This window comes from Bombina bombina, chromosome 5 (genome assembly GCF_027579735.1).
Source record: "Bombina bombina isolate aBomBom1 chromosome 5, aBomBom1.pri, whole genome shotgun sequence".
NCBI classification, from domain to species: Eukaryota; Metazoa; Chordata; class Amphibia; order Anura; family Bombinatoridae; genus Bombina; species Bombina bombina.
Window position 1 is genome coordinate 576210722 of NC_069503.1, and position 288358 is coordinate 576499079.

The following is a 288358-nucleotide window of genomic DNA, read 5'->3' on the forward strand; positions in this document are numbered from 1 at the left end:
AAGATAGATAATCCCTTTATTACCCATTCCCCAAGAGGGGGTGCAATCACATATACGGCGCAGGTTTCGGCGCAAGCGTGGGAACCTGCACCGCCCGTAATTTCACCTCGCACATCGGGGTATTACATATACCCCGCCGGCAGTTCATAAAGTGCCGTAAGTCGGATAAACTAGCGATGTCCAGAAATGAGCGTAAATACAAATTTCTGGAGTCACTAGTGACTTACGGCACTTTAGAAACTGCCGGCGCCTAAGAAAAGTAAAGAAAATAACACATCTCCCGTAAAAGTCTAACACGCCTACCAAAAATAAGCCCAACACGTAAAACCCCTATATCCGCAATCCCCCCTCTCACTACTAATAATAAATGTATTAACCCCTAGACAGACAACCCCCCACAACGCAATATGCCTATTTAAACTATGAACCCCTATATCCGCCATCAAAGCCACACCGCAAGTAATAACTCAATTATTAACCCCTAAACCACCATAGCCCACAATGCAATTAACCTATTCAAGTATTAACCCCTAAACCGCCATAGCCCACATAGCCTATTAAATGTATTAATCCCTAATCTGCCGCCGCCAACGTCGCCGCCACTATAATAAAGTTATTAACCTCTAAACCTAAGTCTAACCCTAACACCCCCCTAACTTAAATATTATTTAAATAAATCTAAATAAATTTACTATTATTAACTAAATTAATCCTATTTAAAACGAAATACTTACCTATAAAATAAACTCTAAGATAGCTACAATATAATTAATAATTACATTGTAGCTATTTTAGGATTTATTTTTATTTTACAGGCAACTTTGTATTTATTTTAACTAGGTACAATAGTTATTAAATAGTTGGTTCATAAAGTAATCACAGTGGTAATCTTATTGGTTTGTGGTACACTTTTGTATTTTGAAGATACACGTTGAATTGGTTTTTTTTTGTTTTTTTTCACTAAGAAATATCCCCTGAATAGGGATAAGTAATACACAAAAAGATCTGAAATCAGATACACACCTTATAGACACAAAAGGGAAATTAAAATACTTGCTTATCTGCTGTTTGTTACATTACCTTGGTTATATATATGGATAAATATATCACTAATACACAGAGCAATATAATGTCTAAAAGACAAAAAACACAAGAGAAAAAACAGAATGTCACTAGGAAGTCACAGGGTGAAACCTCCTTAGATGGAGGAGGTGAAGAGGGTTCTCTATCAGGGGAAGGAGATTGGGTGGTTAGGAAACTCTCAGAGATGTTTATGCCACGCTTTGATAAAATTCAGTCTGAAGTTTCTAAACTAGCAGAAGATTTCAAAAGTTTTTCAGGGAGAATGCAGGAAGCCGAAGAAATAATATCTGAGCTAGAAGACAATCAAAGTAGATTAGAACAGATACAGAATAGGAGTAGTAGTCAGATTTTGGAGTTATGTGCAAAAATTGAAGATCTAGAAAATAGAGCACGTAGAAACAATGTAAGAATTATAGGCCTACAAAAAGGGGGAATTGATAAGAGTTTACAGGAATTCATGTCAATACAGCTACCCAGGATACTAGGGGTTGAAGAGAAAGAATTACCATTAAGGATAGAAAGAGTTCACAGAATAGGAGCAATAAGACAGAACTCCACCGAAGAAAAACCTAGAGCAGTAATTGCTAAATTCCTAGACTTTCAAGATAAGGTTAAAATGATGAACTTATACAGGAAGAAAGGTAGCTTGGAGTTTGAGGGGAAAAAGTTGTTAATGTTCAGTGATTACTCTATGGAAACACTGAATAAGAGAAAAAAAATGACCCCCTTGTGTACAAGCCTAATAGCAGCAGGGCATAAAGCAGTGGTTATATACCCAGCAAAATTGAAATATATAGGTGAAGAAGGTGTAAAGGTATTTGAAGACCCAGAAGAAGTTAAGCAGTTTTTTAAAATGGTTTAAAGATGAAGTGATGAGTTGGAATAAATATAAGAATCTAGGGGTTTTGAAAATCTTGGTTATATATTGTATGAGTTTAAATATGAGTATAAATTTTAAATTTAAAGGGAAACAAGTGTTGATTGCAAATTTGTTTATTTACCGGTTAGGGTTTTTAATTTTTATCTATATTATTTTTTTTTTTATTTATTTTTTTTTCTCTTCTCCCTCCCCCCCGCCTTGCGTTCCCTCCTAGCTCCCCTATTTATGGTTAAGTGGACGATTTAAAATATACTTGTACTCCAATACTACACAAATATACACTTAACAGCTACACAGCAAAGTAATGGGAAAAATTAAAATAATTTCATGGAACGTTGGTGGGATAACATCCCCTATCAAGAGGAAGGCTATAATAAAATATCTGAAAACAGAAGGTACAGATATTGCCTTAATTCAGGAGACGGAAAATATGAAATTAAAGTGTAATTGGATAGGTGAAATTATAGCAACTGACTTTAAAGCAAGGAAGAAAGGGGTAGCTATACTCATTAATAAAAAGCTAAACTATAGAATTTTGGAAAAAAATATAGAAGACAACGAACATATAGTTATTATCAAAATAGAAATTAATTTGGAAATCTTCACAATCTGTAACGTTTATGTGCCTATGAGTACAACAAAAATTTTTGGGAAGAACTTCAGTGTAAATTAATGAAATACTTAGACACAAAAATAATCTTGGGAGGGGATTTTAATATGGTTCCTAGAATGCCAGTAGATAGATTTCAGTCCGGGAATAATAAGAAGGTAGGTAGAAATTCTCGAAGAGAGACTAAGATTTTTAAAGATATATTTGCCAATATAGGAGTATGTGATCTATGGAGATATAGGAACCCGGGAGTCTGGGAATATACGTGTATTTCAAAAACCCATAAGTCATATTCAAGGATAGACCTACTATTGGTCTCAAAAAATTTAATACCAATAATTACAGATACAACTATATACCCTATAACTCTCTCAGATCATGCTCCGATAGGCCTAGTATATGGATCCCGAATTAAGAAAAGGAATAATTTTTTCTTTCCCAAATATCTGGCAGAAAATACAGAATTTCTCAATTTTTTAAAGAACAAGCTAAAGGAATTTGAGAACACTAATAGCCAACATATAGGGAAACCACTACTATATTGGGAAACTGCAAAAGCAGTCTTAAAATCAGAGATGATCACATTTATGGCCTATAAGAAAAAGAAGTTAGGTAAACGTGAGTTACAGTTATTAAATACCTTAAATAATGCATATAATCAATATTTAAGAGATGCCTCCATAGAGAATTGGAATAAATATATACTGGCAAATAAGCAACGGAACCTATTTTTAATGCAAAGGTCTACGCAGGAGGACATTAGGGGTAAAAGTAGATTCCAAAGATTTGGTAACAAGTCTGGCAGATATCTGGCTGGTCTAAATAAAATAAATAAGAAAAAAACAGTTATAGCTAATATTAAAAAAGATGATATTAATATATCTTCCCAAGAAGGAATTTTTAAAGCTTTTAAAGAATATTATTCAGATATATATAGAACACAGGGAATAAATTTGGAAAATAAAAGGAAGTTTTGGGACCTCAAGTTTCTACAGACCAATTAGAAGAGTTGAATCGCCCGATAGAGTTGGAGGAAATAGTTGGGAAGATCAAATATCTACCGGTAAATAAAGCTAGTGGCCCGGATGATCTCCCAAACAAGTTCTATAGATTAATGAATATAGAAATAGCACCAATTTTGCAAAGGGTTTATAACTATGTATTTTCTCCCCTTCAGGAATCAAGAATAAACAGGTTTATGGACTCTACTACTATATTTTTACTTAAACCAGGGAAAGATTATCAAGACTTGGCCTCTTACAGACCAATTTCATTATTAAACTCAGATTTAAAGATACTGACAAGCATTTTAGCTGACAGGCTACAAAAAGTGATCTTGACTTTAATACATTCAGATCAATCAGGATTTATTAATGGTAGATCATCTTTCTATAATATTAGAAGAGTTACAAATGTTATCTCATACGTATGGGCCAACAAGGATAAACTTATTAAAAAAGGAGAGGATTTATTGTTATTAACTTTGGATGCACACAAAGCCTTTGACTCGGTAGAATGGGATCATCTTTTCCATACACTGGGAATGTTTGGATTTAAAGGCAATATTTTGGAATGTATCAAGAACTTATATTTTTCCCTAAAAACTGCTTTTTGTATAAATGACCAACAATCAGAATATATAGAATTGTTCAGAGGTACCCGACAGGGATGTCCCCTCTCACCAATATTATTTGATTTGGCTCTTGAACCATTAATGACACAAATTAGAGGAACAACTCAAGGTATAAGGATTGGGGACATTGAAATAAAAGTAGCAGCATATGCGGATGATATGTTATTATTTGTAAGAAATTCTAAAAAACAGATCCCATTAATAACGGAAATGATAGAAACATTTGGGTCATTCTCGGGGTACAGAGTCAATATACAAAAATCTGAGATTCTTTGGTTATTAAAACAGAAGGGCTCGGTTATAAACCCTAAGTTTACAGTAGCAGATACATCTATAAAGTATTTGGGAATACATTTCTCTATAACACCAGGCGACTGGTACAAGTTAAACTATGATCCTTTATTTGCTAAAATTATAGAGGAAGTTAAGAGATGGTCACACTTACCTATAACCCTTGAGGGGGAAATTAATATGTTTAAGATGATTACAACACCTAAAATCTTATATTTAATGCAAAATTTACCACTAAAAATTAAAAATAAGGATCTAGCTTGCATTAAGAAGGCAGTAATTCAACTATGTTGGAAAAATAAAAAAGCTAGAATATCATATTCAAAATTGTCCATCGCAAATGATTGGGGTGGAATGGGGCTACCTGACCTAAACTTATATAACCAGGTGTTCTTGGTTAAAATAGTACTAGCTTGGATCTCTAATAATAACAAGATTGTAGACTTAGAATTAGAAGAAAACATAGTAAAACCTTATAGTCTAAACTCTTTAATACATATAGAATACAATAGGTTGCCAGATAGGGTGAAAAAATTGTATAACATAACGAATCTTATAATAGCTTGGCAAAAAATATGCAAGATTCTTTAAATAGATTTTCATTTTTCACATTTTTTACCGTTAATAGGGAATCCTGAGGTAATGATTAATGCTGAAGTATGTCAACGTTGGCAGGAAAGAGGTTTTACCTATTTACACCAGATAATTGATAACCAGAAGAAATGTAGTTGGGACTTCAACTACTTAAAAGCTATGTATGGCTGGGAGAATTCACAATTCTTCATATATCTTCAGTTGAGACATTACTGTAACTCATTAGGAAGGGTTATTTACACGAAGGACAACTGGCATAATTTGACTCCCATATTGAATATATTCTCACAAGGGAACACTAGCTGCTCAGCATTGTACAACAAACTTAACAATCAAATTAGGATAAAATACATATATGAATCAATAAATGGCTGAGAATTTTACCAGAGCTTGAAATAACTAAGGAGGATTTAAGAGGAAGTATAAATAGAACAAAAAAAGCCACTTTACTATCTAGCTGGAGAGAGTCACAAGTTAAAATACTACATCATGTTTACCTAACTCCTTATGTGTTAGCTAAGTGGAGTAATCCCCAAAATAGTTTTTGTAAGAGATCTAGATATGAAAGAGCAGATATAGTACATTGTATGTATTCATGCCCCAAAATTAACACTTTTTGGCTAAAAATAACTTATTGGTTGAAAAAAAAATGTAATATTAAAGTTCTCTTTCTAGCAAAAGGGGTAGTATACGGGTCATGCACTCGTTTATTAAATACTATAATTTTAATTGTTAGGAATATGATATTATGTGAATGGAATTCCAAAAAGAACTTAAGTATAAAGATTTTCTTGAGGCGAATACAACAGCAAATGACTTACGAGCAATTTGATACAGATAGTCAGTCGGAAAAACAAATAGCAAAATTTATGACTAAATGGGAGTTATATATAAGATCGTTAGATCCTGCAATACAACAAATTATTATTAAACCATTTGAAAATTCTATATATATTCAAGAGGAACAACTCAAGGGGAGCTGGAGGGCGTAGGAGGGGAGAGGGATAGAGAGGGGGAGCTTTTTTTTTTTTTTGCGTTATAGTGTATGAGATATTTAATAGTCAAACACATCAAGAAAAAGGATGTGTTATGAAGACTTTTCTTTTTTTTAGTAACCTATTTAGAGAAACAACCAAGATTAATATAATTAAAAAAAATGAGAATAGTACTGAACTAATTCATATTAACAAGAGTATAGTGGTCCACTCTGTAGAGGCAGTAAGCTGGATGAAAGAATGTATAAAGTATATATTGGATGTAATGTGAGGAAGCTAAACATCCCTTTACCATTTATGGATGTAAGAGGGGAAAAAAAAAATGTTGTAAACAGGTTATTTAATGCTTGATGTTATACAGTAAAGTATCACTGTACCAATTGTCTTGTGAAAACTGTAACAAAACCTTTCTCAATAAAAAAGTTTAAAAAAAAAGAATCCTATCAGCCAATCGGAATTGAAGGGACGCCATCTTGGATGACGTCCCTTAAAGGAGCCTTCATTCGTCGGTAGTCCGTCGGGAAAGAAGGATGTTCCGCGTCAGCAGAATGAAGATGGATCCTGAAGAAGATTGAAGACCCCGCTTGGAAGATGACATCGCCTGGATCGAAGACTTCTTCAGTGCCGCTTGGAGGATCAATTCATCGGATGGAAGACTTCTTCAGCGCCGCTTGGAGGATCACTTCATCGGATGGAAGACTTCTTCAGCGCCCCTTGGAGGATCACTTCTGCCGCTTCGGATCTCCTCTTCGGTTCCATCGCTGCTCGGCTGAGTGAAGACGACTCAAGGTAGGATGATCTTCAGGGGGGTAGTGTTAGGTTTTTTTAAGGGGGGTTTGGGTTAGATTAGGGGTATGTGGGTGGTGGGTTTTAATGTTGGGGGGGTTGTATTTTTCTTTTACAGGCAAAAGAGCAGTTTTCTTTGGGGCATGCCCCGCCAAAGGCCATTTTAAGGGCTGGTAAGGTAAAAGAGCTTTGAACTTTTTAATTTAGAATAGGGTAGGGCATTTTTTTATTTTGGGGGGCTTTGTTATTTTATTAGGGGGCTTAGATTAGGTGTAAGTAGCTTAAAATTGTTGTAATATTTTTTAAATGTTTGTAACTTATTTTTTTTATTTTTTGTAACTTAGCTTTTTTTATTTTTTGTACTTTAGTTAGTTTATGTAATTGTATTTAATTGTAGTTATTTGTAGTTAATTTATTTAATTAATTTAATGATAGTGTAGTGTTAGGTTTAATTGTAACTTAGGTTAGGATTTATTTTACAGGTAATTTTGTATTTCTTTTAGCTAGGTAGTTATTAAATAGTTAATAACTATTTAATAACTATTCTAACTAGCTAAAATAAATACAAAGTTACCTGTAAAATAAATATAAATCCTAAGATAGCTACAATGTCATTATTAATTATATTGTAGCTATCTTAGGGTTTATTTTACAGGTAAGTATTTAGTTTTAAATAGGAATAATTTATTAAAGTATAGTGTAGTGTTAGGTGTAATTGTAACTTAGGTTAGTTTTTATTTTACAGGTAAATTTATCTTTATTTTAGCTAGGTAAGCTATTAAATAGTTAATAACTATTTAATAGCTATTGTACCTAGTTAAAATAAATTGAAATTTGCCTGTAAAATAAAAATAAATCCTAACATAGCTACAATAGAATTATTATTTATATTGTAGCTATATTAGGGTTTATTTTAAAGGTAAGTATTTAGTTTTAAATAGGATTAATTTAGTTCATAATAGAAATATTATTTAGATTTATTTAATTAATATTTAAGTTAGGGGGGTGTTAGGGTTAGGGTTAGACTTAGGTTTAGGGGTTAATAATTTTATTACAGTGGCGGCGGTGTAGTGGGGGGCAGGATAGGGGTTAATAAATTTATTATAGGTGGCGACGGTGTAGGGGGGGCAGGATAGGGGTTAATAAATTTAATATAGGTTGCGGCGGGGTCCGGGAGCGGTGGTTTAGGGGTTAATACATATATTATAGTTGCGGCGGGGTCAGGGAGCGGCGGTTTAGGGGTTAACATGTTTATTATAGTGGCGGTGGGCTCCGGGAGCGGCGGTTTAGGGGGTAATACATTTATTTAGTTGCGGCGGTGTAGGGGGGACAGATTAGGGGTGTTTAGACTCAGGGTACATGTTAGGGTGTTAGGTGCAGACATCTCCCATAGGAATCAATGAGATGTCTGGCAGCAGCGAACCTGAAGTTTCGCTATGGTCAGACTCCCATTGATTCCTATGGGATCCCCCGCCTCCAGGGCGGAGGATTGAAAACCAGGTACGCTGGGCTGTAAAAGTACCGAACGTACCTGCTAGTTTTTTGATAACTAGCAAAAGTAGTCAGATTGTGCCGCACTTGTGTGCGGAACATCTGGAGTGATGTAAGAATCGATCTGTGTCGGACTGAGTCCGGCGGATCGAAGCTTACGTCACAAAATTCTACTTTTGCCGGTATCTAGGGCTTGATAACTAAGGCGAATCAGCCTCGCCACAAATACGCTGCGGAACTCCAGCGTATTTGAGGTTGACGGCTTGATAACTACCCCCCCATAATTCATATAATTGTTCCAGCTGTTTAAATTAAACATACTTTATATAAACATGCCTAATTCTTTAGCAAAATGATTTTTGAGTAAGTAAAACACATTGAAATGCATCAGATTATGGGTTTGTCCTATTCTGATTTTTGTATGTGAAACTTTATTTTTAATTATTCACAATAAAGGTTGGACTTTTATTCTGGATCTGTTTTTTTACTTGAAACTTACTTGAATACATATTGTAGCTGTGACTGGAAATGCTGAAAATCTTTAATAATTTGGTTCTTATTTTTGGAGATATTAAGTCAGACTGTTAAAAAATGTACCGGTATTTCTTTCATAATGTGTTGAGAGTCCATGATCCATTATTCATGGCATCGAACCCCTGGCCATTAGGATGAGGCAAAGAGTTCCAAAACTTTTAAGAGCACTTTATCCCCCAATCCCCCCACACCACAATTGTAAGCCTGTCTAATCTTTGCCTCCCGAAAGGACAGTGAAGAATTGAGGTTCTTAAGATTCTTCATCGAGATGGGTCCTCAGACTGATTTTTTCCCCTCAGAGAGTTGCAACTGTGATACAGAAGAGAGATTGGAGTATGGGGCAGTGACACAATCCCTCTCAGTGTGGCGTTAGTCACAAGCCTGCCACAGGTGTCACAGATACAGATCCCTTAGTCTTCTCCTGTTGGGTCATCAATATACTCCAGACATTGATCCTCTGCTTTAATGTGCTTAGCACTGGATGGGCTATCTACTGCAAACAGTCATTTCTGCAGCTGGTAAGCACAATTTAGTGGGTGCTTGTCAGATAAGAATGATTACACTGGCACTTACACAGCCGACAGGATATTAACAGGTACATCATAGCCAGGGGACTTAATTTAAATAATTTTCAAACTAGACTCTAGATGTTTTAGTGTCTATGTGTTACTGGAGACTATTGGGGAGCAATGGGAACCTTTTTTAAGATACATATGCAGTGCATTTATCAATGCCGTATTTGCTGTCTGATATTTCATTATCTACACAATAATCATAGAAACATAGATATTGATGGCAGATAAGAGCCATAGGCCCAGCAAGTCTGCCCAATATTACCTAACAGTATAAACTTATCTAGTTTGTAGGATAGCCTTATGTTTGTCCCATGCATGTTTAAAGTCCCCCACAGTGTTTCTATGTTTCTATGTATCTATATAGTCATTCTGAATTTCTTAAGACCAGACCTGAAAAAACAGTTGATCTGTCTTCTGATGGTGAAATACTTTCTGATGATCAGAAGTCAGCTACTAATCAGGATACTGAATCCTCATTTATGTTTAAAATTGAACATCTTCAAGTTTTTTTAAAGAAGGTTTTATGTACCTTAACGGTACCAGATTACAAGCCTTCGGAAGAAAAATCCATTAAGCAATTTTCAAATATTCTGTTAAGACTTCGAGTTTTTCCTGTTGTAGAGCCGATAACTGAAATTATTACCAAAGAGTGGTCCAAGCCTGGTCTTCCTTTTGACCCAATTTCTGCATTTGAAAAGAGGTTTCCTTTACCTACTGCTAGTGTGAAGCTGTTTCTAAACAATTACAAAGGTCGATAGCGCCATTTCCACTTTGGCAAAACGTACTACTATCCCTTAGAGGATAGTACTTCCTGTAAAGACCCCATGGACACACATAGAAAGACTTTCCTGCAAGCAGATGATTCTATTGATGAAAATTTTAAATGTCATCTGAAACTCTTGAGATCAGCTTTCATCTGTGATGCCATTGTTGACATTATCAGAATCAATTCCAAAAATATGGAGTTATTAGTTTTGTCAAGAAGAGCTTTGTGGCTTAAACCTTGGTCTGCTGATATGATCTAGACTTATAGCTCTTCTTTTATAGATAAAGATTTTATTTGGGCCTGTTCTAGATGCTATAATTTCTACTGTGAATGGATGTAAAACAGTCTTTCTCCCTCAGGACAAAAAGTCTAAGATAAAGAACAGACCTTCTTAATACTTTTATTCTTTTATTCCTTTTGTCAATCAAGAAACAGAAACAAGATTCTTCCAGATCTTCCTGGTTGTCACGAATACCTCATGATGTAGCTGTGCCCAGCAGAAGTTCAAGAATGGGTTTTGGATCGTAAACCCATAACAGCATTGGAAGCTGGTGAGCTGGCTGATTTTTACACAGCCAACAGGTCAACAGGGAATGGGAGAAAATCCTTTGTTAAGGGAGGATCCACCTGGAAAGGACCTGCTGTGTGACCCCCTTCACAAAACCTACTGTGCCTTTGTTTAACGTGTCTGTTTCCTCTGGGAAAGGAGGGGCGAGTGCTGCACCTGGGCAGGGGGATACCCGCAGGTGTTTTGCTTGCCACAAAGTGGACCACATCAGCTCCACTTGCCCAGAGAAGATTAACTTGGTGCAATCAGCTGGAGTGGGTAATCCCTCAGAAGTACCAGCATCTGTTTTGTTACCCGTCCAGAGGAAAGCAACCATGAGAACTTGCAACCTGTGCTTGTCGGAACTAAGGTAACACTTGGGCTTTGTCACACAGGTGCCGCAGTGACTCTTGTGCGTCCAGGGCTTGTGAGCTCTAAGGACATTATTCCTGGCAGGACTGTAGCAGTTAAAGGGATTGGGGGAATGCAACTTGCAGTGCCTATGGCATGGTATATCTTGATTGGGGAGCAGGGGAGGTTTAAGAAATGTGGGGGTATCTGAAAATATTCCTAATGATGATTAACTGGGTACTGATCTGTGCAGATTGTTATCTCTTTATGGGCCTGACAATGCTACTTGTAACCTTGTGACATTAGCTGTAGACCCTTATGTGGAAAGGGCTGTGGGTAAAAATGCTCAGAGACATTCTGACCAGGAGGGAGGACAGAGTGCGTGTGTGCAAAGTGCTGGGCCTGAACTGGGGTGTCTGTGCTGAAATGTGAACCTGTAAGAGGGGAGACTGACTGGGGAGAAAGACAGATTGATGTTGTGTTTCTTCCTGTGATTGAACCAGCAGTATCTGCAGAATTAAAGTTAACTGTACAGCGTGAGACTGACTGGAGAGAAAGGCAGATAGACTGTGTGGGTCTGTCTGGGCCTGAACCAAGTTTAACTGTACAGGGAGAAACTTTCTGTGTGAGGAGGCAGACGAGTAGAAACTGAACTGAATCACAAGCTCACCTGGTGTGGCTAGATTGTGACATATTAGTGCCAGTAGAATGGGTCTGACAACCCTTTCTGTGTCAAACAAGTGACTGGCACAGGGTTGGTTAACCTTGGTCATCTCACTGGTAGTCTACTTCTACCTGGAACAAGACTAACAAATCAAAAAAGCCTTTTCCTTTGCTAAGTCTGTATGAAGGTGTGGGCCCCGATCCAGATCCTCTTCTGGTAGGGAGCAGATTAAGCAAATTTCTGAAGACCTGGTCTCAATCTGTACGAGATCCTTGGGTGTTAACCATAGTTTCTCAAGGGTACAGAATGGGTTTCAGATCAAGGCCTTCCTGAGGAAGGTTTCTTCTGTCCTATATTCCAAAGGACCCTATGAACGCTCAAGCTTTCTTCCATTGTGTTCAGGATCTAGAACTCATGGGAGTAATAGTTCCAGTTCTGATATCTTAACAAGGCCAGTGATTCTGGATTTGAAAACTCTAAACACGTTTCTCGGGGTTCCAACTTTTAAAATGGAAACAATCTGGACTATTATTCCTCTTGTTCAACAAGGGCAGTTTATGTCAACAATAGATTTGAAGGATGCTTACCTTCATATCCCTATCCACAAAGATGATAATCAGTTACTTTGTTTTGACTAACAGGACAAACATTTTCAATGTGTTGTTCTTCTATTTGTTCTGGCTACTGCTACTAGAATTTTACGAAAGTTCTGGGAACTACCATTTCTGTAATTTGAGCTGAAGCTATTTCGGCTCCATACCTGTCATGAACGTTCCAGTGACTTACTTCTCTATCTTATCCTTTGGCTATCAAATTCTTTCACACTGAGTATTGGCTCCTCCTATTCAGATTCGTATAAGTTCACGCAAAACCTCTAAGACATTGCTTGGTTATTTTGTATCCAGCTTCCAAACACATTCTTACCTAATCCTAGGAACTCCTAAATCTGACCGTTACAGACTCACAGTTGATGCGAGCAACGGAACGAACTAGCGGTGACGTCACACGCCAACGTATGCCTAGCCTGCCATCGGAACTCCGTGAGAGAAAAAACTTGCTTAAGCTACATTGGTGTTTTCACTCGCTAAGGGTATTGACAAAAACAGCGCTCCCTTACTGAATAATGTATTCACTAAATCAGTATCGGTAAGTTCCGATTGTCACTCCTCACTATTTCTCCAATGTACTATGTGATCACATTGTCTCAGTCACTTTTACCTAACAATCTTTTGAAATCCGCTTACTACTGTGATGTAGGGAAACTTTGTCAGTTTAAATATAAGTCTCAATTGTTTATATCAAATTGCAATACTCCCTGCCATTTCCTCTAACTCGCTTTCCTTAGCAATTGCTATAATTGACATTACACGGAAACAGGGGAACAATTCTGAGTTGAGCTGGACGCTCACATGTCTCAGCCGTTGTTCAACTGATCCTCACATAAACGTGATGTGAATCCTCTGATACTCCACATTTGATGCTTCCATAAACTGTTGCAGAATCATAGATACACTTCACAACATAACAAACTGCAGTTGTGGTCCTTATCATCCTTCTCTTATTTACAGGGAATAATTCTTACACAAAAACCTGACATTAATAACCAAGCCTACAGAATGGACCCAGCAGCCCTGTTAAGCCATGTAGAAGCATTAACACAAACCGTGGATAACCTCTCTAAGGGGTTAAATGCTCTGCAATTAGAAAACACTTAATTGAAACAATATATTAATGATAAAATTGATGCACTAACAACACGTATTAGTTCACATGAACCCCAACCTAATCCACCACAATCATTTAGCGGCCAAAGAGCTGAGTTTAGGGAATTTAGAAATTCCTGCTATTTATACTTCCAACTTAAACCAAAAACTTATGTAAATGAACACTTAAAGGTTCTTACAACAATATCATATCTACGTGGAGAACCACGCATATGGGCAAATCTTTTTTTTGAGACCAATGACCCCATATTTTATTCTTTGGATCAGTTTTTTAAGGCAATGGGTCAGCTCTACGATGATCCCTACAAGCAGTTATCTGCTGAGACAGCAATGAGATCCCTATGACAGAATAAAAGTCCAGTAGAGGACTACATTGCTGAGTTAAAAAAAATGGTCACCTGATACGCAATGGAATGACCTGTCATTACGCAATCAGTTCCGTTTGGGCCTCTCTGACACACTCAAAGATGAGCTAGCTAGACAACCTCTTCCTGATACTTTAGATCACCTGATAGAGGTTAGCATCACCTTAGATAGGCGCATTAGGGAAAGACGTTCTGAAAGGGCACACTCAGACATTACCCCTAAACACACCTCTCAAACTTCTAACACTACTCCTCCACAAAGACCCCTAGCAAGGGCTGCAGATGGAATTGGGGTTCATCAGAGGCCCCCTAACCCAGCAGGAGAAGCTAAGGAGAAAAGCCCATGATCTATGTATGTACTGTGGAGGCATAGATCACACCATTAAGGACTGCCATCAGCTACTCCGCAGGAAGGGTAAGCTTAGAACCACAGAACTTTGTTTATCTGCTAAACAGATACAGACTAACCATTGCTCCCTTCCTATCTTATTACAGTGGGAACACCATCGAGTCAACTCCAAGGCAATCCTTGATTCAGGAGCAAGCCATAATTATATTGATCACCATTACACTCTTGTAAATGAAATTCCACTCATAAAAAAAATTGTTCCTAGTGTGCTCCGTTTTGTTGATGGTAAAGAAATTACTTCAGGACCTATCATGTACCATACCATTAACCTTAAGGGTTACTACACAAACACATCACTCAGAGTTTGTCAGTTTTGATGTCATACCCTCACCATTATATCCTATCATATTAGGTATTACTTGGTTTAAACAGCATGATCCAACTATAGTTTGGTCAACATCACAGGTGCTATTCAATTCTCAATATTGCATTAACACATGTCTCCATCAGGAACAACTATTGTTAGCTAATACACCTCAGTATCCAATTGAATACAATACATTATCTGATGTTTTTGATAAAAAAGAGTCGGAAAATTTACCCCCACATAGGGTATATGATTGTCCAATAGATTTGCTACCAGGAGTTGACATCCCTTATGGCCATATCTTCCCATTATCAGAACCAGAATTAACGCATATTAAAACCTACTTAACAGAAAATTTACAGAAGGGATTCATATGCCCATCCACCTCTCCAGCTGGGGCAGGAATATTCTTTGTCAAGAACAAGGACCAATCCCTAAGACCCATAATAGACTACAGGGAACTGAATAAACGTACCATAAAAAACCGCTACCCATTACCTTTAATCCCCCAACTTATTGATAGGTTACGTGATGCTACCATATACACTAAACTAGATCTTAGGGGAGCCTACAATTTAGTCCGAATAAAGGAAGGTCATGAGTGGCTAACTGCTTTTCGCACACGCGGTTTATTTGAATACACAGTCATGCCTTTTGGTCTGTGTAATGCTCCCGCCACTTTTCAGTATTTCATAAACGACATTTTTAAGGATTTATTAGATCTCTTCAGGGTAATTTATTTAGACGACAAACTCATATACTCCTCCACACTCCAGGAACACATCAAACACGTCAGCTTAGTCTTAACACGACTGAGAGAAAACTCATTATATGTTAAATTAGAAAAATGCATATTCCATACCAACGAAATAAAGTTCCTTGGGTATATAATATCACCACAGGGTATCCAAATGGAAAATGATAAAATCTCAGCAATTCAAAATTGGCCTGTACCTAAAAATAAGAGAGAGATTCAAAGGTTCATGGGTTTCGCAAATTTCTACAGGAAATTTATCAAGAACTTCGCTGACCTAACTAGACCCTTAACAAATCTTACAAAGTCAGATAAGCGTTTTATCTGGAACGAAGATTTACAACACATATTTGATTTCTTGAAAACTGCATTCACAACTGCACCTATCCTTCGTTTTCCAGATTCAAATTTACAATATGTATTAGAAGTATATGCATCAAACTATGCATTGGGGGCTATCCTTTCCCAGAGACTTACACCAAAGGACCCCTTACACCCTGTCACATTCTATTCACGTGTACTCAACTCTGCTGAGATCAATTATCCAATTGGAGATAAAGAATTACTAGCAATCAAAAGCTCCTTAGAACAATGGAGACACCTTTTGGAAGGAACCACTATCCCAGTTTTAATTTATACAGATCATAAGAATCTGGAATACTTAAAATCCAATAGGACTCTCAGTTCTCGCCAAGTTCGCTGGAATTTATTTCTGGCGAGATTCAACTATCTCATCACCTACCAACCTGCAAATAAGAACAAGAAGGCTGATGCCTTATCTAGACAATTGGTTGACCCTATAATACACCTGAATGACTCATCCTTAATCCCTCTGGACAGGTTCTTAGCGTTAACTGCTGAACAAACTATACATTTCAAGACAGAACAACTGTCTGATACACAAAAACCATTACATAACCTAACTATGCATAGTAATGGGTTATATTACCATCATCAACAGGTGTATGTTCCAGACTCACTCAGACCACCAGTTCTACAGACTCTGCATGATTCCCGGTTAGCGGGGCATAAAGAAAATCCAAGAATTAGTTCTGAGATATTTCTGGTGGCCTACTCTTCTCTCAGATACTGCCGAGTATGTCCGAACCTGCAAGACCTGTGTAACAACAAAGACTGGCAAAACCTCCCCTTATGGACATCTAATTCCATTACCAACTCCTCATCGTCCCTGGATGGATATAGCTATCGATTTCATAGTCGAACTCCCAATCTCAGATAAGAATAACACTATACTTGTTGTGGTAGATTTGTTTAGCAAAATGGCCCATTTCATACCCTACCACAAACTTCCCACTGCGTCAGAAATCGTTTCATTGATGTTCAACCATGTTTTCAAGCTTCATGGACATCCCGATACCATCACCTCTGATAGAGGAAGCCAATTCACAAGCAAATTCTGGAAACAACTCTGTCACTCGCTTAGTATTACCAGACGTCTCAGCACTTTTTATCATCCCCAAACCAACGGGCAGACCGAGAGGACCAATCAATGGATTGAGCAATACCTAAGGTGTTTCATCTCCGCTAGACAGGATAACTGGGCTCAACTTATGCCATTTGCAGAATTTGCATTCAATAATTCTATTCACTCCTCTACTAACTCTACGCCGTTCCACATTAATTATGGATTTCATCCCACTTTTGAATGGGATTCTTGTACAAACAATACATGCCCTGTTGTGAACAAACTCATTAATACCATATCTGACTCATTTTCTTTGACTTCACAGAATATCCTCTTAGCGAAGAATCGCTATAAACATCAGTATGATAAAAAAAGGATTCCACCCCCTAACTACAGAGTTGGTGATTATGTTTGGCTTTCAACTCGTAATTTACATCTACCAATTCCATCTAGAAAATTGACATCAACATTCATTGGTCCCTTCCCCATCGTGAAAGTAGTAAACGCTAATGCGGTTACACTCGCATTACCAGCTGCTATGAAATCACATCCCACGTTCCATGTGTCTCTGCTCAAGCCTTATAGACAACTTCGTCAACATTCTCCTTCCAATCCTCTTCTTCCACAAATTCCGGATACCTCTCTGGAGTACGAGGTGCAAGACGTTCTGGATTCTAGACGTCTTCGTTGACAACTTCAGTACCTGGTTCATTGGAAGGGCTATCCTGATTCAGAGGATTCTTGGGAACCGGCTGCCAATTTGTCTGCTCCGCGTTTGGTTAACCGGTTTCATGGCAGATGTCCTGATCGCCCTGGACCTGATCACCGGAGTTGATCCTTGAAGGGGGGGTTCTGTCATGAACGTTCCAGTGACTTACTTCTCTACCTTATCCTTTGGCTATCAAATTCTTTCACACTGAGTATTGGCTCCTCCTATTCAGATTCGTATAAGTTCACACAAAACCTCTAAGACATTGCTTGGTTATTTTGTATCCAGCTTCCAAACACATTCTTACCTAATCCTAGGAACTCCTAAATCTGACCGTTACAGACTCACAGTTGATGCGAGCAACGGAACGAACTAGCGTGACATCACACGCCAACGTATGCGCAGCCTGCCACCGGAACTCCGTGAGAGAAACAACTTGCTTAAGCTACATCAGTGTTTTCACTCGCTAAGGGTATTGAAAAAAACAGCGCTCCCTTACTGAATACTCAATTCACTAAATCAGTATCGGTAAGTTCCGATTGTCACTCCTCACTATTTCTCCAATGTACTATGTGATCACATTGTCTCAGTCACTTTTACCTAACAATCTTTTGAAATCTGCTTACTACTGTGATGTAGGGAAACTTTGTCAGTTTAAATATAAGTCTCAATTGTTTATATCAAATTGCAATACTCCCTGCCATTTCCTCTAACTCGCTTTCCTTAGCAATTGCTACAATTGACATTACACGGAAACAGGGGAACAATTCTGAGTTGAGCTGGACGCTCACATGTCTCAGCCGTTGTTCAACTGATCTTCACATAAACGTGATGTGAATCCTCTGATACTGCACATTTGCTGCTTCCATAAACTGTTGCAGAATCATAGATACACTTCACAACATAACAAACTGCAGTTGTGGTCCTTATTATCCTTCTCTTATTTACAGGGAATAATTCTTACACAAAAACCTGACAATACCTGGATGGTATATTGGTACAGGCTCCATCTTTACGTTTAGCAATAACTCATACCAACAAGCTTTTGTTGTTTCTTTGCAATCATGGTTGGAGAATCAACATTCCAAAGAGTTCTCTTTCTCCTCAACCAGAGTTCTCTATCTCCTCTTATCTAGGAGTCATTATAGACTCAATGTCAATGAGGCTTTCCTCAAAGGAGATCAAAGTTACAGTCATAAATAGCAAGTGTACTGCAAGGATTTTAAATGATGCATAATTAAACATTCTATGGTGAATGCTGTACGAATTTTAAAAAATTATGTCGCTTTAAAATGGGCAATAAAGTAAAAAATGAAACATGATCAAGATAGTTTACTTCTGTTATCTAATTTGCTTAATTATTTTGGTATCCTTAGTTCAAAAGCATATCTAGTTAGGCTAAGGAAAACCATTTAACTACTGGGAACAACATTTGAATTGTCAGCTAAACATAATACATATTGTTATTGGCTCATGAGTTCAGCTAGCTCTTAGTAGTGCATTGCTGCTCCTTCAACAAAGGATACCAAAGAAATAAAGTATATTTGATGTTAGAAATAAATTGGAAAGCTGTTTCAAATTGTATCCTTTATCTGAATCATAAAAGAAAAAAAATGTTTAATTTCCTTTTAGGTTTCCTATCAAAGATTACAAAGCATGGAAATTCTCCAATTAAACTCCCTTACCCCAAATAATTTCATATATTCAATATATATTTTGGTGGGTTGTATAGCTATATGTCATCAATATATCTCTATATTATCATCTATGTAATCAATTATATAGCATCCATAATGCATTGTTCCTTTGGTATTCGCATTCATACACAGACAATAGATAACCTAATCTTTTCTTGCACTGATAGTTATTGAGTTTTCTCGTGGTTACGTTTATAGGCATAATAGGAAGAATGCAAAGAAATGTATAAAGCGCATTCGTGTTCACAACTGCAGTTTACTTTATAACAACTGAAACAACAGAGGTAATGGGGAGCAATAAAGGGAGTGACGTGCAAGGGAAGGGAGGGGACAATATACAGTTATCCGTAACACTGTGCAGAAGAGGTTGTGAAAGAGACCACGTGATACTCCGTGCTACTAACACAGTGGGCGTGACCTAGCGTAGACAGCCTTGTCCAATCGTAGGAAGTAAAGGGTGTGGTTTGGGGGGGAAACGTCGCGAGAGAGGAGAGGGTTGAGACTGAGTAAAGGGTGCTGAAGGCTGGGGGTACGGACACAGTGGGTGGCGAGTGGAAGTGGATACGCTCGGTTTCTGGAGAGGATGTGATGGGCGCTGTTACCGTGCAGGTCATGTCTGCGGCTAACTCCCTGGGGCTGCCCGGGGTCTGGCTGCTAATAGTTATCGTCCTAATCCCAGAGGCTCCGGGTGAGTAAGGGCAGAGATGTGGTTATCCGTGTCCACAACATGGCCGGGGTGGGAAGTTAACCCCTTGAATTCCAGAGAGGGTTGCAGCCCCCCCTTTTTTTTAACCATAGTATGAACATACAAGAACTGTCCAGTCTCTCAGTCGTAAGCTTCTAGTGTAGGGGGAACGTGGAAAATAAGGGGGCAGACTGGGGACAGTCACAACGCTGAGTTTGAACATAGTCAATCCCCAACCTTTATTGTGTTAGCTCATGATCTGTAGTAACTTGTATATGTAGTGCTGTTATTGTGGAAACGTGTCTTCTGCATGTGGCCATTTGTTTACATGTTGTTCACATTACTTGTTTCATAGAGCGAGAGGAAGCTAATAAAAACCTGATGTATTTAATTCACTTAGTAAAATTCAAGGCTAATCGGTCTTGATGTGAATATAGTTACTGGTACTGTATTCAAGTCACTGTTTATGTTGACAGTAAAAGTTTGTTCTTTAACAGAACAATTACTATAGAAAGTTAAAATAAAAAATATCTAACCCCCCAAAAAAAAACAGAAAAAAAGTAAATTTTAAAAGGTATTAAAGTGGAATTCTGTAATAATTTTTTTTATAATGATTGAAATACTTTTTGATGCTGCATAAAGAATGATAAAGCTATAGGCAAAGGTATAAATGACTACCTAATAGTGATAATTATCATCTAGGGTTAATTGGAAACTGACGGGTATATATAGATGTATTACAGATCTGTCAGATTGTATTTTTTTTACTATGCATATGCATATTATATCATATAGCACTTTTATTTATGCTGTGTGTGTGTGTGTGTATATATATATATATATATATATAAATATATATATATATATATATAAATATATATATATATATATATATATATGTGTGTGTGTGTAATACATAAAGGACTTGGCATCCGTAAGTGGCTGATGTCTATTGTTGTTGAGATTTACTCTGTATATATGTGTGTGTATATATATATATATATATATATGCACACACACTGTGTAATACGTATATATGTACTGACATCCATAGGTGACTGTCTATTATTGTTGAGATTCGTTCTATATAAATGTGTGTATGTGTGTGTGTGTATATATATATAAAGATAGATATACACACACACACATTTATATAGAATGAATCTCAACAATAATAGACATCAGTCACCTATGGATGTCAGTACCAATACGTATTACACTATATATATATATATATATATATATATATATATATATACACACACACACACACGTTTATATAGAACAAATCTCAACAATAATAGACATCAGTCACCTATGGATGCCAGTTCCTATACTTATTACACAGTATACTAATTTGTTCATAATACAGCAATTATCAGATTGTAGCAGGGAATTATGCAAAAGCTTTGGGATTTTTTTTAAACCTTATGTTGTAATTTAGGAGTCTCTGCTTCTTATCTAGAACTTTGTATAGAAAAGATAACATTTCTTAAATTGATTGAGGGACCTCACCGTACTCACATAGATCATCTTGCATGAATGGAGAGCTTTAGATCATAAGGCCCATCGTCTTGAATATTATGTAAAATTGATAAAGGATTTCCAGGCATATGCAGAACAGAAGCCATCACTTTACATTCATACACTATTTGAAGCCGTACCTATGTATATTTGTTTGTTATATGAGGCTCTTAATCTGTCATATCACATAAATCAAAAGGGAAAAATGCTGCCATTGGTAAAGTACTCTTATTTTTTACACAAATGTTCTTTTTAATTTTTTTTTAATAAATATTGCAAGGAAGCAAAGTGCTGAGTATATGACATTCACCTCCTTTAGCTTTGTTAGGGCTCCATTAATCTGTTTACTGTGCAATATGTCATTGTTCATTTTTTTTATACAAATAAACTAAGCTGGTAGTCAGTGAATTATTTACGTGTCATGGTTTCCTGAAGCTCATTCCATCAAATGGATGCTATAAAGCCAGTTTACAAAATTGTTAGGTCAATGACATCAAAATAACCAAACAGCATTCTTGTTTTTTTGTTACAGATTAACATTGGTTTTTTTCTTTGAACAGTGTAGTGTATAATAATGTCATTTGATGTTTGTTTGTTTTTTACAAGAAGTGTATTTTGAAGTATAAATAGCACCTTGCAATTCCAGATCTGTTTGCTACATTATTATTATTATTATTATTATTATTAGTAATAACAATAAAACTAATAATATACTGTACTGATGCTACTAATTATTTTAGACTATACTGCATAGCCATGGCCTCTTTAGACAAATATCATAATCACTTCTCTGGCATTTTTATTTCTGTTGAATATAAACTATTTTGTTTATCCAGTGCTTTCCATGATTTAGTAGTTAACAGAAGGTGTGTTATGATCTGTATATCATGCATGTACAACATACTTCATTAACGATTTAGAAATACATTATTGACCACCAGTCTAAGCTTTCTAGGAACATGTCTTTCAGCTCGCACACTGTGTTTTGTATTTCTATCCGTAAGTGTTTGTGTATGCATGCTATGGCAGATGTTCCTTCGCGTTGCACAGACTTCCGATCTACACACAAAAGGCAACTGTTTACAAATTGAAAAAAGTCGAGGAATAATGGTGTCATTTCTTTAAACATATATAAAGCCTAACACAATTGTATTTATATTTACCCTGTTTTTCTAAATGTGTAGACAATTGCTTTCATACGTGATTGGGTATATTGCATTTCTATTTTGTAGTTTCTGTATATGCTAGATTAGATGCAGCCCCCCCCCCCCCCACACTTTTGTGTTCCATATTATGTTTTACAAATGGTCAGTGGCAGATGTTATAGCCATAATTTATTTTTTATTCTGCTATGGTTATTTCTCTGGTAAATAAGTGATGATTTATATAGATTACATCATGTGTGGTGATGTATTTTCTTTTGTAAGCCTATATTCCAGTGAACAAGACTTCAACCTATTTTTGTTTTTTCCAGTTTTGTTATTTCTAATTATGATCTAGTGATTTTAAAGCAACATTAAACATATCTCTTTTGTGTACAATTTGTGTTCTTACCCCACATTCCCCAGAGAGCCCAAAAACCAAAATCTGTAACCAAGGTTTTCAAAATGCTGAAAATTCCTGTAACCTGCTATTTGATTTGCACCGTTTGCAGGTTCTCAAATAGTTTTTTTTTTGGCCTCTCTAGGGAGTGTGGGAGAAGTGCAATTTTCTTATAAAATCAAGAGGTGTTTAGCATCCTTTTAGGATACAAATATCTTCTAGACAGACAATCAACCAGCTCAATATATCTAATCTCTATATGTGAAAAAAAAATTGTGTCCCCTGTTTTTGTGGTATTTCTTACATAGCCACCAGGCACCTTTTTGTTTCTGATTTCTTTGGTGTTGATGTTTATGACACAACGTTCTTTCTAACAGTCAGAAAGACCACATGTCTTAAAATCATACATTATCCACTTGGGAGATACTGCATCAGTATAGTTCTGCCATTGCAAATGCATGGTCAGGGAACCCAGATAGTTTATCTTCAACCTAATATTTGTTCTATATTTATAGTGTAGATTATTAACAATACAATACATAAAAACATATTTTTTACAATACTTATGTATTAGCTTTTATTAAAAGCATTTTTGTTATCACTGTTTCAATAGTAGCTATTCTGCACAGGTGCACTTTAAGCATATTTATATATGCTCTGTGTACAGACATTGCTATGCCTTCTGAGAGTTGTAGTTTCCTTTTAAATTGTTAGGAAATATTTAAAATTGAGTCATCCCTTGTATCATACATGGTACTACCATCTCTCTATGCAGGCACAGCATATCAGTGTGGTTGCACAGAGTACCTATGCATGAGCTACATATGCGAGTGAAAGCTATCATTGCAAAAATGATTGATAGCTTTTACTGGAAATGTTTTCTAGTAGAAATGTATTTTTTTCAAATCTAAAACACAGTTTGAACATCATATCACTTTAAAACTGTCAATGATTTAGTTGTTTGTGTACAATTTCTTATTCATACTTTAAAAACTGAGGTGTGGATTAAGTGCTGCCTCTCAAAAAGCATAATTTGCACTGTAAGACATGGGTCAACAACATATATTTTTACAATTTAGGAGCCAGTCATACTTTTATAAGCCAGACAGTGGTATTTGTGTTTAGATACCTGGAGAATAACCCAACAAGTTAGGAGCCAGGAGTAAAATTCTATGAGTCTGTGCTCCTGGTTCCTTGGTTTGTCAAGCCCTTCAAAGAATTAGTTCCCAATATAGCTGACAGAGAAAGCCAGGTACCTCATGTGTGATTCACACGTGATCTTGAGAAGGTGCAGGGGGGGTCGCATGTACCTGTGATCCTATATGGCAGCACTCTGTTTAAGAATCCACTGTAGCAGAAACTTCTTCTTCAAGGGGGTCAGACCATGCTATTTCATGAGGCCTGCTGAAAGGAAGGAGGTCATAATAGCGCGGACTTGCCTCTGGCAGTGAGACGTGCTATAACAAGCCAACAAACCCTTAATGACCAGCAATGTACATTTGCATTATTTATTAATTTTACCCACTTTTGTGTAATTTAGCCCCGAAAGTTGTGGCTTTTCTAATACTCGGGACAAAGAAAACAAATCACTCCAGATTTCTTAGAGACATGAGTTTGGAATATGATTGCTTGCGTTAAATGGGTCAGCCTTTCTAATTGTTTGAAGGACCACTAAATACAGTAGAATTGCATAGTTAAGTGCATAATAAAAAGACAATACAATATATTTCTGGCAAATATATTGTTTTCCCTTCTATTAAACAGCTCCTTGTATCATGTGACAGACATCAGCCAAGCACAGACTAGTATACGTATACCCTGTGAGCTTGTGCACATGCTCAGTAGGAGCTGGTGCCTCAAAAGTGTACATATAAAAAGAATGTGCAAAATATGTTTATTGAAGTAAATTGGAAAGATTCTTAAAATTGTGTGCTCTTTCTCAATAGTGAAAGTAAAATTTTGACTTGAGTGTCCCTTTTAAGGTAAGTTCAATTGTCAGCTTCTTTTGTGTAACTCAGGTATTCTGTTTATAGGTTGAACTCAACAGACTTCTTTTACATGAAACCCCACATTTTTATGTAATGATTCAGCTGGAGCAGAGCTCGACAAACCCAGGAGCCAGGGAGCCACTGGCTCCTAGAATTTTACTCCTGGCTCCTAACTTTTTGGGCTAATCTCCATATATCTATATACAAATCCAACTGTCTGGCTCCTAAAAATATATGCCTGGCTCCTAAATTATTCTTACTGGCTCCTATTTTTTTTAAACAGATTTGTCCATGCAATTTTAAACAACTCTCTAGTTTACATCTATCATTTGTTGGTGTGTTTTGATGAAAAGCAGGGCATTAAAGGAATAGTCCAGTCAAAATTAAACTTTTGTGAAATTGATAATAGGGGTAAATTAGAAAGGTGCTTAAAATTTCCTGCTCTATCTGAATCATGAAAGTTTTAATTTTGACTTGACTATCCCTTTAAGCTCACGAGTGTGCACATGCAGGGAACATTTATAGCAAATGGCACCACTATGTCCTGACATGTAGTGCTCCAAACACCTACCTAGCTATATCTTCAACAAAGAATACCATGGGAATGAAGCAAATTTGATAGAAGTAGTGAATTGGAAACTGTTTTAAAATTGTATGCTCTGAATCACAAAATAAAAACATTTGGGTTTCATATCCCTTTAAGGCAAACCATGCTACATATATTTCCATAATAATACGTTCTGATTGGCTCCTCCAAATAAGGCAGGTAGCGGATTAAAACATGCTTACATTTTCAGACTTGCCCATTTTTACTGGAAGACTATAGAGAAAACTTAAAATTACAAGCTGTTTACTGTCCCTTTAACTCTTAAAACTGTAGTGTTTGTACTTCCCTTTAGAGGCACTCCAGTGCATTCTGTGGAATGCAGATCTCTGATTGGGTGATATATGGAGAAGATTGTTTATATCTGTCCCTAATTGGTCACAGGAAAGGAAATAAGATAAACAACATTCAAGAGGTGTGTTAAAAAAGTAAATATTTCACTAACAAAATGAGTTTTAAATGCTTTTAAAGGAATAGTAAACACCTTGAGATTTTATATAAAATGTTTAATTATGCATAAGAAAACGACTTTACAATATACTTGAATTATTTATTTTGCCCCTTTTCATGTAATTTAGCTCTGAAAAAAATGTGTATTTTCCAATTCTTTAATTAAATTGCAGGCTAACCCTGCTACGTATCAGTCCCTAATTTGGTTTAGCTGATAACTATAAAATAATGTACTTTATACTAACATTATGAGCGTGGCTAACCTTGTTGTCTGCAGATTAAAGCCTGGATTGGATCCTCCAAATAAGACAAATGGTGTATGGAGTCTGACTATTCAAAAACAATTACAGCAAACAAGATGTTAATTTGTTTTAAAAATCTTTAGATTTTGCTAATATGTTATTCTATTGCAAGACAACAAAGTTTTATTTTCATCCTTTAAAAGGTATAAATATGTAGTAAAAATTTATCTTCTTTAACCACCGTTCTGCTCCTGATGAGGATATGGCAGCGATTGGAGCATCTGTGTGTATGCCTGCTCCTGATTGGTTCACCAGCTATATTAACATCTGAAGTGGCGCACAAGCACAACTTTGATGATATATTTAACCCCTATGCATGTGTTTTTCACGTAATAGAAAAAAATAATTTTTTTTTTAAAAGTAAAATACTTTAATGCAGAGGTAGGCAAATCTGTTAAAACTTAGGAGCTAGCAAGAATATGTAGGAGCCAGAAATACTTTGACACCACACAGTGGTATTAATATATAGATATAAGAAGAATAACCCCAAAAGTTAGGAGCCAGGGGTACAATTCTAGGAGCCAGTGACTCCCTGGGTTTGTTGAGACCTGATTTTATTTATTTGACTGGGCAGCTGTATAGGCAGAAGAAGTTATGCTCTTCTTGGTATCAGCTGCAGTTTGACTCATATAGTACCAGAAGTGTTTCTATTCTGTACTAACTTGAGAGAAAATATTAGGTCCTATCATTCAGTTTTACTTTGACTGCAGTGATGTTTGCCAGTGACAGATCAAATGAACTCACTAACGCAGCTGATATTAGGTGCTTAAGATCTGAAGGACCTTAGGGTGTTTAGCCCTTGTTTTCCTATTGCTTCTCTATTCAGGTTATAAAGATCTGTCAACATTTTATTCAGCTGTTTGCTTTTTGCCTTTGCAATGCTGAGGTTTTCCAGTATCTGACTTTATTGCTTGTATTCTGTTCCTAATGTTTTTTTTTGTAATTTTATTAACCCCTAAAAGGAAAATCCTTTTTTGCTGCTATGTTAATGTAACACAGTGCTAGAAGAAACACGTTGGCTATGCACCGTTAAATGCACAACAGTATTTTATTTTGTTTTCAAAGGTAGGTAGAAATTCCTGTTGATGTGTTGGATGTGTGGGTTTGATTGCAGCATAAAGAGGAACTCATTCATTCTGTGTATGTACGTGCTACAGAGTCTGTTTTGTTTAACATATTAATCAGCAATATCAGCAAAGGTCTATGAAGGTATTTTTGCTGCAGATGATACAAAAATTTGTAATAGAGTTGATTTTGCAGCCGGTGGATCAAATGAGCAATATAAAAAATGAGAAGATTGGACAAATGATTGAAATCTAAAACAGGGCACGGCAAGCCCAGGCACCACTAAGCCACTGGCACCATAAAATTGGGCACTGTTGCCCTGGTTTTGAGTCCCCAAGACACCCATGGTTACCCCCCACTTTCCCTTGTCGACTGTTACCAACTGCTCCAAGCTAGTTGGTGTTAGATGATTCTTTCTGGACATTAGAGCTGTGAAATACAAATTCAACATTAATTGGGTCATTATAAGATGTTTGAGTGTAAATAATCACACATATATACCATACATGAATACATATTTACATATATCTCGTTGGGATGGCTAAAAGTTTTTGGCTCCTAAATTTATGGTCTGACTCCTAGATATTGAACATATTTGATTTTAAGTTCAATATCACAAAGTGCGTAATTATGCATTTTAGGAGGGAAAATTTCAAAGGCTAATAACAGCTCAGACTCAATAGCACTTTTTTGAGTGTTACAAAAAGAGGAAATAGACTTATAAATGATTCTGGTAATTAGACATTAGGTAAACAATGCAGTATTGCAGAAGTTATGGCCAGTATAATGCTTGATTGTATAGGTAGAAGGATCTGCAGCAGGGATAGTAAGGTTCTTTACAGATCACTAATTAGACCTCATTTCATGCATGAACTGTTAGCGTTTTGCTTTGCAGCACTGCTTTACATCAGACTGTGCTCTGGCTGCACTGTGAAAGTTTTTCTTAAAGTGAATGTAAAGTTGAATGAATTAGTGCCTGGTTTTTAAAAATACTATTAAAAACGGGCACTTTGTTTCATTAAACATTACATTGCAGCGTTTTTTTTTTTTTTTTTTTAATGTATTTATCTTTTTCTTTAGCAAACCCAGGCTGGCAATCCTCTGCCTGCAGCTCCTCTGTACTTACTTCAACAATGACGAAATCGGCTTCCTCCAATTGTGGCATGCACCCGAGAGCGTCTATCTTGTGAGGCCACACCGTGATTGAAGGAAGCCAGTTTCCTCATTGAGGTGCTAAGTACAGCAGGAGAAGCGGGCGCAGGTTTGCCGGCCCAGGCTTGCTAAAGAAAAAATAAGTATTTAAAAATAAAATAAAATGCAGCAATGCAAAGTTTAATGAATGAAAGTGTCCCTGTTTTTAATAGTATTTTAAAAATCGTGCAGCCATAGTGAAGCACTGTTTAAAGAGAACAGTAAAATATGGTGCAGCACTGCACAGCAACAACACATTGATTGATAACTGTCTCTCAGGGATTTTTTCAACCCCACTCCCTAGCCTTTTCCGGTCCGCAAAGCTGTGACTCATAAATGTACGACATTCTGATCAATACACCGGTTTTATTACTTTTTTTTTTTTATACCTAATAATTATGTGAGTTAGACCAAGAGCAAAGGAAACCGATTTATTCAAAAGATATTTTAAAAATGTAACAGAGCTTTTTTTTTTTTTCCTCTGCATCTAATTTGCAATACAATTTTCAACTGCTGCAGTATGTATTATACAAATTTATTCCCCAGTTAATCAACACATTGCAGTTGGGCTGGTGCTTTAGTGTAATTGCCTAATTTAAAATTAAATTTCATTTCAAAATGACCTGCAGAAACATTTTCATTAAAAAATAAAATAAATAAAAATCTCATTACCGAAGTGAAAAACAGTTCTGCCTTTGGGCAAACTAATCAAGCCTTACTATTTATAGTAACTGTGGGCAGACTTATTAGGCCTATGGTTTCATCTGCCATCCATATCTATGTTTCTATGTTATAATGGGCATATTATTAAAGCAATGATTTTCTCATTTTCATCGTACAGAACATTGTCTTCTAAAGTATATTGCAATTTACCATGTTTTAACAAATTTTAAAATGTTTATACAATTTACTTTAAAGTTTCTAAGCTAGCCCAAGCCCTCCCAAATCCACTGCTAATCTGCCAATAATAGCAATCCTTTGCACATGTGAGCAGAATCCATTATGGCCGCCAGCACATGCGCAGTATTACCTGTATGCCTCGGCTACATCACAGTGAAGCTCATATAGTTCCAGGCAGGGCGTTACTGTGAACGAGCAGGCTGGAAGAAGGGCTGTACTAATGGGCGTTTACTATCATTGCTAGTCACTATCGCCACTACCACAAGTATACAGATCATCACTTTCCTGCCTTAAAGGGACACTGAACCCAAACATTTTGTTTTGTAATTCAGAAAGAGTATGCAATTTTAAGCAACTTTCTGATTTACTCCTATTATCAATTTTTCTTTGTTCTCTTGCTATCTTTATTTGAAAAAGGTGTCTATGCTTTTTTGGGTTCAGTACTCTGGACAGCAATTTTTTATTGGTGGATGAATTTATCCACCAATCAGCAAGGACAACCCAGGTTGTTCACCAAAAATGGGCCGGCATCTAAACTTACATTCTTGCATTTTAAATAAAGATACCAAGAGAATGAAGAAAATTTGATAATAGGAGTAAATTAGAAAGTTGCTTAAAATTTCATGCTCAATCTGAATCATGAAAGAAAAATTTGGGGTACAGTATCCCTTTAACAGTGTGCATACTGCAAGCAGTGATTCTGGAGTGATTTGATTGTGACAATCGTTTTCTTAATCTGTTAACCAATCTGAAGAAATTTCATCTTACATACAGGGAGTGCAGAATTATTAGGCAAGTTGTATTTTTGAGGATTAATTTTATTATTGAACAACAACCATGTTCTCAATGAACCCAAAAAACTCATTAATATCAAAGCTGAATATTTTTGGAAGTAGTTTTTAGTTTGTTTTTAGTTATAGCTATTTTAGGGGGATATCTGTGTGTGCAGGTGACTATTACTGTGCATAATTATTAGGCAACTTAACAAAAAACAAATATATACCCATTTCAATTATTTATTTTTACCAGTGAAACCAATATAACATCTCAACATTCACAAATATACATTTCTGACATTCAAAAACAAAACAAAAACAAATCAGTGACCAATATAGCCACCTTTCTTTGCAAGGACACTCAAAAGCCTGCCATCCATGGATTCTGTCAGTGTTTTGATCTGTTCACCATCAACATTGCGTGCAGCAGCAACCACAGCCTCCCAGACACTGTTCAGAGAGGTGTACTGTTTTCCCTCCTTGTAAATCTCACATTTGATGATGGACCACAGGTTCTCAATGGGGTTCAGATCAGGTGAACAAGGAGGCCATGTCATTAGATTTTCTTCTTTTATACCCTTTCTTGCCAGCCACGCTGTGGAGTACTTGGACGCGTGTGATGGAGCATTGTCCTGCATGAAAATCATGTTTTTCTTGAAGGATGCAGACTTCTTCCTGTACCACTGCTTGAAGAAGGTGTCTTCCAGAAACTCCTCAACCCGAAAAGGCCCCACAAGCTCATCTTTGATGATACCAGCCCAAACCAGTACTCCACCTCCACCTTGCTGGCATCTGAGTAGGACTGGAGCTCTCTGCCCTTTACCAATCCAGCCACGGGCCCATCCATCTGGCCCATCAAGACTCACTCTCATTTCATCAGTCCATAAAACCTTAGAAAAATCAGTCTTGAGATATTTCTTGGCCCAGTCTTGACGTTTCAGCTTTTGTGTCTTGTTCAGTGGTGGTCGTCTTTCAGCCTTTCTTACCTTGGCCATGTCTCTGAGTATTGCACACCTTGTGCTTTTGGGCACTCCAGTGATGTTGCAGCTCTGAAATATGGCCAAACTGGTGGCAAGTGGCATCTTGGCAGCTGCACGCTTGACTTTTCTCAGTTCATGGGCAGTTATTTTGCGCCTTGGTTTTTCCACACGCTTCTTGCGACCCTGTTGATTATTTTGAAGGAAACGCTTGATTGTTCGATGATCACGCTTCAGAAGCTTTGCAATTTTAAGAGTGCTGCATCCCTCTGCAAGATATCTCACTATTTTTTACTTTCCTGAGCCTGTCAAGTCCTTCTTTTGACCCATTTTGCCAAAGGAAAGGAAGTTGCCTAATAATTATGCACACCTGATATAGGGTGTTGATGTCATTAGACCACACCCCTTCTCATTACAGAGATGCACATCACCTAATATGCTTAATTGGTAGTAGGCTTTCGAGCCTATACAGCTTGGAGTAAGACAACATGCATAAAGAGGATGATGTGGTCAAAATACTCATTTGCCTAATAATTCTGTACTCCCTGTATTAAAATTCACTTGAGTGTCAAATGAATGCAGAAAAGTCCAAATTAAACTTTTATGATTCAGACAGAGCATGCAATTTTAAAAAACTTTCCAATTTACTTCTGTTAATAAATTTGCTTTGTTCTCTTGGTATCTCTTGAAGAGTAAAACTAGGAAGGTTTATAAGAGCTCAGGAGTGTGCACGTGTCTTTACTACAACTTTCTAATTTACTATTATCATCAAATTTGCTTTGTTCTCTTGGTATTCTTAATTGAGATCTAAATCTTGGTAGGCTCATATGCTAATTTCTTAGCCCTTGAAGGCCGCCTCTTATCTGAATGCATTTTACAGTTTTTCACAGCTGGAGAGTGTTAGTTCATGTGTTTCATATAAATAACATTGTGCTCACACACGTGGAATTATTTAAGTGTCAGCACCAATTGCCTGAAATGCAAGTCTGTCAAAAGATCTCGGATAAGGGGGCAGTCTGCAGAGGCTTAGATACAAGGTAATCACAGAGGTAAAAAGTATATTTCTATAACAGTGTTGGTTATGCAAAACTGGGGAATGGTAAATAAAGGGACTATCTATCTTTTTAAACAATAACATTTTTGGTGTTTACTATCCCTTTTAATATCGAATATAATTTTATTATTTTGCTTATTTAAAAAAGTAAACGTTCGGAATATGAAGCTATAGTAATAAATAAGCAGCCAAAAAAATATGCGCTTACACTAACATTAAACAACAGCAAGTCAACAGTATTGTGCAAAAATTAAAATTGTGAATGCACATTACGTGTTTCAATACCACGGCACTATCAAATGCATATAGAATGAACTAAAGGACAGACCTGTCATCAGATTGCAGAGGAACTGACCAATATGACACATAGATGTCAGTCAGATACGGACTGCCCTGCCCATCTTAACGGCGTAATCATTAGTAAAAATGCTCGTATGCATTAGGAATTCTTGGGCGAAATCTATCTTTAGTACTGTATGGCAGCAGTGTTTTGCAACATTGTATAACAAAGCTACACAGAATGTTGCAAAACACTGCTGCCATACAGTACTAAAGACACATGCACACCCCTGAGCGCTTATAAACCTTCCTAGTTTTACTCTTCAAGAGAACGGAGCAAATTTCATAACGGAAGTAAATTGGAAAGTTTTTTTTTTTTTTTAAATTGCATGCTTTGGGGCTTATCTATCAAGCTCCGAATGGAGCTGCTCCATAACTCTGTCCGCCTGCTCTGAGCAAGCGGACAGACATCGCCGGAATTCAACCCGATCGAGTACGATTGGGTTGATTGACGCCCCACTGCAGGTGGCCGATTGGCCATGAGTCTGCAGGGGGCGGCGTTGCACCAGCAGCTCTTGTGAGCTGCTGGTGCAATGCTGAATACGGAGAGCGTATTGCTCTCCGTATTCAGTGAGGTCTGGCGGACCTGATCCGCACTGTCGGATCAGGTCCGCCAGACTTTGTTAAATAGAGGCCATAGTCTGAACCATGAAAGTTTAATTTTGACTTTACTGTCCCTTTAAAGGGACATAAAACAAATTGGGATAGACAAAATATAATATATACTTTAATTACTTTACCTGCAAATTTATACTGCAGTGCCTCGCCATTAACCCTTTCTTTTTAGTTTTTGAATTGTAAAGCTCTAACTCCCCCCCACACATTTCCTTATATGGCTGTATCTATATCTATTGTTATTTTGGTGGAATGGAAAAAGTGCATAGGGATTATCTGCTGGATCATGCCTATAAACTGTGAACTCAGTTGAAATACAATGCCTGTGTCTAAACACTGATAAGGGGGGGAGGGTGGAGTTGGTTTCTCCAGGCAGCTTAGCTATATAATTCGTTTTGCTTGTTTTTTTAAATACTTGCCAGCAATTTTTAAACATTTATTTTTTTTAATGCAAACTATTTTTAATTAATTAGCACTTTTAGGAGATGCACAGATCTCAACCTGTTTTATGTCCCTTTAACTAAAGGAGCACTGTTTCATTTACCTTTAAAATGTAGTCACCCTAAGCAATGTTTCCTAGATTCATTACCTAAATTCTACATGATTGAGTGTATATACAAGTTTAAAGTGTTGCAATTAAGTGCTATACTGCTATATATTGTTATACTGTACTTTTTGTCATTTTATAGACACTGTTTTATAGTGTTTTGTTTTTTATCATCCTTTCTTTACTCATGATTTTGATGTAGTTTTGTGGAACTTTGCACCTTGCACCTCATTAAGAACCAGAAGGAAATGGTTCTATAAAATGTACCTGGGGGGTTTGTTTAGCTCTTCATATAACCTCACATACAGATTTTACTAATCCAATAAATTCTGTCATAAATGTATTTTCTACAGACCTCACAACTTTAATGTGAACTAAAAATCTTGTTACATTTAAATACCTAGTTATAACTGAATTTGCACTAAATCCCAGTCCTTTGCAATTTTCCTGCTAATATCTACAAAACACACACATTCTTTTTCTATTGTCAACAATCCTACTTGTGTTTATGTGCACATTCACTAATCCAACTCCCTTTCTTGCACTTTAACCTTTGTTCATAGCCACTGACCCTAATTCTAACCCTCTTTTGAAGCAAAATCTGCACACTACATTGTCTTAGAACTATGTAGATGTTGATAAATGTGTTTACAAAAGAACAGAAAAAGAGACGTACTTCATCTGGCAATAAAATGGTTATAATAAATATGACTGCCATTAAAATAACCTGAGATTTAGGACCAGATTACAAGTGGCGCACTAACAGTTAAGCGATCACAATTTAACGCGTGCCGGGATATCGCTTTCTGGAGCTCTGGTTAACTGTTTTGTGAAACAAAAAAAGTGTCACAAAACACATCAATTTAAATACATTTAAAAGTACAGTTACTATCATAATAATTCATATCTAATAAATATTAAAAATAATTATTGCAGAATAGTTATAAGGGCTCAAAGATATTTTATTATTTATTTATAAAATATTTTACCAGGAAGGATACATTGAGATTTCTCTCGTTTTCAAGTATGTCCTGGGATCACAAAACATTGCAATTGATACAATAGGGTACAATAAAATACAAAAACAATAATAACACAAAATATATGCAAAAATTTAACATAGAACAGGTAGGAATATATAATCAACCATGACAGGTGCATTCTGTTTTGAGATATGTAGAGAGGGCTCTCTTAATGGATATTAGGCTTGGGGAAGGTTTGAAAGTGTGCAGGAGGTCGTTCCATAATTGTGGTGCTCTGTAGGAAAAGGAGGATCGAGCTGCTTTCTTTTTGTATTGAGGCAAGCTAAATAATGTACTGGATCGGAGGTTATAGGAGGTGGGAATAGCCGGGGAGAGAATTCTGCTCAGGTAGGGTAGGAGCTTCCCAGAAAGGCTCTTAAACACAAGCCAGGAAAGATGGAGGGTGCGTCTGGATTCCAGCGACAGCCAGTTTAGTTCTTTGGTGGGTCCTGTAGTAACATTATAGCACAAAGCGGCAGAACGAGTTATACAATGTATTAAAGGGACAGTTCACCCAAAAATGTTCTCCCCTTAATGACCACAGCAGTTTTCCATTTCTGTCCGTTTGGGACCAAGGCTATTTTTACATTTTTGCGGTGTTTGTGTTTAGCTGTAATTTTCCTCTTACTCATTTACTGTACCCACACATATTATATACCGTTTTTATCGCCATTAAATGGACTTTCTAAAGATACCATTATTTTCATCATATCTTATAATTTACTATAAAAAAATATAAAATATGAGGAAAAAATGGAAAAAAACACACTTTTTCTAACTTTCACCCCCAAAATCTGTTACACATCTACAACCACCAAAAAACACCCATGCTAAATAGTTTCTAAATTTTGTCCTGAGTTTAGAAATACCCAATGTTTACATCTTCTTTGCTTTTTTTGTAAGTTATAGGGCCATAAATACAAGTAGCACTTTACTATTTCCAAGCCATTATTTTTAAAAATTAGCGCTAGTTACATTAGAACACTAATATCTTTCAGGAATCTCTGAATATCCATTGACATGTATATATATTTTTTTAGTAGACATCCCAAAGTATTCATCTAGGCCCATTTTGGTATATTTCACCGCCAAATGCGATTAAATACAAAAAAAAGTTCACTTTTCACAAATTTTTTCACAAACTTTTTGTTTCTCACTGAAATTATTTACAAACAGCTTGTGCAATTATGGCTTAAATGGTTGTAAATTCTTCTCTGAGATCCCCTTTGTTCAGAAATAGCAGACATATATGGCTTTGGCGTTGCTTTTTAGTAATTAGAAGGCTGCTAAATGCCACTGCGCACTACATGTGTATTATGCTCAGCAGTGAAGGGGTTAATTAGGGAGCATGTAGGGAGCTTTAAAGGGTAATTTTAGCTTTAGTGTAGTGTAGTAGACAACCCCAAGTATTGATCTAGGCCAATTTTGGTATATTTCATGCCACCATTTCACCGCCAAATGTGATCAAATTAAAAAAAACGTTAAATTTTTCACAATTTTAGGTTTCTCACTGAAATCATTTACAAACAGCTTGTGCAATTATGGCACACATGGTTGTAAATGCTTCTCTGGGATCCCCTTGTTCAGAAATAGCAGACATATATGGTTTTGGCATTACTTTTTGGTAATTAGAAGGCTGCTAAATGCAACTGCGCACCACACGTGTATTATGCACAGCAGTGAAGGGGTTAATTATGTAGCTTGTAGGGAGCTTGTAGGGTTAATTTTAGTGTAGTGTAGTAGACAACCCAAAGTATTGATCTAGGCCCATTTTGGTATATTTCATGCCACCATTTCACCGCCAAATGCGATCAAATAAAAAAAAACATTCCCTATTTCACAAACCTTTTCACAAACTTTAGGTTTCTCACCGAAATTATTTACAAACAGCTTGTGTAATTATGGCACAAATGGTTGTAAATCCTTCTCTGGGATCCCTTTGTTCAGAAATAGCAGACATATATGGCTTTGTCGTTGCTTTTTGGTAATTAGAAGTTTTAGAAACTCTGCCAGTACTAAAATAAAAGCTATATTTGTTGTTTTTTTTTATAGCATATTTACATATGCTGCTGTGTAGGATCCCCCCTTAGCCAACCCTCTACTTCTGCCTTAATGGGCGCCATCTTGGGTACTGGCAGCTGTCTGCCAGTTCTTCAAATTCTACCTGAGAAGGAACAACACACTCCGGTGCTGTTTGAAAATAACAAACTTTTGATTGAAGATATAAAAACTAAGTATAATCACCACAGTCCTCTCACACATCCTATCTATTAGTTGGGTGCAAGAGAATGACTGGGTGTGACGTAGAGGGGAGGAGCTATATAGCAGCTCTGCTTGGGTGATCCTCTTGCACTTCCTGTTGGGGAGGAGTTAATATCCCAGAAGTAATGATGACCCGTGGACTGACCACACTACAGGAGAAAGGAATTTATCAGGTAAGCATAAATTATGTTTTTTTAATTGCTCTTTTCTGTAGTGTAGATTTCCCCCCCCAAGACCAACCCCCCACCCCTTCCAGATCCCTTAGATGCTTAGATGCCATTTGTAAATATATATTTTTTTTACTTTTAGCAACTTTGTTTTTCTGCAGTGTAGCGGTTCTCTCCCGCGCCCCCGTCTGTCCCGCCCCCCTCCACTCGGCCGATCGATGGCCGCCCACCCGCCTCCCAGACTGGCTCCCACCCACCAACGATACCGGCCACCGATGTCCGGTGCAGAGAGGGCCACAGAGTGGTTCTCTCTGCATCGGATGGCCAAGGGGGGTTATTGCAAGATGCCTCGATATCGAGGCATCACTGCAATAACCGGAAAGCAGCTGGAAGCGAGCAGGATCGCTTCCATCTGCTTTCCAGACCAAGGACGTATGTCACACGTCCTCGGTCATTAACTGTATTTTTTTTGAGGACGTATGGCGTACATCCTTGGTCGTTAAGGGGTTAAATTGTTCCCAATGATTCAGTTGACCTGCTGTAGTGTTTAAAATTGTTTACAAGTAGCTCCTTTACTCCTATTTTGGCATTTGAAATAGCTGATTTAGCCTGTGGTATCCAAACCTATACTAAAGGTTTCTATACTGGAGTATATTCTATTGAATAGCTTAAGTAAACACAGCCAGCAGAAGATATTACACTCTCAGTGGGGGAAAAAATAGTTAAGTAATACAATTATAATTTTCCATTGTTCTCTCTATGTATTGAGCTTTAGTTTTCCAGACAAATATAAGATAATGAAGCAAGTGTGTGTATACAAAGTTATAACATAATGAGATCTGATATTACCTGAAGCTAAACCCATTGTAATAGGCTGTGGTTTAAAAGCATAAAACCAACTACTTCATATGCACAAATAAACCTGAAAATGCAATTTCTCCTACATTTTATACTCTGCAGCTGGTATAACAAGTCATTGAAAATACATTCATATAAAAACAATTTTACAGTATACTGTCCCTTTAAGTTTATTAAGGTGAGTTTGCAGTGCAGGTGCATATACTAAGTCCCCATAATCCATGATAGGCCTCAGCATTTGCTTACAATCTTTTCCTTTACTGTAGGGCTGAGGCAGGATTTGTTTCTGTACAAGGCACCTAGTTTTGGATAAAGTTTAGATGCCAGTTTTTCTATCTGGAGGCCAAAAGATAGATTGGGGTCTAACAACATACCCAAGTATTTGAAAGAGTGGACTGCGGTCAGTGTGCAATTTGATTTTGTTTTGATACATAGATGGGAATTTTAGTTTGTGTAATTTAGGTCCTGTTTCAAAGATCATTGTGACAGTTTTGTCAGTGTTTAGGAAGAGTTTGTTTTTTGAGATCCACTTTTCTACCTCTGTGAACTGGTCTTAGAGCACTGCAGATCAGAATTGTTTGCATAGATTACTATGTCATCTGCGTACATGTGTACAGTTGAGGATTTGCTGACATTAGGCAGATCATTTATAAATAATGTGAGTAGTAGGGGGCCGAGAATGGAACCTTAGGGAACACCACATGTGACTGAGTGAGGGAGTTGTAGTGGAGTGATTCGGGTGAAAACCTGATTGATCAGGGGTCAGATAGTTAGATTGTTGGTAATACTCACATAATTGCGTATGGACGCATTTTTCTAAGATTTTTTAAAATACTGGGAGCAAAGATATAGGGCGATAGTTAGAAACCAAGGTTAACTCCCTACTTTTATGGATAGGCACTACTCTTGCAGTCTTCCAAAGTTTGGGTATGTATCTAGACATCAAGGATTTGTTAATTAGGGTTGTGACAGGTTTAGCAATTGCCGGCGCACTGAGCTTCAAAAGCATTGCTGGGATTTGATCAGGTCCAGACTGGTTTTTCATTTTTAGATTATTAAGGTGTTTCTTAATGACATTGATGGGTACAGGTCTAAAATTGAACTTCTCTATATTGGGTCATTGCTGATTTAGTGGGGCCTGATCCACATTTTGTAGTTTCAGGATGCGTGTCATTTATTAGTTTGTTAATCAGGGTGGTGGAGCATCCGACAAAATAATTGTTAAAGGCATTTGCTACTTCTAAGGGGAGTTGCAGGGTTTGGTTGTCCACATTGGGAGTGGATTGGTGGAGTTTGTAAATTATTTATGACTTTCTAAAACTTTCTAGGGTTTTATATGTTATTGTTCAGGTTTTCACAGAAATATTGGGCCTTGGCCAATTTTGTTTGTTTATTGCATATATTTCGCCATTGTCTATATACACAGTGATCGTTCATAGAGCCATTATGCTTGAACTTTGACCACAATGAATCCTGAAACTGGTACATTTGAATGAGGTCAGCTGTGATCCAATTCAAGTGTGCTCCTTTTACTCTCACCTTATACAGCGGGGCATGTAAATTCCAAATTTATAGGATTTCAGACTGAAAGAATTCAACTGCAGAGTCTAGATCTGGGATTAGGTATAATCTGTGCCAGGGGTGGTTCTTGATGTCATTTAGAAATCATTGAAGATTACATTTTTTGAAGGACCTGGTGATTTTAACCTTGGAAGAGGATTTAGTTGCCTTTATTTTGTGCACATAGTACACTAAGCAGTGGTCACTGAAATTGTTAGAGAGAACACCTGCCTCCTGGATTCGGTCGGAAGAAGTGGAGAGAATCCAATCGAGCAGGGTGTGATTGAGGCTTTTGATGTTTATGCGAGTTGGGGAGGAGATTAATTGCGTTAGCTGCAAAGATTTAAACAGCGAGCAACAACTATTACTTTTTGGATTTAGCCAATCAATATTAAAATCTCCAAAAAACAAAATTTAACTTTTTAGGTTTTGAGCTAAGGTTTCACTAAGGAGATGTGCTATGTCTGAAATGGAATGCACAGGGGAGCTAGGTGGGCGGTAGATTCCTGCAACAATGATTGATTTTCCGCTTGGGATCTCAATTGTGCCAGAAAGGAAATCAAAGGTGGCAGGAGAGCTAGATTTTTGTAAGGGGGTGTACTTTGTGGAATTGTCAACATAAATTACAATGCCGCCTCCTCTCTTTGCTCTGTCATTTCTATGGCATGAATACTCATGTATTGCAATGGCAGAGTCAGGTATTTTTGCAGTTAACCACGATTCAGAGATCACAATGATTTTGGGCTTGTATTGTAAACACCAAGCTTGCAGTGCATCGATTTTTGGTAGTAAGCTGCGGATATTACAGTGCACAAAGGAGAGGCCTTTTTTAGCTGGATGGCTAGGAATGAAATTTGTTGGGGGACCAGGGTTAGACTCTACATCATTTGCAAGGGCAAGTAACATAAGGAATAGGTATTTGGACATAGTTTTTGTTTGTCCATATAGTGAATGGGATACTTTATAATTTTGTGAGGGGGGGGTAGGAGGGTTATTTTTTTATAACTCTCCACCAGCACTCAGCAGATAAGTTACAGCAACAGAGCAGGCCATGGTGTATGATAATTTGTTTTCCAGTTTGAGTTGTGTGCTTATGGCGGTAATGATATGAACAAAATTGGAGTGAGAAAAGGGTTGTCACAAATATCAGTATGGTCATATTTGGATTCATGCTAGTGGCATGAGGTGTTAGAAAAAAAGGCAAGCAAAGGGCTTTAACAAAGAGATATACATATACACGTCTAAATGTGCATGTGTGTATATATATATATATGTATGTATGTATGTGTATATATATATATATATATATATATATATATATATAACGGTAAACGGTAAAGTCAAGATAAATTTACCACGGTCTGTTTCCCTTTGGAATTGGATGAATCTCCACCTTGTGTAGCGTAATCTGTAAACGGACAGTAATAGGGAGGCTGCTCCACTTGTACCCGGTGTGTAGGTGGATCTAAACAGATAGTGAAAGAGGGCGCCTCATAGTGTGATACGTTCCCAAATGGGAAATAGATTGTAGGATTGTTAAGGCTTACCGAACTATATTGCACCGTGCTCTGACCGGTGCCAACAGGCAGACTAACACTCAGCAGTGGTTAGTACACTGAAACAGGATAATCTCCGACCCGATAGTCAGCTGTTCCAGGGAGTTCGCAGTGTCTGCCGTGGATTCAGTGAGATCAGCTCTGTAGAAACCAGCTGTAGATTGGTATAACTCAGTGTACACCCAACAGTCTTGGAATGAAAATAGGACGACAACTTCCCAGATAATAAAGTTAAAAACAACACTTTACTATGTTCTTGCAACGCGTTTCTCGACCATTAATACCGGTCGTTTCTTCAGGCAATATAAAATGAATATCCACATTTTTTTTTATTACCGTATATATCCTCATTGTCACCAGATTTTAGCACACCATTTATCTAAAGGATTAGCATCCTCATCTATACAGATATAGATATTATTGGCGATAAGATTAGATGCTCTGTGGTCACCCCACTCACTTTCATACTTTCAACGAGTTAGATGGTGCAAGCGGGACAGACCAATATTAAACTCAGCATTAGTTTTTAATTTTAGTGAGCTCATCACGTAAACCTTATTATATCTAGGTGTAATCCCCTTTTTTTTCTATCAGTTCTTTTTTCCTCTCATCATTAGGTTCATTAATTTATTGTTTTTAAAAGTATTACTTGTTTTTGTATATGGTATAATAAAGGATTTTATATGTCTTCAGAACTTGGGAACACTCATTTAATTTATAATGTGTTATATAACAAGAGAACTCATCCTGGAAAATAACCAGGTTGAAAAAAGACAGGGAAACAGCACTCTTTTGAAAATAATCAATATTTTACTAGCACAATTTGTATATATAAGTAGTAGAGGAGATGGCATTCGGGAGTCCTGCCTCCACCCTTGCACCGCAAGGATAGGCAAAATACACTGTGTGTGAAGTACAAAATCAGTTTGCAACAGTAATATTCATCAAAAGAAAACAAATACTATGGGACCTTACGAGTCCAATAGACAGAACAAGACCGGTCAGGGGATGTGCGGAGCAAGTTGCCAAATATAAAAATACAGCACAATACAAAGCTGACTTTAAGTAAAGCCTGTCACACTTCCTACACCCGGCTGCACACAGCACCTCTGTGAAGAGGTAGTTGCTGGGCAGGTCAAAACGTAATTGGGGATCTAAGAAAGTGATGACAGCTTTATTACAAGCGGGATATGCTAGTCAAACATACCTTGCAATCTGTACATAGAAGAAATTATATCCAGAGGGGAAGCGTATACCAGAGATCAACTACACCCTGCTGCATCCGACACCTCACTCAGGAGGTATAGCAGTCGGGCAGGTAGAGTAATGGGATCTAAGTGATCAAGTGGAGACACGCCCTCAGGATATGTACAAAAGTAAATGAACAAAACATTTCAATCTTCATGTATGGATGACATGTTTTGCAGACAAGGTATTAATAAGCACATTTAAGCAGATAGCGTTATAGCATGCTATGCAGGGAAGCAGATGAATGTGTTAGTATTAAGCATGTGTCTGTCCATTTGTTATTCGATAAACTGTAATCCTAGTAAGTTCCTAGAGAAAGCTGCACCCCCTCTCGACAGAGTGGCGTTTGCCAAGTGCGAAATTCATGCACATAAGCCAGAGCTGATTAATGCAGTTAGCGGCAAGGAATCTAGTAACAATATGGAACCATACGACCTGATAGCTTCAGTGACAAATCGGCCGTGCCGAATAGCTGTGAGTCAATGACCATGGAAGCCAAAAGATGCTGAGTATTGATCCTGACTTTGCTTTAAATGTGCCTGGTAGAATCCTCATACGCACATCACGTGATCCGACCGGATCACGTGATGTGCGTATGAGGATCTCAAAGCAAAGAATCTGCAAACAAGTCCTGCGGTTTTCTACCAGGCACATTTAAAGCAAAGTCAGGATCAATACTCAGCATCTTTTGGCTTCCATGGTCATTGACTCACAGCTATTCGGCACGGCCGATTTGTCACTGAAGCTATCAGGTCGTATGGTTCCATATTGTTACTAGATTCCTTGCCGCTAACTGCATTAATCAGCTCTGGCTTATGTGCATGAATTTCGCACTTGGCAAACGCCACTCTGTCGAGAGGGGGCGCAGCTTTCTCTAGGAACTTACTAGGATTACAGTTTATCGAATAACAAATGGACAGACACATGCTTAATACTAACACATTCATCTGCTTCCCTGCATAGCATGCTATAACGCTATCTGCTTAAATGTGCTTATTAATACCTTGTCTGCAAAACATGTCATCCATACATGAAGATTGAAATGTTTTGTTCATTTACTTTTGTACATATCCTGAGGGCGTGTCTCCACTTGATCACTTAGATCCCATTACTCTACCTGCCCGACTGCTATACCTCCTGAGTGAGGTGTCGGATGCAGCAGGGTGTAGTTGATCTCTGGTATACGCTTCCCCTCTGGATATAATTTCTTCTATGTACAGATTGCAAGGTATGTTTGACTAGCATATCCCGCTTGTAATAAAGCTGTCATCACTTTCTTAGATCCCCAATTACGTTTTGACCTGCCCAGCAACTACCTCTTCACAGAGGTGCTGTGTGCAGCCGGGTGTAGGAAGTGTGACAGGCTTTACTTAAAGTCAGCTTTGTATTGTGCTGTATTTTTATATTTGGCAACTTGCTCCGCACATCCCCTGACCGGTCAGGTTCTGTCTATTGGACTCGTAAGGTCCCATAGTATTTGTTTTCTTTTGATGAATATTACTGTTGCAAACTGATTTTGTACTTCACACACAGTGTATTTTGCCTATCCTTGCGGTGCAAGGGTGGAGGCAGGACTCCCGAATGCCATCTCCTCTACTACTTATATATACAAATTGTGCTAGTAAAATATTGATTATTTTCAAAAGAGTGCTGTTTCCCTGTCTTTTTTCAACCTGGTTATTTTCCAGGATGAGTTCTCTTGTTATATAACACATTATAATACTATATAAGGGCCTGCACCATATGTATTTATAAATTAAACAAGGACCGATTTGAGGTAACCCTGTACACTAGCCTATATATATATATATAGCATTTGCTTCTCTCCCGTATCTATTTCTCGATACTCATTTAATTTAAATAGTGAATTGAATGATTGATCTTGGTCCTACATTTACCTTATATAGTTTATGATTTATCAACCACTATTTATTATTTATAATCATATCATATGAGCTTTTATTTATTATGTCAAATAACATCAACTCTGAATTGCTGATATCTACGTTTATCTAGCCATATTATTGATTCATCCACGTTATTGGAGTTTGTATTTTTTGCACCTCCGGTTTATTTCTCATCGTATAACCACAATAATATAATATATTTAATTATAAATAGAACCATTATTTGAAATAGAATTGATTATCCAATTAATTTGACCTCCTCCATCTGGTCACACTTTTTTTTATATATGTGTATGTATATATATATATATATATATATATATATATATATATATTTCCATGCAAGGTTAGCACTCTAGCATAACATCTTAGAGCCTGAGTTACAAATGAATATAGGTGTACAAGAAAGACTCTTCTCTCTTTTTCATAGGTTTTTCAACATTTATTTTCCAACGTTTTGGCCCCAACCTGGGACTTTGTCAAGGTAACATACAATGCAAACTAACACAATATTTATACCCTGTTAAACCACTCCCCCACTCACTCCGGTGATGCGCTATGACCCTGTGATTATCTGATTTCTCTTGTTAAGTGTATCCAGTCCACGGATCATCCATTACTTGTGGGATATTCTCCTTCTCAACAGGAAGTTGCAAGAGGATCACCCACAGCAGAGCTGCTATTTAGCTCCTCCCCTCACTGCCATATCCAGTCATTCTCTTGCAACTCTCAACAAAGATGGACGTAGTAAGAGGAGAGTGGTGTATTATAGTTAGTTTTTTAACTTCAATCAAAAGTTTGTTATTTTTAAATGGTACCGGAGTGTACTGTTTCATCTCAGGCAGCATTAGAAGAAGAATCTGCCTGTGATTTCTATGATCTTAGCAGAAGTAACTAAGATCCACTGCCGTTCTCACATATTCTGAGGAGTGAGGTAACTTCAGAGGGGGAATGGCGTGCAGGTTTTCCTGCAATAAGGTATGTGCAGTTAATATATTTCTAGGGATGGAATTTGCTAGAAAAATACTGCTGATACCGGATTAATGTAAGTTAAGCCTTAAATCAGGCTTATTAACAGAGATACATACTCTTTTATAAAAGTGTAATATAAAACGTTTGCTGGCATGTTAATCGTTTTTATATATGTTTGGTGACAAAACTTATTGGGGCCTAGTTTTTTTCCACATGGCTGGCTTGATTTTTGCCTAGAAACAGTTTCCTGAAGCTTTCCACTGTTGCAATATGAGTGGGAAGGGCCTATTTTAGTGCTTTTCTGTGCAGGTAAAAATACTGACAGAGACATTCAGCTTCCCTCTGCATGATACAGGACATCTCTGAAGGGCTCAAAAGGCTTCAAAGTCGTGTTTGAGGAGGGTAACAATCACAGTAGACTGTGGCAGTTGTTGTTACTGTGTTTAAAAAAACGTTTTTGTCATTTATTATTCTGTTTTTGTTATTAAGGGGTTAATCATCCATTTGCAAGTGGCTGCAATGCTCTGCTGACTTGTTACATACACTGTAAAAATTTTGTTAGTGTAACTGCCTTTCTTCACTGTTATTTCAAATTTTGTCAAAACGTGTTTCTCTTATTCTTCACTGTTATTTTAAATTTTGTCAAAATGTGTTTCTCTTAAAGTTCTTCAAAGGGTTCCGTTTGAACCCCTTCATTCTATTGATATCAAACTTCTTTCATGGAAAGTTCTTTTTCTGATGGCTATTTCCTCGGCTCGAAGATTCTCGGAGTTATCTGCCTTACATTGTGATTCTCCTTATCTGATCGTTCATTCAGATAAAGTTGTTCTGCGTACAAAACCTGGGTTTTTACCTAAGGTGGTTTCTAACAAGAATATCAATCAAGAGATTGTTGTTCCATCATTATGTCCTAATCCTTCTTCAAAGAAGGAACGTCTTTTGCATAATCTAGACGTAGTCCGTGCCTTGAAGTTTTACTTACAGGCTACTAAATATTTTCGCCAAACATCTAACCTGTTTGTTGTTTACTCTGGACAGAGGAGAGGTCAGAAGGCCTCGGCAACCTCTCTTTCTTTTTGGCTTCGGAGTATAATCCGTTTAGCCTCCTGAAAGGATTACAGCTCATTCTACTAGAGCTGTGGCTTCCACCTGGGCCTTTAAAAATGAGGCCTCTGTTGAACAGATTTCCAAGGCTGCAACTTGGTCTTCCCTTCATACTTTTTCCAAATTTTCCAAATTTGATACTTTTGCTTCTTCGGAGGCTGTTTTTGGAAGAAAGGTTCTACAGGCAGTGGTTCCTTCCGTTTAAGTTCCTGCCTTGTCCCTCCCATCATCCGTGTACTTTAGCTTTGCTATTGGTATCCCACAAGTAATGGATGATCCGTGGACTGGATACACTTAACAAGAGAAAACATAATTTATGCTTACCTGATAAATGTATTTCTCTTGTAGTGTATCCAGTCCACGGCCCGCCCTGTCCTTTTTCAGGCAGGTCTAAATTTTAATTAAACTACAGTCACCACTGCACCCTATGGTTTCTCCTTTTCTCGGCTTGTTTCGGTCGAATGACTGGATATGGCAGTGAGAAGAGGAGCTATATAGCAGCTCTGCTGTGGGTGATCTTCTTGCAACTTCCTGTTGGGAAGGAGAATATCCCACAAGTAATGGATGATCCGTGGACTGGATACACTACAAGAGAAATAAATTTATCAGGTAAGCATAAATTATGTTTTTCTTAAGGTAGAATCTGAATTCAATTCACTTAACTGATTACTGGAATTTTCCTTTTTTTTCTACCTAAAATAAAGCATTAATACATTAGAATACTATAGTCACATGTGCATCACTAGAAAAAATTGTTAGGATTACAGGGTAATAAACATATTTACAAATAACTATTATAACTGATTTATAAACTAACTACTATATCCCCTCCATTAGTGATACAAGAGTCCACTATAATAATATAATCAAAAATTCAGCTTATTGAGTTTCAGATGACTTATTTTACAAGAAACAGTGTAATAAAATGGTCTTTCTATCACCCACTCGTTTCAGAGGTTGTATTTGGTCTATAAGACAACATCTGAGACTAGACACAGAGTGGCCCTTTTTCAGAAAATGTTTAGCCACAGGCTTATAGAAGGGGACACTCCTTGAAGGATATGTTAGTACCCCACTGATAAATATGAAAAACCAGTAAAACATTTTCTGATGAGAAAACCAGGTGTATATAGGTGTCATGGATGCACTACATGTGATAATCTAATCCTAGGCAACACATTCACACACAGCCACACTGGTAGGAGGTATGACATAAGACAGCCATTAAACTGTGAGTCCAAATACGTGGTTTATATGATCAAGTGCCAGTGTGGGGACATGTATATTGGAAAGACGGAATGTATGCTGAAGGATAGAATGGCAGTACATAGGTCCAGCATCAGACAGGCTTTAGAGAAAGGGGAGTCAGATCAGCCTGTGGCTAAACATTTTCTGAAAAAGGGCCAATCTGTGTCTAGTCTCAGATGTTGTCCTATAGATCAAATACAACCTCAGAAACAAGGGGGTGATAGACCATTTTATTACAAAGAGAGGCCAGATGGATCTCTGAACTAGACACAGTCCATCCCAGGGGCTTGAATACACACCTGTCTCTGTCCTGTTTCTTGTAAAATAAGTAATCTGAAACTCAATAAGCGGAATGTTTTATTATATTATTATAGTGGACTCTTGTACCACTAATGGAGGGGATATAGTAGTTAGTTTATAAGTCAGTTATAATAGTTATTTGTAAATATGTTTATTACCCTGTAATCCTAACAATTGTTTCTAGTGATGCACATGTGACTATAGTATTATGTTAGGTAGAAAAAAAGGAAAATTCCAGTAATCAGTTACGTGAACTGAATTCAGAGTCTACCTTAAGAAAAACAGATAATCACAGGGTCATAGAGCATCACCTGAGTGAATGGGGGAGTGGTTTAACAGGGTATAAATATTGTGTCAGTTTGCATTGTATATTACCTTGACAAAGGCACAGGTTGGGGCCGAAAAAGAAAGAAGAGTCTATATATATACACACACACACACACACACACATACACATATATATATATATATATATATATATGTATATATATATATATATGTATATATATATATATATATATATATATATATATATATATATATATATATATATATATGTATATATGTATATATATGTATATATGTAATAATAGACAAAAAAGAGAGAACCAAAGGATATACAATACTACCCTTTGAAAGAGAGGATATACAGCACTCGTAAATAGAACAAAAATATTTATTACACCTTCTGCAATATAGCAAAACCAGTGAGCATACAAAAACTCGACATATTAACCTGTTTTAAAATATGAGACAAAACGGTACAGCTGTCACTAATAAACTTAAAGCTGTAAATGCATTGCCTATTGAGAAATACAGTGTATAGACGGTCAAACAAAACACATAGCAAACACTTTGCTGTTATTTCCACAAGAGTAATAGTCCAGAACAAAAGTCCCAGAAAGAATATGACTGCAGCGGATAGCTGCACACTAGGTCAGTTACTCACATAACCCATCCATTCTGCTTCAGGGTTCGTTTCAGAAGGCACCACTCACAGGGAGTTCCGATCACGTGACTAATGATGTCACTGAAGAGGATGGGCTAACCTAAGGGATTTTGAGAAGAAACGATGTGCTGTTATGAACTTGCTATAGGTTAAAACGGTCACCTCCCTTCTGCTGATAGGATCTCCATTATAGCGAAGAGCTGTTTCCAAACTTTACGAAAGGCAAATGCCACAGATACAAGCGGCAGGATCCAGTAATCATCAAGGATCATCATCTTCTAAGCACAATTCTTCATATGTACTGTGTGTTCATAAAACTCTATTCATCAGCATAGGTTTACACTTTATCAGCTTTAAAGATGTATATACACATACAATAGGGCTGTTGGGTCATCTCACGAAACGTATCCTTTCTAGAGCCGCGTATATCTTACATCACTGCGTGCATCTAGGGGCCATATATCGACCACTGATATTTCGTAGCTTGTCCCAAACCTTTGTAGAACAACAGTTTTCCTGCAGATAGTGTAGCAGTAAATCAGTAATGTCCTTAAGGTAACAAAACACTATTCAAATGTCCATAGTGTAAGTACAGAAGTGTACATCATGCCTTGCATGAACGTGCACAATAAAAAGAGCCAGTTGCAAATCAACATATGTTCATGGTTGGAGGATGTCTTTGTAAGTATCCCACTGATATAAAGTATAATAAAAAACAAACTTAGGAGAGAAAGGTGCTATACGTATCATATGCCATGAAAAAGATAAAAAAAAATGCCAAGAGTAAAAATGGCGGTATCTGCTTAGTATCGCGAGAATATGATTAAGTGATTCCACAAATCGTGTCCTGCAAGATCGTTTTTAGAAGAGGTTGCTGCCCGAGTCTAATACACTAATCATTTGGATTATCACCTTCCAGTGAACTTTGAGAGTCCTACTATTTATATGGACTATTTTTGGAGTTTCTATTGCTTTGAGTTTGTGTTTATTATTTTTCACACATTTTATTCACTAACTTATCTGTACTAACGCTATTTTGTTTTTTGTAGGCGTTATTTGTTTTTGTTTTTTGTAGGCGCTTTTAGCAACTTGTATCTATTTTTTCACTATTCGTCTGTAGCTAAGAATATCAGGGTCTGGGATGGGAGGAGTTTGTTCTGTCCATCCCCTTAAAGGAATAGTCTAGTCAAAATTAAACTTTCATGATTCAGATAGAGCATGCAATTTAAGCAACTTTAAATATCCTTATTTGAAGAAAAAGCAATGCACATGGTGAGCCAATCACATGATGCTTCTATGTGCAGCAACCAATCAGCAGCTAGTGAGCATATCTAGATATGCTTTTCATCAAAGAATATCAAGAGAATAAAACAAATTAGATAATATAAGTAAATTAGAAAGATGTTTAACATTGCATTCTCTTTCTAAATCATAAAAGAAAAAATGTGGGTGGCATGTCCCTTTAACTTTCAAATGAGTTGTGCATATTTTATTCTTAGGAATTTCAGTTGCTTGCATTTTTCTCCTGTATCACATGACAGCCATCAGCCAATCACAAACACATATTTGTATATACTGTGAACTTTTGCACATGCTCAGTAGGATCTGGTACCTTGGCGCATATAAAAGATTTTGATAATAGAATTAAATTGTATTTTTTTTTTTTTTTCTTCAAATTGCCAAAACCATCTTATTGCCTCAGCACTTTTCATCTTGCCTGGTGGGTAACTAGGTTGTCATTTTTGTTAATTTTCTCATATGGCTCTTAGATAGTGACAAGTAGATCTCTCTGTTTCTTTGATGAAAACCTGTAGTGACAAACTCACAAATTGTAGGCGATAAGGGGGCCACTTGAAACAGCCACTTCTTGTTTCCCTTTGTTATTGGGAATAGTACAGACATACGGCAGCAGAAGAAACTTTTCTTTATGTTGCTTTATTTTTGTGAATTTAAGAAATGAATGTTGACAATATCACATTTAGTTGTATTCTGCTCTTTTGTATGTTTTAAGTCTAGAGTGCAGTTGATGACGTTGTCATCCTGGGAGGTCCCCATACCGATATGGATCCTAGGGACCCCTGCACTTAAGGCAGGGTAGGAAACTACAGTTTCCTTCCGTGTTCCCTGCTGAAGACAGCATACCTTGTGACTTCACATGTGACAACAGGAACTCCCCGCTCAGTGAGGGAATTTCCTGGGTGTGAGTGTGGGACTGGCGAAGGTGGTTTTGAAAGCCAGTATCTCCCATACTTCATTTAAGGACAAGAAAGTCTGTAAGATGCAGCTTTGATACACAAGCCGTGATTCCAAGCAGCTACATGCTGTTAACCGAAAGTGCAAAATCTTCAGCTGAACCTCCCCTAAGCTCGGAGTGCCTGTACTGATTAAGCTGCACACGTAGCACCAAGCACAGGAAAAAGTACAGCACTACAAGGTTTAATAAAGTTTAAAACACCAATTTTGGGCTAGATTACAAGTGGCGCGTTTTTTTTTTCTTTTTTTCCCGCGATCGTGAAAACTCATCTAGAGTGTAAGATTTTTGCGCTGGTCGTGTTGCATTCGTATTGCAGGTTCCAAAAAAATGTATTTTGCACTAGCGTTAACCAGAATAGCATGGAAATCCTAACTTAAGTTTTTGAGTGTGCCTGCATGTATTCCCCCATAGAAATCAATGGAGAAAAAATACCTAGCACCCGAAATCGTGCAAACACCATCGCGTTTTCGCATTCCCCATAGAAGTCAATGGAGAAAAAAAATTTGTTGAAAAACCACCCATCCCGCAAACATAGCATATTCGCATTAGCAAAAGGGAAATATTTACAGTAAATACATAGTTAAAATCTTTATTAAATATGCATATTGCATAAATATGTTTAATCATGTTTTATAGGGGCCTATTTATGATGGTGCGAATGGACATGATCTGATATAGCGGATTATGTCCGCTGCACATCGATAAATGTTGACAGCATTGGCATTTATCACTGCACCAGCAGTTCTTGTGAACTGCTGGTGCAATATCGGCCCCTGCAGATTCAAGGCCAATCGGCCGCTAGCAGGGGTGTCAATCAACCCGATCGTATTCGATCAGGTTGATTTCTGTCCGCCGCCTCAGAGCAGGCGACGGGTTATGGAGCAGCGGTCTTTAGAAACACAGGGCATCAAACTCCATACGGAGCTTGGTAAATATGCCCCGTAAACTGTACCTACTGGATTTGTAAAATATATATACTTCAGAGACGAAAAAGCAAAAGCTGGCACATCTCCAGGAGGCGTTTTTCTTTGGCGTTGCAAGCCTCCTTGTTATTTTTAGTGACTTCTAATAAATGACTTTTTAACCTTATGGAGATGTGCCAGCTTTTGCTTTTTCGTCTCTGAAGTTTACCGCTTTCCCTGTCAAGCACGGCACCTTCGTGGTTTTACTGTGGATCAGCTGTCTTCTGTGACGTCTTTCTTGGAGTACTGCTATTTGGCAACCACCGGAGGAGTGTGTATCACGTGTAACCCGGATGCAACACGGAGCCCGGGCAAAGAGACTACAGGAGCACATACTGGAGCTACCGTTTGCCTTCAAAGTGCTTAGTCCTGTTGTGCAGATAAGTCCAATTACTGAGGGTGGTGGGTAATCGTCCTGTGTGTTTTTGTGACTTTTTTTTCTGCCGCATGCAGGTTGCGCTGATTTCTTTGGCATATTACATGGGAACCATGGCTGTTTCTAATTGATTTTGTATGCGCTCCACTTTATCATTGTTGGCATCACACCAGGTGTTATTACTGTGGACGGAGCTGGTTTTGATATTTCTTTTTCTACTGTGTGTGTGTGTATATGTGTGTGTATGTATATATGTATGTATATATATATATATATATATATATATATATATATATATATAATTTATTTATTTTACAAGATATGATGAGTCCACGAATTTTATCCTTACTTATGGGATATCGCCTCCTGGTGTAGCCTAGACCAGATCAATCTCTTCAGTAAACAGAGAAGCATTTGGTGGCTTAAAGGCAATAGGAACTGGCGGGATTTTATTCTCACTGCGCCTCCTATACATGTAGCCTAAGCTCCTATACATGTAGCCTCCTATACAGATAGCCTAAGCATTCTTAACTCAGGCTTATCTTATTCCACAGGGCTATGGGAGGGAGAGAGAGACCTCTGGAAACCTGATGGATGCCATGCTGTTGCACAGCTTTTGAGGTAAGTGCTGACTTTTTATTCTGACTGAGATCTCAGAGAAGTGGAGCACTGAACTTAATGGTAAGAACTCCTGCATTTAAAGGAGGGACCTTTCCGACAATATATTCTTAGCTGGGGCTACAGGAATACTGACAGCTGCGACTTTGGTTGTTATTCTAAGTACACTGTTAGGATGAAGACCGTTTGCAGTGTTGAAAGCAGAAACAGTAGACAAACTTGTCCACAGGTTTTCTGACGGCTCCGTTGGCCTTATAACTTGTTTTTTTAGCAACTTGAGGGTCTAGGAGCTTGATATTTGTTTTGGGTATCCTTCGAGCTGTGGTTATTTTACTTGCAGTGGGGAGTGGTATTTTATTCATGTTAATACTGACATCAGTGTCGGGTAAACAGTCTAAAGGTTTAGCCCCAAGTTTTGTTTGCAGCAGCCGGTTCCCGGTGGCGCAGTTAATAAATCAATTAGGGTGGAGACCGGGAGCTGCATGCTTTTACGCCCACAATGGGCGGAACCTTGTTGCCATTTTTAGTGTGTTGCGCACTTTGTTTTCGACTGCTGTGGTCAGTGTCGGGTAATGATGTATCCGTATTGCCATGTGAAAGCAAGGGACGCTGGGTTCTATGCGCTGGGCTATAGACATAGGTGCCCTGAGCCTGTAGCTTGTCTCTCTTACTCACGGTCGTTTAGTATTAATGGCAACTGGGAGGGGATGTTAACACGCCCACGGGGGAGGAGCTATGTGTCTTATTGCGCTTCCTACCTCCATTAGATACCGGAGGGTAGAGTGGTCTCCTAGTTATGTCACTTAATATATGTCTAGTAAGCAAGCAACAGTACACTGGGTATAACCTCTCCTGTTTTGTAATGTTGATGTAAACAGGCAGCTCTACGTGTACATTTGTCTAGATAAAATGTCAGTAGTTGATCTGTTGCTTGGGTGCTGCAGTATTTCCTTTTGAACAAGCAAATTAAAGAGACCGTAGCACATACAAAATAACGTTTCTTTTTCTGTTAAAGACAGGAACGTTTTTATTTGATTTCAGCTGTTTAATGTATTGGCTGTTAAATGTTTTAAGTGCACACATAAAGTATGTTTTTCTGGTTCCCAGGCGGTGCTCTGCGACTCCTAGCATGGAATTGTGAGCATAAGACTTGGTTGATTTCTGTACATCGCAATGGCTATTTCAAACAAAGCCAGCCGGTATAACACAATGGGCCGTTCTGCTGCCCCACTTGTCAAAGACTGAATGCTCTCTTTAAAGTCCTATGGGGGATAAGAGAATTTAAAGTGATAATGTCAGTTTTACTGGGTAAGCCTTGTTTACAGGTTTAAGGCTGGTAATTTGTTACTTCATCCTTTGTGACGTAGGATGGTACACAACAACACAGAAAATAGTTACTTTTAGATTTAAAGAGACAGTAACGTTTTTTTCTGTGTACCTTTGTATATGAATGCATTTTAGCTGTTTGCTCGTGAGTTCATCTTTTGTGACTAAGGATAACTCAAACATACACAGGAATAGGGTTATTTTTCTAAGACTCTGTATCGTTCCTATGTGAAAAAATGCACTACTCCTATATGGCGCTGGCAGTTTGGGCTGTTCAAATGGTTGCAAAATTCTCCTAACACTTCTATGGTCACATACAGTGCCCTGTGTTTTCCGTCACCCTACACTAGGGGTTGTGATGCATTCTATATTTTTGCATATCATAGAAGCATACTAGGGATGCAGTGCTATTCTGAAGGGTTTCTCCACGTAAATCCTGGGGATTACAGTTTCAGATGGAATTAGTAACTTAGACATTCCCTATATTTACCAGATAGACGTATCGGCTAAGAGGCTGGACGCCATGCTGAAGTCCTGTTCTGCCGATGTGTCATCCACGACTAGGCTTTGACTATCCCTTACAAGGGTACGACTTTGGTCCTGACTTGAAAGAAATTATTTCTGACTTCTCGGGAGGTAAGGGTCTCCTCCTCCCTCAGGATAAGACATCTAAGCAAAGGGGACGACAAAGTAATTTTCGTTCCTTTCGTAATTTCAAGGGAGTCCCCTCTTCCGCTAAACAGGAAGGGAATTATCCTCAAGCCAAGCTCACCTGGAGACCCAACCAGGCTTGGAACAAGGGTAAACAACCCAAGAAGGCCGCTGTTGCTCCCAAGACAGCATGAACGGGCGGCCCCTGATCCGGTACCAGATCTAGTAGGGGGCAGACTTTCTCTCTTTGTCCAGGCTTGGTTAAGAGACGTTCAGTATCCCTGGACACTAGAAATCGTGTCTCATGGGTATCGGTTGGAACAAAGGTTCTAGGGTCTCTGCTGGCAGTTCTCAGGCCGCAGGGCGTTGCAGTGGCGCCTTATCTGGACGATATTCTGATCCAGGCATCGTCTTATCAACTATCAAAGTCTCATACCGACATGGTTCTATCCTTTCTAAGGACTCACGGGTGGAAGGTGAATCTAGAAAAGAGTTCACTAATTCCACAGACAAGGGTTCCTTTCCTGGGAACTCTAATAGACTCTATATCCATGAAATTTTTTTTGACGGAAGTCAGAAAGTTAAAGATTCTGAATACATACTGATCCCTTCAGTCCAATCCTTGGCCATCAGTGGCTCAGTGCATGGAGGTAATTGGATTGATGGTGGCAGCAATGGACATCATTCCGTTTGCTCGTTTTCATCTCAGACCTCTACAACTGAGCATGCTCAGGCAGTGGAATGGAGATTATGCAAATTTGTCTCCTCAGATAGATCTGGATCAGGAGACAAGAGACTCTCTTATTTGATGGTTGTCACCGGATCATCTGTCCCAAGGGACGTGCTTCCGCAGACCCGCATGGGTAATAGTGACAACGGACGCCAGTCTACTAGGTTGGGGTGCAGTCTGAAATTCCCTGAAGGCTCAGGCTGTGTGGACTCTGTCGGAGTCTCTACTTCCAATCAATGTTCTGGAATTGAGAGCAATATTCAATGCACTTCAGGCATGGTCTCAGTTGGCTTCCGCCAAATTCATCCGCTTTCAGGGAGGAACAAGGAAATCTTTAGCGATGACAGAAGTATCCAAGATAATTCGGTGGGCGGAGGCTCACTCTTGTTATCTGTCGGCAATATACATCCCAGGAGTAGACAACTGGGAAGCAGATTTTTTGAGCAGACAGACGTTTCATCCGGGGAATGGGAACTCCATCCGGAGGTCTTTGCCACCCTGATTCTCAGGTGGGGCATGCCAGAGCTGGATCTTATGGCAACTCCTAGGAATGCCAAGCTCCCGAGATACGGATCCAGGTCTATGGATCCTAAGGCCGTACTGATAGATGCCTTGGCAGTGCCTTGGTCATTCAACCAAGCTTATGTGTTTCCACCATTTGCTCTCCTTCCCCGGGTGATTGCTCGGATCAAACAGGAGAGGGCTTCAGCGATTCTCATTGCTCCTTCGTGGCCTCGCAGGATTTAGTATGCCGATCTGGTGGACATGTCCTCTCTGCTACCGTGGAAGATTTTTGCTTTATCTATTTTGCTACACAAACGTCTGGCAGATGTTCCGGATGTTCAATCCTTTTGTCAGGCTCTGACTAGGATCAGGCCTGTGTTTAGACCTATTGCTCCTCCTTGAAGTTTGAATTTAGTTCTTAAGGTTCTTCAAGGGGTTCCGTTTGAACCTATGCATTCCATAGGTATTAAGTTATTATCATGGAAAGTTTTATTTTTAGTTGCTATTTCTTCTGCTCACAGAGTTTCTGAGCTTTCGGCTCTACAATGTGATTCTCCTTACCTTATTTTTAATTCCGATAAGGTAGTGTTACGTACCAAACCTGCTTTTTCTTCCTAAGGTTTTTTCCAACAAAAATATTAATCAGGAAATTATTGTTCCTTCATTGTGTCCCAATCCTTCTTCTAAGAAGGAGCGCCTGTTACATAACTTGGACGTGGTCCGTGCCCTGAAGTTTTACTTGCAGGCAACTAAAGAATTTCGTCAATCATCTTCATTATTTGTTGTTTTTTCCGGAAAACGTAGGGGTCAGAAAGCTACGGCTACCTCCCTTTCTTTTTGGCTGAAGAGTATCATCCGTTTTGCATATGAGACTGCTGTACAGCAGCCTCCTGAAAGAATTACAGCTCATTCTACTAGGGCTTTGACTTCCTCATGGGCATTTAAAAATGATGCTTCTGTTGAACAGATTTGCAAGGCTGCAACTTGGTCGTCTCTTCATACTTTTTCCAAATTTTCCAAATTTGATACTTTTGCCTCGTCTGAGGCTGTTTTTAGGAGAAAGGTTCTTCAAGCAATGATGCCTTCCGTTTAGGTTCCTGTCTTGTCCCTCCCTTTCATTCGTGTCCTATAGCTTTGGTATTGTATCCAATAAGTAAGGATGAAATCAGTGGACTCGTCATATCTTGTAAAAGAAAAGGAAATTTATGCTTACCTGATACATTTATTTCTTTTACGATATGACGAGTCCACGGCCCACCATGTCGTTTTCTAAGACAGGTCTTTATTTTTGGTAAACTTCAGTCACCTTTGCACCTTGGCTTTTCCTTTCTCTTCCTAACTTTGGTCGAATGACTGGAGTGGGAGGGAAGGGAGGAGCTATATATACAGCTCTGCTGTGGTGCTCTTTGCCTCCTCCTGCTGACCAGGAGACAATATCCCATAAGTATGGATAAAATCCGTGGACTCGTCATATCGTAAAAGAAATTTATCAGGTAAGCATAAATTTCCTTATATATATCTCTTAGGCAATGTATATGTATGTGTCTGAGTGTTAAAGACATTAGCTGGCCTTTTTTTTTCCTAATACCCGGGATCTCCTATCTTTGAGCCCTTATAACTTTTTTAATATTTTTTTAAAATAATTTTTATTAAACAGTGTTAATATGAGTGTAACTGTACTTTGTAATGTATTTTTACAATTGTTTGTGCAACTTTTTGCTCAACTTATACAATCTGCTGCAGCAGTTAAAGTGCTGTAGTGCTGTTTAAACAGAGGGGTGTGGGGCTCACTCTCTGTTTTTGCTAGAGGGAAATCACTTTTATCCCTCATTCGTGTTGTGAAAATATTTACCTTTTAATCTTGACAGCCGCTGCATCGCTTCCCCCGCCAGTCGCAAAGCCTCTTCTCAGGTCTAAAATCAGGAATCTGGCTTCCTCCAATCACGGTGTTGAATCGGACACGGGGAGGATGACCGATCCATCATTTCTGACATATGAAAAGGCTTGCGACGACCGGGGGAATCGCTGGAGCGGCTGTCAAGATTTAAAGGTAAGTATTTTCACAACACGATTGAAATGTAAATTTTGATGAATTAAAGTGCCCCTGTTTTTAATCGGATTTTTAAAAACCGGGCACTTTATCATATAAATGTACATTCACTTTAAGAAGCAGCAGGCGTTAGACCGCTACTCCTTAACTCATCGGATCATAGCTCTGGTTAATTTTATAAATGGCCACCAAATGCCCCCAAAATACAGTGTACTATATTTATTAAAAAATAAAGATGGTAGCATCTTTTTAAAAAAAAAAAAAACTGAAAAAAGCAGTTATATGGGGTTAAATGTGGCGAGTGTGGGGTGTTTACATTGCGGTCTATGGGAACTGTGTGCCCCAAGGCAGAACATACAGTGATCTGAGATGTCATCTCAGAAAATGCAGCATGTCTGCAGAAAGAACAGGACACAAACAGGAACTGGTAGCGATTTAACTTTTCAGCGCAGCTCTACATTTGGTTGTTCTCTTCAAACAGAGCTGTTCTCTGACTGCACTGTGTAAGTTTTACTTATCACAGTTCCTCCAGCGCTACGTGCTGTTTGAAGTGAACAGTCAAATATGAAGTAGCGCTGCAAAGTAGTAGTGCATTAATTGACTGTCTCTCAGAGATCGTTTCAAGCCCCTCCCCTAGCCTTTCACAGTCTGCAAATCTGTTTTTTTTACTAAAGTGAAGGTAAAGTTTATTTAATTGGAATATATCAATGTATTCCTTCAACATGGAATATGCTAATCGCCAACTTGATTTTATAAAAAAAATATATTTTTCTTTTATTTCTATCTATATTTTTCCCTACCGTTCCGTCGATAACTCCTCCCAACCTCTATATCCGGATTTGAAGTGCTGTTACGTATAGAGTGGTCCCACCCGGCTCTCTATGTAACAGCAGAAGCGCGTTCACGATGAGCATTTTAACTGCGCATGCGCGATTCTCAGCACACCCATCTCCCTTCACCTACAACAAGCGGCCTTAAGCAGAACAAGTATGCATGCACGAAACTAGAACGCCTGTGTAGTCTTTGAAGAAGAAATAGACTCTAGCGCATGCGCAGTACATCGAGTAGGCGGACGACGTAGGGTCACGGCCGCCTAACGGCCAGAATTTCAACTGGCTGCTCTAAAAACGTGACCCAAAAATAAAAAAAATAAATGGGTTGATTGTGAAAATCGTCAAAAAGGGAATTAAAATTGAAATTACTGGATTTGGAAGTAATATTGTAAAAAATGATGAATTAAAGTCCCATTCATTTTAACAAAGAATTGGATTCTGTATCAGTGTCAAGGTAACGTTACCTTCACTTTAATGTAAAATGTTTATATAAACAATGCACCTTTTTTAGAGTATGTCTGCAGCTAATTTGCAATGCAATTTTCAACTACTGCACTATATTATAAAACTTAAAAAATTGCTTTATTCTCCAGTTAACTAACACATTACAATTAAACTGGTGCTTTAGTGTAACTGCCTAATTTAAAATTTAATTTTATTTAAAAATGACCTGCAGAAAGTTTTTCACACAAAAAAAATCTTATCGCAGAAAGTAAAAAAAAATTCTGCTTCTGGGACTGTGTGTTCCCAGTATATACACATATTAACACATAAATATGTATATAAGCATATATATTTAAAAATGCTGCCCATTGCTGTGCGAGACACAGCATGTGAACGAGGCTCCCATTTGAGCCTATGGAAGCTTGCTTTCGTGAGTACAATGCTTCTGTGCAAGGAGAACAAGAGGTCGCGTTCGCATTGCACCTCACCTGTGATACCAGCTCACATTTGCGTGCCCTGGTATTGCAAAGTGGAGTGCAAATATTGCTCCACTTTCAATCTGGCCCTATATGTCGGTTATTTAAACCAGACAAAGTAACTATCGGTGCTAAACAAAAACTAAATAAAACGGGCAGGATTCATTACAAAAGTCTTCTGACTGAAGGAGCTTGATAATTTGGCCCTTTAGACTTGGTTGATATGTTATTCTATAGCAAAAAAGCAGAAATGTTTTGTAATTAGGAGGTGTTTACTGTCCCTTTAAGCACTAAACGACAGTAGTGTTTGTAACCATTTTGTGTGTAGTGCTGAAGGTGTGCATGTTCTTTAACCCCTTAATGACCGAGGACGTGCAGGGTACGTCCTCAGAAAAAAGGCAGTTAACGCCTGAGAACGTACCCTGCACGTCCTCGGTGTGGAAAGCAGCTGGAAGCGATCCTGCTCGCTTCCAGCTGCTTTCCGGTTATTGCAGTGATGCCTCGATATGGAGGCATCCTGCAATAACCTTTTACGGCCATCCGATGCAGAGAGAGCCACTCTGTGGCCCTCTCTGCACCGGACATCGATGGCCGGTATCGTTGGTGGGTGGGAGCCGGTATGGGAGGTGGGTGGCGGCCATCGATGGCCCTGGTCATGTGGAGGGGGGCGGGGAAGTCCGGGGGAGCGCGCGGGCGCGCGCACGTGCACAAGGGGGCGGGGGCGGGCGCGTGCACGGGGAGGGAGCGGGTGGGAGCCGCTATACTACAGAAAAAATGTGTCCCAAAGCTAAATAAAAGTGGGACATTTAATGTAAAAAAAAAACCCATTAGGTGTAATTTAGGTGGTGGGGGTTGGTGCGTGGGGGGGCGAAGCTACACTACAGAAAAAATAAAAAATAAATAAAAAACATTTGATTGTTCAAACTGGGTACTGGCAGACAGCTGCCAGTACCCAAGATGGCCCCCAATAAGGCTGAGGGGGAGGCTTAGAGAGCTGTTTTGGGGGGGATCAGGGAGGTTGGGGGTTAAGGGGGGATCCTAAACACAGCATATGTAAATATGCTTTTTTTTTTTTTCTTTTAAAAAAAAAACTTCAAAAACTTTTATTTTAGTACTGGCAGACTTTCTGCCAGTACTTAAGATGGCGGGGACAATTGTGGGATGGGGGAGGGAAGGGAGCTGTTTGGGAGGGATCAGGGGGTGGGATGTGTCAGGTGGGAGGCTGATCTCTACACTAAAGCTAAAATTAACCCTGCAAGCTCCCTACAAACTACCTAATTAACCCCTTCACTGCTAGCCATAATACACGTGTGATGCGCAGCAGCATTTAGCGACTTTCTAATTACCAAAAAGCAACGCCAAAGTCATATATGTCTGCTATTTCTGAACAAAGGGCATCCCAGAGAAGCATTTACAACCATTTGTGCCATAATTGCACAAGATGTTTGTAAATAATTTCAGTGAGAAACCTAAAATTGTGAAAAAATTAACGTTTTTTTAAATTTGATCGCATTTGGCGGTGAAATGGTGGCATGAAATATACCAAAATGGGCCTAGATCAATACTTGGGGTTGTCTACTACACTACACTAAAGCTAAAATTAACCCTAGAAGCTCCCTACATGCTCCCTAATTAACCCCTTCATTGCTGGGCATAATACATGTATTGTGCGCAGTGGCATTTAGCAGCCTTCTAATTACCAAAAAGCAAAGCCATATATGTCTGCTATTTCTGAACAAAGGGGATCCCAGAGAAGCATTTACAATCATTTATGCTATAATTGCATAAGTTGTTTGTAAATAATTTCAGTGAGAAACCTAAACTTTGTGAAAAAATTTGTGAAAAAGTGAACAATTTTTTTTATTTGATCGCATTTGGCGGTGAAATAGTGGCATGAAATATACCAAAATGGGCCTAGATCAATACTTTGGGATGTCTTCGAAAAAAAAATATATACATGTCAATGGATATTCAGGGATTCCTGAAAGATATTAGTGTCCCAATGTAACTAGCGCTAATTTTGAAAAAAAAGTGGTTTGGAAATAGCCAAGTGCTACTTGTATTTATGGCCCTATAACTTGCAAAAAAAGCAAAGAACATGTAAACATTGGGTATTTCTAAACTCAGGACAAAATTTAGAAAGTATTTAGCATGGGTGTTTTTTGGTGGTTGTAGATGTGTAACAGATTTTGGGGGTCAAAGTTAGAAAAAGTGTTTTTTTTTCCATTTTTTCCTCATATTTTATAATGTTTTTTATAGTAAATTATAAGATATGATGAAAATAATGGTATGTTTTGAAAGTCCATTTAATGGCGAGAAAAACGGTATATAATATGTGTGGGTACAGTAAATGAGTAAGACGAAAATTACAGCTAAACACAAACACCGCAAAAATGTAAAAATAGCCTTGGTCCCAAACGGACAGAAAATGGAAAAGTGCTGCGGTCATTAAGGGGTTAACTTACTTCTTATGAAAAGGAGCAAAATTTCAACAAATGATACCAAGGAAAAGATACATTTGGTAATAGAAATAAACTGAAAAGTTTTATTTAAAAGTGCATGTTCTGTATGTGTCATGAAAGTTTAATTTTGACTCCCATTTGCCTTTAACAAAATCTGTTTATATTCACACGGATGAAAATAATGAAATAGAAATTAACTTGAGTTGTGGTGTGAGTGTACGGAGATATTTGACACAGTAATATGTTATGAACTGTGACCTTTTTAATGGGTGTAGCAATGTACAAACCCTAGACCGGCTCAATCCAGGGATAAAAATCTCTTTATTCAAAATAGCAAAGTATAAAAAGAACACAGTATGTAAAAAATCAGACAGAGAACACAGGGGAACCCCTAAGACATCTGATGTGTTTTATGAAACCCCTTAGTCATAGATTATGCACCACCCTGCTAAAATGCGTATGTTAAATTATGTTATGTTAAAGCATTTGTGCTTTGGATAGCAGAAAATGCTATAATATTATTAAAGTGATGGTAAATCCAAGCGTTAAACATTGATCAGATCTAAAAAAAAAATGTGCAATGGCACAGAAAGGGTGAGTTTAGCACCATTTTTTTTAGATCTGATAACTTAAACTCCCTTTGATTTTTAGTGATGGTAAATCCTAGCGTTTGTTTAATTCTTTACCATCACTTTCAGGGCTAGATTTATTAACACCCTACGGCTGCAAGTTCTCACAGGAACTTGCTCGCCGTCATTTATCAAGCAGCGGTCACCAGACCGCTGCTTCCCTAGCCTCTTCGCCACCTCTAATGTGGCGAAATTCAATCTCCTCGGTCTAGTCAGACCGAGGAGATTGACAGCTCCTGCCCGCGCGTGATTGGCTGTTCGCGGGCAGGGGCGGGATTGCACACGAGCGCAAAATTGCGCTTGTGTGCAATGCTGAATACCTGTGGGTATTTTCGCCCCGCCTCAGGCGAGCTGAGGCGTACATGGGTGCATATACGCGCCCCTGTACGCCTCAGCTTTAATAAATCTAGCCCTAAGTATTACACTACCCCACCTGGCGGGCAAAACTTTCTGTTATGATTCCCTCAGTTTTTTATGTTGTCAAGTAACACAATGCACTGTTTGTCTCTTTACAGCATTGAAATGTTACTGCGAGCATTGCGTTAAGGATAACCAGACCTGCGTGACCGATGGGGTGTGTTTTATTTCTGTGAGTCGTGACGGGGACAAAGAAACCAGCAATAGCATGTGCGTTAATGAAGCAGACCTCATACCTCCCGACCGGCCGTTTATTTGTGCTACTTCCTCAAGAAATGGCATTCACACACAGCCTTATTGCTGTGAGAAGGACCTCTGCAATCGAAATCTTCCACATAGACCTGGTAAAATTATTGTACTATTTACTTTTTAGTTTTGTAACTGAAGAAAAGCACTGAGTACACTGGACACATGCATTGATGTTTATGAAGACATTCTATTGTATGCACATTTTGCTAGCTTGCCAACGAAAATCAGATGTGTTTAGAAACTGGCGATAAATCCTCAGGGGCTTGGGCTGGTGGGAGAATACATTATTTAATTTCCTAAATTCTGTGTATTTGAATGAGAACTGAAATTGACACTTTACTGTAAAACTGGGTTCCCCTTAACGTGTTTGAAATTACTTGTTGTACCAGCTGCAGAGTAATAGTACAGAAAGCTATGTAAACAAAAGGCATCAAAAGAAATCAACCTCCCAGTAGGGAGTGGAAGAGAAAGAGCTCAGACCTTTTTTAAAGGGTTTTCTTGAATCAGCTCTAAATACGATGATTTGCTGCTTGCCTGAGTACACTGTCCCTTTTAAAACAATATTACACAACGTATTGGTACTAATTGGTTAAGCCCATTGCTCTGTTATGAAATGCTTTGAGAATATTGCTCTCTAATTATTAGTTTTTGTTCAGTCTGGTCTAAGACCTCAAAAATAGAATAAAAAAATGTGTAATACACATAGAAACAAAGAATTGACGGTAGATAAGAACCAAAAGGCCCATCAAGTCTTCCCATGTTATTGTTTTATTAGGATGGCCTTATGCATGTTCCAGGCATTTTATTTTAATTCTTCTACAAGCACTGTATTTACCACCTCTATTGGAAGTTTATTCCATGAATCCACAACCCTTTCTCTAAAAACATGTTTCCTCACATATTTTCTGTCTGAATCATAAAATAAAAATTTTGGGTTTCATGTCCTTTTAAGGGTTTGAAATTGACAACTTTCAATATGTTAAAATTCTTAACCTATTCACTTTGAATCTTCCATGTTTAACATGATTGTTAAGCCTACCAAAGTTAGAGCCATTAAAAAAATTGGGCTCATAATAAAATCAGATAAGCCGCAATACATTTGCTTACATAATCACAGTAGTTAGCAGTGTTGACTTTAATAACGCAGTCCTGATTGGCTCCTCCAGATAAGACAAGTGGTAAGGTGGATTTGGGCTGTTAAGGAACAAAAGAAGCAAAGTGTTAATGTATTAATTGTTTTCACACTAACCTAGTATGTTAGTATATTGTAACACAGCAGAAAAGTATTGTAATTACAAGTTATTTACTGTCCATTTTAACCATAAAATGTGAATATAGGCACATTTTCCTTCAATGTGTGTATGTATATATATATATAAGTTTTTATATAAAACATTTCAAAATAATTGAATGCATGTATGTTCTCTGGTTTGTGCAGATACCCAGTTGAAGCCTACAACTAGCTTGGGACCAGTAGAGTTAGCAGCCGCTATTGCTGGGCCAGTTTGTTTCATTTGCATATTATTAATGTTGATCCTATACATCTGCCACAACCGTACAGTCAATCACATTCGGGTTCCTAATGAGGAAGACCCTTCAATGGATCGACCCTTTATATCAGAAGGAACTACATTAAAAGATCTCATTTATGATATGACCACTTCAGGATCTGGCTCGGGTAAGTAATACATTACATTAGTTTTTTTTTTGTTTGTTTTTTTAATTAATTTGTTTTTTATTGAGTTTTTCAAAGAATAACAAAACATGGGTAACATTACCACATAACATTTGTGAATTGTAGTCATAGTAAAGCATAAATACAAATTACAGTCATTGTTGGTACCCTAAATTGAAAGCATTATACGGTCCCATATAAATATAATGTTTAAGATAAAATCAGCTTTACCTTGAAAGCAATAGTGGCGTTTTTCCAGAGAGGGAACATGATCCACTTCCTTTAGCCACAGTTGTAAGGTGGGTGTTGTCACTTTTTTCAGAAATCTAGGTATTAATCTTTTGGCACAATTTATCATACATTGTAACAATTTCCTACGATATTGACAGGGGATTTGGGGGTGGTCGTTAAGGAGTATTGTGGAGGGACGAAGTTCGAGTGTTGTGCCTAGTGTCGAGTTAATGTGTGAAGTGATGTATTCCCAGAATGGTTTCATCAGTGGGCAGTGCCACCAGATGTGGGAGAGAGTGCCTATTTCGCCACAGTGCCTCCAGCACAGTTGAGAGGCACCAGTGAAAATACTATGGAGTCTGAGGTGGGAAGTACCATCTTGATAGGATTTTGTAGTTGAGTTCTACAATGATTGGAGAGATGGATGCTTTCTTGGTCAATTTAAAGAATTTTCTCCATTGTTTTTCTGTAAATGTTTCTTGTAGTTCCTTTTCCCATTTAGTAATGTATAGAGGTTTATGTGTTGGGAAGGAGCTTATGAGCATGCTATAAATTATTGAGATGTGAGACTTTTTTAGCAGAGGGTTAATACATAGGGATTCAAATGGCGTTTTGGTTCTAACGAAATTTGGCTTATGTGGGTTTATTTGAATTGCGTGTCGAATTTGGAGATATACAAACCATTTGTAAAAAGGTGTTCCTATATGATGTTGTAGGTCATTTTGTGTTCTGAAATGTCCGTGGAACAATGTAGATATTGGTAGTTTTTGTAATTGATAGCTTATGGAGATTGTTTGTATCAATTCGGGTTGGAGGAACAGTGAGTGTCCCTAAAGTGGGGTGAGGGGGGATATTTGGCTTGAGATTGAGTGAGTGATTTACTTGTATAATTTTGTCCCATATTTTAAGTGTGCTTGCTACATAATAGTTATTGGTGCATGTTATTGGCCTGTCTTTTTTAGGAATCCAGCATATCGCGCCCAAAGAGGAAAGGTTGGAGAGCGCTGTTTCTTGTTGGACCCTTAGCTTGAAAGGGTTATTATGTTTCCATGCCGCAATATGCGCCAGGTGCGTAGCTCTAAAATAGTCAAGTTGGGGATTCCTAGGCTGCCATCTTCCCTGTTTAGGTATAAAGTCTGTTTTGCTACTCTTGGTCGGTGATACGACCATATAAATGTTTCTATTTGTTTCTGTTGTGCTGTCAAATAGTGAAAGGGTAGGTCTGGAGGTAGTACTTAAAACAGATAAAGGTACTTTGGGAGAATTGTCATTTTTACAGCGTTTACACGACCGATCCATGATAGATGGCCCTGCCTTGATTCTAAAAGCTTATGGGTATCAGTTTGTAGTGGAAGGTAATTTAAATTGAATAGTTGTTATGTCATGAGTGATGTTAATACCAAGATAACGTATGGAGTCAGATATTGACAATAGGGTGTTTGAAGTTAAATATGTGATGTCGTCTAACGTCAGGTTAATGGGTAAAAGGACTGATTTGTCCATGTTAATCAAAAAGTTGGAGATCTCTTTATATGTGTCTAGTTCTTTTCGGAGAGAGGAGATGGATATGCTGAGGGAACTTATGGTGAATATGATGTCATCTGCGTATAGTAGGCACTTTTGTTCTATGGTGCCAGATTGCAGTCCTTTGATGTTTGGATTGCATCGGATATATGTAGCAAATGTCTACCGTAAGGGCAAACAGGAGGGGTAATAGGGGGCAGCCCTGTCGGGTACCGTTTTATCTGAAGTTGTCATTAGCGCGAATTGTAGCAGTTGGATTAGTGTATAGGGCCTTTATTCTTGTGATCAGTTTGGTGGAGAACACAAATTTTGACAGGGTGGACCACATGCAGGGCCGGATTTACATCTCAGGTTCATGTAGGAACAAAAATCTGAAGCCCCCCCAAATATTTTGTATTATTTAGAACAACTAAGAGATCCAGAGATCAGCTTTGTAGGAGAAAACATGTCTGAGCCTTAGTATACTCACCAGTAGCATACTATCTAGGCAGCTACAGGTATTTAGGAACAAATACAGTATGCAAGCATGTTAAAAAAAAAAAAACAGAAATTAAAATGACTAGAAAGAGAAAAGGACACATGCTATTGGATCAATAAAGGGAAATATCTGAAAAGCAATTGTGGGAGATTAACAAATATTTATGATAAACAAGTAACTAGGTACCCCGCATTGTAACATTACAATTAACCCACACCCCTCCTATGCAGCCGATCGAGTCCGGAGACATAGTACAGGAAAGTCAGGGTCGGTTTGTATATATAAAAAAAAAACAATATGTCAGATGTGCTTATTAGAAAGGATAAAGTATGAAGCAATGTTAGCACTTCCCTTCAGGTGCTCACCCGGTTCTCCCAAACTGTGTATAAAAGCAGAAAGTGTTGAAAGTGGCGGCACTGTGTCACCTCCAGGGAACCAAGCTGCCCATGTTCTCTGAGTCAACTTTGTTGCTTTCACCTCCAAAATAAGAGCTCACAATAGTGTAGCAGATTTCAGACAATGTGGTAGGCGCACAAACTGGTTATACTCACAAGATTGCAGTTAAAATAAGCCTTTTATTAAAACCATCACAAAGGTGTCTTCAGGTGCAGCTTCAGGTTTATTTAAAATACAGCTCAATGCGTTTCGGATAAAAGAAGCCTTTATCAAGAGCATAAAGTTAAAACAATTTATAGAACAAATGGGAAAATAACTGGGGTTTTGCTATTATTGGCGTGATGTCGAGTTTGAAGTACTCAAATGGAATTGTCTTTGGCTTCTCTGCGGAGGATAAAGCTTACCTGCATGGTCTGTTAAGTGGTATAGAAGACCAAATGAAAGTGCTAACCACCGCAATGTGGTCCGATTGCGGTTTGGTCGCAAAGTATGTAGTCGAGACGGGAGTAGGAGGTTTGTGTACGTGAGAAGGTGTAGTCCCTGGAGGTGGGATATGTTATCCGCCAGGTGTCGTATAGTGGGAGAGTTTGGGGAGCATGCCAGTTAGCTTTTGTTCTCTCCCTCTCCTACTTTTAAGAAAATGTTCCCATATCTGACACCATTCGGGATTCCTGGCAGACGGTCCCTAAGGTGGAGGGAGCTATTTCTACCCTGGCTAAGCGTACAACTATACCTATTGAGGACAGTTGTGCTTTCAAAGATCCTATGGATAAAAAATTAGAGGGTCTGTTAAAGAAATTGTTTATTCATCATCGTTTTCTTCTACAACCTATAGCGTGTATTGTTCCTGTAACTACTGCAGCAGCTTTTTTGGTTTGAGGCTCTAGAGGAGTCTCTTAAGGTTAAGACTCCATTAGATGATATTTTGGATAGAATTAAGGCTCTCAAGCTAGCTAATTCTTTCATTACCGATGCCGCCTTTCAAATGGGGAAATTAGCTGCAAAAAATGCAGGCTTTGCCATTTTAGCGAGTAGAGCGTTATGGCTTAAATCTTGGTCTGCTGATGTGTTATCAAAATCTAAACTTTTAGCTATTCCTTTTAAAGGTAAGACCCTATTTGGGCCTGAACTAAAGGAGATCATTTCCGACATTACTGGAGGTAAAGGCCATGCCCTTCCTCAGGACAAGTCGGTTAAAATGAGGACCAAACAGAATAATTTTCGTTCCTTTCGAAACTTTTTAAAGGTGGACCCTCTACTTCCTCCTCCGCCATAAAGCAGGAGGGAAATTTTGCTCAATCCAAGTCAGTCTGGAGACCTAACCAGACCTGGATAAAAGGTAAACAGGCCAAGAAGCCCGTTGCTGCTATCAAGACAGCATGAAGGGGTAGCCCCCGATCTGGGACCGAATCTAGTAGGGGGCAGACTTTCTCTCTTCGCTCAGGCTTGGGCAAGGGACTTTCATGATCCCTGGGCATTAGAAATCGTGACCCAGGGGTATCGACTAGAATTCAAGGATTTTCTCCCAAGAGGGAGATTTCATCTTTCACGTTTGTCTGTAGAGCAGACAAAAAGAGAGGCGTTCTAACGCTGTGTAAAAGACCTATATACCATGGGTGTAATCTGTCCAGTTCCAAAACTAGAACAGGGGCAAGGATTTTACTCAAATCTGTTTGTGGTTCCCAAAAAAGAGGGAACCTTCAGACCGATTTTAGATCTCAAATGCCTAAACAAATTTCTCAGAGTCCCATCATTAAAGATGGAGACCATTCGGACTATTTTACCAATGATCCAGGAGGGTCAATATATGACTACTGTGGACTTAAAGGATGCGTATCTTCACATCACCAGTTTCTCAGGTTCGCCTTCCTGGACAAACACTACCAGTTTGTGGCCCTTCCTTTCGAGTTGGCCACAGCTCCCAGAATTTTCACAAAGGTGCTAGGGTCCTTTCTGGCGGGCCGCGGGGCATAGCAGTGGCGCCCTATCTGGACGATATTTTGATTCAGGCGTCAACTTACCAGCTAACCAAATCTCACACGGACATTGTGTTGGCCTTTCTAAGAACTCACGGGTGGAAGGTGAATATACAAAAGAGTTTACTAGTTCCACTGACAAGAGTTCCATTCCTAGAAACTTTGATAGACTCGGTAGACATGAAAATATTTCTGACGAAGGTCCGAAAGTCAAAGATCTTAACTACTTGCCGGACACTTCAGTCCACTCCTCGGCCATCAGTTGCGCAGTGTATGGAGGTCATCGGATTAATGGTAGCGGCAGCGGACATAGTTCCGTTTGCTCGCTTACATCTCAGACCGCTGCAACTGTGCATGCTCAGACAGTGGAATGGGGATTATGTGGATTTATCTCCTCAGAAAAATCTAGATCTAGAAACCAGAGACTCTCTTCTTTGGTGGTTGTCACAGGATCATCTGTCCCAGGGAATGTGTTTCCACAGGCCAGCATGGGTCATAGTGACGACGGACGCCAGCCTCTTGGGCTGGGGCGCAGTCTGGAATTCCCTGAAGGCTCAGGGCCTTTGGACTCAGGAGGAGTCCCTACTTCCAATCAATATTCTGGAACTGAGGGCAATATTCAGCGCGCTTCAAGCGTGGCCTCAGCTGGCTTCGGCCAAATTCATAAGATTTCAGTTGGACAATATCACGACTGTAGCATATATCAGTCATCAAGGGGGAACAAAGAGTTCTCTAGCAATGATGGAAGTTTCCAAGATAATTTGATGTGCAGAGACTCGCTCATGCCATCTATCAGCAATCTATATCCCAGGAGTATAGAACTGGGAAGCGGATTTTTTAAGTCGTCAGACTTTTTATCCGGGGGAGTGGGAGCTCCATCCGGAGGTGTTTGCGACATTGATTCGTCAATGGGGCACACCAGAATTGGATCTGATGGCATCTCGTCAGAATGCCAAACTTCCTTGTTACGGGTCCAGGTCAAGGGATCCCCAAGCAGTACTGATAGATGCTCTAGCAGTACCCTGGTCGTTCAACCTGGCTTATGTGTTTCCTCCTTTTCCTCTCCTGCCTCGTCTGATTGCCAGAATTAAACAGGAGAGGGCTTCGGTAATTTTGATAGCGCCTGCGTGGCCACGCAGGACTTGGTATGCAGATCTAGTGGAAATGTCATCTCTGCCACCATGGAAACTGCCACTGAGACAGGACCTTCTCATTCAAGGTCCGTTCCAACATCCACTTCTAAATTCTCTGCAGCTGACTGCCTGGAGATTAAACGCTTGATTTTATCTAAGCGGGGATTCTCTGAGTCGGTCATTGATACCTTGATTCAGGCTCGGAAGCCTGTCACTAGGAAAATTTACCATAAGATATGGCGTAAATATCTTTATTGGTGCGAATCCAAGGGCTACTCCTGGAGTAGGGTTAGGATTCCCAGAATTCTGTCTTTTCTCCAAGAAGGATTGGAGAAGGGATTATCAGATAGTTCCTTAAAGGGACAAATTTCTGCTTTGTCAATTTTACTACACAAGCGTCTGGCAGATGTCCCAGACGTTCAGTCTTTTTGTCAGGCTTTAGTCAGAATCAAGCTTGTGTTTAAACCTGTTGCTCCGCCATGGAGTTTGAATTTAGTTCTAAATGTTCTTCAAGTGGTTCCGTTTGAACCCATGCATTTTATAGATATTAAGCTTTTATCTTGGAAAGTTTTGTTTTTAGTTGCTATCTCTTCTGCTCGACAAGTTTCTGAGCTTTCTGCATTACAATGCGACTCACCTTATCTTATATTCCATTCTGATAAGGTGGTTTTGCGTACTAAACCTGGATTCCTTCCTAAGGTTGTTTCAAATAAGAATATTAATCAGGAAATTGTGGTTCCTTCTCTATGTCCTAATCCTTCTTCTAAGAAGGAGCGTCTGTTACATAACTTGGACGTGGTTCGTGCCTTGAAGTTTTACTTACAAGCAACCAAGGATTTCCGTCAAACATCTTCTCTTTTTGTTGTTTATTCTGGAAAGCGTAGGGGTCAAATAGCTACGGCTACCTCTCTTTCTTTTTGGCTGAAAAGCATCATCCGTTTGGCATACGAGACTGCTGGACAGCAGCCTCCTGAAAAAATTACAGCTCGTTCTACTAGAGCGTTGGCTTCCACATGGGCTTTTAACATCGATGCTTTTGTTGAACAGATTTGTAAGGCTGCGACTTGGTCCTCCGTTCATACCTTTTCCAAATTTTACAAATTTGATACTTTTGCTTCTTCTGAGGCTATTTTTGGGAGAAAAGTTCTTCAAGCAGTGGTGCCTTCCGTTTAGGTATCTGTCTTGTCCCTCCCGTTCATCCGTGTCCTGTTGCTTTGGTATTGTATCCCACAAGTAAGGATGAATCCGTGGACTCGTCGTATCTAGTAGAAGAAAAGGAAATTTATGCTTACCTGATAAATTGATTTCTTCTAAGATACGACGAGTCCACGGCCCTCCCTGTAATTTAGACAGATTATATTTTTGTTTTCAAACTTCAGTCACCTCTGCACCTTTTTAGTTTCTCCTTTTTTCTTCCTATACCTTCGGTCGAATGACTGGGGGGTGGAGTCAAGGGAGGAGCTATATAGACAGCTCTGCTGTGGTGCTCTTTGCCACTTCCTGTTAGCAGGAGGATAATATCCCACAAGTAAGGATGAATCCGTGGACTCGTCGTATCGTAGAAGAAATCAATTTATCAGGTAAGCATAAATTTCCTTTTTCTGAAGAAACAGCACTGCACTACTAGCAACTACCTGAACACATCTAGTTAGTCAATCACAAGAGACAAATGGGTACCAATCAGCAGCTAACTCCCACTAGTGTAGGATATGTGTGTTTTCATTTTCAACAAGGGATACTAAGAGTACAAAGCACATTTTGAAAATAGAAGTGAAGTTAAAAGTGTCTTAAAATTACATGCTCTGAGTCATGCAATTTTGATTTTCCCATCTATTTAAGTATTTTAAATTAATCTTGTTCCCCTACCAATTACTGTAATAGAATGCCTTAGCCTTTTAAAGGGACATAAACTTTGGAGGTATGTGCTGAAAGTGATAGAAAAGTCAAAATTAAACTTGCATGATTCAGATAGAGCATGGCATTTTAAGACACTTTTATTTTCAAATGTGCTTTGTTCTTTTTGTATCCCTTGTTAAAAAAAATATGCACATATCCTACACTAGTGGGAGCTGGATGCTGATTGGTGCCTGTACACATTTGTCTCTTGTGATTGGCTAACTAGATGTGTTCAGCTTCCTGTCAGTAGTGCAATGCTGTCCCTTCAGCAAAGGATAACAAGATAATGAAGCAAATTTTATAATAGAAGTACATTGGAAAGCTGTTTAAAATTAAAAATGTTCTATCTGAATCATGAAAGAGAAAATTTTGGGGTGTTCCGTCCCTTAAAGTCGGCTCTAACTAGAGGTAATTATACTCCGTTTGCATATGGCATTGATTAAAAAAAGAAAAAGAAATCAAGTTCTTTAGCCTTTTTTTTCTTCTTAAAGGAACATGAAACCCATATTTTTTCTTTCATGATTTAAAAAGAGCATGCCATTTTAAACAACTTTCTAATTTACTTCTATTAGCTAATTTGCTTCATTCTCTTGATATACATTGCTGAAAAGCATATCTAGATAGGCTCAGTAGCTGCTGATTGGTTGCTGCACATAGATGCCTCGTGTGATTGGCTCATCCATATGCATTGCTATTTCTTCAACAAAGCATATCTAAAGAATAAAGCAAATTAGAAAATCGAAGTAAATTGGAATATTGTTTAAAATTGTATTCTCTTCTTGAATCATGAAATAATTTTTTGGGGTTTAGTGTCCCTTTAATGTTTAGGTTCAGAATTAAGATAAAGCATGGAATTTTAAACATGTCTTCTTCTTTTCTCACTTTTACTTTGTTCTCTTGATATCCTTTGTCGAAGAGCATACCTTGCTGGCATCAGGAATGTGAATGTGTCCAGTGCATTATATGGCAGCGCTGTTTGCAAAAATATGTTGTACATTTATTATACATTGTTGCAAACACTTGTGCACAATACTGTATCCAATTGTTAAAAAACAGTTGTTACTTTTGTTACAGTACCCAGGTAAAGTGCACAATCATGAGCCTACCTAGTTGTGCTCTTAAACAAAGGATACTAATAGTACAAAGTGAATTTGATAATAGAAGTAAACTGGAAAGTTGTTTAAAAATTGCTTGCTCTGTCTGAATCATGAAAGTTTTTTTTATTTTAATTTTTGCTTTGATGACCAGACTTTCTTGTAGGGTGGAGTGGTCTGCACCTTTAGCTTCCTTCACTTTATCTATTTTAACAGTGGTGAGAGGAACCCCCTCTTTATGTGCTTATTTTTAAATGATGCCCCTCTCCAAATTTTCCAAAATTATTTTAGCTTAAATTTCTAATCATAATTGCTTATACCAGCGGTCGCCGGTGGTCCACAAGGAGATGTTGGTGGTCCTTAACACTATCAAGCAGGAATTAATCTCCTGTGATGGTGTCACCCCTGTCGCACCGCAATTCCCTACAGTGCCTGGCTGGACATCAGTGAAAACCGATGGAGTTAAATTACAATCCCCTTACACATGTTGCGTAGCTAGATTGTATTTTTAACTCCTTTTGCCCGGCGCGCTGCTCAGAGGAAGACGCTTCCATTCTAAAGCCAGCAGAGGTTGGTACAGTTTTGGCTTGAAATAGTGGAATTAAAGTATATAAAAAAAAAGAAAATCTTAAAAAAAATTCTCTCTTATATTTAATTTATTTTCTTACCTTTACCTGTTTCTTTGTAGTAGTTGTCCTAATTCTTTCAGGTGGACTTACATCACTGTTTGTCTTCCTCCCCTCCATCTTCTTCTTCTTCTTTTTTTTTTTTAAATTAAATATTAATTATTTTTCATTTTAATTATTTTATTCCACCTTAATTTCAGTAATTGCCATTCAGCAGACCAGCCATATCCCACCAGTATTATAGTAATTGCCAGTAACATCAGGTGTGGTTAGCTCACATCCATATTGAGAGATTTCTGATATAAACTTAATTTATGACTCCGATGTCTGTCCATGATCATAAGTAGTTTTGAATAATTGCTAACTGGGGAGGTAACTTGGAAGTCTTGTGGTCCTTTTTTCCCCACTTTCTGCCTCTCTGTTTCCAGCTCAAAAGTTGGCACTCACCCTTCATCTGTCATCTGGAAGTATTCTCTCAGTTCTGTCATTTAATTAGTTAATTCCAAAAAATAATTCTTAAAAATGTGTAAATATATACATATTGTAAACTTAGCTATGGTTATACTAGTTATGCACAGTAGGTGTGTGTGTGTATATATATATATATATATATATATATGTATATATATATGTATTAGGGCTGGGCGATATGGGCAAAAAAAATCGCAATATTTTTAAAAAAAACCCTGCGATTGTGATTTAATCGTGATTTTCTTATAAATGACTATAACACCTTCGTTTTGCATTATAAAATTTATTTAACACTACAGAATCTTAATGTACATGTTTCTCAATGTGCAATACACTCGTGGAGCATAAAAATACAAACCACAAAATTGTTGAAATAAAATTTGCTGCCTGTGATGTGATTAAATAGTAGCCACTAGCCAGTTATTAGGTCTTATGACACACAACATTGTCATGTTTTCTTGGACAGTCATTCTAACTGTGGACAGTGGTATGATTAACAAATGAAGCAGTGTAAGCCACATACACACACACACACATATACGCTCCAGATACGCTCCAGAGTGCTCTGTTCTAATCAGAGCCTCGGGCGCCGCAACTGCCTCTGGGAACCTTACCATGGGTCCCAGACCGCACGTCTTTAAATTCTCTGTCTGGGAAATTATCTATCTATCTATCTATCTATCTATCGAATCTATAATAAATAGATTCAATAGATAGATAATTTCCCAGACAGAGAATTTCAAGAAGTGCGGGCTGTGACCCATGGTAAGGTTCCCAGAGGCAGTTGCGGCGCCCGAGACTCTGATTAGAACAGAGCACTCTGGAGCGTATCTGCCATCGGTACATTCTGTTCTTTATTTATTTTGTTAAACTCAACTATAACAATTACAAAAATATCATACAAACTATCAAACGGTTTAAAATATTAGATCTAGGAAATGAATTTGCGGTCACAACTTATTTTATTGCAGTTTTTAGATTTGATATAGGAAATGAAATTGCAATTGCTTACTTATTTATGCAGTCTAAAAATTGGTGACACTTTGAATTACATAGATAGATTCGATAGATAATTACCCAGACAGAGAATTTCAAGACGTGCGGGCTGAGACCCATGGTAAGGTTCCCAGAGGCAGTTGTGGCGCCCGAGGCTCTGATTAGAACAGAGCACTCTGGAGCGTATCTGCCCTCGGCCGAAATTGGAACATTCTTCGGCTTCTTTTTCAATTAACAATTTACATGAGAGAAACAAACTTTTCTCACTTTAACTACACGGAAGCAGTTAATTTGCACATTACCTAGGTAAAGTGCAGATTCTGCACTTTAACTGAGCAAATCAGTTAATCTGCAGATTAACTAGGTAATGTGCACATTAACTGATTCTGCACTTTATCTGTAACATATATATATATATATATATATAATATTTTTCTTCTTCTTTTTTAAACATTTTAATTTGACTGAAAATGAGCCCTGCTCCTTTCCAGGAATCCATTACAGGCATATAGCAGTAGGGGTGGGGGGCTGCTTCTTTCAGAAATGCTGTGCCTTTCTACATTGTAGATGCAGTTAAGTTAACCCAGCAGCTAATACAGAGGGGACTGCAGTTTTAGCCTTTTTGGGAGCCGTGGGGTTAACTGTATCTGCTATGTATTTAAGCCGTTTCTCAGAGAGCAGTAGCTTGTATGGGAGGTTCCATAATGTTTACATACCCTAAGTTTCAGACTGCAGACATCCCTAGGGGGAAATAAGTGGCTTTCTATGCTCTTCATTCCTGCATATGCTCTACTTTAAGATTTCTAGATTGATCGGCTGCTTCTCAGAACAGAAAGTGAAAGTAAAAGAGCCATTTTACAAATGTGTGCTAAAAGCAACCACTAGATGGAGCTGGTTTGCAAGAAATCACAAATAAATGAATGTATTACAGCCACTTCTAAAGGAATTTTTTATGTATCGCGGTTTTAAAATCGTGGCGATTAATCGTGGTTTTAAATTGCATATGCGATTAATCGTGCAGCCCTAATATATATGTGTGTGTGTATATATATATATATATAAATATATATGTTACAGTTAAAGTGCAGAATCAGTTAATGTGCACATTACCTAGTTAATCTGCAGATTAACTGATTTGCTCAGTTAAAGTGCAGAATCTGCACTTTTCCTAAGTAATGTGCATATTAACTGCTTCCGTGTAGTTAAAGTGAGAAAAGTTTGTTTCTCTCATGTAAACTGTTTATTGAAAAAGAAGCCGAAGAATGTTCCAATTTCGGCCGAGGGCAGATACGCTCCAGAGTGCTCTGTTCTAATCAGAGCCTCGGGCGCCACAACTGCCTCTGGGAACCTTACCATGGGTCCTAGCCCGCACGTCTTGAAATTTTCTGTCTGGGAAATTATCTATCAAATTTATCTATGTAATTCAAAGTGTCACCAATTTTTAGACTGCACAAATAAGTAAGCAATTGCAAATTCATTTCCTATATCAAATCTAAAAACTGCAATAAAATAATTTGTGACTGCAAATTCATTTCCTAGATCTAATATTTTAAACCGTTTGATTATTTGTATTATATTTTTTTAATTGTTATAGTTGAGTTTAACAAAATAAATAAAGAACATGATGTTAAATAATAACATTATGTTAATTTCATTAATTGTTATAGTTGAGTTTAACGAAATAAATAAAGAACATGATGTTAAATAATAGTTGAGTTTAACAAAATTAATAAAGAACCGAATGATCCTATTTCGGCCGAGGGCAGATACGCTCCAGAGTGCTCTGTTCTAATCAGAGCCTCGGGCGCCTCAACTGCCTCTGGGAACCTTACCATGGGTCACAGCCCGCACGTCTTGAAATTCTCTATCTATTTATTATAGATTCGATAGATAGATAGATAATTTCCCAGATGCAGTTGCGGCGCCCGAGGCTCTGACTAGAACAGAGCACTCCGGAGCGTTTCTGCCCTCGGCCGAAATCGGAACATTCTGTTCTTTCTTTATTACATTCTTCTGCTTCTTTTTCAATAAACAGTTTACATGAGAGAAACAAACTTTTCTAAAAAGCTAAAATGCTTTTTTTTTGCACTTTAACTAGGGCCTAGTAGGTAATGTGCAGATTACCTATGTAATGTGAGAAATGAAAAATTTTTCTGCACTTTAACTGATCACCCTAGTTAATCTGCAGATTAACTAGGTAATGTGCACATTAACTGATTTCTGCACTTTAACTGTAACATATATATTTATATATATATATATATATATATATATACATACATACATACATACATACATACATACACACATTATAGAGATTTGTACATTTAAAAAAAAAAAATCATGTTAGTGGTCAACGGGATTCAAAATTGTGAGTTTAGTGGTCCTTGAGGTCTGAAAGGTCCCCTGGCTTATACTGCCTGTTTTTATGTTTGTAATTGGCAGCAAAGTATGTTCAACCATGGTAAAGTGTGATCAGTGTATGAAAGTGAAATGCTAGTGTGCAAACTAACTGCTTATGCACTGAATGACATGGTATTTGCACACAACACATTATAAACTGTGCTGTATGCTATAACCTTATACACATGCTCGCACATGTTCTCAATTTAAAAAAAAGAGTTAATTAAACATGCTCTGATTGGCTGATATCATGTATCAGAGTTGATTTTTTTTTTTTTTAATGCAATGATACACATTTTTTTTAAAATTGACAATATATCATAGGAGTTATATTTTATATATGCCTAAATTCAGGAGGCAGTGCACATTTTATTCCAGTTTTATGTTTAAGGGCAGCAATGGCAAACCTTGGCACAACAGATGTTTCAGAACTACGTTTTCTATGATGCTCAACTGGACTGCAGAGAGCCTAAGCATTATGGGAAATGTAGTTCTAAAAAACTTATGGGGTGCCAAGGTTCACCATCACTGTTCTAGGGATTGGATTCTATGTCCTTTTTTTAATATTTTGACAGGTTGTGTGTTTTGTATTAAGAAACTTCAATATTTTTTATCTCAGTGAAAATATTGAATTTGTAGCACACAAAACATATGGAATGATATAGCATATGTGTTTGTTTTTTCCCCCTTCTAGGTTTGCCTTTACTTGTTCAAAGAACAATTGCCAGAACGATAGTTTTACAGGAGAGTATTGGAAAGGGTCGATTTGGTGAAGTGTGGCGTGGAAAGTGGCGCGGTGAAGAAGTGGCTGTGAAGATATTTTCCTCAAGAGAAGAGCGCTCTTGGTTTCGTGAGGCAGAAATTTATCAAACTGTAATGTTGCGTCATGAAAATATCCTTGGGTTTATAGCTGCGGACAATAAAGGTTAGAACTTTAAAAAAAAAAATGAAAGTTTCTGACATGAGTAGATTATACATAATATATGGACAATTTGTTTTCACTATAATTTCACAAGAAGAAGAGTTTGAGTAAGTTTTGACATATTCATTTCATGAGGATACTTAAAGGGATATGAAAGTTAAAGGGATAGTAAACGCCAAAAGTTTTATTGTTTAAAAAGATAGATAATCCCTTTATCTACCATTCCCCAGTTTTGCATAACTAACTCTGATATAGAAATACACCTTTTACCTCTGTAATGACCTTGTATCTAAGCTTCTGCTGACTGCCTCCTTATCTGAGATCTTTTGACAGACTTTCATTTCAGGCAATTAATGCTGACGCTCTTAAATAACTCCACGTGTGTGAGCGCAATGTTATTTATAAGAAACACATGAACTAATGCCCTCCTAGCTGTGAAAAATTGTCAGATGCATTCAGAAAAGAGGCAGCCTTCAAGGGCTTAGAAATTAGCGTATGAGCCTACCTAGGTTTAGTTTAACTAAGAATACCAAGAGAACAAATTTGATGATAAAATTAAATTGGAAAGTTGTTTAAAATTACATGCCCTATCTGAATCATGAAAGTTTAATTTGGACTTTACTATCCCTTTAAACTTTTCTTTTATCAAATATTTTTATTCTCTTGGTATCCTTTGTTAAAAAGTATTCCTAGGTAGGCTCTGCAACAGCAATGCACTACGGAGAGCTAGCTGGTGATTGGTGGCTGTATCTTACAGCACAAATACATGTGTAGTAAAATCGTACCATTTTTTTTTCTAGCTGGAGAACCATATTTCTAATTTTAGATTAATTACAGATCAGGAGTCATTAAAGAAACCCACACGTAAACATTTTAAACATTAACTTGCTCCTTGCACGCTTACAACAGAAATGTTTCATTGTCACAGGTGAAACCTTTAACCATCTAGAGTATTGTTGTCAGTTTTTCCTGTGTCTAAACAGAAAGAAATACATATTTCTCCAACATTGGTGTGTCCGGTCCACGGCTTCATCCTTACTTGTGGGATATTCTCTTCCCCTACAGGAAATGGTAAAGAGAGCACCCAGCAAGAGCTGTCCATAGAGCTCCCCCTCTGGCTCCGCCCCCCGTCATTCTCTTTGCCGCTCTGAACAAGTAGCATCTCCACGGGGATGGTAAAGAGTATGTGGTGTTAGTTGTAGTTTTTTATTCTTCTATCAAGAGTTTATTTTAAAATAGTGCCGGTTTGTACTATTTACTCTAAAACAGAAAAGGATGAAGAGTTCTGTTTAAAGAGGAGTATGATTTTAGCAGCAGTAACTAAAATCAATTGCTGTTCCCACGCAGGACTGTTGAGACCAGAGAACTTCAGTTGGGGGGAACAGTTTGCAGACTTTTCTGCTCAAGGTATGATCAGTCATATTTCTAACAAGACATGTTAATGGTAGAAGACTGTCAGTTTTCCCTTAAGGGGTAAGTAAGCCATTTTCTTAGACTTATAACAGATTAAGGCTTACAAATGGGCTATACACTGGTTGACACTATTGTGGGCTAAATCGATTGTTTTATTTAATATTTCAATGGCATTTAGAGTGTTTTGTGTACTTAAAAGCACTTTGGGAACGTTTTTTATCGCCTGGCATTGGCTATTTCAGTCAGGAAGGCCCCTTCACTCTGGTATGCAGAGGAAGGAGGCCCCGTTTTTGCGCCTCAATTGCGCAGTTTACTTCCATGGCAGTGCATGCAGCTTCATGTGAGGGGTCCTGTGGCATACTAAAACGGACTCTGGAAGGTTTATTTCATTGCTGAATAACTCTCAGGGAAGGTAAAAAGCCGCAGCAAGGCTGTGGCTGTGATTGTAGTGTACTAGAATTGTCTAATTGAACAAATAGCTCCGATTGGACATTGCCTTCATTGTTTTTCAATATATCAGAAATAAAGTGTGCCTGTTTATTATTTAAAGGAACAGTAACGCTTTTCTTTAAAAACGCTTTTATTGCATTATTAGCCTGCCAATTTCTGTCTAACATGTCTATACCTTCAGATGGCTTATGTTCTATGTGTATGAAAGCCAAGGTGGTTCCCCCAATTAATGTTTGTGCAAATTGTGTCATAGCGTCCATACAAAGTATGGACAGTACTGCCACATTGAATAAGATTGCCCAAGATGATTCTTCTAATGAAGGTAGTGGGGATAGTTCCTCATCCTCTCCTTCTGTGTCAACACCAGTTTTGCCCGCGCAGGCGATACCTAGTACATCTAGTGCGCCAATGCTTGTTACTATGCAACAGTTAACAGCAGTAATGGATAATTCTATAGCAAATCTGTTATCCAAACTGCCATCCTACCCTAGAAAGCGTGACAGCTCAGTTTTAAATACAGGAGATGAGCAGGTTGGCGCTGAGGACAATTTATCAGTTATACCCTCACATCAATCTGAATTGGCAGTGAGGGAGGGCCTGTCTGAGGGGGAAATTTCTGATTCAGGAAAAGTTTCTCAGCAGGCAGACACTGATGTCGTAAAATTTACATTTAAGTTAGAACATCTCCGCGCCCTGCTTAAGGAGGTCCTAACTACTCTTGATGACTGTGATTCTTTGGTAATCCCAGAGAAATTGTGCAAGATGGACAAATTCTTAGAGGTCCCAGTGCACGCTGATGCCTTTCCGATACCCAAGCGGGTGGCGGATATAGTGACTAAGGAGTGGGAAAAGCCAGGTATACCTTTTGTTCCACCTCCTATATTCAAGAAAATGTTCCCCATTGTTAACCCCAGAAGGGACGCATGGCAAACGGTTCCTAAGGTTGAGGGGCAGTGTCAACGTTAGCTAAGCGCACAACTATTCCTATTGAGGACAGTTGCGCTTTTAAAGATCCTATGGATAAAAAATTGGAAGGATTGCTAAAAAAGATATTTGTTCAGCAAGGTTTCCTGCTTCAACCAATCTCGTGCATTATTCCTGTCACCTCGGCAGCGTATTTTTGGTTCAAGGAACTAGAAAATTCGCTCCAGAAAGAGACTCCATATGATGAAGTCATGGACAGAATTCACGCACTAAAGTTGGCTAATTCCTTTATTTTGGATGCCACTTTCCAATTGGCTAAGTTAGCGGCGAAAAATTCAGGGTTTGCAATAGTGGCGCGCAGAGCGCTTTGGCTAAAATCCTGGTCGCCGGATGTGTCGTCCAAGAATAAATTGCTTAATATTCCTTTCAAGGGTAAGACCCTTTTCGGGCCGGAATTGAAAGAGATTATTTCAGACATTACTGGTGGAAAGGGACATGCCCTCCCACAGGATAGGCCTTTCAAGGCTAAGAACAAATCTAATTTTCGTTCCTTTCGCAATTTCAGGAACGGACCGAATCCTAACTCTGCAGCCTCCAGACAAGAAGGCAACTCTTCCCAGCCTAAGCCAGCAAAACCATTACAAGGCTGGAACAATGGTAAACAGGCCAAGAAGCCTGCTGCTGCTACCAAGACAGCATGAAGGGGTAGCCCCCGATCCGGGACCGGATCTAGTAGGGGGCAGACTTTCTCTCTTCGCTCAGGCTTGGGCAAGAGACGGGCACTAGAAATAGTCTCTCAGGGGTATCTTCTAGAGTTCAAGGAACTTCCTCCAAGGGGAAGGTTCCACATGTCTCGCTTATCTTCAGACCAGATAAAGAGACAGGCATTCTTACATTGCGTAAGAGACCTATTAAAAATGGGAGTGATAAACCCAGTTCCAACAGCGGAACAAGGTCTAGGTTTTTACTCAAACCTGTTTGTAGTTCCCAAAAAAGAGGGAACTTTCAGGCCAATTCTGGATCTAAAAATTCTAAACAAATTCCTCAGAGTTCCATCTTTCAAAATGGAAACCATTCGGACAATTTTACCAACGATCCAGGAGGGTCAATATATGACTACCGTGGACTTAAAGGATGCGTACCTGCATATTCCTATCCACAAAGACCATCATCAGTTCCTGAGGTTCGCCTTCATGGACAAACATTACCAGTTCGTGGCTCTTCCGTTCGGTTTAGCCACTGCTCCCAGAATCTTCACAAAGGTGCTAGGGTCCCTTCTAGCGTGTTCTACGACCGAGGGGCATTGCTGAAACGTAGAAAAGAGTTCCCTGTCTCCGTCAACAAGAGTTCCCTTTTTGGGAACAATAATAGATTATTTAGAAATGAAGATCTTCCTGACAGAGGTCAGAAAATCAAAGCTTCTAAATGCTTGTCAAGTTCTTCACGCTATTCTTCAGCCTTCCATAGCTCAGTGCATGCAAGTAGTAGGATTGATGGTTGCAGCAATGGACATAGTTCCTTTTGCTCGAATTCATCTAAGACCATTACAACTGTGCATGCTCAATCAGTGGAATGGGGACTATGCAGACTTGTCTCCCCAGATTCAAGTAGACCAGATAACCAGGGATTCTCTCCGCTGGTGGTTGTCTCACGATCACCTGTCTCAGGGAATGAGTTTCCGCAGACCAGAATGGGTCATTGTCACGACCGACGCCAGTCTCTTAGGCTGGGGTGCGGTCTGGGACTCTCTGAAAGCTCAAGGTCTATGGTCTCGAGAAGAGTCTCTTCTTCCGATAAACATTTTAGAACTGAGAGCGATATTCAATGCGCTCCTGGCGTGGCCTCACCTAGCAAAGGCCAAATTCATAAGGTTCCAGTCGGACAACATGACGACTGTAGCGTACATCAATCATCAGGGGGGAACAAAGAGTTCCTTGGCGATGAGAGAGGTATCCAAGATCATCAAATGGGCGGAGGATCACTCCTGCCACCTATCTGCAATTCACATCCCAGGAGTGGACAACTGGGAGGCGGATTATTTGAGTCGTCAGACTTTTCATCCGGGGGAGTGGGAACTCCACCCGGAGGTTTTTGCCCAGTTAACTCAGCTATGGGGCATTCCAGATATGGATCTGATGGCGTCTCGCCAGAACGCAAAGGTTCTTCGATACGGGTCCAGATCCAGGGATCCCAAGGCGACACTGGTGGATGCATTAGTGGCGCCTTGGTCGTTCAACCTAGCTTATGTATTTCCACCGTTCCCTCTCCTTCCCAGGCTTGTAGCCAGGGTCAAACAGGAGCAGGCCTCGGTGATTCTAATAGCCCCTGCGTGGCCACGCAGGACTTGGTATGCAGACCTGGTGAATATGTCATCGGCTCCACCATGGAAGCTACCTTTGAGGCAGGATCTTCTAGTACAAGGTCCGTTCGAACATCCAAATCTAGTATCTCTCCAACTGACTGCTTGGAAATTGAACGCTTGATTCTATCTAAGCGTGGGTTTTCAGATACAGTCATAGATACTCTGGTTCAAGCCAGAAAACCTGTAACTAGGAAGATTTACCATAAGATATGGCAAAAATATATCCGTTGGTGTGAATCCAAGGGATTCCCTTGGAGTAAAATTAAAATTCCTAGGATACTTTCCTTTCTCCAAGAAGGTCTGGATAAAGGGTTGTCAGCTAGTTCCTTAAAAGGACAGATTTCTGCTCTGTCTGTTTTGTTACACAAACGTCTGGCAGCAGTGCCAGATGTACAGGAGTTTGTACAGGCGTTAGTTAGAATCAAGCCTGTTTACAGACCCATGACTCCTCCTTGGAGTCTAAATTTAGTTCTTTCAGTTCTTCAGGGGGTTCCGTTTGAACCCATGCATTCCATAGATATTAAGTTACTATCTTGGAAAGTTCTGTTTTTGGTTGCTATTTCTTCTGCTAGAAGAGTTTCTGAATTATCTGCTTTGCAGTGTACTTCTCCCTATCTGGTATTCCATACAGATAAGGTAGTTTTACGTACCAAACCTGGTTTTCTTCCAAAGGTCGTTTCCAACAGGAATATTAACCAGGAAATTGTTGTTCCTTCTCTGTGTCCGAATCCAGTTTCAAAGAAGGAACGCTTGTTACACAATCTAGATGTGGTCCGTGCTTTAAAGTTCTATTTAGAAGCAACAAAGGATTTCAGACAGACATCATCTTTGTTTGTTGTGTATTCTGGTAAGAGGAGAGGGCAGAAAGCTACTGCTACCTCTCTTTCCTTTTGGCTGAAAAGCATCATCTGATTGGCTTATGAGACTGCCGGACGGCAGCCTCCTGAACGAATTACAGCTCATTCTACTAGAGCTGTGGCTTCCACATGGGCTTTCAAGAACAAGGCTTCTGTTGATCAGATCTGTAAGGCAGCGACTTGGTCTTCGCTGCATACTTTTGCCAAATTTTACAAATTCGATACTTATGCTTCTTCGGAGGCTATTTTTGGGAGAAAGGTTTTGCAAGCCGTGGTGCCTTCCGTTTAGGTAACCTGGTTTGCTCCCTCCCTTCATCCGTGTCCTAAAGCTTTGGTATTGGTTCCCACAAGTAAGGATGAAGCCGTGGACCGGACACACCAATGTTGGAGAAAACAGAATTTATGTTTACCTGATAAATTTCTCCAACGGTGTGTCCGGTCCACGGCCCCCCCTGGTTTTTAATCAGGTTTGAAAAATTTCTTTCTTTATACACTACAGTCACCACGGCACCCTATAGTTTCTCCTTTTTCCCCTAACCGTCGGTCGAATGACTGGGGGGCGGAGCCAGGCGGGGAGCTATATGGACAGCTCTTGCTGGGTGCTCTCTTTGCCATTTCCTGTAGGGGAAGAGAATATCCCACAAGTAAGGATGAAGCCGTGGACCGGACACACCGTTGGAGAAAGAAATTTATCAGGTAAACATAAATTCTGTTTTCCTCCAAAAGAGAAGCGAATAAAATATATTTAAATCGTAAAAGGACGTAAAAGTGCAGTGGTAAATTGCTCTAAAATGCTTGAGAATTATCCTTCTGCGCTATGGTTTACCTCTATGTAGAGCTGCAAAATGATCTGTTCTTATTTATTACAGCATGTAATTTTATCACTAGTAACACTGTAAATCTATTTGTCCGCAAAGGGACTTTTTTTTTTTTTAATACAAATATGCGATATTCTAGTTTTACCCAGTTATGCACAATTACATTAATGTGTCTCTGTATCAACCGTGTGCTACTTTCAACCACTTACTAAAACTACTTGTGAAATGCTTTTTAAAATTCTTTTCAATACAGTTATTAACAGCGGGTGTTACTATTAACTTCACCTGTTTCTTCCAGCAGTGAGACCACACAGTGTCACCAGAAATAATGATCTAGCAACCTTTCCTAAGCAGCTGTGTTAGGTGCCATAAATGAGGTGTACCTTGGTTGTTGCTATAGTGTTATATCTTCCCTTATAATGATTTGTACATCTCCTTTGATAATTCATCTTTCTGATGTCATTATGATGAAAATTTCATTTTTCTACTTACTGTCAAATCCCCTTTAAATGATAACACGTGAAGAATTTCCTTAAAGGGACATACTACTCATATTCTAAATCACATGAAAATGATGCAGCATAGCTGAAAATACGGACAAGAAAATGTCACCTGAAGACATTTTATCTCAAAATTTCTTAAAGGGACACTGAACCCAATTTTTTTCTTTCATGATTCAGATAGAGCATGCAATTTTAAGCAACTTTATAATTTACTCCTATTATCATTTTTTCTTCATTCTCTTGCTATCTTTAATGAAAAATAAGGCATCTAACCCTATTTTTGGGTTCAGAACTCTGGATAGCACTTTTTTATTGGTGGATGAATTTATCCACCAATCAGCAAGGACAACCCATGTTGTTCACCAAAAATGGATCGGCATCTAAACTTACATTCCTTCATTTCAAATAAAGATACCAAGAGAATGGAGAAAATTTGATAATAGGAGTAAATTAGAAAGTTGCTTATAATTTCATGCTCTATCTGAATCACAAAAGAAAAAAATTGGGTTCAGTGTCCCTTTAATTGTCAAAAGCACTGATATAAGGGGGCAGTCTGCAGAGGCTTAGATACAAGGTAATCACAGATGTAAAAAGAGTATTAATATACCCATGTTGGTAATGCAACACGGGAATGGGTCAAAAAGGGATTATCTATCTTTTTAATCAATAAAAATTCTGAAGTAGACTCGCAGATCCAATCCAAACAATCTTCTTTTCATTGAGTTTTATTGAAACTTAGTAAGGGGTTGATTCTGTGTACAAAAAATTGCAGCGGGAAAATGAGATTAAATAAAGTAAAAATTTAAACGTTTATGATTCAGATGGAACATGCAGTTTTAAACAACTTGACAAATTTGATAATAGAAGTAAATTGGAAAATTGTATGCTCTATCTAATAGTTTTATGTCCCTTTGAGGTCTATTTCGTAACTGTATAAAGAACTACAAAACCAAAAATATGTGATGCTATCTTCTAGATAGCAAAAAATGCCCAAAATAATCTTACAGAAACCTCTGGGGGAGCATGACATTGTTAATGGATTAATAGAATTAATTTATCAAAAATTTTTTAAACATTATGGCCATAAATAAGAAGCCTCATGTTACATAATTAAAAACTATTCCTTGTTTCAGGATGAATAACTATTGGATTACATTGTATCTTAAATAGAAAAGTATCTTTAGATTTTTTTTTTTTTTTAATTATAGATTTATTTTCTCCCTAAGCTCAATGTTAAAAGGCTAAAACCATCTTTCTCTTGCAAGGTGTATCCAGTCCACTGATTCATCCTTACTTGTGGGATATTCTCATTCCCTACAGGAAGTGGCAAAGAGAGCACACAGCAAAGCTGTCCATATAGCTCCCCCTCTGGCTCCGCCCCCCAGTCATTCTCTTTGCCGCTCTAACAAGTAGCATCTCCACGGGAGGGTAAAGTGAATGTGGTGTTAGATTTGTAGTTTTTTATATCTTCAATCAAAAGTTTGTTATTTTTAAATAGTAACGGTTTGTGCTATTTACTCTCTGGCAGAAATATGATGAAGAATTCTGCTGAGAGGAAAATTATTTTAGCATGTTGTAACTAAAATCCATTGCTGTTCCCACACAGGACTGAGGAGTACCAGAAAACTTCAGTTGGGGGGAACAGTTTGCAGGCTTAACTGCTTTGAGGTATGTTTCAGTCATCTTTTTTCTAGTCAAGACAAGATAATGCTAGAAGACTGACAAGATTCCCCATGTGGGAAGGGTAAGCCATGTTCTGAAACTTAGTATAGAACTAGAGGCTTATTTAAGTGGGCTCAATAGACTGCTTGTGTATAATACCAATCTGTTAAACATGTCTGACACTAAGGAAAAGCCTTGTTCTATGTGTTCAGAAGCCATGGTGGAACCCCCACTCAAAATGTGTCCCAAGTGCACTAATGTGTCTATACACTTTAAAGATCATATTGTGTCACTTAAAAATATAGCCCTAGATGATTCTTTGACTGAAGGTAATGAGGATAGTCCGCCGTCCTCTCCCCATGTGTCATCACCAGTTACGCCCGCTCAAGCGATACCTAGTACCTCTAGTGCATTAGCACCTATTACATTGCAATAACTGGCGGCAATCATGGATAATTCCCTTGCGGCCTTTCTTTTTTTTTTTTTAATATTTTATTTATAGCCAACATGTGGTATTGTGGACAAAAGGAAATAACATAACAACCAAAAAAAAGCACCACGCAGGGTGAAATAATATAGAATACAATTAATAGCATTGTAAGATACCATAGCATACATCAATACATCATTATCGAGTACTGTAGCAGTTTATATTGGACATGATTGTATTCAAGTAACCACTTTTATCATTTGTGTAACAAATTCTTCTACACAGTCAATATCTTATTAATACCACAATGTTGGTTTTTAACATTTTGGGGATCACTCTACACCTAGCTACCTCAAACAACAAAACAAAAAACAAAAACAAAAACACAAAAAAAAAAAAAAAAAAAAAGGGGAAGCCCCAAAATAAACCAAAATAAAACAGAGCCGAGCAGGGAAAGATACAAGAGGGAAATGGAGAAGAGAAGACGAAAAAGGGGAAGAAAAACCCCCAGGAGCTCCCTTCCTCAGTCCCACCCGTTGCCGCCATCTATATCTTTATCCGAGTACTATCCAATCAGCAGGGAAATCTCCTAATAAGACCAAGTCCATAAAACTTTCTGAGTTCAAAAAGGGAAACAGTATCGATTTTTGAATACCAATTGGGTACGATTTAATTATAGGCAACCACCCAATTAAAAATTGTTTGATTTTTTTCTCTTTCAGAAACCTAGAATGATAAGATTCAAAAATAATCTGATTTTGGATTTCTTGAAGGACTAATTTTAATGGGGGGGCTCGCTTAGCCTTCCAATTTTTAGCTATTAGATGTCTTACTAATAGGATTATAGTATTTAATATACTCAGACCTAACGAAGAACCCGGGATCTGGGTATTTAAAAAGAATATGCTCTCTGGCTCTAAGACAACATTTAGCTGATACTGCTTATTGAACCAAAAAACCACCTTCTTCCACAACTGTAAAATCTTTGGGCAATACCAATACATATGTACCAAATCTGCTGCCATCGATGAACACCGAGGGCACCCGAACAATAGCTGGGAAGAAAATCTTGAGAGCCTAGCCGGAGTTAAATAAAAATTATTTATAAGTTTAAAATGAGATTCCCTCCAACTCATCGGGATTTGATATTTACTTATCATAGTACAGCTTGCTATGATTTTATCCGTATTTGTGTCTGGCAGATACAATAACCAAGACTCACAGGTCTTACTCAACAAAAATAGACTTTGTTTGGCAAGCATTATGTCATACATCAAGGATATGGAAGTATTCCCGGCTCTGAAGATTTTCATCCAACTCTTCACCTCAGCCCACTCTATCTCCCTATTAACGTCCCAATTCCATTCCTGTATATAGTGTCTTATTTGTAAATACGCATAAAAATTATTACTATGAAGACCAAACTTATGCCGAAGATTCTCGAACGTTAATATATACCCCTCATCTGAGAAAAACTGTTGAATGAGTATGAGGCCCTTTTCGGCCCAGATCTGAAATACTAACTGGTGTATCCCAGGGGAAAAATTTACGTTACCCCTTATTGGCAAGAACTCTGAAAAAGAAAAGTCCATTTCTAATATAATACACAACTTCTGCCAGCCTATTACTACATTCTTTAATGACACAAGACCAGAAATATTTGCCGGGAGTTTCTTTACTGGACAATGCAAAATAGCTTTTAAAGAAAAAGGATATGCCAGATAGCTTTCCAGGTCAGTAGTAGAAAAGATATTAATATCTGCCAGCCAGTCTAATGCAATCCTTGCCAACATAGTAATATTATATAAATAGACATTAGGTAAGGCCAGTCCTGCCATTCTACAGGGTTGCATTAATTTTTTCAAAGCAATACGCGGCTTCTTATTTTTCCATATAAATTTTGAGAAAGCCCTATAAATAGCTCTAATTTCACCTTTGGGAATCAAAAGAGGAAGATTTTGTAGGAGATATAACAAGCGTGGAAAGACAATTGTTTTTATTACATTTACCCTTGCCGTTATCGATAGCGGGAACTGCACCCACACTTCCAGGTCAGATTTGATTTTCTCAATAAGAGGGGCAAAATTAATACTATACCAAGTTTTAGGGTTAGAATTAAGGTATATACCCAAATACTTCAATGTATCTACTTCTTTAAAGGGTAACTTTTGTAGGCTAAACCCTGATCTCTTTATCCACATCAGTTCACTTTTCCCACAGTTAATTTTATACCCTGAGAAAGAACTATATGTCTCCAGGCATGATAGAACAATTGGGATTTCTTGAGATGTATTCTCCACACATATCAACAAATCGTCTGCATACAAAAGGATTTTAAGATTGTGTTCCCCCAGTCCAATCCCCTTGATAGAACTTCGTAGCCAGATTGCCAGTGGCTCGATAGCCATATTAAAAAGTAGGGGAGATAATGGGCACCCCTGTCTAGTTCCCCTACCAAGCTTAATCTGCGGAGATAGAACCCCATTAATCAACAAGTATGATATTGGGTGTTTATACAAATTCTGAATAAATTGGGAAAACTGATCTTTAAATCCCATTTCTGCTATAACTCTAAAAAGATGTTTCCAGACAATAGAGTCAAAAGCTTTCTCAGCATCCAGTGTGATAATAGCTGAGTCAACTCTACTATAGCTCGGGTTTTTCTCAGAATTCCATACAAAATCCAGGTAATTAATTATTTTCCGAATATTCTTAGATGAGTTTCTAGCCTTCATGAAACCTACCTGGTCTGAATGTATAAGTTTATCAAGACATTTAGAGAGTCTTTCCGAAATAATGGCCGCAAGAATTTTATAATCAGCATTCAAGACTGATATTGGTCTATAAGAAGCTAACTCCTCACTATGTTTATCCTTTTTCAAGATCAATGAAATATTTGCTGCAGAAAAAAATTTAGACGGCACCATATTCATAGCATAATAACTATTAAACAGTTTTTCCAGTGTATATTTAATATCATCCGCTAATATTTTCAAGAATTCTGCCGGGAGACCATCAGGGCCAGCTGCTTTATTCAGTTTAGCCTTATCTATGCCTTTAAGAATCTCATCAACTGTAATTGGACTATTTAAAGCCACCAATTCTACTTCAGATACTTTCGGCATCTCAATGTTTGCCCAAAAATTTTCCAAATTTAACTCATTAATACCTGGAGTTGTATAGAGCTTCTGATAATAATTATAAAACGCTTTGCTGATATCTTCTATCTCTGTATATCTATGGTTCTCATCATGGATAGCAAGAATATAGTTCTTTCTCTTTCTATTTTGTACCAGTCTCGCGAGATATTTCGCCGAGGTACCATGTATACCACTATAAAGAAGACTAGTTTTTAACTCTTCTTCTTGAGATTTACTTTTCAAAAAGATATCTCGGGCTTGCCTAGCTTTGATATAATTATCCCAATTAATGTTCCCATGCTCTGAAATAAACTTTCTGTAAGAATTTCTAACCTGATTAGAGAGTTGTATTTCCCGAGCATTCATTTTTTTTCTTTGGGTACAAAGATATGCCTTAATTTCCCCGCGCAGGAAGGCTTTCGAAGCTTCCCAGAATATCTCTATTTTATCATAGTAGGAACTGTTATAACCTAAGTACTCTTTCCACTTCTGTCTTAACCACTGTGTAAATCTTACATTATTTACCAGATATTTAGGGGATAAAAAAAGACGAATTTTTGTCCTTCGGCTGCAGAATAGCATCAAAAGAGATCGATATTATAGCATGATCTGAGATCATTATATCATTTATACATGACTCTGTTTTTAAGACAGATAAGGACTCAGCAATCAAAAAAAAATCTATCCTTGAAAAGGTTCTGTGGACTTTAGATTCACATGTATATGTACGAGAATCCGGGTGCTTTATTCTCCAGATGTCTACTACCTTTAATTTATGGCAAAATCTCTTAAAATATTTAGCTTGTTTATTATATTCTAGAGAATTTCTTGACCCATGCCTCTCCAAATCAGGACATAGAGACATGTTAAAATCTCCTCCAATAATCAAATTTTGATTAATGTAAGGAAACAGCTTTATCCTCATTTTTTCCCAAAATCCAATAGAGAGCCTATTTGGGCCATAGATATTGCACAATACTAGTCTTGTGTCATTAATTTGAATATGAACTAACAAATATCTTGCATTCTCATCTCTCTCTATATTCACCAGCTTATAAGAGAGGTTTTTATTAAAAAGTATCGCGACCCCATTTTTCCTAGCTATACTGGGGGTGGCAACTACCTCGCCCACCCATTTAGATTTGAGTTTTGGGATTTCTTTATCTTTAAGGTGCGTTTCCTGCAAAAACACTATACTTGGGTCTGATTTACCAAGTCTTTTAATTATTAGTTTACGCTTAATGGGGGATGTGACCCCTCCCACATTCCAAGATAAAATCTTCAGATTACCTAATGATATCATCTTACCACACACTTTATTAAAACGCCCATATCCCTGCCCTGCAGGTCACCCCAGCCCAGATAAGATATTAATTGAGAGAGGGGGAAGAAGAGAAAGAAAAAGGGAGAGAAAAGAAGAAGAACGAGAAAAAAAAAAAACTGGGGGAGAGAGCCCACAGCAGAGAAGGAAAGAGGAAAGGCGAAAGAGAAAGAGAAAGAGAAAAAAAAAAAAAAAAAGAAACACTGGGGGAGAGAGCCCACAGCAAGGAGGGGAAGAGGAAAGGAGAGAGAAAAAAAAAAAAAAAAAACTACCGCATCACAACATCCAAACCATAAAACAATACAAAAAAATGTATTAAACCACACTAGCAGAAACATCCTTACTAGTGGAGACATCCTATTAACACTTCCTAAGAAAGAAAACAAACAACACTTCCGGACATATACCATCCTTTGCAAGTCCTCTGACAGGAACAGAAAAAGAAACAAAAAACAGACCACTAACATTGTTTTAAATGTAAGAAATTCTTCACCTCTGAGACATCCGCGAAGGTCAGCCTACTGTCCCCGTCCTCTACTATAATCTTAGCCGGGTACATCATCCAGGCACGGAGTCCAGACTTAATAAGTTGGGAGCAGAACGGGGACATCAGCTTCCTCCTCGCCGATGTCTCAGAGGAGAAGTCTTGGAACAATAGGATCTTATGGTTCCCTATCATAAGCGGGGCCTTTTTCCTAAACATTTTAAAGATTTCCACCTTATCTTGAAACTTTAAGAGTTTAAAAATAACCATTCTATCTTTCATTCTACTATTTCCACTGAAATTTCTTGGGCCCACTCTGTGGGCTCTTTCTATGGATAGCGGTATTTGCTGGGGGGGGAATCCTAATGCTTTAGGCAATGTCACAGCTACAAATTGCATAAGATCATCAAATTCGGGGGACTCGGGCAGGCCTACAATTCGAATGTTATTACGCCTCGAGCGATCTTCAAGATCCTCGAGGCGCAATTGCATGGAATTGATTTTAGTATCTTGACTGGAGATAGTCTCCTCTTGTGCATGGAGTCTATCTTCTAAGGTAGAAATTCGGTCCTCAGCCTCCTGCATTCGAGAAGCAAATTGTCTCATCTCTGCCGATAAGAGACTCAAATCTGCGGAGATAGTCCCCAATTCTTTTTTGATACTCTCAAACTGGGGGGTAAAGATATCTACAAGTTGGGAGATCAATGTGTGAGTTTCAACAGAGATATTATCAGACATATTTTCTGCACTGGCGTCAGCCATTTTAATTTTTTTGTCCTTCTTAACAGGCATTCTAGGTGAGTTACCCTTTCCCTGTGTCACAAATTTTTCCATGTGTCTGTACTGCAGTGAATTAATATTATTCTAAAGAATGTGAGGAAAAAAAAAAAAAAAAAAAAAGAAAAGGAGAAAAAGGGGTGTACTTAGGGGACCCCACGGTCCGACCAAAAACCTAAAATATTAAGGGAATGTAAAAAGCAAAATAAGGTGACAAAATGTGAACATCCGGTATCACAACCGGAGATACCTAAGTGAAACAAGCAATAATAAAAAAAAAAATTATTAAATACAACAAACTAAGTGAAATTAGGGCCTGATACCCAGGACACTCTCTGCGACTATCTTTTATATAAACTCGATGACCCATAAACAATACTGATAATGTAATTACTGATCATTCCCCTTGAAGCCCTTATCGCATACTCTAACATAATATAATTTTCTCCAAATATGCAATAGAGCCCACCCTTCTCATCAGCCCACCCAACAACAACCCCTCTCAGCTACTATCTAATGATATCTACTGTCTAGACTACCTAATGTTACTTTAGCAATTTTTTAGCCTATATATGCGTTTACTTATATCACAAGATAAGGTCATTTTTTGCCGTGACAATCCCTTTTAACCAAAAGCATTTTTAAAATGAAACTAGACAAGGAAAAACAAAGAAAAAGTTCAACAACCCTCGGTCACTCTGCAGGGCACATATAGTGTACAGTTAGTCCATCACCTAATACCGTCCATACCAGACCAGGGAAGTCTTTGGGGAAAATATTGAACTAGTTGATGTGAAATTAACAGGATTTTATCCTTCCTTTTAACCTTTGTCTTCCTTTGTTTCCTATTCTTCCCTTCGATCACACTCCCCTTTTTCCCTTTTTTCTTTCCTCTTTCCTTTTACTTTTTGGGCCAAGACAGAAGACAGCCAAATTTCCAAATTTTCCAAAAACAGACCAGGACCCAGTTCATAGTCTGCAACAACAGCCTCAACAAACCGGCAGGGCGCAAAATAGCCTTAGCAGCCTGATTCATATGCTCTCTCTTCCTCAATTGCACCAGTATTCTCAGAGATATGTAATGTTAGCCATAATAAGTCCTGCAGATCATAGGATAATTTATTCCAAGCCTCCTTAGCCACTCAGTTCTATGTTAGGATAGCACCTCTGGTCACCATAGGCTTACGAAGAGTCCGCCCCCAGAGAGTAGCATCAACATATATATGCCAAGAAATGAAGGGAGCAATGCAGAGACGCGGTCCTTCTCACCGCTCCAGTAGAAATAGCAGTCTGTTTAAACTGGGCCTGCACCCTTCTCTGCACAAGTGATTCTAATCTCAGGTAGATAATTTTTCACGTACATAGGGCATAGCAGGGCCATAGATCTAATACCTAAGACTTTTACTGTGAGCCTTGGCTTCCAATAATAACAGGTACCAACATATTAGATATAAAGACATACGGTCCTCAGGCAGAGCAAATATGGTATGTTAGTAAGTTCACAGCAGCCGCTCTTACCTGCTTCAAACCCAATAGCAAGAAGGCATGTACTAATCCAGCAGGCACGGCTCAAGGTTTACCTCCGATTTTTGTCTCCTATCTTACCGGGTGACGTCAGAGAGAGTATCCGGCCCCGGCGAGACTTAACTCAGTGGGTTTATCTCAGCGACCGTAGATGTCCTGATGCGATCTGGCTCCCAAAACCACTAGCACTGGCGCAGAAAACCCCAACCAGGGGGGTAAGTATCTTGGCGAACCAGCACGGACCCTTCCTCTGCTTGTTTTCGGGACCAAACTATGATCTTTTGGAGGATGTCCAAAGATGAAAGGGTTTTTTAAAATTCGGACTGCAGTGCAGTCACAGCCACTTGGCTTCGGCGGACTTCCAGGATAGAGGTAAGAATCAGCGCTTATTTCTACCAGCCAAGTACAAAAATGGTCCCTCTCACAGAGACCAAGGGATATTTTGAATGTAGGGAGAGACAGTACTGGCGCTAACAGCTAGGTAGTGATTAAACAAATAAAGTGAGTAATTCTCAAAGTGAGTATATCCAAATAGGAAAGGTAACAATAGTCTATTACTACTAGATTTATTCACAAGCAAAGCCAAAAGAGACAATGGTTAAAAACTTAAATGTTTATTGTATAAAAGGAAGAGATAAATAAGCCTAAATAGGATAGCACAAGTAGTATCTAGTGTATAGTGGATAAATTTAAATGACCTAGCTCTAAAGATGAGCTCGAACAAGCAAATTACAATAGGTAAGTATATCAAAACTATCCTATACACTAGTCCCTAGTTAATCCTAAATAGGGACAGTAATAACAAGATATCAATAGTAGTCACAAAGCTACACTTATGCTATGAATGATAAAAATACATAAAAAATAATACAAATCAAAATATTAACAGACTGGACGTCCAGTTATAATGATAAAACAGGCACAATAGTGATAAAACAGGCACATTAGTAAAATATGCAGATATTAAAACTAATTGGACAAGTACTAGCTGCCCAATGGTAACAAAGTCTATTTATACAGACAGGGAGTGAAGTACGAATGACCGGTCAAAAATACAAGTGGTAATGGACGATCAAGTAAGGATTACTGCAAAAAGTGAACAGTTCACTCTCATATGCTGTTGATCTTGCTCAGGCGAGTATTGGATCACACTAGCATATGAGAGGGGTACCTGAGGTGGCCGGCGTTATATCCGTTGATAGGGGTGGCTGCCAGGAGCCGTGCACTCTTAGCAATACTCGAGTGCTGTGGGAAATCCCCTTGTAGGATCTTAGTTTTCTGGGTCTTTTTCTCCTATCGCAAGTCGCTTGCTTTTCCGCTGTCCTCTATGAAGGCGAGTGCGGTGCAGGCTGCTGGGGCTGTTCCGGTTTCCTTGGCCACAACAAAGTGACGTATCCGCTTACGTGTATGAGGTTTGCGTGCGGTCGTCAACAGCTGGGCTCAGGTTTGGACTATAGCCAAAAAAGTTCCGATTCAGGTGCAGGGCTTACCAAACGTATTTAGATTCACGCTTGGAGTAATAAAGTTCTTTTTCCTTTGGTAGTAAAGCAGTGGGCCAACTTCAACGCGTTTCCCCCCTTCCTTGGGGCTTTTTCAAGAAGTTCGGCGGACTTCCAACCCTCAGCAGGACACAAACTCTGCGACACGCCGCAAACAACCTGAGGTGGATTTCCCAGGTACACGGCAGAGGGCCGGGAGCAGATAGAAGGCGTCCTCTCACCACACCTGTGTGCAGGTGAACAGTACTGCACCGCCCCCACCGGAAGTCTGAACGCTTGATCCATGCAAATATGTTTCCCCCTTGCGGCCTTTCTATCCAAACTGCCAGTTTTCCCTAAAAAGCGCGATAGCTCTGTTTTGATAACAGATGAGGAGCAGTCGGAAGCTTTGGGAGGCTTATCTGATGTACCCTCACAACACTCTAAAGTAGGGGCGAGGGATGTTATGTCTGAGGGAGAAATTTCTGATTCAGGAAAAGTTTCTCAGCGGGCAGAATCAGATTCACTAGCATTTAAATTTAAATTGGAACACCTCCGCGTACTGCTTAGGGAGGTCTTATCAACTCTGGATGACTGTGACCCTATGATGGTCCCAGAGAAATTGTGTAAAATGGACAAATATCTAGAAGTCTCTGTATACACTGATGCGTTTCCGATCCCTAAGAGGGTGGCGGATATTGTTGCTAGGGAGTGGGAAAGACCAGGTGTACCTTTTGTTCCCCCACCTATCTTTAAGAAAATGTTCCCCATAACTGATTCCAGGCGGGACACATGGCAGACGGTCCCTAAGGTAGAGGGGGCAGTTTCAACACTAGCCAAGCGCACAACCATACCAATTGAAGACAGTTGTGCTTTCAAAGATCCTATGGATAAAAAATTAGATGGTTTACTAAAGAAAATATTTGTTCAACAAGGTTTCCTTCTCCAACCTATTGCCTGCATTATTCCTGTAACTACTGCAGCGGCTTTCTGGTTTGAGGCGCTGGAGGAGTCGCTCCAGACAGAGACCTCATATGACGAAATTATGGATAGAATTAAGGCTTTAAAGCTGATGAATTCTTTTATCACAGATGCCGCTTTGCAATTAGCTAAGTTAGCGGCGAAAAATTCTGGTTTTGCCATCATGGTGCGCTTTGGCTTAAATCATGGTCGGCCAACGTGTCGTCTAAAACAAAATTACTGAATATTCCTTTCAAGGGAAAGACCCTTTTCGGGCCCGAGTTGAAAGATTATTTCGGATATCACTGGGGGAAAGGGCCATGCCCTCCCGCAAGATAGGCCTTTTAAGGCTAAAAACAAGGCTAATATTCGTTCCTTTCGCAACTTCAGGAGCGGTCCTGCTTCAGCCTCTGCTACCGCAAAGCAAGAGGGTAACACTCCACAGCCCAAGGCAACCTGGAAGCCTTTGCAGGGCTGGAACAAGGGTAAACAGGCCAAGAAGCCTGCAGCTGCTACTAAGACAGCATGAAGGGGTAGCCCCCGATCCGGGACCGGATCTGGTAGGGGGCAGACTCTCTCTCTTTGCTCAGGCTTGGGCAAGAGATGTTCCTGATCCCTGGGCATTAGAGATAGTTGCTCAGGGATATCTTCTAGAATTCAAGGACTCTCCTCCAAGGGGAAGGTTCCACATTTCTTGTCTGTCTACAGACCAGACAAAGAAAGAGGCGTTTTTACGCTGTGTAGAAGATCTACTCAAGATGGGAGTGATATATCCAGTTCCAATTACAGAACAAGGACTGGGTTTTTACTCAAACCTGTTTGTGGTTCCCAAAAAGGAAGGAACTTTCAGACCAATCCTGGATCTAAAAATTCTAAACAAATTCCTCAGAGTTCCATCTTTCAAGATGGAAACCATTCGGACAATCTTACCGATGATCCAGGAAGGTCAATATATGACTACCGTGGATCTAAAGGATGCGTACCTTCATATTCCTATCCACAAAGATCACCATCAGTTCCTAAGGTTCGCCTTTCTGGACAAGCATTACCAGTTCGTGGCCCTTCCCTTCGGGTTGGCCACCGCTCCCAGAATTTTCACAAAGGTGCTAGGGTCCCTTCTAGCGGTACTGAGACCGCGGTGCATTGCAGTAGCACCCTATCTGGACGACATATTAATACGGGCGTCGTCTTTTCCCAGAGCCAAGGCTCATACGGATATTGTTCTGTCCTTTCTAAGGTCTCACGGGTGGAAGGTGAACACCGAAAAAAGTTCTCTGTCCCCGCTCACAAGGGTTCCCTTCCTGGGAACATTAATAGACTCGGTAGAAATTAAAATATTTCTGACGGACGTCAGAAGGTTAAAGCTTCTAAGTACTTGCCGAGTTCTTCATTCCATTCCTCGGCCTTCTGTAGCTCAGTGCATGGAGGTAATCGGATTAATGGTAGCAGCAATGGACGTAGTCCCTTTTGCTCGAATTCATCTCAGGCCACTGCAATTGTGCATGCTCAAACAGTGGAATGGAGATTATGCAGATTTGTCTCCTCAAATCCAACTGGACCAGAAAACCAGAGATTCTTTTCTCTGGTGGTTGTCTCAGGATCACTTGTCGCAGGGAATGTGCTTCCGCAGACCGGAGTGGATCATTGTAACGACTATGGTCTCGGGAAGAGTCTCTTCTCCCGATAAACATTTTGGAACTGAGAGCAATATTCAACATGCTCCAGGCATGGCCTCAGCTAGCGGCGGCCAAGTTCATCAGATTTCAGTCGGACAACATCACGACTGTAGCATACATAAATCATCAGGGAGGAACAAAGAGTTCCTTAGCGATGAAGGAAGTAACCAAGATAATCAGGTGGGCAGAGGATCACTCTTGCCATCTATCTGCAATTCACATCCCAGGAGTAGACAACTGGGAAGCGGATTTCCTAAGTCGTCAGACTTTTCACCCGGGGGAGTGGGAACTCCACCCGGAGGTATTTGCTCAACTGACTCAGCTATGGGGCATTCCAGAGTTGGATCTGATGATGTCCCGTCAGAACACCAAACTTCCTCTTTACGGTTCCAGGTCCAGGGACCCCAAGGCGACATTGATAGATGCTCTAGTAGCGCCTTGGTCCTTCAATCTGGCCTATGTCTTTCCACCGTTTCCCCTTTTCCCTCGGCTGGTAGCCAGAATCAAACAGGAGAAGGCCTCAGTAATTCTGATAGCGCCTGAGTGGCCACGCAGGACTTGGTATGCAGACCTAGTGGACATGTCATCTGTCCCACCATGGACACTGCCAATGAGGCAGGATCTTCTAATACAGGGTCCATTCAAGCATCCAAATCTAGTTTCTCTGCAGCTAACTGCTTGGAGATTGAACGCTTAATTCTATCCAAGCGTGGGTTCTCTGAATCAGTCATAGATACTCTGATCCAAGCTAGAAAACCTGTCACCAGGAAAATTTACCATAAGATATGGCGGAAATATCTTTGTTGGTGTGAATCCAAGGGTTACTTGTGGAGTAAGATTAGGATTCCAAGGATATTGTCTTTTCTCCAAGAAGAATTGGAGAAAGGTTTATCAGCTAGTTCCTTAAAGGGGCAGATATCCGCTCTGTCTATCCTTTTACACAAGCGTCTGGCAGAAGTACCAGATGTTCAAGCGTTTACTCAGGCGTTGGTCAGAATTAAGCCTGTCTATAAACCTGTGGCTCCTCCATGGAGTCTAAATTTAGTTCTTTCAGTTCTTCAAGGGGTTCCGTTTGAACCTTTACATTCCATAGATATTAAGTTATTATCTTGGAAAGTTTTGTTTTTGGTAGCTATATCTTCTGCTCAAAGAGTTTCAGAATTGTCTGCTTTGCAGTGTAATTCACCCTATCTGGTGTTCCATGCAGATAAGGTAGTTTTGCGTACCAAACCTGGTTTTCTTCCTAAAGTTGTTTCTAATAAGAACATTAACCAGGAAATCATTGTTCCTTCTCTGTGTCCTAATCCAGCTTCTATGAAGGAACGGCTTTTACACAATCTTGATGTGGTTCGTGCTTTGAAATTCTATTTACAAGCAACTAAGGATTTCAGACAAACATCATCTTTGTTTGTTGTCTATTCTGGTAAGAGGAGAGGTCAAAAAGCGACTGCTACCTCTGTTTCCTTCTGGTTGAAAAGCATCATCCGATTGGCTTATGAGACTGCTGGGCAGCAGCCTCCTGAACGAATTACAGCTCATTCCACCAGAGCTGTGGCTTCCACTTGGGCCTTCAAGAATGAGGCTTCTGTTGAACAGATTTGTAAGGCAGCGACTTGGTCTTCACTGCATACTTTTGCCAAATTATACAAATTCAATACTTTTGCTTCTTCGGAGGCTATTTTTGGGAGAAAGGTTTTGCAAGCAGTAGTGCCTTCCGTTTAGGTTACCTGTCTTGTTCCCTCCCTTCTTCCGTGTCCTAAAGCTTTGGTATTGGTATCCCACAAGTAAGGATGAATCCGTGGACTGGATACACCTTGCAAGAGAAAACAGAATTTATGCTTACCTGATAAATTACTTTCTCTTGCAGTGTATCCAGTCCACGGCCCGCCCTGGCAATTAAGTCAGGTTAAAATTTCTTGTTTAAACTACAGTCACCACTGCACCCTATGGTTTCTCCTTTTTCTCCTAACCGTTGGTCGAATGACTGGGGGGCGGAGCCAGAGGGGGAGCTATATGGACAGCTTTGCTGTGTGCTCTCTTTGCCACTTCCTGTAGGGAATGAGAATATCCCACAAGTAAGAATGAATCCGTGGACTGGATACACCGCAAGAGAAAGTAATTTATCAGGTAAGCATAAATTCTGTTTTTTTTTTATGTATATACAGTTGTGCAGGGTAGTGCGCTGCTGACGTTTATATAACCGTTTAATGGAACTTGAAGTAATAGCAGCAATCATCTAAAGAAAGAGGAAAGCAATTTTTTTGAAGCTATGGAAAAAATGTTTCTTAGGATTAATGGAAAAAAGCCGCCTTGGTTGTAGTTTTTTTTTAAACAAGTTTCTATAATGTGTTTGATTATTAAACTAGCTATAGATTTTCTGGAGGTGACAAAATCATATATGCATTTATTTTACAGACAATGGAACATGGACTCAACTATGGTTGGTTTCAGATTACCACGAACATGGTTCGCTTTTTGATTACCTAAACAGGTATACAGTAACCGTGGAAGGAATGCTGAAGCTATCTTTATCTACCGCCAGCGGCCTTGCACATCTTCATATGGAGATTGTTGGGACTCAAGGTATTGGATCATTTTAATACTATTACTTATTGTTTGTTAAAATCATGTAAAAAAACATAGATGTGGAACCATTTGTTGATGAGAAAAACCTAAAGGGATATGAAATGCAAATTTTCTCTTTTATGATTCAGATAGAGCATACAATTTAATCCCCCCCCCCAGTTTACTTCTGTTACCAAAATTTCTTCATTGTCTTGGTATCCTTTGTTGAATGAGCAGGAATGTCCTACTGGGAGCTAGATGAACATATCAGTTAAGCCAATGACAGGGGGTATATTTAGACAACCACCAATCAGCAGCTAGCTCCCAGTAGTGTATTGCTGCTTCTATGCCTACCTAGGTATGCTTGTCAACAAAGGATAACGAGAATGAAGTAAATTAGAAAATGGTAAAAAATAAAAATAAAAAATAAGATTGGAAAGTTGTTTAAAATTGCATGCTCTATATCAGGTTTCTTTAAACTTTTTTCCCCCCAAGACCCAGTGCTATGATACCACATACCTTCGCAACCTTATTTTTATTCTTGGTCTGAAGATTTCTGAAGTAATATACAAGATAGCTGCAATTTTTAGCAAAGTGACTAAAATGTGTGCATACTTTATTCCTGATTATTGTCAAACATTGAACGTTTTGTAAAAGGTAATAACACACATACACACTCTGATACAATACACACACACACTCTCATACACACACACACACATATTCTCTCATACACTGCACACTCTCTCATACACACACACACACTCATACACTGCACACTCTCATATACACACACATTTTCTCATACACTGCACACTCTCTCATACACACACACACACTCATACACTGCACACTCTCTCATACACACACACTCATACACCGCACACTCTCATATACACACACACACACACATTCTCTCATACACACACACTCATGCACCGCACACTCTCATACAACTCACACACACTGTCATACAACACAAACATTCTCATACAACATACAACACACACTCTCCTACAACACACAAGTTGCGACCCAGTAAACATGGTGTTGTGACCAAATAATGGGTCCCGACCCGTGGTTTGAAGAACCCTGCTCTGTATGATTAATGAAAGTTAAAATTTTACTTAACTGTCCCTTAAAGTGAAAGTAAATCCTAGCGATTGACTTTTGAAACAAAGATGACTTTCATTCATGAAGTATAAGATGCTTCATGTAGAAAGCTCTTAGCCAATAGCCGTGCAGTAAATCCGGCTCACATGGGCGCCAAGCCGGATTTAACGCACGGCTATTGGCTAAGAGGTGAAAACGTCATCTCTAAGCAAAAATTTTTTTTATCCGTGGGCTGCTGTAGCGGCTTAAAAACGCAGATCAATTAAAACAAATAAAGGAGCTTTCTACATGAAGTATCTTATACTTTAACGCTAAAATAAGTGAATGTAAATTTTCATGAATCAGTGCCCGTTTTTTAAAAATACTATAAAAATTGGGGCACTTTTATTCATGAAAGTTTACATTGCAGCGGTTTTGTTAAAATACTTACCTTTCTCTTCTTCCAAGCCGGACCAGCGATCCCCCGCCTGCTTCTCATGCTGTACTTAGCACAGCAATGACGAAACCGGTTTCCACCAATCATGGCGTGGCCTCAGGAAATGTTTGCTCTGGGGGGGAAGCCAGATTCGTCATTGCTGAAGTAAGTACAGAGAAGCTGCGGGCAGGGGGATTGCTGGTCCGACTTGGAAGAAAAAAAAGGTAAGTATTTTAACAATACCGCTGCAATGTAAACTTTCATGAATGAAAGTACCCCTGTTTTTAATAGTATTTTTAAAAACCAGGCACTTATTTATGAAAATTTACATTCACTTTAACTGCTAAAAAAGTTGTATGAATTTACATTTGCGTATGTGTAGTGTATTTTTGTGTTTTGTTTTTATTGTTTTTATTTTTTCTTCTTCTTCTAAAAAAAAAGTGTAGCCAAAAACCGTTTCATAGAATTACTTTTCCACAGTGCTGAATGATACTGTTTGTCAGCCTTTCTCATAAGCCAGTAAGATGGCTATATGGATTGACCATCTGTACAACCCCTTCAAACATCAGGGTTCCAAAGCTGTCTAAGCCTTTACATTCCTTTAATACGGTATTACCCAGCATATTGGTACTAATTGGTAAAGTCCACTGCTCTGTGCTGAAGTGTTTCGAGAAAATCACTTTCTAAATATTTGTTTTTCTTTAACCCCTTAAGGACCAGCGACGTACCCTGTATGTCACTGGCCTATTTTTGGGACTTGATTGTTTTATATCGCGGTCTTGCCACCAGCGTTGAGACTGCTCTATTCCACAAAGCCTGCTGGAGGGAGGGCATTAATGGCATGTTCCTGCTAGACTTGTGCTATTATGTCCTGAAAAAAACCCTTAACGACCAGTGACATACAGGGTACATTGTGGTCATTAAGGGGTTAAGTCTGGTTTAAAAACCTCAAAATTTGAAAAAAAATCAATACAAATTCCACTAATGTTACGGCACTGAATAGTATTTTCTCACTTTACTGTATTAGATAAGCGGTGTCTAATCTTTTCCAAGGTACCGGATTGATATTTTGCTTATCTATATATTTTTTTCAAGGCCCACTGAATTCATTTTTTTTCAAATTATAGTTAAAACAAAAATATGCACTTTTAAATAATAAATAAACAATCATTTTGCCGCAAACAAATCTAAACATTGAATTGAGGCTAAGATATCAGCAGTAGTCAAGTTGCATTAGCAGAAAGCCCTTACTCTGTTTGATAGGGAGAGGCCACAGAGTTGGTTTGAGCACTGAGGAGGGTTGGCTTCTGGCCCCCAGGCCTTCAGTTGGACAATCCTGTGTTTTATATTGAAGATCGTGTGATGGAAATTCTTTCTTATTTGCTGCTGGATAAATATACACATAAATAGTGTTTCCATTATGAAAATAAGTATTTGTGCAACACAAAAATATTAGCAAACCTTTCCTTCTTTCAGCTATCTATTGTATTATGTACTTTTCATATATAGCATATTTAGACATATTTTGCACACCCATAATCAAATGTCATATCTGCTCAGAGAGCTGGTGATAGCTTGCATATCATGTCGCAGATTGCGCCATTGCTGATGCCTGCTTTCTGCACAGAGCACACATTCATTTTCTCCGCGTACTTGTCCAGTTTAACAGCTTTCACTGAAACAGTGTTTACTTTTACTAAGAAGCATTTTTGAGAATACTTGTGTATTGCAAAAAATGTTTTTATTTGTGTACATTTTAATGAGTGTCCCTTTAATGGACAAAGACGGCTGTCCTTTTATTTTGTTTAAATGTATTTTATCTATACAAACAATGTTACATGTTTTGTTTTGTTTTTTAATAGGAAAACCGGCTATTGCTCATAGAGATTTAAAATCAAAAAATATTTTAGTCAAAAAGAATGGAACATGCTGCATTGCAGACTTGGGATTAGCTGTCCGGCATGACTCCGCTACAGATACAATTGACATAGCACCAAATCACAGAGTGGGAACAAAAAGGTATTTATTTATTTTACGTTTTTTTTTTCTTTCTTTTATATATTGTGTGTGTGTGTGTGTGTGTGTATATATACATACATAAAATTTTGACAGCCAAATGGCAATATGAAGTAGCCGGGTGGGGCAGTATAATACATTCTAATATTTTAACATTTTCTGCTATCCGATGCACACTTTAATTGCATAATTTAACAAATTTATTTAATGATAATGTGTGCAATAAACACTGAAAGTGTTTATGATTGGCTGGTTTTAGCTTACAAAGGTCCTGGAGAAAACCCTGTATATATCATTGTGTGTATGTACACACTTCTGATTTAGTTGACTGTATATACAAAAAGTAGTGCTTGATGAGATCTGAATCTCAGAACTTTGCTTGTTCTGTTCCAGATATATGGCCCCAGAGGTCCTTGATGATTCCATAAATATGAAACACTTTGAATCCTTTAAACGTGCAGATATCTATGCAATGGGGTTAGTCTTCTGGGAAATCTCCCGCCGATGCTCCATTGGTGGTAAGTGGCTGATATCTTACTGGAATGTGCGTGGTGGGTACATTATATTTTTACAGCATCAAACAAAAACATGGGCTAGCAGTTTAATATTGTGGTTAGGGAATCAGTTATATTACTGTGTTGTTCTCACATAGTTTTGTGTGCTCAGTTTAAACTAGAATGTTTTAATGTAATGGTTATCTACGTTTAAGCATCTGCAGACCTTTCATGGAGCGGGTCCATGTTGCCTATAGATACCGCTAGTATATGAGCATTTGGGACATCATAGGCTTTTAAATATAGACCATTAGTGTTCTACAGTAAAACCATAAAGGTTTTGCTTATATTCCAGCATAGTACTGACTACAACAATTACAAAAGTGTTGTTTTATTATTATTATTTTTAAAGGGACTCTAAAGTCAAAATAAAGTTTCTAGATTCAGATAGAACATGCAATTTAAAAAAACTTTCCAATCTACTTCCATTATTAAATCATTCTTTTTATTTGCACAGTTTATCTCCAGCTCCTACTGGGAATGTACAAAATGCACAGTATATATACGTATTTGTGATTGGCTCATATCTGTCACATGATACATGGGAGGGTAAATTGGACTAACTTTAAAATTTGCCAGGAAATATTCACTGCTCATTTCAAATTCAAAGTTAGTGCTATTGAAATGTATTTTATTGTGTATTTGTCAGTTATTCCATTCTACTGTTAGTAAAACATGACAGGGATCTTAAAAGATATAACGCATAGAGGTATTGGATTGTTATCACTGCAGTTATATATTTGTTGAGTGCATTAGAATTGTAAGGTATTCACACAATAGAGGCCCATTCATCAAATAGATCTGCCTCTAGACGTATGAACTGAAACTGCTTCCAGCCTCTCTGAGGGGAATTGAAACACTACAATTAAATAGGAGGAGCAGACAAATTTAGTGTTTTAATCATTTAATTTGTAATTATTCATAATTAAACATTTTATGGTGAATGAAACTTGTTTAATTGCCTTTAAATTTGAAATGTACAGTAGTGCTTTTCCCATTCAAATAGAAAATAGAAGCATTTATGCATCATACACTTTTGTGCGAGAATGTTCGTTTTTTTGTGATGTTTACTGTTCATATGACAATATGTTCAGTGTGTTGTTTTCTCATGCTCACTGTGACAGCACATATTCTATAGGTTATTTATTACTGTCGCTATCGCTCAGAGGAAGGCAGATACTTTGGGTCATATTGATCAAGCTCCGTATAGAGCCTGATGCAGAAGTTATGACCTCCATAACCTGTACGCCTGCTCTGAGGCGGCGGACAGACATCGCTAGAAATCAACCCGATCGAATACGATCGGGTTGATTAACAGCCGATTGGCTGTGAATCTGCAGGGGGCGGCATTGCACCAGCAGTTCACAAGAACTGCTGGTGCAATGATAAATGCAGAGAGCATATGCTGTCGGCATTTATCGATGTGCAGCGGACATGATCCACAATATCGGATCATGTCCGCTCGCACAATAATAAATAGGCCTCTTTATTCTTACTGCCATTCCTTCTGGAACTCTGTTCCACATGTAAATAACTCAGTCCATTTCTGTTCCTCACTGCAAATGTCCAATAGTGACTGTGTGAGCATGCTAGACACTATAAGTAACCAAGTGCTTGTAGCTCTTCCATATTCCCTTCCTGAATGTGAGGAGCCCTGGGACATGTGCAGCTGGTCAAAGTAATATGATTTGATGTTACATCCACCTTCTCAGTCTTATACATTTACAGCAATGGCTAATTTCCTTTTTCAAACTGATAATGTTAGAGAGTATTTTTCCGTAACTGTTTACTAGCGTCAGACCTTAAGCTTGTCACCAGATGGCACCCGCCATAATCTTTTCTCTGACTAACATGTAAAAAAAAAATATGATTCCCTTCTTTCCGGAGTTAGGCAGAGTAATCTTGTGCTTTTTATACCAGAAGTTCAGCTCAAAAAGAATATTCCAGTCAGCTTTCAAATGCAGTCTCACAGCTAAATTCTCCTCTTACCATTTCCTAAACAGTGTACAGATTCTGTCACAGCTCTAATGGAAAAGATGCTTCAGGTAGGATCTTATTGTCCTAAACAGCATTTTTTTATACACACACACACACACACATAGAGGCACACACACACATATATATATATGGAACAGGAGATATATATATATATATATATATATATATATATATATATATATACTTTTTGTCTCTCTGCATATTATTTTTAAAGAAAAATATAACTCCTATACAGGTAAACTGTATAAACACAGACATTGATTTATTTATTTTTTATTGGGGGAGGAGTACAGAATTCTCTCAAACTTCAACAAACTAACGCCTAGATTACGAGTTTTGTCGGTAAGGCTGAGCGTTGCTAACGAGCAGTTTTTCCTTACCGCTCACCTACAGTAACGCTGGTATTACGGGTCTTTAGAAACCCAGCCATAGCCGCAAAAAAAGTGAGCGTAGAGCAAAATTTAGCTCCACATCTCACCTCAATACCAGTGCTGCTTACGTTAGCGGTAAGCAGGTAAAACGTGCTCGTGCACGATTTCCCCATAGGAATCAATGGGGGAGAGCGGCTGAAAAAAAAACCTAACACCTACAAAAAAGCAGCGTAAAGCTCCTAACGCAGCCCCATTGATTCCTATGGGGAAACACATTTTATGTCTACATCTAACACCCTAGCATGAACCCCGAGTCTAAACACCCCTAATCTTACACTTATTAACCCCTAATCTGCCTTCCCCAACATCGCCGACACCTGCATTATATTATTAACCCCTAATCTGCCGCTCCAGACACCGCCGCCACCTACATTATAGTTATGAACTCCTAATCTGCTGCCCCCAGCATCACCGAACCCTACATTATATTTATTAACCCCTAATCTGCCGCCCCCAATGTCGCCGCCACCTATCTACATTTATTAACCCTAATCTGCCATCCCCAACGTTGCCGCCACTATACTAAAGTTATTAACCCCTAAATCTAAGTCTAACCCTAACCCCCCCTAACTTAAATATAATTTAAATAAATATTACTATCATTCACTAAATTATTCCTATTTAAAACCAAATACTTGCCTATAAAATAAACCCTAAACTAGCTACAATATAACTAATAGTTACATTGTATCTAGCTTAGGGTTTATTTTTATTTTACAGGCAACTTTGTATTTATTTTAACTAGGTACAATAGTTATTAAATAGTTATTAACTATTTAATAGCTACCTAGTTAAAATAAATTCAAATTTACCTGTAAAATAAATCCCAACCTAAGTTACAATTACACCTAACACTACACTATAATTAAATTAATTACCTAAACTAAATACAATTAAATACAATTGGAAAAAAAAGTACAACCCCCCCCCACTAAATTACAGAAAATAATAAAATAATTACAAGTTTTTTAAACTAATTACACCTAATCTAATCCCCCTAATAAAATAAAAAAAGCCCCCCAAAATAATAAAAAGCCCTACCCTATACTAAATTACAATGCAACTATCAGTTATATTGTAGCTATCTTAGGGTTTATTTTACAGGTAAGTATTTAGTTTTAAATAGGAATAATTTAGTTAATTTATTTAAATTATATTTAAAGGGACAGTCAACACCAGAATTTTTGTTGTTTAAAAAGAAAGATAATCCCTTTATTACCCATTCCCCAGTTTTGCATATCCAACACAGTTATAATAATACACGTTTTACCTCTGTAATTATCTTATATCTAAGCTTCTGCTGACTGCCCCCTTATTTCAGTTATTTTGACAGACATGCAGTTTAGCCAATCAGTGCTCACTCCTAGGTCACTTTACGTGCATGAGCTCAATGTTATCTATATGAAACATGTGCCCTCTAGTGGTCAAAATGTATTCAGATTAGAGGCAGTCTTCAAGGTCTAAGAAATTAGCATATGAACCTCCTAGGTTTAGCTTTCAACTAAGAATACCAAGAGAACAAAGCAAAATTGGTGATAAAAGTAAATTGGGAAGTTGTTTAAAATTGCATGCCCTATTTAAATCATGAAAGTATTTTTTGGACTTGACTGTCCCTTTAAGTTAGGGGGGTGTTAGGGTTAGGGTTAGATTTAGGGGTTAATAAATTTAATATAGTGGCGGCGACGTTGTGGGTGGCAGATTGGGGGTTAATAAATGTAGGTAGGTGTCGGCGATGTCCGGTTCGGCAGATTAGGGGTTAATTTTTTTGTGTGTTTGCGATGTTGGGGGGGGGGGGCCCTCGGTTTAGGGGTTAATTGGTAGTTTATGGGTGTTAGTGTACTTTTTAGCATTTAGGTAAGAGTTTTATGTTACGGCGTTAGCCCATAAAACTCTTAACTACTGACTTTTAAATGCAGTACCAGTCTTGACAGGAGAGGCTGTACCGCTCACTTTTTTGCAGACTTGTAATACCGGCGTTATGCAAGTCCCATTAAAAATATAGGGTGCACAATTTACGTAAGTGGATTTGCGGAATTAACGACTCTGGACAAAAAAGTGAGCGGTGAACCTGTCATTTCAAGACTCGTAATACCAGCGTTAGGAAAAAAGCAGCGTTAGGACCTCTTAAGGCTGCTTTTTAACCCTAACGCAAGACTCGTAATCTAGGTGAATGCTTGTAAACCCCAGGATTTTCATGGCTTTTATATTTGCATTAACAATTTTTTTTTATTATTATTATTTTTTTATTTTGCAATTAGTTTTTGATGAAGGACATAAATAATTATTACATACAAATAAGTTGAAAATAAAATAATTGGGGGAACTCTCAGGCAGCAACTATGTTTGTAAATAAACCCCAGATAAATCCAAGGGGAAATAGGGTAGGTAACCACCTCAAAAGAAAACCCCCCTGAGGTAAGTCTATGTAGCCTCAGTGGGGCAGTGCCTAATGCCAAATAACTAGTGCATATTGAATGAAAGAGAGAGAAGCATTATAGCGGGATACTGTGATAGCAAGACGCTTAGTACGCTTGTTATCACAGAATCCTGCTTGATGGGGGAACATTACCCGCCTTGTATTATTCCTGCCAATAGAGTGGACAGTATTGTAGTGATTATTAATAATAACTTACAGTTATATATGTGGGAGGACAGTTCTGATCTTTTTTGTGTTTTTATTTTATGTATTTTTTATATGTGGATGGTAATATACCTTTTTTTTATATAACCCCTTAGTGACCACAGCACTTTTCCATTTTCTGACCGTTTGGGACCAGGGCTATTTTTACATTTCTGCTGTGTTTGTGTTTAGCTGTAATTTTCCTCTTACTCATTTACTGTACCCACACATTATATACTGTTTTTCTCGCCATTAAATGGACTTTCTAAGGATACCATTATTTTCATCATATTTTATAATTTACTATAAAAAAATTATAAAATATGATGAAAAAATGAAACCCCCCCACTTTTTGTAACGTTGACCCCCAAAATCTGTTACACATCTACAACCACTAGGGATGCACCGAAATTTCGGCCGCAGAAAGTTTCGGCCGAAAATGGCATTTTTGGCTATTTCGGTTTTTGTTTTTTTAGCCTGTTATTTTCGGTAACATTATTGTGTAGCAGGTTTCAAATTTGATGCTAGCCTAGAGCTGCTGTTTAAGTTTATTACTTGACTTTCTGTTCTGCATATAATGAGTTTTCTAGGACTATACTTTATTTGGATAATTAGTAAAAAAAAAAACCTGTTAAATATGATTCTGTTACATAGAACTTAATGAAGAATAATGCAGTATATTGATATTTATAATTGTTTTAAGTAGGGATGCACCAAAATTTTGGCCGCAGAAACATTTTGGCCGAAAATGGCATTATTGTTTGCCTGGTTTTTTTTTTCTTGGTAAAATTATTGTGTAGCATATTATTGTTTTAAGATATTTTTGTCCAATTTTAGTGTGTTACTTTCAATAAAAGTGTGGGATTTTTTTATTGGCTCTAATTATGCAAAAAAAAAAAAACCTAAAAAAAAATTATTTGATAAAATACATTTTCGGTATCAGTTTCGGTTTTCGGCCAAGTGCATCCCGGATTTTCGGATTCGGTTTCGGTCCAGAATTTCCATTTCGGTGCATCACTAACAACCACCAAAAAATACCCATGCTAAATAGTTTTAAATTTTGTCCTGAGTTTAGAAATACCCAATGTGTACATGTTCTTTGCTTTTTTTGTAAGTTATAGGGCAATAAATACAAGTAGCACTTTGCTATTTCCAAACCATTTTTTTTCTCCAAAATTAGCAATAGTTACATTGGAACACTGATATCTGCTAGGAATCCCTGAATATCCCTTGACATGTGTGTGTGTGTGTATATATATATATATATATATATGCGATCAAATAAAAAAAAAATCATTCATTTTTTCACAAACTTTAGGTTTCTCACTGAAATTATTTACAAACAGCTTGTGCAATTATGGCACAAATGGTTGTAAATGCTTCTCTGGGATCCCCTTTTTTCAGAAATAGGAGATATTTATGGCTTTGGCATTACTTTTTGGTAATTAGAAGGCCGCTAAACGCCACTGCACACCACACGTGTATTATGCCCAGTAGTGAAGGGGTCAATTAGGTAGCTTGTAGGGTTAATTTTAGCTTTAGTGTAGAGATCAGCCTCCCACCTGACACATCCCACTCCCTGACCCCCCTCAAACAGCTCTGTTCCCTCCCCACCTCACAATTGTCACCGCCATCTTAAGTACTGGCAGAAAGTCTGCCAGCACTAAAATAAAAGGAATTTAAAAAATATTTTTTTTTTATATTTTTTACAGCAGTGATGGATCCCCCCTTAGCCCCCAACCTCTCTGATCCCCCCCATAGAGCTCTCTAATTCTCCCCCCTCTGCCTATTTTCAACCATCTTGGGTACTGGCAGCTGTCTTCCAGTACCCAGTTTGCTCATAATCAACTGCCCCTTTTTTTTTTTTTAAACCCAATTTTCTGTAGTGTAGCTGCCCCCATTCCCCCTCTCCTCCACTCCCCCTCATAGATCACTTTATAAAAATGTATTTCCCTCTATCTCCCACCCTCTCCCTCCCTCTACCTCCCCCTCTCCATCAGTGGATGGCTCCGGATCACTTGCGCGCTCTGCAGGGACATGATCCGGAAGTCCCTCCATCGATGGGCCGCCCACCCGCCTCCCAGCAGCAGCTCCCACCAACGATCGGCACCATCGATGGCTGCTGCAGAGAGGGCCACAGAGTGACTCTCTCTGCATCGGATGCTTAAAAAAAGGGAATTGCAGGATGCCTCAATATTGAGGCATTACTGCAATACCCTGAGAGCTGCTGGAAGTGATCGCAATCTCTTCCAGCACTCAATTAGACCGAGGACGTACCAGGTACGTCCATTGTCACTAACTGACAATTTTTGCTGGACGTACCTGGTACGTCCTTGGTCGTTAAGGGGTTAATGTAAAAAAAAGGTTTAAGTTTTATTGTATGCACCCTTTTCCATACCGCATTATTGTTAGTAACCACTTCTCACATAAGTGTGCCATATAATGCTTCTTTCTCTTTCATACAATAGCAACTATGTTTGGTCACATCATTGTTAATGTTTACATCAGATGTCTGTTGTAGAAGGAGATATTTTGCAGCATACAGTTTTCTAATTTATTGAAAATGTTTGTTCAATTGATGCAGTTATTTTTAGGATTGCTGCCTGCTATGATGATCCAGAGATACTTTTGAGGTTGTGCCCCCTCCCTCGGTGGGATAATTTTGGGTTCTTGCAGTCACTGAGTGCCAAGAGTGCACGGTATAAGTGGGTCATAATACATGAAACACTTGCTGTTTATATACTTACGATGCAGACCACTAATCTTCTGAGATAAGCACCCTGCTTAATAGATACTAAAAGACCCCTCCTCTACTAACTTCTCTGCAATGGCTCTAACTTCTCTGCAATGGCTCTTTTAATTGGTCCTGATTGTATGCAATGAGATGGTGGAAATATAATGTGGGCCGGGCAACCATCACCTACTGTACTAACTAATATACATTTACCAAAGGCAAGACAGCCTTGCCTTGCAGGAGTTCAAATAGGCTCAAGATTTGACTTGTTGAAAGGTTATGGAGTCCGATACCGCGGAGGGTAGTGCAGATAGTGCAGATGGCCAATGTGCAACTTGAGAGATGACCAGTATGGGGGGTGTCTTCTGAGACTACTTCACAGGACTTTGGTGATATGGAGTTAATAATCTTTCTGGGGAGCTACTAAAGGTGGAAGAAGATGACCTTTCCTTTTAATGTGAAATTCTGAACATTTGTAACAATTGATACAAAAACACAGAAGCGCCACTTAACTATTTTTGCAGACAGGAACAATCACTTGTTTTCTCTGTGCTATTAACTTGAATTGGATTAAACCATTCAGACCAGTGAATAGTGAATGGGTCATTACTATTACAATTGTTAGCCGTGTTGACCTATGTTATCACTGTCACAGAGACACTTGTGTTCAGCCCACCATGATGGCCATTACTGCGCACAAAGCAAAATCCTATTTAATTGGAGCGAAAAACAAGATCTTCCAGTTAATACAACAAATTGTTTCACTGCACACACATGACAATATTATTTTAAAATTGAACTAAATACAGTAGATTTGCATAATCAACAAAAGCATGATAACAAGACAATACAATAGCAATTACTCTAAACTTTAAATTAGTAGTAGTTTTTTTTTCTGACAAATTTCAGTTTTGTTTATTTCCACTCCTCCTGTATCATGTGACAGCCATCAGCCAATCGCAAATGCATATACGTATATTTTGTGAATTCTTGCACATGCTCAGTAAGAGCTGGTGACTCAAAAAGTGTAAATATAAAAACACTGTGCACATTTTGTTAATGGAAGTGTCGTCGTTGTTTCCCTGACACAAATATCCACAGTCAAGGAATACACAGGTTCTTTGTTGATATTGTCAGGTTAGGAAAAGTCCAGAAGAAGACCCAAATGCTGGGGCGAACTTAAACAACACCCTTGCACTCTGAGTTTAATCCAGGACGTGACTCCACGACAACCTCTAAAAAACAATGTACTCACGATATGGAGCAGGGTTAGCCTGAGTCCAAAGTAATTCAATATATCAGCCAAATAGACTTCTGAGTAAGGAACTGGTTACAGAAAAAGTCTTCCACAGAATCAGGAGAGCAGGGATAGTCCACTTATACTCAGACAGAGAAAGGGTAAACAAGGAACAGTTAATAATGCAGGAGTAGGTAACTTGTTATCAGGCAGTTTGAGGGTTAATACTTTGTAGTCAGTCCTTGAAGAGTTTGTCAACTGGTTATCAGGCAGTTTGTAGGTTTATACAGAGTAGTCAGTACATAGAGTTAGATAACAGGATAACAGATAGTTTGAGGGTTAATACAGATTAATCAGTACTTGCAGGGATTGGCAACAGGTTGTTATGCAGTTTGAGAGTTTCACAGAATAGACAGTCTTTGCAATGTTTGGCAACAGGATATCAAGCAGTTTGAAGGTTTACACTGAAATAACAGTAAAGCCTAGTGAGCCTATGATTAAGCGCCACTAGGGGGCGCAAAACGCGTCAGGCCGTCAGGCCCTCTGTGTCATTTCATCTGCCGTATTGCTGCTGGTATTTCTAAGCCTTTTTTCTTTTGTTTGGCTTATATGTACTAATAAATCTTTTTTGTCTTTTACCCCCGAGTAGTGCCTACCATTTTTTTCTTGTTTATGCACATTGTTGGGTTTGATCCCCCTGGTTACGGCACTCCGGAGTATCTGTTTTACCATTGGATAACCTTGAGGTGTATCAGCAGTTCCGGTTCCGGGTCAGTGCAGCCGCACGCCGTATCTCTTCTCCCACTGAAATAACAGTATTTGCAGAGTTTTGGCAACAGGTTGTTATGCAGTTTGAGAGTTTCACAGAATAGACAGTCTTGTGAAAAGGCTTGACAAGAGCTGGAGCATGAACATGAGAGGCTGGTTCCCAAGATCGTTCAGAGATAGGATAGCCTTTCCAATGGACCAGGTAGTACAGCCGATTTCCCCGTAGCTTGGAATCCAAAATCTGGCTGACTTCAAACTCTGAAGTTCCCTTTACGGAAAGTGGAGGAGGTGGTTTACTCTTGATAGAGTACCGGTTGTAGATGACCGGCTTGAGTAAGGAGACATGAAACACTGGATGGATCTTGAGAGTTTTGGGTAAAGCCAGGCGGTATGCAGAAGAACAAACTTTAGAAACAATTCGAAAAGGTCCAATGTACTTAGGACCCAACTTAGTACAAGGCTGTTTTAGACGTATGAATCTGGTGGATAAAAATACTCTGTCTCCAGTACGAAGTTAAGGAGCCTTACACCTTCTGTGATCAGCATATCGCTTGTGTCTTAAGGAAGAGGAAAGTAGATTTTGATAAATGAGTTGCCAGTGGTTACTGAGATTTTTCACAATAAGATCTGCTCCAGGGACTTCAGTAGAACTGGTAATCATAGGAAAGGTTCTAGGTTTAAAACCATAAGCTGCCTTAAAGGGAGAGGTCTGTAATGAGGCGTTATAGCGTGAGTTGTGTGCTAATTCCGCCAAAGGCAATAACTGAGACCAGTTGGAGTGGTGAGGGTCTACATAATGTCTAAGAAAAGATTCTAAGGCTTGATTTACATGCTCAGTCTGTCCGTTGGATTGAGGATGATGTGCAGTAGAAAGAGATATGTTGATTCCGAAGTGCTTACAAAAAGACCTCCAAAACTTGGAAACAAATTGAACTCCGCGATCTGAGACTATGTCAGTGGGAAAACCATGTAAATGAGATATATGTATGTAGAACGAAGAGTTCAGAAAGTCTTTGAGCTGAAGGCAAGCCTGGAAGAGGTATGAAGTAAGCAGACTTGGAGAACCGATCCACCGCTACCCAAATGGTCGTATTTCCAGCAGAAACAGGAAGATCTGAAACGAATTCCATGGATAAGTGAGACCAAGGGTAATGAGGAATAGGAAGAGGGTGTAATAGACCAAACGGTCGATGAGAAGATTGTTTGTTCGAAGCACAAGGACCACAAGCAGCAATATAATCCTTAACATCCCTCCTCATAGTGGACCAATAAACATGCTGCTTCAGTTTCCACAAAGTATTGGTTACTCCAGGATGACCTGCTGAAATGTTGTCGTGAGCCCAACGTAGAAACGTAAGACATAATCCTTTGGGTACATACAGGATACCAGAAGGTAGTTTGCAAGTAGATGGTACCCGGACTTGAGCAGCATGTAAAGCCTGTACTGGAAAAGAGGATACTTGAGCCAAAACTTTGACTGGACGTAGTATAGGTTCAGAATCCAAAGGAGAAGGCTCAGAAGATTGAAACTGCCTAGATAAAGCATCTGCCTTGGAATTTTTTTAACCAGGAACATAGGAAAGTACAAAATTAAACCTGGAGAAGAACAAGGCCCACCGAGCCTGACTAAGATTGAGACGAGTAGCTGTATGGAGGTATAAAAGATTCTTATGATTTGTCAGAATGAAAAAAGGTTGACTGGTACCCTCTAACCAATGCCTCCATTCCTCCAAAGCTAATTTTATAGCCAAAAGCTCCTTATTGCCCACATCATAATTTAACTCGGCAGGATTGAATTTTTTCGAAAAGAACGCCACAGGATGTATCTTGCTGGTAGTCGGATCACGTTGGGAGAGAACAGCTCCAGCTGCTATAGAAGAAGCGTCAACCTCCAAAATAAACTGGAGATCAGGAATTGGATGACTGAGAAGAGGTGCAGAAGAAAATGCTGATTTTAGTGTTTCAAAAGCCTGTACTGCCGAAGTGGACCAGTTCTTACAATTTTGCCCTTTCTTAGTAAGAGAAGTGAGCGGAGACGTGATGTCAGCAAAGTTCTTAATAAACTTTCTATAGTAATTGGCAAAGCCAAGAAACCTCTGCAGGGATTTGAGAGTAGTTGGTCTGGGACAGTCCTTGATAGCCGAAAGTTTAGCAGGATCCATCTCAAAACCTGATTCTGAAAAGATATAACCCAAAAAGGGAATAGAACTCTGATGTAAAGAGCATTTCTCCAATTTAGCGAACAGGGAATTGTCTCGTAACCTTTGAAGTACCAGTCTTACATGATGTACATGTTCCTGTAATGTTTTGGAATAGATCAGAATGTCGTCAAGATAAATGATAACAAATTGATTTAGATAGTCTCTGAAGATTTCGTTAACAAAGTGCTGAAATACTGCTGGTGCATTGCACAATCCGAATGGCATTACTAGATACTCGTAGTGACCAAATCTAGTGTTAAATGCCATCTTCCATTTGTCTCCTTTACGGATTCTGACCAAATTGTAGGCCCCACGTAGATCTAACTTGAAAAAAATAGAAGCACCTTGAAGACGATCAAATAACTCAGGAATGAGCGGCAGAGGATAGCTGTTTTTGACAGTAATCTGATTCAAGGCCCGATAATCGATACAGGGACGGAGACCTCCATCTTTTTTCCCAATGAAGAAAAAACCCGCACCCACAGGTGATGAGGAAGGACGAATAAATCATCTGGCTAAGTTGTCCTTTATGTATTCCTCAAGAGAGACATTTTCTTCATGAGAGAGGGGATAGGTCCTTCCCTTAGGTAGAGGAGCCCCTGAAAACAATTTGATAGGACAGTCAAATATCCGGTGTGGAGGTAATTTCTCAGCCTCCTTCTTAGAAAACACATCACTAAAGGCATGATAGTAATTAGGCAATGAATCAGGAACTTCCACCATAGCTACGACAGGACCAGATGGTTTTGAGGGATTTTGCAGGCAATGTTTGAAACAGGTAGTGCCCCAGGAAATAAGTTCTCCTTTAGACCATGAGAAGACTGGATCATGAAGCTGCAACCAAGGTAACCCCAGAATCAACGGTATGGGGGGAGAAGTGATGACGTCAAAACAAATAACTTCAGAATGGAGTATGCCCACAGACGGAAGAAGAGGAATGGTAGAATTTTGTATGATACCAGAACCTAAAGGCTGTCCACTAACAGTGGTTACCTTAATTAACTGTTTCTTGGCTTGAAGAGGAATCCTGAGAGAGTCAGCAAAGTTTGAATCAATGAAAACTCCAGCAGCTCCAGAGTCAATGAGCTTTAAACTTGGTGTCTCCAAAAGAGATAGTTACAGGAACAAAAAGTTTAGAATTGAGGGAAGACATGGGATTCTGGCTTAACTCTGTCCCTCTATCAAAAGTTAAGCCTTGGCTTTTACTGGCCGGATAGGACAGTCCTTCAGTAAATGTCCTTTGGTACCACAATACAGACATAATCCAAGAGTACGCCTTCTATGGCGTTCAGCTTCTGACAATTTAATAGCTCCTACTTCCATGGGTTCCGCAGACTCAGGAGATTGGGAATTATTATGAGACAGACTTGAGGTTCGAATAGGAGGACGAAAAGAAGATTTAACAAAGGATCTCCGATTCCTATCTCTCTCCTGAAGACGTTCAGAATGCTAGGCGTCCAGAGTAATACACAAATTGATAAGACCCTCCAATGAATCGGGGAGTTCCCGAAATACAAGTTCATCCTTAAAGTGAATGTAAAGTTAACTGCAATCGGTCACGCCACATGAAACATAATCTAAAAATAACTAGACTTTCATTCATCATTCCTTTATAAAACAGAATAGTACTCACAAATTTGAACTTTGAAGTCTATCTCTATTCACGCTGCATCTCCGCCCGCTATAGATCAGTTTTGAGTGACAGATTTCTCAGATTATTCTGTCTAATCACATTTCATACCCCGTGGGATTCATCCCCTTTCCTCCTACGTCACGTTAGTATTGTGCGCATGCGCTAATCCCTATTCATCGGATGGAACCTAGATGCGCGTCCACGATTCGCGCATGCTCAATGCCGCTGCTAATGAAAAATATACGTCTGCTCCTTCGATCGCTGAAAGTAAGTGGCATTGAGATCTGCTGTTGCGCATGCGCAGGACCACTCTCTCTCTCAAGGGTGCGCTTGACACATATGTATAGAGCGGGTGGGACCGCTGTATACGTCAGACATATAGAAGAAGGAAGTCGGCTCTGGGAGGAGCTTTGAAATAAACGGTAGAATTATTTATTTATAATTTATGATAAAATCGTAATTCGGATTTAAAAAAAACCATAATGATTTTAATTGTATACCATAGATGAACGCTTAGCAGGCTTACATGAAGATAAAATTGACATTCACTTTAAGGCGTTCGCAAAGTCCCTTGCGAAAGGCTGCCCGTAAGGCTCCATGGTTCCAATCAGTTTTTGCGGCTAAAGTCCTGCCTCAGCAGCTGCAGACCTCCCAGACTTGTCAAAAACAGAAGAAAAAATGGACACAAATAATTCCACATCCTGTAGTAAAGGATCATTCTTCTCTAAAAGAGGAGACACCCAGGCTAGAGCCTTACCCTTCATGAGGGAAATAATAAAGGTGATCTTGGAAGTAGAATTGGAAAAAACTTGGATTGTTTCTGAAGTGTTAACAACATTGATTAAGAAATCCACGGCATTCTTCAGGATTACTGTCATATTTATCTGGAAGTGGGATTTGTGGTATATACTGTCCAACAGGTTGAGGTGGGTTAAAGACAGCATTGGAGCTAGTAGCAGCTGCAGTAGGAGTCACAGTAGCTTGAGAAGGAGCGGAGAGGTTATGTAGCAGAGCAGTAATCTGGTCAAGCTTGGAATCCAAAGATTGCAAATGAGCAGAATTATTTCCCAGAAGTTGCCCTTGTAGAGCCACAGCCCTGGATAACTCATCAGGGTCCATATTATGGCCCATTTGTACTGTCAGGTTAGGAAAAGTCCAGAAGAAGACCCAAATGCTAGGGCGAACTTAAACAACACCCTTGCACTCTGAGTTTAATCCAGGACGTGACCCCATGACAGCCTCTAAAAAACAATGTACTCACGATATGGAGCAGGGTTAGCCTGAGTCCAAAGTAATTCAAGATATCAGCCAAATGGACTTTTGAGTAAGGAACTGGTTACAGGAAACGTCTTCCACAGAATCAGGAGAGCAGGGATAGTCCACTTATACTCAGACAGAGGAAGGGTAAACAAGAAACAGTTAATAATGCAGGAGTAGGTAACTTGTTATCAGGCAGTTTGAGGGTTAATACTGTGTAGTCAGTCCTTGAAGAGTTTGGCAACAGGTTATCAGGTATCTGAATCATGAAAGTTTTTAATTTGACTTGAGTGTTCCATTGCTTCTAAAACGGTTTCTTTTGCCCCCTACATATTTTGTTAAACCTGCAGATATCATTGTATAAACTCATCCCTTGCATTTAAAAAAGTCGCTAATCTGTATTCAAACTAACTCCAAAGTGTCATATATATTTGTCAACTCCAGTGTCGACAAAAACAACTAGCACTTACCTTATTTGGAGCAGCCACTCCAAACTTGTTACTGAAGTAGCCGTGGTCATTTTAGTAGCAAAACAGGATGTGTTTGCAGTTCTCATCTCTGCTGAAGCTGATTAGGACAGATATGTGACAGGGTTAGCCTTAGGATATGTGCTATGTGCACTTATCGTTCTTAGAACTGGAGAATCCACAATTTTTATGCTTAAATTACAGCAAAAGGGGTCACAATGAAATGATGAAAGTTTACTGCAAAGTTGTTGTATTATCCATAAACATTTTGTTACAATCTCAAGATGTTCATTGTCCCTTTCTAAATGTAAAATTGTTAGCGATGCATATAATTAGTCATCCAGAAACTAAACTCAAGCTTCATTTACTAATAAAGCTGGCTTTACAATTACGATGAGGGCTGTTATTGCAGGCTTGTTTTACCATCAAATTCATTAAACATGATCCAGGTTAAAGCTTTTCAATCTCTTGGAAATAAGAATTTAGAGATTACATGTCATCTCCATCTTTTTGAACTGTTGAATAGTTTAATAGTCCTGCAAAAGGTGTATATGTATTATGCATAGATACTGCAGTTTAATAGCTGCCCTTTTACTTTTTGTACTCTGATTGAATGTCTGAGTGGCCCCAAACACATGAATATGAGTTACCTGATGCTTCCTGGAAACATTTCTATGACCTGAGACCATTGTATATTGTCCTGTGCTGTAAACTGATCCATTTCTGGCTACACTGAGCTCTTTATTCTCATAGTATATTCATTTTGGTTGTGCATTTCAGGTTTTCCATGCTATTAATGTTTCAGTTCCAGTTTAAAGACACAGTACCATGTCTAACTGCTAATTTGATCCAGAGGGATGGTTGTTAAAGGGACAGTCTACACCGGAATTTTTATTGTTTTAAAAGATAGATAATCCCTTTATTACCCATTTCCCAGTTTTGCATAACCAACACAGTTATAATAATATACTTTTAACCTCTGTGATTATCTTGTATCTAAGCCTCAGCAGACTGCCCCTTTTTTCAGTTCTTTTGATAGACATGCAGTCTAGCCAATCAGTGCCTGCTCCCAGATAACTTCTCGTGCACGAGCACAGTGTTATCTATATGAAATACATGAACTAACACCCTCTAGTGGTGAAAAACTGTTAAAATGCAATCTGAAAGAGGTGGGCTTCAAGGTCTAAGAAATTAGCATATGAACCTCCTAGGTTAAGCTTTCAACTAAGAATACCAAGAGAACAAAGCAAAATTGGTGATAAAAGTAAATTGGAAAATTGTTTAAAATTACATGCTCTATCTGAATCATGAAAGTTTATTTTGGCCTAGACTGTCCCTTTAAATATTCCAGCTAGTGCTGCTTGCTGTATTTTATGACTGTCTGTTTTCTCTTATATTGCTTATTACAAAAGTCTGATCTCCCTGCAAGATACCAGATACGTATGGTTACTTGGTCTTTTTACACACACTGACAACTTATATAAAGAAGTCTATGGTTATGTTCAAATCTACTTAATTTTCTGCTGTGAATATGTGAGGCCATAGATTAATTTTATTAATATAGCAGACTTTTTATAGTGCTACTGCAAAATATTTTTATTTTTTAAAAGTAGACACTCAAGCATGCCTCTTCGTATATCAGCTTTGTTCGAGGTACTCTGCAATTATAAGGAAAAGTGTTCCCAAATATCCATTTTACCAACTAGAGTGTATTCAATTATTTACAGATAACTCCTTCACCTTTATTTTTTTCATCTGAAATAACTGTTTTTGCCTATTGTTTCCACAACTATGCTGAGCATTTGTGAACTTAAACTTCTGGGGATAAAATAGTGCTCCCAGTGGGGGACTTTGACATTGAGGTCCTGAAATGTTCATTTTCCATTCTCTCTAAGGGGCCGATTCTTAAAAAAATCGCTGATCTAGATGTGTTTGTCATTCGAACACTCGCAGGGGCAGCCCTCATTTAATTCTTTTAAAAACTGGGCTGTTCCTGCAAGTGGCGATGTCTCCCATAGAAGTAATAATAGCTATCTGTTACATAAAAGTTAACAATGGCGAATGTAGTAAACAGGTAGGACTCTGCATATGTTTAAACTTTGATATTATGCCTAAAACAAATCAAATTAAGCTGTTTTCCGTTCATTGTACCTTAAATTCACTGTTATTTTCGTGTGCATAGGTTTTCCTTTTAGGGTAATTTTGTTTTTTGAGTATTTTGATAAAAACAGAATTTATGTTTACCTGATAAATTTCTTTCTCCTACGGTGTATCCGGTCCACGGCTTCATCCTTACTTGTGGGATATTCTCATTCCCTACAGGAAATGGCAAAGAGAGCACACAGCAAAGCTGTCCATATAGCCCCCCCTCTAGCTCCGCCCCCCAGTCATTCGACCGACGGTTAGGAGAAAAAGGAGAACCATAGGGTGCAGTGGTGACTGTAGTGTTCAAAAAACAAAACAAAAATATAAACCTGACTAAATGCCAGGGCGGGCTGTGGACTGGATACACCGTAGGAGAAAGAAATTTATCAGGTAAACATAAATTCTGTTTTCTCCTACATTGGTGTATCCGGTCCACGGCTTCATCCTTACTTGTGGGAACCAATACCAAAGCTTTAGGACACGGATGAAGGGAGGGAACAAGTCAGGTAACCTAAACGGAAGGCACCACTGCTTGTAAAACCTTTCTCCCAAAAATAGCCTCCGAAGAAGCATAAGTATCGAATTTGTAAAATTTGGCAAATGTATGCAGAGAAGACCACGTCGCTGCCTTACAGATCTGTTCAACAGAAGCCTCATTCTTGAAAGCCCATGTGGAAGCCACAGCTCTAGTAGAGTGAGCTGTAATTCGTTCAGGAGGCTGCCGTCCGGCAGTCTCATAAGCCAATCGGATGATGCTTTTTAGCCAGAAGGAAAGAGAGGTAGCAGTAGCTTTCTGACCTCTCCTTTTACCAGAATAGACGACAAACAAGGATGATGTCTGTCTGAAATCCTTTGTTGCTTCTAGATAGAATTTTAATGCACGAACCACATCTAGATTGTGTAACAAACGTTCCTTTTTAGAAACTGGATTAGGACACAGAGAAGGAACAACTATTTCCTGGTTAATATTTCTATTAGAAATCACTTTTGGAAGAAAACCAGGCTTGGTACGTAAAACTACCTTATCTGTATGAAACACCAGATAGGGTGAATTACACTGCAAAGCAGACAATTCAGAAACTCTTCTAGCAGAAGAAATAGCAACCAAAAACAAAACTTTCCAAGATAGTAACTTAATATCTATGGAATGTAAAGGTTCAAACGGAACCCCTTGAAGAACTGAAAGAACTAAATTTAGACTCCAAGGAGGAGTCACAGGTCTGTAGACAGGATTGATTCTGACTAACGCCTGTACGAACGCCTGAACATCTGGCATGGCTGCCAGACGTTTGTGCAACAAGACAGACAGAGCAGATATCTGTCCTTTTAGAGAACTAGCTGACAGACCTTTCTCCAATCCCTCTTGGAGAAAGGAAAGTATCCTTAGAATCCTAATTTTACTCCATGAGTAACCCTTGGATTCACACCAGATATTTCTGCCATATCTTATGGTAAATTCTCCTGGTTACAGGCTTTCTAGCCTGAACCAGAGTATCTATAACTTATTCCGAAAACCCACGCTTAGATAGAATCAAGCGTTCAATCTCCAAGCAGTCAGTTGCAGAGAAACTAGGTTTGGATGTTCGAATGGACCTTGCACTAGTAGGTCCTGTCTCAAAGGTAGCTTCCATGGTGGAGCCGATGACATATTCACCAGGTCTGCATACCAAGTCTTGCGTGGCCACGCAGGAGCTATTAGAATTACCGAAGCCTTCTCCTGTTTGATCCTGGCTACTAGCCTGGGGAGGAGAGGAAACGGTGGAAAGACATAAGCTAGATTGAACGACCAAGGCGCCACTAAGGCATCTACCAATGTCGCCTTGGGATCCCTGGACCGGACCCGTAGCGTGGAACCTTGGAGTTCTGCCGAGACGCCATCAAATCCAGATCTGGAATGCCCCATAGCTGAGTTAACTGGGCAAAAACCTCCGGATGAAGTTCCCACTCCCCCGGATGGAAAGTCTGACGACTCAGATAATCCTTTTCCCAGTTGTCTACACCTGGGATGTGAATTGCTGATAGGTGGCAAGAGTGATCCTCTGCCCAATTGATGATCCTGGATACCTCCCTCATCGCCAGGGAACTCCTTGTTCCCCCTTGATGATTGATGTACGCTACAGTCATCATGTTGTCCGACTGAAATCTTATGAATTTGGCCTCCGCTAGTTGAGGCCATGCCAGGAGCGCATTGAATATCGCTCTCAGTTCTAAAATGTTTATCGGGAGAAGAGATTCTTCCCGAGACCATAGACCCTGAGCTTTCAGGGAGTCCCAGACCGCGCCCCAGCCTAAGAGACTGGCGTCGGCCGTGACAATGACCCATTCTGGTCTGCAGAAACTCATTCCCTGAGACAGGTGATCCTGAGACAACCACCAGAGGAGCGATTCTCTGGTTTTCTGGTCCATTTGTATCTGGGGAGACAAATCTGCATAATCCCCATTCCACTGTTTGAGCATGCACAGTTGCAGTGGTCTTAAATTAATTCGGGCAAATGGAACCACGTCCATTGTCGCAACCATTAGTCCTATTACCTCCATGCACTGAGCTATGGAGGGCTGAGGGATGGTTTGAAGAACTCGACAAGTGTTTCAAAGTTTTAACTTCCTGACCTCTGTCAGAAAGATCTTCATTTCTACCGAGTCTATTATCGTTCCCAGGAAGGGAACCCTTGTGGATGGAGACAGGGAACTCTTTTCTACGTTCACCTTCCAACCGTGAGACCTTAGAAAGGCTAGAACAATGACCGTATGAGCCTTCACTTTGTGGAAGGACGACGCCTGAATTAAGATGTCGTCTAGGTAAGGTGCTACCGCAATGCCCCTTGGCCTTAGCACCGCTAGAAGGGACCCTAACACCTTTGTGAAAATTCTTGGGGCAGTGGCCAATCCGAAGGGAAGAGCCACAAACTGATAATGCTTGTCCAGGAAGGCGAACCTTAGGAACTGATGGTTAACTTCGTGGATTGGAATATGCAGGTATGCATCCTTTAGGTCCACGGTAGTCATGTATTGACCCTCCTGGATCATAGGTAGAATAGTTCGAATTGTTTCCATTTTGAACGATGGAACTCTGAGGAATTTGTTTAGAATTTTTAAGTCCAGAATTGGCCTGAACGTTCCCTCCTTTTTGGGAACTACAAACAGGTTTGAGTAAAAACCCAGTCCCTGTTCTGCTTTTGGAACTGGTTGTATCACTCCCATTTTTAAAAGGTCTTCTACACAATGTAAGAATGCCCGTCTCTTTGTCTGGTCTAAAGACAAGCGAGACATGTGAAACCTTCCCTTTGGGGGAAGGTCCTTGAATTCTAGGAGATACCCCTGAGAGACAATCTCTATCGCCCAGGGGTCTGGGACATCTCTTGCCCAAGCCTGAGCAAAGAGAGAGAGTCTGCCCCCTACTTGATCTGGTCCCGGATCGGGGGCTATCCTTTCATGCTGATTTGGTAGCAGGAGCAGGCTTTTTGGCCTGCTTCCCCTTGTTCCAGCCTTGCAATGGTTTCCATGCTGGTTTGGGCTGGGATGCGTTACCCTCTTGTCTAGAGGCTGTAGAGCTAGGAGCCGGTCCGTTCCTGAAATTACGAAAGGAACGAAAATTAGACTAATTTTTTGCTTTGAAAGGTCTATCCTGTGGAAGGGCATGGCCCTTTCCCCCAGTGATGTCTGAAATAATCTCTTTCAATTCTGGTCCGAATAGGGTCTTACCCTTGAAAGGAATATTAAGTAATTTTTTTTTGGACGACACATCCGCCGACCAAGATTTTAGCCAAAGCACTCTGCGCGCCACTATTGCAAAACCTGAATTTTTCGCCGCTAGTTTAGCTAATTGAAAAGCGGCATCTAAACTAAAGGAATTAGCCAACTTCAGTGCGTGAATTCTGTCCATGACTTCATCATATGGAATCTCCTTCTGGAGCGAATTTTCTAGTTCATCGAACCAAAAAGACGCCGCCGTGGTGACAGGAATAATGCACGAAATTGGTTGAAGAAGGAAACCTTGCTGATCAAAGATTTTCTTAAGCAACCCTTCTAATTTTTTATCCATAGGATCTTTGAAAGCGCAACTGTCCTCTATTGGTTAGCTAACGTTGAAACTGCCCCCTCTACCTTAGGGACCGTCTGCCATGCGTCCCTTCTGGGGTCAACAATGGGGAACATTTTCTTAAATATAGGAGGGGGAACAAAAGGTACACCTGGCTTCTCCCACTCCTTAGTCACTATATCCGCCACCCTCTTGGGTATCGGAAACGCATCAGAGTGCACTGGGACCTCTAAAAATTTGTCCATTTTGCACAATTTCTCTGGAATCACCAAAGGATCACAATCATCAAGTGTCGCTAGCACCTCCTTAAGTAGAGCGCGGAGGTGTTCTAGCTTAAATTTAAATGCAATGGTATCAGGCTCCGCCTGCTGAGAAATTTTTCCTGTGTCAGAAATTTCCCCCTCAGACAGGCCCTCCCTCACCGCCAACTCAGATTGATGTGAGGGCACAACAGATAAATTATCCTCTGCTTCTGCTTGCTCATCCTCTGTATTTAAAACTGAGCAATCACGCTTTCTAGGAAAAGCTGGCAGTTTGGATAAAAAGGCTGCTAGAGAATTATCCATTACTGCTGCTAATTGCTGCATAGTGACAGCCATTGGCGCGCTAGATGTACTAGGTATCGCTTGCGCGGGCAAAGCTGGTGTTGACACAGAAGGAGAGGATAATGAACTATCCCCACTACCTTCATTTAAAGAATCATCTTGGGCAACATCTTTAAATGTGACAGTACTGTCCTTTATCTGTTTGGACGCTATGGCACACTTCACACATACATTTAATGGGGGAACCACCTTGGCCTTTATACACACAGAACATAGGCTATCTGAAGGCACAGACATGTTAGACAGACTTAGGTAAAACTTTAATGCAATAAAAGTTATTTTATACAAAACCGTTACTGTCTCTTTAAATAATAAAAGTACACACTTTATTACTGAAACGTCAGAAAAACATCAAAGAAATATCCGATTTTTATGAATTTTTCACCACAGTGTATTAATGCTTTGAAAGTATTGCACACCAATTTTCAGACAAATTAACCCTTTAATGCCCAAACCGGAGCTAATAGTAGCAATTAACCGGTTAAAAACACTACAGTCCCATGCCACAGTCTTTACTGCGGCGTTTACCTTCCTTAAGGGTTATTCAAATAAGTAATAAGTCTCTCTGAAGTTCTTTTCCAAGCCTCTGGACACTCCACGTGAAGCTGCATGAACTGCCTAGTGAAAAGCAACTGCGCAACTGAGGCGCGAAAATGAGGCCTCCTCCCTCTGCATTGCAGAGTGAAGGGGCCTTTCTGACAAGATTAGGTGTCTAAACAACTGCCAGGCGTAATATAATTCCCCAAAAGTGTTTCAAAGTCTGAAAAACACTTAAAATGTCACATAAACATGTTAAAAAGAAATCGACTTAGCCCACTATAGTGTCAACCAGCATAGAGCCCTAGTTATAAGCCTTAATTCTGTCACTGAGTCTAAGAAAATGGCTTACCTATCCCAGAAGGGATAACTGACAGTCTTCTAGCATTACTTGGTCTTGTTAGAAAAATGACTGATCATACCTTAAGCAGATAAGCCTGCAAACTGTTCCCCCCAACTGAAGTTCTCTGGTTTCAACAGTCCTGCGTGGGAACAGCAATGGATTTTAGTTACTGGTGCTAAAATCATACTCCTCTTTTAACAGAAATCTTCATCACTTTCTGTTGTAGAGTAAATAGTACAAACCGGCACTATTTTAAAATAACAAACTCTTGATAGAAGAAATAAAAACTACAACTAACACCACATACTCTTTACCATCCCCGTGGAGATGCTACTTGTTCAGAGCGGCAAAGAGAATGACTGGGGGGCGGAGCTAGAGGGGGGGCTATATGGACAGCTTTGCTGTGTGCTCTCTTTGCCATTTCCTGTAGGGAATGAGAATATCCCACAAGTAAGGATGAAGCCGTGGACCGGATACACCAATGTAGGAGAAAGCTTGCTGCCACCTTTTAATTTTAAAGAAAAAACAGTGAGATCTGCAAGACGGAAATGTTTAGAGAATTACTCTGGGATTTTAAAAACAATTTCATACACTCCCATGTTCTGCCAATTTTACCAAAAAACAATTATGCATTGATTTTGTACTACTAAGTACATATTTACATATTTGTATTTTGTTGCACATCCAGTGTACTAAAATTATGATTTATGCCCTGGTTTCTCAACAGCCGGGCCGTGGCACAAAACAATGCTAAATTTAAGACAATAGATAATAAACAGTCACAGTCATGTGATCAGGGGGCTGTCAGAAGATGCTTAGATACAAGGTAATCACAGAGGTAAAAAGTGTATTAATATAACTGTTGGTTATGCAAAACTGGGCAATGGGTAATAAAGGGATTATCTATCTTATAAAACAATAACAATTTTATAGTAGACTGCCCCTTTAATTATAATCTTTCACTCCTTACCTACTAGTGCTCCCTATGGTAATCCCAGAACCCCCTTCAATCTTTCTCTCTCCTATCAGTAATCCCACCGCCCCCTTTGCGAACCACTGGTTTCGGCTGTTCTTTTAAAGGACCAGTCAACACATTAGATTTGCATAATCAACAACATGTAAGATAACAAGACAATGCAATAGCACTTAGTCTGAACTTCAAATTAGTAGTAGATTTTTTTATAACAAATTTCAAAGTTATGCATATTTCCACTCTCCTTGTACCATGTGATAGCAATCAGCCAATCACAAATGCATATACGTATAGTCTGTGAATTCTTGCACATGCTCAGTAGGACCTGGTGACTCAAAAATTGTAAATATAAAAGACTGCACATTTTTTTAATGGAAGTAAATTGGAAAGTTATTTAAAATTACATGATGTATCTGAATCATGAAAATGTAATTTAACCTGAGTGTCCCTTTAAGTATATGCTATAGAAAAGCTGTGTAAATATAGCCAGCAGAAGAAATTACACTCCCAGCGGTGGTTAGGCGAGAGAAGTAATACAATGTTAAAGGGACATTGAACCCAAATTTTTTCTTTTGTAATTCATAAAGAGCATGCAATTTTAAGCAACTTTCTAATTTACTCCTATTATCAATTTTTCTTCGTTCTCTTGCTATCATTATTTGAAAAAGAAGGCATCTAAGCTTTTTTTTTGGATTCAGTACTCTGGAATGAATTTATCCACCAATCAGCAAGGATAACGCAGGTTGTTCACCAAAAATGGGCCAGCATCTAAACTTACATTCTTGCAATTCAAATAAAGATACAGAGAGAATGAAGAAAATTTGATAATAGGAGTAAATTCGAAATTTGCTTAAAATTTCATGCTCAATCTGAATCACGAAATAAAATTTTTGGGTACAGTGTCCCTTTAATGTTATCTATTGGGTATTGGTACACACACAGAGATGCTACAAAGAAGCATGTGTGTGTACAAAAAGTAATAAAATAAGGAGATCTGATTCCCCTGCAAGCTTAACCCATTTTAATGGCTTGTGGTTTTATAGAACAAAACCTGCTATTTCATATACAAAAATAACCCTAAAGAAAAATTGCCTCATACATTCTATACCTGCAGCTGGTATAACCAATCATTGGAAACATATTAAAGAAAAAGCAATTTTACAGTACATTGTCCCTTTAAGCTAATTTTAAATGCATTTTGTACATAAACATTAGAACTCCTTTTGTATGTTAGATTTATTTCGGGGGGGGGGAATTAAAAAATGGATACCTGGAAAAATTTTCATTTAATTTATTTATTTTTATTAGGGATCCATGAAGATTATCAACTACCTTATTATGACCTTGTGCCATCTGACCCATCAGTAGAAGAAATGAGGAAGGTCGTCTGCGAACAGAAATTAAGACCAAACATTCCAAACCGGTGGCAAAGTTGTGAAGTAAGTTTTCCGTCTGCCTTACTGTAATGCACATGTTTTTGTTACCAGCCCTAACAGGCCAGATTTTTCAGGATTACCTTTAATGGTAACTAATAACTGGTTAACTTTAATTTTTAGCTAACCATAATTACTAAGCAGCTTAATTATACATCATGTGACATATTTCAGACTTCCTGAAAGTCTGACCTGTTAGTTGGTATTTTATAAACCCTGATGTGTGAGGTATATTTTTATCTTAACATACATCACAATTGAGAGAGGGGAGCTATATCCCTGAAATATCACTGCAATAAATACAGTTGTGATTGTAAAAGACTAGAGAGTGCCAGTAAATGTATGTGTGTGTGTGTATATGTATGTATATATATATAGATAGATGTGTGTGTGTGTGTGTAAAGATAGATAGATAGATAGATTTGTGTGTGTGTGTATATATAGATAGATTTGTGTGTGTGTGTATATATAGATAGATTTGTGTGTGTGTGTATATATAGATAGATTTGTGTGTGTGTGTGTATATATATATATATATATATATATATATATATATAAAGAACAATGTAGAAGAAGGGCACTCTTAGGGTTTGTATAGAGACAAATATTTTCTTTATTCCTAGAACATTAATACATGGTCGACGTTTCGGCCCTCAGTTGGGCCTTCATCAGGACAGGTTTTATCTTTAAACTGCCGAGTGGCAGTAGTCATAGATCCATGCTTGTTTGGATCTATTATTACTGCCACTCGGCAGTTTAAAGATAATACCTGTCCTGATGAAGGCCCAACTGAGGGCCGAAACGTCGACCATGTATTAATGTTCTAGGAATAAAGAAAATATTTGTCTCTATACAAACCCTGAGAGTGCCCTTCTTCTACATTGTTCTTTAACTTTCTCTTATAAGGATTGCACCCAGGTTGTGGCTGCTCCACCTGGTTGGAGTGCTGGGCTATACGCTATTTTGACTTTTGAGATATATAGATAGATAGATGTGTGTGTGTGTATATATAGATAGATAGATGTGTGTGTGTGTGTATGTATATATATATATATATATATATATATATATATATATATATATATATATATTATGCACAACCACCATTCTACTTGGACGTTTCCACATTTTGTGTTTTACATTGTGGAATTAAAATGTATTGAGATTAGTACCGTTCAATATACACAATTTACCTTGCACTTTAAAGGTGCAAAATATGACACAAGGTAAAAAATAAAAATAAAAAATTGCACATTGGGTTTGGTGATGAGCAATGATGACTTTACACCACATGTAGCATTTTGTGCTAAAACCAAAAATATCCTGTTTTGGTCTCATCAGACCAGAAAACCTTTTCTACTTTGCGGTTTCCCCACAGGCTTTTAGTCAAACTCCAAATGGGATTTAAGATAGTCCCTTTATTACCAATTCCACAGTTTTACATAACTAACCTATGTGATTACCTTGTATCTAAGCCTCTGCAGACTTCCCCCTTATTTCAGTTCTTTTGACAGACTTGCTTTTTAGCCAATCAGTGCTGGCTCCTAGGTAACTCCTCGGGAGTGAGCACAATGTTAAACATCTGATACTCTTGAACTAGCACTGTCTAGCTGTAAAAACTGTCAGAGAAATAAGAGACGACCTTCAATGCCGCCCCCTGCAGATTCACAGCCAATCGACCGCTAGCAGGGGACGTCAATCAACCCGATCATATGCGTTCAGGCGGATTGATGTCTGCAGCCTCAGAGGCTGCGGACAAGTTAAGGAGCAGCGGTCTTAAGACAGCTGCTTCTAAACTCCTGTTTCCAACGAGCCTCAAGGCTTGAGTGGAAACAGGGGTATTTGGCCCCATCAATTTCTGTTATAGAATTTGTGGTGTTCTCTTTGTATCTTATATACAGGAGTTAAGACCGCTACTCCTTAACTCGTCCGCCACCTCTGAGACGACAGACAGCAGTCTGCCCGATCGCATACGATCGGGTTCATTGACACCCCTGCTAGCGGCTGCAAATCTGCAGGGGAAGGCATTGCACAAGCAGTTCACCAGAACTGCTTGTGCAATGATAAATGCCAACAGCATATGCTGTCGGCATTTATCGATGTGCAGCGGACATGATCGCTAATACAGCGGATCATGTCCGTCCGCACTTTCATAAATCGGCCCCTTAGACAGTTTCCCTATTGTCTGCATAAATTGCAAGATGGTATAAATGGACACAAATATTACATTTTATCTTCTAATATTCCATTAATATTTTTAATTGCATATCACAGGTGTTAAAACCTGAATGTTGGTGTTTTGGGAAGGTGAATTGGTGCTAAATGGGAAAACAATAAACTGAAGATTTTAGGAAATAATCCCCCTCTCATACTGTTGTTTACCATGTAATATATAGAAAATAACGCAAAATGCAAATCTTACATTTCCCATTATGTTTTACCATACTTGGCTATTTCTATTAACTGATGTGCTTGGTTTGCAATAAAAATCAAGGTATGATTTGTGTGGCTACTTCACAGAGCATTGAAAGTGATTTGTAATTGAAATGAGTACAAATGACTAAAACTACTTTAGTTGTTAGTTGTCAAAGGGTTTAATAAGTTCTTTCATATATCCTATGTCTACTGTCTACATTTGTGGTTGAAGATTTCAGACCTCATGCCTATGTTTTTAAACTTTTAGTGTTGTTAACATCTGTATAAAATCTTAAATGAAGTGACTTAATAAGATTAAATTTACTATCATCTTAACAGGCATTACGTGTCATGGCCAAAATAATGCGGGAGTGTTGGTATGCCAACGGTGCGGCTCGGCTGACTGCTTTACGCATCAAGAAAACTCTGTCACAGTTAACCCAGCAAGAAGGCATTAAAATGTAGTAATTCACCTTGAACTGAAATTTAGTCGGTCATTTCTTTACCCGATTTGCCTGATCCGAAGATAAATTGTTCTACCTCGCAGAGGAGACTGAATTAACAATGCTGCCTTTCTGAAGCATTATAGGAACTTCAGCGATTTTAAATTCCAAGAATTACTGCGCATAGGTAAAGTGAAACCGCTCTGATCCTTGCGCTGCTCTTGGATCGATAACTTCCCAGGACATTTTGTAAATGTGTAGTTAGAAATGTTTCTATAAAACAGAATGGTACAAAACGTATATGCTGGTCTTAATCCATTTTTATTTTTAAATTAACTTTCCTGCTTTCCGCTCTCTGGAACAGATGGAAATTTTGAAAATATTTTTCATGAGTGTGCATTTCATTTTCTTAATCAAATGTATTTTATTTCTCTTTGGTCAGTAAATTGTAACCTTTACAAATCCTTTTTTTGTATGGGTTAGTAATGTGTCAAATTTATATATACATTGCTTACAAAATATACCTCTTGAAGCCTGGGGGAGATATCATTTATGCAACTGTTTTTGTATAGATCACTACATGCCTTCAAAGTCAAGTGTAATACCGGTTAGTGCCACCAACAATATCATTTTTATTTCTTTTTACAGCAGTACTAAAATTTTATGCAAGATATATATATTGTTTATTTTAAAAGGAGGAACGGATGTTTGAAAATAGTAGCAAATCTAATAACAACTGAAAATGTTTCAACTGGAACTAAGGAATAAGTATACATTTTTTTTTCCAGAATGAAAATATCTGCTTAGAATGTGCAGAAAGAGTAAAATAAGTTAACAAATCATACAAGTAAAAACCTAGCTAACTGGTAAACCAGGTTAGAGCAACACAAAATCTAATCAAAATACAATTATTATTTTTTTCTTGTCATCGGTTCTTTTACATTTAACCTATAAAATAGTTGCACTTATGCTTAATAAAAAGCTACATGGTGCATCCACATTTTTTATCATGCATATAAAAGGACATGCTTTAAACATCACAGTTTGGAAAAAAGATTGGCGATCAAAATGCGTCAGTGCAGCCAAACACAGACACCATCTTTGCAGAATAATGTACTAGAATTGTTACTGAAGGCACATCTTAGTACTAAATTAAATAGTTGGTCTGCCTAATAAACAATGCACCAGGTTACACACAACACTAGTATTTTATAAGAAATGGGACCTTTTTAGTAGTTTATTTATAGTTGAGTATAAATGCTGGGCATTTTAATAAAATGCTTTTTTGCTCCGTTTTAATCTTTTTAAAGGACACAAACACCTATTGCTTTTGTGCAATATGTTGCTTTTGGGTACTAAATTAAAACCTGACCATGAAAGAGAGTTTGTTATTGTTTGTTAATATAATAAATGTAACTTATTATAATAAGAATAAAAGTAACAGCCCCATTGATTAACCCTTTAATGACCGACGTGCCCATGTGGTCATTAAGGGGTTTACTAGCGCAGTGGCAAAGCTCGGCTAGTACTTCGTGCCTCACATCCGGGGGCATGTAGATATAGTGCGATCTTGCCGACAGTGGCAAGACCTGTGCTATAAACTAGGCCTGTTATAGACTGCTCACATACCCTGTACATCGACGCTCGTTAAGGTGTTAAAAACACATCACTATGTGGGATGGATAACTTTTATACCAATAAGACAATTATCAAACTGTTTCCAGTTGTAAATGCAGGGGTTAACCAATGTTATATATTCAATAATCAGTCTATGGTTATTAAACATCCTTGTTCAATTAAATCTTATTGCCTTTTACCAAACAATATTTACCCCCACCCTTATCCCATTCCCTGATTTCTGGGTTCCCACAAACAAGAAGTGAATTAAAATAAGAGAGAAAAAAATATCTTGCTCAAAGACGTTAATCAAAAAACTACAATAGTGGGCAAATAACATTTTTAACTTGCTCACTATTGAGTTTGATAATTGTATTATTGGTATACAAGTTCTCTATCCTACAGAGGGATATGTTTTTATAGGGACACTGCGGTCAAATGTAAAGTTTCATTATTCTATAAAGCATGCAATAAAAAAAACAAAAAACTTCCAGTTTACTTTCATTATCAAGACGTGCACATTTATTTTTATATGCACACTTTCTGAGTGCAAAAATACACAGTATATATTATGTGCATTTTATGATTGGCTGATTTCACGTGATTTAATGTGGGATGGCAAATTGGATTCACTTTGAAATTTGCCAGAATATATTTTACTGCTCATTTCAAATTCTAAATATGTGCTATTTAATTTTTTTATTGTGTATTTACCAATTATTCAGTACTACTGTACTTAGTTCCTTTAATTAATTTAAGGTTTTTAGCATCCCCATTGCTGTCACTGTTATTTTAAGTTATAATACAAGATGTTTTTTTATATTAACAAACAATAATTTACTAAATTTAAGTAAAGTAACTAAATAAAGTTCAGTTCTTAAAGGGACAGTCTACACCAGAATTGTTATTGTTTTAAAAGATAAATAATCCATTTATTACCTATTCCCCAGTTTTGCATAACCAACACAGTTATATGTATATACTTTTTACCTCTGTGATTATCTTGTATCTAAGCCTCTGCAAACTGCCCCTGTATTTCAGTTCTTTTGACAGACTTGTAGTTTAGCCAATCAGTGTTGGCTCCCAGGTAATTTCACATGCATGAGCACAGTGTTATCTATATGAAGCACATGAACTAACACCCTCTAGTGGTGAAAAACTGTTAAAATGCATTCTGAAAAGAGGTGGCCTTCAAGATCTAAGAAATTAGCATATGCACCCCCTAGGTTAAGCTTTCAACTAAGAATACCAAGAGAACAAAGCAAAATTGGTGATAAAAGTAAATTGGAAAATTGTTTAAAATTACATGCCCTATCTGAATCATGAAAGTTTATTTTGGACTAGACTGTCCCTTTAAGTGCTTTTCATATATTGCCTTTCACTACAATGACTTACTTATTAGTAAGTATAAATGCAAATAAGGCACACGTCAGGGGTGGACCTAAGTATATTGCAAGACATTATCAAGGTCCTCAAGAGGGGTTTAATAATAGCGATCCTGTTTCAACAGCCTATTTCTGTGTTTTTAGCTTATTTTGGAACCAAGGTTTCACTGCAGGTATATGAAGGAGAGTTGCTGCACGTGTCTCATCACTGTGTAGGGAAAGCTAGATTTCATCATGGCGGCAACCATGACAAGTGGTATGTGGGAAATTGCCTCAATACTATGCTTATAAAATGTATATAGTGTTGTGTCCATTTTTAAGGTCAAAACATTCTTGCTTAGAACTTAACTCTATCTACAGCCTTTCTTTTTCATGGAGATAATCATTTTATAATTTTTGATACAAAACTATGGGCGTTTCATTTACTTTGTCAAGAGCTTTTAATTTTAATTTATGTTTTTAAATACAAACCACACACTTTGTTTTAGTTCCTTTTGTCCACCCCTTTTCTTCTTTCAGCGAGACTCATTAAAATATGTCTGAATTTCCACACCAATCCCCATTTAGTATCATGCTCAGTTCGGCTCTCTTGTCACTGTTTTTTTTCCCCTCACAATAAAGTTTATACTAAATTTAAATTGCACATAGCTGATGGAAGATTTAAGTATACAAAGTATATAAATACACTACCTTGTACTCAATTTTGATATAATTGAGTATATTATATAAAGCTTTAAAATGGGTTATCAGTACAAATTTAAACAAATCACATGTTCCAGTTGTATTTTCATACTGCAATTTTTCAGACATTAACCTTCGGGCAGCTATCTTAAAGGGACATTAAACACTAAATAAATGCTATATAGAATAATGCATTCAAAGAAAAGATTAGTTTGAGAATAACACATAGATGTATGTTTAAAGTTTCATTTGGTGTTTAAATATTGACAAAATAAGTGTAAAGTTTTAGTGTCTATGAAACAATGGGAGCTGCCATGTTGTAACTTAGGTTACCTTCTCTGCTGTGGCCAATTAGGGACAGTTATAAATAGTTAACTAGAGAGTGTAGCCAATGGCTGTGGGGAATATAACAATGTTCTGCCCTTTAATTTCTAACAGGAACTGAAAAGCTCACAATTTCAGAATGGAATTACAGGAGAAGGGGAGAAAATAAATAATGAAAGTATATTGCAGACTTCTTTTTTATATATGTGATTTATCATTTTAGATTACCATCTCAAAGTGTTTAATGTCCCTTTAAGTAGTCAACCTGTTTAATGATGTGATAGTTTACCAGTAGGAAACATTTGTATTTTTCAGTAATTATGCAAAAAGGTCGTTCATCCAGCTTTACAGTGGCACATTTGTGTATGACTTTTAGACATGTTTTGAGATTGTAATAGTTTAATCTCTTTTTGTCATTTGTTTTATTTGTTTTAAAAAAAAAATTGAGACCAAATTATTCCCAGTAGGCAAGGTACATGCTATGGGAAAGCTATTAAACCTTGTAAAATATATTCAGATTTTTCCATCTTTCTTTTTGATTTAATGAAACTGGTGAGGCTTCATTTAAATATATTTCTTGGTTTACATCATTAAATTTTTGTTTAGTTTGGCCAACATATGCAACTTTATCACCTGCTTGGTCAGCATTAGGTTTTATGGCCACTATCCAGTAAACCTTTGTGTGAGCTCCAACATTTTTTAGAATATACCGTGTAGTTCAGTAACAAAGCAGACAGACACATCATTGTTGAAAAGGACAGTATACTGTAATATTTCCGCCCCCCCCCCCCAATTTAATATGTTCCTATCTTTCTATTTTACCTGCTGGTTTGTATTAAATCTTTTAAATGTGGTTTGTTTACCTTTTTATAATATGAAATAGCTGCTTTCACTTGCTAAAACCACCATCTATACTGAAAATTTTAATATTGCAGTACTGGTCATAGAAAAGCTATGTAAACAATGTACAGCAGAAGAAATCATACTCCCAATAGGGGTGGTAGACAGCAGTGTTCCCTCTGAGGCCACTTTTTGTGAGCTTCTCAGCAGTGAAACAGTTAATAAGTGAATTATACCTTACCTTAGTCTGCTCTCCCTCTTGGTTCAGCTCATTTGAATGTGTTGTGGTTTTAATTAGCAAAACGGCTATTTCATAGTTAAGTCATTGGAAACACATTAAGGAAATACCATTTTTTACAGGACCCTTTCCCTTTAAATCTGCTAATTTGGTTATGTAAATTTTGATACTTGGTCCTTATACTGATGCGTTTTCCTTCTCTTCATTTCTTATAGCAGTATTACTTTGTTAGAAATGTAAAGGATCATTCTTTGTGTTATTCGTGCATAATGTGTTTGTTATTTATAGTCACTTCTTTTTAATGTTTTCAAGAATGTAATTTCATTGTATTTTGTATAAATACTGTAAGGACCAATATATGAACCGGCCTGAAAGATTTCTCATATTTTTAAAGTCACAAAATGCTTTTATAGCAGGTATCATTTCTATTTTGAGATATGTACACATGTCTACCTGAATATACTATTGAGATACAATGTTGTATATTTTTGCACACTTCATCTGTTATGATTAATTATAACTAGACCTTTTTTCTTTGTTGAAACATATGTATTTTAGTATGAGTTAAACATAAACCAATTTTGACACCAACCTGACCCTGCAACGTAGCTAAATTAAATTTGTTCATTATCTAGTTTTAAGTTTTCAAATGTATAATTTGACTGGGGGCAAAGTACTGTTTTAAAAAGGTAGTTAAATAAGCTGCATTAATAACATCTGTGATTGTTTTATTTGTTTTACTATATTACTTGGATGGAGAACTTATAGCATAATATATGTTGAAACCCACAGAAAGTATAACAACATATTTAACTGATGCATATATTATTCCATTCCAGGTTTTATTAAAAATAAAAACACTTTTTAGATTTAAATTGATACTTTGGTTTATAAAAACCAAAACAGAGGCTACAATAATTATGTAATTGGCTTAATTGTGTATGTTTTATGCTTAATGAAGGGGCTTTCATATGAACCTGATTGGCTGTAACCAAAATGTTTTTGCTAAAGCTGCATTTTTCTTAAAGTCCTTTTAAAAAGATCATCAAATACACTTGAATTGCATAATCAACAAATGTATCATAAAAAAGACAATGCAATAACATTTTCTAAGAATTTTAAATGAACAGTAGATTGTTTTTCTGACTAATTTCAATATTTAGTTCAATTTGCTGGCCCTTGTATCATGTGGCAGCCATCAGCCAATCATAGATTCATACAGTATAGTGTATACTGTGAACTATTGCACATGCTCAGTAGTAGCTGGTGCCTCAGAAAGTGCACAGTTTGATAATGCAAGCAAATTGCAAACTCTTCAAATTGCATCCTCTGAGTCATGAAAGTTGAATTTTAACTTTAGTGTCCTTTTAATTTGACACATTTGTGCTATAGGGATTACTCTTTCCAATAAAGTAACACCCTGGAAGTATGTTGAAGGTTCCCCTCTAGAAACAAGGCAATTGCCTGGATATACATTATTGCAGCTTATTGAACACCCTGATTACAGTTAGTTTGCATTTAAAAGTAAATTCAAAAGTTCAAAGTAGATGTGTGCATTTAAAGCTTTCGGATACTTCGGAATATGGAAGATGGTGGCCTTTAATGCTGGTTGGCTATTTTTGGAGTCAAATTTATATTTGTGAAACCTCAACACGCTAAAAATCCGGATTTGTACAGATTTTAGTGTGTTGCTGTTTCACAAGTATAAATTTGGCTCCAAAAATAGCCAACCGGCATGAAGGGCCACCATCTTCCATATCCCAAAGTATCCGGAAGCTCTGAATGCATACATCTCCTCCAATCATATAACAATTTTCTTGAGTAGTTTAAGCTGTATAATCTCTAAAAGAAGGAATATTCAGACTTTTGTAAGTAAAACTCATCTTAGGAAAAGCTAATATCGCCATTTGAAATGATGCAATTGTATTCCACAAATTCTACATCCTCTTAATTTTACACCAGTGTTGGTGTAAAATGAAAAACTAGGAAAATGTCTATTTTTTTAAACTTTGTATATAAATATATATGCAGTGGTTGGAATTGGTTCTCTAATTCAGTAATCAAATGGCATTTTCTTTTGTCACTTTGATAACTACATTTTTTTTATATAACCAGAAAAAAATAAAATCAGGTTGTAGACAATAAAACTGATTGTACATTAATGGACAAGTTTATGAGTAGACATGTATGTATGTATATATATATGTATTAATTGTGCCACAGAATTTAACTCAATTCCCAATGTGCCATTGCAGTAACAGAAAATCTTTGAACTGTAAACCAGTTTGTCATTTGCTTTAATTAACAGAACTTCTTAAAGCCATCAATTTTGGAAGAACTTGTATTATTTTATTCCAGGTTGTAAATGGTTTAAAAGGTATTTTTTACCTCATATTGTATAAAAAATGTAAGTGCATTCATTTGTTACTCAATTGTTTTCCATAAAGTGTATATCTACGGTACTAACGGTCTTGTATTTGTATCCAAAAACAAAGATATTTTTTTTTTTTTATGAACTTTATGCATTATTTTTGCTGCCAACATTGCACCTCTGTTAAAGTGGTGCTGTTGATACTTTGAGAAAATGATTTTCATTATAAAATTTCTCATTGTACAGAAGGATCATTTTGTAAAAAAAAAAAAAAAAAACTCACTAAACTTTGTTTCTTGTTATTTCGGAATTACTGTATTAAATTTCTAGAGTATATACTACAAATGTTGTAAATAGGAAATAGCAATGAAAATGAGTGCTAATATAGCTGAGTAGCCGAAATAAAGCAGATATTTTTCACTGAAATTGTTTCTCTTTCATGTTTTTTTGACATTTGTAGATTTACATAATAGAACAAACAAGATGGGCACGGAGGTAAATGAATCCAAAAGAGTTTATTTAAGGCATTACCCAACACATTGGTAAAAACATCGCGGACAGACCAGAACAGTCTTACGCGTTTCGGTAGTATAGCGCCTTACTCATAAGTCATGGTATAAAAGAATGATAAAACTCCACTGAAAATTAATGGTGCAAAATATTTAACTTTGTAGCTCATCTGCACAAACAAACACTGTCACCTAAACACCTGGTGATTTTTATATAAAAATGTTTTAGTCATAATGTCCCCTTTTCGTGTAATTTAGCTCTGAAAATTGTAATTTGTCTAATTGGATTTGAAACTCCAAAATTTTCCTTTTCTGATCCAGACAGCGCATACAATCTACTTCTGTTATCGAATTTGCTTCATTCCCATTCTTTTGCTAATGAGATACATAGATAGGTGTCTGAAGCGCTATGTGGCAGGAAATATTGTTGTCATCTAGTGGTCTTGCAAAACTGCTGCCGTATAGTGCTCCTGAGCTTATGGCTTTCCTTTTCAACAAAAGATACAAAGAGAACAAAGAAAATGTAATAGAGCATACATTTTTTAAACAACTTTCTAATTTACTTCTATCTGAATCAAGAAAAAAAATCTTTCATATCCCTTTAATGTAGACTTCTCATTTACTTCTTATGGCAAACCATGCTACATATATTTCCCTAATTGACTTTAGCAGATGACTACAAAACAATGCACTTTATATGCATGGTGATTGGCTAGTCTTTTTGTCTGTAGACTCTGTAAAATTGATAGAGGCATCTGACTCTGATGCAAGGATGGCATATGCCTCCTCAGCAGTATATGTCCGCTGTGACGTGATTTATTTTTATTTGTCACAGAGAAAAAAAAATACTAATAATTTAAATTTTGTGTTGATTTTTTAACTAAATAGGTCTCTCAAAAAAATACTAAAAGAAAAGAACCCCTAAAAAAATGCACAGAGCAAAAAGGTGCTTTTGTGCAAGAGCCAGTGATTTATAGTGATCACTGGCAAGCTAGGGGTTAATTTACACCAAAAAAAATACATTTAAATTAACTAAATGGCTCTGAAAAGAGCCTTTGGGTCTCACAAAAAAATACTAAAAAAAAAAAAATGAAACCCTAAAAAAATGCACAGAGCAAAAAAAGTGCTTTTATGCAAGAGCCAGTGATTTATAGTGATCACTGGCAAGCTAGGGGTTAATGGCTCTAAAAAGAACCATTGGGTCTTTCAATTGTTAAACTAACATAACTAAATAAATCTCTCTCTCAACACAGAGGGAGGGCGATCCACACTGATCAGTGTCAATATTTACTAATATTGACATGATCAGACAAATGGGATATTTTATTATTATAAATTAAATTATAGAGCAAGTTCAGATTGGATGATCCAGCCTGCCCCATATGATAAGGCAGGCTAGGGACACCCCCAGAAATCCCATGATAAACTGGGCATCGCCATCTTTGAAGCCACATGGGGGAGGGGGGCTATATGGGGCTATTTTATAAAAAATACATGTTTTTATTATTTTTTATATATATATGTGATTTTACTAAGTGCCTCGACCCACCAAGGCACTTAGCACACTTAGAGAGCATCAGAAGCCTGCTCGATGGCTTCTGATGCTTTGCCTGACTGCTGGGCTCCACGTGGAGTCAAACCGGAAGTGATCGCTCTGTGGGAGCGATCAAAATGGAGCCCAGTGGTCAGGAACAGTATTGCAGGATGCCTCAACATCGAGGCATCACTGCAATACTGTTTGAGCGGCTCCTGCGCTTAGATTACTCTCTCCCTGCATATGTTAAATATTATATGTTCCATAGTGTAGCAGTCCCACCTGTCCCACTCCCCTGTGCGCGATCCTGCACCCAATCCCGCCCCCCTCTGGCGTATATCCGCCAGAGATGAGCCGCCCACCTGCCTCCCTGTAATGGCTCTCACCCATCGCTGGCCGATGCAGAGAGGGCCACAGAGGACGTGCCAGGAACGTCCTTGGTCGTTAAGGGTATTTCTTTTACAAGATATGACGAGTCCACGGATTTCATCCTTACTTGTGGGATATCGCCTCCTGGTCAGCAGGAAGTGGCAAAGAGCTCCACAGCAGAGCTGTATATATTGCCCCTCCCTTCCCTCCCCCTCCAGTCATTCTCTTTGCCTGTGTTAGTGATAGGAAGAGGTAAAGTGAGGTGTTAGTTTAGATTCTTCAATCAAGAATTTTTTATTTTAAATGGTGCCTATGCGTACTATTTTTATTCTGGGCAGCTTCTGAAAGACTAATTGCTGGGAACTTGTGGGGTTTTACTCTCACTACGCCTCCCTTATTGGTGTTGCCTGGAAATGGACTTAGTGAATTTGCCTAAGGCCTTTTCTTATCCACAGGACCTCTGGAGGAGATAGTGGACCTCTGGATACTATGAGTGATTTCATGCTGTTACTCAGCATGGAGGTAGGTGCAGTTTTTATTTCTGGGGCTTGCAGCAGAACTCAGAATTAACTGTGCTATGTTATGGTAGATATAGAGCCATACAGAGATTATTCTTCCCAGACAGTCAGGCAGTTTTTAGCCAGAAGCACTGGGACATTTGTTTTCTATTTAAAGAAAATAGAGGGCTTTGCCTTTATTGGGTTGTGGCTGACGCTGGGGCTGTTATAAAATGTTTGCAGGCAAATCTATGTAAAGGCATTTTGACGTTTTTTTTGTGTGCAAATTCAGTGTTGATTAACGCCCACGATGGGCGGGGCTGCATTTGCGCACTTTTCTAGCGCTGTTGCGTATCTGTTTAGGCCCGGTGAAAGTTTCAGTGTACTGGTGTAGCTTCTAAGTGCGTTCCATAAAGTATCAGTGGTCACGCAGTCCGGTTATCATCCGGAGGCAGGTAGGAGCCGCAGCGTAGCTGTGGCAGGGTGACTGTTGTAGTAACTTCTTTTTTCTCTATAACGGGGCCCATGTAAAGTTTCAGAGCTTTCTGTTAGATACACCAAGCTTGTTAAAGGGACAGTCTAGGCCAAAATAGACTTTCATGATTCAAATAGAACATGTTATTTTAAAAAAAATTCAAATTTACTTTTATCACTAATTTTGCTTTGTTCTCTTGGTATTCTTAGTTGAAAGCTTAACCTAGGAGGTTCATATGCTAATTTCTTAGACCTTGAAGGCCACCTCTTTTCAGAATGCATTTAACAGTTTTTCAACACTAGAGGGTGTTAGTTCACGTATTTCATATAGATAACACTGTGCTCGTGCACGTGAAGTTATCTGGGAGCAGGCACTGATTGGCTAAACTGCAAGTCTGTCAAAAGAACTGAAATAAGGGGCAGTCTGCAGAGGCTTAGATACAAGATAATCACAGAGGTTAAAAGTATATTAATATAACTGTGTTGGTTATGCAAAACTGGGGAATGGGTAATAAAGGGATTATCTATCTTTTAAAACAATAAAAACTCTGGTGTAGACTGTCCCTTTAATCCTCGTTTTGGGGCTAAACATATATTATTATTAAGGCATAGTACTTCATAATTATTAAGACTACCTGCCTGAGGAAACAGCGTGGTTAGCGCTGAGAAACGCTTAGCGTGTTTTACTGATTTTTTATCACTTTGTATTTTATTTGAGCAATTGTACATGAACTTTTTTGGATCATAAATTTTTTTTTTTATATACTGAAGTCTCCTGTTTCTTACTGATGTTCCTGGAATAAGACTACAACCTATGAGTTTATGTGCGCTGGGCCACTACAATAGACCCAGCTTGCTTCACTAGCACTATAGTGTGCTTTAGGCCATGTGAGTATCCATTTTATTGGTAGCTACCAGTGGGTGCCCATTTGAATGATTGATCTGCACTAGGAGTCGCCCTCTTCCTTCTTTTCAATAATTATTAAGACGTTAATTATTTAAAGGAACAGTATACGATTACTGTTATTCTTAAATTTGTCAAATTTTCATTTGGGACTTAATATAAATTGTTATTAAAGGCACAGTACACAATAATAATTAAAGTGTTTACTATACTATTACTACAGGGAGTGCAGAATTATTAGGCAAGTTGTATTTTTGAGGATTAATTTTATTATTAAACAACAACCATGTTCTCAATGAACCCAAAAAACTCATTAATATCAAAGCTGAATAGTTTTGGAAGTAGTTTTTAGTTTGTTTCTAGTTATAGCTATTTTAGGGGGATATCTGTGTGTGCAGGTGACTATTACTGTGCATAATTATTAGGCAACTTAACAAAAAACAAATATATACCCATTTCAATTATTTATTTTTACCAGTGAAACCAATATAACATCTCAACATTCACAAATATACATTTCTGACATTCAAAAACAAAACAAAAACAAATCAGTGACCAATATAGCCACCTTTCTTTGCAAGGACACTCAAAAGCCTTCCATCCATGAATTCTGTCAGTGTTTTGATCTGTTCACCATCAACATTGCGTGCAGCAGCAACCACAGCCTCCCAGACACTGTTCAGAGAGGTGTACTGTTTTCCCTCCTTGTAAATCTCACATTTGATGATGGACCACAGGTTCTCAATGGGGTTCAGATCAGGTGAACAAGGAGGCCATGTCATTAGATTTTCTTCTTTTATACCCTTTCTTGCCAGCCACGCTGTGGAGTACTTGGACGCGTGTGATGGAGCATTGTCCTGCATGAAAATCATGTTTTTCTTGAAGGATGCAGACTTCTTCCTGTACCACTGCTTGAAGAAGGTGTCTTCCAGAAACTGGCAGTAGGACTGGGAGTTGAGCTTGACTCCATCCTCAACCCGAAAAGGCCCCACAAGCTCATCTTTGATGATACCAGCCCAAACCAGTACTCCACCTCCACCTTGCTGGCGTCTGAGTCGGACTGGAGCTCTCTGCCCTTTACCAATCCAGCCATGGGCCCATCCATCTGGCCCATCAAGACTCACTCTCATTTCATCATTCCATAAAACCTTAGAAAAATCAGTCTTGAGATATTTCTTGGCCCAGTCTTGACGTTTCAGCTTGTGTGTCTTGTTCAGTGGTGGTCGTCTTTCAGCCTTTCTTACCTTGGCCATGTCTCTGAGTATTGCACACCTTGTGCTTTTGGGCACTCCAGTGATGTTGCAGCTCTGAAATATGGCCACTGGTGGCAAGTGGCATCTTGGCAGCTGCACGCTTGACTTTTCTCAGTTCATGGGCAGTTATTTTGCGCCTTGGTTTTTCCACACGCTTCTTGCGACCCTGTTGACTATTTTGAATGAAACGCTTGATTGTTCGATGATCACGCTTCAGAAGCTTTGCAATTTTAAGAGTGCTGCATCCCTCTGCAAGATATCTCACTATTTTTGACTTTTCTGAGCCTGTCAAGTCCTTCTTTTGACTCATTTTGCCAAAGGAAAGGAAGTTGCCTAATAATTATGCACACCTGATATAGGGTGTTGATGTCATTAGACCACACCCCTTCTCATTACAGAGATGCACATCACCTAATATGCTTAATTGGTAGTAGGCTTTCGAGCCTATACAGCTTGGAGTAAGACAACATGCATAAAGAGGATGATGTGGTCAAAATACTCATTTGCCTAATAATTCTGCACTCCCTGTATATAGGAACAGTAAACTATTAGATACTACGTTTATAGTTCTGTTTGATAGAAGGGATCTGAATAAGATTGTACCTTGCATCTGTTGATATGGAAGACATGGAACATATGGAAGACATGGAACAAAGTACATGTCTCGTGTTTAGATGCCATTGTGGAACCACCTGTCACACTATGTGACAATTGTGTGGAGAGAGCATTACAATGTAAAGAGAAATTATTTTTTAATAAAGATATGTCTAAAGATGATTCTCTAACCAATGAGATTCAGGTTTTGCAGCAATCTTCTCACCAAGTGTCACAGCCTTTAACACCCGCATGACCTACGCCATTTTCTTCGGCGTCTGCTTCTTTCACTTTGCAGGATATGGCTGCAGTTATGTCATCTAACCTTACAGAAGATTTGTCTAAGTTACCAGTGTTACAAGGCAAACGTAGCAGGGCAGAATCTCAGGGTATCCCTGTAGCTTCTGATGCTTTGATGGCTATCTCTGATGTACCCTCCCAGTCCTCTGAATTGGAGGTTAAGTAGATTTTATCTGAGGGGGAGCTGTCTGACTCAGGTAGTGCATTGCCCCAAACAGATTCGGATGTCATGTCCTTTAGATTTAAATTGGAACACCTCCACCTGTTACTTCGGGAGGTTTTAGTGACTCTGGATGATTGTGACTCTATTGTGGTCCCTCCAGAAAAATTGTGTAAGATGGACAGATATCTGGAAGTCCCTGCTTACTCAGATACCTTTCCAGTTCCTAAGAGAATTTCGGAGATTGTCACCAAGGAATGGGAAAGACCGGGTATCCCGTTCTCCCCTTCCTCTATGTTCAAGAAAATGTACCCTATAGTTGACACCGTGCCGGATTCTTGGCAAACAGTCCCTAAGGTGGAGGGTGCTATTTCTACACTAGCTAAGCGTACAACTATTCCTATTGAGGACAGTTGACCAAAGACCCTATGGATAAAAATATGGAGAGTCTGCTATTCATCCATCAAGGTTTCCTCTTACAACTGACGGCCTATATTGTACCAGTTACAACTGCGGCTGCCTTTTGGTTTGATGCTTTGGAAGAATCTCTGAAGACTGAGACTTCCTTAGAGGAAATAATGGATAGGGTTAAGGCCCTAAAATTGGCTAATTCCTTTGTCACTGACGCCGCTTTTCAGATCGCTAAATTAGTGGCTAATAATGCAGGTTTTGCCATTCTAGCGCGCAGAGCCTTGTAGTTAAAGTCTTGGTCTGCGGATGTGTCCTCTAAATCCAAGCTTTTGTCTATTCCTTTCAAGGGGAAGACTCTATTTGGACCTGACTTGAAAGAGATTATTTCTGAGGTAAGGGCCATCTCTTACCTCAGGATAAAATATCTAAGCAGAGGGGTAGACAGAGTAATTTTCGTTCCTTTCGAAATTTTAAGGGAGTCCCCTCCTCCTCTTCCGCTAAACAGGAAGGGAACTTTGCACAAGCTAAGTCCGTGTGGAGACCCAACCAGGCTTGGAACAAGGGTAAACAACCCAAGAAGCCCGCTGCTGCTCCCAAGACAGCATGAAGGGGCGGCCCCAGATCCGGGACCGGATCTAGTAGGGGGCAGACTTTCTCTCTTTGTCCAAGCTTGGATAAGAGACGTTCAGTCTCCCTGGACACTGGAAATCGTGTCTCAAGGGTATCAACTGGAGTAAAAAAATTCTGGAACAGGGGCAGGGATTTTACTCAAATCTTTTCGTGGTTCCCAAAAAAGAGGGAATGTTCCGACCCATTTTAGATCTCAAGAGTCTAAACAAGTTTCTCAGAGTCTCATCCTTCAAGATGGAGACCATTCGCACAATTCTTCCATTGATCCAGGAGGGTCAATATATGACTACCGTGGACTTAAAGGATGCATACCTTCACATTCCTATCCACAAAGATCATCAACAGTTCCTAAGGTTTGCCTTTCTGGACAAACATTTTCAGTTCGTGGCTCTACCTTTCGGGCTGGCCACGGCACCCAGGATCTTCACAAAGGTTCTAGGGTCTCTGCTGGCGGTTCTCAGACCGCGGGGCATTGCAGTGGCGCCTTATCTGGACGATATTCTGATCCAGGCGTCGTCTTATCATTTAACAAGGTCTCATACCGACATAGTTCTGTCCTTTCTAAGGACTCACGGGTGGAAAGTGAATGTAGAAAAGAGTTCACTAATTCCACAGACAAGGGTTCCTTTCCTGGGAACTCTAATAGACTCTGTATCCATGAAAATCTTCTTGACGGAGGTCAGGAAGTTAAAGATTCTGAATACATGTCGAGCCCTTCAGTCCAATCCTCGGCCTTCAGTGGCCCAGTGCATGGAGGTAATTGGATTGATGGTGGCGGCAATGGACATAGTTACGTTTGCTCATTTTCATCTCAGACCTCTACAACTGAGCATGCTCAGACAGTGGAATGGAGATTATGCAAATTCGTCTCCTCAGATAGATCTGGATCAGGAGACAAGAGACTCTCTTCTTTGGTGGTTGTTGCAGGATCATCTGTCCCAAGGGACGTGCTTCCGCAGATCCTCATGGGCTTTTAAAAATGATGCTTCTGTTGAACAGATTTGCAAGGCTGCAACTTGGTCTTCTCTTCATACTTTTTCTAAATTTTACAAATTTGATACTTTTGCTTCTTCTGAGGCTGTTTTTGGGAGAAAAGTTCTTCAAGCAGTGGTGCCTTCCGTTTAGGTCCCTTTCTTGTCCCTCCCTTTTATCCGTGTCCTATTGCTTTGGTATTGTATCCCACAAGTAAGGATGAAATCCATGGACTCGTCATATCTTGTAAAAGAAAAGGAAATTTATGCTTACCTGATAAATTTATTTTACGATATGACAAGTCCACGGCCCACCCTGTTATTTTGCTAGAGACAGGTTTTTATTTTTATTATTTTTTTTACAAATTTCTTTTATTGAGGTTTTAGAAATTACAAACGAAATATGAAAAGTCAATAGATATGACTAACAAAAACAAGCAAAGTTACACATTTGACTTAATATCGTAAATACATATAACATATTCTGTATACAAGTATGACCTACTAATTTGCAGTATTAACGATTAATTTTGCAGTATTACATATCTCCCACTGGTACTAATAGGCCACTCTTGGGCCTCACATGCTATATAAGGGAGTCTAGATGTGTTATTGGTCACTCATGGACCAAAATGATATGTTTAAAGGAAAGTAAAGTTAAATTGGCAAATTTTCTGAATTTCTAGACATCTTTTATAAACTAGGAGCAGAGTGCAAACACAGAACTTTTTTCATTTATGGATAGTAATTTAGCTCCCTGGGGAAAGACAGCATTTGAGGTTTGAAGGACAGCATAGTTGAAATAAGGATTGCACATGGTTACACATGGGTATTACTCCTATAGAGACATATCAAAAGCATGGTGCCTAGTATTTAAAGTACAAACAGCCTAATGGAGATTATAAGCATAAAATACACTCATGTATTGACTTCATGGCTATATGTTACAAGTAAATGGGTGCCTTAAGGTATGTAAAGAATATAAGCTTAAGTGGGTCATGTCTCTTAAAAAATAAGTCAGTTTCCATATTAACACAACCTAACAAGCTAGACAGATAGTGAAAACAACTTCTAATAGTCAAGTACTAACATGTAAAATAAAGCACTTCAGAGATACAACATCCATTAACACTAAATTAGTTTATACCCAATCAATGAAGAGATGTGGATATTGGGTCAATATATACTCTTCCTCTGATCACTATTATGTAAGGGCATATTAATAGATAATATGTAACTTAGTAAACAGATAATCATGGCATTTTATAAAAAAATTAATGGAAAAAACAAACAAACAGTGATTCCTAAACAGCAGATGTACAGCATCAAATGTGAAACTGTTCCGATGAAGAGAACTGTAACCTAGTCAGCCGACACCAGAATGCGGAATTGAAAAGTCATGTATCAAGACTGAGTTCCATATTGTGCAGGATCTTGATCGTGTGACCAGGGAGGTTGAAAATAGTGACAACAACACTCGATAGCCTGCAATCCACAAGCGGCCCATAGTTCAGTGAGACAACGTTAGGTGGAAGGCTAGTTACGGTATGGGGGGAGACTGACTGCCTCCAGGATCAAAAGGCCCGCAAAAATAGGGTATATCTGTACAGTCAATGGGCTGGCAAAAGGTTACCTGAAATGCGACCCACACAGCCCTAAATCTCGGTCTCGCTCTTGCCAAAGGGAGGCAATGAAAAACTGCACAGCTTATCACCGCTGTGGCCATAGCCTCTGTTGCAGGATTCTTCTCACAGTAAGCAGGTTTCAGTTCAGGTATCTTCAGAGCACCCAATGTCGCCTTCCTCTCACGGTGTTCAAGCCACATCTCGTTGGCAACATTAGGGCAGTATGCACTGAGGGTTATTGCTAGACATTGGGATATAGCGATATCTGCACTTGCCGTTGCAGTTAAGGTCAGCTGCTGCCTGGAGACTCGCGGAGGTATCCTGCTCATGGTCGGGACATCGTCCAGGCATTCATCCACTGCTGGAGGGTTTTTTTCAGGTATGCTTAAAGGTAAGGTAAAGTTTATGGTAATTGAAATCATATAATCAATGTAATAAATAACCTGCAGCTAGTCGCTAACTTTATTTCTTTCATGTAATTAGCAAGAGTCCATGAGCTAGTGACGTATGGGATATACATTCCTACCAGGAGGGGCAAAGTTTCCCAAACCTCAAAATGCCTATAAATACACCCCTCACCACACCCACAAATCAGTTTTACAAACTTTGCCTCCTATGGAGGTGGTGAAGTAAGTTTGTGCTAGATTCTACGTTGATATGCGCTCCGCAGCAGGTTGGAGCCCGGTTTTCCTCTCCGCGTGCAGTGAATGTCAGAGGGATGTGAAGAGAGTATTGCCTATTTGAATTCAATGATCTCCTTCTACGGGGTCTATTTCATAGGTTCTCTGTTATCGGTCGTAGAGATTCATCTCTTACCTCCCTTTTCAGATCGACGATATACTCTTATATATACCATTACCTCTACTGATTCTTGTTTCAGTACTGGTTTGGCTTTCTACTACATGTAGATGAGTGTCCTGGGGTAAGTAAGTCTTATTTTCTGTGACACTCTAAGCTATGGTTGGGCACTTTTATATAAAGTTCTAAATATATGTGTTCAAACATTTATTTGCCTTGATTCAGGATGTTCAACGTTCCTTATTTCAGACAGTCAGTTTCATATTTGGGATAATGCATATGAATAAATCAATTTTTTTCTTACCTTAAAATTTGACTTTTTCCCTGTGGGCTGTTAGGCTCGCGGGGGCTGAAAATGCTTCATTTTATTGCGTCATTCTTGGCGTGGACTTTTTTGGCGCAAATTTTTTTTCTTTGTTTCCGGCGTCATACGTGTCGCCGGAAGTTGCGTCATTTTTGACATTTTTTTGCGCCAAAAGCATTTAGGCGCCAAATAATGTGGGCGTCTTTTTTGGCGCTAAAAAATATGGGCGTCACTATTGTCTCCACATTATTTAAGTCTCTTTGTTTATTGCTTCTGGTTGCTAGAAGCTTGTTCACTGGCATTTTTTTCCCATTCCTGAAACTGTCATTTAAGGAATTTGATCAATTTTGCTTTATATGTTGTTTTTTCTATTACATATTGCAAGATGTCCCAGATTGACCCTGAGTCAGAAGATACTTCTGGAAAATCGCTGCCTAGTGCTGGATCTACCAAAGTTAAGTGTATTTGCTGTAAACTTGTGGTATCTGTTCCTCCAGCTGTTGTTTGTAATGAATGTCATGACAAACTTGTTAATGCAGATAATATTTCCTTTAGTAATGTTACATTACCTGTTGTTGTTCCATCAACATCTAATACTCAGAGTGTTCCTGTTAACATAAGAGATTTTGTTTCTAAATCCATTAAGAAGGCTATGTCTGTTATTCCTCCTTCTAGTAAACGTAAAAGGTCTTTTAAAACTTCTCATTTTTTTAAGATGAATTTTTAAATGAACATCATCATTCTGATTCTGATAATGATTCCTCTGGTTCAGGGGATTCTGTTTCAGAGGTTGATGCTGATAAATCTTCATATTTATTCAAAATGGAATTTTTTCGTTCTTTACTTAAAGAAGTCTTAATTGCATTAGAAATAGAGGATTCTGGTCCTCTTGATACTAAATCTAAACGTTTAAATAAGGTTTTTAAATCTCCTGTAGTTATTCCAGAAGTTTTTCCTGTCCCTGATGCTATTTCTGAAGTAATCTCCAGGGAATGGAATAATTTGGGTAATTCATTTACTCCTTCTAAAGGTTTTAAGCAATTATATCCTGTGCCATCTGACAGATTAGAGTTTTGGGACAAAGTCCCTAAAGTTGATGGGGCTATCTCTACTCTTGCTAAACGTACTACTATTCCTACGGCAGATAGTACTTCCTTTAAGGATCCTTTAGATAGGAAAATTGAATCCTTTCTAAGAAAAGCTTACTTATGTTAAGGTAATCTTCTTAGACCTGCTATATCTTTAGCGGATGTTGCTGCAGCTTCAACTTTTTGGTTAGAAGCTTTAGCGCAACAAGTAACAGATCATAATTCTCATAGCATTGTTAATCTTCTTCAACATGCTAATAACTTTATTTGTGATGCCATCTTTGATATCATTAGGGTTGATGTCAGGTATATGTCTCTAGCCATTTTAGCTAGAAGAGCTTTATGGCTTAAAACTTGGAATGCTGATATGTCTTCTAAGTCAACTTTGCTTTCCCTTTCTTTCCAGGGTAATAAATTATTTGGTTCACAGTTGGATTCTATTATCTCAACTGTTACTGGAGGGAAAGGAACTTTTTTTACCACAGGATAAAAAATCTAAAGGTAAATTTAGGTCTAATAATCGTTTTCGTTCCTTTCGTCACAATAAGGAACAAAAGCCTGATCCTTCACCCGCAGGAGCGGTATCGGTTTGGAAACCATCTCCAGTCTGGAATAAATCCAAGCCTTTTAGAAAACCAAAGCCAGCTCCAAAGTCCACATGAAGGTGCGGCCCTCATTCCAGCCCAGCTGGTAGGGGGCAGAATACGATTTTTCAAAGAAATTTGGATCAATTCAATTCACAATCTTTGGATTCAGAACATTGTTTCAGAAGGGTACAGAATTGGCTTCAAGATAAGGCCTCCTGCAAAAAGATTTTTTCTTTCCCGTGTCCCAGTAAATCCAGCGAAGGCTCAAGCATTTCTGAAATGTGTTTCAGATCTAGAGTTGGCTGGAGTAATTATGCCAGTTCCAGTTCTGGAACAGGGACTGGGGTTTTATTCAAATCTCTTCATTGTACCAAAGAAGGAGAATTCCTTCAGACCAGTTCTGGATTTAAAAATATTGAATCGTTATGTAAGGATACCAACATTCAAAATGGTAACTATAAGGACTATCCTGCCTTTTGTTCAGCAAGGGCATTATATGTCCACAATAGATTTACAGGATGCATATCTGCATATTCCGATTCATCCAGATCACTTTCAGTTTCTGAGATTCTCTTTCCTAGACAAGCATTACCAGTTTGTGGCTCTGCCGTTTGGCCTAGCAACAGCTCCAAGGATTTTTACAAAGATTCTCGGTGCCCTTCTGTCTGTAATCAGAGAACAGGGTATTGTGGTATTTCCTTATTTGGACGATATCTTGGTACTTGCTCAGTCTTCACATTTAGCAGAATCTCATACGAATCAACTTGTATTGTTTCTTCAAGATCATGGTTGGAGGATCAATTTACCGAAAAGTTCATTGATTCCTCAGACAAGGGTAACCTTTTTAAGTTTCCAGATAGATTCAGTGTCCATGACTCTGTCACTAACAGACAAGAGACGTCTAAAATTGATTTCAGCTTGTCGAAACCTTCAGTCTCAATCATTCCCTTCGGTAGCCTTATGCATGGAAATTCTAGGTCTTATGACTGCTGCATCGGACGCGATCCCCTTTGCTCGTTTTCACATGCGACCTCTTCAGCTCTGTATGCTGAACCAGTGGTGCAGGGATTACACAAAGATATCTCAATTGATATCTTTAAAACCGATTGTACGACACTCTCTGACGTGGTGGACAGATCACCATCGTTTAGTTCAGGGGGCTTCTTTTGTTCTTCCGACCTGGACTGTGATTTCAACAGATGCAAGTCTGACAGGTTGGGGAGCTGTTTGGGGGTCTCTGACAGCACAAGGGGTTTGGGAATCTCAGGAGGTGAGATTACCAATCAATATTTTGGAACTCCAAGCAATTTTCAGAGCTCTTCAGTCATGGCCTCTTCTAAAGAGAGAATCGTTCATTTGTTTTCAGACAGACAATGTCACAACTGTGGCATATATCAATCATCAAGGAGGGACTCACAGTCCTCTGGCTATGAAAGAAGTATCTCGAATACTGGTATGGGCGGAATCCAGCTCCTGTTTAATTTCTGCGGTTCATATCCCAGGTATAGACAATTGGGAAGCGGATTATCTCAGTCGCCAAACGTTACATCCGGGAGAATGGTCTCTTCACCCAGAGGTATTTCTTCAGATTGTTCAAATGTGGGGACTTCCAGAAATAGATCTGATGGCTTCTCATCTAAACAAGAAACTTCCCAGGTATCTGTCCAGATCCAGGGATCCTCAGGCGGAAGCAGTGGATGCATTGTCACTTCCTTGGAAGTATCATCCTGCCTATATCTTTCCGCCTCTAGTTCTTCTTCCAAGAGTAATCTCCAAGATTCTGAAGGAATGCTCGTTTGTTCTGCCGGTGGCTCCAGCATGGCCTCACAGGTTTTGGTATGCGGATCTTGTCCGGATGGCCTCTTGCCAACCGTGGACTCTTCCGTTAAGACCAGACCTTCTGTCACAAGGTCCTTTTTTCCATCAGGATCTCAAATCCTTAAATTTGAAGGTATGGAGATTGAACGCTTGATTTTTAGTCAAAGAGGTTTCTCTGACTCTGTGATTAATACTATGTTACAGGCTAGTAAATCTGTATCTAGGAAGATATATTATCGAGTCTGGAAGACTTACATTTCTTGGTGTCTTTCTCGTCATTTTTCCTGGCATTCTTTTAGAATTCCGAGAATTTTACAGTTTCTTCAGGATGGTTTGGATAAAGGTTTGTCTGCAAGTTCCTTGAAAGGACAAATCTCTGCTCTTTCTCTTCTTTTTCACAGAAAGATTGCTAATCTTCCTGATATTCATTGTTTTGTACAAGCTTTGGTTCGTATAAAACCTGTTAAGTCAATTTCTCCTCCTTGGAGTTTGAATTTGGTTCTGGGGGCTCTTCAAGCTCCTCCGTTTGAACCTATGCATTCACTGGACATTAAATTACTTTCTTGGAAAGTTTTGTTTCTTTTGGCCATCTCTTCTGCTAGAAGAGTTTCTGAATTATCTGCTCTTTCTTGTGAGTCTCCTTTTCTGATTTTTCATCAGGATAAGGCGGTGTTGCGAACTTCTTTTAAATTTTTACCTAAGGTTGTGAATTCTAACAACATTAGTAGAGACATTGTGGTTCCTTCATTGTGTCCTAATTCTAAGAATTCTAAGGAGAGATCATTGCATTCTTTGGATGTAGTTAGAGCTTTGAAATATTATGTTGAAGCTACTAAGAATTTCCGAAAGACTTCTAGTCTATTTGTTATCTTTTCCGGTTATAGGAAAGGTCAGAAGGCCTCTGCCATTTCTTTGGAATCTTGGTTGAAATCTTTAATTCATCATGCTTATGTCGAGTCGGGTAAAACTCCGCCTCAAAGGATTACAGCTCATTCTACTAGGTCAGTTTCTACTTCCTGGGCGTTTAGGAATGAAGCTTCGGTTGATCAGATTTGCAAAGCAGCAACTTGGTCTTCTTTGCATACTTTTACTAAATTCTACCATTTTTAAGTGTTTTCTTCTTCTGAAGCAGTTTTTGGTAGAAAAGTACTTCAGGCAGCTGTTTCAGTTTGATTCTTCTGCTTATAATTTCAGTTTTTTTCATTATAAGATTTAAACTTTATTTTAGGTGTGGATTATTTTCAGCGGAATTGGCTGTCTTTATTTTATCCCTCCCTCTCTAGTGACTCTTGCATGGAAGATCCACATCTTGGGTAGTCATTATCCCATACGTCACTAGCTCATGGACTCTTGCTAATTACATGAAAGAAAACATAATTTATGTAAGAACTTACCTGATAAATTCATTTCTTTCATATTAGCAAGAGTCCATGAGGCCCACCCTTTTTGTGGTGGTTATGATTTTTTTGTATAAAGCACAATTATTCCAATTCCTTATTTTTTTTATGCTTTCGCACTTTTGTCTTATCACCCCACTTCTTGGCTATGCGTTAAACTGATTTGTGGGTGTGGTGAGGGGTATATTTATAGGCATTTTGAGGTTTGGGAAACTTTGCCCCTCCTGGTAGGAATGTATATCCCATACGTCACTAGCTCATGGACTCTTGCTAATATGAAAGAAATGAATTTATCAGGTAAGTTCTTACATAAATTATATTTTTGTTGTTTATGTTGTATTTTACATGAAATTCCAACTTTATATTTCCTACCATTTTTGCCGATTCTCCTCCCCCATGCCACTTCCGTGTTTATATCTCTTATATCATCGAGCGTTCTCAGCCCTCTGCTTACATAAGCTCGATGCGCGTTCACAGACTGTATTTCGCATGCGCATGCGCCACTTCCCCCACTGCCCGATACAAACTTTTAAATTTGGTTGTTTACTAAATGAAGATAATAATTTAAATTGCAGATATAAATAAAGACCTTACACAATCATTGTAAAACACTCACTTGCTGCGCCGATCGTTCCAATTGTTATTATGAAAAAGAAATCGCTACAGAGCAAGCACTGAGCATGCGCGAATCACGAACGAGCACGGGTGGAAGTAGGTTGAGTTTAGTCTGATGCATGCGCTCAGTCATCTAGTGACGTAGGAATGGATGGGCTAAACCCCTGAAGGGGAAACAACTGATTGGACTATAATATAGCTCTCACCTGTCAATCCAAATTTAGAAAATGTCGGGCGGACGAAAGATTGGTGTCGGAACAGTACTTCGAAGCGAGAAAATAAAGTAATTATGAGACTTACTGTCATAATGATGAATTAAACTTATGCTAATTTTTAAATCTATGAACGATAGCATTTAGTTATATGCTCAACTTTACCTTACCTTTAAGTGCGGCGCTGCCGCAGCCAGGGTAGAGGGTGTCGGACTCAATGCACTTAGAACAGGCTGTAGGAGAGTTGTAGCTTTGTAAATTTTCCCGGCAAAGTCGCCCAGTGTGCATTTTATAACAACCCAGCACGGCTTTTCAGGCATGTTGCTTGTTTGATACAGGATAGAGGCGGTAGAAGTGGTGTCATCTGTCGGGAGTTCAGGTTTCTCCTTACCGCTTCCTCTCTGGGTGGAATGTCCAGGAACATTATCCGTGCTACAGTCCTGCAAAGGCAGTTTGGCTGTGATCTTGTGGCCCAATAGGATTAAGGACAGGTCATGCTCCAATTCCTCAAAGTATTCAGCAATCACTTGAGTTATAGAAGTTTCCCACCTAGCAACCGCCTCCATATTAGCAGTGTCCTGTATATGTATTGCGACCGTAAGAAGTTGTAGCCTATAACCAGTGGATAGGTGACTCACTATTTTCAAGTAGCTCTTGAAATGATCAGAGAATTGTAGATGGTTCCTATGTCAGGATGAAAGATATTACAATGTTCTGCGGAATCTCACTGTATCATAACGACAGGGACACGCTGGATCCCTGCCGGGGGTTGAGTTATAGGCCGCATCCCGTGTGTTATTCCAGTAGATTAAATGGAGCTCCAAAACTGCAAAATAATGGTATCCATCGATAGGGTTCACTCTGCTGTACAAATTAAGGGAGGAAATAATACTTGATGGAGCATTAATAAGGGTTTTGCAAGTAGATTGATGTGAAGAGTTGGAGCAGCAAACAATCTAGCGACCTGTCATGGCCGCCGCCCGGAAGTTCCCCCCCAGGTTTTTATTTTTGTTAAACTTCAGTCACCTCTGCTCCTTGGCTTTACCTTTCTCTTCCTAACTTCGGTCGAATGACTGAAGGGGGAGGGAAGGGAGGGGCTATATATACAGCTCTGCTGTGGAGCTCTTTGCCACTTCCTGCTGACCAGGAGGCGATATCCCACAAGTAAGGATGAAATCCGTGGACTCGTCATATCATAAAAGAAATAAATTTATCAGGTAAGCATAAATTTACTTTTTTTGTAGGGTGTTCCTGGCACGTCCTCGGTCGTTAAGGGGTTAAAGGAACTACAGATTGTATAATCTAGAATAGCTGTAATAACCTTTGAAAGAAATATGAAAATATGCGACCAGACTAGAAAGAAATCCAATGAGCTATACACACTTTACATTTTTGATATAGTGTTAAATAATTAATCTACTTCATTTACATTTTATAATCCTTATTAAATTTTAAATGCAACACATCTTCCTTTAATGGTTTCATTGCTATGTTCTGCAGGGCACAAACAAAATCTATACGCATACTGCTCTGTAGAAGAGCCTTCAGAGGAAATAGTGGGTATTAGCATTAAAGGGACAGTCTAGTCAAAATTAAACTTTAATGATTCAGATTGGGCATTCAATTTTAAACAACTTTCCAATTTATTTTTACAATCAAATTTGCTTTGTTCTTTTAGTATTCTTTGTTGTAAGCTAAACCTATGTAGGCTCATCTGCTGATTTCTAAACCCTTGAAGGCTGCCTCTTATCTCAGTGAATTTTGACAGTTTTTCCACAGACAGCGCTAGTTCATGTGTGCCATATAGATAGCATTGTGCTCACTCCCGTGAAGTTATTTATGAGTCAGCACTGATTGGCTAAAATGCACGTCTGTCAAAAGAACTAATGGGGCAGTCTGCAGAGGCTTAGACACAAGGTAATCACAGAGATAAAAGTGTATTAATATAACCGTGTTAGTTATGCAAAACTGAGGAATGGGTAATTAAGGGTTTATATATCTTTTTTAAACAATAAGCATTCTGGACTAGACTGTCCCTTTAAATGAGTAAATATTTTCACTCACATTTAGCAGAGCACGTCCCTTGGTGCAGTCAGAGCAAGCTGGGATCAATCTAGTCACCCAGTAGACTTATATCCGGCAGTCTGGAACTCCCAAAGGTCAGGTGTTAATATCATGTTCGAATACTGCCCTGCAGCCCAGTCTCCGAAGGGAGGGGATCATGCTCTGCTTCAGTATGTCACCGTACCGTACATGTTGGCATTCATGGTTCACCATCTGAACCAAATAAGTTTATCTTGGTCTCATCAGACCACAAGACATGGTTCCAGTAATCCATGTCCTAAGTCTGCTTGTCTTCAGCAAACTGTTTGCGGGCTTTCTTGTGCATCATCTTTAGAAGAGGCTTCCTTCTGGGACAACAGCCATGCAGACCATTTTAATGCAGTATACGGCGTATGGTCTGAGCACTTACAGGCTGAGTTCTTTGCCATGAGGTGCCATGTTGAACTTCCAGTGACCAATATGAGAGAGTGTGAGAGCGATAACACCAACTTTAACACATCTGCTCCCCATTCACACCTGAGACCTTGTAACACTAACGAGTCACATGACACCGAGGAGGGAAAATGGCTAATTGGGCCCAATTTGGACATTTCTACTTAGGGGTGTATTCACTTTTGTTTAGACATTATTGGCTGTGTGTTGAGACATGTATATGTATGTATCTCAATGTTAGAGCCCCATGGATCCTTTTTTAAAAAAAAAAACCTGAGACCTAATATATTTGAGTCCTTATATCTCCTGTGTGCAATATTTTTCTTTTACAAGATATGACGAGTCCACGGATTTCATCCTTACTTATGGGATTACGCCTCCTGTTTAGCACGAAGTGGCAAAGAGCACCACAGCAGAGCTGTATATATAGCTCCTCCCTTCCCTCCCCCCCCCAGTCATTCTCTTTGCCTGTGTTAGTGATAGGAAGAGGTAAAGTGAGGTGTTAGTTTTAGATTCTTCAATCAAGAAGTTTTCTATTTTAAAATGGTGCCAGTGAGTACTATTTTCCTCAGGGAGAAATCGTCAGTCTATAACTTCCCAAGAGGAGTGGAGACATTTTATTTTTCTGCCCTGATGTTGATGATCTTAGCAAATGTTATCTAAGATCCATGCTGGTTCCCACAGAGCAGTTGAAGGTAGTGTAAAGAAACATCTTCAGTGTGGAGAACCGTGTCCTGCTACAAGCAGCATTGAGGTATGTTCAGTCATTTGTTTCTGGGGAAACTTGATGCATCAGAACAGGCTGACATTATTCCCTATCTGGGGAGGGGTAATCAGTAGGCACTATATGTATGGTAATGGTGTACCTGGAATCCCTTTATATTGACTGCTAAATATGTCTAATATCACTTATGAGAAATATTCAGTATGGGCTAAACGCTGGGAGATGCGGTTGCTGGCTAAGGACAGTCATTGCCATACATTTAACTGACCTAAGGAGTGCAGTTTGTTTGTCATGCAGTTGTACTTGATATTTGTGCGACATGTTTGTGTGGTGTAAGAGGGGCACATGGCTTTCATATGTTTATTAGAACGACATGTTTGGTTTTATTTTTTTTGCTATCCATGCAGGTCTATGTAAAAACTAGTGTTACGCCCACGGGGGGCGGGGCCTATTTTCACACGCTCAGACGCGCAGTATCTTCCGGATCGGATAGACAGCAAAGTCCTGGGCTCTGGTGGGGCCTAAGTTGTGTTGATAATCGAAAGGTCTTAAAAGCTTCTCAAGCAACAGCAGTGTGTTCCGGGGGCAGGTAGGCGCCACAGCAGAGCTGTGGTGAGGTGCAGGGGCCTGAATAAGTAAAAGGTTTGTTATAACCAATAAAATCGATATATATGATATTTTATCACATCTAAGCAAACTGGTGCAATACTGTTAGCATATTTTGGGCACTTTAGAACAGTTTTTGCTGCCGCAAACGTTGTTTTGAAGTTAACAGACACATTGTTGCGCTTTTAATATTTAAAGGTGCAGTACACTTTTTAGTGTAAACATTGTGTCTATGTAATTTAAATTCAGAGCTCAATATTTCAAGTAAAAAATGACTATTATTGCTATTGCTAGTCTGTTTAACATGTCTGAACTTGAGGAAACTACTTGTTCTATGTGTTTAGATGCCATTGTGGAACCCCCTCTTACTTTTTGTCCCTCATATACTGAAAGGGCCTTACAATGTAAAGAGCGAATTTTCTTTAAGGAAAATATGTGTAAGGATGCTTCTCAGTCTGATGAGAATCAGGGTATGCCGCTACTTTCTCCCCAAGCGTCACAACCTTTAACGCCCACCCAAGCGACGCCGGGTTCTTCAACCGCGTCTACTTCATTTACTCTGCAGGATATGGCTGCAGTTATGTCATCTACCCTTACAGAGGTTTTATGCTAAGCTGCCAGTGTTACAGCGCAAACGCAGTAGGACAGAGGCCTCTCTGATTCCTGCGACTTCTAATGCTTTGATGGCTATTTCCAATGTACCCTCAGGAAATTCTGAATAGAATTAAGGCGCTGAAGCTGGCTAATTCTTTTATTACAGACGCCATTTTTCAGATTGCCAAGTTGGCGGCTAAGAATGCCGGATTTGCCATTTTAGCGCGTAGAGCGTTATGGTTAAAGTCTTGGTCTGCTGATGTGTCATCTAAGTCAAAGCTTTTAGCTATTCCTTTCAAAGGGAAAACCCTATTCGGGCCTGACTTGAAAGAAATTATTTCTGACATTATGGGAGGTAAGGGTCATCTCCTACCTCAGGATAAAGCAGCTAAACTGAGGGGTAAACAAAATAATTTTCGTTCCTTTAGGAACTTCAAAGGAGTCCCCGCTTCTTCATCCACTAAACAGGAAGTGAATTTTGCGCAATCCAAGACTGTCTAGAGACCCAACCAAGCTTGGAACAAAGTTAAACAACCCAAGAAACCCACTGCTGCTCCCAAAACAGCATGTGCCCATATTAGTGTATAAACAGTATCAGAATGTACCTACCAACTAATCCCTATGTATCCGTATGGCCAATCATCGCGCTGCTATTAGGCTGGCAATCCGAGAAAATGGATCAGAACAGCCTGTTGCTAGGCATTTTGCGATGTGTGGCCATACGGTTAGTGATCTAAGATATGTGATTATTGATCACGTGCCCAAACTCAATAGGGGGGGTGATAGAGCCAACCTTTTACTGCAAAAAGAATCTAAGTGGATTTACAACTTGGGGACTTTGGCCCCCAAGGGGTTAAATACCCAACTGGATTGGCATTGTTTTTTATAAATCCACCTAATCTGGTATTCTCTTAACAAACAGGATGTCTTAAATTGCTAGGCAATACAGCTAGAATGTTATAGCATTTAGAAGTGAGGAAATATATGTTTTAGGTTCTATCCACAATAGTATCCCTGGTTTAGTCCCACATAAGGTAGCATGTATGTTATAGTTAAGGGATTCATCTAAACATAGGGATTAGTTGGTAGGTACATTCTGATACTGTTTATACACTAATATGGGCACATTGACAATAGTTCAGCTATACTAATGCCCTTAAAGTTGATATTAACACAGGCTATCCGAGTCCCCACTGACGTAGACTAACAACAACGGTTGGCATGACAACCTGATATGTCTACTCTGCGGTGGAGACTCAAATAGCGTGCTCTAAACTGCTTGCATTTGCAATGTAAATATTACTATAGTCTGGACATATACTGCAAGTGGTTTTAACTGTATAACTTCTAGGACATATGCATTATTAACTTTTGTTCCGTTTTATACATTGTTTACACGGGTCGCTATAACAACCGGCGGACCTGCGCAATGAGGCTTGCAGGACGCCGGAGGCACTTTCGGTAGTACGTGGTGATGGTGGAGGGTAAAGTATAAATGTTGTATATTCATTTTATTGTATGTAATGGTCTGAGGACGGGGCTAACAACCCCGAAACGTCACTTGATTAAAAAGATATGAAATTAAGACCCGGAGAGTGCGCTCCTATTTCATGTATGTACATTTGTTTTTGAATGCACCCCGGGCACCTGTGTCTATTGAGAGTGTGTGCAGTGCCCTACGGACATTTACTATTGATTTTTTGGCACTATAGCACCCTAAGAATCAACACTATTTACTTGACTCAGGACCATCATTTTTTTTCACTAACACTGGGTGTGTGCACTGAGTATTGGTGTTTAAGTTTACACTTAAAATGGAACAATCTATGCCAGCTATAATGGATGACATGGAGGATGATATCCCTGGAGCTACTGTGTTTAACTATACACAAGATGATGCTGACCGCATCAGCGGCTAGATTTGGAGTTTGGCGGTAGATGGGGTGCTAACGCTACGCGTGGTTTATGTCTAACGCATGGCATTGTTTGACTCCGGTATTTAGAGTTCTAACAAAACCTTCTAACGATACTCCTAACGCGTGTATTTCACACGCGGAATCCTGCCCGCGTTTGACAGTCTCCCATAGAGATCAATGGAAAAACAAACAAACACGCTTTTTTCCCCTAACACTCGATCTCGCGAGAAATACGCACGGCTCAGTCATATGACGCATACCACATCATGCACAACAATAACACGCCGCAAATGTCACAACAACAATCACTAAACAAAGCACATAAGCATTACACATTCACAAGCGGGGGAAATTTTAATAAAATAAAATACAGGGAATACGCATATACTTTAAGATGCGGAAATACGCAAAATAACAACAAGGAAAATTAAAAAATACATACACTAGCAAAATAATCGCATTCAATATCACTATATATTAGGACAAACATACATATACAACACTTCACTAATACCACACCATCGCAAATTCACATTTAAACATAATACTATTGGTCAATGTTATAGAAAACGAGCACTATGACATCATCGCATTCTACACATTCCACAAATACTAACTCCAAATGAGCATGCGCAAATTCACACACCTAATACACATTGCACAAATACTAATTGCTAATAAAGCACACCTGAACACAATTTACAACGCAAATCGGTACATCATTAAACATTTACACAGGGTATATAAGCACCACACAAGCATGGCTTCTTTGACTGTGTTGCTGGTGGGTCTTTGGAGATTGGAGGTTTAAGATTAGAGAGTTTGTGCATTATTGTGAGTGAGTTAGTGTTAGTGTGAGAGAGTCAGTTGTTAGTGTTATCGTGAGTGAGTGAGTGGGAGTTAGTGGTAGTGGGAGAGAGTCAGTTAGTGGGAGCGTGAGTGAGTTAGTGGTAGTGGGAGTTAGTGAGAGTTAGTGGTAGTGTGATAGAGTCAGTTAGTGGGAGCGTGAGTTAGTGGTAGTGGGAGTTAGTGAGAGTTAGTGGTAGTGTGATAGAGTCAGTTAGTGGGAGCGTGAGTTAGTGGGAGTTAGTGAGAGTTAGTGGTAGTGTGAGTTAGTGAGAATTAGTAGTAGTGTGAGTTAGTGAGAATTAGTAGTAGTGTGAGTTAGCGAGCGAGTGCTTTTTCTGTACACTTAACACATTTACACGCAAACACATTCAATACATACATACACTTATCAATAACACTACATACACTCCATACCCCATACCCTCTCATACTACACTCCATACCCCATTCCCTGTAGTCCCATTCCCTTTCATCCCATTTACTCTTATCCCATACCCCATCCCATACCCATCCCCTAGTTACATTTAGTTTACATATCCTCCTTTTAGTCTTCTTCTTCATTTTGTTCATTTAAATACTCCTTACCCTCTTTTATTTATATCCCTTTCACACTTTCAGCACTTTTTTTGGTCTTTTTAGTTCTTTATTTTGACCCCCTTTCATTTGATCACACTCACTTTTTGTTTGCTTAGTTGGGGTTTAGTTTAGGGAAGAGATGGAGGGCAGGCAGGGGAGATGTAGAGGAGGGGGAGAGGAACAGGGCAGGAAGGGGGGCAGGAAGCGGGGGTGGAAGCGGTGGGTGGACCCAGCCACTTGGTTCAAGATGAACAAGTGGCTGGGCCCAGTGGCGGACAGAGTATGGCTTCACAGTCCGGGAAACAGAGGGCATTGTCACAGGGGAAGGCCAAGGCGACTAGGGAGGCAAGGTTTTCGATGGAGGAGAAGGAGGCCCTCGTCGAAGCCTATATGGCCAGGTATAGGAGGCTGCAGCATCAGAAGACCACCCCGACTGAGAAGAGGAAGCTCTGGCATGAGATAAGGAATGCAGTCAATGCAGTGGGTGGCCGGAACAGAGATATGGACTCTATTAAACATCGATACCGGGACTGCAAGATGGATCTTAAGAAAAAGTTAAGCCTGGAGGCCCGACATGCCGCAGGAACCGGTGGTGGCCCTGCACTGGAAATAGATTACTGCCGATGGGAGGAAATGTTGCGTCCCAGCATCTCCGAGGTGGATGTAGTCGGTATCGGAGGAATTGATACCGGGAACCTGCCATTCTCATCTGACGGTAAGCTCATTTAAGAATAAATTTACATACGAATGTATTTCAAGGGACACTATACGCAAACCTTTACTTTTATGATTGAGGTAGAGAATACAATTTGACAGAACATTCAAATTTACTTATATTACCTAATTTGATTCATTCTTTAGATATACTTTAATGAAGAAATAGCCATGCACACGGTGAACCAATCACAGGAGGCAGCTATATTCAGCTACCAATCAGCATCTTCTAAGCATATCTAGATATGCTTTTCAGCAAAGAATATCCAGAGAATGAAGCTAATTAGATAAGAAAAGTACATTAGAAAGTTGATTATAATTGTATGCTTCTAAATCATGAAAGATAAAACATTGGGTTTCATGTCCCTTTAAGGATCAGATTAATGCTATTACGTTGTTTACACGCATTCACAATTACTTTGCGGTTACATCAGTATCTAGGCTATAGGTTAGGTGTGCATTTAAACAGACTGAAAACAAACGCTAAAACATTCAGATTGACCAGAGATATCACAAACACGGTTTAGAAAATGCGGAAATCGTATTGATTATTAGATTTCAAAGTGGATTAATGAGGCTGCATTTGTAATTGTATCGTAAGCTAAGTCATTTAAAGCTTTATTTGGAAATATGCTAATATATACATTTCTTTCTTTTTCAAATATACAGAGTCTGGGGAGGAGGCAGCACAGCAAATACAGGCTCCTCCTTTTCCCCGGGATGAGAGTGGTGGGGATGAATCTCCACCTCGGAGGGAAGATGCCCCCCGTGACGAAGAGGCCACGGAAGCAGAGGAAGAGGCCCCAGAACCAGAGGCCCCTCAAGGACCCGCACCCCGCCGTGCACGAGCACCTCACCAAGCACAACAAGAGGAAATATCGGAGGTGCGGGTTCTACTAGACTACATTGACCAGATGCGTAACTCCCGGATACAAAATATAGAAGGCAGAACTAGAATTCTTGAAGGACAAAACAAAATCATTGAAGGCCAAAACCAAATAATAAACATCCTTACTCGAATAGAAGAAGGCCAAAACAGAACCTTTAATCTCCAACAAGAGATGTTTAATTTCTTCCGGGAGGCGCATGCTGGTCTGCCTCCTGCTGGTCTGCCTCCTGGTCCGCCTCCTGCTGCTGGGCCTCCTGCTGCCGGGCCTCCTGCTGCCGGGCCATCTTCTCCTGCCGGGCCATCTTCTCCTGCCGGGCCATCTCCTCCTGCCGGCCCATCTCCTCCTCCTCACCTTGGTCGTCCCAGTACTCTTCCTTCCACTCTTCCCACAACATCTCCAAGGAGAACTCGTCGGAGTCGGCAGTTGCCCCTCCCAGAGCCTCAGCACCGTGGGAAGAGGGGAAGGAAGAGGAAGTAAGTATTTGTTTTCATGTTTAATGTTTTTGGTATTTAATGTGTAATGGATAGGTATGTGATGATGTGGTTTTCATACACTTGTGGACCACACTCTGTATATAATCTACTTCTATGGGACCGGGTCCATGGAGGCAGATTGTTTGCAGAGTGTGGGTTATAAGTGTGTGAAAACCACATCATCACATACCTATCCTTGTTCATGATATTGATTGGTTTCTGTGATGTGATGTACAAACTGTTTCCCGAATCGCAAACAAAATTACCATTACAATTACCCATGATGGCATATTACTGTTTGAATGCCAATAACACAGCTTAAAGGGACAGTCAGAACATTATTGATTACAAAGAAAACACTGTATTACGCATCATCAAGTTGGAAACAACAAAACATGGAGAAATACGTGTGACTTATGTGCTTACCCTTGTATCTATGCCTATGAAAAATGACCACTTATTTGTTGTTCTGACATAACAACATTTTACACAATCAATGATCAATACATGGTAAATATGCTGTATGAGCTCAAGGTTTTAGATATACAAATGCTATCCAAATGCCCTCTAGTGGTCAAATTGCATAATGATTACATGCACTCTTCAAGCTCTAAGAAATGAGCACACGAACCTCATAGGTTTAGCTAGCAAATTAAAATAAACACAGACAAATGATTAATTGGTGAGAAACCTTTGATATCATTTATATTACAAAATTGACTTTTTTAATAATGCAAAACATTATTTGATTTCTAAACTGTCCCTTTAACAAAATTACATATGCTAACATAGAATATTTGCAGATTGTTGGTATATCTACATGTACTTGTTCAAACAATAAATATTGAAAACTGATTTATATTGACGTGTTAAATAAAGTCTATTTTCTTAAAGAGACATTATTGTGTTAATTTCTTTTTAGAAAGACATTTGTTTTAACAATGAATATGGTTTAAAGTCCTTTTATGAGTGGGGGGGAAAAATATGCTAACAATAATATATTTGGAGATTAACCAATGTGGAACTCATACATGATACAAAAATAAACATTTGCATTAAAGGGACAGTATATTATATTTTTAACAGAACTGCATGTAATAGACACTACTAGAAACAACAAGATTAACATATACTGATATCAATATTACAAAGCTTTAAACACTTTCAAAGAAAATCGGGTTATCTCTATTGAAAATATAGATGAACCCCCATTACAACCGTAAAACAAGACAATACCCAATCATTAACATAGGAAAAGACCCTTTACACAAACAGGAGAAAGCTGGAGATGGTACTCACATGAAACTTTGAGGCTTGGCGAGGAGTCTGAAAATTACTTACATTTTATTTGAACAGAAGCAAAATGAGACGTGTATTTGGAAAACAATGGACTATCTAACTAGAGACCAAATAAAATATTTTGATTTATAATGTGAGTGTCTAATGAACCTTTAATAAAATATACGACGAAATTACATTTAGAAGAAGTCGGCATCATATATTTAGCATATGATAAAGATAAATGCATATTGATTACTTTATTCTAACACAATAGCGCATATTTATGAATTAGATATCTTTAACACTAAACACAACAGTCATTTTTCATAAAAAGGAACATATTGTTGACCAACATATTAAACAACATGGACTATAGAGATTTGCACTTGCCTCGAAATATCTTATGCATGAAAACATTTTGCTTTCGTTCGTTTATTCAACCAGACATCCAGCAAAAGAGAATGTGGTGGTCTTTATCAGCTATGGGTCAACAATGTAACATGATGCAAACAATCCATATTCGCCATGTTTTTAAACCTGTCTTCTCATTCACAAACGTGTTTAACGTGCACAAACAAATATTGCGGGACTACGTAATACAATCAGACGTTTTTTTACCTTTGCATGTGACGTCTTAATTAACATGGCGCTTCCTTGATCACGTAAGAACGCAAACCAAAAAAAGGCGCATCCTTGATCGCGTCAAAACGCCATCCAATAAAAGGTGCATCCTTGATCGCGTAAAAACGTCAGTCAATACAAGGAATCATTGGACAGCCTGGCAGGTGACGTTTTAAGCAACATGGCGCATCCGAGATCGCTGAAAAACCGCAGCCAATACACGGACTCAGTTGACAGCTTGGCATATTTATATTTTAGGAACTAGTATGTGTCTAGATTGCTATCTAGGAATGTCACGAAATCATGAATCATCTTTTCGGACTTGACTGTCCCTTGAACTATAGCTATGGTGTATATCTTTAACATTTAAAATATACACATGAGAAATACATATGCCATTGATGTTTTAAGATATGTTTAGATTGTTTTGGAATAACAATAATGACACATGTATTGATCAAACATGTCATTTATTCAAGTTGAAATATGGTCAGCCTACCTATAGCCATATATGGCAGGAGAAGTATTTTTTAAAAATATTTGGGAAAAAATATTCCTCATCTAAAATATGCGCATTGCACACAGAGATTGATTTGGTTACACTTTTACAATAAGATAGAATTGAAAATGAAATACATGTGCTGTCAACATTACAATAAGATTGTTTATTAATAAGATTATATGTCCTTGTTCATGTAAAAAGGACAAAAACGCTTTAGAAATGGAAATACATTCATTAACAATTGTGCTCACCATCACTTAAAGGGACATGATTTTTATTTTTAAAAAGAGGATACACAGAGACAATACTATTTCAATAAAATGAACACTTTACAGGGATTATATCATTGTATCAATCCTCTGATCATTTGTTAAAGGTGCATCAATTCATGCAGAGTTTATAAATACACACATGGATGTGAAATTTGAAATATACATATATACACAAATAACAATCTATATATACATATATAAAAGAATTACTATGCTAATCAACAACGTTTATAAATAATCTTGTAAAAATAAGGAAAATTTGAGCCATATGACAAGGTAACAGAGTGCATCACAGTCCATGAAGAGAGTTGCCAAGGGCCAGCATAGCCCCATTGGAGCCATATGACAAGGTAACAGAGTGCATCACAGTCCATGAAGAGAGTTGCCAAGGGCCAGCATAGCCCCATTGGAGCCATATGACAAGGTAACAGAGTGCATCACAGTCCATGAAGAGAGTTGCCAAGGGCCAGCATAGCCCCATTGGAGCCATATGACAAGGTAACAGAGTGCATCACAGTCAATGAAGAGAGTTGCCAAGGGCCAGCATAGCCCCATTGTAGATATATGACAAGGTAACAGAGTGCATCACAGTCCATGAAGAGAGTTGCCAAGGGCCAGCATAGCCCCATTGGAGCCATATGACAAGGTAACAGAGTGCATCACAGTCCATGAAGAGAGTTGCCAAGGGCCAGCATAGCCCCATTGGAGCCATATGACAAGGTAACAGAGTGCATCACAGTCCATGAAGAGAGTTGCCAAGGGCCAGCATAGCCCCATTGTAGATATATGACAAGGTAACAGAGTGCATCACAGTCCATGAAGAGAGTTGCCAAGGGCCAGCATAGCCCCATTGGAGCCATATGACAAGGTAACAGAGTGCATCACAGTCCATGAAGAGAGTTGCCAAGGGCCAGCATAGCCCCATTGTAGATATATGACAAGGTAACAGAGTGCATCACAGTCCATGAAGAGAGTTGCCAAGGGCCAGCATAGCCCCATTGGAGCCATATGACAAGGTAACAGAGTGCATCACAGTCCATGAAGAGAGTTGCCAAGGGCCAGCATAGCCCCATTGGAGCCATATGACAAGGTAACAGAGTGCATCACAGTCCATGAAGAGAGTTGCCAAGGGCCAGCATAGCCCCATTGTAGATATATGACAAGGTAACAGAGTGCATCACAGTCCATGAAGAGAGTTGCCAAGGGCCAGCATAGCCCCATTGGAGCCATATGACAAGGTAACAGAGTGCATCACAGTCCATGAAGAGAGTTGCCAAGGGCCAGCATAGCCCCATTGGAGCCATATAACAAGGTAAAAGAGTGCAACAGGCACAACAATAAACAGAAAAAAAGGCCAAATGGCAACCATAAAAAAAACATCAACATGTGGACGGAGGATTCTTATCTGCGCCCTTGGAGCATCTCCAGATCCTCCACTTACTGGTCATCCCCTTCATCGTCCTGTGCATGTCCAGCTCCAGATTCAGGCATTGAATTTAATCGCATGATCTGCCGCAGAGTCAAATGCTGAACCTGGAGCTGGGCCTGCATGGTGTCGTTCATCCCTCTCAGGACAGCTGCGTTCCTCAACACGGTCTGCTCTACACGTGCTATACCTTCTAGCATGAGCCATGTTGAGTCACAGCCTAAAATAAAGAATAAATAAAATATTAAGGATAATTACACAACAGAAGAAAAAATAAGCAAAGATACATTGTCATCATAAAGACAAATCATTCTTTACATCAATTTGTTGAAATTGATTCTTTACACATTAAATATGTTATTCAGACACACCCCGAAATCATTAAAGGGACAGTTTACTCAAACATGTTGTCCCCTTTAATTGGTTTTCGATGATCCACTTATACAGCTTGAGTGTATAAAATCTTGTTAAAGGATTTACATTGTACTTACATTAGCAATTTAAATATTTTAATTATACTGTGGTAGGCACACCTATCCTTAAACATTTTGGTGTTGAGGACAAGCTGTGTAAACATAGCAACCTGAAGAAATTACATTCCCACTGGGTTAGACAAGAGATAATGTATAAACATTTGTACATAAATTGTTGGATCCAAGTAGTTGTGATTGGTATATGTAGTGATATCAAATTAAAGGGACACTGAACCTAAATATTTAATTGACTGATTCAGATAGAGCATGACATTACAAATGATAAAAAATTACACATGTTAGAATTCTCTAGCTAGATTTTGAATGCAAGAATGTAGGTTTATAGGGCAGGCCATATTTGTTTATCAACTTTGGTTGTCCCTGCTGATTGATGGATACATTCATCCAACAATAAAGAAATGATGTCCAGACTTATTTTCGATTTAAAATTAATTCTAGGCATTTCTTTGCTTCAATAAAGATACCAAGAGAATGAAGAATAATTCATAAGAGTAGTAAATTATAAATTTGATTAACATTGCATGCTCTATTTGAATCACAAAAGAAACAATTTGCCTTCAGTGTACCTTTAAGAATCTTATAATGTGGATTTTGAATGATACTTACAGCTGTGCCTGGGAAGGACAATCCGACACCCAGGACAATGAAGGTTGAGACAGGGGGGAGGGATGGGATTGTGTTGGGGAGGGATGGGATTGTGTTGGGGAGGGATGAGCTGCTGCTCCGGTGTAGGCCGTACAGCTGTGGAGTGGTGAGTTGGGGTCTGGGCAGCTGGGGTAGCTGTACGGGCCAAAATACGGGGAGAGCGGCGAAGGGGGACGAAGGGGCGTTTTTTGGGAGGGACAGGATAGGAAAAATGGGAAGGGCCGGCAGGGGTCTGGGGCTGGGCAGGGGTCGGGGTCTGGGCCTAGGCCTGGGCAGGGGTCTGTGACTGGGCAGGGGACTGGGCAGGGGCGAAAAACAGATGACCAGAGGTGGAGGATCCATCTGAAATAAATAATACAAATATATTAACATCTCATACATCATGAAATCAAATCAAACACATTTCAAATTGATTATGTTTTCAATATACTTAGAAGTGTGTTTGAATTTCTAAACAATTATGACATGAGGATATGGTATGCATATAGGCACTCAGATGAATATCAATGACTGTCTGTACAATTATAACATTATTATTGTGGTTTGGCCTGGAATATGCATGTGACATAATGATGGCATGAATTAGAAATAAAAAAAAAAAAAAAAAAAAAAATCCAAGCATATTTTCATGCTGCCTGATATAGAAAGGGGGCAGTAGTGTATTTGAACAGACAAATAATATTCCTTTTTAAAGTGCAAAAGCTGTAGACTTTGAATGTCTTCAATAAAATGATTTACAATAAAGCAACATGTTGGAAACATGATAGATATATTTCACATACCATCAGACTTCAAGGGAGCCTCTTCCTCCTCCGTCCCACATGTTAAATCAATCTCTGTAAAACATAACATGTTGTGTACACGTTAAGATCAGATATTATAACATATGTTACTGTTGCTCAAAGACACACATCAATGTTGCATTAAAGATATACACACCCAAAGTTATGATTTACATCATTTTGATGGAGCATACAAATGACATTAGATTTGTTATTCTCAATGATTCAGATTTTCGATTTATTGTTTGTATTAATTTTAAAATCATAAAAGCATAGTACATAGAACATTTAAGATTTCTCATGTGTGTATCACTTGATGACTGTTGTCAAAAATGAACATGGAAACAAACATATGCTATACATCTTCTGAATAACAAAGGTGTAGACTAAGAAAGTTTTAATTATTAATCTTTCAATATTCCAAGAAAATTAATATATAATCAGAGGAGTAAATTATATGTTTGTTTCAAATGTTATGCTTCATCAGAATCATGCTCATAATATTGATTACCAATACACCTTCAATGACATATAAATGAGTCAATGGACTTACCAGAAGACTGCAAAGGCAGCTCTGTGTCAGTGCTGGATTCCTCTGGGCTCCCCACACCAACTCTCTCTATGAATGATATAGATATATATTAGTGAACACATTTGGGATAGCACTAAATCACATCTGTAGCGATTTTTAAGAATAATCAACTTGAAAATGTGAAGAATAGAGCAGTCATTAGCCAAAAAAATGCTTGATTGAATCAAGGGGATTCTGTTAAAAATGATGTATTGAACATATGTTTAATTTCTGACTATATTAGACATCAAACTCATCTCATACAATGCTATTGCATATCTAAATATACCCATTGATCAATGTTCTTAAAAGAATACACACAAACCACATTTTGAATAACAGCTGTTGACAAATATAAACAAAGACATGTGGCACATCGAGCCATTTGTGCAATGTACAGTAATCTTGTTTAGGACACAACACATATTGATCACAATACCAAACCAAATTGATTAGTACAAATATGTAATCATGGTGCTGTTAGAGTATGCTTATATCTATAAAGTAACTCCAACAGTGAATATGTGAATTATATATCAATATTGTCTAATCCAAAGAATGTAAAGATTAATGAATCTATTGTTTATTAAAGGGACACTGACATGATTTATTTCAATCATTGATTTCACTGTTCAAACTGTTCCAAATGATTTAACATTGACTCCTATTATAATTTGAATGTTGCTACATTTTAATCTTAAAGGCAGATAAGCAATATTGGATTCAATAAATATTGTTTGTTGAAGGTATCCACCAATCATCAATAAAAACCCAGGTTGGTCAACCAAAATTGAGCTGCAGATAAACGTACATTCTTGATTTTAAAATACATTTAGCAATAGAATATTTCACATATGATTATAGTATTATATTTATATGTTGATTAATATTGCATGCTCTATCTGAATGACAACATTAATAATTTTAGCTCAGTGTCCCTTTAATATAAAAATATATTGATTTGACAATGTTGGTGTTAATGAATTCTCTACTCCATATGTTGATGTAATGAATGGGATTGAGCATGCAATTCCAATCTAATATGTTATTTAAGGATATCCTAAGAATTATTTAATTTTCATCTATTAAAGGGACATGAAGCTCTAAATGTGTAATTGTATACTTTTTGAAACTATGTACTACTGTTATCTGAACACATGATTTTAACTTTTGTCAAAATGCCAATTTATGCATAAAAAAACAGCCGGATAATACCAGTAATGCATTGTTTAACCTAAACCAAAATCCATTTTTTTTTAGAAGAACTAAAACAATAGACTGAACCAATGTAGCTCATAAAATGTTTAAACAAAACAATAAGATCACGTTTAAAAACCATTCTATGTAAAATTTAGTTGGCATGTCCCTTAAATGACGTGATCAATTTCAAAAATGGAATCTATATTTTTAAAATCAAAACATATGCAAAAGTGTGTGTATTTTTTAAAAATGTATACAAATAAGATTAAGCAATACACAAGGGAAGAATATAAATTGGACATTCAAAGAATCTTACATTAAAATTAAGACATCCAGAATAGATGGGATATCTTAAATTCCAAACAAAATCAGAGTAGTCTCACAATGTAATCCTATATTTTTGTTTTATTTATTCTTAATTTGCAAATATTTTAAAAATCCATTTTGCAGATACATATAAATATTGAACAATGTGGATTTAGTATGTAATGTTCTGTCCATGTTTCTAAGACAAATGTCAATTAAAATGAGACATACCATACTGTGACAAGCCCTGCCTTGAGGATCCAGCACCAACATCCAGATCTGTAATATATTAAATGAGGATTGGATATCATTAATACAAATCATGCCATGTTTAAAATCTTTACATTATTAGCAAATCAATTAAAAACTATTAATCCTTTGGTAGTCCCATGAGTTAATTGTTTCCTCAATTAAATTCATGATAAATATATCCTGTACTCTAATTTTCAATCAGTTGTGTTGTTTACTGTAACTTAAATTATTTTTTTGTGTTATTTCATTCTCATCAATTGATGGGCATATGTTATAATTTATTTGGATTCTGCTTTTTTCTTTTTTTTATTATGTATAATATTGAAAATAAGAATACTGTATTCTTCACATATATAATAATTCACATTTCATTTTGATCAACATGTGTAAAGCAATACCACTTACAGCAAACCCATGTTAACGTGTATGCGCAATTCCATTTTTGCGATCATTGCGCAATGATTCCAAGCGGAATTACGCATCCGTCATTTGACCAACATGTATAAAGCAATGCCACTTACAGCAAACCCATGTTAACGTGTATGCGCAATTCCATTTTCGCGATCATTGCGCAATGATTCCAAGCGGAATTACGCATCCGTCATTTGACCAACATGTATAAAGCAATGCCACTTACAGCAAACCCATGTTAACGTGTATGCGCAATTCCATTTTCGCGATCATTGCGCAATGATTCCAAGCGGAATTACGCATCCGTCATTTGACCAACATGTGTAAAGCAATGCCACTTACAGCAAACCCATGTTAACGTGTATGCGCAATTCCATTTTCGCGATCATTGCGCAATGATTCCAAGCGGAATTACGCATCCGTCATTTGACCAACATGTGTAAAGCAATGCCACTTACAGCAAACCCATGTTAACGTGTATGCGCAATTCCATTTTCGCGATCATTGCGCAATGATTCCAAGCGGAATTACGCATCCGTCATTTGACCAACATGTGTAAAGCAATGCCACTTACAGCAAACCCATGTTAACGTGTATGCGCAATTCCATTTTCGCTCTGTGACGCATATTCTGTAGAGCGCAAGAAACATCATTCCTATTTCATGTGTCACTAATCTAAAATCTAAACATCATATGTAGTGTATGTTGTGAGATCTGTATAGGTTTAGTATCTGACTATATACACATTTTAAAAAAAAAAATCAAATATTAAGATATTATATGAAGTTGGATAGTTACCTGGTTAAGATTCTCCATCAGCTCCTCCCAGGCCACCGGACGGAGAAGCAGCTGCCCTGGCCCCCGGGTCAGGACTTTCAGATCCAGCAGCTGGGAGGGAAGAAGAGGAGGCCGAGGATGGCGAGGATCTGAATCTTTTGGGGACCCGGAGAGTGAGGAGCTGGCATAAAGTCACCTCATAAGAGAGTAGGTAGAGTTTCCGCGGGGCCTCTCTTTTGCCCCCTCTTTTACGGGCTTGTACCCACTCCCTTATGAGGTTGACTTTTTTTGTGAAGCGCAACCTCATATCTCCGAATCTCCTCATGATCTGATCCTGGCTCCTCTGGACGCCACACACCAATTGAACCGCATTGGTGATAGACTCCCAGAGGGCCTTCTTAACAGGCGCATCTGTCGACCTCCTCTTGTTCCCAAACAGCTGGGGATAAAAGTCCTGGACGGCATGGACCAGTGCAGCGCTCTCCTGCTTGGTGAACCTGGGAGGTTTCATGCCTGCCGAGATGTGTGAAGATATATATATATATAGAGAATATTATAATATACCAGCAGGCATTAGACAACTGACAAAGATGGCAACGTGTAATGGACTTTTATATGGTGAAGTAAACATGAGATGCACCATGGGACAAGTTATCTGTACATCTGATTGGATAAAAGTTTGAAATATTGTTAGAATGTCTGTGAGACCATCCTGACTCAAGTTGTGTTTGTGTGATGAACTCTGATTGGCCGTTCCTTAATGTTTCATATCTTAGCAACTTCCATACACATACCTCCTGGTGGTGCTGTTACTTCATTTTTCATGTAGAAGTATTTGTAACTCATGGGCCTGTCATGCGGATATGTGTGACGCAGATTTAATATCCATGATCCGTTAAATATTAATGTTTAAATTCTCTTTAAAATCTAATACTGTCACATTATTAAATGTTGTCGACATTTTTCGGTTTAATAACGGTCTGTTTCTTTAATACAAATACACATTTAATATTGTATGTCTTTATTGTTTATAAAATCAATTTGTTGACTTATTGTGAAGTATTGACATTGCTCTATTAAATGTATTTATAATGCACATTGATTGTGTGCTATTGCGTGACATTAGACTCTAATGTTTAAAGATGCAAATCTGGTGTTTCAAGATCCGTTTCCCACGCCACATTTCTGAATGTTCAAATTCAAGTTATAATGTCAGTAACTTGGATAATCTGTTTATAGATGTTAAACTACAGGTTTGTTTGTTATTAGTAAATAAACCTCGAGCTTGTATTTGTCTGAACTGCTCATATATGTTATTGTGCAATGGCGTCTTTATTTTTAAATAGACATTACAAACAAACAATTGTATCAAATGATCTGTAGAGATAGAAAATTGTTTAGACTTTAAAATGAAAATCAATTTATCTTTGTATTTAGATATCCTCAACATAAGACATTTAAATGCACATGGTTGAGCCAATCACATAAGGCATCTCTGTGCATCCACCAATCTTCATCTACTGAGCCTATCTCGATATGCTTTTCAAGCAAAGTATGTCAAGATAAGAAGAGAAGTAAATACACTCTTTAAATCTCTTAAAGGGACACTGTCCCAACAAATGTAGCGTTCGTGATTCAGATTGAGCATGAAATGTTAAGCAACTTTATAATTTAATCCGATTCTCAAATGTTAAGAATTATCTTGTTATCTTTCTTTGCAAATCAATAATGATATTTTAGATTACGGACAATTTTGGCAAAAAACCTGGGTTGTCCTTGATGATTGTTGGATAAATTAATCCACCCAAAACAAAATAAATTCTGTCCAGAGTACTGAAGCAAATAAATTATCAATTTAATGCCTTATTTTTAAAGTAATGATAGCAACATAATCAGGAACATTGATAATATGAGTCAATTTTTAAAGTTGCTTAAAATAGAATACTCGTTCTGAATGTATAAATCATTAATTTTTGAACTGTCTCCCTTTAAGTATATTTTGAGTTCATGTCCCTTTAAGGAGACATTTCACAATAATGCTTGAAAAATCATAAACCTAGGCACCTTCCTTTTGCAAAATTAGTATAACAGATGAGTAAAGCATATTTAGATTAAATTCCGGATTGTTTTACACACTGACTGAAATATATATTGTAATGGATGTATTTCGCAGTCTTCAGCTTCAAGGGACATTAAGCTGTATGTTATTTATGCATTTTGGATAAGATTATAATATTTGAACAACTTAATATGTTTTCTTATTCAATCATTAGATTGTAATTATATATAATCTTGGATTAAATACATATCTACATAGGCTATTTTGATGCTGATTGTTGGTTGCACATAGATGCCTTTTGTAATTGACTAAGATATGTGCATTGATGTATCTTTTTCTAAGTATATTTCAAGACTGAATGTAATTCTATAGTACTTTACAGGGAGTGCAGAATTATTAGGCAAATGAGTATTTTGACCACATCATCCTCTTTATGCATGTTGTCTTACTCCAAGCTGTATAGGCTCGAAAGCCTACTACCAATTAAGCATATTAGGTGATGTGCATCTCTGTAATGAGAAGGGGTGTGGTCTAATGACATCAACACCCTATATCAGGTGTGCATAATTATTAGGCAACTTCCTTTCCTTTGGCAAAATGGTTCAAAAGAAGGACTTGACAGGCTCAGAAAAGTCAAAAATATTGAGATATCTTGCAGAGGGATGCAGCACTCTTAAAATTGCAAAGCTTCTGAAGCGTGATCATCGAACAATCAAGCGTTTCATTCAAAATAGTCAACAGGGTCGCAAGAAGCGTGTGGAAAAACCAAGGCGCAAAATAACTGCCCATGAACTGAGAAAAGTCAAGCGTGCAGCTGCCAAGATGCCACTTGCCACCAGTTTGGCCATATTTCAGAGCTGCAACATCACTGTAGTGCCCAAAAGCACAAGGTGTGCAATACTCAGAGACATGGCCAAGGTAAGAAAGGCTGAAAGACGACCACCACTGAACAAGACACACAAGCTGAAACGTCAAGACTGGGCCAAGAAATATCTCAAGACTGATTTTTCTAAGGTTTTATGGACTGATGAAATGAGAGTGAGTCTTGATGGGCCAGATGGATGGGCCCGTGGCTGGATTGGTAAAGGGCAGAGAGCTCCAGTCCGACTCAGACGCCAGCAAGGTGGAGGTGGAGTACTGGTTTGGGCTGGTATCATCAAAGATGAGCTTGTGGGGCCTTTTCGGGTTGAGGATGGAGTCAAGCTCAACTCCCAGTCCTACTGCCAGTTTCTGGAAGACACCTTCTTCAAGCAGTGGTACAGGAAGAAGTCTGCATCCTTCAAGAAAAACATGATTTTCATGCAGGACAATGCTCCATCACATGCGTCCAAGTACTCCACAGCGTGGCTGGCAAGAAAGGGTATAAAAGAAGAAAATCTAATGACATGGCCTCCTTGTTCACCTGATCTAAACCCCATTGAGAACCTGTGGTCCATCATCAAATGTGAGATTTACAAGGAGGGAAAACAGTACACCTCTCTGAACAGTGTCTGGGAGGCTGTGGTTGCTGCTGCACGCAATGTTGATGGTGAACAGATCAAAACACTGACAGAATCCATGGATGGCAGGCTTTTGAGTGTCCTTGCAAAGAAAGGTGGCTATATTGGTCACTGATTTGTTTTTGTTTTGTTTTTGAATGTCAGAAATGTATATTTGTGAATGTTGAGATGTTATATTGGTTTCACTGGTAAAAATAAATAATTGAAATGGGTATATATTTGTTTTTTGTTAAGTTGCCTAATAATTATGCACAGTAATAGTCACCTGCACACACAGATATCCCCCTAAAATAGCTAAAACTAAAAACAAACTAAAAACTACTTCCAAAAATATTCAGCTTTGATATTAATGAGTTTTTTGGGTTCATTGAGAACATGGTTGTTGTTCAATAATAAAATTAATCCTCAAAAATACAACTTGCCTAATAATTCTGCACTCTCTGTATAAATATGTTTAAATTCTTTAATGATTTTTTAAAATTCAAGACACAATATACTTTGTGAATGTCCCTTTAAGGACAAAAACATTCGGAATGTTGATTTAACATTGTTGAAAGAAACTAAAGGGGAATGAAAATTATATATAGATATGTGATGTCTAACCCAAGAGGTAAGATTTTAATAAATACATAATATTAATAACTATAGTTAAATGTCCCTTTAAATGACTCCACTAGAAAATAAAATCTATTAACATGGCATCCAATAACTAGCTTGTGCAAAATATGAAGTTAAATGACCTACAATTTTTTAATTTAAAATTTATAAATTTAATTAAATAATGTTTTTAGATACCTAAGGAAGATACAAGATCTTATAAAATTAATTTTACATTCAACAACACTGTCACTTTAATGTAAGTGAACCACTTCCCTTCTTAAAAGTGAAACCAAAAACATTTTTGTCAAATTCTGACTACATATCCGAAATTATTTTAACATCGAAGAATTTCACAAGAAAAGCATCGATGGATCTCACTCCCCAATTATTTTTAAAAAGATAGTTTAATTTAATATTCTCTGAATCAGTGGATTTGCTCAAATTAATGCCTAATTTGATCTTATGCATGTGCTTGTCAAATAGACAACTACCAGTCATGTGAGTCAAATTGTTTTTTATTGACAGATTATATGGATATTTATTATAATCTGTTCAAAAGAGGGTATTTAATAATCAAATGTTGATTATTACCATTTAAAAATAATTTAATTTTTTAACAAAAACAAAAACAAAAAAATATTCCGGGAAGTCATCAGATGACAATCTGAAATGAAAAAACAAAATTTTAATAAGTTAATACACATGTTTTAAAATATTCATAAAATACATTTACAATCATCTTGTGTCTATGCTCTAACTTTGTGCATAATTTTATAAAGATATTTATGAATTGAATTTTTGTATTAAAAACCAAACAAACCATACACCATTATATTGTGTAATAAAAATTAAATTTAAATATCAGATTTTCTAATTATACATAATAATGTATATCACATTTCAATAATAAATATATATGTATGCTGAACATAAATGTAATATTTCATGTCCATTCAAATACCTCTATATCAACTATAATATGTATTCCTTTTTCTGATTGTGATCCCTAAGTATCTAATTATGAACTAAGTATAACTAATGTATGTAAGCTACTAATATTCGACATTCTTGCTGTGATTCTTAACTAGCATGCATTGGTAAACCAACCTGGATAATGCATGGTCTTTGAAAGTCAATTCAGGGGTAAACAGTTGATCTTCAATAGGTGTCTTATTCATCATTTAAAAAATAGAGGACTGTGAAATACCATCTAAAAATTAGAAAATAATCTAAGTGTCTGATTGTGATCCCTAAATATCTAATTATGACTAATGTATGTAAGCTACTAAGATTCAACATTCTTGCTGTGATTCTTAACTAGCATGCATTGGTAAACCAACCTGGATAATGCATGGTCTTTGAAAGTCAATTCAGGGGTAAACAGTTGATCTTCAATAGGTGTCTTATTCATCATTTCAAAAATAGAGGACTGTGAAATACCATCTAAAAATTAGAAAATAATCTAAGTGTCTCCAATAGGATACCTCCACAGCCTTATTCTATCAAATAGTTGGCACTTACCATGTGAACATGTCTTTGTATGGTTTTCAAGGTCAGCAGATTTGAAAGATAATGCCAGACATGATCCCATTGGTATTCTTCAATTTCAATCTTGTCTTTTTCCACTGCCAGTCTGGGAATTCTTCACTGTCATTCTTCGAATTCTTCCCTTTCAGTCTTTACATGAAGTCATCTCCCTAATGGCACAAATTTTTTAAAGAAAACTACTACTACAAGTGTGTGAATCAGTTCTGTAGCCCTATCCCCCCCCCATTTCTGAATCAATTTCTGTCACTAGCTTACTAAGCGTGTGTAGCATCTTGTGTTATGTTCTATCAAGTGTGAAGATGAGTCATATTGAGCAGAACGAACCTCTAATGTGTGACATTGAACCATAGTCATGCTAGAGGATAGTTATGCTAGAGGATCCCTTTCTGAGTATTTACATTTTAAGTAATGTGTAAACTAAATACTAGTTTAGAAAATGTATGCCATATGATGTATTTGTGTACAATTCATGCCAGCAACAGTCCATACATTTATACTTACCAGCTGATGTCCTCTTTAAAAAGCAGGTGGCAAAGATTCGCTACAGGACCCAATGCCCAGAGCATCATAATAAATGAAACACATTTTTAGCATTTGATGAGCAATCCTAACATGTTTGCACAATTCTCTACTTGTCATTTCCCTAGAGTTCACATCTATTGACAATACTCCAGTCTAACTTCTATTATTTACCGTCTAAAGTGGCGGTTGATGATGTCTGCTCTGACATCGAGCCCCTCGTCCCGGAATGGCCCCTCTAGAACAGGATCATCCTCCTCATCTCTGAGGAGGTTTCGGTGCGCCTGGACGCCCTGCAGCATCCCAGCCCACTGTGCAATATTATGCAGGACACTACAGGCTATAACGATCTTAGCCACCTTCTTTGGGTTGTACTGGAGGGCTCCTCCCGACCTGTCCAGGCACCTGAACCTCATCTTCAGGAGCCCGAACATCCGTTCAACCACCGCCCTGGTTCTCTTATGAGCCCTATTGTAGCGCTCCTCAGACACATCAGTCGGGCTACGCAAGGGGGTAATAAGCCAAGGCCGGCTCATGTCCCCAGAATCACCTATAAATTATGAACAGAACATAATTCAAACTGAATCCTCAAAATAGTATTTTGAGTCCAATAAAAGTTTTTGTACACGATAATCCACTAACAAATGTTTATTTTTTAAAAGAATAATCTAGTTCAATATTATTCTCTATCTTCCCATTTCAGCTAAGACATGCTACATATGCGTATTTCTCCTAAACCAGACCTTGTGTAAAATGGAAACGAAATGGTTACATTGCATTCTCTATCTGAGCATTTAATGTAAGACATGCTACATATCTGCATTGAACTAAAACTAGACATTAGCGGAAAGAGACAATGACATGGTTAAATTGCATTAGCTAATATCTTCCCATTTCAGCTAAGACATGCTACATATGCGTATTTCACCTAAACCAGACCTTGTGTAAAATGGAAACTTAATGGTTACATTGCATTCTCTATCTGAGCATTTAAGGTAAGACATGCTACATATCTGCATTGAACTAAAACTAGACATTAGCGTTACAAAATTTAAAATGGTTAAATTGCATCCTATAGCTGAACATTACGCTAACATTTTAAAACTATAGTGGCAATTGTCTAACTAATTAACCATGTTGTGCACAAATACTCACCAACGAGATAACCAGGGGGCATTTGTCTTTCCTCAAACGGTCTCCACAGGGACGACTGAGCGAGGATGCGGGCATCATGACAAGCTCCTCCAAAATTCGCACACACATGCATAATCCTCATCTGTGCGTCACAAACATACTGCACGTTGAGGCTATGAAAATGTTTGCGATTTCTGAAGGGCAAGTCATCAATTGGAGCACGCAGCGCAATGTGGGTACAATCTATGGCTCCCAAGACATTGGGCAATTGAGCAATATCAAAGAATTTCCGCTTCAGGCGCCTCCAATCACCATCATTCTGTGGGAATCCTATGTATTGCTTACTGATACGTACCATGGCGTCCAGAAAGTTATCAAACACAGAGAATGTACCTTGAGCCAGGCCATGCATGTACATTTCTCTGGATTTAAAACTCCCGGAGGCCAGGACGTATAGACAACTTAGCATCTTACTCATGGCGGGAACAGCAGTCCTTATTCTTATATGTGGCTCCAAATGAGGTTTAAGAAGATCGTAAAGGCCAATGAGCTGTTCGCGATTGAGCCGATACTTATCATAAACCTCAAAGTCGCTCATGTTTTCCAAGGTGGGTCTCACCCTGTAGACACGAGGACCTCGAACTCAGTCTGAGCCGCCGAGGCTGCCTGATTCGATCAACAGCTAGTTCGCCAATAGCAGCACCAGCAGTGTCTACCATGTCATCGTCATCCATCTTTCAAAACAGCGTAACAAGGTATGCACTTGATCTGATGTGGATCACAAGTGATGCATTGGCCATGTTGTTTGGGGGATTTATAGTACAATTAGTCCAATGGTATTGAGTTTGTAATGATTGCTGATTGTATTCACTTGTTTGTATGTGAGCGGCGCGAATGCTTTCACAGTGGGCGTTTTTTTGTTGTTTGCTGAAATGTTGTTTTCCCCCAATGAATCTCAATGTGAAAGTGTCAAATATCACACATACAGTGCATGTTTGTAATGTTTGATCATATGCGTAATCAATATTTCTTAAACGCGATCTTATAGTAACAAGCACACGTCCAGGCTAACATGAATGAAAGTGCATAGTTGTGTATAATGTGCATCGAATGTGATCGATCAATGTTGCTGCAATATTGTTTGTAAACGATAAAGTAACATCTGCCATCTGTAGTATTGTATATATAAGTGATTGCCGAGCTGTCAATATTGTATGCGTCCCTTTAAAATCGCAATAAGAATTCAGAACTTCCCGTCTGCCATCTGTAGTATTGTGTATATAAGTGATTGCCGAGCTGTCAATATTGTATGCGTCCCTTTCAAATCTCAATAATACTGAATAACTTCCGGCTGTCATCTGTAGTATTGTATATATAAGTGATTGCCGAGCTGTCAATATTGTATGCGTCCCTTTCAAATCTCAATAATACTGAATAACTTCCGGCTGTCATCTGTAGTATTGTATATATAAGTGATTGCCGAGCTGTCAATATTGTAGGCGTCCCATTCAAATGGCACTAATACTGAATAACTTCCGGCTGTCATCTGTAGTATTATATATATAAGTGATTTGCGATCTGACAATATTTATTAATTGTCCCATTGAAATCGCCCTAATAATGCTGTTCCAAACTGTTATTTACGTATATGTTGTATTGTAGTATTGAGTGCTAAAGTTCAGAAAGGGGCGGTACAGTCGTGAATCTGTAATGTGTATGGTTGAATCTTCTAATGACGTAATCATATTATTAACCTGCCTATGTAGTTCTGAAATCCTCATTGTGTTGTTGTATTTGACTACATTGTTATTGTGTGCTGAATAAAATATAAATGTGTGCTTTGTGGTTGCGTGATGGGTGATGCGTGTTATGTACATATACGTATATATTGTGATTGTGTCCCACATATGCTGACTTCTATATAGCGGTCTGGCATTGTTGTTCCTTCCCATAAAGTGACATCTGTAATATGGTGTAATGATGTTCTTCTTGTACGTAATTCCTAATGGTTTCTTGTGATGGAATCATGATGTTAAAAGTACAGTAAAATCCATATGTTCTGTTTTGTGATTCCTAGAGAGAATGTAATGTGTTTTTCCCCCATCATTTGAATGCACATGTATGAGTGTATGGTAAAAGTAATGTATGTGCATCCATGACTGATCATGTGTTAAGCCTATGTAGATATGCAGTTGCTGCAAGCATATGAGTTGAATAAATGAAATGCAATAATAAAGGTAAATGAGAGGTGTTTCCCATTGTGTACTGTTTGTGAATCCTGAAATGTTTTAATTATTTTTGTGTCCGTTTAAATGTGATTATTTTGATAAAAAAGCTTGTTACTAGTGATGTTGATTTGTAGTTGATGTAATGTAAAAGTATGAAACAATTTAATGCTGTTGTGAATATTCAATAAGTACAATCCATAAGTCCACCATAGGGAAATAGTAATTTCTTGATCTATTTATCATAGCTGGGTCTAACGCAGAAAAGCATGTTTTTTTTCTCCTATTTCTAGCGCTGGTATTTGGAGTTTTTAGGTCTACGCTATTTGTGTGCGTTAGGGAAATCTGTCTTTCGCGTGCACGAGCACGTCTTCCCCATAGAAGTCAATGGAGGCTCTAAATTTTGGTAATTTTTTTTTCAAAGACTGGTTTTCCTCGTAAAGTGAGTGACGTCATGAGCTTGTGTGAAAAAGTAACTAAATCGTGTTCATTTTGTAATAAATAACTTTTTTGTGTATGTCATGTGGTGTATATTGTTTGTATGCATCGATGAGTGTATGTTTGTGATAATCTTATTAGTTAGATGTAGCTATATGAGGGTCTTTTCCCGTGTGTCAATGTAAGTCAATGGCAAAATGGATTTGTGTTGTTTTTTTTCTAACACCCGAGATCTCGCAACTTTGATTGTTTGTATTTTGATGAAAAATTATTAAATCTGAAAAATAAATATAGTGTAGTGTTTGTATGAGTGTAAGTGTACTTTGTGTAATATTTGTTTTGTGATTTGTGGATGTTTATTTTGTTGGTATATGTTAACTACTGGGTTTGAGCTGTCGGTAGAGATTTGAGCGTTGGGTGATTTTAGAGTGTCGGTAACTGAACTCTAAATACGCTGACAAAAATGAAGTACCAGAAATTGTAAGAGACAAATGGGAGATTGTGACCAGTGATACTACACTACCGTTTACCACAATGGGTCCACCAAGAGTGAGTTACAGATGAGGAAGATCATTAAGGGACACTCTGGTCAAAGTGGATCCTGTGGACAGCTACAAGAAGGGAACTTGGCTTCATTCTCCCAAAGTGGGATGTTATAGATGTCTCGGCTGCACTACGTGCAGTGGGATGAGCAACACCAAGACATTCTTACATCCTCATACTAACAGAAAGTACACTATTAGATACAGAGTAACGTGTACATCAGAGTTCATTGTCTATCTTTTACACTGTCCATGTGGACTTTTTTACGTAGGTAAGACGGTGGACACCCTACGTATCCGTATGGCCAACCATCGCGCTGCTATTAGGCTGGCAATCCGAGAAAATGGATCAGAACAGCCTGTTGCTAGGCATTTTGCGATGTGTGGCCATACGGTTAGTGATCTAAGATATGTGATTATTGATCACGTGCCCAAACTCAATAGGGGGGGGGTGACAGAGCCAACCTTTTACTGCAAAAAGAATCTAAGTGGATTTACAACTTGGGGACTTTGGCCCCCAAGGGGTTAAATACCCAACTGGATTGGCATTGTTTTTTATAAATCCACCTAATCTGGTATTCTCTTAACAAACAGGATGTCTTAAGTTGCTAGGCAATACAGCTAGAATGTTATAGCATTTAGAAGTGAGGAAATATATGTTTTAGGTTCTATCCACAATAGTATCCCTGGTTTAGTCCCACATAAGGTAGCATGTATGTTATAGTTAAGGGATTCATCTAAACATAGGGATTAGTTGGTAGGTACATTCTGATACTGTTTATACACTAATATGGGCACATTGACAATAGTTCAGCTATACTAATGCCCTTAAAGTTGATATTAACGCAGGCTATCCGAGTCCCCACTGATGTAGACTAACAACAACGGTTAGCATGACAACCTGATATGTCTACTCTGCGGTGGAGACTCAAATAGCATGCTCTAAACTGCTTGCATTTGCAATGTAAATATTACTATAGTCTGGACATATACTGCAAGTGGTTTTGACTGTATAACTTCTAGGACATATGCATTATTAACTTTTGTTCCGTTTTATAGATTGTTTACATGGGTTGCTATGACAACCGGCGGACCTGCACAATGAGGCTTGCAGGACGCCGGAGGCACTTCTGGTAGTACGTGGTGATGGTGGAGGGTAAAGTATAAATGTTGTATATTCATTTTATTGTATGTAATGGTCTGAGGACGGGGCTAACAACCCCGAAACGTCACTTGATTAAAAAGATATGAAATTAAGACCCGGAGAGTGCGCTCCTATTTCATGTATGTATATATATATATATATATATATATATATATATATAATATATATATATATATATATATATATATACTGTTTCAATGAGAGCACTCTCACTTCCAAAATATTAAGTGCCAGGGTGCTAGCAGATATGGATATATAAATGAATGATGGAAAGCACTCTCTGGTCTTTTAGTGAAAAATATTTAATAATTCAAGCGTGACGTTTCGGGGACACACTCCCCTTCCTCAGAGGAAGGGGAGTGTGTCCCCGAAACGTCACGCTTGAATTATTAAACATTTTTCACTAAAAGACCAGAGAGTGCTTTCCATCATTCATTTATATATATATATATATATATATATATATGTATATGTATATATATATATATATATATATATTGTCTACTGACATTCACAGATACCCTGACAACCTGTACTTTGTAATGTATTTTTAAAGTGTTTTGTGACACTTTTTTGTTTTGTGTAACAGTTAACCAGGGCTCTGAGGACGCGTTAATCATTCTAGAGTAATTTGTGATTGCGCTCAAGCGATCACTTTTACATTTAACTCATAATACCAGCAGGAAACCTGATGAGTGCAAACATCCGTGATAAACCCCTTATCACTTGCACACAAACGTTAGAGCTCCACTCATAATCTGGCCCATAGCAGAGATGTTAAAAAGCAGGAGTGACTTCCTTGTAACCATATAAAGTCAGATAACTGTTTTATACTGTAAAGTAAAACCACTATTGCAAGTATTATGTACATGTTCATTTTAATTGGGACAGCAGCAATTTAGTTGAGAAATAAAATTACAAATATAGATCTATTATCCATAATCATCTCCTCAGAGGAAAGGGAACTCGCAACCTGATGCCAAAGTGTATTCTGGAACAGGACTAGACATGGGGTCAATTTATTATAGTGCGAGCGGACATGATACGATGTAGAGTATCATGTCCGCTGCACATCGATAAATGCCGACAGCATACACTGTCAGCATTTATCAATGCACCAGCAGTTCTTGTGATCTACTGGTGCAATACCATGTCCCTTGCAGATTCACAGGGGGTGTCAATCAACCCGATCGTATTTGATCAGGTTGATTTCTGTCCGCCGCCTCAGAGCAGGCGGACAGGTTACGGAGCTTGATAAATTGACCTCTATGTGTAAGAGTAAGGGATTACAGTAGACCACAGAAAGCAGCAAGCAGGAGGGACTCAACAATATTCTGACTGGTCTTTCGGGATCATGCTGCAAGATAATAACCACCAATGGCTACTTGCAGTCCATAGATACACCTCTTGAAAATCTTGATGAAATCCAATTTCCTTATATTTTTTGCTGTAGCCAATTGGGGACAGGGGTAAATACATATTTGCACCGATCTAACCAATCATTATGTAGAATGTTGCGATACCTAAATTCGATGAAGGCAGTAGGGCGTCTTTGGGAGGAATTGAGACAAGCACAATTTTCAGAGGTATTTTACAGCACACACAGACATGTGGGGCTATAGCGAACCATGTCCCCTGCACATCTGCATTTATCATTGCACCAGCAGTTCTTGTGAACTGCTGGTGCAATACCACCCCCTGCAGATTCGCAGTGAATCGGCCGCTATCAGGGGGTGTCAATCAGCCCGATCGTACGGATTGCTATACGCCGCCTCAGAGGCGGCGTATGAGTTTAGGAGCTGCGGTCTTAAGACCGCTGCTTCTTAACTCCTGTTTCCGGCGAGCCTGAAGGCTCATGCGGGAATAGGGGCCATTTGTCCCCTGTTAAATAGACCCCAAAATATGTAATGAATTTATATTGCAATGTTTTATTTTTTTAATCAACCGTTTTACATGTTTCGTATAAAGTACCATTAAAGGGGCACTAAATACATTTCATGCACCTCTCTCTTATCATTTACGCTGCCATTATGGAACCTAGGTTACACTGCAGGTATCTGAAGGAGAGTTGCTGCACATGTGAAAACAGGGCAGTTATAGAAGGGAGTGAAAGATAGATTTCAACATGGTTGCACCCATGATTACAGGGAGGCGTGGCATAATCACAATACTATGCTATGTATTTAGTGTTTAATGTCCCTTTAAGTATTTAATTTCCATTTAGAAAAACCAAGAATGTCAGTATTTTTTAAGTGAAAACTCATGAATGTATTGTTTTACATTTAATATAAAATACACAATTTACAAAAAAAATAAAACACATTCAAACACAAGTTAGAAAAGCATGTAAACAATTTTTATTTGAAATCATTTAAAAGTGGAGTTTACATTTTAAATTAAGTACTGTTCCTATTACAGTATTACAAGAATGAGTGTTTTCATCTGTTATGGAACGTTAGTTGAACGGAATGTATATGTACTGCCATTTATAGAAATCTAAAATTAGTATCTAGAATAAAGTAATAATTCTACAGGGTTTTGTATTGTAAATGTATGGTTTATAAAAATATAACTGCTAACAAGTACAAAATCCCTATAATAAAAATCTATATACATGTAATAGTGTAATACTGTGTGTATATTGCTATAATGACATTTTATGAATTAGTCTTTGTGTCATTAAAATGAGTCTTCAGCGATATTAAAAAGCACAGAGCATATTATTTCCCACAAGCCATTTTTCTTCACTGTGTACATTTGCCATTTGTTATTTGATAAATAGTCTATATTCACCAATACTGAGCGCATAATAAAGCAGTATGTGCTAGCAGAACATGCTGATTATTAGCATTTGCCATGTTTTTTTTTATGTATTTGTTTAGTATATGTTTGTCAGTTGCTGTAACCATCCTCTAGATCACAACAAGCTAGATTTTGAGGATATCTGAATTAGAGCACAAGTGAAATAATCAGCTGATTAGTAACCATGGTTATTCTACCTGCTCTCATCCATGGTAATCCTTAAAACCTGGCCTAAAACCAGTGCTCTAAAATAATTGAATTGGTCATTGAGAGTAAATGTTTCATATGTGCACAAAAACAATAAAAAAAAACAGTATCAGTAATGAACTGACTGTACATAATTTTAATAAACCATATATAATGTTAAAATAAGCATATTTTGTATATTGTAAAGGTTTGCATGTATTTCATGATAGCACCATTGACAGAAGAGATTTGTAATACATGTTTTATCTGCAGTGCATTAAATAAGGTTTTGTATTGCAGCATTCTCCTTATTGGCCAAGGTGTGGAGCTGATATGATGATCTGGATTTTTGCTTGGGTTACTCAACAATATGTCTTGCTTATATCAAACCTACAGTGTTTAAAGTGGCTTTCTTTATGGGTGTTGACATATAAGAACAGTACACTGAGGTGATACGTTTGGGTCAGCATACCGGTATACAACATACCCAGTGGTGGTTCCAGAAAATAATTGGTGGGGTGCAAGCACCTATCCTGCAAAGCTGTGTGCAGGGGCCAGAAAGCTGGGGCCTAGGTTAGGGAGGCTGTAGCAGACTTGCATGTGTTCTAGTGAGGCTGAAAATCAGTGGAGTTGCAAGTGTTCTGGTGAGTAAGGGGAGTAAAAGAATGTTGAGTTCTCGTGAGGGGGAACTGAGAGCAGGTGGTTTGGTGGAGGGGAATCAGAGCTAGTGGAGTTGTACGTAGGAGGAGTACGAATAGATGTTCTTGTTGGGACAATAGGAGCAGGTGAAAGGGATTTGCAGGTGTTCTGGTGAGGGGAGTAAGAGTTAGTGGAGGTGACACTACAGTAGTTCTGGTAAGGTTGCAGTAAGAGGAGGTGGAGTTAGAGGTGTTCTGTTGGGGGGGAAGGAGTCAGAGCTGGTGGACTTGCAGGTGTTCTTGTGAGGGGGTCAAAGCAGATGGATTTGCTGGTGTTCTTATGAGGGGAAAATGAAGAGGTGCAGTTGCAGAAGTTTTTATGAGGAGAAAATTAAGAGGTGGAGTTGCAGGTGTTCTCATGTGGAAGTTGCAGGTTTTCTCATGAGCGGGACATTAAGAGGTGGAGTTCCTGGTGTTCTCCTGAGAGGAAAATTAAGATGTGGAGTTGCAGGTGTTCTCATTAGGGGACATTAAGAGGTGGAGTTTCAGGTGTTCTCATGAGGGGTACATTAAGAGGTGGAGTTGCAGGTGTTCTCATGAGGGGGGGGACATTAAGAGGTGGAGTTGCAGGTGTTCTCATGAGGGGGGGGGGACATTAAAAGGTGGAGTTGCCGGTGTTCTCATAAGAGGAAAATTAAGATGTGGAGTTGCAGGTGTTCTCATTAGGGGACATTAAGAGGTGGAGTTTCAGGTGTTCTCATGAGGGAGACATTAAGAGGCCGCATTGCAGGTATTTTAATGAGGGGGGGACATTAAGAGGTGGAGTTGCAGGTGTTCTCATGAGGGGTACATTAAAGGTGGAGTTGCAGGTGTTCTCATGAGGGGGACATTAAGAGGTGGAGTTGCAGGTGTTCTCATGAGGGGTACATTAAAGGTGGAGTTGCAGGTGTTCTCATGAGGGGGACATTAAGAGGTGGAGTTGCCGGTGTTCTCATGAAGGGTACATTAAGAGGTGGAGTTGCAAGTGGTCTGGTGGGGGGGGGGGCTATATGAAATGACAAGATGGCTGTGTGGTCCAGGGTGTGGCTAGGTGTGAATGTACAGCTAAAGTGAAGAGACATTTTCATTCTCCATCACAGCTCAACCAGCCCCATATGAGTGCAAAACAAAAGACTGAGGTGCCTCTACATATATTTACCACTAATCACTCCTTGCTTTAGAGCACTGGTTTTCAAACCTCTCCTCAGGCTTCCCTAACAGGCTACATTTTGAGGTAATCTGAACTGGAGCACAGGTGCAATAATCAGCTTATTAGCAAACATGGTTATTTACCTGATCTCTTCCAAGGTTATCCAGAAAACCTGGACCTTTGGGAGGCCAGAGGACAGGTTTGAAAACCAGTGCTTTAGAGCAGATCTACATTGTGTGTAGTGACCGTTACAAAGACTTGTGTGCTTTTTTCTTTTGTTCATTTAAATTAAGCTGCCCCTGTATGACTAACAGAGTTTCAGGACTTGTTTAACATATACTATGCGTTTTGTGCACTTTCAGCACTGTCTCTGACACCATAAGGTCATTTAAAGCAACATAAGAAGCAATACTAAAATGTGCTACACCATTGTATTACTGCCCTATTGCTGTCATATAAATAAACAATTACACATATCGTTACATTTAGCTCTGGATGAGCAATGTACTGCTGATGCTAAGCTAAATACGGGCCGCTCAGAAGGAGCCAATCACCAGTTATGTGTAGTTCAGGATCAGTTCAGAATTAAAGAAATTGATAAAAGAGCAAAACAAAAACAAAAGTCTAAGTAAACTAATCAGGGAAAATCATAGGAATATAAGTTCTGAAATGAAGTTGGGTTGGGGTCTTGATGAAAGTGTTGAAATAATAAATAAAATGTGTAAATCTGGTTATGTTTGTGCTATCACAGCTGGGCAAAATTTATTAAAAAGTCTCTCCTTATGTTCCAGCATTAGCAGCTTTATGATATTCCCCCAACTTCCCTGATTTTTCCATTGTTTAATGAATCAGCTGCACAGGAAACCATAGGAACTTATGAAGCTAACAAGACCTCATAGTAAACTGTCTGACTGTGTTACTTCTGTAACTGTTTAAATAAAGCACACTTGTCTGCAAATTATGCTACACTCCCTGTAATACTGAATACACAAAGCCTCAACAAACACTTGGGAACTGCAGCTTTTAAAACTTGACTTTTGCTTCCTAACTTTTTTATTATTCTTCATATATCAAACATCTTTTCCCGTCTCCTCAGTATTCTTTCTGACCCCCAAATTTTCAAATAAATTTGTTGACCCCTGAAGTACACACAAAGTACAGCCACACCAAAGTGAGGTGTGAAAATAGATTTCACCTCTGGTTACACACACAAAGCGTAGGCTGACCATATTGCCGCTTTAAGAAGGGACACATATGAAAAATACATATGTCAGGGCTGTTTAAAGAAATGGTTTTGTATAAGAACCCTCACATATGTATTTTTCATATGTGTTCCTTCTTAAAGCGGCAATATGGTCAGCCTAACAAAGCGCCAGTCCTTTCTGTATGGCACCCGAGAAGACAACCACCGCTTGACTGAGATGATCCCTGGTTATGAATATTGCATATGATGATAGTACAGCTACATAACAGCCTGATGAGTCTGTAACATTGAAGTAAATATATTACAATAAATAAAAACTCCGCCCAGTATCATCTGGCTCTTTAAGATATTCTGGTACAAGAACAAATCTTATATTCTATGTTCCTGCTATTATGTATGTTGGTTGCAGAACTTCGGATACATTTTTAGTCCTGATAATGAGCGATTTAAATATATTTAGTTTCTCACAATATTTGGGTAGACTTGATCAACTGAGAATATCTCTATACTCATTTATGAAATCTTGGACCAAGCACAAATCCATTCTGAAATCCATGGCTGTCGTAAAAACATACAATATAACATATGCAGATACAATTGTTAAAAGGAATGTTAAACATTTTACATTCAGTTACTGGAAGAAAACTTTACCCTCAAAAAAAACCATAGAAATACATAGAAAATAAATTGCAGTGTATTGGGCTATATAAAGTTTGCCATCCAGCCCATGTCTAAACAATTACCAGGTATGTTAATAGAACATTCTTCCTCTATCATAGCACCATAGTACAGACTGGAATATATGTTCCACCACAATTTTATTAAGTGTTCCGTGAGGTATGTTTTCTTTGGCTTTAAAATTGTGCAATCTGTTAAAAGTTCAATATATACATGATGAATTTCAGTGTCTTCTTAATTTAAATGTTATTTCTGTTTTGCTAAAAGGAACCAATTATTTGTTCCTTATGTCGGGCATAAAACTATTTTCGATGCACAATATAATAAACTTGTTTGAACAGCTGTACGTTTTCTGATCCAGTAGTTTCCCGCTGCGTAAAGATGCCGCCTGCCCACTGACTGCCATGTCAGATGTTCTCCAAGCCTCGCAGTAATTGTCAACCAATCGAATGCCATTCACGCCTGAACCATGCCAGAGTATCTTTTGGGGCCTATTTGATAAATAAATAGTAAGGTTAGAAAACAGAAGTGATGAATACATTTGAGAGACGGAACAAGTAAAATGCATTAAAAGGTACATGAAACCCTAAACTTTTCTTTCATGATTTATGATTTCCAATTTACTTCTATTATCAATTTTGCTTCATTCTTGTGATATCCTTTATTGAAGGAGCAGCAATGCACTACTGGGAAACTAACAGATCAGTTAGCTAATCACAAGAGGTATATATGGGCAGCCACCAAACAGCAGCTAGCTCTTAGCTCCTGAGCCTATCTAGGTGTGCTTTTCAACAAAGTATACGAAAAGAACAAAGAATTAGATAATAGAAGTCAATTGGAAAGTTGTTTAAAAGTACGTTTTATGTGAATTATGGAAGAAAAAATTTTTTCATGTCCCTTTATTGATCAGCAGAAATAATTATTTTAACTATAACTATGCACCATGCACTACAGAGAGCTAGCTGATGACATCTGATGAGCCAATGACAAGAAGCATATGTGTGTAGCCACCAATCAGTCACCAGCTTACTTCATTGTTGCCCCCCTGAGCCTACTCAAGTATGCTTTCAACAAAGGACACCCACACAAAATTAGGTTTGATAATAAAAGTAAATGTAAAAATATAATTTATGCTTACCTGATAAATTCATTTCTCCTGTAGTGTAGTCAGTCCACGGGTCATCCATTACTTATGGGATTATAACTCCTCCCTAACAGGAAGTGCAAGAGGATCACCCAAGCAGAGCTGCTATATAGCTCCTCCCCTCTACGTCATATCCAGTCATTCGACCGAAACCATACGAGAAAGGAGAAACTATAGGGTGCAGTGGTGACTGGAGTTTAATTAAAATTTAGACCTGCTGTAAAAACAGGGCGGGCCGTGGACTGACTACACTACAGGAGAAATGAATTTATCAGGTAAGCATAAATTATATTTTCTCCTGTTAAGTGTAGTCAGTCCACGGGTCATCCATTACTTATGGGATACCAATATCAAAGCTAAAAGTACACGGATGACGGGAGGGACAGGCAGGATCTTTACACGGAAGGAACCACTGCCTGTAGAACCTTTCTCCCAAAAACAGCCTCCGAAGAAGCAAAAGTGTCAAATTTGTAAAATTTTGAAAAAGTGTGAAGTGAAGACCAAGTTGCAGCCTTGCAAATCTGTTCAACAGAGGCCTCATTCTTAAAGGCCCAAGTGGAAGCCACAGCTCTAGTAGAATGAGCTGTAATCCTTTCAGGAGGCTGCTGTCCAGCAGTCTCATAGGCTAAACGTATTATGCTACGAAGCCAAAAAGAGAGAGAGGTAGACGAAGCTTTTTGACCTCTCCTCTGTCCAGAATAAACGACAAACAGGGAAGAAGTTTGACGAAAATCTTTAGTTGCCTGCAAATAAAATTTCAGGGCACGGACGACGTCCAGATTGTGCAAAACTCTTTCCTTCTTTGAAGAAGGGTTAGGGCACAATGATGGAACAACAATCTCTTGATTGATATTCTTGTTAGTGACTACCTTAGGTAAGAACCCAGGTTTAGTACGCAGAACTACCTTGTCTGAATGAAAAATCAGATAAGGAGAATCACAATGTAAGGCCGATAACTCAGAGACTCTTTGAGCCGAGGAAATAGCCATTAAAAACAGAACTTTCCAAGATAACAGCTTGATATCGATGGAATGAAGGGGTTCAAACGGAACACCTTGCAGAACGTTAAGAACTAAGTTTAAGCTCCACGGCGGAGCAACAGTCTTAAACACAGGCTTAATCCTAGCCAAAGCCTGACAAAAAGCCTGAACGTCTGGAACTTCTGCCAGACGTTTGTGTAAAAGGATAGACAGAGCTGAAATCTGTCCCTTTAACGAACTAGCAGATAAACCCTTTTCTAAACCCTCTTGTAGAAAAGACAATATCCTAGGAATCCTAACCTTACTCCATGAGTAACTCTTGGATTCGCACCAATATAAGTATTTACGCCATATTTTATGGTAAATTTTCCTGGTAACAGGTTTCCTAGCCTGTATTAAGGTATCAATCACTGACTCCGAGAATCCACGCTTTGATAAAATCAAGCGTTCAATCTCCATGCAGTCAGCCTCAGAGAAATTAGATTTGGATGTTTGAAAGGACCCTGAATCAGAAGGTCCTGTCTCAGAGGCAGAGACCATGGTGGACAGGACGACATGTCCACTAGGTCTGCATACCAGGTCCTGCGTGGCCACGCAGGCGCTATTAGAATCACCGATGCTCTCTCCTGTTTGATCCTGGCAATCAATCGAGGAAGCATCAGGAAAGGTGGAAACACATAAGCCATGTTGAAGACCCAAGGTGCTGTCAGAGCATCTATCAGCACCGCTCCCGGGTCCCTGGACCTGGATCCGTAACAAGGAAGCTTGGCGTTCTGGCGAGACGCCATGAGATCCAGATCTGGTTTGCCCCAATGATGAAGCAGTTGGGCAAACACCTCCGGATGAAGTTCCCACTCCCCCGGATGAAAGGTCTGGCGACTTAGAAAATCCGCCTCCCAGTTCTCCACGCCTGGGATGTGGATCGCTGACAGGTGGCAAGAGTGAGACTCTGCCCAGCGAATTATCTTTGAGACTTCCATCATCGCTAGGGAACTCCTTGTTCCTCCTTGATGATTGATGTAAGCCACAGTCGTGATGTTGTCCGACTGAAACCTGATGAACCTCAGAGTTGCTAACTGAGGCCAAGCCAGAAGAGCATTGAAAATTGCTCTTAATTCCAGAATGTTTATTGGAAGGAGTCTCTCCTCCTGAGTCCATGATCCCTGAGCCTTCAGGGAATTCCAGACTGCGCCCCAACCTAGAAGGCTGGCGTCTGTTGTTACAATCGTCCAATCTGGCCTGCGGAAGGGCATCCCCTTGGACAGATGTGGCTGAGAAAGCCACCATAGAAGAGAATCTCTGGTCTCTTGGTCCAGATTTAGCAGAGGGGACAAATCTGAGTAATCCCCATTCCACTGACTTAGCATGCACAATTGCAGCGGTCTGAGATGCAGGCGCGCAAATGGTACTATGTCCATTGCCGCTACCATTAAGCCGATTACCTCCATGCACTGAGCCACTGACGGGTGTTGAATGGAATGAAGGACACGGCAAGCATTTAGAAGTTTTGATAACCTGTCCTCCGTCAGGTAAATTTTCATTTCTACAGAATCTATAAGAGTCCCTAGAAAGGGAACTCTTGTGAGTGGCAATAGAGAACTCTTTTCTACGTTCACCTTCCACCCATGCGACCTTAGAAATGCCAGAACTAACTGTGTATGAGACTTGGCAGTTTGGAAACTTGACGCTTGTATCAGAATGTCGTCTAGGTACGGAGCTACCGCTATGCCTCGTGGTCTTAGTACCGCCAGAAGAGAGCCCAGAACCTTTGTAAAGATTCTTGGAGCCGTAGCTAACCCGAAGGGAAGAGCTACAAACTGGTAATGCCTGTTTAGGAAGGCAAATCTTAGATACCAGTAATGATCCTTGTGAATCGGTATGTGAAGGTAGGCATCCTTTAAATCCACTGTGGTCATGTACTGACCCTCTTGGATCATGGGTAAGATGGTTCGAATAGTTTCCATTTTGAACGATGGAACTCTTAGGAATTTGTTTAGGATCTTTAAGTCCAAGATTGGTCTGAAGTTTCCCTCTTTTTTGGGAACCACAAACAGATTTGAATAGAATCCTTGCCCGTGTTCCGACCGCGGAACTGGGTGGATCACTCCCATTAGTAAGAGGTCTTGTACACAGCGTAGAAATGCCTCTTTCTTTATCTGGTTTGCTGATAACCTTGAAAGATGAAATCTCCCTTGTGGAGGAGAAGCTTTGAAGTCCAGAAGATATCCCTGAGATATGATTTCCAACGCCCAGGGATCCTGGACATCTCTTGCCCAAGCCTGGGCAAAGAGAGAAAGTCTGCCCCCCACTATATCCGTTTCCGGATCGGGGGCCCTCACTTCATGCTGTCTTAGGGGCAGCAGCAGGTTTTCTGGCCTGCTTGCCCTTGTTCCAGGACTGGTTAGGTTTCCAGCCCTGTCTGTAGCGAGCAACAGTTCCTTCCTGTCTTGGAGCGGAGGAAGTTGATGCTGCTCCTGTCTTGAAATTACGAAAGGCACGAAAATTAGACTGTTTAGCCTTTGGTTTGGCCCTGTCTTGAGGCAGGGCATGGCCCTTACCTCCAGTAATGTCAGCGATAATTTCTTTCAAGCCGGGCCCGAATAATGTCTGCCCTTTGAAAGGAATATTAAGCAATTTAGATTTAGAAGTCACATCAGCTAACCAGGATTTAAGCCACAGCGCTCTGCGCGCTTGAATGGCGAATCCGGAGTTCTTAGCCGTAAGTTTGGTTAAGTGTACCACGGCATCAGAAATAAATGAATTAGCTAGCTTAAGGGCTTTAAGCTTGTTCATAATCTCATCCAATGGAGCTGTGCTAAGGGTCTCTTCCAGAGACTCAAACCAGAATGCTGCCGCAGCAGTGACAGGCGCGATGCATGCAAGGGGTTGTAATATAAAACCTTGCTGAACAAACATTTTCTTAAGGTAACCCTCTAACTTTTTATCCATTGGATCTGAAAAAGCACAGCTATCCTCCACCGGGATAGTGGTGCGCTTAGCCAGAGTAGAAACTGCTCCCGCCACCTTAGGGACCGTCTGCCATAGGTCCCGTGTGGTGGCGTCTATTGGAAACATTTTTCTAAATATAGGAGGGGGTGAAAAGGGCACACCGGGTCTATCCCACTCCTTGTTAACAATTTCTGTAAGCCTTTTAGGTATAGGAAAAACATCAGTACACGCCGGTACCGCAAAATATTTATCCAGCCTACATACTTTCTCTGGAATTGCAACCGTGTTACAATCATTCAGAGCCGCTAATACCTCCCCTAGTAATACACGGAGGTTCTCAAGCTTAAATTTAAAATTTGAAATCTCTGAATCCAGTTTACTTGGATCAGATCCGCCACCCACAGAATGAAGCTCTCCGTCCTCATGTTCTGCAAATTGTGACGCAGTATCAGACATGGCTCTACTATTATCAGCGCTCTCTGTTCTTACCCCAGAGTGATCGCGTTTACCTCTTAATTCTGGCAATTTAGATAGTACTTCAGTCATAACATTAGCCATGTCTTGCAAAGTGATTTGTATGGGCCGCCCTGATGTACTTGGCGCCACAATATCACGCACCTCCTGAGCGGGAGGCGAAGGTACTGACACGTGAGGAGAGTTAGTCGGCATAACTTCCCCCTCGTTGTCTGGTGATATTTTTTTTAACATATAAAGTTTGACTTTTATTCAAAGTAACATCTATACATTGAGTGCACAAATTTCTATTGGGCTCCACATTGGCCTTTAAACATAGTGAACAAACAGATTCATCTGTGTCAGACATGTTTAAACAGACTAGCAATAACACTAGCAGGCTTGGAAAAAAACTTTTAAATAAATTTACAAGCTATATAAAAAACGCTACTGCGCCTTTAAGAAACATAAAAATGTGACACAGTTGAATTAACAATGAAAATTTTAACAGAAAATGTATAAAGTTAGCAGAGTATTGCACCCACCAGCAAAAGGATGATTAACCCCTTAATACCCAAAACGGATAACAGTTGAAATAATAAACGTTTTTATCACAGTCAAACACACTGTCACAGGTCTGCTGTGACTGATTACCTCCCTAAAAACTAGTTTTGGAGACCCCTGGGCTCTGTAGAGACGTCCTGGATCATGGAGGAAGAAATAGGAAGACTGTGACTAAATTTTTACTGCGCATTAAAGCGCTAAAATAGGCCCCTCCCACTCATATTACAACAGTGGGGAAGCTCAGTAAACTGTTTTTATGCAGAAAAAAATAACAGCCATGTGGTAAAAATCATGCCCATAAAGTTTTATCAGCAAGTACTTCAGAAAAAACGATTAACATGCCAGTAAACGTTTTAAAATTGAAAATTATGAAGTGTTATTAATAAGCCTGCTGCTAGTCGCTTTCACTGCAGTGCAGGCTCAAATATTACTTTAATATTGACAGTATTTTCTTAGTGTAATTCCATTCCCCAGAAATACCTCAGAGTATACATACATACATATCAGCCTGATACCAGTCGCTACTACTGCATTTAAGGCTGCACTTACATTACATCGGTATTAGCAGTATTTTCTCAGTCAATTCCATTCCTTAGAAAATAATTTACTGCACATACCTCCTTGCAGGTGGGCCCTGCATGCTATCCCCTGTTCTGAAGTTACCTCACTCCTCAGAATGGCCGAGAACAGCAAGTGGATCTTAGTTATGACCGCTAAGATCATAGAAAACTCAGGCAGATTCTTCTTCTAATGCTGCCTGAGAACAAGCAACACACTCCGGTGCCGTTTAAAATAACAAACTTTTGATTGAAGAAATAAAAACTAAGTTTAACACACCACAGTCCTCTCACACGTCCTATCTTTAGTTAGGTGCAAGAGAATGACTGGATATGACGTAGAGGGGAGAAGCTATATAGCAGCTCTGCTTGGGTGATCCTCTTGCACTTCCTGTTAGGGAGGAGTTATAATCCCATAAGTAATGGATGACCCGTGGACTGACTACACTTAACAGGAGAAAGTCTCTTAAAACTGCACTGCATGCTCTATCTGAATAATGAAAGTTTAAATTTGACTTTCGTGTCCCTTTATTAGGAAACTGCCCTGCTGGTAACTTCTACTCAAATTGTAAAATGACATAATTTTGTCATTTTTTTTTCCACATGTAAATTATTTAACTTTATCCCCCTCCCCCCAAATAAAAATCACTGTTCTTTAATGACTTTGTGATCATGTTGTGCAACTCCCCCAGTAGTGTCTTTGTTCAGCAATCTTCATGGGTACAACAGAGACGGTTTGTTCTAGAGATTTGTGACATTCAGGCCAATCTAAATGAGGAAGATGGTGCCCATAAGCTGCATTCGGCAATTCTCGGATTTATTCTTGTGAAAGTGCAACACACTAAGATCTAGATTGCACAGTGTGATCTTAGTGTTTCAGGGTCACCATCAAGGAGTAAAAGGGGGAACTCCAGTCAGGGGCCCGTTGAGCCGGGGGGGCCAGGCCCTGACGGGGTACTGGCATCCTAGTTTGGGGCCCCCCTCTGACTGCAGCTATCAGCCGTGCCAGAAATTTTGTGTGTGTGTTTGAAATGATGTATGTGTGACTATACTTTGTTGTTAAGCTTTAATTAAACACTTGTTAAAAGGGCTTCAAATGATATAAAAATGCTGTGTTAAATCATTAGATATGTTTTTCTAAAGGATCAGCTCTAGAACAGCAATGCGCAATGCACTGTTGGGAGCTAGCTGAGCACATCTGGTGAGCCAATGACAAGAGGCATATTTGTGATATCACCAATCACTAGCTAGCTCTTAGCAATGCAATGATGCCTCTCTACTTAGTTATGCTTTCAACAAAAGGTAACAAACTAAATTTAGTAATTGAAGTACATTGAACATTCTCTTAAAATTGCATGCTGCATCTGAGTCATAAAAGTTGAACTTTGAGCCTTAACACGGTCATTTACTATACACAGCTTCATTTGATGTTAATGCTTTTAGAAAGGATTTAAAGTGTATGCGTGAGCAACTGAGATTATGTGACATCTATTTTGTGGCCTCAGAAAAAAGTGGAATTAAAAATGTGCTCTTCTATGTTAGTGGGCAAATTTAAAGGGAAATTAAAAAAAACTAAGGGCTAGATTACAAGTTGAGTGCAAAATATCGCTTCCGCGAAAGTGATATTTGCACTCAACTAATAGCGGCGCACACAAATGTGCGCTGGTATTACAAGAGAGCTGCAATGGGAGCCGCATTCTCAGACACGGCATGAGAACTAACGCAGTGAAGGGGATACGTCACGCAACGATTGGCAGCAAAATGTAAATATATTTGTATATGAATATATACACTTATTAACACATAAATATATATCTATATAAGCATATACAGTATATTTACAGGGAACACAGTGCCGTTTTTTTTCTTACACCCCACACCTACAACTTTTAACCCCCTTATAAATTCTTTTAGCAGTTATATTTTAAACAAATAAAGATTCTTATTTATTTTTAAACCAAAACACTCCACTTTATTTTGGAGGCAATTGAGGGATATTTAGAAAATTAGATCTGATCTCTGGTTAATTTTCTGAGCACTAATTGCTTCCGTAAGCTTGTAATGGCTGGTTATTTATCGCACTCCCGTAAACGGGCAAATTTGCCCATTTGCGGGCGTGCAATAAATTGAAGCTCCACTTATAATCGAACCCTAAATAAATGCTAGATAGAATGATGCATTCAAAGAATAGATTAGTCTGAGAATAACACGTAGATATATTTTAAGTTACATTAGCTGTTTATATATTGACAAAATAAGTGTAAAGTTTTATTGTCTATAAATCAATAGGAGCTGCCATGTTGAAACTTAGGTTACCTTCTCTGCTGTGGTCAATTATGAACAGTTATAAATAAGTAACTAGAGTGTGCAGCCAATGGCTGTGTGAAATATAACGGTGTTTTGCACTTCCATTTCTAACAGGAACTGAAAAGCTCACAATTTTAGAAAGGAATTATAGGAAAAGGGGATAAAATAAATAATTAAAGTATATTTTTTAATGTACTGTATATGATTCATCATTTTATATTACCATCTCAGGGCGAGATTTCATATACGGCGCAGGCTTCAGCGCAAGCGCTGCAACACGCGCCGCCCATAATTTCACCTTGCACATCAGGCTATTATATATATGGCGCTGGCAGTTCATAAAGTGCCGTAAGTCTGATAAACTAGATGTTCAGAAATTAGCGTAAATACAAATTTCTGGAGTCACCAGTGACTTAACGGCACTTTAGAAACTGCCGGCGCCCTAAGAAAAGTAAAATAAAAAGATAAAATCTCCCATAAACATCTAACACGCCTCCCAAAAGTAAGCCCGACACTTAAAACCCCTATATCCGCCATCAAACTAATAAACGTATTAACCCCTAAACCGACAACCCCCCCACAATGTAATAAGCCTATTTAAACTATTAACCCATAAATCCACCATCAAACCAAGTATTAAGACCTAGACCGCCAAAGCCCACAACGCAATAAACCTATCAAAGTATTAACCCCTAAACCGCCAAAGCCCACAACGCTAATAATTAAATTACTAAACCCCCTAACCTAACACCCCCTAACCTAATACCCACTAAATTAACCCAAATTACAAAATACTAAAGTTACTATTAAAATAAAAAAAATCTAACACTACTTTAAAAATAAACTAAGCATAAAATAAAGGGACAGTCTAGTCAAAATTAAAATTCTGGTGTAGACCGTCCCTTTAAACTAAAAATACATAAAATAAAAAAATCTAAGATTACAGAAAATAAAAAACAAAATGATCAAATTTTAAAAATGTATACCTAATCCCTATGAAAATAAAAAAGCCACCCCAAAATAAAAACACCCCTTACTCTAAGAATAAACTACCAGTTTACCAGTTTCCTGCAAAATGCCCTTATAAGGGCTTTTTGCAGGACATTGCCCCAAGATAATCAGCTTTTACATTAAAAATACACAAAGTCCCCCCTAACAGTAAAACCCCCCACCCACCAAACCCCCCAAAATAAAAAACCTAACACTAAAAAACCTAAACTACCCATTGCCCTGAAAAGGGCATTTGTTGGGCATTGCCCTTAAAAGGGCATTTAGCTCTTTTACAATATGCCCACCCTAATCTAAATAAATAAAAAAAAAAAATTTTTTTAAAAAAACCCTAAGTCTAACCCCCAGGTTCGTACTCACCATTCCTGAAGTCCGGCGGAGAAGGTCCTGTTTCATGCGGTGAAGTCTTCATCCAATCGGCGACCTCTTGTTTCTTCTTCCAGGAACAGTCCGGCGTGGAGCGGAGGGGGGAGCTGAAGACCGATAACCGTGGAGCTGAAGACTGGTGACCCTGGAACTATAGACAAGCGATCCTGGAACTGAAGACCGGCGACCCTTGTGCAGGCTTGTGCGGGCGAAATGGTTGCGTTGAGCTCCATACTGAACCGAAAACAAGCATTGCTTTGACGTGCTCGTGCACAATTTCCCCATAGACATAAATGGGGAGAGCTGGCAAAAAAAAGCATAACACCTGCAATCGCGGAAGCAAAAGCTCCGTAACGCAGCCCCATTGATGTCTATGGGGAAATAAAAAGTTACGTTTAAACCTAACACCTTAACATAAACCCTGAGTCTAAACACCCCTAATCTGCTGCCCCCGACATCGCTGCCACCTACATACAGTTATTAACCCCTAATCTGTCGCCCCCGATATCGCCGCCACCTACATACAGTTATTAACCCCTAATCTGCTGCCCCCGATATCGCCACCACCTTCATAAAACTATTAACCCCTAATCTGCCGCTCCCGATGTCGCTGCCACTATACTAAAGTTATTAACCCCTAAACCTCTGGCCTCCCACATCACTACCTAACCTAACCCTAACGTAACCCTAACCCTAACGTAACCCTAAGCCTAACACCCCCTAACTTTAACATAATTAAAATACAGCTAAACTAAAGTTACAATTATTAACTAAATAATACCTATTTTAAACTAAATACAAACTTACCTGTGAAATAAAACCTAAGCTAGCTACAATATAACTAATAGTTATATTGTAGCTAGCTTAGGTTTTATTTTTACTTCACAGGTAAGATTGTATTTATTTTAACTAGGTAGACTAGTTAGTAAATAGTTATTAACTATTTACTAACTACCTAGTTAAAATAAATACAAACTTACCTGTGAAATAAAACCTAACCTGCCTTACACTAAAACCTAACATTACAAAAAATAAACACTAAAATTACTAAAAATAAAAATAATAACTAAATTACATAAACCCACCCCCCACTAAATTACAAAAAAATAAGAAAAAAATTATCAAAAATAAAAAAGAATTACACCTAATCTAATAGCCCTATCAAAATAAAAAAAAACCTAGCCTACAATAAACTACCAATGGCCCTTAAAAGGGCCTTTTGTGGGGCATTGCCCCAAAGATATCAGCTTTTTAACTGTAAAAAACAAAAAACAACCAACCCCCCAAATAAAATAGCTATCTAAAAAAACCTAAGCTCCCCATTGCCCTAAAAAGGGCATTTGTATGGGCATTGCCTTTAAAATGGCATTTAGCTCTTTTACATGCCCAGACCCTAAACTAAAAATAAAACCCACCCAAAAAACCTAACACTAACCCCAGACGATCCACTTACAGTTCTTGAAGTCCCGCTTGAAGGATCCATCCAGCCGGCGAAGTCCTCATCCAGGCGGCAAGAAGTCTTCATCCGGGCGGCCTCTTCCATCTTTATCCAGCCGGCCAGTTCCTCATTCAGGCGGCAAGAAGTCTTCATCCAGATGGCATCTTCTATCTTCATCCATCCGGCGCGGAGCGGGTCCATCCTGAAGACATCCGGCATGGAGCATCCTCTTCATACGGTCTCCGCCGTACACTGGAACTTCAATGCAAGTGACATCATCCAAGATGGCATCCCTTGCATTCCTATTGGCTGAAATATTTAAATCAGCCAATAGGATTAGAGCTGCTGATTGGAACAGCCAATAGGATTTTAGCAGCTCTAATCCTATTGGCTGATTGAAATATTTCAGCCAATTGAAATGCAAGGGATGCCATGTTGGATGACGTCACTTGCACTGAAGTTCCAGTGTACGCTGGAGACCGTATGAAGAGGATGCTCCACGCCGGATGTCTTCAAGATAGACCCGCTCCGCGCCGGATGGATGAAGATAGAAGATGAAGACTTCTTGCCGCATGGATGAGGACTTCTTGTCGCATGGATGATGACTTTGCAGGCTGGATGGATCCTTCAAGCGGGACTTCAAGAACTGTAAGTGGATCGTCGGGGGTTAGTGTTAGGTTTTTTTAAGGGTTTTTTGGGTGGGTTTTATTTTTAGTTTAGGGTCTGGGCATGTAAAAGATCTAAATGCCCTTTAAAGGGCAATGCCCATACAAATGCCTTTTTCAGAGAAATGGGGAGCTTAGGTTTTTTTAGATAGTTATTTTATTTGGTGGGTTTTACTGTTGGGGGGGGTATTTGTATTTATTTTACAGGTAAAAGAGCTGTTATCTTTGGGGCAATGCCCCACAAAAGGCCCTTTTAATGGCCATTGGTAGTTTATTGTAGGCTAGGGTTTTTTTATTTTGGGGGGGCTTTTTTATTTTGATAGGGCTATTAGATTAGGTGTAATTCTTTTTTATTTTTGATAATTTGTTTCTTATTTTTCGTAATTTAGTGTTTTTTTTGTAATTTAGTTATTTTATTTTTTGTAATTACTTTTTGCAATTTTTAGAGTAGTGTTAGGATTTTTTAAATGTGTGGTTTAGTTTAATTTAATTAGTTTAATTGTAGTTTAATAATTGTCTTAGTTTAATTGTTAGTTTAAAATTAATTTATTTAATTTGACAGGTAAGTTTTAATTTAAGATAGGGAAATTGTAATTTTAATATAAAGTTAGGGGGACTTTCGGTTTAGGGGTTAATAGTTTAAGTATATTTCATTGTGGGGGCTTGCGGTTTAGGAGTTAATAGGTTTATTATAGCGGCGGTGTGGGCGGATGGCAGATTAGGGATTAATTATATTTAAATAGTGTTTGTGATGCGGGAGGGCGGCGGTTTAGGGGTTAATAGGTTTATTATAGTGGCGGCGATGTTGGGAGCGGTGGAATAGGGGTTAATACATTTTAATAGTGGCAGCGATGTCCAGAGTGGCAGATTAGGGGTTAATAAATGTATTATAGTGTTTGCGATGCAGGAGAGCCTCAGTTTAGGGGTTAATAGGTAGTTTATGGGTGTTAGTGTACTTTTTAACACTTTAGTTTTGAGTTTTATGGTACAGCTTTGTAACGTAAAACTCATAACTACTGACTTTAGATGGCAGTACGGATCTTGTGGTTATAGAGTGTACCGCTCACTTTTTGGCCTCCCAGGCAAACTCGTAATACCGGCACTATGGGAATCCCATTGAAAAAGGACTTTTTAAAAAGTGCGGTACAGACGTTGCGTGACAGGCAAAAAGGTGTGCGGTATACCTATACCGACAAGATTCGTAATAACAGCGTTAGGGAAAATTAAGCGTTATGGGCCATAACGCTGCTTTTTCACTCATAACGCCAAACTCGTCATCTAGCTCTTTATTAGTTATTGCGGTGGGGGTTGGTGGTTGACACGTAGCTAGATATTGCGCACGTGTTAGGTGTTAGTTTATTTTTTCAGGCAGTTTCAGGGGTTATGGTGCTCCCATACTCAGTGCAAGGCCTGCTGCGGCTGCCTTAGTATGGCGAGGTGAAAATGGAGTAAGATTTCTCCATTTTCGCCATGTAAATCCTTCCGCTGAATATTGTATAACGATTTGCGATGCAGTCCCATGTTAGCTTATGGGAGTAAAAATTGCGGACGACGGGTGAAATATACACGCGTAACTTGTATGCTACGCCATACATGTAATACCAAAATCGCGTAAAAACCGGCGTCGCCGCATATGTAATGGGGCCCTCAGTGTTTAATATCCCTTTAAAGGAACACTAAAGTCAAAATTAAAATTATTCAGACAGAGCATGTAGTTTTAACAAATTTTTTCAATTTACTTCCAAAATTTGCTAGTTTTTTATATGCATACTTTCTGATAAACCAGCTCCTTCTGATCACATGCTCAAGCTCAGTGTATTTGTATACTAGACTGTGATTGGTTGATGGCCGTCACATGATGCAGGGGGCCTGCAAATTGGGATTTTTATTTTTTATTTTTTTATTACGCACTTGTTAATTAATACAATTCTACTGTATTTATTGGTCCTTTAAATGAGCCCTCCTGAAGGGGAGAACAGGAGGTGGATGTTACCCTGCAAAATTACCTAAATCTGCCCCTGTGAGACTGGATATTTTTAGAAAATATATTATTTGTGTGTTTAATATCTATAAGTTAGCATGTGACCCTTAAGGCTTCTAAAATATTGAACTTTGGCCCTATTTTGTTAGTTATTTGGCCCTCATTGTTCTAAATATTTGTTTTTTTGCTAGTGCTTTTTGCAGCCTTTAAAAGTGCTACAAATAAGTATTAAACTAAACTAGTTACCATGTAAGTATAAGTAATTGATTAGTTCAAAGAGATAAAACAATAAAACTTTTCATTATATCATTTTGAAAACGTTCACAATCCAAATTCATTATAATTATAGCCAAATTTTGAGGGCAATTTTTTACCTATTGAATTCCACAGCTAAAAGCGCATAAAAAACCAACAAACAACACTTTTCAAATTATTATCAGACTAGTGGGAAATCCTGCCCAGAGGGCAGTCTATTGTGGGGACGGAACCACGAACCATCCTGCCATTTTCGAAAGGGCAGTCTATTGTGGTGACGGAACCACCCTGCCATTTTCGGAAGGGCAGTCTATTGTGGTGACGGAACCACACTGCCATTTTCAGAATCCACCTGGATGCAGCTTACACTGCATCCAGGGGGATTCTTTCACCACCCTGCCATTTTTGGAATCCCCCTGGATGCAGTTTATGCTGCATCCAGGTGGATTCTGAAAAAAGCAGGGTGGTGAAAGAATACATTCAGGTGGATTCTTTCACCCCTCTCTTTTGCTCTCTCTCTCCCCTCTCTTTTGCTCTCCCTCCCCCCTCTTTTGCGCTCTCTCCCCCCCTCTTTTGCACTCTCTCTCCCCCTCTCTTTTGATCTCTCTCCCCCTCTCTTTTGCTCTCTCCCCCCTTCTTTTTTGCTCTCTCTCCCCCCTCTCTTTTGCTCTCTGTCCCCTCTCTCTTTTGCTCTCCCTCTCCCCTCTCTTTTGCTCTCTCTCTCTCTCCACTCTCTTTTGCTCTCTCTCCCCTCTCATTTGCTCTCTCTCCCCCCTCTCTTTTGCTCTCTCTCTCCCCTCTCATTTGCTCTCTCGCTCCCCTCTCATTTGCTCTCTCTCTCCCCTCTCATTTGCTCTCTCTCCCCTCTCATTTGCTCTCTCTCCCCTCTCAGTCTGTGTTGTTAATAAAAAAATCAAAGTACAGAAAAAAATAAACAAATAAAACCTAATCCCTATGAAAATAAAAAGCCCCCCCAAATAAAAACACCCCCTAATCTAATGATAAACTACCAATAGCCCTTAAAAGGGCTTTATGTAGGGCATAGCCCTAAGTTAAACAGCTCTTTAGCAGTTACCAAAATAGGATTTCAGTAGCTCTCATCCTATTGGCTGATTTGAATTTAAAGACTCAAATCAGCCAATAGGAATTCAAGGGACGCCATCTTTAATCGCGTACCTTGAATTCACTATTCAGTGTACGGCGGCGATCGTACAAAGAGGATCCTCCACGCTCCATGGCTCCGTGGTTGCCGGTCTTCAGTTCCAGGGTCGCCGGTCTTCAGCTCTGTGGTCATCGGTCATCGGTCTTCAGCTCCGCCCTCTGCTCTACGCTGGATCGTTCCTGGAAGAAGAAAGAAGAGGTCGCTGCTTGGAAAAAGACTTTACCGCCTGGAACAGGACCTTCTCCGCCGTACTTTAGGAATGGTGAGTACCAACCTCAGGGTTAGACTTTTTTTTTTAAGGTTTTTTTGGGGGGGTTTGTTTTATTTAGATTAGGGATGGGCAGTAAAAGAGCTAAATGCCCTTTTAAGGGCAATGCCCAAACAAATGCCCTTTTCAGGGAAATGGGTAGTTTAGGATTTTTAGTGTTAGGTTCTTTTATTTTGGGTGGTTTGGTGGGTGGGGGGGTTTACTGTTAGGGGGGGCTTTGTGTATTTTTAATGTAAAAGAGCTGTTTATCTTGGGGCAATGCCCTGCAAAAAGCCCTTTTAAGGGCTACTGGTAGTTTATTCTTAGAGTAGGGGGTGTTTTTATTTGGGGGGGGGGGGGCTTTATTATTTTCATAGGGATTAGGTATAATTTTGTAAACTTTGGTAATTTGGTTTATTATTTTCTGTAATGTTAGCCTTTTTTTATTTTTTTTATAATCTTAGCTTTTTTTGTAACTTTAGTATTTTTTAGTTTAGTTAATTTGTGTTAATTTATGGGGTGTTAGGTTAGGGGGTGTTAGGTTAGGGGGCTTAGTAATTTAATTAGTTATTTGCGTTGTGGGTGTTGGTGGTTTAAGGGGTTAATAGGTTAATTAGGTTTATTGCGATGTGGGTGTTTTGCAGTTTAGGGGTTAATGGTTTATTGCAATGTGAGGGTTTTGCAGTTTAGGGGTCAATAGGGTAAATAGGTTTATTTCAATGTGGGGGGTTTGAGGTTTAGGGGTTAATAGGTTAATTATGTTTATTGCGATGTGGGGATTTTGCGGTTTAGGGGTTAATACGGTAATTAGGTTTATTGCGATGTGGGTGTTTTGCGGTTTAGGGGTTAATAGGGTAATTAGGTTTATTGCGATGTGGGTGGTTGATGGTTAAGGGATTAAGGGGTTAATTACTTTATTATTTTGCGATGTGTGGGTTTGCAGTGTATGTGTTAATACTTCGTGAGGGAGGTTAGTTTTTTTTTTGTTATACTTCATGCGGGCGGTGTTTTTTGTTTTTTTTGTAATGCTCCGTTTGCCTTCACTGCATCCCGGTGGATTCCGAAAATGGCAGGGTGGTGAAAGAATCCACCTTCCAGGTGAATTATTTTGGCTGCGCATGCAGCTAACATTCTGTTGGCTGCCTCGCGCTGCCAACATTCCATTGAGGATGCATGCGCAACTGCCGACGGCTACGGACATTACAAACGCAATTATAGTATAGATACCCCACAAATGTATCATATAGAACACTGGTTTGCCCATGTGCAAAAAACAATTATTACCCAGAGCCTTAATGAATGACGTTAAGCAATTACACCAAATACAAACACTTCCTGACTGATTCATTAAACACATATTTTGAAGCCCTTTTACAATATTAAAAGTTAGCAAAATTGATACCCCGAACAAACACACAAGCCCATCATACAGATAATGGCTCTGTGCAAAAACCATATAGTGACATACACACATCTTTATGGTTTTGGAGCAAAAGAGGTTAATTATACAGTATCTGTGTCATCTGTTAGCCCTTCAACCTGTGATGTAATTGCCAAAATTGCGATTTTTGTAGTTGATCAGCACAACTATATTTTTTTACGATATAACAATATTTACAAGTTAAAAAAAAACTTTCATGATTTAAATAGGGAATGTAATTTTAAACAACTTCCCAATTTCTCTTGGTATTCTTAGTTGAAAGCTAAACCTAGGAGGTTCATATGCTAATTTCTTAGACTTTGAAGACTGCCTCTAATCTGAATGCATTTTGACCACTAGAGGGCATCAGTTCATGTGTTTCTTATAGATAAAATTGAGCTCATGCACGTGAAGCAGGAATGTAAAGCTTATGAGCCGGCCCATTTTTGGTTCAGAACCTGGGTAGCGCTTTCCGATTGGTGGCAAAATGTAGCTTATGAAAGCACCACAAGGATAAAAAAAAAGTCCTTTAATTTTAATGCAATCTGTAAAAAAATAAAAATAATAATCCTGGCTTTGTTGAAATAATGATCACTAAAATATTACTTACCAGGTAGAGTCAGTCATTACATTTCTGCCATCAAATGAGTAAATTGGAATCTGAGCATTATATTGTCCCCCATTGCCAGAAAATATAGACTCCCAGTTATTGAAAAGAACTTCACCCTAAGAAAAAAAATATATAACAATCACATAGGTTTGATGAGCAACATAAATATGAACAAGTTTAGTTCAGTGCTAATGGAATAAACCTATTTTAAAATTTGTTTTAAAATGACATTATTTATAGATTATGAAAGGTATAAATGTTGTATATTATATTGTGCTGAAGAGTTAAAGAGTGGCTTTTAAAATCTTTTTTTTTTATGAAACATAAGTGATCTTACCCTAAAGAGATATTACATATTCTGTCTAATATCGCCACAAGAGGATGACTTTGTATACACTGTTCAACAATTTTTATTCTGTGAAAAACTGAGCACGGTGTACAGTTACTACTACCTGATTGTTGTAACTGAGCACGGTGTACAGTTACTACTACCTGATTGGTTGTAACTGAGCACGGTGTACAGTTACTGCTGCCTGATTGGTTGGAAAAGGTAAACAATGTTATAAAATTTAGTGGCCTAGATTTGGAGTTCGGCGGTAGCCGTCAAAACCAGCGTTAGAGGCTCCTAACGCTGGTTTTGGCCGCCCGCTGGTATTTGGAGTCAGTGATTAAAGGGTCTAACGCTCACTTTTCAGCCGCGACTTTTCTATACCGCAGATCCCCCTACGCCATTTGCGTAGCCTATCTTTTCAATGGGATCTTTCTAACGCTGGTATTTAGAGTCGTTTCTGAAGTGAGCGTTAGAGCTCTAACGACAAGATTCCAGCCGCCTGAAAATAGCAGGAGTTAAGAGCTTTCTGGCTAACGCCGGTTTATAAAGCTCTTAACTACTGTACCCTAAAGTACACTAACACCCATAAACTACCTATGTACCCCTAAACCGAGGTCCCCCCACATCGGCGCCACTCGATTTAAATTTTTAACCCCTAATCTGCCGACCGCCACCTACGTTATACTTATGTACCCCTAATCTGCTGCCCCTAACCCCGCCGACCCCTTTATTATATTTCTTAACCCCTAACTTGCCCCCCACAACGTCGCCGCCAGCTACTTAAAATAATTAACCCCTAATCTTCCGACCGCAAATCGCCGCCACCTACGTTATCCCTATGTACCCCTAATCTGCTGCCCCTAACATCGCCGACCCCTATATTATATTTATTAACCCCTAATCTGCCCCCCTCAACGTCGCCGACACCTGCCTACACTTATTAACCCCTAATCTGCCGAGCAGACCTGAGCGCTACTATAATAAATGTATTAACCCCTAATCCGCCTCACTAACCCTATAATAAATAGTATTAACCCCTAATCTGCCCTCCCTAACATCGCCGACACCTAACTTCAATTATTAACCCCTAATCTGCCGACCGGAGCTCACCGCTATTCTAATAAATGTATTAACCCCTAAAGCTAAGTCTAACCCTAACACCCCCCTAAGTTAAATATAATTTTTATCTAACGAAATAAATTAACTCTTATTAAATAAATTATTCCTATTTAAAGCTAAATACTTACCTGTAAAATAAATCCTAATATAGCTACAATATAAATTATAATTATATTATAGCTATTTTAGGATTTATATTTATTTTACAGGCAACTTGGTAATTATTTTAACCAGGTACAATAGCTATTAAATAGTTAAGAACTATTTAATAGTTACCTAGTTAAAATAATAACAAATTTACCTGTAAAATAAATCCTAACCTAAGATATAATTAAACCTAACACTAGACTATCAATAAAATAATTAAATAAACTACCTACAATTACCTACAATTAACCTAACACTACACTATCAATAAATTAATTAAACACAATTCCTACAAATAAATACAATTAAATAAACTAGCTAAAGTACAAAAAATAAAAAAGAACTAAGTTACAGAAAATAAAAAAATATTTACAAACATAAGAAAAATATTACAACAATTTTAAACTAATTACACCTACTCTAAGCCCCCTAATAAAATAACAAAGCCCCCCAAAATAAAAAATTCCCTACCCTATTCTAAATTAAAAAAGTTACAAGCTCTTTTACCTTACCAGCCCTGAACAGGGCCCTTTGCGGGGCATGCCCCAAGAATTTCAGCTCTTTTGCCTGTAAAAGAATAAATACAATACCCCCCCCCCAACATTACAACCCACCACCCACATACCCCTAATCTAACCCAAACCCCCCTTAAATAAACCTAACACTAAGCCCCTGAAGATCTTCCTACCTTGTCTTCACCATACCAGGTTCACCGATCCGTCTTGAAGAGCTCCTCCGATGTCCTGATCCAAGCCCAAGCGGGGGCTGAAGAGGTCCATGATCCGGTCAAAGTCTTCATCCAAGCGGGGCAGAAGAGGATCTTCCATCCGATTGAAGTCATCATCCAGGCGGCATCTTCTATGGTCTTCCATCCGGAGCGAAGCGGCAGGATCCTGAAGACCTCCAGCGCGGAACATCCATCCGGACCGACGACTGAACGACGAATGACTGTTCCTTTAAGGGACGTCATCCAAGATGGCGTCCCTCGAATTCCGATTGGCTGATAGGATTCTATAAGCCAATCGGAATTAAGGTAGGAATTTTCTGATTGGCTGATGGAATCAGCCAATCAGAATCAAGTTCAATCCGATTGGCTGATCCAATCAGCCAATCAGATTGAGCTCGCATTCTATTGGCTGTTCCGATCAGCCAATAGAATGCGAGCTCAATCTGATTGGCTGATTGGATCGGCCAATCGGATTGAACTAGATTCTGATTGGCTGATTCCATCAGCCAATCAGAAAATTCCTACCTTAATTCCGATTGGCTGATAGAATCCTATCAGCCAATCGGAATTCGAGGGACGCCATCTTGGATGACGTCCCTTAAAGGAACAGTCATTCGTCGTTCAGTCGTCGGTCCGGATGGATGTTCCGCGCTGGAGGTCTTCAGGATCCTGCCGCTTCGCTCCGGATGGAAGACCATAGAAGATGCCGCCTGGATGATGACTTCAATCGGATGGAAGATCCTCTTCTGCCCCGCTTGGATGAAGACTTTGACCGGATCATGGACCTCTTCAGCCCCCGCTTGGGCTTGGATCAGGACATCGGAGGAGCTCTTCAGGACGGATCGGTGAACCTGGTATGGTGAAGACAAGGTAGGAAGATCTTCAGGGGCTTAGTGTTAGGTTTATTTAAGGGGGGTTTGGGTTAGATTAGGGGTATGTGGGTGGTGGGTTGTAATGTTGGGGGGGGGTATTGTATTTATTCTTTTACAGGCAAAAGAGCTGAAATTCTTGGGGCATGCCCCGCAAAGGGCCCTGTTCAGGGCTGGTAAGGTAAAAGAGCTTGTAACTTTTTTAATTTAGAATAGGGTAGGGAATTTTTTATTTTGGGGGGCTTTGTTATTTTATTAGGGGGCTTAGAGTAGGTGTAATTAGTTTAAAATTGTTGTAATATTTTTCTTATGTTTGTAAATATTTTTTTATTTTCTGTAACTTAGTTCTTTTTTATTTTTTGTACTTTAGCTAGTTTATTTAATTGTATTTATTTGTAGGAATTGTGTTTAATTAATTTATTGATAGTGTAGTGTTAGGTTAATTGTAGGTAATTGTAGGTAGTTTATTTAATTATTTTATTGATAGTCTAGTGTTAGGTTTAATTATATCTTAGGTTAGGATTTATTTTACAGGTAAATTTGTTATTATTTTAACTAGGTAACTATTAAATAGTTCTTAACTATTTAATAGCTATTGTACCTGGTTAAAATAATTACCAAGTTGCCTGTAAAATAAATATAAATCCTAAAATAGCTATAATATAATTATAATTTATATTGTAGCTATATTAGGATTTATTTTACAGGTAAGTATTTAGCTTTAAATAGGAATAATTTATTTAATAAGAGTTAATTTATTTAGTTAGATAAAAATTATATTTAACTTAGGGGGGTGTTAGTGTTAGGGTTAGACTTAGCTTTAGGGGTTAATACATTTATTAGAATAGCGGTGAGCTCCGGTCGGCAGATTAGGGGTTAATAATTGAAGTTAGGTGTCGGCGATGTTAGGGAGGGCAGATTAGGGGTTAATACTATTTATGATAGGGTTAGTGAGGCGGGTTAGGGGTTCATAACTTTATTATAGTAGCGCTCAGGTCCGCTCGGCAGATTAGGGGTTAATAAGTGTAGGCAGGTGTCGGCGACGTTGAGGGGGGCAGATTAGGGGTTAATAAATATAATATAGGGGTCGGCGATGTTAGGGCAGCAGATTAGGGGTACATAGGGATAACGTAGGTGGCGGCGGTTTACGGAGCGGCAGATTAGGGGTTAAAAAAATATGCAGGGGTCAGCGATAGCGGGGGCGGCAGATTAGGGGTTAATAAGTGTAAGGGTAGGGGTGTTTAGACTCGGGGTACATGTTAGAGTGTTAGGTGCAGACGTAGGAAGTGTTCCCCCATAGGAAACAATGGGGCTGCGTTAGGAGCTGAACGCTGCTTTTTTGCAGGTGTTAGGTTTTTTTTCAGCTCAAACAGTCCCATTGTTTCCTATGGGAGAATCGTGCACGAGCACGTTTTGGAGGCCGGCCGCGTCCGTAAGCAACTCTGGTATCGAGAGTTGCATTTGCGGTAAAAATGCTCTACGCTCCTTTTTTGGAGCCTAACGCAGCATTTGTTTGAACTCTCGATACCAGAGTTAATTTTATGGTGCGGCCAGAAAAAAGCCTGCGGAGCGTTAACAGCCCTTTTACCGCCGAACTCCAAATCTAGGCCAGTGTGTGGAACTATGATTTGACTGTCAATTAGTCCATTTCTAAATTTCATCCCATCACTGCAGAGGGTAATCACACTATGTTATCTAGATGTCTCTAGATTTTATACATCTATTTCATAAATTACTTTTTTTCAGGTATCAAGTAGGCTTCAAATGCATTAGATATAGCTGTAATATCTTCAACCTTCTTCACAGTGGAAGAGTTTTAGACACTCAGTACACCATTGGCTAACACCAGAGGGTCGTAAACACTATGATAATCTATAATAACCACAAGGAAAAGGGCAGTGTCCAGCCTTTGTATAGACATGTAGGTTTTTGTAATCATATTACAATAATATGCCTGGCAACTAGGTGTAGCATCATAACAAGGAAAATGGCGCTCTCATCTTCAGATGAAGAAGAGTCACCGATGCTGAAGTAATTTATAGCAGTAAGGAAGGAAGTGATTTGATATGCTAAATTTACATTGTTATGTTAAATGTGCTATAATAAGTCCAAGCCATGCCAACCAGATTTATGGGTAATGTGCAATGTCATTAGTCTGAGTGACAAAATTAAAAGTATTTCCTTAAAGGGACAGTCTAGTCCAAAACAAACTTTCATTATTCAGATAGAGCATGTAATTTTAAACAATTTTACAATTTACTTCTATCACCAATTTTGCTTTGTTCTCTTGGTATTCTTAGTTGAAAGCTAAATTTAGGAGGTTCATATGATAATTTCTAAGCCCTTGAAGGCCGCCTCTTAGTTCAGGGCAGTTTGACAGTTTTTCACCACTAGAGGGTGTTAGTTCATGTGTGTCATATAGATAACACTGTGCTCACGCACGTGAAGTTCCTAGGAGCCCGCACTAGTTTGCTAAAATGCAAGTCTGTCAAATGAACTGAAATAAGGGGCAGTTTGCAGAGGCTTAGATACAAGGTAATCACAGAGGTAAAAAGTGTATTAATATAACTGTGTTGGTTATGCAAAACTAGGGAATGGGTAGTAAAGGGATTATTTATCTTCTAAAACAATAAAAATTCTGGTGCAGACTGTCCCTTTAAATTAGACTTTTGAAAAGTGACTCTAGACTAAGGTTGTACTCTGGTGAGTAGATGAAATCCCTGGGACTCTTCGGGAAAGAGTGTATTGAGTGTGGACATTTCAGTATTGTGGAAGCCATTCACGAATCTCTGCTTTTATTTAGACTTAAAGGGACAGTCTACACCAGAATTGTTATTATTTTAAAAGATAGATAATCCCTTTATTACCCATTCCCCAGTTTTGCATAACCAACACAGTTATATTAATATACTTTTAACCTCTGTGATTATCTTGTATCTAAGCCTCTGCAAACTGCCCCTTTATTTCAGTTCTTTTGACAGACTTGCAGTTTAGCCAATCAGTGATGGCTCCCAGGTAACTTCACGTGCATGAGCACAGTGTTATCTATATGAAACACATGAACTAACACCCTCTAGTGGTGAAAACCCTGTTAAAATGCATTCTTAAGAGGCGGCCTTCAAGGTCTAAGAAATTAGCATATGAACCTCCTAGGTTAAGCTTTCAACTAAGAATACCAAGAGAACAAAGCAAAATTGATGATAAAAGTAAATTGGAAAATTGTTTAAAATTACATGCCCTATCTGAATCATGAAAGTTTATTTTGGACTAGACTGTCCCTTTAAAGACGTGAGTTTCTGAAGCCAATGGACTTCTTCATTCCAGCCTAGTTTCATTGATAAAACAACAGTAAATAAATGCATATCATGATGTGTTTAGACCAAAGCTACTTATCTTACCTGTGATGCTTCCTCCGGAAGCATAAACCCCACAAATATTAAACTATAAGTAACACATGATTAATTTGGCAATTACAATAATCTGTGTACCATGTGATTTTTATGTTTTTTAGGCTCCAAAAGAGACCCTACTATTCTATAAAAATTAGGTCACTCTCCAAGTGGCTATCATGTGATCATCATGGCAACAGCAATTGCCTGATAGATCCATAACCCTACAAAACAAAATAATGGAGATGGAGCAGTCTCTCATGTGAAAATAAAATCCCTCTCTTTCAAATGAGTAGACCTGTGTCTCTCCAGTGGTGAGGGGATATCATATACTAAAATTCCAAAGCATTCATACTAAAGAAGACCCTATTACCCAAATGTATATGTGATAACTGATAATACTCCTTATTTGAAAGAAGGTAGCACTCCAAATGTAGTGTTTCATGTCCCTGTGGCTGTCATAGGATTGTCAATGCATTAATGATCACCTGGCAGTAAGCACACGACACAGAGCTGTCAGAGCTTATAGATTTCTCTGTATAATGCAAGCAGGAAGTATCCTGTTACTTGGGAGAAGAATATGAATGTAAAATATGTGACATTTTATAGAAGATCTCTGTATAGTGACTTATTAGTGCAAGCATTTTTTGCTTTGTTATACAGGGCTAATGACATGAATACATTGTTAAAAATTACACAGTCAAAAATAACTTGTTTGCATTCTGTATGGCCACATTTGCTATTTTAAAGAATTTCTGCAGACAATGTTTTTTAAACTGTATTATCTGTTGTAACCAACAATATGTGATTTGTTTGTTGCATAAAAAGCACATACAATGATAATTACAGAGCCTTCAAGATGAAAAATCTGCTCCAGTACAGCAGATGAGATAAAGCTCACGACTAACAGAGTTAAAGGGACACTCAGGTTAAATTACATTTTCATGATTCAGATACAGCATGTAATTTTAAACAACTTTCCAATTTACTTCCATTAAAAAAAATGGGCACAGTCTTTTATATGTACAATTTTTGAGGCACCAGATCCTACTGAGCATGTGCAAGAATTCACAGACTATACGTATATGCATTTATTGGCTGATTGCTATCACATGGTACAAGGGGAGTGGAAATATACATAACTTTGAAATTTGTTATAAAAAAATCTACTACTAATTTGAAGTTCAGACTAAGTCCTATTGCATTGTCTTGTTATCTTGCACTTGTTGATTATGCAGATCTAATGTGTTGACTGATCCGTTAAGGTCAAAATTTTCATCCATTTTTTTTCTTTTTGGTGTGTTTAAAATATGCTGTATCAAATGCAGTATTGGCAGACAGTGGCAATACCGTGAATCAGAATAACAGATCAGTAAAATAACATATTCCATGGAACAGCTAGAGAGAAAACAAAATATATTTTTTTATGGACAGTGTTTACCTTTTTTTTTTTTATATAGAAAATGTATGCTTCTCTGTGTTATTTGTAATTGCCTATTCAAATGACTGTTTTGCATTATATTGCTTCACATCTGTCACATCCCAGAGTACTCTACAACTTAAAGGGGTAGTCTAGTCAAAATTAAACTTACATGTTTCAGATAGAGCATGCAATTTTAAGCAATGTTATAATTTACTCCTATTATCACATTTTCTTCGTTCTCTTGGTATCTTTATTTGAAAGAGCATGAATGTAAGCTTAGGAGCCGGCCCATTTTTGGTTCAGCACCCTTGGTAGCGCTTGCTGATTGGTGGCTACATTTAGACATTAATCAGCAAGCGCTACCCAGGTGTTGAACCAAAAATGTTTATCTCCTAAGCTTACAGTCCTGCTCTTTCAAACAAAGATACCAAGAGAACAAAGAAAAATTGATATTAGGGGGTAGATTTAATATAGTGCGAGCGGACATGATACAAAGTAGCGTATCATGTCCGTGCACATCGTTAAATGACGACAGCATACGCTGTCGTCATTTATCATTGCACCAGCAGTTCTTGTGAACTGTTGGTGCAATGCCGCCCCCTGCAGATTCGCGGCCAATCGGCTGCTAGCAGAGGGTGTCAATCAACCCGGTCGTATCCGATCGGACTTATTTCTGTCCGCAGCCTCAGAGCAGGCGGACAAATTATAGAGCAGCGTCTTTAGACCGCTGCTTCATAACGTCTGTTTCCGGCGAGCCTGAAGACTTGCGCGGAAACAGAGCCATCAAGCTCCATATGGAGCGAGATAAATCGGCCCCTAGGAGTAAAATAGAAAGTTGCTTAACATTGTATGAATAATGAAAGTTTAATTTTGACTACCATATGTGGATATCAGTTTTCTGTGTAAATAACATTTCTGGAAATAGTTGAAAAAAATCCATTTTCATAAATCAAGCATTGACAAAATTAATTTAAACTGCGTAAAGTAATCAGTTTAATTTCTCTTAACGTTCTGGGCTTCAATTCAACATATTGTTATCTTGCTTTGGGGGTGAGCCATATCGATAGGCATTAAATACGTTCTTACTTAATTTTGATATTGTAAATTATGTTGATTTTATTGAAAAATAAATACAGGGTATCTATATTTTATGATTTTTAAATTACAATAAACAACTCTTACTTTTTTTTGTAAAATTGTGCTTTGTCCCACGCTCCCTAAAAAAGCAAAAAAAGCTAAATATGTAACCTGCAGATGCTGCAAATCAAATAGCTGATTTAGGCATTTTGCAGCGTTTTGAACTAGGTTACAGATTTTACTTTGTACAACACCTAGGGAACGTGCTACAAAGCACAATTTATACACAAAACCAACAAGTATATTATGTGCCTTTGAAATTCAACTCTTCTACATTCAATATACCTGTATCTTGGCATATTTTTAGCCAGTTTAATACATATGTATTTACCTTTAGGTTCACAATAGGGAGGTTATATCTGTCTACTTTTCTCACAACGCTTTGCAGATCTTGTAGATGAGTAGATAGGAAGGCTCGATACGTGGATGTGAGACCGACGGCTTGGGCTTGCTGGAAGCATTGTAAATCAGCTCGAACATCACCAGTGAAGGGAGAATTTAAAGCCACAAGATGAAGCTATACAAAAAAAAAGACATAATAAGAAATCTGCTGTTTTAGAAAAAATACAGTAAAAAGAAAAAAGTCTGAGTGTCATATCGGTTATGGTGAAATTGCTATAAATTCTATATGAAACAACAAAAGGCTAGATTACAAGTGGCGCGCTAGATATTTTTTCGCTCTTGCGCTAACACCGCTGAAAGTACATTGTTTTTTTTAAAAAAATTTTTAATTATTTTATTTTATGAAAATTCTGGAAAATACAATACATGACACCAGACCCGGCCTAGGGGTTACAGAGTGCAGCCAGGAATGGATGAGAGTGCCATAATTTTTCAACATATTATTATAATGTTTCAACATATTATTCAAACATAGCAACAGTCATAATTCCTAACAGGGAGAGTTGGGGAAGTAGGATAAGGGATCAGAATCGGTGGAAACATCCGTAGACTTTTAAAGAGATGGTCAACGTACTAACTTCAAAGGTTATTCCTGCAAACCTAGGGATAGTGTATATGGAAATAAGGGTCGGAAGAATGGTAGGATATATGTGATTAGGATCGAGTGACAATGCGTTAGTGCTAATGCTCTCCTGTTGTGGGGGGGGGGGGGGCTATTACAAGGTATCACCAGTTAGGGCGTCATCTAGGAGTGCAAGGGCTACTTAGTATGGAAGACATTGTGGCTCCAGAGCTAATTGGAAGAGTCACAGTCCGTCCTGATTCTCTCAGGTCAGGGGGTAAGTTAATCTTCCAGGGGCTGAAAGTTTTAGATTTCATAAGAGTCTCCCAGGGCTCCCAAATCTGGGCATAAGCGTTCATTTGGTTCTTGACCAGATACACCCCTCCCACCCAGGACATACTTGAAAACGAGAGAAATCTCAATGTATCCTTCCTGGTAAAATATTTTATAAATAAATAAATAGATCTGAGGTATTCAACTACCTCAAGTACACTTCTCCATCTCGGAGGTTGAGATTTCTTCCAATTTCTGGCTATTAGGAGTTTTGTGGAGAGAAGAATTCAAATCAGCAGACACTGACTTTGAGGGGGAATTGTGGGTCTGCCTATATGGAGTATACCCATGGAGGGGAGTGTGACACTCGGGAGGCCCAGGTTGCTACAGAGATGTCTCGTCTTAGCCCAGTAGGTCTCGAGTAGAGGGCAATCCCACCAAATATGTGTTCAAATCTTACAATAATCCACAGCACCAAATGTAATGAATACATTTTAGAAATGTATTTAGGTACAAACAAATGCGTGTAGGGCTGCCTCTCCCTCTGCATCCCCTCCAGCACATCCCTGATATTGCAGGGTTGAATTTCTGCAGTTTGGTTGGCACCAGGTGCCATCGGGTCAGAAGTTTAATGAAGAGTTTGTACATCATTACACAGTGTATGGTTGTCCTGGTATCAGATATTGCACGTAACCATTGTTGTAATGAATGCTCTTTTCCCCTTTCACGCTCCCACGCTAGAGTATGAGGGGTTTCGAAGGAAGAATTCTCACCTAAGAGGCATTGATAGTGGGAGGACAGGGGTTTATGAAGCTGAAGATTGGCTGTCCATCTGTTTTCCCAGATTGTTATATCTCTGAGTGTTTCTGGGAGGAAGCCCCAAGCCCGCAATAGGGATCTTAGTCTGGTTAGGTCAAAGTGAAGTTTAGGGGGGAGCTCCCTCCTCGCTATCAGGTCCGACTGGCTCAGCAAGCTATCATTGTGATAGAAGTCACCAATTGTTTGTAATTGTGAGGTTCTCCAAGTCCCGACGGAGAAGTTGGGGAGAGTTAAAAGAATGAAAGTACATTTTTAACATGGGTGAGTTAGTGCTGTATTACATTTTGAAAGTAAAAAGTTAGCACGCGAGTGAAACCCGATGCATGCTAACTTAAGGACTCCGGATATGGTGACAGTGTTAACGTCTTCTCCCCTTAGGCTTCAATGGAACACTTATCTTCGCTCACGCGCTCACCTAACACCGCGTTAGACCAACTAAACTAAACCCGAAGTGAGTCATTAATATTCCACATTCCAATGTTCTTCAAATAGAAGAAAATTTTCTTTTTATTTTTTTTAATATATATTTCTATATATATCTGATGATTTTTCTGTAATATATATATTTGTTACGAGTAAAGTAAGAAATCTGGGTAATCCTAGGTTTACCCAGGTAAAACGGACATTACTAGAGTGACCATATTGCCGCTTTAAAAAGGGACACATATGAAAAATACATATGTCAGGGTTCTTATAATGGTACTTATTCAAAACATTTTGTTGAACAGCAAAACGGTGGCACAAATTATACTAAAATGGCCCTAGATCAATACCTTGTGTTGGCTACTAAAAAAAAAATACAGTTTTTATAGGTAAATAAAAACAAACCAAAAAACAAGGCTCTTTTTCTGTTTAAATGAAGTTATAGCAAAAATGCTAAAAATGTTTTGAGGAAGTTTTAGTCTGAAATGCCTGGATAAATATATATATATATGTTGCGGGTAAAGTAAGTAACTGGGTAATCCTAGCATTACCTAGGTAAACCTGACATTACCCAAGCGGCTGTCGCTAAAGCCCGATGTAACATAATAAATTTCAGAGTGCATCGAGTCACTGCATCAAACATATATACGATGCACCGCAATTCACACATCTTCACTATCTTTTTTTCCTACACCTGGAGGGTTCAAGTTGGGGACGCCCAAGGTCCACTTGGAGTGGATGCCAGAGGATCGTCGGGGCACCTTCCTTGAACCCCCCTAGGGAGAGGCAAAACATTTTTTGGAGATGGGGGAATTACATTACATTGGGCTTTACCCACAGCCGCTTGGGTAATGTCAGGTTTACCGGATTTCCGACTTTACCCGTAACAACCATATATATATTGCTGGAGATATTGAGCAGGTATTTATTTTCTCGTCTTTTCTATTCTGATTGTTTAACCACTTGACTACTTAACTGAAGATAGGATAAAGATTCTGCACTTTACAAGCTTTTCAAAATGAATGGAACATCTGCTGCTTTTAGGTACAAATGTCACATAAGAGCAAAGGATTCCCAATGAATCACTGCAAATGTTTTAGAGACACCAAGCAAAGGTTGCTGTTAGTGTTTGTGTCTGTTTCTGGTTTTTCTTTTTAATGACAGAGCTCACATAGATTATCTTTATTCATTCTCTTCATGCAAATTCCAAGCACAGACTCACAAGTAGCTTGTTAAGGATATAAGAATAGATACTAGGTGTCACAAAATGGAGTCATGCTCTCAGGATATAAATACTGTATGGTTTTTCATATAATGTGTGCATGTCCTTGCTAACAAACAAAGAATATTGTGAACAGGATGCAAAATATAATCAACTGTGGCAAGTGCCTTTGGTGCTGTTGTGTGCAGATATATAAATGTTTGATCTTCATACTATTAAACATGTAGAGCTCTCTTTTAGCACTGTAAAAATACCTCTGTGAAAGAAAGAGCACAGCTCAAAAAGCAGTTAGTGTAAAGTGAATACAAATAATTTTAATCTGATTTGGGATACAAATGTACTGAAAGATATTTTATCTCATTGGAGAAGATAAATAATTGATCACTTTTTAGCAACTGTTTTGTATCTAAACACTATAATAGAATCATTACATTTTAAAGGGACACAGAATGTATAAACAAAACATAGTGGTTTTTTTTTAATATAAATGGGAATATACATGTAGCTGAAAACTCTGTATTTACAGGTACATATGTCACATTCTAAAGTTCTTGTCTGTCTGCTACACACAAATTCATATGAGTTAAAGGAACATGCTACCGAAATGCTGAATTAAAATTTTCTCAGCAGCCAAATCCTACTGTAAAGGACTTAAACCATCCAATTAGGATGCTAGTCCCAGGACATGCACAAACTACACAGACATTTGTAATCATAAGTACAAAATACAAAACGGAATTGGTTTATCATAAAATGGGCTAAACATGGGCGTGCCATGGGGGTGTTTGGAATTGTATCTCAAATCCAAGCACAATTATCTTAACATTCCCAACCTACAATGGCAAGGTAGTGAAAAAAAGGCCTTAATAGAAAAACATATGCAGAAAGTTTTAAATTGTGCCCCCTGTTCTCTTTACCCAAAAAAGTTTCCCTTTCCGGCAAGCTCTATTACTTTCTACCTTTTTTAAGATAATTCCACAAGGGCAGCCCCTGGGAGAAAAACCACGTCTGATCCAGGAAAGTTTAGACCACGAGTCCCTGTTCATCTCCAACCCTATTCACTGCTTTCTGGTGTTTCACCTCTCCTGTGTAACTCTCTTTTGATATTGTGAATTGAGCATATGATTATAAGCTGTTAAATAAGTCCTGCATTTATTGTAATGTTATCGCCAATATCTTATTTCTAATGTCTTGTTAATTGCCATGTGATGTTCAGTCCTTATCAATACTTGCTATTTTTCTTACATTTCCGAACTGCTGTGATACCTAAGTATCTAACTCTAAGGGGCGCTGTGTCACAACCAATAGATTATAGTAATAAAGGTAGCCCTCAGTTTACGCCGGGGTTAGGTTCCAGAAGGAATGGTTGTAAATAGAAACCGTTGTAAATTGAAACCCAGTTTATAGTGTAAGTCAATGGGAAGTGAGGGAGTTAGGTTCCAGGCCCCTCTCAAAATTGTCATAAGTAACACCTAATACATTATTTTTAAAGCTTTGAAATTAAGACTTTAAATGCTAAACAGCATTATAAACCTAATAAAATAATCACACAACACAGACTTTACTTGCATTTTTCTGCAAACAGTTCTTTCTCTGCATTCCAATCTGGACTGATTTATAGACAGGAAGATCTTGTTCCTTTGAAATCTGCTCGATAGCTCAGGTCTGGTTAAACTGATTAATTTCAGCTTGCTTGGCTTTGCTGCAACACAAGCGGACAGCTCCACCTACTGGCTATTTTAATAAATGTGCTGCTTCTCAATGCTTTTCAATAGCAGTCACATGACTGGAAAAAAAGGTTGTTATTCTGAAACGGTGTAAATTGAACCGTTGTAAAACGAGGGCCACCTGTACATATTTGATTACTAACCAGTTGTAATATATCTGTATCAAATTAATGTATTAATACATATGCCAATCTGTGTTCATATGATATATGACAGCTGTTTATGAACAATAAAACCATATAAAATAGTAGAATCATAAAATTATAAAAATATATCTTATCTGAGTCCTTATAAGAGACTTATATCACAAGTCCAGGTATTTCAGAATAATCCAGGTGTGTTCATCTGTAGTTATAATTCCAAGAGTGGAACCATAAGGGACAAACTTGAAAAAATGCAGGCAGCTCCTCTCATAGAAAACGACAACAACCAGGTATCTGTGAGAAAACAATCACAAAGAAGAGGTCGCCTCCTAGTGCAATACTGAGATGGTGGTGAAATATGACAAATCTTGTGTTGTATTTATACTCACAAAAGGAGCAACACCATGTGTGCTAATTGACGCAAGCTGGGAACTCACAGTGACCCAGCGACACTGATCCTGCGATAGGAGGTCAGGATACAGGGATTCCAGGTGGTAGGATTGGTAAATCAAGCTCAGCGTTCCATATAATACAACATATATTTTATTAAAAATAGTATTTAAAAGACAATGGGTATTTGTATATTTCACTACCATCTCAGTATTGCACTAGGAGGCGCCCTCTTCTTTGTGATTGTTTTTTCTTAAATTTATAGCTGTCATATGCCATAGCTTCAACCTCCTCCAAATGTAACTGTTTATTTTAACTTATCTCACCCTGACCTGACCAGAATCTAACTTTCCAAATGGCCTTTTAAATTGTCTTTGACTTAGTAATCAACTAATTTAGTGGACCCGGCTGACTGCCTGGCCTATATATTTAACAATAGCTTGGGGTGTGCATTGCACTGGGGGTGTGTTGCTTGGGCAGTGTGCATTGTTACAATAGCATATGTTCACATTTTTTAAGTGAACATTTTATAAGTGAGGCGATTAAGATAAGAATTATGCAAGAATTCAACAAAGATTGGACAAGGGACAAGACACTAGGCAAGTACTCTTGTAATATTTTGTTTTATGTATCTCACTGTTTCCCTTTTTGCAAAAGGTTCCATATCATTATGTTCCTTTTAACTACCTCTTGTCTGTTTAATAAACTCTACCTTTCATTTACTCCTTTTCCCTCACCAGCTACTACATTCATCAGCCCATCCCTTTTATCATCACCTCACTTCTGCTCTTATGAACTTCATATATTACAAAATTCTCTCTCTCCCTCATGCTCTACATTCCAAAGACACTGTCAATACTGCAAATCCGTATCTCATCTTATGCCACTCTCCCTCTTACTCATACTAACTGCTGGTGATATATCCCCCAATCCTAGTCCCCCACAACTTCCTAAACTCACCCACCTATATATGCAGAAAAAATATTGTTGAGATTATCTTAGGTAGACCCACCTATATATGCCTTGCCTTCTACCTAAAAACTAGAACTTTGGAAACCTTATCCAAGTTCCTCTTGTAACTAAAACAAACACCCCCTTCACTTGTGCACTCTGGAACTCTTGCTCTGTGTGGAACAAGTTCACTTCTATCCATGACCTTTTCATTTCGCACTTCCTCAACCTTCTGGCTCTCACAGAAACCTGGCTCTCTCCCTCAGACACAGCTTTCCCTACTGCACTGTCACTATTTCCAGAGCTCAGCCACAGCCCGAGCTCTGGAAATAGGCAAGGAGGTGATGTAGGTATTTTACTTTCCTCTTGTTGCACCTTTCAACAAATATAACCCATCTCTTCCCTCACATTTTCTTCCTTCACAACTCACATGATTTGCTTATTCTCTCCTCTCTCTCTACGATGAGATGCAATAATATATCACCCCCCCCCCGGCTCCTTACTCAATATCTTGATTATTTTGCATCCTGGCTACCTCTCCTTAGACATCCCTGCCCTCATTCTTGGGAATTTCAAACTCCCAGTCAACAATCCCACTGCCCCTGGTGCAAAAAAAAACTTCTTCAGCTGACTTCCTCTTACAGTCTGTTACTACTGTCACTATGGTCTGACTCTCCCACTCACAAAGATGGACGCTCCCTTGATCTGATTTTCAGCTATTAATGCGCTCTCTCAAACTTCACAAATTCCCCCTTTCCTCTTTCTGATCATAATCTCCTCACTTGTAATATCACAGCATTTTCTACTGCCCTCCCTCCTTCTAACCCTAACACCAAATTCCACAGGAGCATTAAGTCACTTGATCTTTCAAACTCTCTTAAACCTCTGCTCTCTTCAATCTCCTCCTTTTCCTGCCCTGACCAATCTATCCGTCACTATAATTCTACTCTTACAGCAGTCCTCTACTCTTATCTCTACTCTTTCTTCAAACCCAAAACGTCTGTTCTCCCCCATTTTAACACCCTTCTCTGCCAAACCCCACCTCTTATTTCCACTTCTCTCTCAGCTCAAGATTTTGATAACCACTTCACCTGCAAAATAGATTTCATCATAAACTAAATCATCTCTCAACACACTACCAGTCTCCAACCCCCACAGCCAATCACCAATGTCCAAAACCTGCAAAGCCACAAACTCAGCTTTTATAGTCACGCTACTGAAGAAGTCCCTGCGCTTATATCATCTTCTCACCTCATTACCAGTCCCCTTGATCCCATTCCCTCACAATTACTGCCCTCCCTCTCTCCTAATTTTGCTCCTATCCTCACACATATTTTAAATCTCTCCCTCAGCACTGGTATTTTTCCCTTATCCCTTAAACATGCACTTATTACACCTATCCTCAAAAAATCTTCTCTTGATCCATAATCCCCATCCAACTACTGCTCCTTTTCCCTACTCACCCTTGCCTCAAAACTTCCGAAAAGGCTCATATATACACATTTATCATATTGACTCAGATCTCTCTTTCACTCCCCACATCCAGTCTTTGGCCAATTTCTGCTGCCTCCACCTCAAAAACATCTCCAAAATGTGCCACTTCCTCACACAATACACAACTAAGACTTTAATCCACTCTGTCATCATTTCCTGCCTTGACAATTGCAAATCCATTCTCTGTCTATTTCCCTTGAAATCCATAAAATATGCCTCTGTCAGGCTGATTTTCCTTACAGGTCACTCCTCATCTGCTGCACCTCTCTGCCAGTCCCTTCACTGGCTTCCTCTAACGTCCAGAATAAAACACAAAATCCTGAATCTAACTTTTAAAGTTCTCAATAACACTGCTCCTCCCTATATCTCCAACCTTACCTCCAGATTCTCTCCCTACCAGTCCTTTTGCTCTGCTCATTATCTCCTTCTATCCTCCTCTCTTGTTACCTCCTCACATTCCTGTCTACAAGACTTCTCTAGACTGGTCTCTATTTTGTGGAATTCTCTGCCTCTCTCAACACGACTCTCCCCTAGTTTTCAAACTTCCAAACATTTCTTAAAGACTCTACTGTTCAGGGATGCATAAATTATACACTAACATTGTCCTCTCCTCCTTTTAGCTATTCTCTTCAACCCCTTTACCATGTAAGCCTACAAGCATAGCTGCTTTGTAGATCACCTTCATGACAGATGATTTACAAAAGTGAAACTTTTGGCAGGGCCCTCTATCCCTTTGTCTCCCATAATTGTCACCTTGCATATTAGACCCATGTCTTTAGCACTGCAGAATCTTTTGGCACTCTACAAATAACTGATAATAATAAAATAATAATAATAATTGAGCACTAACTGCTTTTGCATTGCCTTTTTATTATGCATTTACTGATTATGCATTATCGGCTAGATTACGAGTCTTGCGTTAGGCTTAAAAAGCAGTGTTGGCCGGTCCCAACACTGCTTTTTAATGCCCGCTGGTATTACGAGTCTTGCAGGTACAGGTGTACCGCTCAATTTTTTGGCCAGACTCGGAAATACCGTAAATCCATTTACGTCAATTGCGTATCCTATTTTTTCAATGGGACTTGCATAGCGCCGGTATTTACGAGTCTGCCAAAAAGTGAGCGGTAGACCCTCTCCTGTCAAGACTGGTACCGCATTTAAAAGTCAGTAGTACACTACAACGCCGTAGCATAAAACTCTTAACTATAGTGCTAAAAAGTACACTAACACCCATAAACTACCTATTAACCCCTAAACCGAGGCCCCCCCCACGTGGCAAACGCTTTAAAAAAAATTAACCCCTAATCTGCCGAACCGGACATTGCCGCCACTATAATAACTATATTAACCCCTAAACCGCCGTACTCCTGCCTCGCAAACACTAGTTACATTTTATTGACCTCTAATCTGCCATCCCTAACATCGCCGACACCTACCTACATTTATTAACCCCTAATCTGCCGCCCCCAACGTTGTTGCCACTATATTAAAGTTATTAACCCCTAAATCTAAGTCTAACCCTAACCCCCCCTAACTTAAATATAATTTAAATAAATCTAAATAAAATAACTATCATTAACTAAATTATTCCTATTTAAAACTAAATACTTACCTATAAAATAAACCCTAAGATAGCTACAATATAGCTAATAGTTACATTGTAGCTAGCTTAGGGTTTATTTTTATTTTACAGGCAAGTTTGTATTTATTTTAACTAGGTACAATAGTTATTAAATAGTTATTAACTATTTAATAACTACCTAGCTAAAATAAATTCAAATTTACCTGTAAAATAAAAACTAACCTAAGTTACAATTACACCTAACACTACCACTATAATAAATTAATTCCCTACATAAATTAAATTATCTAAAGTACAAAAACAAACAAACACTAAATTACAGAAAATAATAAACAAATTACAAGATTTTTAAACTAATTACACCTAATCTAATCCCCCTAACAAAATAAAAAGCCCCCCAAAATAAAAAAGCCCTACCCTATACTAAATTACAAATAGCCCTTAAAAGGGTCTTTTGCGGGGCATTGCCCCAAAGTAATCAGCTCTTTTACCTGTAAAAAAAATTACAGATCCCCCCAACATTAAAACCCAATACCCCCTTAAAAAAACCTAACACTAACCCCCTGAAGATCACCCTACCGGGAGACATCTTCATCCAACCGGGCAGAAGTGGTCCTCCAGACGGGCAGAAGTCTTCATCCAAGCCGGGCAGAAGTGGTCCTCCAGACGGGCAGAAGTCTTCATCCAGACGGCATCTTCTATCTTCATCCATCCGGTGCGGAGCGGGTTCATCTACTAAATGACGGTACCTTTAAGTGATGTCGTCCAAGATGGTGTCCCTTCAATTCCGATGGGCTGTTAGAATTCTATCAGCCAATCGGAATTAAGGTAGAAAAAATCCTATTGGCTGATAGAATGCCAGGCCAATAGAATGCCAGCTCAATCCTATTGGCTGATTGCCTCAGCCAATAGGACTGAACTTCAATCCTATTGGCTGATTGCATCAGCCAATAGGATTTTTTTCTACCTTAATTCCAATTGGCTGATAGAATTCTATCAGCCAATCGGAATTGAAGGGACGCCATCTTGGATGACGTCACTTAAAGGTACCGTCATTTAGTAAGAAGACTCCGGATGAAGAGGATGCTCCGCGTCGCATGTCTTGAAGATGGACCTGCTCTGCGCCGGATGGATGAAGATAGAAGATGCCGTCTGGATGAAGACTCTGCCGTCTGGAGGACCACTTCTGCCCAGCTTGGATGAAGACTTCTGCCCATCTGGAGGACCACTTCTGCCCGGTCGGATGAAGATGTCTCCCGGTAGGGTGATCTTCAGGGGGTTAGCGTTTTTTAAGGGGGGATTGGGTGGGTTTTAGAGTAGGGTTGGTTGTGTAGGTGGGGGGTTTTAATGTTGGGGTAGGGATTTGTATTTTTTTTTACAGGTAAAAGCTGATTACTTTGTGGCAATACCCCGCAAAAGGCCCTTTTAAGGGCTATTTGTAATTTAGTGTAGGGTAGGGCTTTTTTATTTTGAGGGGGCTTTTTTATTTTGTTAGGGGGATTAGATTAGATAATTTTAGTTAATTTAGTTAATTTATTTAATTATAGTGTAGTGTTAGGTGTAATTGTAACTTAGGTTAGGTTTTATTTTACAGGTACTTTTGTCTTTATTTTAGCTAGGTAGTTATTAAATAGTTAATAACTATTTAGTAACTATTGTATTTAGTTGAAATAAATACAAACTTGCCTGTAAAATAAAAATAAACCCTAAGCTAGCTACAATGTAACTATTAGCTATATTGTAGCTATCTTAGGGTTTATTTTATAGGTATTTAGTTTTAAATAGGAATAATTTAGTTAATTATAGTCATTTTATTTGTATTTATTTAAATTATATTTCAGTTAGGGGGGTTAGGGTTAGACTTAGGTTTAGGGGTTAATAACTTTAATATAGTGGCGGCGACGTTGGGGGCAGCAGATTAGGGGTTAATAAGTGTAGGTAGGTTGCAGCGACATTAGGGGCGGCAGATTAGGGGTTAATAAATAGTATGTAGGTGTTGGCGATGTTGGGGGCAGCAGATTAGGGGTTCATTAGTATAATGTAGGTGGCGGCGGTGTCCGGAGCGGCAGATTAGGGGTTAATAAATAGTATGTAGGTGTTGGCGATGTTGGGGGCAGCAGATTGGGATTAATAAGTGTCAGATTAGGGGTGTTTAGACTTGGGGTTCATGTTAGAGTGTTAGGTGTAGACATAACTTTTGTTTCCCCATAGGAATCAATGGGGCTGCGTTAGGAGCTTTACGCTGCTTTTTTGCAGGTGTAAGTTTTTTTTTTCAGCCGGCTCTCCCCCATTGATTCTTATGGGGAAATCGTGCATGAGCACGTTCAGCCAGCTCACCGCTAACGTATGCAGCGCTGGTATTGAGGTGAGATGTGGAGCAAAATTTTGATCTACGATCACTTTTTTGCGGTTAACGCCGGGTTTGGAAAAACCCGTAATACCAGCGCTGTCTGTAAGTGAGTGGTGAGCCTAAACTGCTCGTTAGCACCGCATAGCCTCTAATGCAAAACTCGTAATCTAGCAGTATGCGTTTAGTAGTCTTTTAACTATACTGACTTTTCTATAAAAGGAAGTATATTGTAGCTTTACCTGTGTTTTAAGCCCTTTGTGGGGGTTAAACACACAGATTTACATGGTCTGTAGTGCTAAAATAACATGCTCTAGAAAATTAGTGCATGCAATTTTTGCACAATAATGTCCCTTTAAGTAAAAAAGAGAGAGAGAGAGAGAGAGGGGGGGGGGGGGGGGTTGAGGGAGAAAATAGAGAGGAAGAGGGAACTAGACACAGTTCAATGTATATACAGTTCTTGATTATTAACAAGACAAAATATTTTCCTTACGTAAAATTGAGGTCTGAAGTTGAGTTACCTTGGTAACACAGTCCATGCCAGAGATCTCTAATCAAATATGCAGGTAAACAAGTCAAGGTCATTCACCTGCTTCATGTTTAATAAGAGAAAAGAAGAAATATTGTACTCACATTAGGTCGTCCATAATCTGGATTTATGCCAGGATTAAGTGGAGGGAAGGGATGGTATCCCTATAGTAATGAGAAAATATTGTCAGTTAGCTTATATGAGCATCTCGAAATTCAGTGAAATTGCATTTTTAATGGACAAAATGTATCTTCTATCACTTATTAAAGATCCATAAACTAGGTCCAAATGTGCCCCAAAATGCAAATATCAGAACAAAGTGCCAAATCATTCCACTAATTAAATCATGTAGCTTGAAACTCTAACTAAATATAAATATTTATAATGAACAGAAAGAAACCCTTAGATATTCTAGATTAGTATTTTCTGTTTAAGCATTTTCCAGTGTTAGAGTTATTTAGTTTTCTCTAGGATAACTTTGCAAAATATCAAAGAAATATACTTTCTCTTATCATAAAACATAATGCACAGTATACAGAAAGTCTATAGTATAATTATCAAGCTGCAATAAAATTAACCAAATTTCCTTCTCTGATCCAGGACCAGTCAACACAGTAGATTTGCATAATCAACAAATGCAAGATAACAAGACAATGCAATAGCACTTAGTCTGAACTTCAAATGAGTAGTAGATTTTTTTTTCTGACAATTTTAAAAGTTATGTCTTTTTCCACTCCCCCTGTACCATGTGACAGTCATCAGCCAATCACAAATGCATACACGTACCACCTGTACCATGCGACAGTCATCAGCCAATCACAGATGCATACACATACCATGTGACAGCCATCAGCCATTCACAAATGCATACACACTTATTCTTGCACATGTTCAGTAGGAGCTGGTGACTCAAAAAGTTTAAATATAAAAAGACTGTGCACATTTAGTTAATGAGAGTAAATTGGAAAGTTGTTTAAAATGGCATGCTCTATCTTAAAAATGAAAGTTTAATTTTGATTGAGTGTTCCTTTAAGGCTGAGATTGTGAAACTCTAGTTAAAGGGACCGTAAAGTCATAATTAGACATTTATGATTTAGACAAAGCATTCAAATTTAAACAACTTTCCAATTTATTTCTATAATTGAATTTACTTCATACTCTTGTTATCCTTTGCCGAAAGGTTTATCTCGGTAAATTTTGGAGAAGCGAAGAGCATAGGTTCTAGCTGATGATTGGTGGATATATATATATATATATAACGATTGTCATTGTCTCACCCATGTGTTCAGTTAGAAACCAGTAGTGCACTGCTGCTCCTTCAACAAATAATACCAAGAGAATAATTCAAATTTGATAATATAAGTAAACTGGAAAGTTGTTTAAAATTGTATGTTCTACCTAAATCATGAAAGAACATTTTTGGGTTTCTTGTTCCTTTAAATACATTTATATCTGCTTTTTAATCCTTTATTTAATGTGCTCTGAGATTACCTATAAAGTTGAAATGATTTTTTATAGACAGAGCTGCCTGGTCCGTGTTAACCCTTTCTAAGTGGTATTGTGTGAGCATTGTCAATCACATTCCCCTACATACCCAACAGCAACAAAACCGAGACAGGCTTATAGGCCTCCGGCCACATCTGTCTTTGGGAAGGTTGTCAAGTACCATAATTATAAAGCGTTGTATACAATCACGTCTACTTTATTTTGGATTCAGATTAACTGCAGAAAAACACTCTTCTTGTAATTTTGCAATAATTTCACAGTATTATGAAATAAACCTACAAAGTAATGAGTTAGCAGGGGTATTTTGAGACATTAAAGGGACACTGTAGCCAAAAAAATTATTTCGTGATTCAGATAGAGCATGACATTTTAAGCAACTTTCTAATTTACTCCTATTATCAAATGTTCTTCATTCTCTTGGTATCTTTATTTGAAATGCAAGAATGTAAGTTTAGATGCCAGCCCATTTTTGGTGAACAACCTGGGTTGTCCTTGCTGATTGGTGGATAAATTCATCCACCAATAAAAAAGTGCTGTCCAGAGTACTGAAACCAAAAAAAAGCTTAGATGCCTTCTTTTTCAAATAATGATAGCAAGAGAACGAAGACAAATTGATTATAGGAGTAAATTAGAAAGTTGCTTAAAATTGCATGCTCTTTCTGAAGCACAAAAGAAAAAATTTGGGTTCAGTGTCCTCTTAACCATAAAAATGAAGGCACTGACTAAGAAATCACCTATACTCTTTAAGGGGGAATCTTTCAATCTTGAGTTGTTGGAATTCCTTATGGATTTACCTCTTATATAGAATTTTTGAACATTTAATATTTTACAACTTACATGTCCAGAAATTGCTGGTGGTGGAGGGCTATCAGCAGGAAGAGAGATCAAGTCACCGAGCTAAAAGAGGAAAAACATTGCTAAGTACGAGTACAAAAGATCAGGTGTAAATTATCCAAAGAAGGCCTTGTTTTTGTCCTCACCTGAACTTTTCTCCATCCTCCTCGAACACGGACATAAACCTCGCTGCTCTCACTTAAGTACATAAGGGTTCCTTCTGGTACCAAGTGTGTCTTCTGCAACATATCTTCAACGTTTTTCGTTAATGTTGCCTAAATTAAAACAATACAATGATCAGAGCATGCGCTTAAATGTTATCACATCTAAATCTATTCTGTTAGCAACCATTACACTTTCATGGTGGCAGAGAAAATAATCCAATCGAGCGCCAGAGAACTAAATATTTCATTTAATTATTGAAGAATAGGAGCTTTGCTGGGATTTTAACAAACACTTCCAGCACAATAACTGCTGATTATAAAGAAGTGTGCAGGTTACGTTTTGTAGGGTATCCCCATAACTACTCACATGTTAAATTATATTTCCTGGTTTAATAATACAATTTTAGACACATGTAATACAAAATGGAAAAAAAACCTTTTCCCATTTACCACTGTTGTTAAATGTTTCTCTTTGTATGCTTTGTTGAAATTACGTACTGATCACGAGCACACTCCTGAGACTACCTCAGTATGCTCTCATAAAAAAGGAAACAAAGCGAAAGGGATATGAGAAGCAATCTTGAAAGTTTTGATGACCATGACTCTTTAATAGCATACAATATGAAATTCTAGCCATAGTATTAAGATGTTAGGATATATTGTTTATTGAACATGAATAAAGGATATGAAAAGGAGGATGTCATGAAAATGCATTTCTGATTTAGCTTTAAATGGTTACTAAAGGCACATTGAAAAATTACAAGCTCAAATTTTGTAACAACAAATAATTTTAAGACTAGCGACCCTGCACATCTATGTGTTTAACTATTGCCTAGAGAAATGCTGGTCCCAAGTGTAAACTGCCTATGATCCAAGCAGCAGCACAAGTCGCACGCCCCAGCTGTGCATAAGCGGAAGTTTCTGCTTTCTGCTTACTATGGCCTAGATTTAGAGTTCGGCGGTAAAAGGGCTGTTAACGCTCCGCGGGTTTTTTTCTGGCCGCACCATAAATTTAACTCTGGTATCGAGAGTTCAAACAAATGCTGCGTTAGGCTCCAAAAAAGGAGCGTAGAGCATTTATACCGCAAATGCAACTCTCGATACCAGAGTTGCTTACGGACGCGGCCGGCATCAAAAACGTGCTCGTGCACGATTCTCCCATAGGAAACAATGGGGCTGTTTGAGCTGAAAAAAAACCTAACACCTGCAAAAAAGCAGCGTTCAGCTCCTAACGCAGCCCCATTGTTTCCTATGGGGAAACACCTCCTAAGTCTGCACCTAACACCCTAACATGTACCCCGAGTCTAAACACCCCTAACCTTACACTTATTAACTCCTAATCTGCCGCCCCCGCTATCGCTGACCCCTGCATTACACTTTTAACCCCTAATCTGCCGCTCCGTAAACCGCCGCCACCTACGTTATCCCTATGTACCCCTAATCTGCTGCCCTAACATCGCCGACCCCTATGTTATATTTATTAACCCCTAATCTGCCCCCCACATCGTCGCCGACACCTGCCTACACTTATTAACCCCTAATCTGCCGACCGGAGCTCACCGCTATTCTAATAAATGGATTAACCCCTAAAGCTAAGTCTAACCCTAACACTAACACCCCCCTAAGTTAAATATAATTTTTATCTAACAAAATAAATTAACTCTTATTAAATAAATGATTCCTATTTAAAGCTAAATACTTACCTGTAAAATAAATCCTAATATAGCTACAATATAAATTATAATTATATTATAGCTATTTTAGGATTAATATTTATTTTACAGGCAACTTTGTAATTATTTTAACCAGGTACAATAGCTATTAAATAGTTAAGAACTATTTAATAGTTACCTAGTTAAAATAATAACAAATTTACCTGTAAAATAAATCATAACCTAAGATATAATTAAACCTAACACTACCCTATCAATAAAATAATTAAATAAACTACCTACAATTACCTACAATTAACCTAACACTACACTATCAATAAATTAATTAAACACAATTGCTACAAATAAATAAAATTAAATAAACTATCTAAAGTACAAAAAATAAAAAAGAACTAAGTTACAGAAAATAATAAAATATTTACAAACATAATAAAAATATTACAACAATTTTAAACTAATTACACCTACTCTAAGCCCCCTAATAAAATAACAAAGCCCCCCAAAATAAAAAATTCCCTACCCTATTCTAAAATACAAATATTACAAGCTCTTTTACCTTACCAGCCCTGAACAGGGCCCTTTGCGGGGCATGCCCCAAGAATTTCAGCTCTTTTGCCTGTAAAAAAAAACATACAATACCCCCCCCCAACATTACAACCCACCACCCACATACCCCTAATCTAACCCAAACCCCCCTTAAATAAACCTAACACTACCCCCCTGATGATCTTCCTACCTTGTCTTCACCATGCCAGGTTCACCGATCCGTCCTGGCTCCAAGATCTTCATCCAACCCAAGCGTGGGCTAGACATCCACTGAAGAAGTCCAGAAGAGGGTCCAAAGTCTTCCTCCTATCCGGCAAGAAGAGGACATCCGGACCGGCAAACATCTTCTCCAAGCGGCATCTTCTATCTTCTTCCATCCGATGACGACCGGCTCCATCTTAAAGACCTCCAGCGCGGATCCATCCTCTTCTTCCGACGACTAGACGACGAATGACGGTTCCTTTAAGGGACGTCATCCAAGATGGCGTCCCTCGAATTCCGATTGGCTGATAGGATTCTATCAGCCAATCGGAATTAAGGTAGGAATTTTCTGATTGGCTGATGGAATCAGCCAATCAGAATATAGTTCAATCCGATTGGCTGATCCAATCAGCCAATCAGATTGAGCTCGCATTCTATTGGCTGATCGGAACAGCCAATAGAATGCGAGCTCAATCTGATTGGCTGATTGGATCAGCCAATCGGATTGAACTATATTCTGATTGGCTGATTCCATCAGCCAATCAGAAAATTCCTACCTTAATTCCGATTGGCTGATAGAATCCTATCAGCCAATCGGAATTCGAGGGACGCCATCTTGGATGACGTCCCTTAAAGGAACCGTCATTCGTCGTCTAGTCGTCGGAAGAAGAGGATGGATCCGCGCTGGAGGTCTTCAAGATGGAGCCGGTCGTCATCGGATGGAAGAAGATAGAAGATGCCGCTTGGAGAAGATGTTTGCCGGTCCGGATGTCCTCTTCTTGCCGGATAGGAGGAAGACTTTGGACCCTCTTCTGGACTTCTTCAGTGGATGTCTAGCCCACGCTTGGGTTGGATGAAGATCTTGGAGCCAGGACGGATCGGTGAACCTGGCATGGTGAAGACAAGGTAGGAAGATCATCAGGGGGGTAGTGTTAGGTTTATTTAAGGGGGGTTTGGGTTAGATTAGGGGTATGTGGGTGGTGGGTTGTAATGTTGGGGGGGGGTATTGTATGTTTTTTTTTACAGGCAAAAGAGCTGAAATTCTTGGGGCATGCCCCGCAAAGGGCCCTGTTCAGGGCTGGTAAGGTAAAAGAGCTTGTAATATTTGTATTTTAGAATAGGGTAGGGAATTTTTTATTTTGGGGGGCTTTGTTATTTTATTAGGGGGCTTAGAGTAGGTGTAATTAGTTTAAAATTGTTGTAATATTTTTATTATGTTTGTAAATATTTTATTATTTTCTGTAACTTAGTTCTTTTTTATTTTTTGTACTTTAGATAGTTTATTTAATTTTATTTATTTGTAGCAATTGTGTTTAATTAATTTATTGATAGTGTAGTGTTAGGTTAATTGTAGGTAATTGTAGGTAGTTTATTTAATTATTTTATTGATAGGGTAGTGTTAGGTTTAATTATATCTTAGGTTATGATTTATTTTACAGGTAAATTTGTTATTATTTTAACTAGGTAACTATTAAATAGTTCTTAACTATTTAATAGCTATTGTACCTGGTTAAAATAATTACAAAGTTGCCTGTAAAATAAATATTAATCCTAAAATAGCTATAATATAATTATAATTTATATTGTAGCTATATTAGGATTTATTTTACAGGTAAGTATTTAGCTTTAAATAGGAATCATTTATTTAATAAGAGTTAATTTATTTCGTTAGATAAAAATTATATTTAACTTAGGGGGGTGTTAGTGTTAGGGTTAGACTTAGCTTTAGGGGTTAATACATTTATTAGAATAGCGGTGAGCTCCGGTCGGCAGATTAGGGGTTAATAAGTGTAGGTAGGTGTCGGCGACGTTGTGGGGGGCAGATTAGGGGTTAATAAATATAACATAGGGGTCGGCGATGTTAGGGGTAGCAGATTAGGGGTACATAGGGATAACGTAGGTGGCGGCGATTTGCGGTCGGAAGATTAGGGGTTAATTATTTTAAGTAGCTTGCGGCGACGTTGTGGGGGGCAAGTTAGGGGTTAATAGATATAATACAGGGGTCGGCGGTGTTAGGGGCAGCAGATTAGGGGTACATAAGTATAACGTAGGTGGCGGTCGGCAGATTAGGGGTTAAAAATTTTAATCGAGTGGCGGCGATGTGGGGGGAGCTCGGTTTAGGGGTACATAGGTAGTTTATGGGTGTTAGTGTACTTTAGGGTACAGTAGTTAAGAGCTTTATAAACCGGCGTTAGCCAGAAAGCTCTTAACTCCTGCTATTTTCAGGCGGCTGGAATCTTGTCGTTAGAGCTCTAACGCTCACTGCAGAAACGACTCTAAATACCGGCGTTAGGAAGATCCCATTGAAAAGATAGGCTACGCAAATGGCGTAGGGGGATCTGCGGTATGGAAAAGTCGCGGCTGTAAAGTGAGCGTTAGACCCTTTAATCACTGACTCCAAATACCAGCGGGCGCCCAAAACCAGCGTTAGGAGCCTCTAACGCTGGTTTTGACGGCTACCGCCGAACTCTAAATCTAGGCCTATGTGTTTAACACCTTTGCTGGGGTTAAACATAGTATTGCAGTGTTGTTAGTCTTTAAATTATACGCTATACAGCCTTTTAAACTATTTTGTTTATTAACAAGATTTTAGGCAGTGTCACATTTTGATCAACACAAGCTTTAAGAATATATGTAAAAATATGTAAACTAGAATAAATAACTTTAAAATGTAATTACCACTTTGTTATTGTAGCCTGTGATCAGCAGAACTAGACACATTTGAACGTGAGATTGATTGTTATAAGACTTTAAAATCAGTATTTGCTAGCAGCCAAAGAATGACAAGTTATTTCTTAAACTAATTTATCAGAAAAGCATAAATGTTGTTTTTCTTTCAGGATGAGAGTCCACAAACCTTAATATGTGGGATTGAATTCCTGCCTCCTAGTGGTGGGAATTCAATCCCACACATGAAGGCTCATGGACTCTCATCATCATATGAAAGAAATAGAGTGATTGCTCTGCATGTAAATACTCTTTTCATGTCTTAATTTTAATTAAACAATAGTTAGTTTGTCTAGTTCGTTTGTGATGTCATGTTCTGTCTTTTATCATTATTACAGCATGGAAATCTACAATGTGTTCTATCTTAATAAACAAGAAGGTTACAAATGCCAATATTAAAGGGACACTGAACCCAATTTTTTTCTTTCGTGATTCTGATAGAGGAGGCAATTTTAAGCTACTTTATAATTTACTCCTATTATCAAACTTTCTTCAGTCTCTTGGTATCTTTATTTGAAAAGCAAGAATGTAAGTTTAGATGCTTACCCATTTTTGGTGAACAACCTGGGTTGTTCTTGCTGATTGGTGGATAAATTCACACACCAGTAAACAAGTGCTGTCCAGAGTCTGAACCAAAAATTGTCTGTCTCCTTAACTTAGATGCCTTCTTTTTCAAATAAAGATAGCAAGAGAATGAATTGATAACAGGAGTAAATTAGAAAGTTGCCTAAAATTGCATGCTCTATCTGAATCATGAAAGAAGAAAAATTCGGTTCAGTGTCCCTTTAAGTCAATTCATTTTAACTGCTAGTCTGAAATAATGTTATTCATGTGTAGCCAACTGAATTAACCATGAATCCAAAACAGTCACTATATCTATACTAGACTCGAATTCTTTACCAAGTTTCTTGATCCCGGCATTCCTGGCTGTCCTGGTGGTCCAGGGGGTCCTGGAATTGCAACTGCTAAACGAATATTAAAAATATATATTATTATTATTTACACGTTTTATTTATTTATATATATATATATATATATATATATATATATATATATATATATATATATATATGTGTGTGTGTATGTACATTATTGTGCTTAAAGGAAAGATATATTATTACACTACATTATTTTTTTATTATAAGATGCACAGGAATTACTATATTATCCTTGCTACAATAAACTTTGTGACATTATATGTGGGTGTTTGTGTAAAAGTCCAGAAATATTTTATTTGCTTAGCAAATTCTTAGTAACAAATTAGAATTAATATTATCAAATGTTACATTTTCATTTCACAGAACATAGACTTACCTAGCAGATATGCCACAAATGAAATTGATTTTAATCATATAAAAAGGACAGTATAGTTTTTGTTTGTAAAATGTGTAAAACATATTTGCTAGGGATCTTGGGAAATGATTGCATGCCGTATTTTTGCACCATATTTATCGGGTACGAATTTGATGAAAATAGTAATAAATCTGTTTTAAACTGAGAGAGACAACAGAAATGGGGAGCTGTAGTTTATTATACATTGACATAAGGTTCCCACTATATTTTCTGCGCACCATTAGGCATCTTTGTTTACAGTTGCATCAGTTTGACTTTAAAGGGACATGAAACATTTCTCTTTCATGATTCAGATAGAGAATAAAAAAATTTTTAAAAAAGTTTCCAATTTACTTCTATTGTTTTATTTGCTTTGTTCTCTTGTTATTCCTTGTTAAAGAGATATCTAGATAGGTAGTGTGCACCTCTGGATCACTGCATGACAGGAAATTGTGCTGCTATCTAGTGCTCAGGTTAATGTATAACATTGGTGCAAAACTAAGGCCATATAGTACTGCAGACACGTGCACACTCCTGAGCTTACCTTCCTGCTTGTCCACAAAGAATAACAAGACAATGTGTTAAAAAGTAAATTGGAAAGTTGTTTAAAATTGTTTGTTCTATCTAAATCATCAGAGCAAAATGTTGGGTTTTATGTCCCTTTAACGCTGCATGTTCTTTTTGTGTATATCTCTGGCCCCTTTGACAACTCTTCTGTGCCCTACAGTTCCTACCAGAATAATTATACCTAATCTTCTACAGATTATGTGCTCCTGTTTATTCCATGCCATCCAATTCTACAAGTTTCAGGTGTGGGTCATATTAAAGGGTTAACCCCCTCAGTGCTGGGGTAGTGTCAACAACATCATTACTGGGCTTCCAATACCTGTGAGCTAGACAAACATGCTATATTGATTTAAAACCATATCACTTTAACCCTTTTGTGTCTGGGCTAAAGTGCCTACATCGGAACAACTGTTCCAATGTAGACAAATTGAAACCACGCGATCGTGCACACGATCGCAAGATTTCAATTATTGGATCGCATCTGGGGGGCGTCCCTACAACCCTAGGAACGCCCTCCAGACCGCGATCAAATCCTGAAAGCACAGAAGGCTTCAGGACAGCCATTAGCTATGGCGTTCTATTCCGTCATAACGGCTTTAAAGCCCAGTGTAATTATGATGGAACAGAACGGCATAACGGCATTAAAAGGTTAAAGAGCCTACATAAGATGCACCGAAAACACTAAATATAGGATTTAGTCTGTAATGTCAGAATATCTGACTCATTCCAATAACCATAGTGATCATTATTGCCTAAGCTGACATACCTGCCTTCATAATAAACAACATATTATTTTGTTTAGATGAATATTGCACAAGAATAGTTCTATTAAATGCAGGAATGCTTCTTGGATGCTAAGAATTATGTTTACTTTATAAATTTATTTATTAGAAAATGTAAACAATATTTTATATTAACATTCCTACGTCTTTTTAAAAGACGTATTTGAGACTTCATTTTCCTTTCAGCTGTTGTAATGAGTTTCTGTTGTAAACATGGTTATATATATTTTTTTTTATGCTTTTGGATAAAAATAACAAAATGCGACTTAAATTTAAAGGGACATACAGTACAAAATTAAATTGCTGTAATGTGTTTGAGCATTTTATTTTTGTACTATTGCTTGTATATAACTGTTTGTGTAAACCCTCAAAATGGTTGAACACATGGTGAAAGTTAGTTCCAGAGCCGTAATGCACGTCTGAAACCTTGCTCAATACTTTTGGTGAATGACAAGAGGCATATGTGCATAGCCATCAATCACCAGCTAGCTCCTGGAAATGTAGAATGAGAATGAAGCATGTTTGATAATAAAAGTGCAATTCATTTTCAACTTAAATGGCTGAAGGCAGGGTTATGAAATCCGGCACATATAGGGTTGCCACCTTGGCCATCTTTTCCTGGATAGGTATAAGTTATACATGCTGCAGGGTGTGCAGAGAGGAACATGCATAGTGCTGTTCAGTGTCACTATTTGTGTGCTGTCCAGGGTGGAAATTCATGCACACCCTGCAGCATGTATAACTCATAAGTGGAACTGAAAGAAGAAGGGCGCTCATGGTGCAGAATGTTTCAAAACATATATTGTGCTAATTTCGCAAGCTGGATCTCAACAGCCTCCAGCTGACTGGACCCCTGGGCTTCACTGGCAATCAGGATCCCTCTTGTGCTTGGCAGACAGTCTGGGTTCCACTCAGTTGTAAGGGTTAAAAATAGTCCCCATGAGTCTGTATCAAGCTGAGGTTTTAGAGAGAAAACTGCACCAAATAAAAGTTCTGTCAGGTTAATAAAAGATACAACGCGTTTCTCAGACCTGATGAAACAGACCTGTATATCTGAGACTATTTTTTACCCTTACAACTGAGTGGAACCCAGACTGTCTACCAAGCACAAGAGACTAGTCAGCCCCGCACTGAGAGGGATCCTGATTGCCTGTGAAGCCCAGGTGGCCAGTCAGCTGGAGGCTGTTGAGAATCCAGCTTGCTCTATTAGCACTTAGCCATAGTGCTTTATTCATTGTGAGTACCCTTTTGGAAATCTTTATTCTGATCAATATATGTTTTGAAACTTTTTGCACCATGAGGCGCCCATCTTCTTTCATTTCCAGATAGTCCTTTGCCAGACCAACCAGCATGAGGCGGACTAACTCATAGTGTTTATATTTACATAGCAGACATCTAATGGACTTGTAAGACTTTTTGTTTACAAATTTTTATTGTTTTCACAATGTTTAGTTCATTTTATATATTGTAATTGGTTTTATGTCCTGTAATAGGTCAAGTATATGACCTGCCTAGTTTAATAGCACCTTTAGATTCATTTTCATGCGATCTTTACTATAACTTATAAGTGTCGTGGAAAACATAGCTGAGGAGGCAACCCTACACATAAACTGAGCTTCTGGTAAGGATCTGCTTTAGTCAAACAGTGGGTTGATAAATTTTAAATTTCTGATTAGGTAAACAAGTAATGATAGAGGTAAAACATTTATTTTTTTTAAACACATGCACATAACAATAAATATCTTTATTTTATTTTTTATTTTTTTTGTGTCTCTGTGAAATAGGGAATTTTGGCCATAAAGTATTTTTGAGAATGTAATCTAATCACAGGTTTCATTCTATTATGATTGTATTGTTTTCATTGACTGAGAAAATGTCATCCTTTTTGTCATTTTGAATGTGATTTTTTTTTTTTTACAAAGACAAATAGTTTTGGAATTTATAGTTAAAGTTTATTTGTAATTTGCTTTTATAGATAAAAATGTTGGCAAATATAATGCCTCTGAACAATTAAATACATTTGTGCTCAGGTCTTTTAGGGCATGAAAAATGTAAAGTGTTTTTTTTTCTATATAATTATGGAAAGATTATTATGCTGCTGGGCAGTTTTTATTGATGTTTTAGCTTATGTGAGTTATTAAAGGGACACTGAACCCAAATTTTTTATTTTTGTAATTCAGAAAGAGCATGCAATTTTAAGCAACTTTCTAATTTACTCCTATTATCAATTTTAATTTGTTCTCTTGCTATCATTATTTGAAAAAGAAGGCATCTAAGCTTTTTTTTTGTTTCAGTACTCTGGACAGTACTTTTTTATTGGTGGATGAATTTATCCACCAATCAGCAAGGACAACCCAGGTTGTTCACCAAAAATGGGCCGGCATCTAAACTTACATTCTTGCATTTCAAATAAAGATACCAAGAGAATGAAGAAAATTTGATAATAGGAGTAAATAAGAAAGTTGCTTAAAATTTCATGCTCAATCTGAATCACGAAAGAAAATTTTTGGGTACAGTGTCCCTTTAATTACACGCGCACACACACACACACACACACACACACACACACACATATATATATATATATATATATATATATATATATATATATATATATATATATATACTATATATATATATGTGTGTACAGTTTTTGAATGGGTATGAGTTATTAATTTACAATTTTTTATATATATATATATATATATATATATGTGATAATTGTGAAAATGTATTTTATATTTGGAATTGGTAAGGGTTATTCATTTACATTTTTTATATATATTTGTGATAATTGTGCAATGGGTTTTGACTGTTGAGTGTTTTTCTGCATGTTATAGCTTTTCTAATAAATATGTTATATACATGGGTTGGTTACAATTTGTGCCCTTCCTTTTAGCAGATAATTTCTGAATGTAGGTTGGTATTTTTTTTATTTTTTTTTAACTGATTACAGTTCTTGAATCCTTCTACTGATAATATCCCTGAAGCTTGACATTTTTGATAAGTGAAAATGGCCCTGTAAATGCAACAATTTGGATTGTTATCAGGAAAACAGGACTTGCACATATTAAAGTGACAGTCAACACCAAAATTATTATTGTTTAAAAAGATAGATAACGCCTTTACTGCCCATTTCCCAGCTTTGTACAACCAACATTGTTATATTAATATACTTTATAACATTTAAACTTCTACATTTCTGCCTGTTTCTAAGCCACTACAGACAGCCTCTTATCACATGCTTTTGTATTTGCTTTTCACAACAGAAGACTGCTAGTTCATGTGGGCCATATAGATAACATTGTGCGCATGCCCGTGACGTTGTGGCAGACATTGCACTAATTGGCTAAAATTCAAGTCAATAGATAATAAAGTCATGTGATCAGGAGACTATCAGAAGAGGTTTAGATACAAGGTAATCACAGAGGTTAAAAGTGTATTAATATAAACCATATTGGGTATGCAACACTGGGGAATGTGTAATAAAGGGATTATATATCTTTTTAAACAATAACAATTTTGGAGTTGACTGTCCCTTTAAGTATAGGACAATATTTCACTGAAACAATAATGAAGAAAGTGCTGCTAACAAATAATGAAAATGGCGGATTGTGGTCATGTCAACATTAAAATTGTCTCATTTGCAGCCGTACACAATCTGTTTGACAATTTATCCCCATAGTTTGCCAACTTGACTATGAAAAAGGAGTATGAGGTGTTGATTCTGAGGACTGGAAGTGCTTTTGTTTATAAAAAAAATGGCCGTGGCTAACTATATCTACTTCAGTAACAAGTTCTGATTTTGCTCCTCCAAATAATTCAAGTGGCAGTTGGAGTTTGGTTATTGGAAAACAATTGCAGCAAGCAAGATGTTAATGCATTCAACTGTTTTCTCGCACTCACCTAGTATGTTAAATGATTGCAAAACAGCAGAAAATGTAATTGCATGGTGATTACACCATTTGGCTATGTGTTTAACTTCTTTGCAATGGCTAAACACATAGTTAGACAATTATTTGTGCATAAGAGCATTAGTGTACTATTATGTCCCTTTAAAGAAAGTCTGGCATGCAATTGTTTTCTAGTGACAGTGCTTAACAATTTAAAAAAACAAACAAAAAAAAAACCTGCATAGACATTATACTTCATATTTAACCTAACAAGAGCTGGTTCTGCATTAACTATTAATTATTTACAACATACAGCTGAACATTGTAGTGATCAGTTTTGCAGTGTGTTTTTATGCAACCAACTTCAATGGCAAATATGATTGTTGAGAGTCACTGTGGTTTGTCAACTTCAACCTTTAATGCATGAAAGAGTTAATTTTTTCCTCTGCTCCCTCCTTATGGAAAGCACGCTGCATATGCTACTTAATAGACTAGTGATATCAGCATTGCTTGTGTAAGCACAGTTATACTCTAAACCTGTTGCTAAATGGCTTCAGGTGTTTGGTATTAAGTAGTTCTTCAGCAATGTGAGAAATCATTAAAAAGTTGACAAGACTAAACACTAAAATGTTCTGGCCTGGTAGGTGAGAACTCCTTAAAAAACGTAACAGATTAGTTTCAGTTATTTAAGAAAAAATAATTAAAGTTGAATAAGTATGACATTTAAATATTATTATCATTTCATTAAAATATAAAGAACCTGTCACATTGACAGTTCAGTACAATCAGGCAAACAACTGCAAGAACAGCCTTTCAAATGGGCTGGGTTCTCTCTCATTCCCTTCCCTTAAAGAGATAGGAAAGTCAAAATTTAAGTTGCATGATTCATATAGAGCATGTAATTTTAAGACACATTTAAATTCACTTCTATTTTCAAATGTGCTTCGTTCTCTTAGTATCCCTTGTTAAAAAATGAATATGCACATATCATACACTAGTGGGAGCTGCCGCTAATTGGTGCCTGCACACATTTGTCTCTTGTGATTGGCTAAATAGATAGTTTCAGCTTCCTGTCAGTAGTGCAATGCTGTCCCTTCAGCAATGGATAACAAGAGAATGAAGAAAATTTGATAATAGAATTAAAATGGAATTCGAATGTATGTTCTATCTGAATCATAAAATACATTTTGGGGGTTTACTTAGGGTTACCACCCGTCCCTTAAAATACAGAACACTTATAAGTTATACATGCTGCAGGGTGTGCAGGGAGGAATATAAATAGTGCTGTCCAGAAACACAATACATGTTCCTCCCTGCACACCCTGCAGTATGTGTAACTCATAAGGGCCCAGGAAAACATGGCTGAGGGGGCAACCCTAGGTTTACTATCCCTTTAAAAGGCGGAATTCTGCTTTTGTCCCTTGTTTACCAGTTTTGTTTTGTCTGATATATTTCAATTTTAAGTATATGTGGTAATTTCAACAGGCAAAAACAACTATCCCAAATGACAAAATAAAGGTAAACACATTAAAACACTCTAGCAGGTAACATGGATCATTGGGAAAACTCTAAAAGTCTGTATGACCTCCCCCTTGAAAAACCTGGAATATATCTGTTTCTTATTATTTGAATAAAAAATAGATTTTATTTTTTTTATGGAATTAGTAATACTTATTATTTGATTAAAATAACTTAAAACAGTTGCCAAGGATTGGAGGACACCTGTTTTTTTTTTTTTACATTGTGAATTAAAGAGACACAAAACTCCAAAACAATTAATGATTCAGATAGAGCATAACATTTTAAACAACTTTCTAATTTACTTTTATCATATTTTCTTGTTATCCTTAGTTGAAAAGCAGGTATGTACACTCAAGAGTGTGCACATGTCTGCAGCACTATATAGCAGCAGTTTTGCAACAATGTTATACATTAGCAAGAGCACTAGATGGCAGCACTATTTCCTGTCATGTAGTGCTTCAGGCATGTGCACGCTACCTATCTAGATATCTCTTCAACAAAGAATAACATTACAGAAGTGAATTGGAAACTTTTTTTTGGTTGTGTGGTGTGTGTGTGTTGTATGAGAGTGCGTGTGTGTGTTGTATGAGAGTGCGTGCGTGCGTGTTGTATGAGAGTGCGTGCGTGTGTGTTGTATGAGAGTGCGTGAGTGTGTGTTGTATGAGAGTGCGTGTGTGTGTTGTATGAGAGTGCATGAGTGTGTGTTGTATGAGAGTGCGTGTGTGTGTTGTATGAGAGTGTGTGTGTGTGTGCTGTATGAGTGTGTGTGTGTGTGTTGTATGAGAGTGCGATGTGTGTGTGTGCTGTATGAGAGTGCGTGTGTGTGTGCTGTATGAGAGTGCCTGCGTGTGTGTTGTATGAGTGCGTGTGTGTGTTGTATGAGAGTGCGTGCGTGTGTGTGTTGTATGAGAGTGCGTGTGTGTGTGTGTTGTATGAGAGTGCGTGTGTGTGCTGTATGAGTGCGTGTGTGTGTGTTGTATGAGAGTGCGTGCGTGTGTGTGTTGTATGAGAGTGCGTGTGTGTGTGTTGTATGAGAGTGCGTGTGTGTGTGTGTTTTATGAGAGTGCGTGCGTGTGTGTTGTATGAGAGTGCGTGCGTGTGTGTTGTATGAGAGTGCGTGTGTGTGTGTTGTATGAGAGTGGGTGTGTGTGTTGTATGAGAGTGCGTGCGTGTGTGTTGTATGAGAGTGCGTGCATGTGTGTTGTATGAGAGTGCGTGAGTGTGTGTTGTATGAGAGTGCGTGTGTGTGTTGTATGAGAGTGCGTGAGTGTGTGTTGTATGAGAGTGCGTGTGTGTGTTGTATGAGTGTGTGTGTGTGTGCTGTATGAGTGCGTGTGTGTGTGTTGTATGAGAGTGCGATGTGTGTGTGTGCTGTATGAGAGTGCGTGTTTGTGTGCTGTATGAGAGTGCCTGCGTGTGTGTTGTATGAGTGCGTGTGTGTGTTGTATGAGAGTGCGTGCGTGTGTGTGTTGTATGAGAGTGCGTGTGTGTGTGTGTTGTATGAGAGTGCGTGTGTGTGCTGTATGAGTGCGTGTGTGTGTGTTGTATGAGAGTGCATGCGTGTGTGTGTTGTATGAGAGTGCGTGTGTGTGTGTTGTATGAGAGTGCGTGTGTGTGTTGTATGAGAGTGCGTGTGTGTGTGTGTTGTATGAGAGTGCGTGTGTGTGTGTTGTATGAGAGTGCGTGCGTGTGTGTTGTATGAGAGTGCGTGCGTGTGTGTTGTATGAGAGTGCGTGTGTGTGTTGTATGAGAGTGCGTGTGTGTGTGTTGTATGAGAGTGCGATGTGTGTGTGTGCTGTATGAGAGTGCTTGTGTGTTGTATGAGAGTGCCTGCGTGTGCGTGTTGTATGAGAGTGCGTGTGTGTGTGTTGTATGAGAGTGCGTGTGTGTGTTGTATGAGAGTGCGTGCGTGTGTGTTGTATGAGAGTGCGTGCGTGTGTGTTGTATGAGAGTGCGTGTGTGTGTGTGTGTTGTATGAGAGTGCGTGTGTGTGTGCTGTATGAGAGTGCCTGCGTGTGTGTTGTATGAGTGCGTGTGTGTGTTGTATGAGAGTGCGTGCGTGTGTGTGTTGTATGAGAGTGCGTGCGTGTGTGTGTTGTATGAGAGTGCGTGCGTGTGTGTGTTGTATGAGAGTGCGTGTGTGTGCTGTATGAGTGCGTGTGTGTGTTGTATGAGAGTGCGTGCGTGTGTGTGTTGTATGAGAGTGCGTGCGTGTGTGTTGTATGAGAGTGCGTGTGTGTGTGTTGTATGAGAGTGCGTGCGTGTGTGTTGTATGAGAGTGCGTGTGTGTGTGTTGTATGAGAGTGCGTGTGTGTGTTGTATGAGAGTGCGTGCGTGTGTGTTGTATGAGAGTGTGTGCGTGTGTGTTGTATAAGAGTGCGTGAGTGTGTGTTGTATGAGAGTGCGTGTGTGTGTTGTATGAGAGTGCGTGAGTGTGTGTTGTATGAGAGTGCGTGTGTGTGTTGTATGAGAGTGTGTGTGTGTGTGTTGTATGAGAGTGCGATGTGTGTGTGTGCTGTATGAGAGTGCGTGTGTGTGTGCTGTATGAGAGTGCCTGCGTGTGTGTTGTATGAGTGCGTGTGTGTGTTGTATGAGAGTGCGTGCGTGTGTGTGTTGTATGAGAGTGCGTGTGTGTGTGTGTTGTATGAGAGTGCGTGTGTGTGCTGTATGAGTGCGTGTGTGTGTGTTGTATGAGAGTGCGTGCGTGTGTGTGTTGTATGAGAGTGCGTGTGTGTGTGTTGTATGAGAGTGTGTGTGTGTGTGTTGTATGAGAGTGCGTGTGTGTGTGTTGTATGAGAGTGCGTGCGTGTGTGTTGTATGAGAGTGCGTGCGTGTGTGTTGTATGAGAGTGCGTGTGTGTTGTATGAGAGTGCGTGTGTGTGTGTTGTATGAGAGTGCGATGTGTGTGTGTGCTGTATGAGAGTGCGTGTGTGTTGTATGAGAGTGCGTGCGTGTGTGTTGTATGAGAGTGCGTGTGTGTGTTGTATGAGAGTGCGTGCGTGTGTGTTGTATGAGAGTGCGTGCGTGTGTGTTGTATGAGAGTGCGTGTGTGTGTTGTATGAGAGTGCGTGTGTGTGTGTGTGTTGTATGAGAGTGCGTGTGTGTGTGTTGTATGAGAGTGCGATGTGTGTGTGTGCTGTATGAGAGTGCGTGTGTGTGTGTGCTGTATGAGAGTGCGTGTGTGTTGTATGTGAGTGCCTGCGTGTGCGTGTTGTATGAGAGTGCGTGCGTGTGTGTTGTATGAGAGTGCGTGTGTGTGTTGTATGAGAGTGTGTGGTGTGTATGTGTTATTACCTCTTACAACACGCTCAGTTTTAGCTACAAACAGTAAAGTAAAGTACGCACACATTTTAGTCACTTTGCCAAAAATTGCAGCTATCTAGTTGTATATTACTTCAGAAATTTTCAGACCAAGAATAAAAATAGGGTTGCAAAGGTACGTGGTATCATAGCACTGTGTCTTGGGGGAAAAAAAGTTTGAAGAACCCTGCTCTATCTGAATAATGAAAGTAAAATGTTTGGTTTCATGTCCCTTTAACTTGGATTCTTTTTAAAACAAGGACATGATAATTTGGGTTCTAAATACATATGGGCCAAAACAAAGGCTTTAACACCTGCTTAATATATGAACTGACAATCTCAAACTGTTACATACCTGATCCAAATATAGATGGGGGTCCCGGAGGACCAGGGGGTCCCGGAGGACCAGGCTGTCCCATAATGCCATAGCCAGGTGATCCTGGAAGCCCGGGCACTCCTGGAGGACCTCTTGGACCAACAACAGAATCACCTTTTAGTCCCTATAAAAAAATAAATAAAAAATACTGATTAATTTTAGTTACATTAAAAGACGGAAGTAACAAAACACATACGTTTTTAACAATGGTTGTTATCTTCCCAGACACATAAACAGCTTTAGGATTACATTAGTGAGAGTGAATTTAAAATATTGTCATCCAGATTTGTATTCAGAGATAACGAAATTCCATTTATTACATGTCATTTCTTCACACAAATCAACACATTTTGTAACCGTGAACAACTATATGTATCTAGTTTAGTTTACTGTTAAAAGCTCTTTATATACTATGGCCTCTAGTTATTAAGGTCTGGCGGACCTGATCCGACAGTGCGGATCAGGTCCGCAACACCTCGCTGAATACGGAGAACAATACGCTCTCCGTATTCACCATTGCACCAGCAGCTCACAAGAGCTGCTGGTGCAATGGCGCCCCCTGCAGACTCGCGGCCAATGGGCCGCCAGCAGGGGGTGTCAATCAACCCGATCGTACTCGATCGGGTTGATTTCCGGCGATGTCTGTCCGCCTGCTCAGAGCAGACGGACAGGGTTATGGAGCAGCGGTCTTTGTGACCGCTGCTTCATAACTGCTGTTTCTGGCGAGCCTGAAGACTCGCCAGAAACACGGGCCGTCAAGCTCCTTTCGGAACTTGATAAATAGGCCCCTATGTCTCTGTCTAAAGATGACAGTATGTTTTTAAAGGGACATGAAACCCAATTTTTTTTCTTTTATGATTCAAATAAAGCATATAATTGTAAACACCTTTTTAGTTTGCTCATTTGCTTAGTTCTCTTGGTATCCTTTGTTGAAAGCATACCTAAGTAAACTCAGGAGCTGGGAGCTAGCTGCTCATTGGTGGATGCACATATATGCCTCTTTTTTTTAAAGTCTTTAACATTTACCAAAACCCAATAGGAATAAGAAATAAATGGTGAATACACATTTTACAAAGAACGTCATTTTATTAGTACATTCAATTTGAACAATAAATGAAGCATGCCCATTAGAGCCTTGAAGGGACATGAAACCCAATGTTTTTCTTTCATTATTCAGATAGAGAATATCATTTCAAAAAGTTTCCAATTTACTTCTATTATCAAATTTGCTTCATTCTGATGTTATTCTTTGTTGAAGAGATACCTATATAGGTAGCATGCACATGTCTGAAGAACTGCATGACAGGAAATAGTGCTACCATCTAGTGCTCTTGCTAATGCCTAGCATTCTTGCTAAACTGCTGCCATACTCTGCAGACACATGAACACTACGGAGCTTACCCTTCCTGCTTTTCAACAAAGGATAAAAAGAAAAATGAAAACAATTTGATAATAGATATACATTGGAAAGTTGTTTACAATTGTATTTTCTCTCTCTATTTAAATCAAGAAAGAAAAATGAGATTTATTTTGGTATAAACCAAATAGGTAAATAACTGTAAACTGGTTGTCTAAATAGTACCTAGAAGATACCAAGGATAAAGCTAAATATTACAGGATGACTGTGTATACACTCACTGTCTTACAGAGCTGTGATTCAAGAAGATGTGTGTGTGCTCACGGATATTGCTTCAAAAGACAGATATGCAGGTCAGCCCACCCAATAGAAATTTTTGCTTTGTTCTTTTGGTATTCTCAGTTGAAAGCTAAACCTAGGAGGTTCATATGCTAATTTCTTAGACCTTGAAGGCCACCTCTAATTTAAATGCATTTTGATAGTTTTTTACCACTAGAGGGCATTAGTTCACGTGTTTCATATAGATACCATCAAGCTCATGCACGTGAATGTACCATGGAGACAGTTCTGATTGGCTAAAATGCAAGTCTGTCAAAAGAAACTGAAATAAGGGGGCAGTCTGCTGAGGCTTAGATACAAGGTAATTACAGAGGTAAAATGTGTATAATTATAACTGTGTTGGTTATGCAAAACTGGGTAATGGGTAATAAAGGGATTATCTATCTTTTAAAACAACAATAATTCTGGGTGTTGACTGTCCCTTTAAGCTGGGACTGACAGCTGCTCTATCAGTAACTAAGCAGTTAAGTGTGGGTTAGTAGTGGGTGCCTTGATGTGGGGTTTGTTGCTTGGGGGCCCTAGAGTGTGGGGTCTGGCCCTGGAGGTTGGGGGCCCTGTCTCTTGCTCTTGACATTGGGGTTTCAAACCCTGGTGGTTGAGGGGCCTGGTGAGGGCAGGGAGGCTACCATGTAGTTGTATTTAATGAAAGGCAAACTGCCACCCACATAAATTGGCAGATTAATGAATGGATGTGCTTAATAATTCAGAATGTCCATCTAAGTCAGCTATCCTTAAAGGGACATTATACTTTTTTTTTTCTCTTCATTGCATCTAAAATATACTGTTTGTTTTTTTTATTTTATTTATTATTCTTGAGAATAAATTCCCAGGAGCCTGGATAAGTCTGGAAAGACTGCAAACAAATAAACACTTGGGTCAATGTCCACTTTACCTAACAACAGTATAATTCCCCCCAAAAGCCTGATAACTACCAGTTCATATGGTACTTACAAATTGGTCTTCTAGTCATCTCAACTGTACAAAAATTGAGGATCTGGTAAAGTGGGTATTTATTATGCCCCCTTTCCTGTAATTTAATTCTGACAGAATAATGCTGATTATTTATTCAATTATTTATTTATTTTGCTAATGTGACCAAGCTGAGACTCACTGGGCCCTTACATTTAATCCCACAGATTCTTAAAGGAACAATAAACGCTAAAAACAAAATATGTCCTATCCGGACTTTATATTTAGCATAGCAAATTCCAGAGGTGGACTGAGACCAATCAGGGTCCCTGGCAAAAATTACTGTCTCACACTGACCCAAATTTTTTTATTATTATTATGCAAATAAACATGGTAGCCTCCCTGCCCTCACCAGGCCCCTCAACCTCCAGGGTCTGAATCCCCAATGTCAAGAGCAAGAGACAGGGCCCCCAACCTCCAGGGCCAGACCCGACATTCTAGGGCCCCCAAGCAACAACCCCCACATCAAGGCACCCACTACTAACCCACACTTAACTGCTTAGTTACTGATAGGGCAGCTGTCAGTCCCAGCTTAAAGGGACAGTCAACACCAGAATTGTTGTTGTTTTAAAAGATAGATAATCCCTTTATTACACATTACCCAGTTTTGCATAACCAACACAGTTATAATTATACACATTTTACCTCTGTAATTACCTTGTATCTAAGCCTCAGCAGACTGCCCCTTATTTCAGTTCTTTTGACAGACTTGCATTTTAGCCAATCAGAACTGTCTCCATGGTAAATTCACGTGCATGAGCTCGATGGTATCTATATGAAACACGTGAACTAATGCCCTCTAATGGTAAAAAACTATCAAAATGCATTTAGATTAGAGGCGGCCTTCAAGGTCTAAGAAATTAGCATATGAACCTCCTAGGTTTAGCTTTCAACTGAGAATACCAAAAGAACAAAGCAAAATTGGTAATAAAAGTAAATTGGAAAGTTGTTTAAAATTACATGCTCTAATTGAATCCTGAAATTTGTTTTTGGACTTGACTGTCCCTTTAAGCAGCACATCAGGATGTCATCAGCAGCCATGGAGATGCCTTTTGTGGCCCGTGGTCCAGGTCCTATTTGTCCGACTGCTCGGTCCACCCCTGGCAAGTTCCAAACTTTCAATATATAGTTATTATAATGATAAATAATATTTACTTATGAATTTATAATTATGGCTCCTCTTCTGACTGCCTCCTTGATGAATCCGCTTCTTAACGTCAAGCTTTATCTCCTTTGAATCGGTCGCACCATAGAGTTATTGCAGAGGAACGCTGCTGAACTCCACACAGATCCCTATCTAATTGAAGTGCGCATGCACTCTAGTTAGCACTTGATTCAGCTTAGGCTGAGCAGAATATTGCTATAGTTTTATTTTCAAGCTCTCCTTCAAATAATACATTTATACTGACTAGAATTTTTTTAAATTGGTTTTTAAAACATATTTTAATGATTTACATATTATAATAGTAATTTGCTATGCAATGTAAAGATTATAAAATGATATATACCTTGTTAAAATTGCTTGTCTACCGCTTACACTCGCACCTCTCACACCGACTGTGAATTGCAATGCTGAGCGCATCACGACTTACAAGTCAGACCAGTGTCAGAGCTGAGGAGTTAGATAACATGCGCGGCTAGTCTGTCTGTCTAGGATCAAAGAGCATGAATGTGCTGAAGTAGAAAAAAGGGGCTTGACACACCATTCCCCTATGCCAGTGATGGCAAACCTTGGCACTCCAGATGTTTCAGAACTACAATTCCCATGATGCTTAGGCACTCTGAAGTCCAGTCGAGCATCATGGGAAATATAGGTCTGAAACAGCTAGAGTGCCAAGGTTCGCCATCACTGCCCTAGGCTGTCCTACACTTGAGCGGGATAGAATGCTAACTGCCAAAGCTAGGGCGCCCAGCTAGAGATCTTGATTGACAGTTTTGATAGGATAACTATATTAAAAATAAAGCTTTTCTTTACTTTACTGTACTTTAACTGTATTTACTATTCATTTGACATTGTAAAAAAAACGTGACAAATTTTACAAATGTTTATTGGCACTTTAAAGGACATAAAATTAAACAATTTTCTTTCATGATTTACATAGAGCATGCAATTTTAAAAAAACATCTTATTTGCTGCTATTATCAAATTTTCTTTGATCTTTTAATATCTTTAGTTAAAATGTAAGATGAGGAACATGCACGTGCCTAGAGCACTATATGGCAGCAGTTTTGCAAGAATGTTATCCATTTGCAAGAGTACTAGATGGCAGCACTGTTTCCTGCTATGTAGCGCTTCAGATGCCTACCTAGGTCTCTCTTCAACAAAGAATATCATGGGAACAAAGAGCACTAGATGGCAAATTCGATTAACAAAAAGTAAACTGGAAACTTTTTTTTAAAAAAATGTTCTGTTCTGTCTGAATCACAAAATACATTTTTTGAATTTCATGTCCCTTTAACCTATTGTGCATTGCTCCTGGATTTCTTCCTTCCAATATGCCTTATATAGAGTTCCTCATACAGATGTTAGCAACCTACAGGCCATGCCTAAGGTGCAGTTTGGATTTCAAGGAAATGATTGATGCAAAAGCCTTTCGGCTAGATTACAAGTTTTGCGGTAAGAAGGGTGCGGTGCTAACTTGCACGTTATTGTCACCGCTCACTTTCCTACAGTGCTGGTAAGTACAGGTTTTCATAAACCCGGCGTTAAAAGACAAGAAGTGAGCGTAGAGCAAACTTGTGCTCCATACCGCACTCCAATACCAGCGCTGCTTAAGTCAGCGGTGAGCTGGTTGTACGTGCTCGTGCACGATTTCCCCATAGACATCAATGGGGAGAGCCAGCTGAAAAAAAGCCTAACACCTGCAATAAAGCAGCGTAAAGCTCTGTAACGCAGCCCCATTGATTGCTATGGGGAAACAAAATTTATGTTTACACCTAACACCCTAATATGAACCCCGAGTCTAAACACCCCTAATCTTACACTTATTAACCCCTAATCTTGCTGCCCCCGACATCGCAGACACCTAAATTATACTTATTAACCCCTAATCTGCCTCTCCGGACATCGCCGTCACTATAATAAACATATTAACCCCTAAACCGCTGCACTCCTGCATCACAAACATTAGTTAAATATTATTAACCCCTAATCTGCTGCCCCTAACATCGCCGCCACCTACCTACATTTATTAACCCCTAATCTGCCGCCCCAACGTCGCCGCCACTATACTAATGTTATTAACCCCTAAACCTAAGTCTAACCCTAATCCTAACACCCACTTAAATATAATTAAAATACATCTAAAGAAAACTTACTATTAATAACTAAATAATTCCTATTTAAAACTAAATACCTGTAAAATAAACCCTAAGCTAGCTACAATATAACTAATAGTTACATTGTATCTAGCTTAGGGTTTATTTTTATTTTACAGGTAGAATAGTTTTGTATTTATTTTAACTAGGTAGAATAGTTACTAAATAGTTATTAACTATTTACTAACTACCTAGCTAAAATAAATACAAATGTACCTGTAAAATAAACCTAACCTGAGTTACATTAACACCTAACCTTACACTACAATTAAATAAATTAAATACAATTAGCTAAATTAAATACAAATACCTAAATTACAAAAAAAACCCCACTAAATTACTCAAAATAAAAAACAAATTACAAGATATTTAAACTAATTACACCTAATCTAATAGCCCTATATCAAAATAAAAAAAGCCCCCCCCCAAAATAAAAAACCCCTAGCCTAAACTAAACTACCAATAGCCCTTAAAAGGGCCTTTTGTGGGGCATTGCCCCAAAGAAATCAGCTCTTTTACCTTTAAAAAACAACCCCCAACAGTAAAACCCACCGCCTGCACAACCAACCCCCCCAAATAAAACCTTAACTAAAAAAACCTAAGCTCCCCATTGCCCTGAAAAGGGCATTTGGATGGGCATTGCCCTTAAAAGGGCATTTAGCTCTATTTCTGCCCAAACCCTAATCTAAAACTAAAACCCACCCAATAAACCCTTAAAAAAACCTAACACTAACCCCTGAAGATCCACTTACAGTTTTGAAGACCAGACATCCATCGTCAATGAAGAAGTCCTTATTGAAGTGGCAAGAAGTCCTCAACGAAGCCAGGAGAAGTCTTCATCCAAGCTGGGAGAAGTGGTCCTTAGGCCAAAAAAGTGTGCGGGACAGCTGTACCTACAAGACTCGTAATAGCAGCGGTAATGAAAAAGCAGCGTTATGAGCCTTAACACTGCTTTTTTACTCATAATGCAAAACTCGGAATCTAGCCGTTCTCGATATTGACTTTTTCTAAACAAATCCTTTGTGCCTGTTTATCACATTGACTCTGCTTTATGATATTGGCACATGCTGCCCTCATCGACCTTTTAGTTCTGCATCTTTTCGTCTCCTTAAAGGACATTAAATGGCATTTATAGGTCCTTGGAAAATATGTCACGCCAGCAAATGTGTGAACAAATGGCCAGAACATTTGCATACATTAAAAAACATAAATGCTGCAATTTAAATAAATACATTTTCTGAAGTACAACACTGAATCTGTGGCTGGCTAAATCCATCCAAAGAATGAAGGAGTTGCTGCATAGTGGGATTAACATTTTTTACATGAATATGCATTATATTGAAACGTAACCACCATCTCTCCCCCAGTCTCCCCATCTATGTATTCTCTTAAAGCGAGAGTCTAGTCAAAATTAAACTTTCATGATTCAGATAGGGCATGCAATTTTAAACAATTTTCCAATTTACTAATCATCAAACTTTGATGGCAGCACTATTTCCTGTCATATAGTGATTGAGGCATGTGCACGCTACCTATATAGATATCTCCAACAAACAAAGAACAAAGCAAATTTGATAATAGAAGTAAATTGGAAATTTTTGGGTTTCACATTCCTTCTAACATAAAAAAATACAAAAAAAACCTAAATGACCACAAAACCAGTAAAACTTGAGGCCCTATTTTACGTCTGTCTACTTTTCCTAAATATATATATATATATATATATATATATATATATATATATATATATATATATATATATATATATATATATATATATGTCTGTGTGTGTGTATGTTTCTTGGGTGTATCATAGCTAGCCTCACCAGCCTCTGACCTCACTGCACGTCACTGATATATGTATATATATATATATATATATATATATATATATATATATATATATATATATAAACAAATAATAGCTAAAGCTGTATAAAACTTGTAGCAATAAATCAGATGAAATATAATGTATCCTGAATTTTCTTTCAGTATATTGTAAGAAATCAATACAGCCTATAAAAAACAGATCCTTTAGAAATTTTGAGAAAAGCTTCCTAGCTTTTCAAGCAATGTTAATATATAACATTTCAGCAAGGCCACACATAACATATAACCATTTCTGTGGAAGAGCTTTTCTGTGCTGCCTGTTCATGCTTTTATAAAAACACAAGTGCACAAAATAAAACACTTAATTATGTTTCATAGAACTCTGAAATCCATTATCAATAACTCCTTTTTAACTTTTTATGCCAGATAATGCTCTGAACAAATATTGACATTTATTTAGCTTAAAGAACAATTAAACTTGACATTTCAACAATTCATAAAATGTTTCATTATTGCAAGTGAAACATTATTGCAATATACATTCATTATTTATTTTGCAGCCTTTTGTTGTAAAACACAGTACTTTCTCCCAGGGAGGCTTGGGTTAATACTTTAAGGTAAATTATGTGAGATTTTGTTTACTTTTCCCTCCCTCCCAAAGCTTCTATGTTGCAACATGCTTTTAAAAGGTGCATTATCAGTTTTGCATCAACAATCATGATGGGCAAATCATTCTTTGCAATAGTAACCACCAATTCACTTTTGTAAAAAAGAGTGATTAGAATGACTGATGTTTTTTTATTAATAAATCATAAATAAAGCAACATCAAAGTTAAAAAAAAAGTATAACCAGGGAAATACATTCAATATTAAACATATTAAACTTAAATGTATTGGATCGAACACAAAATGTTAAACAACTTTACCATTACATTAAATTATTCATTTTGCTCAATTCTCTTTGTATCCTTTGTTAAACCATAATCCTAGGTGAGCTCAGGAGTGTGCATGTGTCTTTAGCCTTCTGGCAGCACTGTTTGTAAATATGTATGACATGGCTATAAACATTGTTGCAAACACTACTGTATAGACTGCTATAGACACATGCACTGCGCACTCCTAAGCTCATATCAGCCTACCTAGGTTTACTCTAAACAGAGGATATCAAGAAAACAAAACACACTTGTTTATACAAATAAATTGGAAAGTTGTTTAAAACTGTGTGCTCTATCCAATCCATTAAGTTTTATTTTGTCTGTCCCTTTAAATACTCCAACTCCCCCCCCTTTTTTGTGTACTTGTGTTTTTCTTTTCTTTTTACACTCTTTTGTTGTTAAATTGTATTTGTCTTTTTCTGTTTTTGTCTCAAAACTGTACCATGTACATACTTCAGTAAGTAATCATCACAAGTGTATAACCCCTGCACATACACAGTGACTGGAGCTTAAACAATAAATACAATTCAGGCAACTCCCTGTAATATTGGTGCTGCCATTTTGGAACCTAGGTTACACTGCAGGTTTCTGAAGGAGAGTTGCTGAACATGTGCAAACACGTCAGCACTGGAATGCAGTGAAAGACAGAATTAAATATGCTGGCCCCCATGACTAGAGGAAAGTGGGGAATTACTTCAATACTAAGGGTTTAGTGTTAAAGGGATATGAAACCCAAGTTTGTTTCTTTCATGATACAGATAGAGCATTCAATTTTAAGCAGCAATGTAAGCTTAGAAGCTGACCCATTTTTCATCCAGCACTTGGTTGCACTTGCTGATTGATAGCTACATTTAGCCACCAATAAGCAAGCGCTGTCCAGGTGGTGAAACAAAATGGGCTGGCTCCTAAACTTACATTTCTGCTTTTTCAAATAAAGATACCAAGAGAACAAAGAAAAATTGATAATGGGGGTAAATTAGAAAGCTGCTCAAAGTTGCATGCTCTATCTAAATCACAAAAGAAAAAAAATTGGGTTTAATATCCCTTTAATGCATGTAAACAGCAGTATGCACTCGCAGTACCTTTCAATACAGAAATGCAACAAAGACTGCCAAAAAAGTCAATCATTACTGTAGCATCCTCAAATCATAAATGCATCAGCAGTACTGAATTTGTAAGGCAGTCTTTTACGTGTCCTTACGCAGAAAAAGAGAAATAGCAGCCCCCCACTAGTAGACCCACATTATTGGTATTTAGTTTTCTGATCTACTTTTTGCACCCACAAATGTTATGGTCTATAGCAATCCCTTCACTTTTGCTTGCATCTATCAATGGGCTAGAATACAAGTCACGCAGCAGATCAGTTGCGAAAAACACAGCGCGCGTAATTACTTTTTTGCATTTGGGGTTGCGCAGGTATTACAAGTTGCAAAATAATGCAAACAGCCAAATCACATGCACATTCACGTATTCCCCATAGAAGTCAATGGAGAAGACAAATAGAAAAAACAACAACACAAAAACCCTAATCTGTCGCGCAAAGCCCATTATAGATTCTCTTTGAAAAGTGTACATGAAAATGTGAATATTTCATATTGCAAGAATGATTTCGCAGTGGAATATGTTCTATTTATTTAAAAAATAAATATTCTCTATGTATGTGATGATTTTTGGACTGATATATCTATTTATAGCGAGATATGAATATATATATATATATATATATATACATACAGTATGTATGTGTGTGTGTGTGTGGGTGTGTGTATGTGTGTGTGTGTGTATATATATATATATATATATATATATATATGCCTAGATATCTCGAGATCTATATGTGAATATCTCTTTGAAAAATATAATTTATGCTTACCTGATAAATTCTTTTCTTTCCTGGCATGGAGAGTCCACAAATCTATTCAATTACTAGTGGGAATTCAACTTCTGACCACTAGGTGGAGGCAAAGAACATCCCAGCAAAGCTTCAAGCATCCTCCGACTTCCCACAATCCCCAGTCATTCAGCCGAGGAATCATAGAAAGAGAAGACACAAAGGGTATAGAGGTGCCTGAGGTTTAGAAAATTACAAAAAGACGTCTTAAAATAAGGGTGGGTCGTGGATTCTCCATGCCAGGAAAGAAAATAATTTATCAGGTAAGTATAAATTATGTTTTCTTTCCAATGGCATGAAGAGTCCACAAATCCATTCAATTACTAGTGGGAACCAATACCAAAGCTAGAGACCACAGAATGGAAGGGAGGGATACACAAGACAGGCAAGCCTAAACGGAAGGCGCCACCGCTTGAAGAACTTTCCTCCCAAAAGAAGCCTCAGCTGAGGCAAAACCATCAAATTTGGAAAAAGTATCCAATGATGACCAAATATACGCCTTGCAAATCTGTTCCATAGAAGCATCATTTTTAAAAGCCCAAGAGGAAGCGACAGCCCTAGTGGAGTGAGCCGTAATCTTCTCTGAAGGCTGCTGTCCAGTTGTCTCCTAAGCCAATCGAATAACACTTCTCAACCAGAAGGAGAGAGTAGAAGAAGTGGCCTTCTAATCTCTCCGTTTACCAGAAAAGACAACAAAAAGAGCAGGAGATTGACGAAAATCTTTTGTAGCCTGCAAATAGAACTTCAAAGCATGCACAACATCTAGATTGTGCAACAATTGCTTCTTCTTAGAGTAAGGATTAGGACAAAATGAAGGAACAACAATTTCTTGGTTAATATTGCTTCCGAAACCACCTTAGGTAGGAATCTTGATTTAATACGGAGGACCGCCTTATTCGCATGAAGAATAAGATAATAAGAGTCACACTGTAGAGCCGAAAGCTCAGAAACTCTATGGGCAGAAGAAATTGCCAGTAGAAACAAAAACTTCCAGGACAATAACTTAAAGGGACACTGAACCCATTTTTTTCTTTCGGGATTCAGATAGAAAATGACATTTTAAGCAACTTTATAATTTACTCCTATTATCAAATTTTCTTTTTTTTTTGGTATCTTTATATGAAATGAAAGAATGTAAGTTTAGATACCGGCCCATTTTTGGTGAACAACCTGGGTTGTCCATGCTGATTGGTGGATAAATTCATCCACCAATAAAAAAGTGCTGTCCAGAGTTCTGAGCCCAAAAAAAGCTTAGATGCCTTCTTTCTTCTGTTATGTGTGATCAGTCCACGGGTCATCATTACTTCTGGGATATAACTCCTCCCCAACAGGAAATGCAAGAGGATTCACCCAGCAGAGCTGCATATAGCTCCTCCCCTCTACGTCAGTCCCAGTCATTCTCTTGCACCCAACGACTAGATAGGATGTGTGAGAGGACTATGGTGATTATACTTAGTTTTTATGACTTCAATCAAAAGTTTGTTATTTTAAAATAGCACCGGAGCGTGTTATTACTTCTCTGGCAGAGTTTGAGGAAGAATCTGTCAGAGTTTTTTACTATGATTTTAACCGGAGTAGTTAAGATCATATTGCTGTTCTCGGCCATCTGAGGGAGGTAAAGGCTTCAGATCAGGGGACAGCGGGCAGAGGAATCTGCATTGAGGTATGTAGCAGTTTTTATTTTCTGAATGGAATTGATGAGAAAATCCTGCCATACCGTTAAAATGACATGTATGTATACACTTCAGTATTCTGGGGATGGTATTTCACCGGAACTACTCTGTTAAAGGTCACTAATCCTTTTTAATAACTATTTATCATGTTAAACGTTTTTGCTGGAATGTAGAATCGTTTACATTGCTGAGGTACTGTGTGAATAAATATTTGGGCATTATTTTCCACTTGGCAGTTTTTTTGCTTTATTTGTGACAGTTTCGTTTCTCTTCACTGCTGTGTGGGAGAGGGAGGGGCCGTTTTGGCGCTCTTTGCTACGCATCAAAAAATACCAGTCAGTTACTTTTATTTTTCCTGCATGATCCGGTTCATCTCTGATAGATCTCAGGGGTCTTCAAACTTCTTTGAAGGGAGGTAAATTCTCTCAGCAGAGCTGTGAGAATTCTTATAGTGACTGTGAATAAAAACGTTGCTTTGTATTTTTTATGTCAAATTTAATTATTGTTATTTTACTAATGGGAACAAACCTTTGCTAAAAGTTTTGTTGTTTTAAAGTTTGATGCTATAACTGTTTTTCAGTTCACTATTTCAACTGTCATTTAATCGTTAGTACCTCTTTGAGGCACAGTACGTTTTTTGCTAAAAAAGATTATAGCCAAGTTGTAAGTTTTTTGCTAGTGTGTTAAACATGTCTGACTCAGAGGAAGATATCTGTGTCATTTGTTCCAATGCCAAGGTGGAGCCCAATAGAAATTTATGTACTAACTGTATTGATGCTACTTTAAATAAAAGTCAATCTGTACAATGTGAACAAATTTCACCAAACAGCGAGGGGAGAGTTATGCCGACTAACTCGCCTCACGCGGCAGTACCTGCATCTCCCGCCCGGGAGGTGCGTGATATTTTGGCGCCTAGTACATCTGGGCGGCCATTACAGATAACATTACAAGATATGGCTACTGTTATGACTGAAGTTTTGTCTAAATTACCAGAACTAAGAGGCAAGCGTGATCACTCTGGGGTGAGAACAGAGTGCGCTGACAATGCTAGGGCCATGTCTGATACTGCGTCACAGCCCGCAGAGCATGAGGACGGAGAGCTTCATTCTGTGGGTGACGGTTCTGATCCAAACAGATTGGACTCAGATATTTCAAATTTTAAATTTAAATTGGAGAACCTCCGTGTATTACTAGGGGAGGTCTTAGCAGCTCTCAACGATTGTAACACCGTTGCAATACCAGAGAAACTGTGTAGGTTGGATAAATACTTTGCGGTACCGGCGAGTACTGACGTTTTTCCTATACCTAAGAGACTAACTGAAATTGTTACTAAGGAGTGGGATAGACCCGGTGTGCCGTTCTCACCCCCTCCAATATTTAGAAAGATGTTTCCAATAGACGCCACCACTCGGGACTTATGGCAAACGGTCCCCAAGGTGGAGGGAGCAGTTTCTACTTTAGCTAAGCGTACCACTATCCCGGTGGAGGATAGCTGTGCTTTCTCAGATCCAATGGATAAAAAATTAGAGGGTTACCTTAAGAAAATGTTTGTTCAACAAGGTTTTATATTACAACCCCTTGCATGTATCGCGCCGATTACGGCTGCGGCAGCATTTTGGATTGAGTCGCTTGAAGAGAACCTTAGTTCATCTACGCTAGACGACATTACGGACAGGCTTAGAGTCCTTAAACTAGCTAATTCATTCATTTCGGAGGCCGTAGTACATTTAACCAAACTTACGGCTAAGAACTCAGGATTCGCCATACAGGCACGTAGGGCGCTGTGGCTAAAATCCTGGTCAGCTGATGTTACTTCTAAGTCCAAATTACTTAATATACCTTTCAAGGGGCAGTCCTTATTTGGGCCCGGTTTGAAAGAGATTATCGCTGACATTACAGGAGGTAAGGGCCACGCCCTACCTCAAGACAAAGCCAAAGCTAAGGCTAGACAGTCTAATTTTCGTCCCTTTCGGAACTTTAAAACAGGAGCAGCATCAACCTCCACTGCACCAAAACAGGAAGGAGCTGTTGCTCGTTACAGGCAAGGCTGGAAGCCTAACCAGTCCTGGAACAAGAGCAAGCAGGCCAGGAAACCTGCTGCTGCCCCAAAGACAGCATGAACCGAGAGCCCCCGATCCGGGACCGGATCTAGTGGGGGGCAGACTCTCTCTCTTCGCCCAGGCCTGGGCAAGAGATGTTCAGGATCCCTGGGCTCTAGAGATCATATCGCAGGGATACCTTCTAGACTTCAAATTATCTCCCCCAAGAGGGAGATTTCATCTGTCAAGGTTGTCAACAAACCAGATAAAGAAAGAAGCGTTTCTACGCTGCGTACAAGATCTGTTATTAATGGGAGTGATCCATCCGGTTCCGCGGTCGGAACAAGGACAAGGGTTCTACTCAAACCTGTTTGTGGTTCCCAAAAAAGAGGGAACTTTCAGGCCAATCTTAGATTTAAAGACTCTAAACAAATTCCTAAGAGTTCCATCGTTCAAAATGGAAACTATTCGGACAATCTTACCCATGATCCAAGAGGGTCAGTACATGACCACAGTGGATTTAAAGGATGCTTACCTTCACATACCGATCCACAAAGATCATCACCGGTATCTAAGGTTTGCCTTCTTAGACAGGCACTACCAGTTTGTAGCTCTTCCATTCGGATTGGCTACGGCTCCAAGAATCTTCACAAAGGTTCTGGGTGCCCTTCTAGCGGTACTAAGACCGCGAGGGATTTCGGTAGCTCCGTACCTAGACGACATTCTAATTCAAGCTTCAAGCTTTCAAACTGCCAAGTCTCATACAGAGTTAGTTCTGGCATTTCTAAGGTCGCATGGATGGAAAGTGAACGAAAAGAAGAGTTCTCTCTTTCCTCTCACAAGAGTTCCATTCTTGGGGACTCTTATAGATTCTGTAGAAATGAAGATTTACCTGACAGAAGACAGGTTAACAAAGCTTCAAAATGCATGCCGCGTCCTTCATTCCATTCAACACCCGTCAGTAGCTCAATGCATGGAGGTGATCGGCTTAATGGTAGCGGCAATGGACATAGTACCTTTTGCACGCCTACACCTCAGACCGCTGCAATTATGCATGCTAAGTCAGTGGAATGGGGATTACTCAGATTTGTCCCCTACTCTGAATCTGAATCAAGAGACCAAAAATTCTCTTCTATGGTGGCTTTATCGGCCACACCTGTCCAGGGGGATGCCATTCAGCAGGCCAGACTGGACAATTGTAACAACAGACGCCAGCCTACTAGGTTGGGGCGCTGTCTGGAATTCTCTGAAGGCTCAGGGACTATGGAATCAGGAGGAGAGTCTCCTTCCAATAAACATTCTGGAATTGAGAGCAGTTCTCAATGCCCTTCTGGCTTGGCCCCAGTTAACAACTCGGGGGTTCATCAGGTTTCAGTCGGACAACATCACGACTGTAGCTTACATCAACCATCAGGGAGGGACAAGAAGCTCCCTAGCAATGATGGAAGTATCAAAGATAATTCGCTGGGCAGAGTCTCACTCTTGCCACCTGTCAGCAATCCACATCCCGGGAGTGGAGAACTGGGAGGCGGATTTCTTGAGTCGCCAGACTTTTCATCCGGGGGAGTGGGAACTTCATCCGGAGGTCTTTGCCCAAATACTTCGACGTTGGGGCAAACCAGAGATAGATCTCATGGCGTCTCGCCAGAACGCCAAACTTCCTCGCTACGGGTCCAGATCCAGGGATCCGGGAGCAGTTCTGATAGATGCTTTGACAGCACCTTGGAACTTCAGGATGGCTTATGTGTTTCCACCCTTCCCGCTGCTTCCTCGATTGATTGCCAAAATCAAACAGGAGAGAGCATCAGTAATTCTAATAGCACCTGCATGGCCACGCAGGACTTGGTATGCAGATCTAGTGGACATGTCATCCTGTCCGCCTTGGTCTCTACCTCTAAGACAGGACCTTCTGATACAGGGTCCATTCAAACATCAAAATCTAACTTCTCTGAAGCTGACTGCTTGGAAATTGAACGCTTGATTTTATCAAAACGTGGTTTTTCTGAGTCGGTTATTGATACCCTAATTCAGGCTAGGAAGCCTGTTACCAGAAGGATTTACCATAAAATATGGCGGAAATACCTATACTGGTGCGAATCCAAAGGTTACTCCTGGAGTAAGGTTAGGATCGCTAGGATACTGTCTTTTCTACAAGAAGGTTTAGAAAAGGGTTTATCAGCTAGTTCATTAAAGGGACAGATTTCAGCTCTGTCCATCTTGTTACACAGACGGCTGTCAGAAAATCCAGACGTCCAGTCCTTTTGTCAGGCTTTAGCTAGGATCAAGCCTGTGTTTAAAGCTGTTGCTCCACCATGGAGTTTAAACTTAGTTCTTAACGTTTTACAGGGTGTTCCGTTTGAACCCCTTCATTCCATTGATATAAAAATGTTATCTTGGAAAGTTCTGTTTTTAATGGCTATTTCCTCGGCTCGAAGAGTCTCTGAGTTATCAGCCTTACATTGTGATTCCCCTTATCTGATTTTTCACTCAGACAAGGTAGTTCTGCGTACTAAACCTGGGTTCTTACCTAAGGTAGTCACTAACAGGAACATCAATCAAGAGATTGTTGTCCCATCCTTGTGTCCAAATCCTTCTTCAAAGAAGGAACGTCTTTTACACAATCTGGATGTAGTTCGTGCCCTCAAGTTCTACTTGCAGGCAACTAAAGATTTTCGCCAAACTTCTTCCTTGTTTGTCGTTTACTCTGGACAGAGGAGAGGTCAAAAAGCTTCTGCTACCTCTCTCTCTTTTTGGCTTCGTAGCATAATACGTTTAGCCTATGAGACTGCTGGACAGCAGCCTCCTGAAAGAATTACAGCTCACTCCACTAGAGCTGTGGCTTCCACTTGGGCCTTTAAGAATGAGGCCTCTGTTGAACAGATTTGCAAGGCTGCAACTTGGTCTTCACTTCATACTTTTTCCAAATTTTACAAACTTGACACTTTTGCTTCTTCGGAGGCTATTTTTGGGAGAAAGGTTCTTCAGGCAGTGGTTCCTTCTGTATAATGAGCCTGCCTTTCCCTCCCGTCATCCGTGTACTTTTGCTTTGGTATTGGTATCCCAGAAGTAATGATGACCCGTGGACTGATCACACATAACAGAAGAAAACATAATTTATGCTTACCTGATAAATTCCTTTCTTCTGTTGTGTGATCAGTCCACGGCCCGCCCTTTTTTAAGGCAGGTAAATATCTTTTAAATTATACTCCAGTCACCACTTCACCCTTGGTTACTCCTTTCTCGTTGATTCTTGGTCGAATGACTGGGACTGACGTAGAGGGGAGGAGCTATATGCAGCTCTGCTGGGTGAATCCTCTTGCATTTCCTGTTGGGGAGGAGTTATATCCCAGAAGTAATGATGACCCGTGGACTGATCACACAACAGAAGAAAGGAATTTATCAGGTAAGCATAAATTATGTTTTTTCAAATAAAGATAGCAAGAGAACGAAGAAAAATTGATAATAGGATTAACTTAGAAAGTTGCTTAAAATTGCATGCTCTACCTGAATCATGAAAGAAAAAATTTGGGTTCAGTGTCCCTTTAATATCAATAGAATGTATTGGCTCAAATGGAGCCTGCTACAGAACCTTGAGAACCAGATTAAGACTCCAAGGAGGAGCAGTTGACCTAAACACAGGCCTGATTCTAACCAAAGCCTGGGCAAAAGATTGAACATCTGGCAAAATTGCTAGACGCTTCTGCAGAAGAATCGACAGAGCCGAGATCTGACTCTTTAGGGTACTAACTGATAAACCCTTCTCTAGACCCTCCTTAAGAAAGGACGGAATACGGGGAATTCTCACCCGACTCCAAGAAAAAACCCTAGAACCGCACCAATGAAGGTATTTACGCCCTCCCTTATAATTAATCATGCGAGTAACAGGCTTATGAGCCTGAATCATAGTCTCAATAACCTTCACAAAAAAACCTGTGTTCAATCTTCAAGCAGTCAGCTTCAGAGAGACTAAGTTCGGATGGAGGAAGGGACCCTGAAGTACAGGCAATTTCCACGGGGGAAATGACATCTTCACTAGGTCTGCAAACCAAGTTCTGCAAGGCCATGCTGGAGCTATTAGAATCACAGAAGCCTGCTCCTGTTTGATCCAAGCTATCACCCGAGGAAGGAGGGCAACCGGAGGAAATGGATAAATTAGACCGAAATCCCATGGCACTGCCAGGGCGTCTACCAGAGCTGCTTGAGGATCTCTTGATCTTGCTCCGTATTTTGGAAGCTTGGTGTTTAGACGAGATGCCATCAGATCAAGCTCCGGAACTCCCCATTTGAGGGTTACCATAGAGAAAACTTCCGGATGGAGAGTCCATTCTCCTGGATGAAACGTCTGCCTGCTTAGATAATCCACTTCCCAGTTGTCCACCCCTGGAATATGAATTGCAAAGAGATGACAATTGTGAGACTCTGCCCACTGAAGAATGCAAATCACCTCCTTCATAGCTAACAAGCTCAGAGTTTCTCCTTGGGGATTGATATATGCCACCAAAGTGATGTTGTCCGATTGAAATCTGATAAACTGGACTAAACTCAGTTGAGGCCAAGCTGTTAGTGCATTGAGAATTGCTCTCAATTCTAGGATATTTATAGGGAGGGCAGACTCCTCCTGAGTCCAGAGTCCCTGAGCTCTTAGGGACCCCCAAACGGCACCCCAGCCTAACAGGCTGGTATCCATGGTCACAATCTCCCAAGAAGGTCTCAGGAAACAAGTGCCCTGAAACAGGTCCTGGGAGATCCACCAAGACAGAGAAATTCTTGTCTGAGAGTCTAAACCTATCCTCTGAGAGAGATCTGAGTGGTATCCGTTCCATTACTGGGCATACATAACTGTAGAGGTCTCAGATGGAAGCGAGCAAATGGAATATGTTCATGGATGCCACCATGATACCAATTACTTCCATGCATACTGCCACTGTTGGACGAACACAGGACTGAAGAGAACAACAGGCCTCTAGAAGCTTGAATTTTCTAACCTCTGTCAGCAAAATCTTCATAGATGCTGAGTCTATTATTGTCCCCAGAAAACATACCCTGGTACGTGACACCAAGGAACTTTTCCCTAGATTCACCTTCCACACGTGACAGCGGAGAATAGCTAACAGAGAACCTGTATGGAATTTTGCTAACTGAAAAGATGGCGCCTGAACCAAGGTATAATCCAGATAAGGAGCCACCACAATCCCTAGAGATCTGGCCACAGCCAAAAGAGTCCCTAGAACCTTCGTAAAGATTCAAGGAGCAGTGGCAAGGCCGAAAGGAAGGGCTACAAATTGTAAATGCTGATCCAAAAAAGCAAACCTCAAGAACTTGAAATGTTCCCTGTGGATAGGCACCTGAAGACACGCATCCTTCAGGTCTATGGTGGTCATAAATTGACCCTCCTGAACTAGAGGGATAATAGAACAAATAGTCTCCATTTTAAAGAACAGAACCTTGAGAAACTTGTTGAGAGACTTGAGGTCTAGAATGGGTCGAAAAGTTCCCTCCTTTTTGGGAACAACAAAAAGATTTGAATAAAATCCCTGACCCTGTTCTGCTAGAGGAACTGGGATAATTACTCCCAGAGAAGACAGATCCCTTATGCAGTTTAAGAAGGCCTCTCTCTTTACCTGGTTTACAGATAATCTTGATAATAGAAATCTGTCCCTGGGGAGACAAGATTTGAATCCTATCCTGTATCCCTGGGAGACCACATCCACTGCCCAAGGATCTGGAACATCGCGAATCCAAGCCTGCTGAAAGAAGGAAAGCCTGCCCCCCACCTGATCCAGCACTGGATCAGGGGCGGCCCCTTCATGCTGACTTGGCGTCACCAGAAGGCTTTCTGGATTGCTTACCCTTATTCCAGGGCTGGTTACTCTCCAAGAAGTCTTGACTTGCTCAGATTTAGTAGATGAGGAAGATTTCTGTCCCTTGAAGTTACAAAAGGAACGAAAATTTGAAGTCTGACGACCCTTGGGTCTATTTCTCTTATCCTGTGGTAAAAAAAACTCCTTTCCCATCAGTAAACGTGGAATGATCTCAGACAGACCAGGAACAAATAAAGTCTTACCCTTAAAAGGTAGAGACAGAAGCTTGGATTTTGAAGTCACATCCGCAGACCAAGATTTTAACCAAAGGGCTCTGCGGGCTAGTATAGCAAAACTAGAAATCTTGGCTCCCAGCCTGACAACTTGCATACTGGCATCACAGATAAAAGTATTAGCCAGCTTTTAGAGCCTTGATCCTATCTTGGATCTCCTCTATCGTAGTCTCATCTCAAATTTAATCAGACAATGAGTCGCACTAATAAGAGGCTGCACCAGCAACTGTCGCAATACTAGCAATTGGTTGCCACTGCAAACCCTAATGAAGAAACAGCTTTCTTAAATAACCCTCCAGTTTCTTATCCATAGGGTCTCTAAAAGAGTAACTATCCTCTCTTAGCTAAGGTATTTATAGCACCCTCTACTCTAGGAACAGTGCGCCACAGATCTCGAACTGAATCAGCCATAGGAAACATCTTTTTAAACACTGGAGATGGGTTTAAAGGAACACCCGGCTTCTCTTATTCCTGAGAGCACTGCATGTAAATCTGTAGAAGGCTGGGACATGTTAGAGGAAGGCTGAGACAACACCTGAACAGCATTTTCCTGAGAAAAAAGAAGGCTCAAATAAGGAATCCTTATCCTTAGATAATAAAATCATATTAAGGCAAGAGGAACAAAATTGCACAGGAGGTATAACCTGGGCATCTGCACAATAAAGACATTTATAAAATGACAGAGAAAGCTTGGGATCAGCATCCATAATAAATAAAAAAGCCCTTTATTTCCCTTATACTCTCATTTCTATATACATAATTAGAATAAAAAAAACTTTAGGCATAGATAGCAAATAATTTATTAAAACCGGCACCTCTACACCCCAGCCATGCTGGAGAGACTCACCCAACCGGTAACCAGGAATCCAATCCACACCAGCAGATAAAATAATCCTGTTCAAACTGCAGATCCTGGAAAGCTGCAAACATCAGAGAGAAGCAACAGGCAGAAAAAAAGATCTAATGCCAGAAAATCTGCTCTGTTCCCTTGAAAATCCGGCTTCCAAACAAACCGTTCAGCACTCAGGAAGTAACTGAGCAGTCACATGATACAAATTCAAAAGTGAGATGCGGTAAAAAGAACCACCGGCAACAACCTCCTTAAAGAGATATTCCCCAAATAAAAAAAAAAGGTAAACTTGTGCAAATAAACCCCCATAGCCAAAATAAAAAAAGCCTTCACATGACAGAACAGGGCCCTGAACTGCTACCCAATAAATCCCCAATCTTGAAAAGTGATATTCAGCCCCATAAGGATCCACCTTGTCTCTAAGTTTCCTTTTTTCTTTTTTTTTCTTTTTTTTTTTTAAAACAAGGAACTGCATCCTTCTCACCTAGAAGGTAAAAGCACTTACCTGTTGAACCGCTGTAGGGCAGGTACAGCAAACAGGTGAGACAGAATCCTCACTGACATAGACCTATAGATAAAGAAAAAAACAGAGTAACCAACCCTGGTTTTCTATATAGGGGTAGTAAAAAATGTTGGAAGGTAAGCAAAGACCACCTCGCCGTCTTCCAACTGCTAAAAGCCACCACTAGTAATTGAATAGATTTGTGGACTCTCCATGCCATTGGAAAGAAATATTGTTTAATGTGCATATTGTAATGTAAAATATTTTCATTATCTCCATAGTTAAACATGTCTAAACATATAAATCCATGTTTCTCTATGTATGTGTATGTATGTCAATGTAAAATCCCTTTGTCTGCTTTTTTTTTTCTACCGAGATCTCACAACTTTTATCCCTTATACCTTTTGTGTGCATAATATTTTTTTAGAATCATTTTTATTAGACAGTGTTAATATAAGTAACTGTACTTTGTAATGTACTTTTATGTTGCGCAAACCTGTTAACTACAGCTCTTCGAGCGTGGAAAGGATTGTTGCATAAAAGGCGAATGCGTGCGGGCAATTGCGATTTTTTTCAAGACTTGTTATACCTGTGCAATGGAAATTGATTGCAAAAAGACCACATTGCACGTGGGAAACTCATAACACGCTACTTGTAATCTTGTCAAATGGAATAGATCACAATTCTTTACAAAGGCTTATCAAATGATTTATCTACAAAATATCTCACAGACTTTAAAGGTGACTTTCATAAAAAAAATCATTAGATAAACTTTTCTACAGGATTGTAATAGACCCCTATGTGATTTATTCATTTTCAAGGGTTAAAGGGACAGTCTACACCAGAATTTTTATTGTTTTAAAAGATAGATAATCCCTTTATTACCCATTCCCCAGTATTGCATAACCAACACAGTTATATTAATATACTTTTAACCTCTGTGATTACCTTGTATCTAAGCCTCTGCAAACTGCCCCTTTATTTCAGTTCTTTTGACAGGCTTGCAGTTTAGCCAATCAGTGCCTGCTCCCAGATAACTTCACGTGCACGAGCACAGTGTTATCTATATGAAAAACATGAACTAACACCCTCTAGTGGTGAAAAACTGTTAAAATGCATTCTGAAAAGAGGTGGCCTTCAAGGTCTAAGAAATTAGCATATGAACCTCCTAGGTTAAGCTTTCAACTAAGAATACCAAGAGAACAAAGCAAAATTGGTGATAAAAGTAAATTGGAAAATTGTTTAAAATGACATGCCCTATCTGAATCATGAAAGTTTATTTTGCCCTATACTGTCCCTTTAAAGATGCCTCAAAAGCAGCAATACATTTTTGCTTTTGAAGGGACAGTAAAGATAAAGTTAAACTAAAATGGATTGAAAAGAGCATGAAATATTAAACTTTTCAATGTATTTATAATATCAATTTTTGCTTAGTTCTCTTGGTATCCTTTCTTAAAGAGTAATCCTATATGAGCTCAGTTGTGTGCATGCCCTTTTCTTTAGCCATCAGGCAGCAGTGTATGCAACAATGCTTTTAGAAATGTTATACAATGTTGCAAACACTGTTATCATAGAGATTGAAAGAAACATGCACACTCTTAAGCTCCTATCAGCCTTCCTGAGTATATACTTCAACAAAGGATACCAATAGAATAAAGCAAATTTAATAGAAGTAAAGTGGAAATGTATTTAAAACTACATGCTTTGCCTGAATCACAAGTGTTTAATTTAGATTTTACTGTCCTTTTAAGGCTGTTGATTTTTGGCTACACACATATGCCACTTGTGATTGGCTCACCAGGCATGTTCAGGAGCAGAACAGCAATGCTGCTCTGAAGTTTACTTTAGCTATGTTTTAAGCCCTTGTGATAGTGCAATAACAAACTTCCCTATATTTCCCAGATCCAGTTCAGGACTGTGAGGCTTAGATTGAAACAAGGAGACCCATGAGTAGCGTTGGAAGTGATCTTTAGAAAGAATGATGGGGGCAGAGCCGAGGTAAAAGTATTTGTATGGTTGAGGTTAGGACATTATATGGGTGGGGCCAATTTAATCCATAGAGGAGGTTAATGATATTACATCATAAAATCGCAACATTATGAGGCAGATGGCGCTTCAAGGGAGACAGTTGGTAGCTCCTCAATAATAAATGTTCTAATTTATATGAGCATTTTCTTATGTCCTTTACTTATTTAGCAGTCTATAATTAATTAAACCTGATGTTAATCAGAACAAATATAAATAACAGAATATACAACAGAATGTAATGAAATCTTTTTTTAATAATATAAATCATTACCATATCTCCGGGTGGTCCAGGCGGCCCTTGCGGTCCTTGTAGAAAATACCCATTGCTCAAATCTCCTTTTTCCCCTTTTTCACCCTATTAAATAAAGCACATTCATTAGCACTACATTATTTCTACACCAATATGAACTATAGATGTGAAATAGTGGACAGGTCTAATGGTCTATTACAAAGAAAACTCAAGCTGCTTAGATTTTTAACATTAATGGTAATTTAAAGAAATAATTAATTGCAAAGTTTGAACTTATGCATAAGGGGCGTGTCATGTGCCTACAAAACAATGCATAGCATATTCTAACAAAATGACCATTTTAAATGGTTTTAAAACGTACATTTTTGTCTTCTATCAACGATATATTTTTGCATCTCATATATAAATAAAAAAAATATTTTAATGTTCTTTTTAAAAGGAAAATGAAACCCAAATTTTATCTATCATGATTCAGATAGAGAATGTGATTTTAAACAACTTTCCAATTTACTCCTATTATGTCATTTGTTTTGCTACCTTGGTATCCTTTGTTAAAAAGAATACCTAGGTTAGCTCAGGAGTTGTTGATTGATGACTGCACATATAAGCCTTATGTCATTGGCTCACCCAGTGTGTTCAGCTAGCTGCCAGTAGTGCATGGCTGCTTCATCAACAAAGGGTACCAAGAGAATGAAGCAAATTAGATATTAGAAGGAAAATTGTTTAAAATTGTATTCTCTGAATCATGAAAGAAAACGTTTGGGTTTTGCGTCCCTTTAAGCTGAGGATGGGAAAGTCATTGAAAAGAAAAAAAACTAGTAACACAGACTACATGTGGAGGAAAAAATGATAAAGAGAAGCTAGAGGGATAAAATATGTCTAATCCATTCTTGACAATAGGATTATAACATCTTAAAGGAACACAGTACTATCTTGGCTCTATTCTGTGTACAAGATAATATTTACCTTGTATTGTAGTGCTTTATTTTTTTGGATTAATGGAATTTCTCTGTTAAAGGGACATGAAACCCAACTTTTTCCTCATGAGTCAGAGCATACAGTTTTAAACTACTTCCTAATTTACTTCTATTCTAAAATTTTCTTTGTTCTCTTGGTATCTTTTGCTGGAAAGCATGGACATAAGCCCAGGAGCGTGCACGTGTCTGGTGCACCATATGGCAGCAGTTTTGCAAGAATGTTAACCATTTGGAAGAGCACTATTTCCTGCCATTTAGTACCCCAGAAACCTACCTAGATATCTTTTCAACGAAGAATACCATGGGAAACAAAGCACAATTGACAATAGAGCATACAACTTTATAAAAGTTTCCACTTTGCTTCTGTCTGAAACACAAAAGACATTTTCTGTCATATCCCTTTTTAGATCACCGATTTTAAAACCAGTCGCCAGGTCTCCCTAACAGGTCAGATTTTCAGGATTACCTTGTGTGAGAGCAGGTAAAATAACCATTACTAATCAGCTGATTAGTTCACCTGTGCTCTAGATATCCTCAAAATCTGTTCTGCTAGGGAGGTCTCATAAGACAGGTTTGAAAATCAGTGTTTTAGATCAACCATCTTTATTTGGGGGGTAAGGGTCACAATTACCAATATTTCAGCTGTACACACAATTCACTTAGTAAAACTTTAACAACTTTAATTTTTATTTTTCATGCATTCATGATTCAGATACATTTTGTGATTTTAAACAATTTTCCCAATTTACTTTTATTAAATTGCTTATTATTACTATTATCTAATTTGCTTTGTTCTCTTGATATCATTTGTTGAAATGGATACCTAGGTGGCTGCATATATATGCCTCTTGTCATTGGTTTTCAGCTACCTCCCAGTAGTTTATTGCTCCTTCTTCCACAAAGGATACTAAGAGAATGAAGCAAATCAGATAATCGAAGTAAATTGAAAAGTTGTTTAAAATTATATTTTCTATCTGAATCATAAGATATTTGTTGGGTTTCATGTTCCTTTAAGGTCTCTTGTGTGTCATACAGTAATAAATTTGCATGAATACTGGGGGGCTATAGTGTACCACAAATTATGATGTTGTTATTCTTCCGAATTCTACCATCTGCTTTCTGAAGTGAACCATAGTTGCAGCTCATTTAGATTTCTTCGTATAGAAATTCCCTTCATGTAGACAAGCGGTTTTTAAACCTGCCCCCAGGCCTCCCTAACAGGACAGATTTTGAGGATATCTGAACTAGAGCACAGGTGAAATAATCAGCTGATTAGTAAACATGGTTATTTTACCTGCTCTCACCCAAGATAATCCTGAAAATCTGGCCTGTTAGGGAAGCCTGAGTACAGGTTTAAAGGGACACTGAACCCAAAAATTTTTGTTCATGATTCAGATAGAGCATGAAAGTTTAAGCAATTTTCTAATTTACTCCTATTATCAAAGTTTCTTCATTCTCTTGGTATCTTTATTTGAAATGCAAGAATGTAAGTTTAGATGCCGGCCCATTTTTGGTGAACATCCTGGGGTGTTCTTGCTGATTGGCGGATAAATTCATCCACCAATAAAAAAGTGCTGTCCAAAGTACTGAACCAAAAATAAAAGCTTAGATGCCTTCTTTTTAAAATACATATACTAAGAGAACGAAGAAAAAATGATAATAGGAGTAAATTAGAAAGTTGCTTAAAAATGCATGCTTTATCTGAGTCACGAAAGAATTTTTTTGGGTTCAGTGTCCCTTTAAGAACCCCTGATGTAGACTATTACAGTTTTTCTTGAGACATTTTGATATGAAAAGTTAATATTAAAGGGAAAGTCTACAATATAATTTTTATTGTTTTAAAAGATAGATAATCCCTTTATTACCCATTGCCTAGTTTTGCACAACCAACACAGCTATATTAATATACTTTTTACCTCTGGGATTACCTTGTATCTAAGCATCCGTCAACCCCATGATCACATGACTGTGACTATTTAAAATCTATTGACTTGCATTTAGTACTGTGTTGTGCTAAATCTTAAATAACTTCTCGGGTATGAACAAATTGTTATCTATATGGCCCACATGAACTAGCAGTCTCCTGTTGTGAAACGCAAATACATAAGCATGTGATTAAGAGGCGTTCAATAGAGCCTTTGAAAAAGGCAGAAATTTAGAGGTTTAAATGTTATAAAGTATATTAATCTAACAATGTTGGTTGTGCAAAGCTGTGGGGAATGGATAGTAAAGGTGTTGTTTATCTTTTTAAACAATAACAATTTGTGTGTAGACTAAATTTGTCTGGCTAAATTTACCAAGAGGGCCTGTAAAAGCATATTGAGTTTAGAAGGGTGCCATGTATTTCAATCCCTTTTCATGATAATTTATTCTCCAACATCTATTTATTTTAGGTAAAATTGCTATTTAATACTATTTAAAAATGTGATACAGAACAACATAAATCTGTGAAACATAAAATATAAACTGAAGAGGAACTCTATTGTAGAATATGCCAGGAATTGTAACATAGTATTTTTAAACATTTATGTCCTAAACTGCTTAAAGGGATAGGAAAATCAAAATGAAACTCGCATGATTCAGACAGAACATGTGATTTTAAGACACTTCTAAATGAATTTCTATTTTCAGATGTGCTTTGTTCTCTTGGTATCCCTTGTTGAAAAATAATATGCACATATCCTACACTAGTGGGATCTAGCTGCTGATTGGTGCCTGCACACATTTTGTCTCTTGTGATTGGCTAACTAGATATGTTCATTGTGCAGCCAGAAGTGCAATGCTGTTCCTTCAGCAAAGGTTAAAGGGACACTGAACCCAAATTTTTTATTTTGTAATTCAGAAAGAGCATGCAATTTTAAGCAACTTTCTAATTTACTCCTATTATCAATTTTTTTTTCGTTCTCTTGCTATCATTATTTGAAAAAGAAGGCATCTAAGCTTTTTTTTTGGTTTTAGTACTCTGGACAGCACTTTTTATTGGTGGATGAATTTATCCACCAATCAGCAAGGACAACCCAGGTTGTTCACCAAAAATGGGCCAGCATCTAAACTTACATTCTTGCATTTCAAATAAAGATACCAAGAGAATGAAGAAAATGTGATAATTGGAATAAATTAGAAAGTTGCTTAAAATTGCATGCTCAATCTGAATCACGAAAGAAAATTTTTGGGTACAGTGTCCCCTTAACAAGATAAAACAGCAAAATTTAGTAATGGAAGTAAATGCAAAGTTGTTTAAAATTGTATGTTCTATCCAAATCATGAAAGAAAATGTTGGGGTTTCCTGTCCCTTTAATGTGCAAGGTATAACTCATATATTAATCAGTATAGAAGAACAAACATACAATAGAGAATTTACCTTCATGCCTGCAAGGTGTTGGTTTATGTAGTGGGGAGCAAATGGTAAACCTGAAAAAAAAATCCATGTCAATATTGTTATGCCGTAATTAATACATTTTTGTTTTATTAAAACTAGGTAAATTAAACATAAGTTACAAAACTCAAACATACAGTCAGCATGTAAAGAATTATAAAATGCATTCTCTAATAACAACCAATGGTTTCTTATTAAACCAGATATAGATCATTGAAACTCACAAATCTTGTATTCTGCACATATGATACATTACAAACTATTTGTATAACATATGTGTTATAAAGTTTTGATACATTTGATCTGTTCTATAGTTTTGTCAGTTTCAGAAGTGTTTGTTTTGTTTAGCCAATCAGGAAACAATACAGATGTGTAAGATACTACACATTTCTTTCATTAGACTAGCGGCCAAGCTACCAATAAGTTAGTGAATATGGGTTTTCTGTAGCATAACAAAGATGAAATTATTTTTAATGGGAAAAGACTAATGTTTTACAAACTGTTTTTTTTCTATGCAGTTTTTTTCAGTTTCTTTTATTAAAATCACATTAAGTTATTAGTCCTAAAATTGTGGCATATTTATTTTATTTAAGATTCATTTCAGGTAGTGTTTTTTTTTTTTACCCAGTCTAATATTTTAATTTGATATTCACAATTTACAAGTGAGGATACAATAAAGAAATTATAAAGTATTTTGAATGTGCGGATTGTAATTGATTTGTATTTGACCTACAGTATATCTCATTAAAAGTCTGCAGTTGCTCATTTGACTCCTGAATATGAAATAACTCTTTAATTAACACATTGAAACACAAAACTATGATCATATATTTATAATAAACATTCTTACAAAATAAATCATTTTTTTTCCTTTCATGATTCAGATAGAGCATGCAATTTTAAGAAACTTTCTAATTTACTCCTATTATTTTTTTCTTCGTTCTCTTGCTATGTTTATTTAAAAAATCAAGCCTGCCCATTTTTGGTCCAGGACCTGGGTACCGCTTGCTGATTGGTGGCTAAATGTAGCCACCAATCAGCAGGCACCACCCAGGTGATGAACCAAAAGAGGGCTCGTTCCTAACCTTACATTTCTGCTTTTTCAAATAAAGATAGCAAGAGAACAAAGAAAAATTTAAAATAGGAGTTAATTAGAAAGCTGCTTCAAATTGCATGATCTGACTGAATCATGAAAGAAAAAAATTGGGTTTAGTGTAAGCTAACTACTCTCTATGCCTTTGCTTGATTTTATCTAACTTGTGGCTTTTGTAGAAATGCATAAGCCTTCCATGAGATAAGCGTTACTAAAATGAGACAAGTGAAATAGTTAATTCCAGGAGTTTATTTATGAGTTGTTTTTTTTTTTTTTGGGGGGGGGGGGGGGGGGGGTTGTACACTAAGAAAAAGACTCACATCCAGATTACCATATTCTCTTTAGTAAAATTCTAGGGAGCATTTATACAATGCAGGCAAACTATTAAATAAGGCCTAACCTGTTTACACTCACATATGCTGAAACATTTATTGACCCCTTAATGACCAGCGATGTACCCTGAATGTCAGTGGTCTTTCAGTGGGGTTTGTTATTTGATAGAGACAAAACCGCATTATTTAGGAGGCCTGCAGGAGGGAAGGAGATGTTAATAGCATGATCTTGCAGCTGGTGCAAGACCCGTGTTATTGTGGGTCAAAAACCCTTAACAACCAGCTATGTACAGGGGCTAAATGGACATGAATCCAAAACATTGTTTCTCATGATTAAGATAGAGAAGGGCCAGTGGTTTGCTTACATTATTTAGTCAAAAAGTCCCAGAAAATATGGACTTTATGTTCCTTTAAGAATTAATTCACAAGATTTGATCTCACAAAATTATACTAACATGTAGCTAAACTACTGTTAATATGTGCTCTCCTGCTCCAGAGCTTCTTCTTGACAAAGCTACCCATACCCTGCTTTCTCGTTGTGACTTATATTCAGCGCACTTTTGGCTAGATTTAGAGTTTTGTCGGTAATGACCCGCGTAGCTAACGCTGGCTTTTTTCCCCCCGCACCTTTTAAATACCGCTGGTATTTAGAGTTCACAGAAGGGCTGCGTTAGGCTCCAAAAAGGGAGCGTAGAGCATATTTACTGCCACTGCAACTCTCAATACCAGCGGTGCTTACAGGCGTGGCCAGCTTCAAAAACGTGCTCGTGCACGATTCCCCCATAGAAAACAATGGGGCAGTTTGAGCTGAAAAAAAACCTAACACCTGCAAAAAAGCAGCGTTCAGCTCCTAACGCAGCCCCATTGTTTCCTATGGGGAAACACTTCCTAAGTCTGCACCTAACACCCTAACATGAACCCCGAGTCTAAACACCCCTAACCTTACACTTATTAACCCCTAATCTGCCGACCCCGCTATCGCTGACCCCTGCATATTTTTTTAACCCATAATCTGCCGCTCCGTACACCGCTGCAACCTACATTATACCTATGTACCCCTAATCTGCTGCCCCTAAAACCGCCGACCCCTATATTATATTTATTAACTCCTAATCTGCCCCCCACAATGTCGCCGCCAGCTACCTACAATAATTAACCCCTAATCTGCCGACCGGACCTCACCGCTACTATAATAAATGTATTAACCCCTAATCCGCCTCACTAACCCTATAATA

The 288358-nt window shown here is 38.5% G+C and overlaps 2 protein-coding genes across 3 annotated transcripts in view; one reads left to right on the plus strand and one right to left on the minus strand.

The window, feature by feature from the left end:
* The first annotated feature begins 19692 nt into the window (after positions 1-19692).
* LOC128660598 (TGF-beta receptor type-1) lies at positions 19693-143308 on the plus strand. The gene is made up of 9 exons (XM_053714524.1): positions 19693-19879; positions 63734-63979; positions 65323-65562; positions 79478-79708; positions 102900-103067; positions 106440-106596; positions 106987-107111; positions 132444-132574; positions 135323-143308. The coding sequence occupies exons 1-9, from the start codon at positions 19780-19782 to the stop codon at positions 135446-135448; spliced, it is 1524 nt and encodes a 507-aa protein (XP_053570499.1). The 5' UTR covers positions 19693-19779; the 3' UTR covers positions 135449-143308.
* A 50065-nt stretch (positions 143309-193373) lies between these two features.
* Positions 193374-288358, minus strand: part of LOC128660597 (collagen alpha-1(XV) chain) — a 674535-nt gene continuing 579550 nt past the window's right edge. The window contains exons 33-42 of one of the 2 annotated variants that reach the window (XM_053714523.1): positions 285684-285733; positions 281367-281450; positions 257250-257394; positions 246400-246461; positions 240335-240463; positions 240192-240251; positions 237953-238012; positions 225316-225501; positions 215843-215958; positions 193374-198227 (exon numbers count right to left, since the gene is read on the minus strand). In XM_053714523.1, the coding sequence (XP_053570498.1) occupies positions 198011-198227; positions 215843-215958; positions 225316-225501; positions 237953-238012; positions 240192-240251; positions 240335-240463; positions 246400-246461; positions 257250-257394; positions 281367-281450; positions 285684-285733 (1109 nt within the window). In that variant the 3' untranslated portion in view covers positions 193374-198010. Of the gene's footprint in view, positions 198228-215842; positions 215959-225315; positions 225502-237952; positions 238013-240191; positions 240252-240334; positions 240464-246399; positions 246465-257249; positions 257395-281366; positions 281451-285683; positions 285734-288358 lie in introns of both variants that reach the window. The other variant, XM_053714522.1, reaches the window with a different exon arrangement.

What these genes read in the sequence shown, in the direction of transcription:
- LOC128660598 (XM_053714524.1), top strand. Translation starts at nt 19,780, where the DNA reads ATGGGCGCTGTTACCGTGCAGGTCATGTCTGCGGCTAACTCCCTGGGG. An exon ending in CCTAATCCCAGAGGCTCCGG is followed by an intron (nt 19,880 to 63,733) that starts GTGAGTAAGGGC and finishes GTCTCTTTACAG; the next exon opens with CATTGAAATGTTACTGCGAG. An exon ending in CACTTCAGGATCTGGCTCGG is followed by an intron (nt 65,563 to 79,477) that starts GTAAGTAATACA and finishes TCCCCCTTCTAG; the next exon opens with GTTTGCCTTTACTTGTTCAA.